The 278,473-nt window shown below is 39.7% G+C and overlaps 3 protein-coding genes across 5 annotated transcripts; 2 read left to right on the plus strand and 1 right to left on the minus strand.

Annotated features, from left to right (window-relative positions):
- Positions 1–20,810: 20,810 nt before the first annotated feature.
- TYW3 (tRNA-yW synthesizing protein 3 homolog) lies at positions 20,811–34,845 on the minus strand. 2 transcript variants are annotated; one of them, XM_053693913.1, is made up of 7 exons: positions 34,731–34,845; positions 34,463–34,638; positions 32,607–32,687; positions 29,604–29,702; positions 25,157–25,228; positions 22,241–22,374; positions 20,811–21,106 (listed from the first exon to the last, which is right to left on the minus strand). In XM_053693913.1, exons 2-7 carry the CDS (start codon positions 34,634–34,636, stop codon positions 20,911–20,913), a joined length of 756 nt encoding a protein of 251 aa, XP_053549888.1. In that variant the 5' UTR covers positions 34,637–34,638; positions 34,731–34,845; the 3' UTR covers positions 20,811–20,910. The 2 variants fall into 2 exon arrangements, with proteins under 2 accessions (XP_053549888.1, XP_053549887.1); XM_053693912.1 differs by lacking the exon at positions 34,731–34,845 and having other exon boundaries at positions 34,463–34,710.
- A 117-nt stretch (positions 34,846–34,962) lies between these two features.
- Positions 34,963–160,033, plus strand: CRYZ (crystallin zeta). Of its 2 annotated transcripts, XM_053693347.1 has the most exons (13): positions 35,012–35,058; positions 45,225–45,285; positions 45,669–45,788; positions 45,872–46,047; positions 46,124–46,192; positions 57,992–58,105; positions 95,612–95,764; positions 120,759–120,922; positions 130,702–130,753; positions 152,390–152,539; positions 153,880–153,981; positions 154,074–154,169; positions 159,830–160,033. In XM_053693347.1, exons 3-13 carry the CDS (start codon positions 45,671–45,673, stop codon positions 159,989–159,991), a joined length of 1,356 nt encoding a protein of 451 aa, XP_053549322.1. In that variant the 5' UTR covers positions 35,012–35,058; positions 45,225–45,285; positions 45,669–45,670; the 3' UTR covers positions 159,992–160,033. The 2 variants fall into 2 exon arrangements, with proteins under 2 accessions (XP_053549323.1, XP_053549322.1); XM_053693348.1 differs by lacking the exons at positions 45,225–45,285; positions 45,669–45,788; positions 45,872–46,047; positions 46,124–46,192 and having other exon boundaries at positions 34,963–35,058.
- A 25,266-nt stretch (positions 160,034–185,299) lies between these two features.
- Positions 185,300–271,162, plus strand: ERICH3 (glutamate rich 3). The gene is made up of 5 exons (XM_053693187.1): positions 185,300–185,464; positions 223,306–223,399; positions 224,599–224,724; positions 252,159–252,230; positions 270,965–271,162. Exons 1-5 carry the CDS (start codon positions 185,445–185,447, stop codon positions 271,160–271,162), a joined length of 510 nt encoding a protein of 169 aa, XP_053549162.1. The 5' UTR covers positions 185,300–185,444.
- The last annotated feature ends 7,311 nt before the right edge of the window (positions 271,163–278,473 follow it).

Raw genomic sequence — 278,473 nt, forward strand, 5'->3', positions numbered from 1 at the left:
GTACTGCATATATATATATATATATATATATATATATATATATATATATATATATATATATATATATATATATATATATATATATATATATATATATATATATATATATAAACTGTGAGCATATATATGTATATAAATTATTAAATATATATATATATTTATATGCAGTATAAATATATAGTTCCAATTAATCAGCATTCGCTGGTCTTCCCAATTTAACTTTTATTAATCCAGTTTACATTCTCATTGAATCTCTATTTTTACACTGAAACAATAAATGTTATGTTTCATCGAGAAGATTGGTGAGTGCTTATTCATTAGAACTGTATTATGATATGATATTTATCACCCTGGCAGTTGCAATTATAAAATGAGTGTTCCTATGTGCACTCCTATCAGAAAATAAAAATCTTTCAATATATAAATATATACACACACCTTAACTAAACTTATGACATATTAAATACGTTCTTTCTCTTTCATTATGACATTGTTAGAGAGCAAATATATTTATGGAGGAAAAAAACATAATATAAATGTGTTTGCCTTGCAGATATATTTCAGACTAACAATTTTACTTTATGGATCTTTGCAGAATTTTTGCAAAAAAAACAGTTTGTACAGTAACATAAACCTTTCAGTACTTATACAGCAAACAAATAAACAAAATATTCACACTAATCTACAAAAATATGTTGTTTAACTAGGGAGGAAGACGTAGAGCATTTTATAGGGCAAAACTCTGTACCATAAATATACATTTTAGGTAAAGTATGCCACCAAAATAAATGTGACAAATTTCTATAGAGAGTTGCCAGCAACAGTATCACTCTAAACATTATTATAAACTATAGTGAATACCATTTGAATTTTATGGCTTCCAATAACTTTCTTGCATCGTTAGATTTTTTTTTTATGTATTATTTTTACTTAATGGTCCCTATCTAAGCTTTCAAAACCTGGTAGAATGTTTCCATTCACCGAGAGAATGTATATGTTACATCCCTATGCAAAAATGTACATTTCAACAGGGGAGTCCTTAAGGAAACTGAAATAAATGAACCAAAAAAAACAACTTAAACAGGCCACTAAACTAATCTCTAAACACTAAAAAAATGTTATCTTTTTAGGTTTTTATTGTATAAAGCTGCAATGTTAAACAGAAAATGTATATATATATATATATATATATATATATATATATATATATATATATATATATATATATATATTTCTGTTTTAGTGATTCCAGATATCTTCTAGTAGAAACATTTTCAAAATAGATTATTTGAGAAGTCAGCTAAATACACAAACTAAACACATATGAAACTTATTATAAACTGAAGTTGTTAAGGAAACATACTCTCCTGTATTTGCACAGATAGTTATGTACAACACTAATTGAATATGTTAATCAAATCTTCTGTTATTAAATTTCATACATTATACTTCTGAAGAGGATCAAAATAGGTCCAAAACACACGTTCACGTATATGTACACAACGTTTCTGAGAAATCTCTCTATAAATATTATTAACTCCATACAGACATGTCGTACTTGCATTCCAGAAATTATCATTTCGATCCAAAAAACATGCTTATTGTATTTAAGTTAAACACTTTCTCTTGTAACATTACACCAGAGTCTTGTATATGCATTTTAAATCTTTAATTTCATCAGTAAATGTCATAATACAAACAAGACTGCCCTAAAAATATATGTAAAAAAGGCAATGTAACAAAATTGGCATAATACTGAAGAGCTTGAATCATATATGTAGGACTTGCCCCACCTAGTGGTTGTTAGAAGAACTTAATTGGACGTATGATGTACCAGGCCAAAAACAAATATTTTTTCTCTCTTCTAGAACATGCAACAGACTGACAGTAACAACATAATTCATAAATACACATATATTTTGTGCAATATGCAGCCGTACAGGTTAAGCCATACAATCCTTATGCTTATCAAGAGAAAGCAACAAATAATATCTGCCACTAATTCACACATATGGATACTCTCCAACAAAATACAGAAACCTGTAGGTGACTTCAGGTGGTAGGAGGGGTTGCTCAATAGTCCCTCACCAAAGCTCTAACCACTCCTTTGACCTCACTAAATATACGTTTCACAATCGAGCAGTGATTTTATCTCCTGGACTGCTAATAATATATACAGTAAATAAATAACACAAAGCAGATATGTTATCCTAGTGGCTACATGTAACATAAATAGAGCGTCTTTTAACCTGCCAATAGCTGTCAGTAACACCCAAGGCAGTGATTTACCCTCCATGGCTGACAGTAACAAAAAGTAGTGCACATGCATTCATTGCCATGCTTGTAATGCTTAGAGGCATATGGGCTCTTTTAAAATGTAGCTGCTATTTAGGGTAATTTAAAAAACTGGGCATTTAAAACACAATATTTTGTCCAATTTTAAGCAACTTTTCAATTTATTTCTATAAAGGTTGCTTCATTCTCTTGGTAATTATTATTGAGGGAATGCACTACTGGGAGTTAGTTGATCACATTGGTTAAGCCAATGACAAGAGGCATATATGTGCAGCCACTAATCAGGAGCTAACTCATAGCTTCTCATAGGCCTTTCTATGTATGCTTTTTTATCTAAAGGATACTAAAAGAATAAAGCAAATTAAATATAAGAAGTAAATTGGAAAGTTGTTTAAAAATAAATTTTCTATCTGAACAATAATCATTTTTACTTTAATGTCTCTTTACCTGTCCAGTTTTTTTTTTACTTGACAGCCTCCTAATATACTGTTCAGTTGAATACTGGATATCTGGCAACCCTAAAATATGGATGTCTATTGCATTGTAATAGAATTATCAGTCATGGATGTCAAAACGCTAGTATAGTTTGTAATCTTTTTTTTTTTTCTTTTTAAGGAAAACAATATTTAAAGTATATAAAAAAAAAAGAAAATAAATTGTTAAAATTATTGTTGCAGGGAAAATATAAGGTGTAGTGGGAGGGGATATATGTGATGTGGGCGGGGCTAGTGTATGTAGGCGTTAACCATAGGCAGGGTTGGGGCTCTCCCTGGTCTCCCTTTGTAAATCAGCACAATCAGCCATGAAGTGTAAATAGCAAATGGGGCAGAGGGTAGAGATCCCAACCAAGTACAATCACACACTTCTGGGAGGCTTTTGTATAGCAATGCTACACTATAAAGCTACCTGAAGTGTGCAGTGGTGTCTCCAGGATTTACTTTCTGCTTTACAAAATAGGCAGCTTTAAGAGAGGGTCGTATATAGCAGAAAGGCCCACATAAGAGCTCGGCCAATTGTGCATTTGCCCTGTACGCCCAATAACCAGTGCAGACCTGCCAGCCATTATGCTAGTCGGGCAAGTGCTACCCCTGCTAACACCCCTGGAAGTGTGAACATTTGCAAGGCCTGTACTGTTTCCTGGAGAAATCAACACATCTAGGGAAGTATAGAATATGGGACAACATACGTGTAGCGTTTCTGCCATTACACATGACTTTGAATAGCAGGTGTCCATATTTCACATAGATTTGCCTCTAGGCTGTAAATCTAGCCCTGGAAAACAGCCTGATGAAACTGTACCTATTTATATCAGGGATATCTGTCTTGATTAGTGAAAAATAAACATGAAATTCATAGACCGTATCCCTTTAAATCATTGTTAAAACATTTTTCTTTCATAAGGTGGTGAGAGTCCATTTGCCATTATTCCTAGGATTCAACTTCTGGCCACTAGGGGGAGGCAAATATACCCAACATTTCATAAGCTTTTAATCCCTCTCACCTCTCTGGTATCTCAGTCTTAATCATTGCCCCCACAAGAGGAAGGTGAAGAATGCTCCATATTCTTTATTGAAATGGGTTAATAAAGTAGAAGCTGAAAGCATTTTCCACAAAAAAAGAAATACCAAAACAAAGGGTCACAATCTTACGTTAGAGGGTAACAGATTCAGGAACAATGTGAGGAAGCAGTATTTTACAGAAAGAGTAGTGGATTCATGGAATAATCTTCCAATAGAGGTCGAAAACACAGGAAATGTAAAAAAAATACTAACTTCTATGCGCATTATCGAAATATTAAATAATATTAATTAAAATTATTAAAAATTATACATACAGTAAAAAAAACATCTAAATAATCCATAGAATATATACTGTATATATTTACAGCATGTATCCCAGACTGGGGTGTAATAGGGGACTTGAGGACAGTGCAAGCAGTTGATTTCCTCAGGAGGCGAAGTTACGAATAAATTTATTCATACTTGCAATCTTCTTACTTTTTAGGTCGAGTTCGCATTGCTGGCCACTTCAAATACCAGCAAAATTTTGCGCTCTACTCGTTATCTGGCCCTTAGTCTTTATTCTTCTTTTTCGTTTTCCTCAGGCCTTTCAGTTTTAAGGGCCCAGATATTGATCTCTTGATTAATAGACTACGTTTTTGAACAAGATAGTTTTTTTTTCTTCCGACTTTTTTTGCACCACCAGTTTTAAAAACTTTTTTCTTTTCTTGGTCGGATAAACATGGTTTTTACCAGCATTTGTCAGAAATTTCAGGAATTTTCATTCTAACAAAATAATTTAGTTAGGAAATTATCTGCAAGTCTCTTATAAGGTTTCTGACATTCAAATCTTTGTTCTATTTTTGGTCAAAGTAAGTCTATTAGTTAAAATATGTTCTCTTCCTTATTGGTTTTAAGAGTTTTTAAAACTCTTCTTTTGAACCTATGAATGTTTTAAAAAACATAAATTATGCTTACCTGATAATTTTCCTTCGTTTCAGATGGAAAGAGTCCACCACTGCATTCATTACTTTTTGGAAATTCAGAACCTGGCCACAAGGAGGAGGCAAAGACCCCAGCCAAAGGCTTAAATACTCCTCCCACTTCCCTCATCCCCCAGTCATTCTGCCGAGGAACAAGGAACAGTAGAAGAAATATCAGGGTGAAAAGGTGCCAGAAGAACAAAAAACAGATGCCCCACATAAAAAATACGGGTGGGGAGCTGTGGACTCTTTCTATCTGAAGAAAACTATCTATCTATCTATTCTATCAGGTAAGCATAATTTATGTTTTTCTTCATAAATCGAAAGAGTCCACAGCTGCATTCATTACTTTTGGGAAAACTATACCCAAGCTATAGAGGATACTGAATGCGAAAACGGAAGGGTACAAAAGGCGGCCCATTCTGAGGGCACCAGGCCTGAAACTCCTACCCAGCAAAAAACCTGCTTCGTCCGAAGCAGAGAAAGCTTTGAAAAAGGACACTGACCCACAGAAGGTTACAAGCCTTGCTAGAGACCGCAGAAAAAAGACTCGACCCAGCCAACATGCCTCTGGAAGACACCATCGCCCATAACACACCCCTTACAAGAGAAAGGGATCAACTACCGTAAACTCCCAAAAGGAAGAGAACACAGAGAAACCAGACAAGGATACCTGGAGACCCTAAATAGGGTACAACAAGTTCCAAATAAAATAAGGGAAAACTCCAGAACCCAGTCAAGCTTACAGAGACCAAAAACCAGTCCTGACAAACAAGGGGAGGCAACGCCCAGACCCCAAAGAGTACAGAAACCACAAGATTAGGACCGGGATCTGAAAACAGAGAAGAAAACTTCTATTACAGTGCACCCTAAATAACAACTGAAGATGAAATCCTCAAGTTGCAATGAACTCAGAATATCAAGATATTCAGAGCCAAAATACGTGCCGCAAACCCAGAAAGAAAGCACCTGTTTGAAGCACACGCAATAGCCATACCAGGATGACTTGAAAACCAAAATACTTGCAGAGCAAGTAAAGAGCAGCTGAAGTAGATTTGATAAAAGTACACTTCCCAGTAATGGGAATCAAACCTTAGTTGTCAAAATACCTAAGCTGTTGCTCTAACCATTATCAGATCAGAGCACCAACCCCACCTTCAAACTGCGAAACATCCACTGAACAGCGGCTATCCATAAGCCACCAAAGCTACTCATGTAACTTGAACATGGAGAAGCACCAAAACCTCAAAGAGGCTCACCGTACCTCAAGACCCGAGGGCTAACCCCAGGTCCCAGAGTCTGCTCCCAACACCAGACCAGCCCAGCCCAGCGACAGGCAGATCTGACAAGCAGGGGAACAAAAAGACCCCAATCTCCGGCCCAGAAAAAGGACAGAAATGGGATGGACCTAGCCACCCCAATAGAGCTCGGGTGCCAATCCAGAAGGTCCCTCAATTAGGAACTCCCAAGAGAACCTCATAGAGTTGAACAGAGAAATGCAGTAGAATGCCTTAAGACCCAGCACAATTCTAATGACAGTCTCAACACGGAGACTTCAATCTCCACAGATGGAACAGAACAACCCCCTTTAGGGTAAAATACCTATTCTAATCACCTGCCCACAAGACAGGACAGCCAACTTCCCGAGAGAGGAAATTCCAGCTCCTAAAGGAGAACAAAACTACCCCCCCAGGGGGAGAGCACAGAGAACAACAGCACACAAGCCCCAAACTGGAATCCGTAGCTTGATGAAAACAAAAGCTGAATGAAAATCATCCAGACACCACAAAACACAGAAGAACTCCCAATGAAGAAGAGTACCCATCATTCAAAGGACAATACAAACCAAAAGGAGTGTATCCAAAAAACGCACAGATCGTGGCCAAGCTGCAAGCAGCTCAACTATCTAGACCATAAGTCATAGCCAATGTTCCCTGGAAAAACTGGAACGCACTGAACCAGCCACAGAATCATAAGGTTCCGGATATTCGGAAAGATCCAAGACAAAAACTATAGGCCCAAGCCCAGAAATGTGTGGAACCAACCACACCCCAGGGAACAAAAATACCCCGTCTGAAAACAGACCTCACAGGGAAATGACCGGACTAACCCAGAAAAACAGAAAACAAGAGTTACTTGAAAATTCCCAACTCAAAGGAAGAGAATACTCCTTGCCGGAGTCCAGCACTCCAAAAGGAGCTACAGCACAACAGAGTCGCTACAAGACTCTAGAGCCCAAAAGGCATGCAGAACAACACCAAGACATCCAAGACCAAGGGAAAACATTGAGAACCAAGTCATCCGAAAAGGGAGTAGAACAAGGCTAGAGCAAACCACGAGGCCATGCCAGTGTGCCCCTAAACATCTCCATAAACACCTCAGAGTACCAGAGGAACCCACCTAAGGAAATAGAATGCGAAGCATCCCAACCCCGGTAGAAAAAAACCCTAAGCAAAGCTTGGAGAACAAGACAACACAGCCTATCGTCCCCGATAGGGAACAAACTAACTCCCAAAAACAGGAAAAGGCCACAGGCCCTCCCAGAAGGCGGCTAAACCGTGAAGGATAATGGACAAAAAGTCCCCAAAAGGCAAGACTACCAGGAACCGGCGAGGCCCTAAATCCTCCAAACCTTCACCCATGCGGGAAGGAACAATCTAAGTCTGGAAAGACGTTGGAAACGACTGAGTATGTTGCAGCGGAACCCCACTGAATCACAGACGACCAGCTAAAAAGGCTAATGAGGACTGAACCAATCCTCCACGCCACACAAACCCTTAGGTTCTTCCAGAATGCTCAGCAGAACTTGTAATAATAATGTGAAGCACTCGGTGCCTTAACCGGGTCAGCCAGGCAGAACAGAGGCCACGATTATGAAATAGGGACAGAAAGATCTGAACCCAAGGCCTCATATATTCACCCCAAAGGGAGAATAAACGGCAGATAAACATTCTAGAACAAACTTCCATAGAAGTAAAGAGTGGGATCAAAAGGTTGCGAGTATCTATTCCAGAAAATAAAATTCCCAAAGGAAAAATAAAACAAACATGAGATGTAATCAACAAAACAATCATCCTAACCAGAGTGAATAAAAAAGGCAACCCGTAGGTTATCGCCCAATAAGAACAGATGCCCCAACAGGGAACTTGTTCTTCCAAGCTCAGAACTGGAAAAAGATACTCAACAAATAAGCCTATAAGAGGAATACTTCATCCCCTTATATCTATTACTGAAAGCTATTCGAAGAAGAAGACTGAGAATTCTCAGATCCATTAAGGATGGGATCTTCCAACGACGCCAAAGCGTGCCTCAATAGAACACAAAGGCGCGTCAGTTTATACCGAAAAGCATAGCATACCCCCGTCGGAGCAAAAGACGACTCCGGCCCCGAAGGTTGACCCCGTGAAGCCTCAGGTACAGTCGTTCCCCCAGAGAGCTGAACAGGCCATCCCATGCCTGAGGATCCACGGATAAGGGAACACGAACAATACCTGAAGCAACTTTCTGGAAGTTGCAGATTCGCCAGCGCCAAAATAATGGACATGCGACATTGTGCCAAAACCCCCGGTGGGAACAAGCCACCTTCCCAAGAAGGATAAGCAAAGTCTGGGTTACCTGCATGCATAGTAAGAGATGGTGGAAGGGAACTCGCCACTCTGAGGACAGAAGCCCCAGAGGCGGATGACTCAGCAGGCCCTTGATTCCCCAATCCCGAGGAATTGAGCACTCTAATACGGCATTTGGAACATAACTGATAGGCTAGTATCATCCGGGGCATTACGCATTCTGCACAAGGAGTAGAATCTGAAACAGAGACATCCGTCTCCACAATATCAGACTCCTCCATAACTAGGATATTGAATACAAAAGAGTGGACTAAAAAATTTAAACGGCACCTGACACCCACAATGGCTGGGGAACTTACCAAATCCTATGAACCAGACACCAGCAGACCAGAATTTCTCCGTCGCCACACGGTCAGGAATGCGGAAATGGAGCCCAAAAACGTGACCATGCCCGGTCACCAGGTGAACCGTATAGTCCAAAAAAAGTGTTCCCGATCTTACCGGAATCTACGCCGTGGAACAGGGACACGGCCCTTCAGGTGTGGCAGATAGTAGCATCGCTTCTGCCATGGACTTGAGAGAAGAAAGCAGGCAGCGAAACTCATCAACGTCGATTGCTTGTGGAGCTGCTATATGAGTCTGGATGGTTTCGCAGAAAGACTCTCCCTGCATCTCTGGACTCTAACTTTCATCCATGCTTTCACTAAAAGGACTACTTAAAACTCCAGTCCCATGCCGAAGAGTACTGCCCTCCATAAGAGACTAATCTAAAACTTCTGACACTTCTCTGCCAACCTCCTGGGACGAAAGGCAAAGAATGACTGGGGGATAAGGGACGTGGGAGGGGTATTTAAGTAATTGGCTGGGGTGTCTTTGCCTCCTCCTGGTGGACTCTTTCCGTTTATGAAGAAAATGCAGCTTATTTGAAAGTGATGGATTATTTTGCAACATTTTTACTAGCAGTGTCTGGTGTGTTTACTTTTTCTTGTGAGATTCCTTATCTTCCTTTCTATTAGGATAAGGAATTTTCTTTGACTTTTTTTCAGTCAGGACATTGTAGTTCATTTTCTTTGTTATTTTCTTTAAAAAATGTTATTTTCAGTTGTCAACATATAAGTCAGAGGACTTCAGTTGTTACTTTAGCTTCCTGGTTAAAAGCTTTCATTAAAAAAAGCACTGTAAAATTGTTTTCCCTTAATATATATCCAATGACTTGTTATACCAGCTAGAGTATAACATGAATGAGAAATTTAATTTTCAAGTTTATTTGTGTATATGAAATTGCTAGTTTTGTGCTTTAAAACCACAGCCTATTAAAATGGGTTGAGCTTGCATGTAATGTCATATCTCTTTATTTTATCACTTTGAGTACACACACAAGCTTCCTTATATCTGTCTTTAAATCAAAGACCAATACTTAGAGAGAACACTGAGAGTGTAATTTATTCTGCTGGCTGTGTTTATATAGTTTGTCAATAGCCTTTACTTAAAGTATAGGTAGAGATAACACAGGCTAAATCAGCTATTTCAAAAGCCAAAATAAGGGTAAATGAGCTACTTGTAAATATTTGAATAAACTCCAGTGGGTAAAATGGATCACATGGAACAAAATAAAAGGGAAGAACATTTTTGGGTGAAATGTCTCTATGGTTTTATGGGAAGCAGAAAAATTCCTTCCAGAAATGTTTACTTTGTGGGTCTTTGGCTTTTCTGTTATGTAGATTGCAGAGCAGCAACTTGATTTCTTTCATGTAATTAGCAAGAGTCCATGAGCTAGTGACGTATGGGATATACATTCCTACCAGGAGGGGCAAAGTTTCCCAAACCTCAAAATGCCTATAAATACACCCCTCACCACACCCACAAATCAGTTTTACAAACTTTGCCTCCTATGGAGGTGGTGAAGTAAGTTTGTGCTAGATTCTACGTTGATATGCGCTCAGCAGCAGGTTGGAGCCCGGTTTTCCTCTCAGCGTGCAGTGAATGTCAGAGGGATGTGAGGAGAGTATTGCCTATTTGAATTCAATGATCTCCTTCTACGGGGTCTATTTCATAGGTTCTCTGTTATCGGTCGTAGAGATTCATCTCGTACCTCCCTTTTCAGATCGACGATATACTCTTATTTATATACCATTACCTCTGCTGATTTTCGTTTCAGTACTGGTTTGGCTTTCTACAACATGTAGATGAGTGTCCTGGGGTAAGTAAATCTTATTTTCTGTGACACTCTAAGCTATGGTTGGGCACTTTTTTATAAAGTTCTAAATATATGTATTCAAACATTTATTTGCCTTGACTCAGGATGTTCAACATTCCTTATTTCAGACAGTCAGTTTCATATTTGGGATAATGCATATGAATAAATCAATTTTTTTCTTACCTTAAAAATTTGACTTTTTCCCTGTGGGCTGTTTTATTGTGTCATTCTTGGCGCGGACTTTTTTGGCGCAATTTTTTTTTTTTTCTGTTTCCGGCGTCATACGTGTCGCCGGAAGTTGCGTCATTTTTGACGTTCTTTTGCGCCAAAAGTGTCGGCGTTCCGGATGTGGCGTCATTTTTGGCGCCAAAAGCATTTAGGCGCCAAATAATGTGGGCGTCATTTTTGGCGCTAAAAAAATATGGGCGTCACTATTGTCTCCACATTATTTAAGTCTCATTTTTTATTGCTTCTGGTTGCTAGAAGCTTGTTCACTGGCATTTTTTTCCCATTCCTGAAACTGTCATTTAAGGAATTTGATCAATTTTGCTTTATATGTTGTTTTTTCTATTACATATTGCAAGATGTCCCACGTTGAAACTGAGTCAGAAGATACTTCTGGAAAATCGCTGCCTGGGGCTGGAGCTACCAAAGCTAAGTGTATCTGCTGTAAACTTATGGTATCTGTTCCTCCAGCTGTTGTTTGTACTGTTTTGTCATGACAAACTTGTTAATGCAGATAATATTTCCTTTAGCACTGTTACATTACCTGTTGCTGTTCTGTCAACATCTAATACTCAGAGTGTTCCTGATAACATAAGAGATTTTGTTTCTAAATCCATTAAGAAGGCTATGTCTGTTATTCCTCCTTCTAGTAATCGTAAAAAGTCTTTTAAAACTTCTCATTTTTCAGATGAATTTTTAAATGAACATCATCATTCTGATTCTGATAATGGTTCTTCTGGTTCAGAGGATTCTGTCTCAGAGGTTGATGCTGATAAATCTTCATATTTATTTAAAATGGAATTTATTCGTTCTTTACTTAAAGAAGTCCTAATTGCATTAGAAATTGAGGATTCTGGTCCTCTTGATACTAAATCTAAACGTTTAGATAAGGTTTTTAAATCTCCTGTAGTTATTCCAGAAGTTTTTCCTGTCCCTAGTGCTATTTCTGAAGTAATTTCCAGGGAATGGAATAATTTGGGTAATTCATTTACTCCTTCTAAACGTTTTAAGCAATTATATCCTGTGCCATCTGACAGATTAGAGTTTTGGGACAAAATCCCTAAAGTTGATGGGGCTGTCTCTACTCTTGTTAAGCGTACTACTATTCCTACGGCAGATGGTACTTCCTTTAAGGATCCTTTAGATAGGAAAATTGAATCCTTTCTAAGAAAAGCTTACTTGTGTTCAGGTAATCTTCTTAGACCTTCTATATCTTTAGCGGATGTTGCTGCAGCTTCATCTTTTGGTTAGAAGCTTTAGCGCAACAAGTAACATATCATAATTCTCATAGCATTTTTATTCTTCTTCAACATGCTAATAATTTTATTTGTGATGCCATCTTTGATATCATTAGAGTTGATGTCAGGTATATGTCTCTAGCTATTTTAGCTAGAAGAGCTTTATGGCTTAAAACTTGGAATGCTGATATGTCTTCTAAGTCTACTCTGCTTTCCCTTTCTTTCCAGGGTAATAATCGTTTTCGTTCCTTTCGTCACAACAAGGAACAAAAACCTGATCCTTCATCCTCAGGAGCGGTATCAGTTTGGAAACCATCTCCAGTCTGGAATAAATCCAAGCCTTTTAGAAAATCAAAGCCAGCTCCTAAGTCCACATGAAGGTGCGGCCCTCATTCCAGCTCAGCTGGTAGGGAGCAGATTACGTTTTTTCAAAGAAATTTGGATCAATTCCGTTCACAATCTTTGGATACAGAACATTGTTTCAGAAGGGTACAGAATTGGCTTCAAGATAAGGCCTCCTGCAAAGAGATTTTTTCTTTCCCGTGTCCCAGTAAACCCAGCGAAGGCTCAAGCATTTCTGAAATGTGTTTCAGATCTAGAGTTAACTGGAGTAATTATGCCAGTTCCAGTTCTGGAACAGGGACTGGGGTTTTATTCAAATCTCTTCATTGTACCAAAGAAGGAAAATTCCTTCAGACCAGTTCTGGATCTAAAAATATTGAATCGTTATGTAAGGATACCAACATTCAAAATGGTAACTGTTAGGACTATCCTGCCTTTTGTTCAGCAAGGGCATTATATGTCTACAATAGATTTACAGGATGCATATCTGCATATTCCGATTCATCCAGATCACTATCAGTTTCTGAGATTCTCTTTCCTAGACAAGCATTACCAGTTTGTGGCTCTGCCGTTTGGCCTAGCTACAGCTCCAAGAATTTTTACGAAGGTTCTCGGTGCCCTTCTGTCTGTAATCAGAGAACAGGGTATTGTGGTATTCCTTATTTGGACGATATCTTGGTACTTGCTCAGTCTTCACATTTAGCAGAATCTCATACGAATCGACTTGTGTTGTTTCTTCAACATCATGGTTGGAGGATCAATTTACCAAAAAGTTCATTGATTCCTCAGACTCAGGTAACCTTTTTAGGTTTTCAGATAGATTCAGTGTCCATGACTCTATCTTTGACAGACAAGAGACGTCTAAAATTGATATCAGCTTTTCGAAACCTTCAGTCACAATCTTTCCCTTCGGTAGCCTTATGCATGGAAATTCTAGGTCTTATGACTGCGGCATCGGACGCAATCCCCTTTGCTCTTTTTCACATGCGGCCTCTTCAGCTCTGTATGCTGAATCAGTGGTGCAGGGATTACACAAAGATATCTCAATTAATATCTTTAAAACCGATTGTACGACTCTCTCTGACATGGTGGACAGATCACCATCGTTTAGTTCAGGGGGCTTCTTTTGTTCTTCCGACCTGGTCTGTAATTTCAACAGATGCAAGCCTTACAGGTTGGGGAGCTGTGTGGGGGTCTCTGACAGCACAAGGGGTTTGGGAATCTCAGGAGGTGAGATTACCGATCAATATTTTGGAACTCCGTGCAATTTTTCAGAGCTCTTCAGTCTTGGCCTCTTCTAAAGAGAGAATAGTTCATTTGTTTTCAGACAGACAATGTCACAACTGAGGCATACATCAATCATCAAGGAGGGACTCACAGTCCTCTGGCTATGAAAGAAGTATCTCGAATTCTGGTATGGGCGGAATCCAGCTCCTGTCTAGTTTCTGCGGTTCTTATCCCAGGTATAGACAATTGGGAAGCGGATTATCTCAGTCGCCAAACGTTACATCCGGGCGAATGGTCTCTTCACCCAGAGGTATTTCTTCAGATTGTTCAAATGTGGGGACTTCCAGAAATAGATTTGATGGCCTCTCATCTAAACAAGAAACTTCCCAGGTATCTGTCCAGATCCAGGGATCCTCAAGCGGTAGCAGTGGATGCATTGTCACTTCCTTGGAAGTATCATCCTGTCTATATCTTTCCGCCTCTAGTTCTTCTTCCAAGAGTAATCTCCAAAATTCTGAAGGAATGCTCGTTTGTTCTGCTGGTAGCTCCAGCATGGCCTCACAGTTTTTGGTATGCGGATCTTGTCCGGATGGCCTCTTGCCAACCGTGGACTCTTCCGTTAAGGCCAGACCTTCTGTCGCAAGGTCCTTTTTTTCCATCAGGATCTCAAATCCTTAAATTTAAAGGTATGGAGATTGAACGCTTGATTCTTAGTCAAAGAGGTTTCTCTGACCCTGTGATTAATACTATGTTACAGGCTCGTAAATCTGTATCTAGGGAGATATATTTTAAAGTCTGGAAGACTTATATTTCTTGGTGTCTTTCTCATCATTTTTCCTGGCATTCTTTTAGAATTCTGAGAATTTTACAGTTTCTTCAGGATGGTTTGGATAAAGGTTTGTCTGCAAGTTCCTTGAAAGGACAAATCTCTGCTCTTTCTGTTCTTTTTCACAGAAAGATTGCTAATCTTCCTGATATTCATTGTTTTGTACAAGCTTTTGTTCATATAAAACCTGTCATTAAGTCAATTTCTCCTCCTTGGAGTTTGAATTTGGTTCTGAGGGCTCTTCAAGCTCCTCCGTTTGAACCTATGCATTCATTGGTCATTAAATAACTTTCTTGGAAAGTTTTGTTCCTTTTTGCCATCTCTTCTGCCAGAAGAGTTTCTGAATTATCTGCTCTTTCTTGTGAGTCTCCTTTTCTGTTTTTTCACCAGTATAAGGCGGTGTTGCGAACTTCTTTTAAATTTTTTACCTAAGGTTGTGAATTCCAACAACATTAGTAGAGAAATTGTGGTTCCTTCATTATGTCCTAATCCTAAGAATTCTAAGGAGAAATCATTGCATTCTTTGGATGTAGTTAGAGCTTTGAAATATTATGTTGAAGCTACTAAGAATTTCCGAAAGACTTCTAGTCTATTTGTTATCTTTTCCGGTTCTAGGAAAGGTCAGAAGGCCTCTGCCATTTCTTTGGCATCTTGGTTGAAATCTTTAATTCATCATGCTTATGTCGAGTCGGGTAAAACTTTGCCTCAAAGGATTACAGCTCATTCTACTAGGTCAGTTTCTACTTCCTGGGCGTTTAGGAATGAAGCTTCGGTTGATCAGATTTGCAAAGCAGCAACTTGGTCTTCTTTGCATACTTTTACTAAATTCTACCATTTTGATGTGTTTTCTTCTTCTGAAGCTGTCTTTGGTAGAAAAGTACTTCAGGCAGCTGTTTCAGTTTGATTCTTCTGCTTATATTTTCAGTTTTTTTCTTTATAAGATTTAAACTTTATTTTTGGGTGTGGATTTTTTTCAGCGGAATTTGCTGTCTTTATTTTATCCCTCCCTCTCTAGTGACTCTTGCGTGGAAGATCCACATCTTGGGTATCTGCTATCCCATACGTCACTAGGTCATGGACTCTTGCTAATTACATGAAAGAAAACATAATTTATGTAAGAACTTACCTGATAAATTCATTTCTTTCATATTAGCAAGAGTCCATGAGGCCCACCCTTTTTTTGTGGTGGTTATGATTTTTTTTATATAAAGCACAATTATTCCAATTCCTTATATTTATGCTTCGCACTTTTTTCTTATCACCCCACTTCTTGGCTATTCTTTAAACTGATTTGTGGGTGTGGTGAGGGGTGTATTTATAGGCATTTTGAGGTTTGGGAAACTTTGCCCCTCCTGGTAGGAATGTATATCCCATACGTCACTAGCTCATGGACTCTTGCTAATATGAAAGAAATGAATTTATCAGGTAAGTTCTTACATAAATTATGTTTTTCCTGCTCACTTTTCTTTTGCAATAGTTTCTAACAGGAAAATCCTACAGTTTTAGTGACCAGTAAACAGGTGCCTTAACTTTTTCCCACCCTTTTACTCATTGACTCCATAGCTTGGGTATTAGAACCCAGAAGTAATGGATCATGGACTCTCAAAACCTTACGAAAGAAAACAAAACGTATGCTTACCTGATAAATTCATTTTTTTCAATGTGGTGAGAGTCCATGAGACCCACCCTTTTTTATTTTTCCATATGGTGGCAGTTTTAGAATACACATCATTTACCTTCTTTGACCTTTTCTACTTCTCTATTTTTTTGCCTTTTCTTTACATTAGAATGGGATACCAGAGAGGTGAGAGTTAATAAAGCATATGAAATGTTGTTTATCTTTGCCTCCCCCTAGTGGCCAGGAGTTGAATCTCAGAAATAATATGTCGTGGAATCTCACCACCATGAAAGAAACTAATATATCAGATAAACATTTTTTTTTCAATAAAAAACCTTGATTTTTCATTATATATATATATATATATATATATATATATATATATATATATATATATATATATATATATATATATATATATATATATATATATATACACACACACACACACATACACACGCAAGTGAAATGTTATGCATATTTTCAAGCCTGAACACTTTCTCCAAAAGTGCTACATTTTCCAACGCCATTTTGTTTTCACTCGAGTGCAACACTTAAAGGATTACTTTCTGTTATAATTTTTAAGCTAAACAACTAACATATTAAAGTTAATAAACATATAATTAAAACCTACTGACCTATATTTTCTCCAAAACAAAGTTTCATAACGTTCTAAAAGTTATATCTTTTATTCGCCGATGATGTCACGTTATCCTGCCCACTATTTTCAGCACTGAGTGTTCAAAATACTTAAACCAATAACTTTGTGTTTAAAGCGCCATTTTGGAACCTAGGTATTGTAAACGGATAGGTACAGAGCAAAGGATACCCAAGGAGTGGGTTTGGAAAACAATTAAATTTGCAGACAAGATTTCTGATATACGGTAGAGATATGTTAATGAAATGCTATTGATAAAAAGCGTATTTGGGGTAGTTAGTTAGTAACAGGCATAGAAAATATTTACTTACAGTGGCCCTTTAACTCACTATTTGTAATATGAGAGATAATAGAGTAGCCTGTGCTATCCATTCAAAGTATAGGGAGCGCTAAAAAATGTCAGTCGTGTTAATATTCGTAGCTTTTCTTTTACCATAAACATGTGATACCAGATGGTGTGCTATTCTTTACGCAAGGTCACACAATCTGCTTTCACTTTAACATTTCTGAAATATTGAGTATTTCTCAAACAAAAATACATCATGTTCACTTAAAAAAAAATTGTTAGTACATAACGAAAATAAAGAAAATTGCAATATTTAGTATAAGCACCATTTGTCTTAAAGGGACACTAAACCCAAATTTTTTCTTTCATGATTCAGATAGAGCATGCAATTTTAAGCAACTTTCTAATTTACTCCTATTATCAAATTTTCTTCATTATTGTGGTATCTTTATTTGAAAAAGCAGGAATATAAGAATAGGAGCTGGCCCATTTTTAGTACAGTACCCTGGATAGCACTTGCTGATTGGTGGCTACATTTAGCCACCAATCAGCAAGCGCTACTCAGGTTCTGAACCAAAAATGGGCCCGGTTTGTAAGCTTTCATTCCTGCTTTTTCAAATAAAGATCCCAAGAGAACAAAGCAAAATTGAAAATAGGAGCAAATTAGAAAGTTGCTTAAAATTGCTGCTATATCTGAATCATGAAATAAAAAAAAATTGGGTTAAGTGTCCCTTTAATGATTGTTTCAACTCGGACATTAATTCTGCAAGTTTGTGCAGAATTGTACAATCCACAGTATTCAAACACATCCCAGAGATGTCTCGCACTCCTTTCTCTTCCATGGATTTCAGATATACCCAGCGCAAATTCCATGTGCGCTTTTGATTGTTGTTCTGCTGTAAAATTATTAATTTTCCTATTCTTTGACTAAGTAACTAAAGTGATAAGTGATGTGGCTTATCTAGATTTCAGCAGTGCATCTGTCACATTCAGAATCTACAAAATAATTCATAAACTGTATTGCATTGGTCAAAACTAAAAAATTGTGAAGTGGGTAGAATGCTGTTTCAAAGATAGACAACAACATCTCAATAAATGGAGTGCATTCAGTGTAGGGGGGGAATACTAGTGGTGTTCCTCAGGGGGTCAGTTCTGGGGCCTATTTTGTATTAGCATCATTGAATACAGTGGAATTAGATAAACAACAATGTATAATAAAAAGACAATGCAATAGCACATTTCAAAAAATTTTCTGACAAATGTCAAAATTTCCTTTCCTTTGTATCATGTAACAGCCATCAGTGAATCACAGACTTGTATATGTATAGTAGGAGCTGTTGCCTCTGAAATTGGATATATAAAAAAAAAACTGTGCACAGTTTGATAATCAAAGTAGTGTTTTTATTGTTTTTTTTATTGCATGCCCTATACGAATGATGAAGTTTAATTTTGACTCATGTCCTTTTAAAATAATAGTGAGAAGGGAGTGTATAACTGTTAGAGGCAAAGGGACTTGGAAATTATTATTCTGGACAACTTGAAATTTGGTACAAAATGTAGTGTTGAAACAAGCATGGTCTCAAGTTAAAGAGTAATTGGTTCAGAAGTAATTTGTGAAAGCACTTCACAGAAAGGGTGGTTGAGTCATGGAATAAACTTATGTTAGAATTGATAAAGACAAACCCTGCAGCGGGGCGGGGGGGCTTCATAAATGCCTAGGATAAGCATAAGGCAATCCTCCAAATATATTTATAGGAAATATGGGCAGGCTTGTTGGACCTATGATCCTTATCTGCCATCAAAATCTTTCTAACTTCAAGCCAGAACAATTATTGTTCTGCAGAAGAGTGGTCCATCTATTTGGTCAAAGTGTAATTAATCTAGTGGAAGTCACCTTTACCAGAATAGGCAACTCATTCCCACACCTGAATATTTTCTACACCATATTTAATTGAACATTATAGCCACTCATGCTGATTTTGCCTCACATCAACTCTACGTTTGCCAACAGATTTGGAATAGTCAGAAAACAGAACATTTTTCCAGTTTTCTGTATTGTTTGGATCATGCTAAATGTTTATACTTGTTTTTTTGAAGAAGTTTAGAGACTGGTATTCTCCCATAAAGATCACCTTTTCCAATTTGTCTTGATTGTGCCTCTTTCACTGGAGTAGGACATTACTGGGTCAGTAGGATATAATCAGTGAATGCTTCTACTGCTCTATGTCATAATGATATTAGCTTGTTATAATGGTCTTCTAAGCATGTGAACACTTTAAGTCTGTCTAGTCTTGCTTTGGAAGAAAATAATTTGTTTTAGAAAATGTCTTCAGTGTGCATTGTACTGGTCTCCCAGAAATATTAATCTTAGCTGCAATTTGGTGCCGGAAACATTTTTCAACTCTCAGAACATGTTTTTTAATTGCTTTACAAAGCTCCTTTGACATAATTACAAATTTAATTTTAACTAATGCCTATCTTATAATTCCCTGAGGAGCACTTGCAGAAGAACTAGTAATACCATATTAAAAGAAATAATAAGGGGTTAATAGTTAAGACAATTACATCTCACAAATGTGCTTAGATATTGCCCTTAGAATCAAATAGTGTTCCAAAAGTTTTGAAAGGGATATGCATATAAATGGAAATATTAAATAAAGACTTAACTAAGATAAAATGTATTTGTCTCAGTGTTAAAATTGCATTCTTGAGTAATAATTATCAACAGGTTACGTTACTACTTTTTAGTAAACAGTCAAATAAAACCAGTCTGTGATATGGTGGACACATACTCTTGTATCCTTTTCCAGCACCAAACCATGAAACCTCAATTTACAAACATTGGCAGTACAATGGGTCGTACTGAAGAGCTCAGTGACTTTAAATGCGGCACTGTCATAGGATGCCACCTTTGCCATAAGTCAGTTAATTAAATTTCTGCCCAGGTCAACTATAAGTGCTATTATTGTGAAGAGGAAGTGTGTGGGAGCAACGTCAGCCCAGTCATAAAGTGGTACACCACGCAAACTCACAAAGCGGAGCCCCCAAGTGCTGAAGCACGTAGCAGGTAAAAATCGTCTATCATCTGTTGCATCACTCATTACAGAGTTTCAAAATGCCTCTAAAAGCAACCTCAGCACAAAGACTCTGCGTCAGGAGCTTCATGAAATGGGTTTCCATAGACGACCAGCTTTCCACAAGCATCACATTAACATGCACAATACCAACCATTGGCAGCGACTGTGAAAATGTGTTCTCTGAAGTGATGAGTAATGCTTCCCTATCTAAGAATCTGGGTGTTGTGGATGCCAGGAGTACATTACCAACTGGAATGCATAGTGCCTACTGCAATGTTTGGTGAAAGAGGAATAATGGTCTGGGGCTGTTTTTCAGGGTTTAGGATAAGCCCTTTTGTTCAAGTGAAGGGTCATCTTAATGCTACAGGATACAAATACATTTTTATACAATTGGGTGCTTTCAACTTTGTGGCAACAGTTTCCTGTTACTGCATGACTATGTCCCTGTGCACAAACCTTGGTCCATGAAGACATGGTTTGCCAAGTTTGATGTGGAGGAACTCAAATGGCCTGCACAAAGCTCTGATCTCAACTCCATTTAAAACCTGTGGGATGAAATGGAACGCGGATTGGGTGCCAGACTTTCTCATCCGTGCCTGACCTGTTCCATTATAGACGTAAAGAGGGAGCAACTCCATATTATTACCCACAGCTGGGATGAGTGAGGGTCTTCTAGAAGAGTAACCTTTTCCTTTACCTAGAAGATTTAGGATGTCATGACATATGTTTACCAGCTTTGTTTCTGTGCCATGTTAAGTTGCAGACTATAAATATTTTATAAAAAAATCTTTTAATTTTATTAAAAGAAAAGAACGCAAAAAATATACAAAATAAATTAAAACAGTCTGATTTGGAATGCAATGTACACAGATATCAGTGATCATCATTAAAAAGTGCAAGATCTGCTTCTGGATCATCAACTTCTCCAACTAAACTACAGTCTGAATTTATGATTTCTTCCTTTCTCCTCCGTCTGCGAGTGTAGACAGAGCTTGAGGTCTGTTCCTTACAAGGCTCGTCACGGACACATTCTCCTTTCTGCAAAGCACTCTGAAGACAACTGTAAAACCTACAGATTAAATAGGAAACATTAACTAGATGGTATTTTTTGTTTGTTTGACAATGCCAGTGCACTTTTTGGTTATTATATATAGTAACTATAACTATAATATTGAGCACATAAATTATTAGTATTTTCTCTTCTTCAAAGCATGAGCTGTCCAGCCTATGAGGCCCATTTATCAAGCTCCGTGTGGAGCTTGTGGGCCCGTGTTTCTGGTGAGTCTTCAGACTCGCCAGAAACAGCAGTTATGAAGCAGCGGTCTAAAGACCGCTGCTACATAGCCCTGTCCGCCTGCTCTGAGCACACAATCGGGTTGATTGACACCTCCCTGCTAGCGGCCCATTGGCCGCAAGTCTGCAGGGGGCGGCGTTGCACCAGCAGCCCTTGTGAGCTGCCGGTGCAATGCTGAATATGGAGAGCGTATTGCTCTCCGCATTCAGCGAGGTCTTGCGGACCTGATCCGCACTGTCGGATCAGGTCCGCAAGATCTTTGATACATAGGCCCCCATGTCCTGAAAGCAAAGCCAGTATATTGCCCTCAAAGAATTTGTACAACTATATCCTAAAAGGTTTTAACTATGTCATTGCTTTGCCAGGATTTCAATCTTAGAAATGTAAGCTTGCGAGTTTGTGCTCTTCTCGACCAAGGTACTTTTTATTAATACAATGTACTACTTGTGACGTTATGAACAGCAACTTCACGGCTGCTGCAAGGTTAAATTTAGGCTGGTTTTGGGAGGCTATTTTTTTTATAAGACATATGACAAAACATAAGTGCACTTGCGAACTAGCAGACTATTGTTATAATCTTTGTGCAGGTTTGGGATGGGTACGCATTTTTTGCCTGATATATTCGCAATTTTGTAACTATTTTGGCTAATAAAGCGTTTACATTTTCATATTAGGAGTGCTGAATTCCCTCTCTGTTTCAGGATAAAGCTTATATCCTGTTTTATTTTATTTTGTAATAGACTGTCCTTTTAATCATATATGAAATACGCTTATTTTATTTGTTATAAAATTATATAGTATCGCTACATTTGCAGACTCACATAAATAACAATACATACAAGAAGAGCAAATTAGCCAATAAGGATATCTAACAGGCTAAATATGACTCTGTAGCAGTAGAGGACTAACCTTGCAATCCGTGTCTTGTTTTCTTCCATCTTATGATTTGCCGTGTGTACCAAAAACTCAATATAATCTTTGTCTACCAAACATTTTCCTCTGTGACTTAATGGCACCTCTAAACAATGTGTGCTCCTTACAGCCTTCAAAAACAAAAGAAAGTTAAAGGGAAACTCAATCAAAATTAAACTTTCATTATTCAGATACAGCATGCCATTTTAAACGACTTTCCAATTTACTTCCATTAAAAAAAATGTGCACATTCTTTTTATATTTAAACTTTTTGAGTCACCAGCTCCTACTGAGCATGTGCAAGAATAAGTGTGTATGCATTTGTGTATGGCTGATGGCTGTCACATGGTACATGTATGCATTTGTGAATGGCTGATGGCTGTCACATGGTACAGGTGGAGTGGAAAAAGACATAACTTTTAAAATTGTCAGAAAAAAAAAAAATCTACTACTCTTTTGAAGTTCAGACTAAGTGCATTTGTTGATTATGCAAATCTACTGTGTTGACTGGTCCTTTAAGTATATTTGGTCTAAATTGTATCTAAACGCAGCTAACATTAAATTTCTCATTTGCTAAATGACATCACATACTGATTTGATTGAGATTGGAATTCTTTTGTGAGACGTCACTGCAGAATAATCATTAATTAGTGATTGGTCTCTGTGTCAATTTCCTTGACAAGGGGTTAAATAAGACATTAATGATTCTGTGCAACTTCAGATAAAGATACAGCTTATGAACCAACCAGGAGCAGGTATAGATGTGGACGCTCCAATCACTGATCATATATGCTGCTCTTGAGCAGAAGGGGGGGGGGTGTACCAGATGTGCAACTTTAACTTCACGTGATTAGCCCCTTTGAAGTTGTTAATAAAATAAGAGAATTTGTTTAAAAATAAAATCATCTAAGGAAATAAATAATTTTATTCTTTTAATTTATTTTTCTAAAATTAAGTTTAATGGGTTATACGGTGAATGGGAAGTGTTGGACACGTTGTGGGCAGGAAGTTATGTTTTAGCATTGTTGGTTGACCAGGTATTACCTGACTGCAGTCGGATATTGCCGTACTTTTGTTTTTTGGAGATTTAAAGGGATATGAAACAGGGATATATATATATATATATATATATATATAATATATTTTTTTTAATCAAAACAAACATACAAACAGATTGTGTAAGAATCAGAAAACAATTTACTTGTTTCCTCTCAAAATGAGCAATTCTCAGTGTAGCCACTGCCTTTAGTGAGATGAGAAGTGACATTAAATAACATAAGTTCTGCTGACACATGATTTTCACAGCAAAAGTCCTCTAATGAGCATGGGCGATAAACTGACTGCAGCTAGGGAAGGTGTCTCCTAGCAACCACATCATTGGGAAAGCTACTCCTTAGTCTTCCTGTAGAGATTACAGCCCCCATATGGGGCTGTGACAGGAAGTAATGGGCCATGCACATAAAATCCTTTTAAAATTATGAATAATACATATTGTGATGATTGCTTTATAGTATATCCCTTTAATTGGCCTCTGATTGCAATCCTTTTACTAACTGATCCAGCTGAGTATACAGACTCTATGTAACCAGACCTCCACTCCTTTAGTTCCTCCAGCGTTAAATAAAACCTAGTAACATTATTTATTTTTTTAGCAGAAACAAAAGTAATGCAGCCATTTGAATGCATCACTCCCAATCAGGCTGTGCAAGCATAACACAGTGTTTCTTTACAAAATGCACTGGTACTGTTTGCATCTTACAGAATATAACAGGTTTTGCACAACTGCTCTGACATTTTTTCCTTAAAGGGGTTTGAGACCCCCAAAAAAAATATTATTTTGTGATTCAGACAGAACAGAACATACAATTTTAAAAAAAGTTTACAATTTACTTCTATTATCAAATTTGCTTTGTTCCCATGATATTCTTTGTTAATGAGATACCTAGGTAGGCGTCTGGAGCACTACGTGGCAGGAAATAGCGCTGCCATTTAGTGCTCCTGGAAATCGATATTATTCTTGCAAAACTGCTGCCATATAGTGCTCCAGAAATGGACCGGCTCCGAAGCTTACATCTCTGCTTTTCAACAAAAGATACCAAGGAAACAAAGAAAATTGATAATAGAAGTAATTCAAAAAGTTGTTTAAAATTGCATGTGTGCTTTACATTCCAGTGGCCCAGACAATACTGATTGGCTGTATCATCCCAGCCTATAATTAAAGTGAATGTCAACTTTCAAGAATGAGTGCCCAGTTTTTAAAAATCCTATTAAAAACAGGGGCACTTTCATTCATAAAAGTTTACAATTCACCCGTTTTGTTAAAATACTGACCTTTTCACGAAGCGATTCCCCCTCCTGCCGCTCGTCTCTTCTTACGTCAGCAATGACGAATATGGCATCCTCCAATCACGGCTTTCCCCCCAGGGGAATCATTGCCTGAGGCAACGCTGTGATTGGAGGAAGCCAGAGTCGTCATTGCTGACGTAAGAGACAAGCTGCAGGCGGGGGAAATCGCTGCTCCAGCTAGCAAGAAGAAAAAGTAAGTATTTTAACAAAAACGGTGAAATGTAAACTTTCAAGTGCCCCTGTTTTTAGTAATATTTTTAAAGTCGGGCACTCATTCGTGAAAATTTACCTTCACTTTAAAGGAACAGGTTGCCCATATGATAAATCCCTTGAAAATGATGATCTATCTAAAGCCGACTAGAAAATATCACACAAACATCTCTATGTATAAAAGGAAAACACATAACACTTTCTTTCTCTTAGCTGCCTCAGGGATAATTTATGTTGCGTATCTTGTCCCATTAAACACGAATGAGCCAGAACAACTTTAAATGTAATAGACAAGGTGTAAGCTCCACGCCACTTTGCTTAAAAAGATAATAACAATTTACAAAACAAACAAATTACCATAACAATTTTTCCTTTCTTGCCCACAGTGATTCCAGAATTCCTAAAGCCAGAGTTTATGGCCACATTGTGCTGAAAGACAGAAGACACAAGTTAGCTGACATTACCCACACAGAACACTAGATATCTATAGGCGTAACTGGGAAAAACTGTAAGAAATGCTAACAATGCATGAAATCCTGTTTCTTATAGGAAAGTGCCTTTAAACCTTACTAAACAATAACGCTTGCTTGTATATTTCTCTACATTAACCACTTAACTGGTAAGCATGGTTGCATGAGCGAGCCTACCCTGCAAGGGCACAAAGCAGCTATTGCTGCTTAAGTAATTGAGTCCAATGTGTTTAATCCCTGCAAAGCACATAAAGTCAGTTCCAGAGCAGCAAGGCATTACTGGGACCTAACAGAGCCTACTTTTTTCATAACTGCTCTAGTGTAGATTTAGCTTAACCTGTATATTTCAGATAGAGAAAAAGAGGAAAGTACAGACATACACAGAAAATGCCCACAGGGAAATGCGTCTAATCTTTGAAATTGTATATAGGGTGCCACTATCAATCACATTTCCTCCTTCTATGCTGACGTGCAAGATTTGGTCATTTATTTATGCATTGTTTTTCCAAATGTACAACATCAGTATTTCGTGGCACGTCTGTAAGCTATTTTCATGGCTCTTAAAGGGATAGTAAACCCCCCAAAAAACTTTGCATTTTTTAAAACATATCACGTTTTTCAAATAAGCAAATAACATCTATCAGTTAATCTTTACAGTTTACCAAATTGCTACTGAAATAACTAATTCTGCCAAACCCATTTTTATTCTAATTATGTTGACAAATTGCTGAGTTCTACCTAGGTAGAACAGTAATGGCGTCCCGCATGCTCATTAGCAACCCCTTTAGACAACGCATGCGCATAGCTCACTCCTTTCCCCCACAGTCAGCTGCTGCTTCATCAAGCCCTCGCCGGTTGCGTTAAAGGGGGTAATCAAACATGGAGAGCTGTCAGTTACTTCTCCATTGAGCATCCAAATGCTCATAATAGGGAATGCGCATGCGAACACGGATTCATTAACATTCAAACACATACATCGGCTCTGTCGCACAATTGGCTAAAAGATTTCTATGTAAGAACAGCAAATCCAGCCCTCTATTAGGGGCGGTCTCAGGAGCCATGTTATACAGAAATGAGGATATAAAATTGTATAATTATGCAAGCTTCGTTTCTAAGAAAAAGTAAGTGTTTTTAAAAGTGTATGAGTTCAACTTTCTGATTGTGTACTTTTTATTTCAGTAACAATGCAAAGAGTTCTAACCCTTTTAAGATGCTTTCACATTGCTTATAATTTGCTGCATCAATCAAAATTTGTGGTACATTGAAAATTGAAATACTTAAAGGGACACTAAATCCAAATTTTTCTCTCTCATGATTCAGGTAGAGAATACAATTTTAAGCAACATTCTAATTTACTTATTTGATCTAATTTGCTTCATTCTTTAGCTATCCTTTGTTGAAGAAATAACAATGCGCATTGGTGAGCCAATCACACGAGGCATCTATGTGCAGCCACCAATCAGCAGCTATTGAGCCTATCTAGATATGCATTTCAGCAAAGAATATCAAGAGAATGAAGCAAATTAGATAATAGAAGTAAATTAGAAAGTTGTTTAAAATTGCATGCTCTTTCTAAATTTTGAAAGAAAAAAAATGGGTTTCTTTTAAGCAACTTTCTAACTTAGTCCTATTATCAATTTTTCTTTTTTTCTCTAGCTATCTTTATTGAAAAAAATCAGGGATTATAGCTTAGGAGCGGGTCCATTTTTAATTTAGCACCCTGGGTAGCACTTGCTGATTGGTGGCTACATTTATGATTGCATGCTCTATCTGAATCATGGAAGATCATGGAAGAAAACAATTGGATTTAGTATCCCTTTAAGTATTGGCTATAACAAAGAAATGTAAACATAGCCAGCAGAAGAAATTACACTCCCAGAGGTAGGTAGGAAAGATAAGTAATATAATGTTAATATACAAAAATATACATAAATGAGTGATTTCTCATATATTTAATTTTATACTCTCCCACGGATCATTAAGTAATTAGAAAAACATTACATTTGACAGAAAATGACTCTTTCAGCACAAAAGATTTACTTTTAGCCACCAATCAGCAAGCTCCACCCAGGTGCTGAACCAAAAACGGGCCGGCTCCCGGCTACTTTTCAAATAAAGTTACCAAGAAAACGAAGAAAAATTGATAATAGGAGTAAATTAGAAAATTGCTTAAAATTGTATGTTCTATTCATGAAAGAAAGAAAAAAAATCAGGTTTTATATCCCTTTAAAAAGACAACTGTTTGTTTTTAAGCAAAATCTGTATTGTTGCACAAGCAAGGGACATAATACTTAAAGGAACAGTAAAGTCAAAATAACATTTTCATGATTCAGATCGAGAACTAAGTTTGAAATAATTTTCCAGTTTACTTTTATGATCTAATTTGCTCCATTTCCTTGGTATCCTTTGCTCCAGAGCTCCAAGGCAGAACATACTGTGATCTGAGAAGTCATTGCAAAAAATGCAGCATGTCTGCAAAAAAAAAAAAAAAAAAATGGGACACATGCAGGAACTATTAGCACTTTCACTTTACAGCGCTGCTCAACATCCGGCTGGTCTCTTCAAACAGCACTGTGCTCTGGCTGCACTATGTAAGTTTTCCTTAACATAGTAAAGCCAGAGCAAAGCTCTGTTTGAAGAAAACAGTCAAATACGGAGCAGTGCTGTTTCTGTCCCTTAGCCTTTCCCACTCTGTAAATCTGTAACTCCTGAGAGTAAGAAGCTCTTGTGAGCAATGCACCTTTTTATTAGCACATTTTTACCTTATAATTATGTGATGTTAGATCAAGAACAAAAGGAAATAATTTTATTTAAGAGACATTTTAAAAACTTTTCAACTGCTGCAACTTATTAGAAAAATTTAAAATAGCTTACATTCTCCAGTTAATCAACATATTGCAACTGAGCGAGTACTTTAGTGTAACTGCATAATTTAAAATTTAATTTAATTTTAAACTGACCGGCAGAAATATTTTCACAAAAAAAAAAAAAAAATCTCATTGCAGAAAGTAAAAATAAAATTCTGCCTCTGGGCTCCGGAGCTGTAATGAGCTACTGGCTGCTAGATTGGTGGCTGGCTGTTAGATTGGTGGCTACACATATATGACTTGTCATTGCTCCCAGTAGTTTACTGAAAAAATAGCGGATGTATCTAATATTAAAGGGACATGAAACCAAAAATGTTTATTTCATGATTCAGATAGAGAATACAATTTTAGACAACGTTCAAATTTACTTCTATTACTTAATTTGCTTCATTCTTCAGATATCCCTTGTTGAAGAATTAGCAGTGCACATTGGTGAGCCAATCACACAAGGCATCTATGTGCAGCCACCAATCAGCAGATACTGCCTATTTATATATAATTAAAAAAAAAAAAAAAAAAGTATATCAAGAGACTGAAGTAAATTAGGAAATAGATTGGAAAGTTGTTTAAAAGGCTCTTTCTAAATCATGAAAGAAAAAACTTTGGTTTCATGTCCCTTTAGTGCTATATATTCCCAAGTAGAGTCAGAGGCAGTCACGCACCTATAATCAAGTCCAATCTTGCATAAAATGTTAATTTATTAAAGGGACATTAAACACTTTGAGATGGTAATATATAATGATAAATCGTATGTATAAAAAAAAAGTCTGCAATATACTTTCATGATTTATTTTGTCCCCTTTTCCTGTAATTCCATTATGAAATTGCTAGCTTTTCAGTTCCTGTTAGAAATGGAAGTACAGAACATTGTTATATTCCACACAACAATTGGCTGCACACTCTAGCAACCTATTTATAGCTGTCCCTAATTGGCCACAGCAGAGAAGGTAACCTAAGTTACAAGATGGCGGCTTCCATTGTTTTATAGACACTAAAACATTACACTTATTTTTTTCAATATTTAAACAGCAAATGAAACTTTAAAAAATCTCTCCACATGTTAATCTCAGACTAATCTTTTCTTTGAATGCATCATTTCATCAAGCATTTATTTAGTGTTTAATGTCCCTTTAAGATGCATGAAAAATCTTCAGCAACAACAACACATTTACAGCACTGTTGTAAAAAGCTGAATGAAAAAGAGAGGGATTGGCTGTTTGAATAAAAGCAAATATTCAGGGGACTGAAGTGCCAAAAAGCCTCTAACTTTTGATCACTGATATTTTACGAGAAATAGGTCTCATACAAAAAATGTGTTGCTCATCACTCATATTTTATCATAATCCAATGTCAGATAAATACTGTACAGTAAATAGATCCCATCTGCACATATAGAAAGTTATAACCAAACCCTCAGTTTCCAAAAGCTGTTATCACACATAGGAAGACTAATGTGGTCTCTCTTACTAGGAGCTGGGCGTCCTCCAACATACGACACTGGACGTGAAGGACAAAGGCTTCAAACTTCATCACTGCATCGCCAGTAGCTTCTTGAAGGGCTGCAAACTAGAGACAAAAATGTGTTAAAGGGACAGTCTAGGCCAAAATAAACTTTCATGATTCAGATAGAGCATGTAATTTTAAACAATTTTCCAATTTACTTTTATCACCAATTTTGCTTTGTTCTCTTGGTATTCTTAGTTGAAAGCTTAATCTAGGAGGTTCATATGCTAATTTCTTAGACCTTGAAGCCCACCTCTTTTCAGAATGCATTTTAACAGTTTTTCACCACTAGAGGGTGTTAGTTCACGTATTTCATATAGATAACACTGTGCTCGTGCACGTGAAGTTATCTGGGAGCAGGCACTGATTGGCTAAACTGCAAGTCTGTCAAAAGAACTGAAATAAAGGGGCAGTTTGCAGAGGCTTAGATACAAGATAATCACAGAGGTTAAAAGTATATTAATATAACTGTGCTGGTTATGCAAAACTGGGGAATGGGTAATAAAGGGATTATCTATCTTTTAAAACAATAAAAATTCTGGTGTAGACTGTCCCTTTAAACACATACACGGAAACTTTAAAGGGACATAAAACCTATATTTTTCTTTCATGATTCAGATAGAACATACTTTCGAATTTACTTCTCTTATCAGATTGTTTTCTTGTTATCCTTTGTTGAAAAGCAGTGAGGCAAGTTCAAAAGTGTGCACATGTCTGCAGCACTATTTGGCAGCAGTTTTGCAACAATGTTATACATTAGCAAGAGCACTAGATGGCAGCGCTATTTCCTCTCATATAGTGCTCCAGAGACTTGTGCACACTACAGATCTAGCTATCTCTTCAACAAAGACTAACATAAGAACAAATTTGATAATAGAAGTAAATTGGAAATTGTTAAAAAAAAAAAATTGTATACTGTACTCTGTCAATCATGAAAGAAACATTTTGGGTTCCGTATCCTATTAAACATTGGAGACAAACTGGTGGTCAGTCTAATGCCTGAGCAAATTTTTCTGAAAACCTTAGGCTTAGGGCCTCACAGTGACATATTGAAATGTATTGGAAATTAAGAATCAGTAGCAGGCTGTACAGTTAAATTACGGATGAATATGCAAAAAATAAAGTCACCTACTTATGCTTCTGTGCAGAATAAAACTACAGTACTTTTTTGTATTCAAACTTAAAGGGACATGGAACCCAAAACGTTTCTTTTATGATTCAGATAGAACATACAATTTTAAACAACTTTTCAGTTTACTTCTATTATCTAATTGGCTTAATTATCTTAGTACATTTATTGAAAAAGCAGCAAAGCACTACTGGAAGCTAGCTGGACACATTGAGTGAGCCAATAACGAGGCATATATGTGCAGCCACTAACCAGCAGCTTCTGAACCTACCTAGGTATCTTGTTCAATAAAGGATACTAAAGGAACAAAATGAATTAGATAATTGAAGTAAATTGGAAAGTTGTTTAGCCCCTAGACGCCATTAGGAGGTTCCATACAATATAAAAAGCTAGGTTTTAAACACCTTTAGGAAGGTATGAAATGTCCTAAGTTTTCCAGCGTCCTGCTCCCCCCCCTCCTGGTATAAACTCTGGTGAATCTGACTGAGGGATGTGCCTAACAGCGCAGGCTGTCTCCCAGGAGCTAATCAGTGCAGTTTTGAGTCACATCGCAGTTGGACGGTTGCCTCCATCGCGAAGAGGTTAAAATAACATGCTCTATCTGAATCAGGAGAAACATTTGGGTTTCATGTCCCTGTCCACCAATAAAGCTTATTGGCCAGTAAGTAATAGATGCCTGTAAATCAGTTGTGTACAAGCATGTATTTCCTCTTAGTTCAAAATAATTCAAATAATTGTCTCCTCTTTTTTTTTTTTATGCAAACACCTTTATAAGCGACTATGTCCAAAATGGAAATATTTAAAGGGACAGTCAAGTCCGAAATAAACATTCATGATTTAAATAGGGCATGTAATTTTAAACAACTTTCCAATTTACTTTTATCACCAATTTTGCTTTGTTCTCTTGGTATTCTTAGTTGAAAGCTAAACCTAAGTAGGCTCATATGCTAATTTCTTAGACCTTGAAGGCCGCCTCTTATGTGAATGCATTTTGAGGGCGTTAGTTCATGTTTGTCATATAGATAACATTGAGCTCATGCACGTGAAGTTACCTAGGAGTAAGCACTAATTGGCTAAAATGCAAGTCTGTCAAAAGAACTGAAATAAGGGGGCAGTCTGCATAGTCTTAGATACAAGGTAATCACAGAGGTAAAAAGTGTATTATAACCGAGTCGGTTATGCAAAACTGGGGAATGAGTAATAAAGGGATTATCTAACTTTCTTAACAACAAAAATTCTGGTGTTGACTGTCCCTTAAATCTAATGTTTATTCCAGTGAAAAGATCTGAAAAACCTGACTTATTAACACCCTTACATCACTTGAGGATTATTTGGGTTACTGAACCGAATATAAATGATCATTAGAAGTTATTTAGGTAGAATGTGTTCCTTAAATTTCTTCTATATGCTCCAACTCAAGTACATCAAGTATTTTCTTTTTCAGCCCTTTTACGTTGTATCATTAGCTAATTTATCTCTTCACCGTGTTCCAAAATATCTGTCTATAACTTGTGTCTGGTTTTCTTCTCAAAGATTTTATGCTGAAAAACTCCTAATAAGGGTTTAAAACAAAATATGACAAAAAAATATGTTAAACCCAGGCGTGATCTTATTTTTTATGCATGTAAACGTGTTCTTCTAAAACCAATTTAACTTATTTTAAAGACTGAAGAAAAAGACAGAGATTCCGGACTGGTAGCCAATGTCAGTAGTGTTTTTATTCAGCAGGTAGTAGATAGGTACAGCAGCTTCATATTATCTGACATGTTTCGCGCATGCTCTCATGCGCTTCCTCAGAGATCTTTTAAAGATAACAAGATATCCATTCAAATACTCACCACATTATCAGAATTACAAAGCTGATGGGTAACAAAGAGCCATGAGCAGTTCTGCTTTTGTATTGCTGATAAATCTGAACTCTAGCAAAGAAAAAAGATCAGTGTTTCAAATATAATTATATGAAAATAAGGAATAGGGATACATTTGAATACATAAAGGGATATACTAATGTAGTTCCCTCACCCTCTGTCCCCACACTTAAAAGCCAAACTGTGATGCACTTTATATAACACTGTATCTACTACTGATGGTACCTTACAGAAATGGTTATAATCTCCTTTGTCATGGTTTCATTATAAATCTACTGCCAATATTTTGTTCGATTGTATTTTCATCCAGGAGTCAACAAATCTGTTTAAACATTCAGGAGCCAGTAACAATATTTAGGAGTCTGACATTGGCATTTGTATATTCTAAGAACAAGTGGCTCCCCTGGCTATTGTGTTTATCAAGCCATGCTTCAATCATTATTATTTATAATAACAATTATTAATAATAATAATAATATTGTTTGTTTAATTTAAGGCGGAGTAAACCTTAAAAAAATATCTACAGCTTTAAAAGCACCAAATTGTATTATAATTTCTTAACAGAGCAGGCAGGTGGGTGATACAGCTGTGTGCCTGTAATTTACTGCTTAGTACAGAGTGACTTCAGAAGCAAACTGTAACAAGTCTATCAGGACAGTGGTACATCATATGATTGGCTGTACTAACCCATCAGCACTGGGAGCTGCATTGCCGTTTACTGCTACTTTACAGTCATACACAGAAGAGCTCATTGTAAATAATTACTTTCTATTACATTTCTAATGCAAACAATTTTTAAACAGGAGTAGCTGCACACATGCACATTTTCAGGCTTGTGCCCAGCTATATAATTCAGTGCCACTTTGAATAAAATGTGCAAGTACTACACTGGTTAGTGATAGGAAATCTGTCTTGCCAACATTGTTGTACCTGCCATAACATCACAGCCATAATGCTGATATGGTCGTCATCACAAATTGTGACTGCTGAAATGTGCATCAAATTCAAAGGCAACACTGCCACAGGGATGTAAATTCTCATGAGCTCATTGGATGAGAGAGCTACAACACAGTATCCAGAACCAATTGTTCTTACAGTGAGATGCCATGAGCAACAATCTCACTACATTCAAGATCTAAGTACAACATATACTGGCCATGAATTTGTGATCAATATCTTGCAGCTGTAAAATAGGGCATTAAAGGGACAGTAAAGTCAAAATGTAACTTTCATGATTCGGATAGAACTTGCAATTTAAACAGCTTTTCAATTTACTTCTGTTTTCAAATTTGATGTGTTCTCTTGGTATATTTTATTGAAGAGTAAAGCTAGGTAGGCTCATAAAAAGCTCAAGAGCTTGCAAGTGCCTTTAGTTCTCTATGGCAGCAGTGTTTTGCAACATTGTATAACAAAGCTACAAATAATGTTCCAAAACCGCTGCCAAAGAGTACCAAAGACACTCTTGAGCTCTTATGAGCTACCTATTTTTACTTTTCAATAAAAGATACCAAAGGAACAAAGTAAATTGGATAACAGAAGTAAATTGGAAAGTTGTTTAAAATTGCATGCTCTAACTGAATCATGAGACTTTACTGTCCCTTTAACCCCACTTATATACCAATCAGCTGCAATATAGCTACAAGGTACTGGCACTTATAGGGTGGTGTAAACGTGTTAAATTATAGCTGCAGTGTCACTTTGAAAGGAACGTTGTGAAAAAAAGACCGATAGTACAATCGTTATTGTGATTTTTACACAATTGCCAACTTGTTTCTGTGTTAATTTTTAAACAGTTTTTTCAGAAAAACGTTTAATACACAATTTACTTCATCTATGACGATGACCCTCCCCGAGCAGGAGCTGGTAGTGAAGTAACAGTCTTGTTGATTGATTATTCTCACTATATCCTCTATATCTTCGTCCACGCTGCCCTTTTTACTGAAATCGATTTTATTTAAGGATTGGGTCTTCCAGTGCTTAAAAATTCGAACAGTCTCCATAACTAAAAAAAAACAGAGAAGACGAAACTGTAAACTCATAGATGAAAGTGCACAAACACACTGCGTATGTATGTATGCACGCACAGCTGCTCACCGAAAGTACAGTAGTATTACAGTACCATGGCAGTGCTACAGCATGGAGGCAGCCATTACATTTCTAAGGAAGCTGGAGGTGGACAAACTTGCAGTTTTTTTTTCCTGGCATACGGATTGTTGAAAGCGAATAGCTAAATAACGAAACAAAAAAAAAAGCGGTCATCTTTGTTAAGGGAAAATATCTATTGTGTAAATGCGCAGAATCACCTTCCCTTAGTAAAAATGGTTGGCGCTGTTTTCACAAGTCACGTGGTCAACCTTTGCCCCCCTGCAGCTCTGCACAGTGATCCTGGCTGTTTGAGATTGATTTGTGAAGCGCCCCTCAGGTACGTGTCCTGCTTCTTCGTAAAGGCAACATTTAGATTATTTACTTTTTTTTTTAATCTTTATTTCCACTTTAAAACAGACCGAGTTGTGTTAGGCTCATGTATCTGCTCTTTATAAGGGTTTCATTTAGCATGTAACTAGAGATCCAAGTTTAGACCATTTTATCTTTAATTATAGGACATCTAGAAGTAAAACAGAGAGAATAGCTTTTGTAATAAATAATTAATGTGTTCCTGTTGTGCAGATTTGTGAAAGTGAAAAGCAAAAACAAAACAACAATGTGAACATATTTGTTAAGAGAAAATATTGTGTAAATGACAGTGCACAACACATGCACATAATTCCCATTGTTTTATTATTGCAAGTGAAACATTATTGCAGTTTACATTCATCATTTATTTTGCTGCCCTTTGCTTTAAAATACATCTGAAAATTGTGCTTGTTCCACTTTCTCCCAGAGGGGCATGGGTTAATACTTTTAGGCAAGTTATGGGTGTTTATTTTCCTTCCCCTCCCTCTGACCTTGTCAGCAGGTTTAAAGGTGGTTTATCCGTTTAGCATTAACAATCATGATAGGAAAATCATTCTTTGCAATAGCAATGGGCATATTAGGTAGTTTAAGTGTGAATATTATTGTAAATACATAAATATATATTTATATTTAGCTATTAGATTAAGAATATAAATTAATATGTTTAAAATATTATAAAAAAATATTATTATTAGTAAGATAGTTGAATCAGTGGTAAACCACCTTAAAAGAAGTCTGGCTACCCTGGCCTCTTTCATTTACTGCACATGTGCAAGCAAAGTTCATGCTATATCTGAATATTAGTTTGTGATTGGTTAACAATGTTTCTTTGGTGTGGGGGACAGGGAAATCAGTGAAAAGAAAAAAACATAAAGCCATATAATTATTTGACAAAATAAAGGTTGTTTTCATTGCAAAATTTTTCTCAGAAACGAAGGTTCACATTTATGTATTATACAATTTGTGTTTCATTTCCCTTTTCAAGGTACATTAAACACTTTGAGATAGTAATATAAAATGATAAATTGTATATATAAAACACCTCTGCAGAATTTTTTTTTTCCTGTAATTCCATTCTGTAATTGCCAACAAGTGTACACAAGCCTGAACAGGCTATTTAAGATTTTATTTGCAGAGATTAAAGGACTTAAAATTAAAAATATATATACTTGTTAAACAAACAGCTTAAAGGGACATTATACACTCATTTTGTCTTTGCATAAATATTTTGTAGATGATCTATTTATATATAAAATGTTTAGTTTTGCTTATTTTTAACCTTTTAACGCCGTTATGCCGTTCTATTCCGTCATATTTACACTGGGCTTTAAAGCCGTTATGACGGAATAGAACGTCATATCAAACGGCTGTCCTGAAGCCTTCTGCGCTTCAAGGACTTGATCGCGGTCTGGAGGGCGTTCCTAGGGTTGTAGGGACGCCCCCCAGATGCGATCCAATAATTGAAATCTCGCGATCGTATGCACGATCGCGTAGTTTCAATTTGTCTACATCGGAACAGGTGTTCCGATGTAGACACTTTAACCCTGTCACGAAAGGGTTAAATAACATTGCTCTGATTTTCAGACTCCTAACCAAGCCCCAAAGTTTTATGTGCATACCGTCAGCTACCTTCTCCGGCTTGCTCCTGTTTGTGTAAAGGGTCTTTTCATATGCAAAAGAAGGGGGGGGTAGTGTCTTATTTGCCACTTGCAGTGGGCTTTCCAGCTACCTTTTCAACAAAGCTAAACTGAGAGCTTCTAAGTAAGTTTTTAAAGGACCAGTCAACACATTAGATTTGCATAATCAACAAATGCAAGATAACAAGACAATGCAATAGCACTTATTCTGAACTTCAAATTAGTAGTAGATTTTTTTATAACAAATTTCAAAGTTATTTATATTTCCACTCCCCTTGTACCATGTGATAGCAATCAGCCAATCACAAATGCATATACGTATAGTCTGTGAATTCTTGCACATGCTCAGTAGGATCTGGTGACTCAAAAAGTGTAAATATAAAAGACTGTGCTCATTTTATTTAATGGAAGTAAATTGGAAAGTTGTTTAAAATGACATGCTGTATCTGAATCATCAAAATTTAATTTAACCTGAGTGTCCCTTTAACCCCTTAACGACCGAGGACGTGCAGGGTACGTCCTCAAAAAAAAGGCAGTTAACGCCTGAGGACGTACCCTGCACGTCCTCGGTTTGGAAAGCAGCTGGAAGCGATCCTGCTCGCTTCCAGCTGCTTTCCGGTTATTGCAGTGATGCCTCGATATGGAGGCATCCTGCAATAACTTTTTTAAGCCATCCGGTGCAGAGAGAGCCACTCTGTGGCCCTCTCTGCACCGGAGATCGGTGGTTCCCGGCGTTGGTGGGTGGGAGCCGGACCGGGAGGCGGGTGGCGGCCATCGATGGCCCTGGTTATGTGCAGGGGGGGCGGGATCGTGGGCGGGGATGAGCGGGGGCGCGCACGGGCGCGCGCGCGTGCACGGGAGGGCGGGGGCGGGCGCGTGCACGGGGAGGGAGCGGGTGGGAACCGCTACACTACAGAAAATGAGTTAGTAAAAATGTTTAAATGCCCTAATATTTTTTAAAAAAAAAAAAGATCAGCAAGGTGGTGGGGGTTTGTCTGTGTGGGGGGGAAGCTACACTACAGAAAAAAGACAAATAAATATAAAAAAAGCCCTTTTTTTTTGCAAACTGGGTACTGGCAGACAGCTGCCAGTACCCAAGATGGCCCCCAATGAGGCAGAGGGGATGGTCAGAGAGCGGTTTTGGGGGGGATCAGGGAGGTTGGGGGCTAAGGGGGGGATCCTACACCCTAGCATATGTAAATATGCTAAAAAAAAATTATTTATTTTTTAAAAAACCCTTTTATTTTAGTACTGGCAGACTTTCTGCCAGTACTTAAGATGGCGGGGACAATTGTGGGGTGGGGGAGGGAAGGGAGCTGTTTGGGAGGGATCAGGGGGTGGGATGTGTCAGGTGGGAGGCTGATCTCTACACTAAAGCTAAAATTAATCCTGCAAGCTCCCTACAAACTCCCTAATTAACCCCTTCACTGCTAGCCAGAATACACGTGTGAGGCGCAGCAGGATTTAGCGGCCTTCTAATTACCAGAAAGCAACGCCAAAGTCATATATGTCTGCTATTTCTGAACAAAGGGGATCCCAGACAAGTATTTACAACCATTTGTGCCATAATTGCACAAGCTGTTTGTAAATTATTTCAGTGAGAAACCTAAAATTGTGAAAAATTTAACTTTTTTTTCAATTTGATCGCATTTGGCGGTGAAATGGTGGCATGAAATATACCAAAATGTGCCTAGATCAATACTTGGGGTTGTCTACTATACTACACTAAAGCTAAAATTAACCCTACAAGCTCCCTAAAAGCTCCCTAATTAACCCCTTAACTGCTGGGCATAATACACTTGTGGTGCGCAGTGGCATTTAGCGGCCTTCTAATTACCAAAAAGCAACGCCAAAGCCATATATGTCTGCTATTTCTGAACAAAGGGGATCCCAGAGAAGAATTTACAACCATTTATGCCATAATTGCACAAGTTGTTTGTAAATAATTTCAGTGAGAAACCAAAAGTTTGTGAAAAAATTTGTGAAAAAGTGAACGATTTTTTGTATTTGATCGCATTTGGCGGTGAAATGGTGGTATGAAATATACCAAAATTGTCCTAGATCAATACTTTGGGATGTCTACTAAAAAAAAATATATACATGTCAAGGGATATTCAGGGATTCCTGAAAGATATTAGTGTTCTAATGTAACTAGCGCTAATTTTGGAAAAAAGTGGTTTGGAAATAGCAAAGTGCTACTTGTATTTATGGCCCTATAACTTGCACAAAAAGCAAAGAACATGTAAAAATTGGGTATTTCTAAACTCAGGACAAAATTTAGAAACTATTTAGCATGGGTGTTTTTTGGTGGTTGTAGATATGTAACAGATTTTGGGGGTCAAAGTTAGAAAAAGTGTGTTTTTTTCAATTTTTCCTCATATTTTATATTTTTTTTTATAGTAAATTATAAGATATGATGAAAATAATGGTATCTTTAGAAAGTCCATTTAGTGGCGAGAAAAACGGTATATAATATGTGTGGGTACAGTAAATGAGTAAGAGGAAAATTACAGCTAAACACAAACACCGCAAAAATGTAAAAATAGCCTTGGTCCCAAACGGACAGAAAATGGAAAAGTGCTCTGGTCACTAAGGGGTTAAACAGTTTTATACTGGATTTTTATATCAGTATCTGTGCATCTTATTCTTTATAGTATTGTCTATTGACTGTCAGAGAGGGCTGCATATCTGCTAGACAGTGCACTGCAGCCCTCTTTGACAATGAATGTGCTTAAACAACTTGTTCAAAAAACTAAAAAAACTTGAAACAAGAAATGTATGGCTCACTCACAGCTTAGATATAACATTCCACAGGGCTGGATTTCCCTTCTTTCTCCCTCTTACTTGGATGCCTCTCAGGCTGTCTCTGTCTCTCTCCCTGCAGCAAAGATGCTCCTCCCCCACAGCACCACACACCACAGACAGAGAGAGCTCTGACAGCTCATAAAAACCAGGCACAGCTAGGTCTTCTAAAATGTAACACTACGCACTGGGAGTGAAGGAAGTCACTCTTTGACTGCTGGACCTCAGCACAGTATTACTGCCTCTGCGCTTCGTTTCCTCTGTTTTGCAATGCTGCTCACAAATCTAACACCCAGGCAGGCTGACAGTTTAACCCCTTAATGACCACAATGTACCCTGTATGTCACTGGTCGTTAAGGGTTTTTTCAGGACATAATAGCACAAGTCTAGCAAGAACACGCTATTAATGCACTCCCTCCAGCAGGCTTTGTGGAATAGAGCAGTCTCAAAGCTGGTGGCAAGACTGCACTATAAAACAAACAAGTCCCAAAAAAAGGCAAGCGACATACAGGGTACGTCGCTGGTCCTTAAGGGGTTAAAATAAATGCATACATAATGTACAGCCTGCATTAGCCTCTAGCCAAAACTTGTATGAAAAAATTCTGGACATGTATAAACAGTAGCCTGCTGATGCTCTGCTTGTTGGCCCCCACCGCTCTAGTAGTAGTTCCGCCCCTGCTGGCTGTTGCTATGAATAATCATTATTTGAAATTGAAACTCAAGACTTACTTTACTAACTCGCAGGCTGCTGCCTGCCTCCCTCGCACTCTTCCCTACTGCACGCACAGGCGCAGCTACACACTGGGAGGAAGTGATGGGGGGGAGCGGGAGGTCACATGACAACACTTCAGTTCCCACAAACCAGTCCATTACAGATCTCATGGGCCCCTACTCCGACCTCTTCCCACCCTCAGCCGCATCATTCAGTAGCAGTATGTCCTTAAGTGCATACAGCGTCCGTGAGACAAACTTGCAAGTAAGTAGATGCTCAGTCTCACGGCCGCTATATGCAAGTAGTCTGTGTCCACTTGCCTGCTCACTCACGGTCGTGCTGTCCTTATAAGGCAGTGCGGCCGTTTTACAGAGCAGATTATTCAGGGTGGCCACACTAGCACTGCACATTAACATTTAACACTATAATATAATAAACATTTTGGGGAACACTCGGTATGTACAGAAAATAGTGGCGGAGCTAAGATAACTGGCGGCCCACCGGGCTTTTGCCTGGTATGCCCTATGGCCAGTCCGGGCCTGCACACAGCCATTAACTGCACACTCTAGCGACCTATTTATAACTGTCCCTAATTGGCCACAACAGAGAAGGTAACCTAAGTTACAACATGGCAGCTCCCATTGTTTTTATAGAAGCTAAAACTTTACACAATTTGTCAATATTTAAACAGCTAATGAAACTTTAAAAAAAATGCATCTACATGTTCTCAAACTATTCTTTTATTTGATTGCATCACTCCATCTAACATTTATTTAGTGTTTAATGTCCCTTTAAGTAAAAATAGTTTGCACTGTATTCACTAGTCACATGGTTAACTTTGTCCGCCAGTTTTACATCAAGCACAGAGAACGGTTTAAGCTTTTTTAGATTGCATTGGGGGGGTAAATTATGGCATATTTTACTGCATATACTCTAAGCTCATACACCAGGAAAAAAAAGTTATAAAGTGCATCCATAAATATTTTGCTACCTATTAATACATACTTTAGATAATTATCTCAGAATAAGCCTAACTATTGTAAAATCATTGTCTCAAACGCTATACAAGACATAATGATACATCATTTGAAATTCAAGTTATACACTGGATATGAAATAAGCTGTAGAGTTTTTTTTATTTAATTTTTTTATTTTAAATACACTCCCTTTAAAGAGGCTTGAGTGCACATAATTGTCTTATAAAGATCACATTTTATGCATCAGCAAAACCTGACGTGCAGAAGTGGTGACATGCCTGCAAGCATGTGGGGCGTGGCAGAGAAAAAAGGGGGGGTTTCAATGGCACTACCGTGTAATGTGATGCACTATGGCTGTACCCTCATGGTATTAAATTGCTTATATGCTAGGTTACAACTGGGGTCAGTGGTGCTGTGTATTGAATCAATGATTAGACACAAAAGAAACATGGGAAGAATCCCATTCTAGAATACACAAAAGCGGTGACGTGCCTGCGCGGTATGGCAGGTAGCAAAATGTGATGGGTGGTGGCAGTGAGGTGTGCGAGCATGCGCAGCAAAAACATGTTGGAATGCAGTGACGTATCTGTGTGCATGCACATATGGTTAGGTAGCAAAATCTGACTGGTAGCAAAATTCATCAGAAAAGGCAGACTGTATTCTGCGCATGCACAGAGCAGCTTGGTTGCAAATTTTGATAAATGGTGCTTAATTCTGTAGCACACAGGCCAGTAGAGCACATGTACTGCTTTAGCGTGTGCTCTAACTGCTCAGTTCACATTTCAACATGTGCTCTACCGGCCGATGCTCTGTCAAAATATACTACCCGTCGAAATGTGCTACGAAGCTGTTTTGCCGTGACCTGAATACATTTCCCCTCATACATCACCGTGGCCATCGATTCATGCAGCCTTTGAGGCCTTAGTTTGCACAAATATTACTATTTGAACTTTTCTCCACTTTAGGACCACTGAAGGTTATTGAGGAAATGTTTAAGTTTGTTAATTCAGGCTGACAATAGCGTTTAAATTTTTACCCTTTTTGTTTTAGGGGGGAAGGGGGGTTGCCACAATAATCAATACCTTGATTTATCTACTATAGTTTGCAAATTACTTAAGGCTCCCACAGACAATCTCATATAATTGTAACTGTAAGGAAGAATATGTTAAAGGGGCAGTCTAGACCAATACATTATTTTGGTTACTTATTGTTACACACCAGAGAAGGATCCTGCAACTGGTCCCACATCTATAAGCTTTTAAGAAGTACTTGAAAATTTTAATATTCATCATTTGTTAGGAGCTGAAAATGGCTGCCATGCTCCACCCACCTATTGCGTGTATGTTTTGGTATGTTGTTTCTCCAATCACGATCGACTTGTGAATACGTTTTCTTACTTGCACACGCTAATTTTGTGCATGTGCAACTTGAAATAGCTAACTGAAAAATATTAAATGTGCACTGCAAACCTATCATACAAAACAACTAACTGCACATGAAGAAAGCTGTGTGCGTAGCTTGGCAGACATTTTCAGCTGCTAATGAACAATTTATTTAAAAGTTTAATGTACTTCTTACAAGCTTATAGACGTGGAACCCGTTGCAAGATGCTTGTCTGAAATGTAACAATAAGTAATAAAGAATAAGTATTGGATCTAGACTGCCCCTTTTAATGTTTTTTTTTTTTTTTTTTATATTCTTTTTCTTGACAAACCGAACTGAATAACAGTGTTTAGAGGATCTCAGAACCTCATGTTAAACAGTAGTGAAATGGAGAATAATCTAAAATTCTATACGCACCATGGGGCTGATTTATCATGGCCCAAATAAATTGTTTCCGCTTAAGAGTTCAGGCTCGCTGGAAACAGGAGTTAAGAAGCAGCGGTCTTAAGACTCTGAGGAGCCGGACAGCAATCCTCACAAATACGATCGGGTTAATTGACACACCCTGCTAGTGGCTGATTGGCCGCAAATCTGCAGGGAGTGGCATTGCACAAGCAGTTCACCAGATCTGCTTGTACAAAGTTAAATACCGACAGCGTATGCTGTTGGCATTCAGCGATGTTGGGCGGACATGATCCACTTAGCGCATCATGTCCGTCCGACATATGATAAATCGGACGGAGATGAGTCATTTGTGGTTGAACATGCATTAGTATAAAGTAGGAGACTTTGTTATTAAACCTTCCAGGCTAGGTGCTTTTGTAGGAGAGTGGGCCCATGAGACCTGTACTAAACAAGGAAGTCGGCTCACTAAAGTACCAGGATGTACCAAGCTAAAATTATTAACTTTCGTTCTGTAGAAATCATAAGACTGAATGTTACTGGATCTCTCCGGAGAAGATGAAGGTATATAAAAGGGAAACCATTTTTTCTCTCATTGTTTAGATAATTATTTATAAAAAATTTGATCAAATACCTTGCACTTTAGATTTTAAGCTGTTTCGTCGCAAAATTGCTTTAAAAATAGACATATTTCCAAACTCACCATGAGGCTAATTTGCATTAGCTAATCACGGTGGGAAACCTGGGTTCTTTCTCTCTCTGCAGTTCCGGGTATCGAGCACTATCCCACGCATGTGCTTTGTAATATGAGCTTCCACATATGCACAATATGCCATCAGGCCAACTACAAGACATCACTATCTTAGCGCTCACGTGACCGCAGTGTTATTGGAGCCTCAGCCATGTTCAACAGCAGTCACGTGACTGCGGTGTTATCGGAGCCACAGCTAAATTCATCAGCAACAGATGCAAGCAAAGCGGCACAATTGAAGTATTGTAAGTTGACTCTTAGAAAAACAAGCATTATGAATCACCCCTATTAAAATGAGCATACATAATATTGATTGTAATGTGCATGCGCTTGGAAATGCGATCAGCATACATTAATATGCTAATTTGAAGCACAGATGAGGGCTGGAATTGGTGATTTAAATTAGGAGAAAACAATGTAAACAAATTTATTAAGGAGGAAGCTTCAAATTCAAATATAATTTCATTACAATGCTTTTAATTTACTCTTTATAATTATATGTTTTCGGGGGGGGGGGGGTAACATTTTTTTTTTACTAACTTTTATAATCCTTTAAGGTTAGCAGAAGCTAGATTGATTTTAATTAATTTCACTGATGGCACCAGTTGGCCTAGAGCAGTGGTTTTCAAAGTTTGAGGCAGACCTCCCTGGGGGAAGGGGGGGGATGATAGAGCGTATAAAAGGGTAAGCACGGGTATAGTTACACTTTGCATTATCCTTTGGAAACCAAAACACCTGACTGATAAAACATAGAATGGTTTTTAAATGCCAACAATGACATTTGCCATTTTTTGGTGGAATACGCAAAGAGTGGCCTGTAGCTGGAAGAAAGGCTCTAATGTCTAAATTGCTCAAAGACTGCATTGCCTCTATTGTATTGATCAGTAACTTGCATTTTACAAAGAATTAACAAACTGCAAATAGAAACGTGAGTGAAGCTCTCTTTTGGTTGAGTAGAATCGGCTCTTAAAGAGAAAAAATAAAGTAACATCTATGATGGAGGGGCACTGTCTTGTCAACATCGTCAGAGGGGAGGCCCGCCACCACCTAAGACTTTGAAAACCCCTGGCCTAGAGCAAACAGATTAAAAAGCATGAGGAATCCACAGGTCGGCCCTGCTTTGTTTATTTAAAAGCAGGATGTACTGTACATAAGAATATTCAGCCAATAAAATGTGTTCAAAGCAATTTATTCATTGTTTGTGTATTGGTAATGCCTCTAGCACAGCATTTTGGGAAATTCCTCTTCCTGAGGATGAAGAAAAAAGGTAACCAAGAGCCAATATCAAACATCCCTCAGTTTTGTTCATTATTTCTTATCATTTAATCGTCACTGGAGATACTATTAATGCAGTAAATTGCAAATAAGATTATTGAATAATGGCTAGACAGAGATTCATAGGAAGTGAACTACATTTCCCATTGGTTAGCTCAGAGTCCTCAATCTTTACCTTATATTGTTCCCTCACAGGGTTTGCATTTTATTGCCACCAGTTGCAAAGCACGGTTTGCTTTTATCAGAGTCCCCGAAGGTGAGTAATAACATATCAGTTATATTTTTAAACAGCATGGTGGGATAGAGAGAGTAATTATTATTATTAGTGGTTATATATGGTAATTATTGCTGTTCTTAGTTTCTAACCACTGTTGAATGTTCAGTATATTATCTGATATCAGGTGGCTACTGCAAAGCATTGTAATAGTTAAAGAAATGCCCTTCCCTCTATAAAGCAATTTGTCGTAAAGTATTGTCTTACCTGTTTTCCTGAATATGTTTGATCAAGTTACAGAACTAATCTTTCAGGTGGAATGCTTTCTGTAGTTATTTTGTTATCAGTAAGGTCCTACATCCTGTGAACACTGTTTTTGATGCACAACGCAGAAGTTGGCTAATAATGGCGTGCTACATTTATAGGTATGGAGAAAAGGTGGGATGAATTATTCATTTTTCTCTGTATGGACATATACCCATCAGGGTATACTAAGGCCCAGAGGTTAAACCTTAGGAGGCACTCCGCTAAATTCAGCATAAAGGGTGAGTATTAGAAATAAAAGTAATTGTAGTGCGTTGGCAGCTTGTTAATTAATGTAGCTCTTAAATGTTCACTTTCACCACAGAAGGAGAGCTCTTCTTTGGAAACAGAAGAGCTATTAAAACCAAAGAAGAAGCAAGGATGCTTTTCATGGAATTTCATTGCTCTCCCAGTGGGACGCACTTGGGCATCGTAAAAACACGATTTGCAATGTGCTCTAGATTTTACTGGCATGGCATGACTATTGATGTTGATAAATGGGTATGTGGTTGACTTAGTTTTGTATTTTAAAATAGTTTTGAAAGTTTTACACATGTTAACAACTCATTTCTTAAAGGTCACGGAATGTGATCAGTGCAAGAATTTTGGAAAAACGTTGACAGCTTCAGAGCCGTTAGAGTCTAAGGTAAATGTGTACATTAGGAGTTTTATGGTGATATATAAAGTAATGCCAGATATTTTTTCTATGTTAAATAGGCAATAAAGAGTGTTGTGGAAAAGAAAATTTGGAAGATTTAATTCACATCATATCTGTTCGTTTGTTCAATAAGTATTATTTAGTCATAGCGTCAGAACTGAGACTCTATGCCTAAACTTATTATTATTATTATTATTATTATTATTATTATTATTATTATTATTATTTGTAGAGCATCAACAGATTCTGCAGGGCTCAACCATGGTATTGAGCAGTATACTGGGCTGTATACAGCATACTCTCATTGTGTATGTAACACAGGCCAGGTATTATTACACCATGCTGTATACGGCATACACTTTCATTGTGTATGTAACACAGACTTGGCTATCGGTTTGCACTGCAGTATAATTTCTCGACAAGGTAGCACAAATTGTCAGAACACCAGCCCATTTCACATTCTCAATAAAACACACGTGTGATTAGAACTTATTTATTTGTTTAAATAAGCAACACCACCAAAACAAAAGCAATGCAAAAACAGAAATATAGTTTAAAAAAATGCAATGAATAACAAATTTAATGACGATATATATATATATATATATATATATATATATATATATATATATATATATATATATATATATATATATATATATATATATTCTGCAACAGTTTGTACGGCTACTGTCTCTCTTGAAGCAAGGGGTTAAAGCGTCAGAACTGAAGAACTTCCCATTCAAAAATAAATAAATAGATGAGGCCCCAAGGACATAAGCTCACACACAGTCCATTGAGTGATCTTGGCTCAAGGCGAAAACTACAAATTCTTTCTTAAGGTGTTAAGAGTTCACAAGTCCTTACTCTTGGGGAAATACATCACCTGGCCACCAGGAGGAGGCAGACAACCTACACCAGAGCTTTAAGTATCCCCCCCTACTTCCCTTACCCTCTCAGTATTTTCTTTGCCTAGTCAAGAAGGCAGGCAAAGATATAGGTGCTCTGCATTTACTTACAGAGATATTAGTCCCAAATTTTCCCTCAATGTATAGTTCCTGGGAGAGAGGTATATGGCGGGGTACTGGCTGTGTAGTGTAAATCTATGGAGTTGTGATCATAATCCTGCCATGGGGTTCCTGGACAGTTCCTTTATCCTCCTTCTATTTGGCCAAGAATATGTATTCAATATATCCTCTGTCAGTTACAGTACAGTATGGGCTGTCTACTGTACCTTGATAAAGGCTCCACAAGAGCTGAAACACGTTGATGAGAAAGGACTTTGAACTTTTGAAACCACTGAAGACTCAAACTCTCCATGTCTAAATATCTGCGGACTAGGAGTAGTCTGGACATTAAATAGGGTTTTCCTTCCTTCAAGGCTACAAGCTCTAACAAGTACACGGTTACCTCTACTACCAAGGGTGATCCTTATCAGCCTGGATAACTGCACAGGCAATTAGTTTAGAGAGTCACATGACCTGGCCCATAGACGAAAGTGCTGCAAGAGGAATGAAAGGGGTTGGACACGTGATCGGCACAAGACATACAGAAACGCTGTGAGTTACACAGAGGGACTGTGCAGAACTCTAGACTGTGATGTAGCTTTCTCTATAAGCAAGACTACAAGTAAGATTGCCAAGAAGTATAACAAATAAGATTGATCAAGTGTGGTTTTTTTTTTTTTGTGCACATTACATTCTCACTGATTACAGATAACGCTGGAAGTGACTAGTCACGTCATAGACTTATTGGAATATTTATTTTATTTGACTTTCTACATTCTTTAACATTGCTGGCCAGCATTTTTTATTATATCTTTGTGTAGTACTTAACTGACATTATTTATTTAATGACGGTACTGTATAGTTGTCGTGTTTTTTTTTATTTTTATAACCACTTTTTATAGTTTGCTAATAGGAGTACTATTGTAGCACAGAATGCTTTATTGGCGCACCTTTTGATTGTGTTTTTATTCTCTCTACTGTATTCTCAGGTTTATCAACTGGGTAAGCACAGTGGAATGGGCATTTGTGGGGTAAGTAACTGCATGGCTCACACAGCCCATGCTGTTAGTAAGTACAGTCTCATGTACAACACGAGACACAGCAGATTGGCACTCGTGTAGCTGCTCTCAGGTTAACTGTCAAAGCTTAGCCAGCCCCCAGTGGGGACAACACAGACCATCCTTCAGATGGGTTAACAGTATACTACACAGACACTAGCAGGTTGCACTTTTCATGTTGTGAAGGCTGTTTTGGTTATAGCATTTTGGTACTGTTATTCCTGTCAGTTTATGTTTGTTTTTTTTTCGTAAAATGTAGTGATTCATGGGGGTTCAAAGTTTTTATTGATAAATGTACAGTTTTTGCAATCTGCTATGTTTTTACATTTTTAGGTACCAGCCCCTCTAAGAGGTCAGTATTGATGGTTCTCCCCTCTGTCAGGAATACTGAGAAATTACCGGAGCCAAGTCAGCAGGGAGGAGAAGTATAGAGTGCGGTAGCGATCTCCTCTGGAAGGGAGTTAAATTTTCCCTGCCTCTCAACGCTTTGTGCGCAATCTCTTCCTCTTGATGCCTTTAAGATCCACAGTGCGCAGCAGGTCTTCGCTTCTTCACTTCCCTGATTGTGGTACTGGAGGGAGTCAGACCCTACACCCAGGAGCAGGGGGGAGGGGCGCTTAGACAATTTTTCTCTTTATAGTTGCTAATCTCAGGATAATTTGGATTATGGCAAATTTTTGGGAAACGTTAATTTACTTTTATATTGCAAGGGTGTATATGTGTGTGTGTAAGTGGATTTGTAAGTTGTCAAACCATTTACTCAGGAGAATGGTCTCTCGACCAATTAGTACATCGCTGGGGTCTGCCAGAAATAGACTTAATAGCATCACATTTGTACCACAAACTCCCCTGATACGGGTCAATGTTGTGAGATCTGCAGGCAGAATTGACACCCTAGCTGTTTCATTGGCCTTACATTCTAGCTTATCTGTTACTGCCAATTGTTCTTTCACAAGTTATTGCTCGGATCAAGCAGGAAAAGATTTCTCTAATATTGATAGCTCTTGCGTGGCTGCGCAGGATGGGGGTATGAACAGCTTTTCCAGATGTCCAGCATTCCTCTGTGACGTCCCCCTCAACGTCTAATTCTATTATCTCAAGTGCCTTTCTTATATCAAAAAGAAACCTTCAAGTCGCTCAATTTCACAGTTTGGAGATTAAACACTTAAAGGGACAGTCTACACCTGTTTTTTTTTTTTTTTTAAATCATACCTTAGATTAAGCTGCAAATAGCTTCCTGGACCTTTTCTATATCATGCAGAAGAAATGATAAAAAAAGTTATTTTAAAATTAATATTCTTTCTGGCCACTTTGAAATGGATGCCTAGCTCCGCCCACTGATGACATCACAATCTGGGCTGCATATGGCGTCCAATAACAAAAGGTTTACTAGTTTTATTCAACAGATTGTCAATGCTATTCAGCTGAGTGCCTAGATGTAGCCTAGATCATGATGTCATCAGTGTGTGGAGCTTGGCAGCCATTTCAAAGTGGCCAGAAACAATATTAATTTTAAAATAACTTTATAATTTCTGCTGCATGATATAGAAAAGGTGCCGGAAGCTATTTGCAGACTTTAAGAGGACTAAGGTGTAGACTGTCCCTTTTTAATTCTCTCACAAAGAGATTTTTCTGACTCTGTGATAGAAACCTTAATTCAAGTTTGTAAGCCTGTCTCCTAGACGGATTTAGCACAAGGGTGGATGTTCTTGGTCTTCATATTGAGGATATATGTGGCATTTGGTTATAATATCTCGTAGTTTACAATTCCTTCAGGATGGCCTAGGCAATTGCTTATCGGCCAGTACCCTTAAGGGTCATATTTTTGCTCTTTCTGTTCTATTGTATAGGAAACTTGCTTGTCTTCCTGATATTCAGGCGTTTGTTTGACTAAGACCTGTTTCTTCACCTCCGTGTAGTTTGAATTTAGCTCTATGAGTTCTGCAATCTCCACCTTTTGAACCTTTGGATTCTTTGGCGTTGTTATCTTGGAAAGTTTTGTTTTTGCTTGCCATTTACTCAGCTTGGAGAGTTTGCAAATTATCCACACTTTCTTGTGAGCCTCCATATTTGTTTATTTTTTCATCAGGAGAAAGCACTTTTACGTACTTTGCCTAGTCTTCTGCCTAAGGTAGCTTCTCAGGAGATTATTAACCAGCAAAATGCTGTACCTTCGTTATGTCCTAATTCAAGATCCTCAATGGAGAGATTATTGCTAAATTTAAATATATGTATTTGAATGTATGTAGTCAGGGCGTTAATGTTTTATTTACAGGCGACTAAGAACTTCCGTCAGACCTCAAGATAATTTGTTTTGTTTTTGGGAAAACAAAGGTTTAAAAGGCTACTTCTTGTTCCCTAGCTTCATGGTTAAAGAGTTTGATACACAGAGCTTACTTGGAGGCTGGATAATTGCCGCCCTTAAGAATTACAGCTCATTCATTTCGTTCTGTTTCTACTCCCTGGGCTTTTTCGAGAATGAGGGTTCAGTAGAACACATTTGCAAAGCTGCAACTATGTTTTATCATTTAGATGTGTTAGCTTGGCAGAGGAAGGTTTTTCAGGCGGTGATTCCTGGTAAATAGGTGCCTGCCTTTTTCGTTTTGTCCCACACATTTTTTCGTGGACAGCTTTGGTATTAGTTTCCCAAGAGTAAGGACATGTGGACTCTCGCCACCTTAAGAAAGAAAACGATTTATTCTTGCCTAATAAATAATTCAGAGAGGGCAAGAGAAGTAGGAGGGATACTTAAAGCTCTGGTGTAGAATGTCTTTGTCTCCTCCTGGTGGCCTGGTGATTTATTTCCCAAGAGTAAGGACTCATGGACTCTCACCTCCAAGAAATAAATACATTTGTTAGGTAAGAATCAATTTTTTTTTTAAAGGAAAATGAAAGGTATAAGTCGACATCTCTTCGAATTGCATCTAGATAATTTGTGCTGGACAATTTTAAGATAAAAGCCTGAATGAAAATGTATTAATTTCATTTTTAAATGACATGAAAACAGTATATTTGTCGTATTGTTATTCATTGTGTTTTTGTTTTTGCAATTATATTTCTATTTTAACACTTGCTTTTGTTTTGGTGGTGGTGTTTTATTTTAAATAAAGAAATACATTCCAATGACACATGCATTTTATTGAAAATGGTAACTGAGCCGGCCGGTAAAGCACACGTTGAAATGCGAAATGATCAGGTAGCGCACACGCTAAAGCAGTACCTTCTTTTTTTTTTATATATATAATATATACATTTATAGTTCTAGAATACTATGATGACTGCAATTTGCACATTTACTTTGGAAATCATTATTCTAAATACATAGCTTACTGTTAACTCACTAATATTACCTTTTATCTTCGGAAATCAGGACGCTGCTTGATGAAATGATTTCTTTTATTAGTCAGAAAATAAGTATTTACATAAAAACAAGTTACTGACTAAATGTAAGGTTAAAAAAGGGTAAAGGGTGAGAGAGAGGGTCTGGAAAGGGGGGGAGTGTAAGTGAGAAGAAGAATCTACATGCAGGGCTAGATTTATCCAGCCCTGTTCTCCACTTTGACTGCAGGGTCACACAAGCGAAGTCGGGATTTGTCAAGGCTGCTTCCCTACCCTGTTCTCCACCTCTTAGGTGGAGAATTTCATACTTGAAAAAGAACAAGGGGATATGGGAACGCGCTGTAAAAAACAGCATATGAGAGGTAAAGAACTATATAAGGAATGTGGATTACACAAGAGTATAATAAAAAAGTTTATATTTGTTTATAATTATATTACAATAAGCGATGCGGGCATCTGATACAAAGTAAAATAGTACAATTAAAATAGGATGAGAATCAGCATAAATTATAAAACATCAGTGTGTAGTGCTATAAGTAACTATAAAAATAATAATATGTTGCAAAGTAACACAATGTTAAAATTGAAAAAGAGTCAATCAGTTTCAATTTTAACATTGTGTTACTTTGCAACATATTATTATTTTTATAGTTACTTATAGCACTACACACTGATGTTTTATAATTTATGCTGATTCTCATCCTATTTTAATTGTACTATTTTACTTTGTATCAGATGCCGGCATCGCTTATTGTAATATAATTATAAACAAATATAAACTTTTTTATTATACTCTTGTGTAATCCACATTCCTTACACTGTGTGCAGAATTATTAGGCAAATGAGTATTTTGACCACATCATCCTCTTTATGCATGTTGTCTTACTCCAAGCTGTATAGGCTTGAAAGCCTACTACCAATTAAGCATATTAGGTAATGTGCATCTCTGTAATGAGAAGGGGTGTGGTCTAATGACATCAACACCCTATATCAGGTGTGCATAATTATTAGGCAACTTCCTTTCCTTTGGCAAAATGGGTCAAAAGAAGGACTTGACAGGCTCAGAAAAGTAAAAAATAGTGAGATATCTTGCAGAGGGATGCAGCACTCTTAAAATTGCAAAGCTTCTGAAGCGTGATCATCGAACAATCAAGCGTTTCATTCAAAATAGTCAACAGGGTCGCAAGAAGCGTGTTGAAAAACCAAGGCGCAAAATAACTGCCCATGAACTGAGAAAAGTCAAGCGTGCAGCTGCCAAGATGCCACTTGCCACCAGTTAGGCCATATTTCAGAGCTGCAACATCACTGGAGTGCCCAAAAGCACAAGGTGTGCAATACTCAGAGACATGGCCAAGGTAAGAAAGGCTGAAAGACGACCACCACTGAACAAGACACACAAGCTGAAACGTCAAGACTGGGCCAAGAAATATCTCAAGACTGATTTTTCTAAGGTTTTATGGACTGATGAAATGAGAGTGAGTCTTGATGGGCCAGATGGATGGGCCCGTGGCTGGATTGGTAAAGGGCAGAGAGCTCCAGTCCGACTCAGACGCCAGCAAGGTGGAGGTGGAGTACTGGTTTGGGCTGGTATCATCAAAGATGAGCTTGTGGGGCCTTTTCGGGTTGAGGATGGAGTCAAGCTCAACTCCCAGTCCTACTGCCAGTTTCTGGAAGACACCTTCTTCAAGCAGTGGTACAGGAAGAAGTCTGCATCCTTCAAGAAAAACATGATTTTCATGCAGGACAATGCTCCATCACACGCGTCCAAGTACTCCACAGCATGGCTGGCAAGAAAGGGTATAAAAGAAGAAAATCTAATGACATGGCCTCCTTGTTCACCTGATCTGAACCCCATTGAGAACCTGTGGTCCATCATCAAATGTGAGATTTACAAGGAGGGAAAACAGTACACCTCTCTGAACAGTGTCTGGGAGGCTGTGGTTGCTGCTGCACGCAATGTTGATGGTGAACAGATCAAAACACTGACAGAATCCATGGATGGCAGGCTTTTGAGTGTCCTTGCAAAGAAAGGTGGCTATATTGGTCACTGATTTGTTTTTTTTGTTTTTGAATGTCAGAAATGTATATTTGTGAATGTTGAGATGTTATATTGGTTTCACTGGTAAAAATAAATAATTGAAATGGGTATATATTTGTTTTTTGTTAAGTTGCCTAATAATTATGCACAGTAATAGTCACCTGCACACACAGATATCCCCCTAAAATAGCTATAACTAAAAACAAACTAAAAACTACTTCCAAAACTATTCAGCTTTGATATTAATGAGTTTTTTGGGTTCATTGAGAACATGGTTGTTGTTCAATAATAAAATTAATCCTCAAAAATACAACTTGCCTAATAATTCTGCACTCCCTGTATATAGTTCTTTACCTCTCATATGCTGTTTTTTACAGCGCGTTCCCATATCCCCTTGTTCTTTTTCTATTTTGGTTTGATGTTAGGAGGTGCACTTACCTTTTGGGAATAGCATTTGAGATTTGAGCGTTGTATCTTATACCTACCCTGTTGTTTTGAGAATTTCATACTCCCCGGGCTCTTCTGACCGGAGAGATTGACAGTCCCTAGCCGCATAAATGGCTGTGCGGGGGTAGGGGGCGGGGTCGCACGTGAGTGCAAAAGAGTGCTTGTGTGCATTGTTAAATTCGGGCTGTCGATTTCTCCTCGCCAGAGGAGAGCTCGGGCGGACAGGGGCGAATATGTCTGCCCCGGATTGATTAACCCCTTAATGACCGGACCATTTTTCAATTTTCTTACCCTTAATGACAATGGCTATTTTTAAATTTCTGCAGTGTTTGTGTTTAGCTGTAATTTTCCACTTACTCATTTACTGTACCCACACATATTATATACTGTTTTTCTCGCCATTAAATGGACTTTCTAAAGATACCATGATTTTCATCATATCTTATAATTTACTATAAAAAAAATACAAAATATGAGGAAAAAATGGAAAAAAAAAACACTTTTTCTAACTTTGACTCCCAAAATCTGTTACATATCTACAACCACCAAAAAACACCCATTCTAAATAGTTTCTAAATTTTGTCCTGAGTTTAGAAATACCCAATGTTTACATGTTCTTTTTTTTTTTTGCAAATTATAGGGCAAAAAATACAAGTAGCACTTTGCTATTTCCAAACCCCTTTTTTTTCAAAATTAGCGCTAGTTACATTGGAACATTGATATCTTTCAGGAATCCCTGAATATCCCTTGACAAGTATATATTTTTATTTAGAAGACATTCCAAAGTATTGATCTAGGCCCATTTTAGTATATTTCATGCCACCATTTCACCGCCAAATGCGATCAAATAAAAAATATTGTTGACTTTTTCACAATTTTTTTCACAAACTTTAGGATTCTCGCTGAATTTATTTACAAACATCTTGTGCAATTATGGTGTAAATGCTTCTCTGAGATCCCCTTTGTTCAGAAATAGCAGACATATATGGCTTTGGCGTTGCTTTTTGGTAATAATAAGGCCGTTAAATGCTGCTGCGCACCACACTTGTAATATGCCCAGCAGTTAAGGGGTTAATTTGGTAGCTTGTAGGGTTAATTTTTATCTTTAGAGTAGAGATCAGCCTCCCACCTGACACATCCCACCCCCTGATCCCCCCCTGACCTCCCTCAAACAGCACTCTTCCCTCCCCCACCTCACAATTGTCACCGCCATCTTAAGTACTGGCAGAAAGTCTGCCAGTACTGAAATAAAAATCATTTATTTTTTTTTTTTTATTTTTTTTTCATACTGTCTGCAGTCTGCATCCCCCCTTACCCCACAACCTCCCTGATCCCCCCCCCATACATCTCTCTAACCCTCCCCCTCTACCTATTTGCCGCCATCTTGGGTACTGGCAGCTGTCTGCCAGTACCCAATTTGCCCCCAAAAATAGTTTTTTTTTTAACTTTTTTAGATTAAAAATTTGTTTTCTGTAGTGTAGCTGCCCCCCCTTAAAACATCTACATCCCTCCCCTCCCAGATCACTTACTAAACAAGAAGATCCCCATGCATCTGCATTGATTTTTTTTTTTTTCATTTTGATCCGGTATATTTTGATCATGATCGCTTCCAGCGCTTCTAACAACAGAGGACGTACCAGGTACGTCAATTGTCATTAAGGGAATGTTTTTCCATGACGTACCTGGTAAGTCCTCTGTCATTAAGGGGTTAAAGGGACACTCAATCAAAATGAAACTTTCATTATTCAGATAGAGCATGCTATTTTAAACAACTTTCCAATTTACGTCTATTAACAAAATGTGCACAGTCTTTTTATATTTAAACGTTTTGAGTCACCAGCTCCTACTGAGCATGTGCAGGAATAAGTGTTTATGCATTTGTGAATGGCTGATGGCTGTCACATGGTACATGTATGCATTTGTGATTGGCTGATGGCTGTCACATGGTACAGGGGGAGTGGAAAAAGACAACTTTTAAAATTGTCAGAAAAAAAAAACTACTACTCATTTGAAGTTCAGACAAATTGCTATTGCATTGTCTTGAGCTCACAATGGCAACTAACCAATATAGAGGCAAAATGATATCCGTTTAGATCAATAGGGGTAGAACAACGACAGTTCCTTAGGCCATTGGTAGTAGGAACATCTATTACAGATCTGAAAGGAGATAAAATCAGGGCCTTGTATTTTGAAACCATCTGTCTTGAAATTCTAAATGTTTGTAAAAAAAAAAAAAATCTGAATCCTGTGGTATCCTTTTCTTTTGAGGCATTGTTTTCATACAGTGTCTGCTCAGATTTCCAACTTGTTTTTTCACCAAACTTTGTCTTGACACCTCTGAACTTGAATAAGCTGGCAATTGTAGGTCAGAATCACCAATGCTGTGCTGAATCTGAATTTAAAGGGACAGTATACACCAATTTTCATAAAACTGGATGTAATAGACAATACTATAAAGAATAAGATGCACAGATACTGATATAAAAATCCAGTATAAAACTGTTTAAAACTTACTTAGAAGCTCTGTTTAGTTAGCTCTGTTGAAAAGGCAGCTGGAAAGCCCGCTGCAAGTGGGAAATAAGACACTCCCCCTCCCCCTTCTTTTGCATATGAAAAGACCCTTTACACAAACAGAAGCAAGCTGGAGTAGGTATACATCAGTATTCTCCTAAAACTTTGGGGCTTGGTTAGGAGTCTGAAAAGCAGAGCTGTGTTATTTAAAAATAAGCAAAACAAAAGATTTAAAAAAAAAAAAAAAACTTTATGGGCTATAAAAAGATCATTTACAAAACATTTTTGCAAAGAAAAAATGTGTATAATAACCCTTAAAGTCCTTCATGTTGTAGACAAATGTCACTAATGTTGGCATTTCAATTCCAATAATGTCTATAGAAATAGGATTGTGATATTAAAGTTGTAGGTGTGTTCATAAAATATAATACCTATTCATGATAGACATGTTTGTTATATCTCTTTAAGCCTAGTCTGCAAAATAAGTATCTTCCAGGTATTGATATTTGAGATAATCTTAAAGGGACACTAAACCCAATTTTTTTCTTTCGTGATTCAGACAGAGCATTCAATTTTAAGCAACTTTCTAATTTACACCTATTATCAATTTTTCTTCGTTCTCTTGCTTTCTTTATTTGAAAAAGAAGATATCTAGGCTATTTTTTTGGTTAAGAACCATGGAAAGTACTTGTTTATTGGTGGGTGAATTTATCCACCAATCGGCAAGAACAACACAGTGTGTTCACCAAAAATGGTCCGGCATCTAAACTTACATTTTTGCATTTCAAATAAGATACCAAGAGAATGAAGACAATTTGATAATAGGAGTCAATTAGAAAGTTTCTTAAAATTGCATGCTCTATCTGAATCACAAAAGAAAAAAATTGGGTTCAGTGTCCCTTTAAATCCTTGACTCAATGTTTCCTAGGCAAATATCATAATTATAAAAGGAAATGAAACCCAATTTTCTCATGTTATGATTCGGATAGAGCATACTCCTTTTTTTTTTAAACCACTCTCCAATGTACTTTTACTATGAATTATCTTCATTCTCTTGGTATCCTTTGTTGAAGGAGCAGCAATTAACTACTATTAGGTGAGCCATTGACGAGGCATCTATCTACAGCCACCAATCGGAATCTGGCTCCCAGTAGTGCATTGCTGTTTTTTTAACCAAGGATGCCAAGAGAATAAAACAAATTGGATCATAGAATTAAATTGGAAAGTTATTTAAAAGTGCATTATCTATCTGACTCATGAAAGTTTACAGAAGATATTTAAAATGTACTTTTAAAATAATTCAGATTTTTTTTTTTAAGTTTTTGAAGCAAGAAGAATCAATTATCAACCCCAAAAAATAAAACATTGTGAAAATTTGTATCTACAGAAAAAAATGGCAGTGAGACGATTGATGCGCGCTGTACAAGTGTTTGAATTTGGGGAACCTGATGTACTAAAAGTTCATGAAGATGTTCCAGTGCCAATCCCTGGAAAAAATCAGGTAGATAATATTTAACTTCATCTGTGGAGCTACAGGTCAAAGAAAACAAATTACTTACAATTTCTTGGAAAACTTAAAACGAATAATTAACTAAAATATAAATGGAATTAAAGGTACAGTCTTCTCAGGTGTATCATTTAAAGGGACAACTACTGGGCGCAGCTACTTTGGTTGCTACTCCCCATGCTATAGTTTTGTTCTTTAAAGATTTTCTCTTATTTTAATTCTTTACAAATGCTGGTTAGTGAAACTCTGATCTTTACACTGGGCACCACCATTTTGGAGTTTAACTCCTTAGTGACCACAGCACTTTTCAATTTTCTGACCGTTTTGGGACCAGGGCTATTTTCCTCTTACTCATTTACTGTACCCACAAATATTATATACTGTTTTTCTCGCCATTAAATGGACTTTCTAAAGATACTATTATTTTCATCATATATTATAATTTATTATAAAATATGATGAAAAAATGGAAAAAAAAAACACTTTTTCTAACCCCCAAAATCTGTTACACATCTACAACCACCAAAAAACAACCATGCTAAATAGTTTCTAAATTTTATCCTTAGTTTAGAAATACCCAATGTTTACATGTTCTATGCTTTTTTTGCATGTTATAGGGCAATAAATACAAGTAGCACTTTGCTATTTCCAAACCATTTTTCTCCAAAATTAGCGATAGTTTCACGGGAACACTGATATTGTCAGGAATCCCTGAATATCCCTTGACGTGTGTGTGTATATGTATGTATATGTGTATATATGTGTGTGTGTGTGTGTATATGTGTGTATATATATATATATATATATATATATATATATATATATATATATATATATATATATATATATATATATATATATATATATATATATATATATATAATGCCAAGATGAGCACTCTCACTTCCAAATTCAGCTGCCAGGGTTTAATGATAGCAAAAACTTGCACTCACTGGACTTTTCAAACACCAAACATTTAATGTAACGTTTCGGAGACAGAGTATCCCCTTCCTCGGATATATATATATATATATATATATCTATCCCAAAGTTCAGTATTGATCTAGGCCCATTTTGGTATATTTCATGCCACTATTTCACTGCCAAATGCGATCAAATAAAAAAAATTGTTCACTTTTTATCACAAACATTAGGTTTCACACTGAAATTATTTAGAAACAGCTTGTGCTATTATGGCACAAATGGTTGTAAATACTTCTCTTGGATCCCCTTTGTTAAAAAATAGCAGGCATATATGGCTTTGGCATTGCTTTTTGGTAATTAGAAGTCCGCTAAATGCTGCTGCGCACCACACTTGTATTATGCCCAGCAGTGAAGGGGTTAATTAGGGATCTTGTAGGGTTAATTTCCATCCAATACGTGGAGAGTCCACGGCTTCATTCATTACTTGTGGGAAATACAGAACCTGGCCACCAGACATCCCAGCCAAAGGCTTAAATACCTCCCCCACACCCCTCATCCCCCAGTCATTCTTTGCCTTTCGTCAGAGAAGTGTCAGAAGATTTCAGAGTAGTCTCTTATGGAGGGTAGTAGTCTTCAGAATGGGACTAGAGTTTTAAGTAGTCTTGTCGGCCTCTCAGTGAGAGCATTGACGAATGTTAGGGTCTGGAGATGCAGGGTGAGTCTTTCTGCGAAACCATTCAGACTTGTATTAACAGCTCCTTAAGCAATCAGTGTTGACGAGTTTCACTGCCTGCTTCCTTCACTCAAGTCCATGTCAGGAGCGATGCTACACACTGTCAAACTTGAGAGGCCGTGTTCCTGTTCCACAGCGTTGATTCTGGTAAGATTGTTTCATTTTTTTATATCTGTAATGATAATGCAAGAAGACAGGGTCACAGTGTGACTCCTTTATCTGTATAGAATCAAGGGTTAATATCTCCGGAAAGGTGATTATTGAACAGGGGGGATGTATACATTATTGCTTTATTGTGTTTTTGCTGCGACATGTGAGATGTGGCTCTGGCAATGTGGAACAGTCAGGCTTTTCCTCCTTTGATTACCGTGCAGCCTGTGTCAGTTGGCGTGCTTTTTCTTGGCTGCAGGGGCGGTTCTGCACAGTACTCCATGTGATCAGGTGTGTCTTCTTTCTCTTCCTTTTCCTGACCGTCGGTTGCAGGAGACGAAGATGAGTTCTCTGTGGGCCTGGGTCATAGGAGGCCATTCGGAGTATAAAGGTGCCGTTATGATAGATGCGACGGGTGACCGGCTTTCTGGCTTGAATAAGAGTATCAATCACCCTCTCAGAAAAAAACCCTTCTGGCTAAGACTAAGCGTTGAATCTCCACGCAGTCAGCCTCTGAGAATCTAGATTCTGATACACAAAGGGGCCCTGTACCAGCAGATCCCTGCAACAGGGCAACCTCCATGGAGGGGACGATGACAACCCCACTAGGTCCGCAAACCACGTCCTCCGCGGCCACAATGGAGCAATCAGAATAGTTGACGCTTGCTCCTGTTTGATGCATGCCCCTACACAGGGAAGAAGTGGTAACGGTGGAATTATGTACACTAGGTTGAATCCCCAAGGCACTGCTAAGGCATCTACCAGCTCTGCCTGGGGGTTCCTGGACCACGACCAGTACCGGCACCACTATCCTGCTTGAGAATAGTTTGTCGTTTAAGGAATCCATGGATAAGAAATTAGAGACCCTGTTAAGAAAAATGTTTCAGCACACAGGGTTTGTTTTTCAACCTGCGGTTGCTGGAGCCACTACCTATTGGTATGACTCTCTGTCAGAAATGATCGAGGTGGAGACTCCCCTCGATGAGATACATTAAAGAATTAAGGCTCTGAGGGTAGCTAATTCGTTTATTTGTGATGCTAATATGCAGATTATTCGCTTGAATGCCAAGACATCAGGCTTTTCAGTGCTGGCCCTGAGGGCCCTGTGGTTGAAGTCGTGGTCTGTTGACATGACGTCTAAATTTAGATTGCTTTCCCTTCAGTTTAAAGGAAAGATTCTTTTTGGTCTAGGCTTGGACTCGATTATATCCACGGGGGGCAAGGGTGCCTTCCTACCGCAGGATAAGAAGAACAAACCTAGGGGTCCTAATTTTCGTCCCTTTCGTTCAGACAAGTCCCAATGACAGCAACCTGCCGCGAAGACCGAGCAGTCCAAGGGTTCTTGGAAACCCTCTCAGTCTTGGAATAAAGCCAAGCAGAGCAAGAAGCCTGCAGAGACAAAATCGACATTAAGGGGCGGCCCCTGATCTGTCTCTGGATCTCGTAGGGGGCAGACTCTTTTTTTCGCTGAGGTTTGGTTGAGAGACGTACAGGATCCTTGGGTTCTGGAAGTTGTTACCCAGGGTTACAGGATAGGTTTCAAGACATCCTCCCAGGGGCAGATTCCTCTTGTCAAATCTCTCATCAAATCCAGAGAAATGGATTGCCTTTTCTAGAGTGCGCGAGTGATCTCTCCACACTATGAGTCATTGTACCGGTACCTCTAGCAGAAAGGGGTCTAGGGTACTATTCAAACCTTTTCGTAGTACCAAAGCAGGAGGGCACGTTTCACCCAATTCTAGACTTATAGTGCTTAAACAAGTTTCTGTTGGTTCCATTGTTCAAAATGGAGACAATAAGGTCTATACTGCCCCTAGTTCAAGAGGGTCATTTTATGACTACGATAGACTTGAAGGACGATTACCTTCATGTGCCAATACACAAGGATCACTTAAGGTTCGCCTTTCTAGATCAGCACTTCCAGTTTGTAGCTCTTCCCTTCCGGCTGGCTACTGCTCAAAGAATCTTCACAAAGGTTCTGGGAGCTCTTATCGTGGTGGCGAGATCCAGAGGGATAGCAGTGGCTCCTTATCTGTACAACATTCTGGATCAGGCCCTGTCCTGCCAGCTGGCAGAGGACCACTCGAGTGCTCTACTCCTTCTGCAATCTCATGGATGGATGGTAAACTCAGAAATGAGTTCTCTGGTTCCCAGTACCAGAGTGGAGTTCCTGGGCACAATAATAGACTCCATTGCCATGAAGATATTCCTAACAGACAAGAGACGTTGCAAGATTGTCTCCAGCTGTCTTGCCCTAAAATCCTCCTCAAGGCCATCAGTCTCCCGGTGCATGGAGGTGATTGGGCTCATGGTATCCACTCTAGATGTCATTCCATTCGACGGATACCATCTCCGGCCTCTTCAGCTGTGCATGCTGAGGCAGTAGAATGGCGATCATTCGGACTTGTCCCAACTGACCTCTCTGGACAACGGGTCTCTCTTGGTGGCTCCGTCCAGACCAGCTGTCCCAGGGAACATCTTTCCTCAGACCATCTTGGGAGATTGGGACTACGGATGCAAGTCTTTCAGGTTGGGGAGTGGTTTGGGGTGCCAGGAAAGCACAGGGCAGGTGGAATTGGAAGGAGTCTCTCTTCTTCCGATCAACATCCTGGAACTTCGGCAATCTTCAATTAATGCTCTGGAGGCTTGGCCTCTCCTGGGTCCGTCCAAGTTCATCAGATTCCAGTCGGACAACATTACCTGAGTGGCCTACATCAACCACCAGGGGGGAACGAGAAGCTCCCTGGTCATGAGGGAAGTATCTTGGATTCTGGAGTGGGCGGAAGCCTGCAAATGCTCGCTATCAGTGATCCAGATCCCAGGTGTGGACATCTGGGAAGCGGTCTCTTTACCCTGAAGTGTTTGCGGAGATTTGCAACAGTTGGGGGACACCGGGGATAGATCTCTTGGCATCCAGACTCCACTTCAAGCTACCCAGATACCGGTCGTGGTATTCAACCTAGTGTACATATTTCCATATTTCCACCGTTACCACTTCTACCTCGTGTAGTGGCATGCATCAAACAGGAGCAAGCGTCAACTATTCTGATTGCTCCATCGTGGCCGCGGAGGACGTGGTTTGCGGACCTAGTGGGGATGTCATCGTCCCCTCCATGGAGGTTGCCCTGTCGCAGGGATCTGCTGGTACAGGGCCCCTTTGTGTATCAGAATCTAGATTCTCAGAGGCTGACTGCGTGGAGATTCAACGCTTAGTCTTAGCCAGAAGGGTTTTTTCTGAGAGGGTGATTGATACTCTTATTCAAGCCAGAAAGCTGGTCACCCGTCGCATCTATCATAAGGTGTGGAGGAACTACTTACTCTAGTGTGAATCTCGTGGATATTCCTGGCATAAGGTCAGGGTCTCCCTAATTCTTTCCTTCCTCCAGGACGGTCTGGAGAAGGGACTTGCCTTTAGCTGGGGTTTCTTTGCCTCCTCCTGGCGGCCAGGTTCTGTATTTCCCACAAAGTAATGAATGAAGCAGTGGACTCTCCTCGTAACGATGGAAATGAAATTATTTGGCAAGCATAATTTATGTTTTTAGGTTTAGTTTAGAGATCAGCCTCCTACCTGACACATCCCACCCCCTGATCCCTCACAAACAGCTCTATTCCCTCCCCCACCTCACAATTGTCTCCGCCCTCTTAAGTACTGGCAGACTTTCTTTTTAAATTTAAAGACTTGCTTATTTTTTTTAATTTTATTTAAAAAATATATTCTGCTGTGTAGGATCCCCCAACAGCACTCTAACCCTCCCCCTCTACCTTATTGTCCGCCATCTTGGGTACTGGCAGCTGTCTGCCAGGTACCCATTTTGCCATAAAATTTTGTTTTTTTTGGTTAATATAAAAACAATTTTTCTGTAGTGTAGCTGCCCCCCTCAATAACCTACCTCCCACCCCCTCCCAGATCCCTTAGATAACATTTTACTAGCCTCCTCTCTCCATCCTCCCCTTAAGAAATTGTCCCATAGTGTAGCGTTCCCACCTGCGCCCGCCACCGGTCCTGTGCACGCTCCTGGCACCCCCGCACGTGATCCCGCCCCCCCCCCCCCCGTTGAGCTTACTCCAGTGATGGCCTCCCCGCAATGGCTCCCACCCACCAATGATCGGCACCATCGCTTGCCGATGCAGAGTGGCTCTCTCTGCATCAAATGCTTAAAAATGGTATTACAGTGTTGCCTCAATATCGAGGCATCACTGCAATACCCTGGAAGCGATCACAATCGCTTCCAGAGCTTCAAACCCCAGAGGACGTGTCAGGCACTTGGTCCTTAAGGGTATTTTTCTTCTAAAGATGTGGTGAGTCCACGGGTTCATCTTAATTACTGTTGGGAATACCACTCCTCGCCAGCAGGAGGAGGCAAAGAGCACCACAGTAAAAAACTGTTAAGTATCAATTCCCTACCCATAAACCCCAGTCATTCTCTTTGCCTCTATGTGCATGGAGGAGGTGTATTTTTTGTGTGTAATTAAAATTATATTTCTCCTGTTAAGTGTAGTCAGTCCACGGGTCATCCATTACTTATGGGATTATATCTCCTCCCTAACAGGAAGTGCAAGAGGATCACCCAAGCAGAGCTGCTATATAGCTCCTCCCCTCTACGTCATACCCAGTCATTCTCTTGCACCTAACTAATAGATAGGACGTGTGAGAGGACTGTGGTTATTAAAATATTAAGGGGTTAATCATCCATTTGCTGGTGGGTGCAATCCTTTGCTCTTCCCGATACTTCCTCGACTGATTGCCAGGATCAAACAGGAGAGAGCATCGGTGATTCTAATAGCGCCTGCATGGCCACGCAGGACCTGGTATGCAGATCTAGTGGACATGTCGTCCTGTCCACCATGGTCTCTGCCTCTGAGACAGGACCTTCTGGTTCAGGGTCCTTTCAAACATCCAAATCTAATTTCTCTGAGGCTGACTGCTTGGAGATTGAACGCTTGATTCTATCAAAGCGTGGATTCTCGGAGTCAGTGATTGATACCTTAATACAGGCTAGGAAACCTGTTACCAGGAGAATTTACCATAAAATATGGCGTAAATACTTACATTGTGCGAATCCAAGAGTTACTCATGGAGTAAGGTTAGGATTCCTAGGATATTGTCTTTTCTACAAGAAGGCTTAGAAAAGGGTTTATCTGCTAGTTCGTTAAAAGGACAGATCTCAGCTCTGTCCATTCTTTTACACAAGCGTCTGTCAGAAGTTCCAGACGTTCAGGCTTTTTGTCAGGCTTTGGCCAGGATTAAGCCTGTGTTTAAATCTGTTGCTCCGCCATGGAGTTTAAACTTAGTTCTTAACGTCTTACAGGGTGTTCCGTTTGAACCCCTTCATTCCATTGATATCAAGCTGTTATCTTGGAAAGTTCTGTTTCTAATGGCTATTTCCTCGGCTCGAAGAGTCTCTGAGTTATCGGCCTTACATTGTGATTCTCCTTATCTGATTTTTCATTCAGACAAGGTAGTTCTGCGTACTAAACCTGGGTTCTTACCTAAGGTAGTCACTAACAAGAATATCAATCAAGAGATTGTTGTTCCTTCATTGTGCCCTAATCCTCCTTCAAAGAAGGAACGACTTCTGCACCATCTGGAAGTCGTCCGTGCCCTGAAATTCTATTTACAGGCAACTAAAGATTTTCGACAAACCTCTTCCCTGTTTGTCATTTTTTCTGGACAGAGGAGAGGTCAAAAGGCTTCGGCTACCTCTCTCTCCTTCTGGCTTCGTAGCATAATACGTTTAGCCTATGAGACTGCTGGACAGCAGCCTCCTGAAAGAATTACAGCTCATTCTACCAGAGCTGTGGCTTCCACTTGGGCCTTTAAAAATGAGGCCTCTGTTGAACAGATTTGCAAGGCTGCAACTTGGTCTTCACTTCACACCTTTTCAAAATTTTACAAATTTGACACTTTTGCTTCTTCGGAGGCTGTTTTTGGGAGAAAGGTTCTTCAGGCAGTGGTTCCTTCCATGTAAAGGTCCTGCCTGTCCCTCCCGTCATCCGTGTACTTTTAGCTTTGGTATTGGTATCCCATAAGTAATGGATGACCCGTGGACTGACTACACTTAACAGGAGAAAACATAATTTATGCTTACCTGATAAATTCCTTTCTCCTGTAGTGTAGTCAGTCCACGGCCCGCCCTGTTTTACGGCAGGTCTAAATTTTAAATTAAACTCCAGTCACCACTGCACCCTATAGTTTCTCCTTTCTCGTTTGGTTTCGGTCGAATGACTGGGTATGACGTAGAGGGGAGGAGCTATATAGCAGCTCTGCTTGGGTGATCCTCTTGCACTTCCTGTTAGGGAGGAGATATAATCCCATAAGTAATGGATGACCCGTGGACTGACTACACTACAGGAGAAAGGAATTTATCAGGTAAGCATAAATTATGTTTTTCAAAGAAGATTGAGTCTTCAATCAAGCTACAGGGTATAACTTAGCCCACGTTAGTCTTTGCGGCTGTGGTGGTTTTAAAGCGGTGGAGAACTTGCAAAGTGGTGTTTGTTCCGTTTCTCTACCTCAGCTGCCCAGATTTTAGGTATCTAAGTTTGTTACTTGGCTACCGATCTTATCCTAGTCGCTGTGAGAATGTGTCCTCTCATATTAGGAGCTGTCTTCATATCAGACAGCAGAGCAGGTAAGTACTGTTTTCCTTCCTATGGGGAGAGGGACACTTCAGAATACCTGTTTTATTTAATGTAAGGGACGGATAATGCACTCATGGGATGGGTGTTATTACTAGACATGCTCGCAGGCAGAGGTTATAGAGACATGTGAGACTGAAGAGTCTCAAGGCTAATTTTTTTGTTTGTGTTTTTTAGCTGCACTGTTTATAATTAGTTAAACGGTTTGTTTTGCTTCAGTTTGCAGGCAGGTTTTAACCACACGCACCTCCTTTTTCAGACCACAAGAGCATTTTAACTCCTCCTGATGTCGGTGACGTCATCGGGCCTGCGCATTTCGGCTCTGTGTGAATTCTTGCTGCGTAGTGAAGAGCGCTTTAGGAGCGCAAGTGATACGTTGCAGGGTTGATCTGCTTCAAGTGGTGGTAAGGGCACCTTGGTATACTGAGGTAGGAGGGAGGTTTTTTCTGAGGTCATTTTATTAATAGTGTTTATTAAATACTTTTTCTTTTGAATTGTTTAATTCTTGTCAGCCAGCCTGGAAACCGACTCAGTCCTGGAGTAAGAGTAAGCAGGTCAAAAAGCCTGCTACCGACTCGAAGTCTGCATAAAGGGGTTGCCCCCGATCCAGGCCTGGATCTAGTGGGGGGGGGGGCAGACTCTCTCAGTACGCTCAAGTCTGGTTAAGGGATGTTCCATACCCATGGGTGGTGGACTTTGTGTCTCAGGGCTACAGGTTAGAAGTCAAGGGTTGTCCCCCCAGGGGCAGGTTTCACCTTTCCAGGTTATCTGCAGACCAGATAAAGAGAGAGGCGTTCTTGAGGCGTTCTGGGTTTTTATTCAAACCTGTTCATGGTTCCCAAAAAAGAGGGAACCTTCCGCCCGATTCTAGACTTAAAATGTCTAAACAAATTCCTCAATGTTCCGTCGTTCAAGATGGAAACCATTCGGACAATTCTTCCTTTTGATCCAAGAGGGTCATATATGACGACCATAGATTTGAAGGACGCTTACTTACATGTTCCCATCCACAGGTATCATCACAAGTTTCTGAGATTTGCATTTCTGGATCGTCACTTTCAGTTTGTGGCCTTGCCTTTCGGCCTGGCCACAGCTCCCAGAATATTCTCGAAGGTTCTAGGGACACTTCTAGTGGTGGTCCGTTCAAGGGGGATTGTAGTGGCCCCCTATCTGGACAACATTCTAATTCAGGCTCCCTCCTTTCCAAAGGTGGGATCTCACACAGAGATATTACAATCCTTCCTCCGGTCTCACGGGTGGAAGGTAAATGTGTAAAAGAGTTCTCTGGTTCCAACAACAAGAGTTGTGTTTTTAGGGACAATTATAGACTCTGATCTAAAGAAGATATTCCTGATGGAGACCAAAACAGTCAAGCTCCTATCGGTTTGTCGAGTCCTTCAGGAGACACTTTGTCGCTCAGTGTATGGAAGTAATTGGACTGATGGTGGCAGCCATGAACATCGTGCCATTTTCTCGTTTTCATCTGAGAGTTTTACAGTTATGTATGCTCAATCAGTAGAACGGAGATTATCTGGATCTTTCTTCAAAGATAGTGTTGGATCAGAAGACAAAGGATTCTCTTCATTGGTGGCTTTCTCGGGAGCAACTTTCCCGGGGCGCTTGCTTTCGAAGACCATCTTGGGTGATAGTGACTACAGACGCCAGCCTGGTGGACTGAGGGGGCAGTCTGGAAATCCCTCAAAGCTCTGGGTCTTTGGACTCAGGAGGTGTCTGAACTACCGATCAACATTCTGGAGTTGAGAGCAATTTACAATTTACAACACTGTTGTTGTTTGTCAACCATCCACATACCTGGAGTAGACAACTGGAAAGCAGATTTTCTAAGCAGGCAGACTTTCCATCCGGGGGAATGGGAACTCCATCCGGAAGTGTTCTCCAAATTAGTATCCAGATGGGGGATGCCGGTATTGGATCTCATGGCGTCCCGGCTAAGTGCAATGCTTCCAAGGTACGGTTCCAGGTCAAGGGATCCTCAGGCCTTTCTAATAGATGCCCTGGTAGTCCCGTGGGACTTCCAGCTGGCTTATCTTTTTCCTCCGTTTGTCCTCCTGTCTCGGGTGATTTCCCGCATAAGACGGGAACGAGCATCAGTGATTCTAATCGCCCCAGCTTGGCCTCGGAGAATTTGGTATGCAGATCTAGTGGAGATGTCAACTCTACCTCCGTGGAAGTTTTTTTCCTGAGGAAGGACCTTTTTTCTTCAGGGGCCTTTTCTTCATCCAAATCTCGTTTCTCTTAAGCTGATGGCTTGGAGATTGAACGCTTTATTCTAACTAAGCAAGGTTTTTCAGAGTCAGTGATTGAGACACTGATCCAGGCTCGTAAGCCGGTCACTCGAAGGATTTACCATAAGATATGGAGGAAATATCTTTTTTGGTGTGAAGCTAAGGGATATTCTTGGAGTAAGGTTAGGATCCCAAGAATATTATCCTTTCTTCAGGAGGGTCTGGATAAAGGCTCGTCTGTTAGTACCCTGAAGGGTCAAATTTCGGCCTTATCAGTCCTTTTACACAAACGTTTGGCAGATGTGCCAGACGTTCAGTCTTTTTGTCAGGCCTTAGTCAGAATTAGGCTGGTGTTTAAGGTGATTGCTCCTCCTTGGAGCCTTAATCTTGTGCTTAAGGTTTTACAACAGCGTCCGTTTTGAGCCGATGCATTCCCTTGACATTAAACTTTTGTTTTGGAAAGTTTTGTTCTTGTTGGCTATTTCTTCTGCTCGGAGAGTATCTGAACTTTCCGCTTTACAGTTTGATTCTCCTTATCTAATTTTTCATGCTGATAAGGCTGTTCTTCGTACTAAGTTGGGATTCCTTCCCAAGGTTGTATCTACCAAGAATATTAATCAGGAAATTGTTGTTCCTTCCCTGTGTCTGAAGCCTTCTTCAGACAAGGAGTGCTTGCTGCATAATCTGGATGTGGTTCGCGCTCTTAAGTTTTACTTGGAAGCAACTAAAGACTTTCGGAAGTCTTCAGCTTTATTTGTTTGTTTTTCTGGGAAGTATAAAGGTCAGAGAGCGTCTGCCTCTACTCTAGCTCTTTGGTTAATGAGTGTGATCTGCAGGGCTTATAAATCCTCTGGGAAACAGCCTCCAGAGAGGATTAAGGCTCATTCCACCAGAGCCATAGCCTCTTCTTGGGCTTTCAAAAATGAAGCCTCTATGGAGCAGATTTGCAAAGCTGCAACTTGGTCGTCTTTGCATACTTTTTCAAAATTTTACAGATTTGATACTTTTGCCTCGGCTGAGGCAGCTTTTGGGAGAAAGGTCCTTCAAGCGGTGGTGCCTTTTGTTTAGGCATGTTGTTTTTTTTTATCCCTCTGTGTACTCTAGCTTGGGTATTGGTTCCCAACAGTAATTAAGATGAACCCGTGGACTCACCACATCTTTAGAAGAAAACAAAATTTATGCTTACCTGATAAATTTATTTATTCAAGATGTGGTGAGTCCACGGACCCACCCTTTGTTTTTTGGGTAATTGTTTTAGGTTTTTGACCGCACCTTGTGTTACTTTCCTTTCTCCATTTACGTTTGGTCAAATGACTGGGGTTTATAGGTAGGGAAGTGATACTTAACAGTTTTTACTGTGGTGCTCTTTACCTCCTCCTGCTGGAGAGGAGTGGTATTCCCAACAGTAATTAAGATGAACCCATGGACTCATCACATCTTGAAGAAATAAATGTATCAGGTAAGCATAAATTTTGTTTTTTTGTAGGACGTGCCTGACACGTCCTTGGTCGTTAAGGGGTTAAAGAGACAGGAAACCCCAACATTTTCTTTCATGATTTGGATAGAAAATACAATTTTAAACAACTTTCCAATTTACTTCCATTTATCAAATTTGCTTTGTTCTTTTGTTATCCTTTGCTGAAGGAACAGCATTGCACTACTGGCAGCAAGATGAACTCATCTAGTTAGCCAATCACAAGAGACAAATGTGTGCAGGCACCAATCAGCAGCTAGCTCCCTCTTGTGTAGGATATGGGAGTAACAATGGATAACAATAGAACAAAGCACATTTGAAAATAGAAGTTAATTTTAAAAGTGTCTTAAAATTATATGCTCTATCTGTATTGTGCAAGTTTAATTTAGTCTTTCCCTTTAAAGAGAGGTGCAAGGAAGAAAAACGCTAGCAAGGTGAGTTTTTTTAAACTCTAGGCAGTGTTTACCAAAGAAAAGGTTAAAGGACAGTTGGCATGAAGTAGCCAGATAGGGGCAGTATAATACATCGTAATTTACATAACATTTAATGTTTTATAAATGCTACTTATCCAAAGCAGAAGTCAATTGCATAATTTAACTTGCATTGAATTAATGATAATCTGTTAAACTTTGAATTCAATATCGGCTTATATTTTAGCCAGGTGGTCAGTTAGATTAGCTGGGTGGTGTGCCCATAAAATAGGTCCTGGGGAGATCACTGCTAGGTCTGTGTTTCTCCGTTCATGATCTCAGGGAACACCAACAGGCCAGATTTTCAGGATACCTTAAGTAGAGCGCAGCAAAATCATCTGCAGTAACCATGATTATTAACCTGCTCTTACCCAAGGAAAACCTGAAAATCTGGCCTGTTGGTGTGTCCTGATGACTGGAATTTAGAAATACTGATCTAGGTTACAGACTTTGATTTCCAGCCTCACTAGGGAGCATAATACAAGCACAATTATTTTTTTTATACACAAAATAAAGGTTGTTTAGTGTCCTTTTTAACCCATAGATGGCGTCCAGACTTTCCATGCCGATCTAAAAGCGATGGACTTTTTAACGTGTTCAGGACGGCATGAAATGTCCTATCTTTTGTGGTGTTCTGCTCCCCTGGTAAAAACTCTGGTGTATCCGACTAGGGGACGTGCCTAGCAATGCAGGCAGTCCCCCAGGAGCCAATCAGTGCTGTCTGGAGCCACATGATCACAACAACGATCATGTGACATCCTGTCTGCACGGATGCAAAAACCTGCTTACAAAATTAATGTGTTTTTTTTTAAAGATTTAAAACCTTCACTTTAATGATTTGCTAACTTTGTACTTGAAAACTCTGGTGAGTTATAGTTTATCTCCCTTAATTATGGTCTATTACGGCTAGCTGTAAATTTAGTGATGCACCGCTCTAGTGTGTAACATGTAGCTGATTCGGGTTCTATTAAGTTTTTTTCAGCATACTTAGCCACAGAATTTGACTTTCAAGATCTCATGGGAGAGTCTAAAAAAACATACATTTTATATAAAATAAATTATTGTATATTGCAATGCAGTTTCATTTTTCAATATTTTAAATTCATTGGGAATATAACTTTAAAGGGACACTGAACCCAATTTTTTTCTTTCATGATTCAGATAGCGCATGCACATTTAAGCAACTTTTTAATTTACTCCTATTATCAATTTTTCTTCGTTCTCTTGCTTTCTTTATTTGAAAAAGAAGGCATCTAAGCTATTTTTTTGGTTCAGGACCATGGAAAGCACTTGTTCATTGGTGGGTGAATTTACCCACCAATCAGCAATAACAACACAGTGTGTTTACCAAAAATGGGCCCGGCATCTAAACTTACATTCTTGCATTTCAAATAAAGATACCAAGAGACTGAAGAAAATTTGATAATAGGAGTAAATTAGAAAGTTGCTTAAAATTGCATGCTCTATATGAATCGCGAAACAAAACATTTGGGTTCAGTGTTCCTTTAATGTCCCTTTTGATTTATACTACAACTTTACAATGTTCTGTGATTAAACATATCACCTCTTTTAAGATGTCCTAGATATACATACTGTGTTTGCTGTCAATCAGACACGCTGCTATAGATACTTTATACTAGTGATGGCCAACTTCTCAGTAGACATGCACAAACCTTAAAGGGACACTGAACCCAATTTTTTTTCTTTCATGAATCAGAGCATGCAATTTTCAGCAACTTTCTAATTTACTTCTATTATCAAATTTTCTTTTTTTCTCTTGCTATCTTTATTTGAAAAAGAAGGCATCTAAGCTAAGGAGCTAGCAAATTTCTGGTTCCGAACCATGGACACCACTTGTTTATTGGTGCTGTCCAATCAGCAAGGACACAACCCAGGTTGTTCACCAAAAATGGGCTGGCATCTAAACTTACATTCTTGCTTTTCAAATAAACATACCAAGGGAATGAAGAAAATTTGATAATAGTAGTAAATTAGAAAGTTGCTTAAAATTGCATGCTCTATCTGAATCACAAAAGAAAAAATTTGGGTTCAGTGTCCCTTTAAGTATTCGGCATTTGTTTTCTAAACAAATGCTGAATATGGCCGCAGGCTGTATCATTTGGCTTGTTTTTTGCACAGGATATTTCAGTGTGAAAGAGCAATACAAAAATATTGTTTTTTTGCACAGATCTTTGTGAGTTGGTCGTACACACTGATATATCCAGTGCCGAACAAAACGAATGCCGCTCCCTGCAGCCGTATTCAGCATTCATTTAGCAAACGCCAAACCACAAGCTTTTACCCATGCACACATTGGTACTGCAGATCAATAGTTAAATGTATGAATTATTATAAGCCTTGAGAGCTGCATATAGGGTGGATTTGATTTAAATCACTAGTTAGTAAGACCAAGTTTAAATCAGTTTAAATCATGGTTTTCATATTATTTTTCCGGTTATATCAGACCATGTATCATTAGATTTGCATAGATAGATCTTTGAAATTAATGAAATTATTTGGAGGTGAACTATCTCCAGTTTAATAGGTTAATCATTCATATTTGATAAACGTTTCACCTGTACTTTATTGGAAGGAGAAAAATGATTACTATAATAATAATTGAAATAGTTTAATTTAACTAAAACCATAACATTATATTACATTTTAAATGCTTGCCTCTCCCTTCTCACACTTAGGTCCTTGTGCAGATCTATTCCACTTTATTATTATTATTATCATTTATTTGTAAAGCACCGCCAAATTCCGTAGCGCTGGGTACAATGATAGGGGTATACAATGACAAAGATTTGTGATAAAATACAAAACTAAACAAATCTAGTACAGGAGGAAGAGGGCCCTGCTCAGGAGAGCTCAGTCTATAGGATCAAACAATCTTCTATTCATTGTGCTCCTTAAAAATTAGTATGGGTTGATTCTCTCTACATAGATTTGCAGGAAAACAATAGGATTAAAGGGACGGTAAAGTAAAAATTAAACTTTCATGATTCAGAAAGAACATGCAATTTTCCAATTGACTACTCCTTATCTAATTTGCTTTGTTCTCTTGGTATCCATTGTTGAAAATCCTGCATAGGTAGGGCTCAGAAGCAATGCACTACTGTGAGCTTGCTGCTTGTTATTGTCTCACCCAATGTATTCAGCTAGGCCCCAGTAGAGCATTGCTCTCCTTCAACAAAGGATTCCAAGAGAATTAAGCAAATCTGAAAAATTGTCTTCTATCTGAAGCACAAAGATTATCTTTCATGATTATGTCCCTTTAAGGTCTATATCAACTCTGTATGTTTATTTTATAACATTTTTGCTGTAAAGAAGAGGGCAGGTTATTTCTGCAGACACACATTCAAAAACACAGTTTTGAGAACTACAAAACCAATAATATGTGATAATAGAAAAATTGTCCAAAATAATCTGACAGAAACCTTTTGGAGGGCATGCCATTGTGAATGTATTAATGGAATTAATTTACCAAAAAAAAAAAACGCATTGCAACCATGAATATACAGCATCTTGCTATATACCGGTACGTAATTGAAAATGAATCTATATTAAAGGATGAATAACCTTTGTATTATAATGTATCTAGCATTTTATCCAAAACATAGGGGGGTGTCCGGGCTATGGCCTAAGATGGCCGCTAAACTGGGAGCACTGTGAAATAGATTTACAATCCGACTATAATCTGAAGATTGAGTATCCATTCTGCAAAAATTCATATTTCTTTCTAATGACACGGTGAGTCCACCTATCATCTAATTACTATTGGGAATATCACTCCTGCCCAGCAGCGGCAAAGAGCACCACAGCAAAGCTGTTAAATATCACCTCCCTTCCCTCCAATCCCAGTCATTCTCTTTCCCTACGTTAGAGTAAGGAAGTGGTAAAGTTATGTGTCTGTAAAATCAAGATTTTATTATTTTTTGCAGTACAAGTTTGTGCTGTTTTTCTAATGGTGTGTAGCCGTAGTCCATTTCAGTCTCTTCAGTAGAGCAATTATGGCTTTTAAGCAATGGAAACTTGTGGGACATAATTCTCACTGCGCCTCCTATAAAGTTAAATAAAAATTCTGCCCTTATACTGTAAGACTATATAGGATCTCCAGTCTTAGTATTTTTTAACAGTTCCATGTGAGGGAGAGGTCCTCTCAAACCTAGTGAGCTGCCTTGCTGCCAGGCAGACTTAATTGAGGTAAGTGCTATTTTATTTTTTTCTGGGTTGCAATCAGGAAAAAAGATGGCACGTTTCCTTTATTATTTGGGGCTTTGATTATAGCCATTAACAGTCAATGGGCTTATTTTAGGTAGCGGTGCAGGCACTGGGGACGAGGAGACAGCCTCTTTTTGGTGGTGTGTGTTTTTACTTTGCTCCCGGCGGTTTTACTTCAGTTACAAATACCATCTTGGGCCTTCAGAGTATCGAGTACTGTACTGTTAGGCAGGTAGGCGACTCGGCAAGAGCTAATGTTGAGGTGTAGAGGCTGTCTGAGTGTTTTTATTGTTGAAAATAATCTATTTTGTTGCTGTTAAAATAAAGCAGTTTTCTTTCATGTAATTAGCAAGAGTCCATGAGCTAGTGACGTATGGGATATACATTCCTACCAGGAGGGGCAAAGTTTCCCAAACCTCAAAATGCCTATAAATACACCCCTCACCACACCCACAATTCAGTTTTACAAACTTTGCCTCCGATGGAGGTGGTGAAGTAAGTTTGTGCTAGATTCTACGTTGATATGCGCTCCGCAGCAAGTTGGAGCCCGGTTTTCCTCTCAGCGTGCAGTGAATGTCAGAGGGATGTGAGGAGAGTATTGCCTATTTGAATGCAGTGATTTCCTTCTACGGGGTCTATTTCATAGGTTCTCTGTTATCGGTCGTAGAGATTCATCTCTTACCTCCCTTTTCAGATCGACGATATACTCTTATATATACCATTACCTCTGCTGATTCTCGTTTCAGTACTGGTTTGGCTATCTGCTATATGTAGATGAGTGTCCTGGGGTAAGTAAGTCTTATTTTCTGTGACACTCCAAGCTATGGTTGGGCACTTTGTTTATAAAGTTCTAAATATATGTATTCAAACATTTATTTGCCTTGACTCAGAATGTTCAACTTTCCTTATTTTCAGACAGTCAGTTTCATATTTGGGATAATGCATTTTAATTTAACATTTTTTTTAATTTGACTTTTTCCCTGTGGGCTGTTAGGCTCGCGGGGGCTGAAAATGCTTCATTTTATTGCGTCATTCTTGGCGCGGACTTTTTTGGCGCAAAAATTCTATTTCCGTTTCCGGCGTCATACGTGTCGCCGGAAGTTGCGTCATTTTTTGACATTATTTTGCGCCAAAAATGTCGGCGTTCCGGATGTGGCGTCATTTTTGGCGCCAAAAAGCATTTAGGCGCCAAATAATGTGGGCGTCTTATTTGGCGCGAAAAAATATGGGCGTCGCTTTTGTCTCCACATTATTTAAGTCTCATTTTTTATTGCTTCTGGTTGCTAGAAGCTTGTTCTTTGGCATTTTTTCCCATTCCTGAAACTGTCATTTAAGGAATTTGATCAATTTTGCTTTATATATATGTTGTTTTTTCTCTTACATATTGCAAGATGTCTCACGTTGCATCTGAGTCAGAAGATACTACAGGAAAATCGCTGTCAAGTGCTGAATCTACCAAAGCTAAGTGTATCTGCTGTAAACTTTTGGTAGCTATTCCTCCAGCTGTTGTTTGTATTGATTGTCATGACAAACTTGTTAAAGCAGATAATATTTCCTTTAGTAAAGTACCATTGCCTGTTGCAGTTCCTTCAACATCTAAGGTGCAGAATGTTCCTGATAATATAAGAGATTTTGTTTCTGAATCCATAAAGAAGGCTATGTCTGTTATTTCTCCTTCTAGTAAACGTAAAAAATCTTTTAAAACTTCTCTCCCTACAGATGAATTTTTAAATGAACATCATCATTCTGATTCTGATGATTCCTCTGGTTCAGAGGATTCTGTCTCAGAGGTTGATGCTGATAAATCTTCATATTTATTTAAAATGGAATTTATTCGTTCTTTACTTAAAGAAGTACTAATTGCTTTAGAAATAGAGGATTCTGGTCCTCTTGATACTAATTCTAAACGTTTAGATAAGGTATTTAAAGCTCCTGTGGTTATTCCAGAAGTTTTTTCCTGTTCCTAATGCTATTTCTGCAGTAATTTCCAAAGAATGGGATAATTTGGGGGAATCTCAGGAGGTGAGATTACCGATCAATATTTTGGAACTCCGTGCAATTTTCAGAGCTCTTCAGTTTTGGCCTCTTCTGAAGAGAGAATCGTTCATTTGTTTTCAGACAGACAATGTCACAACTGTGGCATACATCAATCATCAAGGAGGGACTCACAGTCCTCTGGCTATGAAAGAAGTATCTCGAATTTTGGTTTGGGCGGAATCCAGCTCCTGTCTAATCTCTGCGGTTCATATCCCAGGTGTAGACAATTGGGAAGCGGATTATCTCAGTCGCCAAACGTTGCATCCGGGCGAATGGTCTCTTCACCCAGAGGTATTTCTTCAGATTGTTCAAATGTGGGAACTTCCAGAAATAGATCTGATGGCGTCCCATCTAAACAAGAAACTTCCCAGGTATCTGTCCAGATCCCGGGATCCTCAGGCGGAGGCAGTGGATGCATTATCACTTCCTTGGAAGTATCATCCTGCCTATATCTTTCCGCCTCTAGTTCTTCTTCCAAGAGTAATCTCCAAGATTCTGAAGGAATGCTCGTTTGTTCTGCTGGTAGCTCCGGCATGGCCTCACAGGTTTTGGTATGCGGATCTTGTCCGGATGGCCTCTTGCCAACCGTGGACTCTTCCGTTAAGACCAGACCTTCTGTCACAAGGTCCTTTTTTCCATCAGGATCTGAAATCCTTAAATTTAAAGGTATGGAGATTGAACGCTTGATTCTTGGTCAAAGAGGTTGCTCTGACTCTGTGATTAATACTATGTTACAGGCTCGTAAATCTGTATCTCGAGAGATATATTATAGAGTCTGGAAGACTTATATTTCTTGGTGTCTTTCTCATCATTTTTCCTGGCATTCTTTTAGAATACCGAGAATTTTACAGTTTCTTCAGGATGGTTTAGATAAGGGTTTGTCCGCAAGTTCTTTGAAAGGACAAATCTCTGCTCTTTCTGTTCTTTTTCACAGAAAGATTGCTATTCTTCCTGATATTCATTGTTTTGTACAAGCTTTGGTTCGTATAAAACCTGTCATTAAGTCAATTTCTCCTCCTTGGAGTTTGAATTTGGTTCTGGGAGCTCTTCAAGCTCCTCCGTTTGAACCTATGCATTCATTGGACATTAAATTACTTTCTTGGAAAGTTTTGTTCCTTTTGGCCATCTCTTCTGCCAGAAGAGTTTCTGAATTATCTGCTCTTTCTTGTGAGTCTCCTTTTCTGATTTTTCATCAGGATAAGGCGGTGTTGCGAACTTCTTTTTAATTTTTACCTAAAGTTGTGAATTCCAACAACATTAGTAGAGAAATTGTGGTTCCTTCATTATGTCCTAATCCTAAGAATTCTAAGGAGAAATCGTTGCATTCTTTGGATGTTGTTAGAGCTTTGAAATATTATGTTGAAGCTACGAAATCTTTTCGTAAGACTTCTAGTCTATTTGTTATCTTTTCCGGTTCTAGAAAAGGCCAGAAAGCTTCTGCCATTTCTTTGGCATCTTGGTTGAAATCTTTAATTCATCTTGCCTATGTTGAGTCGGGTAAAACTCCGCCTCAGAGAATTACAGCTCATTCTACTAGGTCAGTTTCTACTTCCTGGGCGTTTAGGAATTAAGCTTCGGTTGACCAGATCTGCAAAGCAGCAACTTGGTCCTCTTTGCATACTTTTACTAAATTCTACCATTTTGATGTATTTTCTTCTTCTGAAGCAGTTTTTGGTAGAAAAGTACTTCAGGCAGCGGTTTCAGTTTGAATCTTCTGCTTATGTTTTTCGTTAAACTTTATTTTGGGTGTGGATTATTTTCAGCAGGAATTGGCTGTCTTTATTTTATCCCTCCCTCTCTAGTGACTCTTGTGTGGAAAGATCCACATCTTGGGTAGTCATTATCCCATACGTCACTAGCTCATGGACTCTTGCTAATTACATGAAAGAAAACATAATTTATGTAAGAACTTACCTGATAAATTCATTTCTTTCATATTAGCAAGAGTCCATGAGGCCCGCCCTTTTTTGTGGTGGTTATGATTTTGTATAAAGCACAATTATTCCAATTCCTTATTTTATATGCTTTCGCACTTTTTTATCACCCCACTTCTTGGCTATTCGTTAAACTGAATTGTGGGTGTGGTGAGGGGTGTATTTATAGGCATTTTGAGTTTTGGGAAACTTTGCCCCTCCTGGTAGGAATGTATATCCCATACGTCACTAGCTCATGGACTCTTGCTAATATGAAAGAAATGAATTTATCAGGTAAGTTCTTACATAAATTATGTTTTTTCTTTTATTTTTAAAGGGGCAGTAACATTTTTTTTTCTGTGCAAAGTTTTATTAAAAATGGAGTATTTTTTATTTTTAATTCTGTAAAGATGGATCAAGACTCTTTGTTAGATTACGGATGTCCTTTATGTTTGAATGCTAACATTGAACCACCAATCCCTTTCTGTTCCTCATGTGTTGAGAGAACATTAAATTTCAGGGATAGACATTTTGAGCCTACATTGTCTAAGACAAATGCTGTCCAGGAGTCTTCTAACAATGTTATAGATATGCCGCAGTTTTCTCCTGAGGTGTCCCAAATATTATTGTCCACTAATACAGTGACCTGCACTTCTTCTCACGCTCCGTCTGGAGTGTCCTTGCAACACATTGCTTCCCTCATGTCGTCTGCAGTTTCGATTGCATTGTCTGCTTTTTCCATGCTGCAGGGAAAGTGCAAGAGGAAATGTAAAGAATCAGTGAGTAAGGTTTCTGACACGGTTGTAGCTATTCCGAATGTCCCCTCCCAAAAGTCTGAGAAGGAGGATACTTTGGTAGCATTTGAGGGTGAAATCTCAGACTCAGTGTAGTTACTTCCTCTAATGCTAAAGTTGTATCCTTCAGGTTTAAGCTGGAACACCTCCGTTTACTACTCAAGGAGGTTTTGGCTACCTTGGACGACTCTGACACTACTGTCATTGTCAACCCTAAGAAGCCTGGTAAACTTAACAAGTATTTTGATGTTCCTTCCATGGTGGAGTGTTTTCCTGTACCAGATCGGGCTACAGAGGTTATTGCTAAGGAATGGGAGAGACCGGGTATCCCTTTTTCTCCATCCCCTATTTCTCTTACTTGGTGTATCCAGTCCACAGATTCATCCTTACTTGTGGGATATTCTCAATCCCTACAGGAAGTGGCAAAGAGAGCACACAGCAAAGCTGTCCATATAGCTCCCCTCAGGCTCCGCCCCCCCAGTCATTCTCTTTGCCGCTCTAACAAGTAGCATCTCCACGGGAGGGTAAAGAGTATGTGGTGTTAGATTTGTAGTTTTTATTTCTTCAATCAAGAGTTTATTTTAAAATAGTGCCGGTTTGTACTATTTACTCTGAGGCAGAAAGTGATGAAGATTTCTGCTGAGAGGAAAAAGATTTTAGCATGTTGTAACTAAAATCCATTGCTGTTCCAATGCAGGACTGTTGAGTACCGGAGAACTTCAGTTGGGGGGAACAGTTTGCAGGCTTAACTTCTTAAGGTATGCTCAGTTATTTTTTTCTAACAAGACCTGGTAATGCTAGAAGACTGACAGAAATCCCATGAGGGGAGGTAAGCCATTTTCTGAGACACAGTATAGAAAGATGGCTTCAGTTAAGGGCTTAAATACTGGTAGACACTGTGATGGGCTAAATCGATTACTTAATTAGGGTAATCTTATATTTGTTCAAGCGTTTTAGACGTTGGGAACACTTTTGGGGTTTTTATTACGCCTGGCATATTGTAAGACTCCTAATCTGACTCAGGAAGGCCCCATAACTCTAGAGTGAAGAGGGAGGGGGCCTCATTTTCGCCGCCTCAGTTGCGCAGTGGATTTGCAAGACAGCTTCATGCAGCTTCACGTGTAGAGTCCTGAGAGTACAGGAGGACTTCAGGGAGGCTTATTTTTCTTCTACAAATAACCCTAAAGGAAGGTAGGGCCACAGCAAAGACACCTGCATCGTACTGTAGTGGGTTAAACCGGTTATTTACTTCAATTTGCTCCGGTTTGGGCAATAAGGGGTTAATTGATTTGAAAATTTGTGTGCAATCATTTCAAAGCATTAGGATCATGTGGTGAAAATTTCATAAGGATCGAATGTTTTTTGATGATTTGGTAAAAAAGTGTGTGCTTTTTATTATTTAAAGACACAGTAACGTTTTTTCAAAAAGTGATTTTTTTTTCAATATTGTAGTGCTGTCTAAGTCTGTCTAACATGTCTGAGACCTCAGATAGACCTTTTTCATTATGTTTAAAAGCCATGGCAGTACCCCCATTGCATTTATGTTTAAAGTGTGCTAAAACATCTAAGCATTTTAAAGACCATCCAGTGACACTTAAAAATGCAGCCCAAGATGATTCTTTAACAGAGGGTAATGAGGATAGTCCTTCTTCCTCTCCCCATGTGTCTACACCAGTTACGCCCGCGCAAGCGATGCCTAGTACCTCTAGCGCATTGGCCCCTATTACTTTACAACAATTAGCAGCAGTAATGGATAATTCCCTTGTAGCATTTTTATCCAAACTGCCAGTTTTTCCAAAAACAGCGCAATAGCTCAGTTTTAAATACAGAGGATGAGCAATCAGAAGCTTTGGATAATTTATCTGTAGTACCCTCACAAAACTCAGAAGTAGCACTGAGGGACGGTCTGTCTGAGGGAGAAATTTCTGACACAGGAAAAGTTTCTCAGCAGGCAGAGTCAGATTCCTTAGCGTTTAAGTTTAAGCTGGAACACCTCCGCGTCCTGCTTAAGGAGGTTTTAGCTACGCTGGATGATTGTGACCCCATGGTGGTCCCAGAAAAATTGTGTAAAATGGACAGGTTTTTAGAGGTCCCCGTATACACTGAGGCATTTCCGATCCCAAAGAGGGTGGCGGATATTGTGACTAAGGAGTGGGAGAGACCAGGTGTACCCTTTGTCCCCCCCCCCCCCATCTTTAAGAAAATGTTCCCCATAAACGACCCCAGGCGGGACGTGTGGCAGACGGTCCCCAAGGTAGAGGGAGCTGTTTCAACACTCGCTAAGCGTACAACTATACCAGTAGAGGACAGTTGTGCTTTCAAAGATCCTATGGATAAAAAATTGGAAGGATTGCTGAAGAAAATTTTTGTTCAGCAAGGTTTTCTTCTTCAACAGATTGCCTGCATTATTCCGGTAACTACCGCAGCGGCTTTTTGGTTCGAGGCCCTGGAGGAGTCGCTCCAGAGGGAGACTTCATACGATGAGGTCATGGATAGAATTCATGCCTTAAAGCTGGCTAATTCTTTTATCACTGACGCCGCTCTCCAATTAGCTAAGCTAGCGGCGAAAAACTCAGGTTTTGCCATCATGGCGCGAAGAGCGCTTAGGCTCAAATCGTGGTCGGCCGATGTGTCGTCCAAAACGAAACTGTTAAATATTCCCTTCAAGGGGAAAACCCTATTCGGCCCAGAGCTGAAAGAAATTATTTCAGATATCACTGGGGGCAAGGGCCATGCCCTTCCACAAGATAGGCCGTTTAAGGCCAAAAACAAGGCTAATTTTCGCTCCTTTTGCAACTTCAGGAGCGGACCTGCTTCAACCTCTGCTGCCGCAAAGCTAGATAACGCTTCCCAGCCCAAAGCAACCTGGAAACCCTTGCAGGGCTGGAATAAGGGTAAACAGGCCAAGAAGCCTGCTCCAGCTACCAAGACAGCATGAAGGGGTAGCCCCCGATCCGGGATCGGATCTAGTAGGGGGTAGACTTTCTCTCTTTGCTCAGGCTTGGGCAAGAGATGTTCCAGATCCCTGGGCATTAGAAATAGTTGCTCAGGGGTACCTTCTAGAATTCAAGGATTCTCCCCCAAGGGGAAGGTTCAATATTTCTTGTTTGTCTTCAGACCAAACAAAGAAACAGGCGTTCTTACGCTGTGTAGAAGATCTTCTAAAAATGGGAGTGATACACCCAGTTCCAATTGCAGAACAAGGACTGGGCTTTTACTCAAACCTGTTCGTAGTTCCCAAAAAGGAGGGAACTTTCAGGCCAATCCTGGATCTAAAAATTCTAAACAAATTCCTCAGAGTTCCGTCTTTCAAGATGGAAACCATTCGGACAATCTTGCCGATGATCCAGGAAGGTCAATATATGACTACCGTGGATCTAAAGGATGCGTATCTACATATTCCTATCCACAAAGATCACCATCAGTTCCTAAGGTTCGCCTTTCTGGACAAACATTACCAGTTCGTGGCCCTTCCTTTCGGGTTGGCCACCGCTCCCAGAATTTTCACAAAGGTGCTAGGGTCCCTTCTAGCGGTACTAAGACCGCGGGGCATTGCAGTAGCACCTTACCTAGACGACATATTAATACAGGCGTCGTCCTTTCACAGAGCCAAGGCTCATACGGACATTGTTCTGGCCTTTCTAAGGTCTCACGGGTGGAAGGTGAACGTAGAAAAAAGTTCTCTGTCCCCGCTCACAAGGGTTCCCTTCCTGGGAACACTAATAGACTCGGTAGAAATGAAAATCTTTCTGACAGAGGTCAGTAAGTCAAAACTGTTGAATACTTGCCGAGTTCTTCATTCTATTCCTCGGACTTCTGTGGCTCAGTGCATGGAGGTCATTGGTTTGATGGTTGCGGCAATGGACGTAGTCCCTTTTGCCCGAATTCATCTCAGACCACTGCAACTGTGCATGCTCAAACAGTGGAATGGGGATTACGCAGATTTGTCTCCTCAAATACAAATGGACCAGAAAACCAGAGACTCTCTTCTCTGGTGGTTGTCTCAGGATCACCTGTCTCAGGGAATGAGTTTCCGCAGACCGGAGTGGATCATTGTCACGACCGATGCCAGTCTGTTAGGCTGGGGCGCGGTCTGGGACTCCCTGAAGGCTCAGGGTCTATGGTCTCGGGAAGAATCTCTTCTCCCGATAAACATTTTGGAACTGAGAGCGATATTCAATACGCTCCAAAGTGGCCTCAACTAGCGGAGGCCGAATTCATCAGATTTCAGTCGGACAACATCACGACTGTAGCGTATATCAATCATCAGGGAGGAACAAAGAGTTCCTTAGCGATGAAGGAAGTATCCAAGATCATCAAATGGGCGGAGGATCACTCCTGCCATCTATCTGCAATTCATATCCCAGGGGTAGACAACTGGGAGGCGGACTTTCTAAGTCGTCAGACTTTCCATCCGGGGGAGTGGGAACTTCACCCAGAGGTTTTTGCTCAGCTGACCCAGCTATGGGGCATTCCAGAATTGGATCTGATGGCGTCCCGTCAGAACACCAAACTTCCCCTTTACGGATCCAGATCCAGGGATCCCAAGGCGGCATTGATAGATGCATTAATAGTGCCTTGGTCATTCAGTCTGGCTTTTGTCTTTCCACCGTTTCCTCTTCTCCCTCGGCTAGTAGCCAGAATCAAACAGGAGAAGGCTTTGGTAATTCTGATAGCGCCTGCGTGGCCACGCAGGACCTGGTATGCAGACCTAGTGGACATGTCATCGGTCCCACCATGGAAACTGCCATCGAGGCAGGATCTTCTAATTCAAGGTCCTTTCAAGCATCCAAATCTAGTTTCTCTGCAACTGACTGCTTGGAGATTGAACGCTTAATTCTAGCTAAGCGTGGTTTCTCTGAATCCGTTATAGACACTCTGATACAGGCCAGAAAGCCTGTCACCAGGAAAATTTACCATAAGATATGGCGGAAATATCTTTGTTGGTGTGAATCCAAGGGTTACTCGTTGGAGTAAGGTTAGGATTCCTAGGATATTGTCTTTTCTCCAAGAAGGATTGGAGAAAGGTCTGTCAGCTAGTTCTTTAAAGGGACAGATATCTGCTCTGTCTATCCTGTTACATAAGCGTCTGGCAGCTGTACCAGACGTTCAGGTGTTTGCACAGGCCCTAGTTAGAATCAAGCCTGTCTACAAGCCTGTGGCTCCTCCATGGAGTCTAAATTTAGTTCTTTCAGTTCTTCAAGGGGTTCCGTTTGAACTGTTGCATTCCATAGATATTAAGTTATTATCATGGAAAGTTTTGTTTTTAGTAGCCATTTCTTCTGCTCGAAGAGTTTCTGAATTGTCTGCTTTGCAGTGTAATTCACCCTATCTGGTGTTCCATGCAGATAAGGTTGTTTTGCGTACCAAACCTGGTTTCTTTCCAAAAGTGGTTTCTAATAAGAATATTAACCAGGAAATCATTGTTCCTTCTCTGTGTCCTAATCCAGTTTCTAGGAAGGAACAACTTTTACACAATCTTGATGTGGTTCGTGCTTTAATATTCTATTTAAAAGCAACTAAAGATTTCAGACAAACATCATCCTTGTTTGTTGTCTATTCTGGTAAGAGGAGAGGTCAGAAAGCGACTGCTACCTCTCTTTCCTTCTGGCTGAAAAGCATCATCCGATTGGCTTATGAGACTGCTGGACAGCAGCCTCCTGATCGAATTACAGCTCTTTCCACCAGAGCTGTGGCTTCCACATGGGCTTTCAAGAACGAGGCTCCTGTTGAACAGATTTGTAAGGCAGCGACTTGGTCTTCACTGCATACATTTGCCAAATTTTACAAATTCGATACTTTTGCTTCTTCTGAGGCTATTTTTGGGAGAAAGGTTTTGCTAGCAGTGGTGCCTTCCGTTTAGGTGACCTGACTTGTTCCCTCCCTTCATCCGTGTCCTAAAGCTTTGGTATTGGTATCCCACAAGTAAGGATGAATCCGTGGACTGGATACACCAAGTAAGAGAAAACAGAATTTATGCTTACCTGATAAATTACTTTCTCTTACGGTGTATCCAGTCCACGACCCGCCCTGACAATTGAGTCAGGTTTAAATTTAATTTTTCAAATAACTACAGTCACCACTGCACCCTATGGTTCTCCTTTTTCTCCTAACCGTCGGTCGAATGACTGGGGGGGCAGAGCCTGAGGGGAGCTATATGGACAGCTTTGCTGTGTGCTCTCTTTGCTACTTCCTGTAGGGATTGAGAATATCCCACAAGTAAGGATGAATCCGTGGACTGGATACACCGTAAGAGAAAGTAATTTATCATGTAAGCATAAATTCTGTTTTTTAAGAAGATGTTTCCTATTGCTGACTCTATCAAGGAGTCTTGGCAGACGGTCCCCAAGGTGGAAGGGGCAATCTCCACTTTAGCTAAGAGAACTACTATTCCCATAGAGGATAGCTGTTCTTTCAAGGATCCCATGGATAAGAAGTTGGAGGGGTTACTTAAAAAGATGTATGTTCACCAGGGTTTACAATGGCAACCTGCGGTGTGTATTGCTACAGTCATTAATGTGGCGGCATACTGGTTTGATGCGTTGTCTGATTCTATTCAAACACACACTCCCCTTGAAGAGATCCAGGATAGGATCATGGCTCTTAAATTGGCCAATTCTTTTATTACGGATGCTTCCCTTCAGGTTATCAAATTGGGAGCAAAAAAATTCTGGTTTTGCCATACTGGCCCGCAGAGCCTTATGGTTGAAAATCCTGGTCTGTGGATGTGTCGTCGAAGTCTAAGCTTTTGGCTATTCCTTGCAAGGGTAAGACCTTGTTTGGGCCGGGTTTGGCTGAGATTATTTCCAACATTACGGGAGGAAAGGGGCATTTTCTCTATCAGAATACGAGAAATAAGCAGAAGGGACATCAGAGTAATTTTCGTTCCTTTCAAAATTTCAAGGGTAAGCCTTCCTCTCCCTCTACCAAGCAGGAACAGTCCAAGCCTTCCTGGAGGCCTAACCAGTCTTGGAACAAGGGAAAGCAATCTAAAAAGCCTGCTATTGAATCTAAGTCAGCATGAAGGGATTGCCCCCGATCCGAGACCGTATCTTGTGGGGGGCAGACTTTCATTCTTCGCTCAAGCTTGGGTTTGGGACGTTCAGGATCCCTGGGCAGTAGACATAGTGTCCCAGGGATACAAACTAGAATTCAAGTCCTTTCCTCCCAGGGGAAGGTTTCTGCTCTTAAGATTATCTGTAGACCAGATAAATAGAGAGGCGTTCTTACACTGTGTTCGGGACCTCTCCGACATGGGAGTGATAGCTCCTGTTCCAATTCAGGAACAGGGTCTGGGTTTTTACTCCAATCTGTTTGTGGTTCCCAAAAAGGAGGGAACCTTCAGACCAATTTTAGATCTCAAGTCTAAACAAATTCCTAAGAGTACCATCCTTCAAGATGGAAACTATTCGCTCCATTCTTCCCTTAGTTCAAGAGGGTCAATTTATGATAACAGTAGATTTAAAGGACGCGTATCTACATGTTCCCATCCACAGGGATCATCACAAGTTTCTGAGGTTTGCCTTTCTACACAAACACTTCCAGTTTGTGGCTCTTCCATTCGGCCTTGCTATAGCTCACAGAATTTTTTCAAAGGTTCTGAGACCCCTGTTGGCAGTGCTTCGATTGCGGGGCATTGCAGTGGCGTCTTATCTGGACGATATTCTGGTTCAGGCTCCATCCTTTCAACAAGCAAGTTCCCACACAGAGATGCTGTTATCCTTCCTGCGCTCTCATGGATGGAAAGTGAATTTGGAAAAAAGTTCCTTAATTCCAACTGACAGAGGTCAGAAAATCAAAAATTTTTGATGCTTGTCTGGTGCTTCAATCCTCCCCTCAGCCATCAGTGGCTCAATGTATGGAGGTAATCGGTCTGATGGTAGCCGCTATGGACATTATCCCGTTTGCTCGTTTCCACCTCAGACCTCTGCAGTTTATGCATGCTCAGGCAGTGGAACAGGGATTTTTCGGATCTATCTCCACAAATTCATCTGGATCAGATGGCAAGAGATTCTCTTCCTTGATGGTTGTTTTAGGATCATCTCTCCCAGGGAACATGTTTTCGCAGACCCTCCTGGGTGATTGTGACAACGGACGCCAGCCTACTAGGTTGGGGAGCAGTCTGGTGCCTTCTAAGGGCTCAGGGGACATGGACTCGGGAGGAGTCTGTTCTTCCCATAAATATTCTAGAGCTGAGAGCAATCTTCAATGCTCTTCTGGCCTGGCCTCAGTTAGCTTCAGCCCGGTTTATCAGATTTCAATCGGACAACATAACCTCAGTGGCTTACATCAATCATCACGGAGGACCTCGGAGCTCCTTGGCCATGTCAGAGGTGTCCAAGATTATTCAGTGGGCGGAGACCCACAACTGCTGTCTATCTGCAATCCACATTCCAGGAGTGGACAATTGGTAAGCGGATTTTCTGAGCAGACGAACCTTTCACCTGGAGGAATGGGAACAGCTGGATTTCGATCTCATGGCATCTCGTCAGAATGCCAAGCTCCCGCGGTACGGGTTGAGGTCCAGGGACCCTCAGGCGGTACTGATACATGCTCTGGCGGTTCCTTGGAATTTCAGTCTAGCATACCTATTTCCTCTGTTCGCTCTCCTTCCTCGGGTCATTGCTCGAATCAAACAAGAGAGGGCATTGGTGATTCTCATTGCTCCAGCGTGGCCTCGCAGAATTTGGTATGCAGACTTGGTGGAGATGTCATCTCTTCCCCCCTTGGAAACTTCCTCTGAGGAAAGACCTTCTACGTCAAGGGCCCTTCCTTCACCCAAATCTAGTTTCTCTGAAGCTGACTGCTTGGAGATTGAACGCTTAATTTTATCTAAGCGCGTTTTTTCCGAGACGGTCATTGAGACCATGATTCAGGCTCGTAAGCCTGTTACCAGGAAGATTTAGTATAAGATAAGGCGTAAATATCTGTATTGGTGTGAATCCAGAGGCTACTCCTTGGAGTAGAGTTTGGATTCCTAAAATTTTTATCTTTTCTCCAAGAAGGTTTGGAAAAGGGTTTATCGACAAGTTCTTTGAAGGGTCAAATATCTGCCTTGTCTATTTTGTTATATAAACGTCTGGCGGATGTACCAGATGTACAATCGTTCTGTCAGTCCTTGGTCAGAATCAGGCCTGTGTTTAAACCAGTTACTCCTCCCTGGAGTCTTAACCTTGTTCTTAAAGTTCTTCAGCAGGCTCCGTTTGAGCCTATGCATTCTTTAGATATTAAGTTGTGATATTGGAAGGTTTTGCTTCTTGTTGCTATTTCTTCTGCTCGTAGAGTTTCAGAGCTCTCGGCATTGCAGTATGAGTCTCCTTACCTTATTTTTCATTTGGATAAGGTAGTTTTTTACGTACTAAGTTAGGTTTTCTTCCTAAAGTAGTTTCAGATCGGAACATTAATCAGGAGATTGTTGTTCCTTCTTTATGTCCTAACCCTTCTTTTAATAAGAAATGTCTTCTGCACAACCTAGACTTGGTGCGTGCTTTGAAATTCTATTTACAGGCGACTAAGGATTTTCATCAGTCTTCTTCTCTTTGTAGTTTTCTCAGGGAAACATAAGGGCAGAAAGCTACGGCTACTTCTCTTTCTTTTTTTCTTTTTTTTGCTGAGGAGTATATATCGCTTGGCCTATGAAACTGCTGGACAGCAGCTTCCTGAGAAAATCACTGCTCATTCTACGAGGGCTGTTTCCTCTTCCTGGGCATTCAAAAATGAGGCTTCTGTGGAACAGATTTGCAAGGCTACAACTTGGTCCTCTCTACACACTTTTTCCAAATTCTATAAATTTGATACTTTTGGAAGAAAGGTTCTTCAAGCAGTGGTGCCTTCTGTTTAGGTTCCCTGTCTTGTCCCTCCCTTATCATCTGTGTCCTCTAGCTTGGGTATTGATTCCCAATAGTAATTAGATGATCTGTGGACTCACCGTGTCATTAGAAAGAAAACTAAATTTATGCTTACCTGATAAATTTATTTATTTCTTGAAACGGTGAGTCCATGGCCCGCCCTGTTTTTGAAGACATGATTTTATGTTATGATATAAACCTCAGGCACCTCTTCACCTTGTTGCTTCCTTTCTCTCCTTTGCTTCGGTCGAATAACTAGGGTTGGAGGGAAGGGAGGTGATATTTAACATCTTTGCTGTGGTGCTCTTTGCCGCCTCCTGCTGGGCCGGAGTGATATTCCCAATAGTAATTAGATGATCCGTGGACTTACTGTGTCACAAAAGAAAGAAATTTATCAGGTAATCATAAATCTCGTTTTCAAGACACAGTTTTTTGTGCTGTTTCTTAGATTATGGGTTATTTAAAAGTTAGGTTTCCCTAGAATGGCATTAAAATTTGCATTAAAAATTTAAAAATATTCTTAAATGAATCCAGAAATATCTCTATAGAGTATTTGGGGTCCATTCTCTTGATATTGTAATACTCAATATTATAGAGTAATCTTCTTTTTGTTGTATGAATATAGCTTTCTGCTTGATATTATATATGAAGGCTCCAAAAGTGGCCCTAAGAGTTTTCTGCCATAGCATTACGTCCTACAGTGGCCCTATTAGCATTTCTCCCAATCTTCACCCCTCACCTATATCTAACATCCGTGGTCCAAGAGTGGCCACTAACTCTTAGCCGGGGTGTACTTTATTTCTATTTTTTTCATATTTAGTTTTTGGGGGGGGGGGGCTCTTTGCTATAATAAGAGGTTTATTTTGTAGTTTGCACCTTCAATTCTTGTTATTGAGTCATAAATGGCATTGCATTCTGTAATATTAATGTATAAGTCCTGGAATGTCTATATAGATTTAGACATGGACTAATGGTTGTAATATAGTCTATAGATTAGACCTATTGCTACATACTGTGCCACTTTGAAAGTCCAAGAGTGGCCAGTCTGAAATCTATGGGTAGACCTACATATATATGATGTTTGGATTTGTAATTTGATATGCTAACATGTATGTAAATGCCTATGACCTTTCTGTTTTATTAGAAATGTATTTTGTACTGTGCAAACTAGATGTCATTTATGTTTGTAAACCTCAATAAAAATTATTTTTTTTTTAAAAAATTTGAAACATTTAAACACACAAAAAAATATTATTTTCCAAAAATGTCCAGTGTCACAAGGTCTGATTCAGGTAAGGCTATATATAATCTGTTTTTGTATTATTATTTTTTAAATTCAGATCTAAAAATTGCAACAACAAACAATATACAATGCAAAAGGAAATCTAATTGGGCTTAATATTACTTTATTTAGTTGTCTATTATACAACTACTAAGCATTTTCTCTTGCTAGGTGTATCCCGTCCACGGCTTCATCCATTACTTGTGGGATATTCTCCTTCCCTACAGGAAGTGTCAAAGAGAGCACACAGCAGAGCTGTCCATATAGCTCCCCCTCTAGCTCCACCCCCCAGTCATTCTCTTTGCCGGCTCTAAGCAGTAGGGTCTCTCTACGGGAGGGTAAAGTGAATGTGGTGTTAGATTTGTAGTTTTATATCTTCAATCAAAAGTTTATTTTTAAATGGTACCGGTTTGTACTATTTACTCTCTAGCAGAAAAGTGATGAAGAATTCTGCTGAGAGGAAAATGATTTTAGCATGTTGTAACTAAAATCCACTGCTGTTCCCACACAGGACTGAGGAGTACCAGAAAACTTCAGTTGGGGGGAACAGTTTGCAGGCTTGACTGCAATGAGGTATGTTCAGTAATTTTTTTCTAGACAAGACTGAGATAATGCTAGAAGACTGACAAGATCCCCATGTGGGGAGGGTAAGCTATGTTCTGAGACTTAGTATAGGATTGAATGCTTACTTAACAGGGCTAAATAGGCTGGTTGACACTGATGCAGGGCAATCGATTATTTATTTGAAGAAATACTTGTTTGAGACACTTTTTAAACACTTTGGAGTGTTTTTTCTGGGTTATTTTACACATGGCATACATTTAGTCACCTAGAACTGATTTTGGTAGGCCTTACAACTCCGGAGTGGAGTGGGAGGAGCCTAATTTCGCGCCTCAGATGCGCAGTTAGTATTGAAATACAGTTTCATGCTGCTTCATATGGAGGGTCCAGTTGCTGATTGAGGACTTAAAAGAAGCTTTATTTCCCCAAATCTGATCCCTAAGGGCAGGTAGGGCCATCAGTAAGCTGTGGCAAGGTGCTGTAGTTCATTAACCGGTTGTTAGCTTTAGGCTGCTCCGGTTTGGGCATTTTAGGGGTTAATCGTTCTGAAACTTGTGGTGCAATCATATTAAAGCCTTAGGCACATACTGTGAAATTTTCAAAGAGTTTGCATTTTTCACTGTTTTGTAAAATGTATTTCTTAAAGGCACAGTAACGTTTTTTTCAAATTGTATTTTTTATTTGATTAAAGTGTTTTCCAAGCCTGCTTGTGTATAATACTAGTCTGTTAAACATGTCTGACACTAAGGGAAATCCTTGCTCAATGTGTTTAGAAGCCATGGTGGAATCCCCTCTCAGAATGTGTCCCACTTGCACTAATATGTCTATACACTTTAAGGATCATATTATTGATCTTAAAGATATGGCCCTAGATGATTTTCAGACTGAAGGTAATGAGAAAAGTCCGTCCACCTCTCCCCATGTGTCACAACCAGTTACGCCGGCTCATGCTCTACCTAGTACATCTAGTGCGTCTGCTCCTTTTACATTACAACAAATAGCGGCAGTCATGGATAATTCCCTTTCAGTTTTCTTATCTAAACTGCCTGTGTTGCCTGCAAAGCGTGATAGCTCTGTTTTAAGAACATATTATGAGCATTCTGAAGCTTTGGTAACTTTATCTGATGTACCCTCACAACGTTCTGATGTGGGGGTGAGGGAATTGATGTCTGAGGGAGAAATTTCCGATTCAGGAAAAGTTTCTCATCAGTCAGATTCAGATACATTGGTTTTTAAATTTAAATTAGAACACCTTCGCGTATTGCTCAGGGAGGTATTAGCTGCTCTGGATGATTGCGAGCCTTTGGTGGTCCCAGAGAAATTGTGTAAAATGGACAAGTACCTAGAGGTCCCTGTATACACTGATGCGTTTCCGGTCCCTAAGAGGGTTGCGGATATCGTTACTAGGGAGTGGGATAGACCAGGTGTTCCCTTTGTCCCCCCTCCTGTTTTTAAGAAAATGTTCCCCATAACTGACCCCATGAGGGACTCGTGGCAGACGGTCCCTAAGGTAGAGGGGGCTGTTTCTTCACTTGCTAAACGCACAACCATACCAATTGAAGACAGTTGTGCTTTTAAAGACCCTATGGATAAAAAGTTAGAGGGTTTACTTAAGAAAATTTTTGTTCAGCAAGGTTTCCTTCTCCAACCTATTGCCTGCATTATTCCTGTAACTACTGCAGCTGCTTTCTGGTTTGAGGCGCTGGAGCACTCGCTCCAGACTGAGACCTCGTATGACGAAATTATGGATAAAATTAAGGCTCTAAAGCTGGCTAATTCTTTTATCACAGATGCCGCTTTGTAATTAGCTAAGTTAGCGGCGAAGAATTCAGGTTTTGCCATTATGGCGCGCAGAGCGCTTTGGCTGAAGTCCTGGTCAGCCGATGTGTCGTCAAAATCCAAATTATTAAATATTCCTTTCAAGGGAAAGACCCTCTTCGGGCCAGAATTGAAAGAGATTATTTCAGAAATCACTGGGGGAAAGGGCCATGCTCTCCCTCAGGACAAGCCTTTTAAGGCCAAGAACAAGATGGAGAACATTCGGATAATCTTCCTTATGATCCAGGAAGGTCAATATATGACTACCGTGGATCTAAAGGATGTGTAACTTCACATTCCTATCCACAAAGATCATCATCAGTTTCTCAGGTTTGCTTTTCTAGACAAGCATTACCAGTTTGTGGCTCTTCCTTTCGGGTCGCCCACTGCTTCCAGAATTTTCACAAAGGTACTAGGGTCCCTCTTAGCGGTTCTAGGACCGCGGGGCATAGCAGTGGCACCTTTCCTAGACGACATCTTAATTCAAGTGCTGTCTTTCCAAAGAGCCAAGTCTCAAATGGAGATTGTATAGACTTTTCGGAGGTCTTTCGGAGGGAAGGTGAACATCCATAAAGAGTTCTCTCTCCCCACTCACAGGGGTTCCTTTCCTAGGAACTCTGATAGACTCGGTAGACATGAAGATATTTCTGACGGAGGTCAGAAAATTAAAGCTCTTAGCTATTTGCCGAGTTCTTCATGCTATTCCTCTGTTCTTCCATGGACGCTGCCGATGAGGCAGGATCTTTTAATACAGGGTCCGTTCAAGCACCCAGATCTATTTTCCTTACGTCTGTCTGATTGGAGATTGAACGCTTAACTCTATCAAAGCGTAGTTTCTCTGAGTCAGTCATAGATGCTTTGATTCAGGCTAGTGAGCCTGTCCCCAGGAAAATCTTTCATAAGATATGGCGAAAATATCTTTGTTGGTGTGAATCCAGGGGTCACTCATGGAGTAAGATTAGGATTCCCAGGACGTGGACTTTCCTCCAAGAAGGCTTGGAGAAAGGATTGTCATCTTGACCCTGAAGAAGACCGATATCTGCTCTGTCTATTCTTTTACACAAGTGTCTGGCAGAGGTCGCAGATGAACTGGTGTCTACTCGGGCTTTAGGAGAGTCTAGCCTGTCTATAAGACTGTGGCTCCGCCATGGAGTCTAAATCTAGTTCTTTCAGTTCTTCAAGGGTTCGGTTTGAACTGTTACTTTCCATAGATATTAAGTTGTTATCTTGGAAAATTTTTGTTTTGGTATCTATCTCTTCTACTCAAAGAGTCTCAGAGTTATTTGCCTTACAGTGTGCTTCACCTTCCACTGGTGTTCCATGCAGATAAGGTAGTTTTTTACTTTACATACCTGTTGTTTTTCTTCATAAGAAGAATATTAACCAGGAAATTGTTGTTCCTTCTCTGTATTCGAAGAAGGAACGTCGGTTAAATAATCTTAATATGGTTCGTGCTTTAAAGTTCTACTTACAAGCAACTAAGGAGTTCAGACAAACATCTTCCTCTTGTGTTGTCTATTCTGGTAAGAGGAGAGGTCAGAAAACGACTGTTACCTCTCTTTCCTTTGGCTGAAAAACATCATCTGTTTGGCCTACGAGACTGCTGGCCAGCAGCTTCCTGATACAATTACTGCTCATTCTTCCAGAGCAGTGGCTTCCACATGAGCTTTTAAAAAACAAAGCTTCTGTTAAACATATTTGTAAGGCAGCGACTTGTTCTTCGCTGCATGCTTTTTTCAAATTTTACATATTTGATACTTTTGCTTCCTTGGAGGCTATTTTTGGGAGAAAGGTTTTACAAGCAGTGGTGCCTTCCGTTTAAAGGGTACCTGTCTTGTTCCCTCCCTTCATCCGTGTCCTAAAGCTTTGGTATTGGTATTCCACAAGTAATGGATGAAGCCGTGGACTGGATACACCTAGCAAGAGAAAACAGAATTTATGCTTACCTGATAAATTACTTTCTCTTGCGGTGTATCCAGTCCACGGCCCGCCCTGGCTTTTAAGTTGGGTAATAATTTTTTTGTTTAAACTACAGTCACCACTGCACCCTATGGTTTCTACTTTTTCTTCCTAACCTTTGGTCGAATGACTTGGGGGTGGAGCTAGAGGGGGAGCTATATGGACAGCTCTGCTGTGTGCTCTCTTTGCCACTTCCTGTAGGGAAGGAGAATATCCCACAAGTAATGGATGAAGCCGTGGACTGGATACACCGCAAGAGAAAGTAATTTATCAGGTAAGCATAAATTCTGTTTTTTTTATTATTTACATTAAACCAGTTTGTTACACTAAACATTTTTTTATATTATTTTTGAACCATTTTGCTTTAATAATTCAGTGCTATTTTGTCAAGTATGCAAAAGTTACAAAGATTTTATTTTCTGTCTAAGGTTTTAATCAAAGTCCATGCATGCGGTATTAATCCAGTTGAAACCTATATTCGGGCAGGCGTATATGCAAGGAAGCCATCTTTGCCGTATATACCTGGATCAGATGTTTCTGGAATTATTGAAAAACTTGGGAAGGACGTGACATCTTTTAAGGTAGTGCATATCAAACTTTATTTGTCTGTAAATATAGATCACATAATTAAACGGACAAGGAAACCCCAATTTTTTCTTTCCTGATTTGGATAGAACTTTCAATTTTAAAGGACCAGTCAATACAGTAGATTTTCATAATCAACAAATGCATGATAAGAAGACAATGCAATAGCACTTAATCTGAACTTCAAATGAGTAGTAGATTTTTGTTAAATAAATTGCAAAGTTATGTATATTTCCACTCCCCCTGTACCATGTGACAGCCATCAGCCAATCACAAATGCATATACGTATATTCTCTGAATTCTTGCACATGCTCAGTAGGAGCTGGTGACTCAAAAAGTGTAAATATAAAAAGACTATGCACATTTTGTTAATGGAAGTAAATTGGAAAATTGTTTAAAATTGCATGCTCTATCTGAACCATGAAGTTTAATTTTGACTTGAGTGTCCCTTTAAACAACTTTGAAAGTTACTTCTATTATCAAATTTGTGTCATTCTCTTGTCATCCTTTTCTAAAGGAACAGTATTGCACTGCTGGCAGCTAGCTCAACACATCTAGTTAGCCAATCACAAGACAAATGTGTCCAGGCACCAATCAGCAGCTTGCTCCCACTAGTGTCAGATATGTGTGTATTGTTTTTCAGCAAGGGATACAAAGAGACTGAAGCACATCTGAAAATAGAAGTGAACTTAAGTGTCTTAAACTTACATGTTCTGTCTGAATCATGCAAGTTTAATTTTGACTTTCCTATCCCTTTCCTATCCCTTTAAGAAAATGCTGTTTCCATACATAATATAAAGTTTGTTTTTTTGTTTGTTTTTTTACTATTGCCTATGCTTAACACATTGTGCCATTTGGACGTAGGTACACGTCACACAGTTTGCGTGTTGACGTAGTACCTACGGTGTGGTCACCCATGGCAGCTTAGATCGCAGAGACTGCACCGGGGCAGAAGTCATCAGCCTTCATATAGTAAGGGAATGCTGATCGTGCTCCCTTACTATATGAAGCCAGATCGCCGATTGTGACAGAGGATGATACTGCCTGCCTCCTGTTCTGTAACAATGATAGTTGGTGCTGAGTGGGAGCGATTGGAGAGAGGCGGGTGGAGTGAGGTTGGGGTCCATTATGCTACAGAAAAAAAAAAATAGGGAGGGATGGGCCCCTATACTACAAAATATACAAATATATGTATAATTAAAAAATAACACTTTCTAAACTGCATACTGGCAGTAAGATGCTGGTGGTGATCAGTGGGGGGTGAGGAGATAAGAGCTGTTTAGGAAGGATCAGGGTGTTGGAAGTGTCAGGTGGGAGGGTAGTCTTTACACTACAGCTTAAATTAACTTTATAAGCTACCTGGTTAACCTCTTCACTCCCAGGACTTTAAGAAGTGGGTTGCGCAGCTGCAGTTAACTGCCTCCTACATTTAGACGCCAATCTGCAAGCGCTACCCAGGTGCTGAACCAAAATTGGGCTGGCTCCTAAGCTTACATTCTTGCTTTTTCAAATAAAGATAGCAAGAGAACAAAGAAAAATTGATAATAGGAGTAAATTAGAAAGTTGCTTAAAATTGCCTGTTCTGCAGCTGTTGAACCAATGACAAGAGGCATATGTGTGTAGCCTCCAATCACCAACTAGCTCCCAATAGTACTGCTCCTGGGCCTACCTATATATGCATTCCCGCAAAGTGTACCAAGAGAATACATTTAGTACGATATCATAGGAAAATGTGGCAAAATAAAAAATTTAAATGTAAAAAAAAACATTTTAGTTAAACATTTTCTCTTGCAAGGTTTATCCATTCCACGGATTCATCCTTTACTTGTGGGATATTCTCATTCCCTACAGGAAGTGGCAAAGAGAGCACACAGCAGAGCTGTCCATATAGCTACCCCTCTAGCTCCACTCCCCAGTCATTCTCTTTGCCGACTCTAAGCACTAGGGTCTCTCTCGGGAGGGTAAAGTGAATGTGGTGTTAGAATTGTAGTTTTATTATCTTCAATGAAAAGTTTGTTATTTTAAATGGTACCGGTTTGTACTATTTACTCTCTAGCAGAAAAGTGATGAAGATTTCTGCTGAGAGGAAAATGATTTTAGCATGTTGTAACTAAAATCCACTGCTGTTCCCACACAGGACTGAGGAGTACCAGAAAACTTCAGTTGGGGGTAACAGTTTGCAGGGTGATCTGCAATAAGGTATGTTCAGTCATTTATTTCTAGACAAGACTGAGATAATGCTAGCTACGTTCACAGACTTAGTAAGGAATTGAATGCTTACATAATAGGGCTAATATACTGGTTGACACTTATTCAGGGCAATCAATTGTTTAGCTAAGGAAAAATCGTTTTGCAAGACACTTGAAAGCCCTTTTGGGTTCTTTCTGGGGTTATTACCCACATGGCTGTTTTTTATTCACTTAGGAGTGATTTAGTAGGCCTCACAGCTCCGGAGTAGAGTGGGTGGGGCCTAATTTCGCGCCTCAGATGCGCACTTAGAATTGCAGAGAAGTTCATGCTGCTTCACATGAAGGGTCCTGCTGCTGTTTGAGGGCCTTAAAGAAGCTATATTCCCCCAAATCTGATCCCTAAGGGCAGGTAGGGCCACAGCAAGGCTGTGGCAAGGTTCTGTAGTAATTTTAACCGGATGTTGGCTTTAGGCTGCTCCGGTTTGGGCATTAAGGGGTTAATCGTTCTGAAACTTGCAATCTTATTGAGGCTTTAGGTACATACTGTGAAAATTTCAAGAGGATTGCTGCATTCACTGTTTTGTAAAATTGTGTGCTCTTTTTATCTCTTAAAGGCACAGTAACGTTTTTTTCAAATTGTGTTTTTTATTTGATTAAAGTGATTTCCAAGCCTGTTTGTGTATACTACTAGTCTGTTAAACATGTCTGACACTAAGGAAACTCCTTGTTCAATGTGTTTTGAAGCCATGGTGGAACCCCCGCTCAGAATGTGTCCCACTTGTACTGATATGTCTATACACTTTAAAGATCATATTGTTGCACTTAAGATTGTGACCAAGATGATTCTCAGACTGAAGGTAACGAGGGTAGCCCGTCTGCCTCTCCCCAAGTGTCACAACCAGTTACGCCCGCGCAAGCGACGCCTAGTACTCTAGTGCGTCTAACACTTTTACATTACAAGACTTAGCGGCAGTCATGGATAATTCTCTTACAGCCTTCTTATCTAAACTGCCCGTGTTACCTGCAAAGCGTGATAGCTCCGTTTTAAGAACAGATTATGAGCATTCTGACGCTTTGGTAGCCGTATCCGATATACCCTCACAACGCTCTGAAGTGGGAGCGAGGGATTTGATGTCTGAGGGAGAAGTCTTTGATTCAGGAAGGGTTCCTCCTCAGACAGATTCATATACATTGGCTTTTAAATTTAAACTAGAACACCTCCGCGTTTGGCTTAGGGAGGCATTAGCTACTCTGGATGACTGCGACCCTTTGGTGATCCCAGAGAAATTGTGTAAAATGGACAAGTACCTAGAGGTCCCTGTTTACACGGATGCGTTTCCGGTCCCTAAGAGGATTGCGGATATCGTTAGTAGGGAGTGGGATAGACCAGATGTTCCCTTTGTTCCCCCTCCTGTTTTTAAGAAAATGTTCCCCATATCTGACCCTGTGCGGGACTCGTGGCAGACGGTCCCTAAGATGGAGGGGGCTGTTTCTTCACTTGCTAAACGCACAACCATACCAATTGATGACAGTTGTGCTTTCAAAGACCCTATGGATAAGAAGTTAGAGGGGTTACTTAAGAAAATTTTTGTTCAACAAGGTTTTCTTCTCCAGCATATTGCCTGCATTATTCCTGTAACTACTGCAGCCGCTTTCTGGTTTGAGGCGCTGGAAGAATCGCTCCAGACGGAGACCTCATATGAGGAAATTATGGATAGAATTAAGGCTCTAAAGCTAGCTAATTCTTTTATCACTGACGCCGCTTTCCAAATAGCTAAGTTAGCGGCAAAAAATTCAGGTTTTGCCATTTTGGCGCGCAGGGCGCTATGGCTAAAGTCCTGGTCGGCCAATGTGTCTTCTAAATGCAAGCTTTTGAACATCCCTTTCAAAGGAAAGACCCTCTTCGGGCCTGAATTGAAAGAGATTATTTCAGAAATCACCGGGGAAAAGGCCATGCTCTCCCTCAGGACAAGTCCTTTAAGACAAGACAAAGAACAAAGCTAATTTTCGTTCCTTTCGCAATTTCAGGAACGGCCCCGCTTTATCCTCTCCGGCTGCAAAGCAAGAGGGTAACGCTTCACAGCCCAAGGCAACTTGGAAGCCTTACCAGGGCTGGAATAAGGGGAAACAGGCCAGAAAGCCTGCAGCTGCCACCAAGACAGCATGAAGGGGTAGCCCCCGATCCGGGACCGGATCTAGTAGGGGGCAGACTCTCTCTCTTCGCTCAGGCCTGGGCAAGAGATGTACACGATCCTTGGGCACTAGATATTGTATCCCAGGGATATCTTCTAGAATTCAAGGGTTCTCCTCCAAGGGGGAGGTTCCACATTTCTCGTCTGGCTACGGATCAGACAAAGAAAGAGGCGTTTTTACGCTGTGTAGAAGATCTACATACAATGGGAGTGATCCACCCAGTTCCAATTGTGGAACAAGGGCTGGGTTTTTACTCAAACCTGTTTGTGGTTCCCAAAAAAGAGGGAACTTTCAGACCCATCCTGGATCTAAAAATTCTAAACAGATTCCTCAGAGTCCCATCATTCAAAATGGAGACCTTTCGGACAATCTTACCAATGATCCAGGAAGGTCAATATATGACTACCGTGGATCTAAAGGATGCATACCTACACATTCCTATCCACAAAGCTCATCACCAGTTTCTCAGGTTCGCCTTTCTGGACAAGCATTACCAGTTTGTGGCTCTTCCTTTCGGCTTAGCCACTGCTCCCAGAATTTTCACAAAGGTGCTAGGGTCCCTTCTGGCGGTGCTAAGACCGCAGGGCATAGCAGTGGCGCCTTACCTAGACGACATTTTAATTCAGGCGCCATCTTTCCAAAGAGCCAAGTCTCACACAGAGATTGTATTGGTCTTTCTGAGATCTCACGGGTGGAAGGTGAGCATCAAAAAGAGTTCTCTTTCCCCTCTCACAAGAGTTCCCTTCCTAGGAACCCTAATAAACTCGGTAGAAATGAAAATATTTCTGACGGAGGTCAGAAAATTAAAACTCTCAACTACTTGCCGAGTTCTTCATTCCATTCCCCGGCCATCTGTGGCTGAGTGCATGGAGACAATCGGATTAATGGTAGCGGCAATGGACATAGTCCCTTTTGCTCGGATACACCTCAGACCACTGCAACTATGCATGCTCAAACAGTGGAATGGGGATTATGCAGATTTGTCTCCTCAAATTCAGTTGGACCAGGAGACCAGAGATTCTCTTCTCTGGTGGTTGTCTCAGGACCACCTGTCTCATGGAATATGTTTCCGCAGGCCAGAGTGGGTCATTGTAACTACTGACGCCAGTCTGTTAGGCTGGGGTGCGGTCTGGGACTCCCTGAAAGCTCAGGGCTTATGGTCTCGGGAAGAAACGCTTCTCCCGATAAACATTCTGGAACTGAGGGCGATATTCAACGCTCTTCAGGCATGGCCTCAACTAGCTGCGGCCAAATTCATCAGATTTCAGTCGGACAACATCACAACTGTAGCTTACGTCAATCATCAGGGGGGAACAAAGAGTTCCCTAGTGATGACGGAAGTAACCAAAATAATCAGGTGGGCGGAGGATCACTCCTGCCATCTCTCAGCAATTCACATCCCAGGAGTAGACAACTGGGAGGCGGATTTTCTAAGTCATCAGACTTTTCACCCGGGGGAGTGGGAACTCCACCCGGAGGTATTTGCTCAGCTGACTCAGCTATGGGGCACTCCAGAATTGGATCTGATGGCGTCCCGTCAGAACGCCAAACTTCTTCTCTACGGGTCCAGGTCCCGGGACCCCAAGGCGGTATTGATAGATGCTCTAGCAGCGCCTTGGTCCTTCAATCTGGCTTATGTTTTTCCACCGTTTTCTCTCCTCCCGCGTCTGGTCGCCAGAATCAAGCAGGAGAAGGCTTCGGTGATTCTGATAGCGCCTGCGTGACCACGCAGGACTTGGTATGCAGACCTAGTGAACATGTCATCTGTCCCACCATGGACACTGCCAATGAGGCAGGATCTTCTAATACAGGGTCTGTTCAAGCATCCAAATCTAGTTTCTCTACGTCTGACTGCTTGGAGATTGAACCCTTAATTCTATCAAAGCGTGGGTTCTCTGAGTCAGTTATAGATACTCTGATTCAGGCTAGAAAGCCTGTCACCAGGAAAATCTACCATAAGATATGGCTGAAATATATTTGTTGGTGTGAATCCAAAGGTTACTCATGGAGTAAGATTAGGATTCCCAGGATATTGTCCTTTCTCCAAGAAGGATTGGAGAAAGGATTGTCAGCTAGTTCCTTAAAAAGACAAATATCTGCTTTGTCTATCCTGTTACACAAGCGTCTGGCAGAGGTACCAGACGTTCAAGCGTTTGCTCTTGCTTTAGTCGGAATCAAGCCTGTCTTTAAACCTGTGGCTCCGCCATGGAGTTTGAATCTAGTTCTTTCAGTTCTTCAAGGGGTTCCGTTTGAACCTTTACATTCCATAGACATTAAGTTGTTGTCTTGGAAAGTTTTGTTTTTGGTAGCTATCTCTTCTTCTCGAAGAGTTTCAGAATTATCTGCCTTACAGCGGGATTCACCTTACCTGGTGTTCCACGCAGATAAGGTAGTTTTGCGTACCAAGCCTGGTTTTCTTCCTAAAGTTGTTTCTAACAAGAATATTAACCAGGAAATTGTTGTTCCTTCTCTGTGTCCTAATCCATCTTCGAAGAAGGAACGTCTTTTACACAATCTTGGTGTAGTTCGTGCTTTAAAGTTCTATTTACAAGCAACTAAGGATTTCAGACAAACATCTTCCTTGTTTGTTATCTATTCTGGTAAGAGGAGAGGTCAGAAAGCGACTGCTACCTCTCTTTTCTTTTGGCTGAAAAGCATCATCCGTTTGGCCTATGAGACTGCTGGCCAGCAGCCTCCTGAAAGAATTACTGCTCATTCTACCAGAGCAGTTGCTTCCACATGGGCTTTCAAAAATGAGGCTTCTGTTGAACAGATTTGTAAGGCAGCGACTTGGTCTTCACTGCATACTTTTGCCAAATTTTACAAATTCAATACTTTTGCTTCTTCGGAGGCTATTTTTGGGAGAAAGGTTTTGCAAGCAGTGGTGCCTTCCGTTTAAGGTACCTGTCTTGTTCCCACCCTTCATCCGTGTCCTAAAGCTTTGGTATTGGTATCCCACAAGTAAAGGATGAATCCGTGGACTGGATACACCTTGCAAGAGAAAACAGAATTTATGCTTACCTGATAAATTACTTTCTCTTGCGGTGTATCCAGTCCACGGCCCGCCCTGGCATTTAAGTCAGGTAAAAATGTTTTGTTTAAACTACAGTCACCACTGCACCCTATGGTTTCTCCTTTTTCTTCCTAACCTTTGGTCGAATGACTGGGGGGTGGAGCTAGAGGGGGAGCTATATGGACAGCTCTGCTGTGTGCTCTCTTTGCCACTTCCAGTAGGGAATGAGAATATCCCACAAGTAAAGGATGAATCCGTGGACTGGATACACCGCAAGAGAAAGTAATTTATCAGGTAAGCATAAATTCTGTTTTTATAATATAGTCTTAGATTATTTAATGTCCCTTTAACTGTTGCTCCACGGATTGGCAACACTGCATTAATTATTTTAAAGGTAAAGCGATTCTACAAAAGTTGATCTTCTTGTCTACCAGCTGCAAGTGATTGGATTTATCTTATTCCTATTGGTCAGTTCAAGCTTTTCTTTTACTATTAAAGGGGCAGTACACTCTAAATTAACTGTTTGAGATTCAGATAGGGCATGCAATTCTAATCAACTTTCCAAATTACTTCTATTGCCAAATGTCTTTAGTTCTCTTGGTATCCTTTGTTGGGATCTAGGTGATGAGTGGCTGCACATACATGCCTTTTTGTCATTGGCTTACCAGATGTATCCAGCTAGCTCCCAGTAGTGCGCCACTGCTCTTAAAGTGATGGTAAAGTTACTCATTTTACTTTTTATAAAATAAGTTTTACCTATAAAATATATACTGTATGTAGACCACAATTTCCATCAAATATTTAGTCTTTACAATAATGAATTATAATTAGTTGTTGCTGCATTACCTGCTGCACCCCAGCCGCCTCTGTGTCATAGTTTTTTTCTTTTATTATTTTGACAGGCGGATAGTTCATTCAATAGGGAATGCACCATATGCTCTCTGTAATTTTTCATCCGCACGCTTTCTGCTTGATAACTTCAAGCTGCATCAGCAGGTAACCCAACTGCGCAAGTGCAGTTCTAGCTCCAATCCCATTGCAGCTTTATGTAACCAGTGAATCTTACTTTCCCTTAGTGATTCACTGTTTACTGCTGCGGTGACACCAGCACGCAGATTTTTGTCGGTGTCAACCCTCCTAACAAAAACGAGCACTTTTATTATTGATGGATGATAAAAGTGAATTTACCATCACTTTAGGCCTACCTAGGCTTACTCTTCAACAAAGGATACTAAGAGAACAAAACACATTTGTAACATTAAATTGGAAAGTTGTTTAATTGTGACATTACTGCCCTTTAACCCAAGGACACATCACCCATTCAAGTAAGACTACATACACTCACATATTTATGGTGAGATCCAGCTAAGGAACCACACAGATGAGATTACACCCTCTGAACACTTGAAATATACTTTTATACTTTGAGGATTAAACATGAGTTGCCACTCTGGATATACTATGCTCTATTTTCTGTCTTTAAAAAATAAGTAAATACATCTCTATCATGGATACAGCATGATGTGTGTTTATTTTCTTCTGTAGAAGATTGTTGTATCTGAAAAAGAAAAAAATATTTGACAGTGACTGACTGTATTTGTATACAAAATACTGTCCAGTTGCTTTGTTTAAATGAGATGATTTTTTCTCTTGTAAGGTGTATCCAGTCCACGGGTTCATCCATTACTTGTGGGATATTCTCCTTCCCAACAGGAAGTTGCAAGAGGACACCCACAGCAGAGCTGTTTATATAGCTCCTCCCCTAACTGCCACTCCCAGTCATTCTCTTGCAACTCTCGACAAGAAAGGAAGTATCAAGAGATATGTGGTGACTTAGTGTAGTTTTACCTTCAATCAAGAGTTTGTTATTTTTAAACGGTACCAGCGTTGTACTGTTTTTCTCTCAGGCAGAAATTAGAAGAAGAGTTCTGTCTGGAGATTTGATGATCTTAGCGGTTTGTAACTAAGGTCCATTGCTGTTCTCACACATAACTGATGAATATGGGAAAACTTCAGTTGGGGGAACGGCCTGGAGATTACCTGCTTTGAGGTATGTTCAGTATTTTTATTTCTAGAGAGAGGAATAAGTTCTAGAAAATGCTGACAGAGCCTTGTGTATTTGAGGTAAGCCTGATGCAGTGATTTAACAGTGACTGGGATCATGCTTACATAACAGGGTAATACTCATGTTAATATTCATATTGCTTAGTGACAAAACGTTTACATGATTTCAAAAATAGGACGTTTTTTCTCTGAGGGAGATAACTCTTTATTTGGGGCCTAGTTTCCACATGGCTAGTCAGATACTCCCAGGAGTATTTTCTTAAGGCCCCTCTGACATCCAGTATATGGTGGGAGGGGCCTATTTTAACTGTGCAGTTTTAATTCAGACTGAGACATCCAGCTTCCCTAGAAGAGTCCTCTGGCATCTGAGAACCATTTCAAAGGAGTTATTTCTTCACAAAATCGTTTTTATGGGCAAGTAGGAGCCTCAGCAGAGCTGTGGCATGGTGCTCAATTGATTTTTAAAGTTTTTTAACATTTTTCAATCAGGCTTGGGGCCTAAGGGGTTAATCATCCATTTGCAAGTGGGTGCAATGCTGCTTTAGTCCCTTATTCACACTGTAAAAATGCAGTAAAAAGATTTTACTGTATTTTTTCACTGTTTTGCAGTTTAAGTGCTAGCTTTTTTCTCTTAAAGGCACAGTAACGTTTTTGTTTAATTGCTGTTTCACCTTTATTAAAGTGTTTTCCAAGCTTGCTTGTCTCATTACTAGTCTGTTAAACATGTCTGACATAGAGGAAACTCCTTGTTCATTATGTTTGGAAGCCATTGTGGAACCCCCTCTTAGAATGTGTACCAAATGTACTGAAATTTCTATAAACTATAAAGACCATATTATGGCGCTTAAAGATTTATCTCCAGGGGATTCTCTGACTAAAAAGAGGGAGATTATGCCATCTAACTCTCCCCATGTGTCAGAACCTATAACTCCCGCTCAAGTGACGCCAAGTACATCTAGCGCGTCTAATTCTTTTACCTTACAGGACATGGCGGCAGTTATGAATGCTACCCTCACAGAGGTATTCTCCAAACTGCCAGGGCTACAAGGAAAGTGAGACAGCTCTGGGGCTAGAATTAATACAGAGCTTTCTGATGCTTTATTGCCTGTGTCCGATATACCCTCACAATGCTCAGAAGCCGAGGCAGGTGAGCTATCTGTGGGTGACATTTCAGACTCAGGGAAGGCGTTACATCAGTCTGATTCTGAGATGACAGCGTTTAAATTTAAAAAATATACATAGATAATCAGTGCGCCAATGATCAAATAACTGCTGTGTGTACATATGTGTAAAGAGTGATAGACTAAATAGTGGCTATCAAATTGCAAATGTTAAACAACTGGAACCAGAAGTGGAGGATCCTGCATAGATAAATATAGATAAAATCTATAGATAATAGCGTTTTAAATACAAAAAAACAATTTAACAAAAAGTGCTTATAGCGATATAAATGCAAATTGAGAGTCAAAGAGTTGACACAATATTGTTGAGATATATGAATGAGACAGTCCCAAACAACATGTCCTATTGTGTTCAACTAATTATGGGATAGATTCCAGATCACGGGTGGCAAGCAGCTTCTTCAAACGATCCCTGTTGGTGACCCAGGGCGAGTGTCTAGATGGATAGTGAGATAAAAGAAGGCCCCAACATAGTGCAGATATCAATGAGATAGGACACGCAGTACATGTAAGACAATATACTTACAAGATTTCAGACCCTTGATAAGTGTCACAATAGCCTCCTGGACCCTCAGAGTCGTCCAGCTAACTCCCACTCCAGTGTGGTAGGAAGAAACCGCTCGTAACTACCGGCTGTGATGGCTCCGCTAATGGTCTCAGCTCCAAACTTAGTTCCAAGTTTACAGACCTATGGCCAGCTCAGGATAACAAATGCGGTCAGTACTCTCCGGTGAGGAGTCAAAATGCAAGACAACTAAACAGTTGATAATAGTGGCAAAATCAAATTTACCAATGATGACTGGAAAAATAAAAGTTTGTGGCTACAATCTTAAAATTGAATAAAACTTTAATGGCACAACGTTTCACGGTCCGTACGTGACCGTTTCCTCAGGTGCAAAAGTGTATATTAAAAACACAAACAGCCACGAACTTATATAACTTTGCTCAGCGTCCTCTATCGCACACCGCGCATGTGTGTAGGTGTGTCCGAACACTGGGAGTTTCATTTACGTCATTTGGCCAATAAGGTGCTAGTAGTAAAACACACCTCACTAGTGCCGTGGATGATAGGCTTATACCACTAACCAATGCGGTACTTGCAGTAGACCACACCTATCTCTTGTATATTCTCGATGAAATGTTTGTTTGCAGTGTAGTGAAGAGCCAAAGTGGGCCCAAATAGACTATAATCGTAATGTAATATATAAAAAACAAACTGCCAGATCAGACATACCTACTGTTAAGAGAAAAAAAAATTAGATGTAATACATTGTTTAAAAAGACCAATATCTTATGGATTCTAAACATGAAGTTAAAAACATGTATACACAATTACACGGTATATCAAATTAAAAAAATTTTTAAAATAAAAATAAAAACTTGAGCTTGAACACCTCCGCTTATTGCTTAGGGAGGTTTTAGCGACTCTGGATGACTGTGACCCCATTGTGGTTTCAGAGAAATTGTGTAAAATGGACAAATACTTTGCAGTACCTGTTTACACCGATGTTTTTCCAGTCCCTAAGAGGTTTTCAGAAATTATTACTAAGGAATGGGATAGGCCAGGTGTGCCGTTCTCTCCCCTCCTGCTTTTAAAAAGATGTTTCCCATAGATGCCACCATACGGGACTCGTGGCAGACGGTTCCTAAGGTGGAGGGAGCAGTCTCCACCCTAGCAAAGCGTACAACTATCCCCGTCGAGGACAGTTGTGCTTTCCTAGATCCTATGGATAGAAAATTGGAGGGTCTCCTTAAGAAAATTTTTATACATCAAGGTTTTATTCTCCAGCCTCTTGCATGCATTGCCCCAGTTACTGCTGCAGCGGCTTTTTGGTTTGAGTCTCTTGAGGAGGCTCTACAGGTGGAGACCCCGTTAGACGATATTCTAGACAGGATTAAAGCTCTTAAGTTAGCTAACTCCTTTATTTCTGACGCCATTTTTCATTTAGCCAAGCTAACGGCTAAGAATTCAGGTTTTGCCATTTTGGCGCGTAGGGCGCTATGGCTTAAGTCCTGGTCAGCAGACGTTACTTCAAAGTCTAAGCTTCTTAACATCCCCTTCAAGGGACAGACCCTATTCGGGCCCGGTCTGAAGGAGATAATTTCTGATATTACTGGAGGAAAAGGTCACGTCCTTACTCAGGATAGGTTCAATAAGTTAATGACCAAACAGAATAATTTTCGTTCCTTTCGAAACTTCAAGAGTGGCGCAGCTTCAGTTTCCTCTAATGCAAAACAAGAGGGAAATTTCACACAGTCCAAACCAGTCTGGAGACATAACCAGGCTTGGAATAAGGGGAAGCAGGCCAAGAAACCTGCGGCTGCCTCTAAGACAGCATGAAGGAGTAGCCCCCGATCCGGGACTGGATCTAGTGGGGGGCAGACTCTCTCTCTCTCTTCGCCCAGGCTTGGGCAAGAGACGTCCAGGATCCCTGGGCATTAGAGATTGTTCCCAGGGATATCTTCTGGACTTCAAAGCTTCATCTCCAAAGGGGAGATTTCATCTCACAATTATCTGTAAACCAGATAAAGAGCGAGATATTCTTACGTTGTGTTCAAGACCTGCTGGTTATGGGAGTGATCCACCCAGTTCCAAGGGAGGAACAGGGGCAGATCGTCTATTCAAATATGTTTATAGTTCCCAAAAAAGAGGGAACTTTCAGACCAATCTTGGATCTCAAGATCCTAAACAAATTTCTCAGGGTCCCATCCTTCAAGATGGAGACTATCCGAACCATCCTCCCTATGATCCAGGTGGGTCAATATATGACACCGTGGACTTAAAGGATGCTTATCTCCACATTCCGATTCACAGAAATCATCATTAGTTCCTCAGGTTCGCCTTCTTAGACAGGCATTACCAGTTTGTGGCTCTTCCCTTCGGGTTAGCCACGGCACCAAGAATCTTTACAAAGGTTCTAGGGTCCCTACTGGCGGTTCTAAGGCCACGGGGCATAGCGGTGGCTCCTTACCTAGACGACATTCTGATACAGGCGTCGACTTTTCAAATCGCCAAGTCCCATACGGACATTGTTCTGGCCTTTCTGAGGTCTCACGGGTGGAAGGTGAAAGAAGAAAAGAGTTCTCTCTCCCCTCTCACAAGAGTTTCCTTCCTAGGAACACTGATAGATTCAGTAGAAATGAAATTTTTTCTGACAGAGGTCAGGTTATCAAAGCTTCTAACTTCCTGCCGTGCTCTTCATTCCACTTCTCGGCCGTCAGTGGCTCAGTGTATGGAAGTAATCGGCCTAATGGTAGCGGCAATGGACATAGTTCCGTTTGCCTGCCTACATCTCAGACCACTGCAACTTTGCATGCTCAATCAGTGGAATGGGGATTACACAGATTTGTCCCCTCTGCTAAATCTGGATCAAGAGACCAGGGATTCTCTTCTCTGGTGGTTCTCTCGGGTCCATCTGTCCAGGGGAATGAGTTTCCGCAGGCCAGAGTGGACTATAGTCACGACAGATGCCAGTCTTCTGGGCTGGGGCGCAGTCTGGAGCTCCCTGAAGGCTCAGGGTTCGTGGACTCAGGAGGAAGCCCTCCTTCCGATAAACATTCTGGAACTGAGAGCGATATTCAATGCTCTTCAGGCTTGGCCTCAATTAGCTGCGGTCAGGTTCATCAGATTTCAGTCGGACAATATCACGACTGTAGCCTATATCAACCATCAGGGGGGGACAAGAAGCCCCCTGGCAATGTTGGAGGTTTCAAAGATAATTCTATGGGCAGAGGTTCACTCTTGCCATCTCTCAGTTATCCATATCCCAGGAGTAGAGAACTGGGAGGCGGATTTTCTAAGTCGGCAGACTTTTCATCCGGGGGAGTGGGAGCTCCATCCGGAGGTATTTGCCCAGCTGGTTCAACTATGGGGCAAACCAGAAGTGGATCTGATGGCGTCTCGTCAGAATGCCAAGCTTCCCTGTTACGGGTCCAGGTCAAGGGATCCCCAGGCAGCACTGATAGATGCTCTAGCAGTGCCCTGGTCCTTCAGCCTGGCTTATGTGTTCCCTCCATTTCCTCTTCTCCCTCGTCTGATTGCCAAGATCAAGCAAGAGAGAGCTTCAGTGATTTTGATAGCACCTGCGTGGCCACGCAGCACTTGGTATGCAGATCTGGTGGACATGTCATCCCTTCCACCATGGACTCTGCCGCTGAGGCAGGACCTTCTACTCCAAGGTCCATTCAAACATCCAAATCTAATTTCTCTGCGGCTGACTGCTTGGAAATTGAAGGTTGATTTTATCAAAACGTGGTTTCTCCGAGTTGGTCATTGATACCTTAATTCAGGCTCGAAAGCCTGTCACCAGGAAAATCTATCTTAAGATATGGTGTAAATATCTTCATTGGTGTGAATCCAAGGGTTACTCATGGAGTAAAGTCAGGATTCCTAGGATATTATCCTTTCTCCAAGAAGGATTGGAGAAGGGATTGTCAGCTAGTTCTTTAAAGGGACAGATTTCTGCTCTGTCTATTCTTCTGCACAAGCGTCTGGCAGATGTTCCAGACGTTCAGGCGTTTTGTCAGGCTTTAGTTAGAATCAAGCCTGTGTTTAAACCTGTTGCTCCGCCATGGAGTTTAAATTTAGTTCTTAAAGTTCTTCAAGGGGTTCCGTTTGAACCTCTGCATTCCATAGATATCAAACTTCTATCTTGGAAAGTTCTGTTTTTGGTAGCTATCTCTTCGGCTCGAAGAGTTTCAGAGTTATCTGCCTTACAGTGTGATTCCCCTTATCTGATCTTTCATACAGATAAGGTAGTTTTGCGTACCAAACCTGGGTTTCTTCCTAAGGTGGTATCTAATAAGAATATCAATCAGGAGATTGTTGTTCCATCACTGTGTCCTAATCCTTCTTCAAAGAAGGAACGTCTATTACACAATCTTGACGTGGTTCGTGCTTTAAAGTTTTTTTTACAAGCTACTAAGGATTTTCGTCAAACATCTGCATTGTTTGTTGTCTACTCTGGACAGAGGAGAGGCCAAAAGGCTTCGGCATCTTCTCTTTCTTTTTGGCTGAGAAGCGTAATCCGTTTAGCTTCTGAGACTGCTGGCCAGCAGCCTCCTGAAAGAATTACAGCTCATTCCACTAGAGCGGTAGCTTCCACGTGGGCTTTTAAAAATGAGGCCTCTATTGAGATTTGTAAGGCGGCGACTTGGTCTTCGCTTCATACTTTTTCTAAATTCTACAAATTTGATACTTTTGCTTCCTCAGAGGCTATTTTTGGGAGAAAGGTTTTGCAGGCAGTGGTGCCTTCCGTTTAAGTTCCTGCCTTGTCCCTCCCTTCATCAGTGTCCTAAAGCTTTGGTATTGGTATCCCACAAGTAATGGATGAACCCGTGGACTGGATACACCTTACAAGAGAAAACAAAATTTATGCTTACCTGATAAATTTCTTTCTCTTGTGGTGTATCCAGTCCACGGCCCGCCCTGTCACTTTAAGGCAGGTGTTTTTATTTTTAAAACTACAGTCACCACTGCACCCTATAGTTTCTCCTTTTTCTTACTTGTCTTCAGTCGAATGACTGGAGGTGGGGGTTAGGGGAGGAGCTATACAGACAGCTCTGCTGTGGGTGTCCTCTTTGCAACTTCCTGTTGGGAAGGAGAATATCCCACAAGTAATGGATGAACCCGTGGACTGGATACACCACACGAGAAAGAAATTTATCAGGTAAGCATAAATTTTGTTTTTTCTTCTGTAGAAGATTGTTGTATCTGAAAAACAAAAAGAAAAAATATTTGACAGTGACTGACTGTATTTGTATACAAAATACTGTCCAGTTGCTTTGCTTAAATTAGATGATTTTTTTTTTTGTGTGGGTTAGGGGGAAAGACCTGGTCTAATGAGTGTAAATGAGACATATTAGGATACAGATCTTTCTCTGTCACTTTTCTCCCCCCCCCCCCATGCCAAATAAAGAGGCAGCTATTTCTATATAGTTAATAGTCAACATGTTTATTTTACAAAGAATTGGCTGTTCAAAGTCCGTTTCTGGCTATGCTGCTGCTCCAGGCCATTGAGTTTAAATAAAGAATGGAGGAAAATAGAGGCAGAAAGAACATTTGCATGTAAGGACATAAGCAATAGGTTTTCTGGACTCAGAATAGTCCCCTCCTTTTCTTGTAGTCCTCCAAGTTCAAAGATCTTCTGGGAGCTCTGTCGTTTGCAGTAGGAGCTTTTGATGACACAATGAGATATTTTAAATATGCAGTTCAATCTTTATATCATACTAATGGCAAATACAATACATGAATGTTGAGCAAGTGAAGTCTTAAAGGGACACAAGTCAAAATTAAAATTTCATGATTCAGATAGCACATGCAATTTAAAAAAAAAACTTTCCAATTTACTTAACAATATGTCCACACCTTTTTTTAATATATTTACACTTTTTGAGTCAAAAGCTCCTACTGAGCCTGTGCAAGAATTTACAGAATATACGTATATGCATTTGTGATTGGCTGATGGCTGTCACATGATACAGGAGTGGAAATAGACATAACTTTGTGATTTATACAGAGAGAGAAGCACTCTACCCGGAAGAACAGCAGCTCAATAGCTTGTTCTATGGCGAGTTACCACCTAGGAGCAGCCTCTTTTAGCCCAAATTATGTTTTTCACAGAAAAAAACTTTCCTAAAGTATTTCAGTCTGATCCCGCCAAGTAAGGACAGTCCAGCCCCAAAATACCAGGAAATTCTCCTCTGAACAATAAAATGAACAACTCCAGACGATCGTTTCGGGCTTCTGTGGGTCTCGTCAGTGAGATGCAGCCATATCCCTCTTAGCACACTGGGCAAGGAGTCCACATCTGGTTTCCCCCATCGTCCCTTAGGGAGACACTTTCAGGGTCATAATACAAATGCAAAACAGAAAGAGAAGCGCTCTACCAGGAACTGTGTGAATTATAACTGAAATTTGTCCGAAAAAAATCTGCTAGTTGAAATTTAGTGCTATTGCATTGTCTTTTCATCATGCATTTGTTGATTATGTAAATATACTGTTATTTACTGGTCCTTTAAACAATATTAGGCAGAAAGACACAAAGTATTCCCAAGGAACAAAGTAAAAAACATACTTTGTCTTTGTCTAAACATTAAAAACGCCCAGGGTGTAGCAAGGAAGATTCAATCCCCATCAGAACATATAACCAGTTAATGTCTTTGTCAAAGCATATTAGTTGGCACAAACATTTGCAGTAACTGCAAGCCTTTACTTGCTTGTCTTATTCCAAGTTAACCCCTTAATGACCACAATGTACCCTGTATGTCACATGTCGTTAAGGGTTTTTTCAGGACATAATAGCATTAGTCTTGCAAGAACATGCTATTAATGCCCTCCCTCCAGCAGGCTTTGTGAAATAGAGCAGTCTTAACACTGGTGACAAGACTGCGCTATAAAACATTCAAGTCCCAAAAAAAGACCAGTGACATACAGGGTACGTCGCTGGTCCTTAAGGGGTTAATAAACTTTGCTGGGCTGTAGTACACCAGGGTTTCCAGTAGCCTGTATACAGGTTTGTTTGTCTTTTCTTTTAAAAGCTGATTCCTATTTGTACAAAGCAGTCGGAGATGGTTTTGGCAAATAAGAGCATTTGGTACCAGCATTCCAGCTTGTGCTGTGATAACCAAATTTGTTTAGCTTTTCAGGTATAGAGACAGGAAGATATTTAGGTGGAATCTTCTTTTTTTTTCTTTTTTTTTTATAACAAAAAAAAAAAAAAAAAAGTTAGAGTTGGATGAATAGCAATTGCTCTATGACTCTGAGACTTCACCTTCATCTGGAGAAGAGCATTGAGACAAACTGTCCTTGGAAGAACTCTCAGAAGAGGATTCTCCATTCATAAGTTTCTTTTCTCTTCTCTGCACCTTTTACAGACTTCCCTTTTTTTTTTTTTTTTTTTTTCAGTTCCACCAACTGTCTATTCATGGTCACTGTAGAGGCTACAAAATCTGAATCTGTAGGTTTGCTCACACTTTTTTTTTTTTTTTTTGCCTGAATCCATCCTCTTGTTTTTCACTAGACAAAAGCTCCTTGTCCAAGTTATCATCAATGCCTCTGTTTCTTTCATGTAATTAGCAAGAGTCCATGAGCTAGTGACGTATGGGATATACATTCCTACCAGGAGGGGCAAAGTTTCCCAAACCTCAAAATGCCTATAAATACAGCCCTCACCACACCCACAAATCAGTTTTACAAACTTTGCCTCCTATGGAGGTGGTGAAGTCAGTTTGTGCTAGATTCTACGTTGATATGCGCTCCGCAGCAGGTTGAAGCCCGGTTTTCCTCTCAGCGTGCAGTGAATGTCAGAGGGATGTGAGGAGAGTATTGCCTATTTGAATTCAATGATCTCCTTCTACGGGGTCTATTTCATAGGTTCTCTGTTATCGGTCGTAGAGATTCATCTCTTACCTCCCTTTTCAGATCGACGATATACTCTTATATATACCATTACCTCTGCTGATTCTCGTTTCAGTACTGGTTTGGCTTTCTACTACATGTAGATGAGTGTCCTGGGGTAAGTAAGTCTTATTTTCTGTGACACTCTAAGCTATGGTTGGGCACTTTTATATAAAGTTCTAAATATATGTATTCAAACATTTATTTGCCTTGACTCAGGATGTTCAACGTTCCTTATTTCAGACAGTCAGTTTCATATTTGGGATAATGCATATGAATAAATAAATTTTTTCTTACCTTAAAATTTGACTTTTCCCTGTGGGCTGTTAGGCTCGCGGGGGCTGAAAATGCTTCATTTTATTGCGTCATTCTTGGTGCGGACTTTTTTGGCGCAATTTTTTTTCTCTATTTCCGGCGTCATACGTGTCGCCGGAAGTTGCGTCATTTTTGACGGTTTTTTTGCGCCAAAAGTGTCGGCGTTCCGGATGTGGCGTCATTTTTGGCGCCAAAGGCATTTAGGCGCCAAATAATGTGGGCGTCTTTTTTTGGCGCTAAAAAAAATATGGGTGTCACTATTGTCTCCACATTATTTAAGTCTCATTATTTATTGCTTCTGGTTGCTAGAAGCTTGTTCACTGGCATTTTTTCCCATTCCTGAAACTGTCATTTAAGGAATTTGATCAATTTTGCTTTATATGTTGTTTTTTCTATTACATATTGCAAGATGTCCCAGATTGACACTGAGTCAGAAGATACTTCTGGAAAATCGCTGCCTGGTGCTGGATCTACCAAAGTTAAGTGTATCTGCTGTAAACTTGTGGTATCTGTTCCTCCAGCTGTTGTTTGTACTGAATGTCATGACAAACTTGTTAATGCAGATAATATTTCCTTTAGTAATGTTACATTACCTGTTGCTGTTCCGTCAACATCTAATACTCAGAGTGTTCTTGATAACATAAGAGATTTTGTTTCTAAATCCATTAAGAAGGCTATGTCTGTTATTCCTCCTTCTAGTAAACGTAAAAAGTCTTTTAAAACTTCTCATTTTTCAGATGAATTTTTAAATGAACATCATCATTCTGATTCTGATAATGGTTCTTCTGGTTCAGAGGATTCTGTCTCAGAGTTTGATGCTGATAAATCTTCATATTTATTTAAAATGGAATTTATTCGTTCTTTACTTAAAGAAGTCTTAATTGCATTAGAAATAGAGGATTCTGGTCCTCTTGATACTAAATCTAAACGTTTAAATAAGGTTTTTAAATCTCCTGTAGTTATTCCAGAAGTTTTTCCTGTCCCTGATGCTATTTCTGAAGTAATTTCCAGGGAATGGAATAATTTGGGTAATTCATTTACTCCTTCTAAACGTTTTAAGCAATTTTATCCTGTGCCATCTGACAGATTAGAGTTTTGGGACAAAATCCCTAAGGTTGATGGGGCTGTCTCTACTCTTGCTAAGCGTACTACTATTCCTACGACAGATAGTACTTCCTTTAAGGATCCTTTAGATAGGAAAATTGAATCCTTTCTAAGAAAAGCTTACTTGTGTTCAGGTAATCTTCTTAGACCTGCTATATCTTTAGCGGATGTTGCTGCAGCTTCAACTTTTTGGTTAGAAGCTTTAGCGCAACAAGTAACAGATCATAATTCTCATAGCATTATTAATCTTCTTCAACATGCTAATAATTTTATTTGTGATGCCATCTTTGATATCATTAGAGTTGATGTCAGGTTTATGTCTCTAGCTATTTTAGCTAGAAGAGCTTTATGGCTTAAAACTTGGAATGCTGATATGTCTTCTAAGTCTACTTTGCTTTCCCTTTCTTTCCAGGGTAATAAATTATTTGGTTCTCAGTTGGATTCTATTATCTCAACTGTTACTGGAGGGAAAGGAACTTTTTTACCACAGGATAAAAAATCTAAAGGTAAATTTAGATCTAATAATCGTTTTCGTTCCTTTCGTCACAATAAGGAACAAAAGCCTGATCCTTCATCCACAGGAGCGGTATCAGTTTGGAAACCATCTCCAGTCTGGAATAAATCCAAGCCTTTTAGAAAACCAAAGCCAGCTCCTAAGTCCACATGAAGGTGCGGCCCTCATTCCAGCTCAGCTGGTAGGGGGCAGATTACGTTTTTTCAAAGAAATTTGGATCAATTCCATTCACAATCTTTGGATTCAGAACATTGTTTCAGAAGGGTACAGAATTGGCTTCAAGATAAGGCCTCCTGCAAAGAGATTTTTTCTTTCCCGTGTCCCAGTAAACCCAGCGAAGGCTCGAGCATTTCTGAAATGTGTTTCAGATCTAGAGTTGGCTGGAGTAATTATGCCAGTTCCAGTTCTGGAACAGGGGCTGGGGTTTTATTCAAATCTCTTCATTGTACCAAAGAAGGAGAATTCCTTCAGACCAGTTCTGGATCTAAAAATATTGAATCGTTATGTAAGGATACCAACATTCAAAATGGTAACTGTAAGGACTATCCTGCTTTTTGTTCAGCAAGGGCATTATATGTCCACAATAGATTTACAGGATGCATATCTGCATATTCCGATTCATCCAGATCACTATCAGTTTCTGAGATTCTCTTTCCTAGACAAGCATTACCAGTTTGTGGCTCTGCCGTTTGGCCTAGCAACAGCTCCAAGAATTTTTACAAAGATTCTCGGTGCCCTTCTGTCTGTAATCAGAGAACAGGGTATTGTGGTATTTCCTTATTTGGACGATATCTTGGTACTTGCTCAGTCTTCACATTTTGCAGAATCTCATACGAATCGACTTGTGTTGTTTCTTCAAGATCATGGTTGGAGGATCAATTTACCAAAAAGTTCATTGATTCCTCAGACAAAGGTAACCTTTTTAGGTTTCCAGATAGATTCAGTGTCCATGACTCTGTCTCTGACAGACAAGAGACGTCTGAAATTGATCTCAGCTTGTCGAAACCTTCAGTCACAATCATTCCCTTCGGTAGCCTTATGCATGGAAATTCTAGGTCTTATGACTGCTGCATCGGACGCGATCCCCTTTGCTCGTTTTCACATGCGACCTCTTCAGCTCTGTATGCTGAACCAGTGGTGCAGGGATTACACAAAGATATCTCAATTAATATCTTTAAAACCGATTGTACGACACTCTCTGACGTGGTGGACAGATCACCATCGTTTAGTTCAGGGGGCTTCTTTTGTTCTTCCGACCTGGACTGTAATTTCAACAGATGCAAGTCTGACAGGTTAGGGAGCTGTTTGGGGGTCTCTGACAGCACAAGGGGTTTGGGAATCTCAGGAGGTGAGATTACCGATCAATATTTTGGAACTCCGTGCAATTTTCAGAGCTCTTCAGTCATGGCCTCTTCTAAAGAGAGAATCGTTCATTTGTTTTCAGACAGACAATGTCACAACTGTGGCATACATCAATCATCAAGGAGGGACTCACAGTCCTCTGGCTATGAAAGAAGTATCTCGAATACTGGTATGGGCGGAATCCAGCTCCTTTCTAATTTCTGCGGTTCATATCCCAGGTATAGACAATTGGGAAGCAGATTATCTCAGTCGCCAAACGTTACATCCGGGCGAATGATCTCTTCACCCAGAGGTATTTCTTCAGATTGTTCAAATGTGGGGACTTCCAGAAATAGATCTGATGGCTTCTCATCTAAACCGGAAACTTCCCAGGTATCTTTCCAGATCCAGGGACCCTCAGGCGGAAGCAGTGGATGCATTGTCACTTCCTTGGAAGTATCATCCTGCCTATATCTTTCCGCCTCTAGTTCTTCTTCCAAGAGTAATCTCCAAGAAGGAATGCTCGTTTGTTCTGCTGGTGGCTCCAGCATGGCCTCACAGGTTTTGGTATGCGGATCTTGTCCGGATGGCCTCTTGCCAACCATGGACTCTTCCGTTAAGACCAGACCTTCTGTGTCAAGGTCCTTTTTTCCATCAGGATCTCAAATTCTTAAATTTAAAGGTATGGAGATTGAACGCTTGATTCTTAGTCAAAGAGGTTTCTCTGACTCTGTGATTAGTACTATGTTACAGGCTCGTAAATCTGTATCTAGAAAGATATATTATCGAGTTTGGAAGGCTTACATTTCTTGGTGTCTTTCTCATCATTTTTCCTGGCATTCTTTTAGAATTCCGAGAATTCTACAGTTTCTTCAGGATGGTTTGGATAAAGGTTTGTCTGCAAGTTCCTTGAAAGGACAAATCTCTGCTCTTTCTGTTCTTTTTCACAGAAAGATTGCTAATCTTCCTGATATTCATTGTTTTGTGCAAGCTTTGGTTCGTATAAAGCCTGTCATTAAGTCAATTTCTCCTCCTTGGAGTTTGAATTTGGTTCTGGGGGCTCTTCAAGCTCTTCCGTTTGAACCTATGCATTCATTGGACATTAAATTACTTTCTTGGAAAGTTTTGTTTCTTTTGGCCATCTCTTCTGCTAGAAGAGTTTCTGAATTATCTGCTCTTTCTTGTGAGTCTCCTTTTCTGATTTTTCATCAGGATAAGGCGGTGTTGCGAACTTCTTTTCAATTTTTACCTAAGGTTGTGAATTCTAACAACATTAGTAGAGAAATTGTGGTTCCTTCATTGTGTCCTAATCCTAAGAATTCTAAGGAGAAATCATTGCATTCTTTGGATGTAGTTAGAGCTTTGAAATATTATGTTGAAGCTACTAAGAATTTCCGAAAGACTTCTAGTCTATTTGTTATCTTTTCCGGTTCTAGGAAAGGTCAGAAGGCCTCTGCCATTTCTTTGGCATCTTGGTTGAAATCTTTAATTCATCATGCTTATGTCGAGTCGGGTAAAACTCCGCCTCAAAGGATTACAGCTCATTCTACTAGGTCAGTTTCTACTTCCTGGGCGTTTAGGAATGAAGCTTCGGTTGATCAGATTTGCAAAGCAGCAACTTGGTCTTCTTTGCATACTTTTACTAAATTCTAGCATTTTGATGTGTTTTCTTCTTCTGAAGCAGTTTTTGGTAGAAAAGTACTTCAGGCAGCTGTTTCAGTTTGATTCTTCTGCTTATAATTTCAGTTTTTTTTCATTATAAGATTTAAACTTTATTTTGGGTGTGGATTATTTTCAGCGGAATTGGCTGTCTTTATTTTATCCCTCCCTCTCTAGTGACTCTTGCGTGGAAGATCCACATCTTGGGTAGTCATTATCCCATACGTCACTAGCTCATGGACTCTTGCTAATTACATGAAAGAAAACATAATTTATGTAAGAACTTACCTGATAAATTCATTTCTTTCATATTAGCAAGAGTCCATGAGGCCCACCCTTTTTGTGGTGGCTATGATTTTTTTGTATAAAGCACAATTATTCCAATTCCTTATTTTTTATGCTTTCGCACTTTTTTTCTTATCACCCCACTTCTTGGCTATGCGTTAAACTGATTTGTGGGTGTGGTGAGGGGTGTATTTATAGGCATTTTGTGGTTTGGGAAACTTTGCCCCTCCTAGTAGGAATGTATATCCCATACGTCACTAGCTCATGGACTCTTGCTAATATGAAAGAAATGAATTTATCAGGTAAGTTCTTACATAAATTATGTTTTTCTTCCTCTCAAACTATAAAATCTTCAGCTTTTATACCTTTCTGTTTCTTCACCATGGCTCCAAATGCTGAGCAATGCTGGCCAGACTCCTGGAACTACAAATAAATTAAAGAACAATGTGCCTGTGCAAGTAAAATATGTTTTACATTGTTTGGGCAACTGATAATGAATAAGAAAATAATTTACCTAGATATATGAATGCTCATAGATTAAGTAGACACATTTAAATCAGGCCCATGAGTCAGCAATACTAGGTGCCCAAATATCTTAAACCTGTAAGTATGATTTTAAAAGATATGACCCCTGGGATATGATAAGTCCACACTTAATCAGTGTTATAACTGTAGAAACCCAGTGTGTAATTATTTATAGAGCTTTAATTAATAAATTGTGTTTTCTAATCAGATAGGTGACCGCGTGTTTGCCACAAGCACCGTTACTGGGGGTTACGCGGACTACACCGTTTCTTCTGTAGACACTGTGTATCCTCTGCCAGAACAGCTCAGCTTCAAGCAAGGCGCTGCAATATCGGTCCCATACTTCACTGCTTATAGAGCACTTTTTCAAAAGTAAGTTAATAAGTCTGTACATAGACTGAACTTGTGTCTTGTGAACATTTTGCGTTTCATGCATCAGTTGCTGCCTGTGTGTATCTGACTGAAGCAAGCTAGGAAAAAGAGTAAAGTAAATATCTATTTTATGTTCTTTTGCATTAAAGGAATAGTCTAGTTAAAATTAAACTTTCATGATTCAGATAGAGCAGGCAATTTCTCTTGTAAGGTGTATCCAGTCCACGGATTCATCCTTTACTTGTGGGATATTCTCCTTCCCAACAGGAAGTGGCAAAGAGAGCACACAGCAGAGCTGTCCATATAGCTCCCCCTCTAGCTCCACCCCCCAGTCATTCTCTTTGCCGGCTCTAAGCAATCGGAAGGGTAAAGTGAATGTGGTGTTAGAATTGTAGTTTTTATTTTCTACAAGCAAGAGTTTATTTTAAATTGTACCGGTGTGTACTATTTACTCTCTAGCAGATAGGAGATGAAGATTTCTGCAGGGAGGAAGATGATTTCAGCATGTTGTAACTAAAATCCAATGCTGTTTCCACACAGGACTGAGGAGTACATGAGAACTTCAGTTGGGGGGAACGGTTTTGCAGGTTAGGCTGTAATAAGGTATGTTCAGTCATTTATTTCTAGACAAGACTGTGATAATGCTAGAAAAGACTGTTAATATCCCCATGAGGGAAGGGTAAGCTATATTCAGAGACTGGAATTTCAAGCTTACATAACACGGCTAGTTTTTGCTGGTTGACACTACTTCAGGGCAAACGGTTTTTATTGAAAAATTTGTTTTTTTGAGACACTTTGAAGGTTCCTTTGGGTTTCTTTCAGGGGTTGTTACCCACATGGCTATTACTGCTTTAGGTACATACTGTAAAAATTTCGAAAAGTTTACTGCATTTTTTCACTGTTTTGCAAAATTGTGTGCCTTTTTTATTTCTTAAAGGCACAGTAACTTTTTTTTTCAAAGTGTGTTTTTACTTGATTAAAGTGATTTCCAAGCCTATTTATGTTACTACTAGTCTGTTAAACATGTCTGACACCAAGGAAAATCCTTGTTCAATGTGTTTAGAAGCCATAGTGGAACCCCTTCTCAGAATGTATCCCACTTGTACTGATATGTCTATACACTTTAAAGAACATATTGTTGCACTTAAAAATGTGGCCCAAGATGATTCTCAGACAGAAGGTAACGAGGTTAGCCCGTCAACCTCTCCCCAAGTGTCACAACCAGTTATGCCCGCTCAAGCGACGCCTAGCACCTCTAGTGCGTCTAACTCTTTTACCTTGCAAGACTTGGCGGCAGTTATGAATAATACCCTCTCAGTGTTTTTATCTAAACTGCCCGTGTTACCTGCAAAGCGTGATAGCTCTGTTTTAAGAACAGATAATGAGCATTCTGACGCTTTAGTAGCCGTATCCGATATACCCTCACAACACTCTGAAGTGGGGGCGAGGGATGTGCTGTCTGAGGGAGAAATTTCCGATTCAGGAAAGGTTTCTCAGACAGATTCAGATACATTGGCTCTTAAATTTAAACTAGAACACCTCCGCTTATTGCTCAGGGAGGTATTAGTTACTCTGGATGACTGCGACCCTATGGTGGTTCCAGAGAAATTGTGTAAAATGGACAAGTACCTAGAAGTTCCTGTTTACACTGATGTGTTCCCGGTCCCTAAGAGGATTGCGGATATTGTTACTAGGGAGTGGGATAGACCAGGTATTCCCTTCGTTCCCCCCTCCTGTTTTTAAGAAGATGTTCCCCATATCTAACCCCATGCGGGACTCGTGGCAGACGGTCCCTAAGGTGGAGGGGGCTGTTTCTTCACTTGCTAAACGCACAACCATACCAATTGAAGACAATTGTGCTTTTAAAGACCCTATGGATAAAAAATTAGAGGGTTTACTTAAGAAAATTTTTGTTCAACAAGGTTTTCTTCTCCAACCTATTGCGTGCATTGTTCCTGTAACCACTGCAGCTGCTTTCTGGTTCGAGGCGCTGGAAGATGCGCTCCAGACGGAGACCTCATATGAGGACATTATGGACAGAATTAAGGCTCTTAAGCTGGCTAATTCTTTTATCACAGATGCCGCTTTCCAACTAGCTAAGTTAGCGGCAAAGAATTCAGGTTTCCCATTTTGGCGCGCAGGGCGCTGTGGCTAAAGTCCTGGTCGGCCGATGTGTCGTCAAAATCCAAACTATTGAACATCCCTTTCAAAGGAAAGACCCTCTTCGGGCCTGATTTGAAAGAGATTATTTCAGAAATCACTGGGGGAAAAGGCCATGCTCTGCCCCAGGACAAGTCCTTCAAGACAAAGAACAAACAAAATAATTTTTGTTCCTTTTGGAATTTCAGGAGCGGTCTCGCTTTATCCTCCCCTGCTGCAAAGCAAGAGGGTAACACTTCACAACCCAGGGCAGCCTGGAAACCTTACCAGGGCTGGAACAAGGGTAAACAGGCCAAGAAGCCTGCAGCTGCCTCCAAGACAGCATGATGGGGTAGCCCCAGATCCGGGACCGGATCTAGTAGGGGGCAGACTCTCTCTTCGCTCAGGCCTGGGCAAGGGACGTACATGATCCCTGGGCCTTAGAGATTGTATCCCAGGGATATCTTCTAGAATTCAAGGACTCCCCTCCAAGGGGAAGGTTCCACATTTCTCGTTTGTCTACAGACCAGACAAAGAAATAGGCGTTCTTACGCTGTGTAGAAGACCTACATACAATGGGAGTGATCCACCCAGTTCCAATTGCGGAACAAGGGCTGGGTTTTTACTCAAATCTGTTTGTGTTTCCCAAGAAAGAAGGAACTTTCAGACCAATCCTGGATCTCAAAATTCTAAACAAATTCCTCAGAGTCCCATCATTCAAGATGAAAACCATTCGGACAATCTTACCAATGATCCAGGAGGGTCAGTATATGACTACCGTGGATCTAAAGGATGCGTATCTGCACATTCCTATCCACAAAGATCATCACCAGTTTCTCAGGTTCGCCTTTATGGACAAGCATTATCAGTTTGTGGCTCTTCCTTTCGGGTTGGCCACTGCTCCCAGAATTTTCACAAAGGTGCTAGGGTCCCTCCTGGCGGTACTAAGACCGCGGGGCATAGCAGTGGCGCCTTATCTAGACGACAGCTTAATTCAGGCGTCGACTTTCCAAAGAGCCAAGTCGGAAATTGTAGTGGCCTTTCTGAGGTCTCCCGGGTGGAAGGTGAACATCAAAAAGAGTTCTCTCTCCCCCCTCACAAGAGTTCCCTTCCTAGGAACCCTAATAGACTCTGTAGAAATGAAAATATTTCTGACAGAGGTCAGAAAGTTAAAACTTTTAACTACTTGCCGAGCTCTTCATTCCATTCCTCGGCCATCTGTAGCTCAGTGCATGGAGACAATCGGACTAATGGTAGCGGCAATGGACATAGTCCCTTTTGCTCGGATACACCTCAGACCACTGCAACTATGCATGCTCAAACAGTAGAATGGGGATTATGCAGATTTGTCTCCTCAAATACAGTTGGACCAGGGGACCAGAGATTCTCTTCTCTGATGGTTGTCTCAGGATCACCTGTCTCAGGGAATGTGTTTCCGCAGACCAGAGTGGATCATCGTAACGACCGACGCCAGTCTGTTGGGCTGGGGTGCAGTCTGGGACTCCCTGAAAGTTCAGGGCTTATGGTCTCGGGAAGAAGCTCTTCTCCCGATAAACATTCTGGAACTGAGGGCGATATTCAACGCGCTTCAGGCATGGCCTCAGCTAGCTGCGGCCAAATTCATCAGATTTCAGTCGGACAACATCACGACTGTAGCTTATGTCAATCATCAAGGCGGGACAAGAAGTTCCCTAGCAATGATGGAAGTAACCAAAATAATCAGATGGGCGGAGGATCACTCTTGCCATCTCTCAGCAATTCACATCCCAGGAGTAGACAACTGGGAGGCGGATTTTCTAAGTCAGACTTTTCACCCGGGGGAGTGGGAACTCCACCCGGAGGTATTTGCCCAGCTGACTCAGCTATGGGGCACTCCAGAATTGGATCTGATGGCGTCCCGTCAGAACACCAAACTTCCTCTTTACGGGTCCAGGTCCCGGGATCCCCAGGCGGTGCTGATAGATGCTCTAGCAGCGCCTTGGTCCTTCAATCTGGCCTATGTTTTTCCACCGTTTCCTCTCCTCCCTCGTCTGGTTGCCAGAATCAAGCAGGAGAGGGCTTCGGTGATTCTAATAGCGCCTGCGTGGTCACGCAGGACCTGGTATGCAGACCTAGTGGACATGTCATCTGTGCCACCATGGACACTACCATTGAGGCAGGACCTTCTGATACAAGGTCCTTTCAAACATCCAAATCTAATTTCTCTGCGTCTGACTGCTTGGAGATTGAACGCCTAATTCTATCAAAGCGTGGTTTCTCTGAGTCTGTTATTGATACCCTGATTCAGGCTAGAAAGCCTGTCACCAGGAAAATCTACCATAAGATTTGGCGAAAATATCTTTTTTGGTGCGAATCCAAGGGTTACTCATGGAGTAAGGTTAGGATTCCCAGAATTTTGTCCTTTTTCCAAGACGGATTGGAGAAAGGATTATCAGCTAGTTCCTTAAAGGGACAGATATCTGCTTTGTCTATTCTTTTTCACAAACGTCTGGCAGAGGTACCAGACGTTCAAACGTTTAGTCAGGCTTTAGTCAGAATCAAGCCTGTTTATAGATCTGTGGCTCCGCCATGGAGTCTGAATTTAGTTCTTTCAGTTCTGCAAGGGGTTCCGTTTGAACCTTTACATTCCATAGATATTAAGCTTTTATCTTGGAAAGTTTTGTTTTTGGTAGCTATCTCTTCTGCTCGAAGAGTTTCAGAGTTATCTGCTTTACAGTGTGATTCACCTTACCTGGTGTTCCATGCAGATAAGGTAGTTTTGCGTACCAAACCCGGTTTTCTTCCTAAGGTTGTGTCTAATAAGAATATTAATCAGGAAATTGTTGTTCCTTCTCTGTGTCCTAATCCTCCGTCGAAGAAGGAACATCTGTTACACAATCTTAATGTGGTTCGTGCTTTAAAGTTCTATTTACAAGCAACTAAGGATTTCAGACAAACAACTTCTTTGTTATCTATTCTGGTAAGAGGAGAGGTCAGAAGGCGACCGCTACCTCTCTTTCCTTTTGGAACAGAATTTATGCTTACCTGATAAATTTATTTCTCTTGTGGTGTATCCAGTCCACGGCCCGCCCTGTCATTTTAAGACAGGTGGTTTTTATTTTTAAACTACAGTCACCACTGCACCCTATGGTTTCTCCTTTTTCTTCCTAACCTTCGGTCGAATGACTGGGGGGTGGAGCTAGAGGGGGAGCTATATGGACAGCTCTGCTGTGTGCTCTCTTTGCCACTTCCTGTTGGGAAGGAGAATATCCCACAAGTAAAGGATGAATCCGTGGACTGGATACACCACAAGAGAAATAAATTTATCAGGTAAGCATAAATTCTGTTTTTATGCAACTTTCTAATTTACTGCCATTGTCCATTTTTCTTCATTGTCTTGGTATCTTTATTTGAATGTAAACATAGGAGCCGGCCCATTTTTGATTCAGCACCTGGGTAGTGTTTGCTGATTGGTGGCTACATTTATACACCAATCAGAAAGTGCTTCCCAGTTTCTGAACCAAAAATGGGCCGGCTCCTATGTTTACATTCTTGCTTTTTCAAATAAAGATACCAAGAGAGAGAAGAAAAATTGATAATAGGAGTAAATTAGAAAGTTGCTTAAAATCGCATGCTCTATCTGACTCATGAAAGTTTAATTTTGACTAGACTATCCCTTTAACATTGATCTCCCAAATGTTTTTAATTTTTTTTTATTTAAAGGGACGTTGATGTCATATTAGCAATTAAGAACCGCATTGCACAAAGATCTGCATAAAGATGTTTCTAAGCATTTACAGCTGCCTTTTTATAAATACCCATTAAAAACCCACTTGCGTATCTTTTATCTTCTATGCAGTTGCCAGTTAGTGCCAGATAATGTTGTGTATAATAGAACTGTTCCATGAACTCATATGAGCTATATGTTTGTAGTATGCCAACTATAATATAACCACCTTTTATCTGGTGTTCTATAAACTGGAAGACAGCGTCCTTAAAGGGGCATGAAACCCCAAAAAAATTCTTTATTGATTTAAATAGAGCATATAATTTACAATAACAACTTTCCAATTTACTTCTATTATCACATTTGCTTCGTTCTCTTGGTATCCTTTGTTGCAGCAATGTACTACTGGGAGCTGCCTAAACACATTTGGTGAGCCAATGACAAGAGGCATACATGTGCAGCCACCAATCGGGAGCAGCAATGCACTACTGGGATACCAAGAGAACATACAAATTCAGTAAAGGTGTACTATTATGCCTAGTGTGTGTCAAAGGGGTATAAAACAGTGCTCCTTTAGTAGAACCCCCCCACACTTTAAATCAAAGTAAACATAAAAAGAAACAGCTTGTGCTAAAACAGCAAACAACTTGCTTGTTTTCTTGAAAAATGAGTACTTAGAGGTTCTTAGTGTAGCCACTGCCTTTAGTGAACTAAGGGAGATACCGTTATCAAACTTAAGTTCTGCTGTCACATTAGTCTTCTATTTAGCATGGGCAAAAAACTGACTGGAGCTAGTGCACGTGTCTCCTAGAAACAACTTCAACGCCCCTTCTTTACCTTCCTGTAGTGTAGTGGGGCTGTGACAAGTAGTAATGGACCCAGCACAAATTAAGTTAAAAATATATATAAATATGCGTGTGTTTATGTAATACATATTAAATCATTATTTTATTATCCCTTTTAATTTATTATATTTTTACTATGTGTTTATCTGTGCCATTCTAGATGATATTACGGAGCAAATAAGAAACACCTGGAACAGAATAGAGATGTTTCATGAGTGCAATTTTCACTGCATGCATTTGTAAAACCTTTTTGAAGGAGATTAACACACAGTAAAAAAGCTGATTTATTAAAAATACACTAGCAAAATAGAGCAAAGTGCACTCTATTTCTCCAACATAGGTGTGTCCGGTCCACGGCGTCATCCTTACTTGTGGGATATTCTCCTCCCCAACAGGAAATGGCAAAGAGCCCAGCAAAGCTGGTCACATGATCCCTCCTAGGCTCCGCCTACCCCAGTCATTCTCTTTGCCGTTGTACAGGCAACATCTCCACGGAGATGGCTTAGAGTTTTTTAGTGTTTAACTCTGGTTAGAATTAAGCCTGTTTACAAACCTTTGACTCCTCCTTGGAGTCTCAATTTAGTTCTTTCAGTTCTTCAGGGGGTTCCGTTTGAACCCTTGCATTCCGTTGATATTAAGTTATTATCTTGGAAAGTTTTGTTTTTAGTTGCAATTTCTTCTGCTAGAAGAGTTTCAGAATTATCTGCTCTGCAGTGTTCTCCTCCTTATCTGGTGTTCCATGCAGATAAGGTGGTTTTACGTACTAAACCTGGTTTTCTTCCAAAAGTTGTTTCTAACAAAAACATTAACCAGGAGATTATCGTACCTTCTCTGTGTCCGAAACCAGTTTCAAAGAAGGAACGTTTGTTGCACAATTTGGATGTTGTTCGCGCTCTAAAATTCTATTTAGATGCTACAAAGGATTTTAGACAAACATCTTCCTTGTTTGTTGTTTATTCTGGTAAAAGGAGAGGTCAAAAAGCAACTTCTATCTCTCTCTCTTTTTGGATTAAAAGCATCATCAGATTGGCTTACGAGACTGCCGGACGGCAGCCTCCCGAAAGAATCACAGCTCATTCCACTAGGGCTGTGGCTTCCACATGGGCCTTCAAGAACGAGGCTTCTGTTGATCAGATATGTAGGGCAGCGACTTGGTCTTCACTGCACACTTTTACCAAATTTTACAAGTTTGATACTTTTGCTTCTTCTGAGGCTATTTTTGGGAGAAAGGTTTTGCAAGCCGTGGTGCCTTCCATTTAGGTGACCTGATTTGCTCCCTCCCTTCATCCGTGTCCTAAAGCTTTGGTATTGGTTCCCACAAGTAAGGATGACGCCGTGGACCGGACACACCTATGTTGGAGAAAACAGAATTTATGTTTACCTGATAAATTACTTTCTCCAACGGTGTGTCCGGTCCACGGCCCGCCCTGGTTTTTTTAATCAGGTCTGATAATTTATTTTCTTTAACTACAGTCACCACGGTACCATATGGTTTCTCCTATGCAAATATTCCTCCTTAACGTCGGTCGAATGACTGGGGTAGGCGGAGCCTAGGAGGGATCATGTGACCAGCTTTGCTGGGCTCTTTGCCATTTCCTGTTGGGGAGGAGAATATCCCACAAGTAAGGATGACGCCGTGGACCGGACACACCGTTGGAGAAAGTAATTTATCAGGTAAACATAAATTCTGTTTTTTATAGTGTGCAGCCCTCCTGAATAATAAAATATAAATAAAGTTATATCTGCACGATTTATTTAATAAAATTATCTTCCTAATAGTCCCCAAGAAGGCGCCTACATCTGCCCTCCGTGCCGCTAGTTTCTCTCGCTTGCATTCTGATATCCCTATAAGATATTATTGCCTGCAGCATCACAGTTCAACCGCGAGCTCCACTGTCATCTGACGCATGTACACTGCTCATGTATTTCCTGCAGCTGAACCGACACACCATTGTAAACGGTTAATCTCAGTGCCTATAAGATTGTGATTAACTGTTTACTTGTTTGTTTTTTTGTTTGTTATTTTTTGAGCCTTGGTGGTGTATAGAATTATCACTGGGTGCAACTTAACCCCTTAACGACCATGACGTACCTTGTACATTGCTGGTCCTTGATTGTTTTTCAGGTCATAGCGGCATGGATCTCGCCACAAGATTATGACCTCCCTTGCGGCTTCAGGCGTACTGGAATAGCGTGGTCTCGCCGCTGGGGGTGAGACTGCACTTTAAAAAAAGCAATCGCCATTCAAAGACCAGCGACATACATGGTATGTCTCTGGTCATAAAGGGATTAAAAAAGAAATGAAAAAAGATCTAAGCTTTTTTTTTTTTTTACTATGAAAAACACAAAGTTGCGTGCAGCAATTTTATCTTTTAATTTAAAATACAGATTTGCTCCTTTTTGAAATAGCACTCGCTGTACCAAGGCACAAAGTATACACTGAAAAAGCAAATTCACCGTGTATCTCAATGCTATAAACATTTAGATCCCATGTTTATTTTCCTGTAACAAGATGTTTTAATGTGCACGTGGCAGATGGGAACCCGAGCCGTGAACAAGCATAATGGAAAGGGGGTGATGGGCTGTACTGCCAGCTTCTCATTTTCATTTATTAAGTCATGGGACAGCCGGAGGAACATTCTATTAGGATAATTATTAAGGTTAGCGACCCAGTACTTCTGTGTGTTTAATTCTCACTCTGGGGTTAAACACACAGTATAAGTTCCACATCTGAGTTGCTCAACTAGCAGTTCTCTTTGGATCTCAAGTGGTACTTATACTGTGTGTTTAACAACTTTGCCGGACTACCACACATTAATGCAGTGTTGCTATTCTTAAAATTACATGATCTAATGATTAAGAACATATAATGTTTCAACTATTATGGCCCTTTAAATCTGCTGCTTATCAATTATACAGTGCAATTTACTCTGTTTCCTGTCCCTTTATTATATAGGCAATAAATTTGTACATAAAAGGTGCCACATTTATGCCAAAAGAAAGATTCTTCAGAATTCTATTCCATCAGTTTGTGAATACAGAGGATATAAGTCTTGATACAAATAAGTATTTTGAATTTTTGGTTTTAGAGCTCATGGAAAACCTGGAGAAACTGTTCTTGTTCACGGTGCAAGTGGAGGGGTAAGTACCATTCATTTCAAACCCTTTTTGCCTTTTCTATGAGATTCACACACTGTTTTTCAGCAAACTAAACACTTAGAAACACCTTAAAGTGGTGGTAAAACTCTCTTTAAAAACAGATCCGGAATGTTAGTTAGTTTCATTCATTAGTTGTATAACTTCCTTTTTACTAGAGATATGAAATTCAAATTCCCAATCGCTCCGCCGCCCACTTCAAAAGTCAATTTTTCTGTGAGCCAATGGTTTGAATTGTTGTCCAATCAGCGCTCTTACTAGAGTAAAAGTGCCATATGGGAAGAGCGCTAATTGGACAACAATACAAACCGTTAGCTCACTGAGAAATTTACTTTTGAAGTGGACGGCGGAGTGCGGGGTATTTGAATTTCAAATCTATATTAAAAAGTAAGTTGTAGTGATTCTTCGTTACAACTGATGAATTAACCCCTTAATGACCACCGCACTTTTCCATTTTCTGTCCATTTGGGACCAACGCTATTTTTACATTTTTGCTGTGTTTGTGTTTAGCTGTAATTTTCCTCTTACTCATTTACTGTACCCACACATATTATATACCATTTTTCTCGCCATTAAATGGACTTTCTAAAGATACCATTATTTTCATCATATCTTATAATTGACTATAAAAACAAATTATAAAATATGAGAAAAAAATGTAAAAAAAAACACACTTTTTCTAACTTTGACCCCCAAAAACTGTTACACATTTACAACGACCAAAAAACACCCATGCTAAATAGTTTCTAAATTTTGTCCTGAGTTTAGAAATACCCAATGTTTACTTGTTCTTTGCTTTTTTTGCAAGTTTATAGGGCCATAAATACAAGTAGCACTTTGCTATTTCCATTTTTTTTTCAAAATTAGCGCTAGTTACATTAGAACACTAAAATATCCTTTAACATGTATATATTTTTTTTTTAGTAGACATCCCAAAGTATTGATCTAGGCCCATTTTGGTATATTTCATGCCACCATTTCACTGCCAAATGCGATCAAATACAAAAAATAGTTCACTTTTTCACAATTTTTTTTCACAAACTTTCGGTCTCTCACTGAAATTATTTACAAACAGCTTGTGCAATTATGGCATAAATGGTTGTAAATTTTTCTCTGGGATCCCCTTTGTTCATAAATAGCAGACATATATGGCTTTGGCGTTGCTTTTTGGTAATTAGAAGGCCGCTAAATGCCACTGTGCACCACATGTGTATTATGTCCAGCAGTGAAGGGGTTAATTAGGGAGCATGTAGGGAGCTTTTTTGGTCTAATTTTAGCTTTAGTGTAGTGTAGTAGACAACCCCAAGTATTGATCTAGGCACATTTTGGTATTTCATGCCACCATTTCACGGCCAAATGCGATCAAATTAAAAAAAAACGTTAAATATTTCACAATTTTAGGTTTCTCACGGAAATTATTTACAAACAGCTTGTGCAATTATGGCACAAATGGTTGTAAATGCTTCTCTGGGATACCCTTTGTTCAGAAATAGCAGACATATATGGTTTTGGCGTTGCTTTTTGGTACTTAGAAGGCAGCTAAATGCCGCTGCGCATCACACGTGTATTATGGCTAGCAGTGAAGGGGTTAATTAGGTAGCTTATAGGGAGCTTGCAGGGTTAATTTTAGCTTTAGTGTAGAGCTCAGCCTCCCACCTGAAACATCAGACCCCCTGATCCCTCCCAAACAGCTCTCTTCCCTCCCCCACCCCACAATTGTCCCCATCTTAAGTACTGGCAGCAACTCTGCCAGTACTAAAATAAAAGATATATTTAGGCTTTTTTTTTTTTTAAAGCATATTTACATATGCTGATGTGTAGGGCCCCTAACCTGACTGATCCCCCACCAAACAGCTCTCTAACCCTCCCCTTCTGCCTTAATGGGCGCCATCTTTAGAATAAAATAGTTTTTTGTTTTTTTTTAATTTTTCCCATTTTCTGTAGTGTAGCTCCCCCCCCCCACCCCCTCCTAGATACCTTTGATTGTTTTTTTTGTTTTTTTTTAAACATTAAAATACCCCTTTCTCCCACTTATACAACCAAAACTTTTCTGTAGTGTAGCGGTTCCCACCCGCTCCCGCCCTGTGCACACCCCCGCCCCCCTCTACATTACCCGTCCCATCGATGGCCGCCCACCCGCCTCCCAAGTCGGCTCCCACCCACCAACGATACCGGCCATTGATGTCCGGTGCAGAGAGGGCCACAGAGTGTCTCTCTCTGCATCGGATGGCCATGGGGTGTTATTGCAGGATGCCTCGATATCGAGGCATCCTGCAATAACCGGAAAGCGGCTGGAAGCGAGCAGGATCGCTTACAGCCGCTTTAAACCCCTATTGTCGTACAGGGTACGTTGCTGGTCTTTTAAGACCAGGTTGTGTGCGACGTACCCTGTACGACATGCGTCGTTAAGGGGTTAAACTCCATCTAAAATATCACTAACATTCCGGATTTGTTTTTATAAAGGGGGAGAGTTTACTATCACTTTAAGATATCTTACGTTTGCAGAAATACTTAGATGTGGCAAAAAGCCACAATGCAAAATGCAAAAAATATACATTTGTGTGTAGATTAAAAAAAATCACAATTTTCTAAATATTTTAGACACAATTTTTTGTTCCTCAATTAGTGTCCGTTTACATTTAAAAAAACAACCTATATTATTCATTAAAAAAATACTGATTCAAAGTTTAAAGATAAAATTGCTTTTTTTGTAGCAGTTTGCAATTTTAAACTAAATAAAATTAAGATTTCAGAGGAGTGACTTAACCCTTGTTGATGAAGTATGCAGGTGTCTATCATTATCCAAACTTGCTTAGTATAGTAAAAAAATATATAGTTGCACAAAAATTACCCCATACAGAATATCACAAAACATTATGGGCCAGATTACCCCCTTTTCTGCACTAGTTCTCATGCCGTGTCTGACAGCATGAGAATGAGTCTCCCATTGGAGCCTATTGAAGCGCGCTCTACATGAGCTCAATGCTTCCGTGCAATGTGAACGCGAGGTCACGTTCGCATTGCACCTCACTTGTAATGCCAGCACACATTAGCATGCGCTGGTATTGCTCAGTTGAGCACAAATATCGCTTAAGCGTAAGCAATATTTTGTGCTCAACTGAGTAATACCAGCGCACGTTAATGTGAGGTGCGATGCGAACGCGACCTCACATTCGCATTGCACGAGAGCGCTCTTCCATAGGCTCTATTGCTGTGAGAACTAGCATAGCAAAGGGGGAAAGTTGCGCAGTGATGGCCAGCAGATCTGAACTATATATGTACAGTATATGAACATATATATATATATATATATATATATATATATATATATATATTTATATATATATATTTATTTATGTGGGAATATGTGTATATACACATATGGACACATAAATAGATATATAGGAATGTACATATATATTTATTGAGAACACACAGTTGCCTTAGGCAGAAAAAAAACATTGCTAATACCCCACAGCTGCCAACTTTCAGCATTAAAAACTGCTTTGTGCAGTTTATTTATTAACAAATAAAAATGCTACAATTTTGGGGCGGAGCTAGCAGCTGAGACAGTAAGACGTGTGTTCCCTGATCTCCGATCAAATAAACCACTTCCATAAGCAAGTAAAAATCTCCCTTTGTGTGACTTTCCTCTTCACTAAGTCCTGGGATGCAGAATATTCCAGAGTCCTGAGAAATCCTGCCGGAAATCACACAAGTACAGCTGAGAAACCACGAGAGTTACCTGTTTTCCTATCTCACAAAAGGGACGGTAAACTTCAGCTCTCATTACCCTCTTCTTTGTTTTCTTGGGGAAGCGGAACTGGTCCCAACAGATGAAAAGGACTGACAGTTTGAGTGGCTTTGAGCCACACACATGTTCACAAACTATATTAGCCTGGAAGTTTGAAGTAGGTTGATTCACTTAACAAGATTTGATTCTCGGACAGCCCCTGCTTACTATAAGGGAGCCTAAGAGAGTGATTTCATACTCATAGTAGCTTAGCCGCCTATGAAGACTTTTGTTTGATATACCAAGCTATGCATGGCTCTATGAGACAGTATATTTTTTTTATACCGTTAATTCTTTAACCCTTAGTATATATCTGTGTAATATACTGTCATGATTTACGTAAGAGTAATGTTCTACTATCTATCTATTTTTAGGACTGCTCATTTTTCTCCAATGTACATTTGCACTAGCTATACATTTTGACCCACCAGCTACAATTACAAGTCACTCCCAATTACAGTTTCTTTATAATCACTCCTACAGCCTTAGATAGTCTCCTATTACAATGTTATGGCCCACTCCCTCTATATTTGGCTGTTAGCGTACCCTCAACTTCATGTCTCGCTGGGTTCAAAAATAGGCAGATGCTCACAATACTTTAAGTAATCATCTAATAACGACGCAATTAATTTTTTAGCATCTACAATCCTACTAAGTATACTCTTAATCCTTTAAAACTTGGGTATGCCGCCATTAGCTATCTGGGTGGGGGAGTCTGTACGCCTGTATGCCTATTAGCCCTTGGTCTTGGTTAAGTTACCTTCTTGAAAGGTCTATAAAAACATAATTTATGCTTACCTGATAAATTTATTTCTCTTGTAGTGTATTCAGTCCACGGGTCATCCATTACTTATGGGATATATTCCCTTCCCAACAGGAAGTTGCAAAAGGATCACCCAAGCAGAGCTGCTATATAGCTCCTCCCCTCACATGTCATATCCAGTCATTCGACCGAAACAAGACAAGAAAGGAGAAACCATAGGGTGCAGTGGTGACTGGAGTTTTAATTAAAATTTTGATCTGCCTCAAAGAAGACAGGGCGGGCCGTGGACTGAATACACTACAAGAGAGATAAATTTATCAGGTAAGCATAAATTATGTTTTCTCTTGTTAAGTGTATTCAGTCCACGGGTCATCCATTACTTATGGGATACCAATACCAAAGCTAAAGTACACGGATGATGGGAGGGACAAGGCAGGAACTTTAAACGGAAGGAACCACTGCCTGTAGAACCTTTTTCCCAAAAACAGCCTCCGAAGAAGCAAAAGTGTCAAATTTGTAAAATTTTGAAAAGGTATGAAGCGAAGACCAAGTCGCAGCCTTGCAAATCTGTTCAACAGAGGCCTCATTCTTAAAGGCCCAGGTGGAAGCCACAGCTCTAGTGGAATGAGCTGTAATTCTTTCAGGAGGCTGCTGTCCAGCAGTCTCATAGGCTAAACATATTCTGCTACGAAGCCAAAAGGAGAGAGAGGTAGCCGAAGCTTTTTGACCTCTCCTCTGACCAGAAAAAACGACAAACAGGGAAGACGTTTGACGAAAATCTTTAGTTGCCTGTAAATAGAACTTCAGGGCACGGACTACGTCCAGATTATGCAAAAGTCGTTCCTTCTTTGAAGAAGGGTTAGGGCATAATGATGGAACAACAATCTCTTGATTGATATTCCTGTTAGAAACTACCTTAGGTAAGAACCCAGGTTTAGTACGCAGAACTACCTTGTCTGAATGAAAAATCAGATAAGGAGAATCACAATGTAAGGCAGATAACTCAGAGACTCTTCGAGCCGAGGAAATAGCCATCAAAAACAGAACTTTCCAAGATAACAGCTTGATATCAATGGAATGAAGGGGTTCAAATGGAACACCTTGAAGAACGTTAAGAACTAAGTTTAAGCTCCACGGCGGAGCAACAGTCCTAAACACAGGCTTAATCCTAGCCAAAGCCTGACAAAAAGCCTGAACGTCTGGAACTTCTGCCAGACGTTTGTGTAAAAGGATAGATAGAGCAGAAATCTGTCCCTTTAACAAACTAGCAGATAAGCCCTTTTCTAAACCCTCTTGTAGAAAAGACAATATCCTAGGAATCCTAACTTTACTCCATGAGTAACTCTTGGATTCGCACCAATATAAATATTTACGCCATATTATGGTAAATCTTTCTGGTAACAGGTTTCCGAGCCTGTATTAAGGTATCAATAACCGACTCCGAGAAGCCACGCTTAGATAGGATCAAGCGTTCAATCTCCATGCAGTCAGCCTCAGAGAAATTAGATTTGGATGGTTGAAAGGACCCTGTATTAGAAGGTCCTGCCTCAGAGGCAGAGACCATGGTGGACAGGACGACATGTCCACTAGGTCTGCATACCAGGTCCTGCGTGGCCACGCAGGCGCTATCCGAATCACCGATGCTCTCTCCTGTTTGATCTTGGCAATCAGTCGAAGAAGTAGCGGAAATGGTGGAAACACATAAGCCATGTTGAAAACCCAAGGAGCTGCTAGAGCATCTATCAGCACCGCTCCCGGGTCCCTGGACCTGGATCCGTAACAAGGAAGCTTGGCGTTCTGGCGAGACGCCATGAGATCCAGTTCTGGTTTGCCCCAACGAAGAATCAGTTGAGCAAAGACCTCCTGATGAAGTTCCCACTCCCCCGGATGAAAAGTCTGGCGACTTAGAAAATCCGCCTCCCAGTTCTCCACGCCTGGGATGTAAATCGCTGACAGGTGGCAAGAGTGAGACTCTGCCCAGCGAATTATCTTGGAGACTTCCAACATCGCTAGGGAACTTCTGGTTCCCCCTTGATGATTGATGTAAGCCACAGTTGTGATATTGTCCGACTGAAATATGATGAATCTCAGTGTTGCTAACTGAGGCCAAGCTAGAAGAGCATTGAATATTGCTCTTAACTCCAGAATATTTATTGGAAGGAGTTTCTCCTCCTGAGTCCACGATCCCTGAGCCTTCAGAGAGTTCCAGACCGCGCCCCAACCTAGAAGGCTGGCATCTGTTGTTACTATCGTCCAATCTGGCCTGCGAAAAGTCATCCCTTTGGACAAGTGGACCCGAGAAAGCCACCATAGAAGAGAATCTCTGGTCTCTTGATCCAGATTTAGTCGAGGGGACAAATCTGAGTAATCCCCATTCCACTGACTTAGCATGCATAATTGCAGCAGTCTGAGATGTAGGCGCGCAAATGGAACTATGTCCATTGCAGCTACCATTAAGCCGATTACTTCCATGCACTGAGCTACTGACGGGTGTGGAATGGAATGAGGGACACGGCAAGTATTTAGCAGTTTTGATAACCTGGACTCCGTCAGGTAAATTTTCATCTCTATAGAATCTATAAGAGTCCCTAGGAAGGGAACCCTTGTGAGTGGTAATAGAGAACTCTTTTCCACGTTCACCTTCCACCCATGCGACCTCAGAAATGCCAGGACTATCTCTGTGTGAGACTTGGCAATTTGAAAACTTGACGCTTGTATCAGAATGTCGTCTAGGTACGGAGCCACCGCTATGCCTCGCGGTCTTAGCACCGCCAGAAGTGAGCCCAGAACCTTTGTAAAGATTCTCGGGCCGTAGCTAACCCGAAGGGAAGAGCTACAAACTGGTAAAGCCTGTCTAGAAAGGCAAATCTTAGGTACCAATAATGATCTTTGTGAATCGGTATGTGAAGGTAGGCATCCTTTAAGTCCACTGTGGTCATATACTGACCCTCTTGGATCATGGGTAGGATGGTTCGAATAGTTTCCATTTTGAATGATGGAACTCTTAGGAATTTGTTTAAAATTTTTAGGTCCAAGATTGGTCTGAAGGTTCCCTCTTTCTTGGGAACCACAAACAGATTTGAGTAAAATCCTTGCCCTTGTTCCGTCCGCGGAACTGGGTGGATCACCCCCATTACTAGGAGGTCTTGTACACAGTGAAGAAAAGCCTCTTTCTTTATTTGGTTTGCTGATAACCTTGAAAGATGTAATCTCCCTTGTGGAGGAGAAGCTTTGAAGTCCAGAAGGTATCCCTGAGATATAATCTCCAACGCCCAGGGATCCTGGACATCTCTTGCCCAAGCCTGGGCGAAGAGAGAAAGTCTGCCCCCCACTAGATCCGTTTCCGGATAGGGGGCCCTCTCTTCATGCTGTCTTAGGGGCAGTAGTAGGCTTTCTGGCCTGCTTGCCCTTGTTCCAGGACTGGTTAGTTTTCCAGCCCTGCTTGTAACGAGCAACAGTTCCTTCCTGTTTTGGGGCGGAGGAAGTTGATGCTGCTCCTGCCTTGAAGTTTCGAAAGGCACGAAAATTAGACTGTTTGGCCTTTGATTTGGCCCTGTCCTGAGGAAGAGTATATGACCCTTACCTCCAGTAATGTCAGCAATAATTTCTTTCAATCCGGGCCCGAATAAGGTCTGCCCTTTGAAAGGAATATTAAGTAATTTGGATTTAGAAGTCACGTCAGCTGACCAAGATTTAAGCCATAGCGCTCTGCGCGCCTGGATAGCGAATCCGGAGTTCTTAGCCGTTAGTTTGGTTAAATGTACAACGGCATCAGAAATAAATGCGTTGGCTAGCTTAAGTGCTTTAAGCTTGTCCATAATCTCATCCAATGGAGCTGTGCGAATGGCCTCTTCCAGAGACTCAAACCAGAATGCCACAGCAGCAGTGACTGCAGAAATATACGACAGCCATGTGGAAAAAATCATGCCCCAATAAGTTTTATCACCAATGTACCTCACAAAAAACGATTAACATGCCAGTAAACGTTTTAAAACCATCAATTCTAAAGGTTATGTATTGTTATAGATAAGCCTGCTACCAGTTGCTTCTACTGCAGTTAAGGCTCATACATTACTTCAGTATTAAAAGCATTTTCTTAGTCAAATTCCATTCCTTAGAAAATTACTTTACTGCACATACATTCATCAGCCTGATACCAGTCGCTACTGCTGCATTTAAGGCTGTACTTACATTACATCGGTATCAGCAGTATTTTCTTAGTCAATTCCATTCCTTAGAAAAATATTTTACTGCACATACCTTATTTGCAGGAAAACCCCACATGCTATTCCCTTTCTGAAGTTATCCCACTCCTCAGAATGTGCGAGAACAGCTAGTGGATTTTAGTTACTTCTGCTAAGATCATAGAAAAACGCAGGCAGATTCTTCTTCTAAATACTGCCTGAGAGAAAAAAAAAACAGCACACTCCGGTGCCATTTAAAAATAACAAACTTTTGATTGAAGAAATAATTAAGTATAAAAAAACTCCACACTCCTCTCACGACCTTCCTATGTTGAGGGTTGCAAGAGAATGACTGGATATGACATGTGAGGGGAGGAGCTATATAGCAGCTCTGCTTGGGTGATCCTCTTGCAACTTCCTGTTGGGAAGGGAATATATCCCATAAGTAATGGATGACCCGTGGACTGAATACACTTAACAAGAGAAACTAGAATCATAACCAGACCTATTACACATATCCTCATCTGATACCCCAACTCTGAAATGTCAAAAGGTAGTTAAGTACATTATTAGGGCTCATATTACCTTACAATACTACAACTTACTGGTTGCTATACAAAGGTTGCTCATCCATTCCTTTGTAACACATCTTATATGGTTCTCATCTAGAAGATATGTTTTGTCTATAGAGATATCTTTTATTATATTGTCCTTCATTATTATGCTGTTCTTATAATGTTAATACTGTTTTATATTTCTTTCTAATGACACAGTGAGTCCACGGATCATCTATAATTACTTTTGGGAATATCACTCCTGGCCAGCAGAAGGAGGCAAAGAGCACCACAGCAAAGCTGTTAAATATCACTTTCTTACCCACAATCCCTAGCCATTCTCTTCTCTTTGCCTACAGTGCATGGAGGTGATAAAGTATAGGTGTCTGATCAAGAATTTTTTATTTTAAAGCAGAGTAGTTTTACTCTTATCTTGTCTGGGGTTTAGCTGTAGTCCACGTTAGTCTCTTCAGTAGGGCAGTGGTAGCTTTTGAGCACTTGAGGTACAATCCTCAATGTGCTTTCTCAAGATTTTGCTGCCCTATTCAGAAAGCTTGAGTATGTTTACTCAGATTCTTTCTTTTTCCACAGGTCTATGTGAGGTAAAGACCCTCTCAAGACAGGTGAGCTGTCCTGCTGCCGGACAGATGCTATTAAGGTAAGTGCCATATTTAATTTCCTTGGGGGACAAGTGAATAAGTGGCACTGCTGCAGTATCTTTACTGTTTTTATTTTACAAAAAGGGACATTTATTTTCCCAGCATAAGGGTAAAATCTTGGCAGTTGGTTTTCAGGGCCTGAGACTGGTATGAGGAGAACTTTATTTCTCTTGTTAAGTGTAGTCAGTCCACGGGCCATCCATTACTTATTGAATATATCTCTTCCTAACAGGAAGCTGCAAGAGGATCACCCAAGCAGAGCTGCTATATAGCTCCTCCCCTCACATGTCATATTCAGTCATTCTCTTGCAGCCTAACTAAAGATAGGTCGCTGTGAGAGGTCTGTGGTGTTTTATAACTTAGTTTATTTCTACAATCAAAAGTTTGTTATTTTAAATGGCACCGGAGTGTTCTCAGGCAGCATTAGAAGAAGAATCTGCCTGCGTTTTCTATGATCTTAGCAGACGTAACTAAGATCCACTGGCTGTTCTCATCCGAGGAATGAGGTAACTTCAGAAAAGGGGAATAGCATGCAGGGCCCCCCTGCAAATGAGGTATTTGCAGTAAAAAAAAATTCTGAGGAATGGAATTGACTGAGAAAATACTGCTGATACCAATGTAAAGTAAGTTCAGCCTTAAATGCAGTGATAGCGACTGGTATTAGGCTGATGAGTGTGTGTACACTGAATGTATTTTTCTAAGGAATGGAATTGACTGTTAATACTGAAATAATGTATGAGCCTTAACTGCAGTAAAAGCGACTGGTAGCAGGCTTATTAATAACAATTCATAACTTTTCAAATGTATGTTTAAAACGTTTACTGGCATGTTAATCGTTTTTTGTGAGGTACTTGGTGATAAAACTTATTGGGGCATGATTTTTACCACATGGCCATCTTTGTTTTCTGCATAGAAACAGTTATCTGAGCTTCCCCACTGTTGTAATATGAGTGGGAGGGGCCTATTTTAGCGCTTTTTTGCGCAGTAAAAATTCAGTCACAATCTGTCTACTTCATCCTCCATGATCCAGATCGTCTCTAGAGAGCTCAGGGGTCTTCAAAATTCATTTTGAGGGAGGTAATCAGTCACAGCAGACCTGTGACAGTGTGTTTTGACTGTGATAAAAAAGTTAATTATTACATTGTTATCCGTTTTTGGGTATTAAGGGGTTAATCATCCATTTGCTGGTGGGTGCAATCCTTTGCTAACTTAATACATTTACTGTGAAAAATTGGTTGCTATAACTATTTTGGTTCATTGTTATTTCAACTGTGACAGCTTTTTGTGCTTCTTAAAGGCACAGTAGCGTTTTTTATATTGCTTGTAAATTTATTTAGAAAAGTATTTCCAAGCTTGCTAGTCTCATTGCTAGTCTGTTTAAACATGTCTGACACAGATGAATCTCTTTGTTCACTATGTTTAAAGGCCAATGTGGAGCCCAATAGAAATTTGTGTACTAATTGCATTGATGTTACTTTAAATAAAAGTCAATCTTTACATGTAAAGAAATTATCACCAGACAACGAGGGGGAAGTTATGCCGACTAACTCTCCTCACGTGTCAGTACCTTCGCCTTCCGCTCAGGAGGTGCGTGATTTTGTGGCGCCAAGTACATCAGGGAGGCCCTTACAAATCACTTTGCAAGACATGGCTACTGTTATGACAGAAGTATTATCTAAATTGCCAGAATTAAGAGGCAAGCGCGATAGCTCTGGGTTAAGGACAGAGTGCGCGGATGAGGTGAGAGCCATGTCAGATACTGCGTCACAGTTTGCAGAACATGAAGACGGAGAGCTTCATTCTGTGGGTGACGGATCTGATCCAGGGAGACTGGATTCAGAGATTTCTAATTTTAAATTTAAGCTTGAGAACCTCCGCATATTGCTAGGGGAGGTATTAGTGGCTCTGAATGATTGTAACACGGTTACAATTCCAGAAAAATTATGTAGGTTGGATAGATACTATGTGGTACCGGTGTGTACTGACGTGTTTCCTATACCTAAAAGGCTTACAGAGATTATTAGCGAGGAGTGGGATAGACCTGGTGTGTCTTTTTCCCCTCCTCCCATATTTAGGAAAATGTTTCCTATAGACGCCACCACACGAGGCTTATGGCAGACGGTCCGTAAGGTGGAGGGAGCAGTTTCTACTTTAGCTAAGCGTACCACTATCCCGGTGGAGGATAGTTGTGCCTTTTCAGATCCAATGGATAAGAAATTAGAGGGTTACCTTAAGAAAATGTTTGTTCAACAAGGTTTTATCTTACAGCCCCTTGCATGCATTGCACCTGTCACTGCTGCGGCAGCATTCTGGTTTGAGTCTCTGGAAGAGGCCATTCGCACAGCTCCATTGGATGAAATTATGAACAAGCTTAAAGCACTTAAGCTAGCTAACGCATTTGTTTCTGATGCCGTCGTACATTTAACCAAACTTACGGCTAAGAACTCCGGATTCGCCATCCAAGCGCGCAGAGCGCTATGGCTTAAATCCTGGTCAGCTGACGTGACTTCTAAATCTAAATTGCTTAATATTCCTTTCAAAGGGCAGACCTTATTCGGGCCCGGCTTGAAAGAAATAATAGCTGACATTACGGGAGGTAAGGGCCATGCTCTACCTCAGGACAGGGCCAAATCAAAGGCCAAACAGTCTAATTTTCGTGCCTTTCGTAACTTCAAGGCAGGAGCAGCATCAACTTCCTCCGCTCCAAAACAGGAAGGAGCTGTTGCTCGTTACAGGCAGGGCTGGAAGGTTAACCAGTCCTGGAACAAGGGCAAGCAGGCCAAGAAACCTGCTGCTGCCCCTAAGACAGCATGAAGAGAGGGCCCCCTATCCGGAAATGGATCTAGTGGGGGGCAGACTTTCTCTCTTCGCCCAGGCTTGGGCAAGAGATGTCCAGGATCCCTGGGCGTTGGAGATCATATCTCAGGGATATCTCCTGGACTTCAAAACTTCTCCTCCACGAGGGAGATTTCATCTTTCAAGGTTATCAGCAAACCAAATAAAGAAAGGCATTTCTACGCTGTGTACAAGACCTCTTACTGATGGGGGTGATCCACCCAGTTCCGCGGACGGAACACGGGCAAGGATTCTATTCAAATCTATTTGTGGTTCCCAAGAAAGAGGGAACCTTCAGACCAATCTTGGACTTAAAAATCCTAAACAAATTCCTAAGAGTTCCATCATTCAAAATGGAAACTATTCGAACCATCCTTCCCATGATCCAAGAGGGTCAGTACATGACCACAGTGGACTTAAAGGATGCCTACCTTCACATACCGATTCACAAGGATCATTATCGGTACCTAAGATTTGCTTTCCTAGACAGGCATTACCAGTTTGTAGCTCTTCCCTTCGGATTAGCTACGGCTCCAAGAATCTTTACAAAAGTTCTGGGCTCACTTCTGGCGGTACTAAGACCGCGAGGCATAGCGGTGACTCCGTACCTAGACGACATTCTGATACAAGCGTCAAGTTTTCAAACTGCCAAGTCTCATACAGAGATAGTTCTGGCATTTCTGAGGTCGCATGGGTGGAAGGTGAACGTGGAAAAAAGTTCTCTATTACCACTTACAAGGGTTCCCTTTCTAGGGACTCTTATAGATTCTGTAGAGATGAAAATTTACCTGACAGAGGCCAGGTTATCAAAACTTCTAAATGCTTGCCGTGTCCTTCATTCCATTCCACACCCGTCAGTAGCTCAGTGCATGGAAGTAATCGGCTTAAGGGTAGCGGCAATGGACATAGTACCATTTGCGCGCCTGCATCTCAGACCGCTGCAATTGTGCATGCTAAGTCAGTGGAACGGGGATTACTCAGATTTGTCCCCCCTACTAAATCTGGATCAAGAGACCAGAGATTCTCTTCTATGGTGGCTTTCTCGGCCACATCTGTCCAAGGGGATGACCTTTCGCAGGCCAGATTGGACGATTGTAACAACAGACGCCAGCCTTCTAGGCTGGGGCGCAGTCTGGAACTCCCTGAAGGCTCAGGGATTATGGACTCAGGAGGAGAAACTCCTTCCAATAAATATTCTGGAGTTAAGAGCAATATTCAATGCTCTTCTAGCTTGGCCTCAGTTAGCAACACTGAGATTCATCATATTTCAGTCGGACAATATCACGACTGTGGCTTACATCAACCATCAAGGGGGAACCAGAAGTTCCCTAGCGATGTTGGAAGTCTCAAAGATAATTCGCTGGGCAGAGTCTCACTCTTGCCACCTGTCAGCGATTTACATCCCAGGCGTGGAGAACTGGGAGGTGGATTTTCTAAGTCGCCAGACTTTTCATCCGGGGGAGTGGGAACTTCATCCGGAGGTCTTTGCTCAACTGATTCATCGTTGGGGCAAACCAGATCTGGATCTCATGGCGTCTCGCCAGAACGCCAAGCTTCCTTGTTACGGGTCCAGGGACCCGGGAGCGGTGCTGATAGATGCTCTGACAGCCCCTTGGGTCTTCAACATGGCTTATGTGTTTCCACCATTCCCGATGCTTCCTCGTTTGATTGCCAAGATCAAACAGGAGAGAGCTTCGGTGATTCTAATAGCGCCTGCGTGGCCACGCAGGAACTGGTATGCAGACCTAGTGGACATGTCGTCCTATCCACCGTGGTCTCTGCCTCTGAGACAGGACCTTCTAATTCAGGGTCCTTTCAACCATCCAAATCTAATTTCTCTGAGGCTGACTGCATGGAGATTGAACGCTTGATTCTATCAAAGCGTGGCTTCTCGGAGTCGGTTATTGATACCTTAATACAGGCTAGGAAGCCTGTTACCAGAAAAATTTACCATAAGATATGGCGTAAATATTTATATTGGTGCGAATCCAAGAGTTACTCATGGAGTAAAGTTAGGATTCCTAGGATATTGTCCTTTCTACAAGAGGGTTTAGAAAAGGGCTTATCTGCTAGTTCGTTAAAGGGACAGATTTCTGCTCTGTCTATTCTTCTACACAAACGTCTGGCTGAAGTTCCAGACGTTCAGGCTTTTTGTCAGGCTTTAGCTAGGATTAAGCCTGTGTTTAAGACTGTTGCTCCGCCGTGGAGCTTAAACTTAGTTCTTAACGTTCTTCAAGGCGTTCCATTTGAACCCCTTCATTCCATTGATATCAAGCTGTTATCCTGGAAGGTTCTGTTTTTGATGGCTATTTCCTCGGCTCGAAGAGTCTCTGAGTTATCTGCCTTACATTGTGATTCTCCTTATCTGATTTTTCATTCAGACAAGGTAGTTCTGCGTACTAAACCTGGGTTCTTACCTAAGGTAGTTACTAACAGGAGTATCAATCAAGAGATTGTTGTTCCATCACTGTGTCCTAACCCTTCTTCAAAGAAGGAACGACTTTTGCATAATCTGGACGTAGTCCGTGCCCTGAAGTTCTATTTGCAGGCAACTAAAGATTTTCGTCAAACTTCTTCCCTGTTTGTCGTTTACTCTGGACAGAGAAGAGGTCAAAAGGCTTCGGCTACCTCTCTCTCTTTTTGGCTTTGTAGCATAATACGTTTAGCCTATGAGACTGCTGGGCAGCAGTCTCCTGAAAGGATTACAGCTCATTCTACTAGAGCTGTGGCTTCCACCTGGGCCTTTAAAAATGAGGCCTCTGTTGAACAGATTTGCAAGGCTGCAACTTGGTCTTCACTTCACACTTTTTCAAAATTTTACAAATTTGACACTTTTGCTTCTTCGGAGGCTATTTTTGGGAGAAAGGTACTTCAGGCAATGGTTCCTTCTGTTTAATGTTCCTGCCTTGTCCCTCCCTTCATCCGTGTACTTTAGCTTTGGTATTGGTATTCCATAAGTAATGGATGACCCGTGGACTGACTACACTTAACAAGAGAAAACATAATTTATGCTTACCTGATAAATTTATTTCTCTTGTAGTGTAGTCAGTCCACGGCCCGCCCTGTCTTTAAGGCAGATCTAAATTTTTAATTAAACTCCAGTCACCACTGCACCCTATGGTTTCTCCTTTCTCGTCTGCTTTGGTCGAATGACTGAATATGACGTGAGGGGAGGAGCTATATAGCAGCTCTGCTTGGGTGATCCTCTTGCAGCTTCCTGTTAGGAAGAGATATATTCCATAAGTAATGGATGACCCGTGGACTGACTACACTACAAGAGAAATAAATTTATCAGGTAAGCATAAATTATGTTTTTAATGGTGGCTCAAGTGAATATTTGTGTTCCGGTTTAGATCCGGACTCATTTCCGTGTGGCAATTTACTTTTCTTTTGCTTGCCGTACCGTTTCTGTGTCGGGCCCGCTCCTTACTAGAAAGAGGGTGGAGCCTGATTTGGAGGCGTTTTTTGTTTGTTTTTACTCTTGGCACACATTTTGTAGATGCTGTCGGCTACCCTGCTGTGACGCAGTTGTCGGCTGCTTGAGAGCATAGCGCTGCCGTTAGCACAAACGTCTGATCAAAAAGAAAAATGGACCGTTTGTTTACTGTTCCTAAGGTAGGCACCTCAGTGAAGCTACTGAGGTGTTAGGGGATTGCCTGGGGTTTATTAATATATCCGGTACTCATATATTTGTTTTACATTAATTTAAAGGCACAGTATAATTTTTCAAAGTCTGTAAAATAAAGTCATTTTTCTTTCTTGTCATTCCTTTTTCCTCTATAATGAAACAAGAGGCCTTGCAGATTGCTGCAGGTCAGCTTTGTTTTGATGCCCAGGTTGAACCCCCTATACCTTTTTGTCCCACTTGCATTGAAAAAACCTTAAGCTATAGGGATAAGATTTTTGACCACGAGCCACCATTAGCTTTGGTGGATGTTGTTCACGTGCCTCCTGCGGCAGATATACCACAGCTTTCTCCTCACGTGTCCCAACTTTTTCAGTCTCCTCATGCAGTGCCTTGTGTTTCCTCTCATAATTCGATAGGATTTTCCTTGCAGGACATTGCTACTCAGGTATTCTCTGCGGTTTCTGAGGCATTGTCTGCCTTTCCCAGACTACAGGGAAAGCGTAAAAGGAAACTTAAAGATTCAGTTAATAAGGTTTCTGATCAATCTGTGGCTAACCTGGGTGTTGTGCCTCACATTTCTGATGACAACAACATGTCGGTAGCGTCTGAGGGTGAAATCTCAGATTCAGATAGTGCAATTTATTTTTCTGATGCTGAAGTGTTTTCCTTCAGATTTAATCTTGAACACCTTCGCTTATTACTTAAGGAGGTTTTGGCTACTTTGGACAACTCTGACACAACAGGATCTTTTCTTCCTCAAGATAAAAAGAATAAACATAAAGGACGGCAGAGTAATTTTTGTTCCTTTTGCAACTTTAATCTTTTTTTTTTTTTTTGCAAACTTTAAGGGTAAACCCTCCCCTCCCTCTTCCAAGCAGGATCACAACAAGTCCTCCTAGAAGCCTAATCAGTCTTGGAACAAGGGAAAGCCATCCAAGAAACCTGCAGCTTACTCCAAGTCATCATGAAGGGTCGGCCCCCGATCCGGGACCGGATCTAGTAGGGGGCAGACTTTCCTTCTTCGTTCAAGCCTAGATAAGAGATGTTCCAGATCCCTGGGCAGTGGACATCGTATCTCAGGGGTATAAAATGGAATTCAAATCCTTTCCTCCAAGAGGAAGGTTTCTCATTTCCAGATTATCTGTAGACCAGACAAAGAGAGAGGCATTCTGGGAGTAATAGTTCCTGTTCCTCTTCAGGAAGAACAGGGTTTGGGGTTTTACTCAAATCTGTTCGTAGTTCCCAAAAAGGAGGGAACTTTCAGACCAATCTTAGACCTAAAGTGTCTGAACAAGTTTCTCAGGGTTCCATCCTTCAAGATGGAGACTATACGCTCCATTCTTCCCTTGGTTCAAGAAGGTCAATTCATGACAACCATAGATTTGAAGGATGTGTATCTTCATGTTCCCATTAACAGGGATCATCACAGGTTTCTAAGATTTACCTTCTTGGACAAGAAATTTCAATTTGTAGCTCTTCCATTTGGCCTTGCCACTGCTCCCAGAATTTTCTCAACAGTTCTGGGGCTCTGTTGGTGGTTATCCGGTCTTGGGGCATTGCATTGGCACCTTATCTGGACGACATTCTAGTTCAGGCGCAATCTTTTCAACAAGCAAACTCTCATACTGGGATCTTGTTGTCTTTTCTTCGCTCCCATGGTTGGAAGGTAAATATGGAAAAGCGTTCCTTGGTTCTGGCTACGAGGGTAGTGTTCTTGGGGACTATAATAGACTCTCTAATAATAAAGATATTTCTAACAGAGGTCAGAAAGTCAAAGATATTTTACTCTTGTCTTGCCCTTCAGTCCTCTTCTCGGCCGTCAGTGGCTCAATGTTTGGAGGTAATTGGTCTAATGCTAGCCGTCATGGACATCATCCCGTTTGCTCGGTTCCATCTCGGGCCTCTTCAGTTATGCATGCTCAGGCAGTGGAACGGGGACTATGTGGATCTGTTGCCACAAATCAATCTGGCTCAGCCACAAAAGACTCCCTTCCGTGGTGGTTGTCTTAGGAGCATCTTTCTCAGGGAACCTGCTTTAGCGATTGTGACCACAGATGCCAGCTTGCTGGGATAGGGAGCAGTCTGGGGCTCGTTGAAGGCCCAGGGTCTCTGGACTCGGGAGGAATCAATTCTCCCCATAAACATTCTAGAGCTGAGGGCGATCTTCAATGCTATATTAGCCTGGCCTCAATTAGCTTCTGCCCGGTTTATCAGATTCCAATTGGACAACATAACTTTGGTGGCTTACATCAACCATCAGGGAGGGATTCGAGTTCCTTGGCCATGTCAGAGCTGGCCAAAATTATTCTGTGGGCAGAGACCCACACCTGTTTTCTATCTGTGATCCAAATTCCAGGAGTGGACAATTGGGAAGCGGATTTTTTGAGCAGACAGACTTTTCATCCCTGGGAGTGGGAACTTCATCCGGATGTGTTTTCCAGCTTGACCCTCAAGTGGGGGCAGCTGGAATTAGATCTCATAGCTTCTCGTCGGAATTCAAAACTTCCGAAATACGGCTCAAGGTCAAGGGATCCGCAGGCATTTCTGATAGATGCTCTGGCAGTTCCTTGGAATTTCAGTCTAGCATATCTGTTTCCTCCGATCGCTCTCCTTCCGAGAGTCATTGCTCGAATCAAGAAGGAAAGAGCGTCTGTGATTCTCATAGTCCCGGCGTGGCCTCGCAGGATTTGGTTTGCAGACCTAGTGGAAATGTCATCCTTTCCACCTTGGAGACTCCCTTTGAGGAAGGACCTTCTACTTCTTGGTCCCTTCCTTCATCCAAATCTCGTTTCTCTGAAGCTAACTGCTTGGAGATTGAGCGCTTAGTTTTATCAAAGCGCAGATTTTCAGAGTCAGGCATTGAGACCTTAATTCATGCTTGTAAACCTGTTACTCGCTGGATCTACCATAAGATCTGGCGTAAATACTGGTATTGGTGTGAATCCAAGGGTTACTCTTGGAGTAGAGTAAGGATTCCTAGGATTTCGTCCTTTCTCCAGGATGGTCTGGAGAAGGGTTTGTCGGCTAGTACTCTAAAGGGTCAGATTTCTGCGTTGTCTATATTGTTAAATAAATGTCTGATGTGCCAGACGTGTGCAAACTTTTTGTCAGGCTTTGGTCAGGATTCGGCCTGTCTTCAAACCTGTTACTCCTCCATGGAGTCTTAACCTTGTTCTTAAAGTTTTTTCAGCATGCTCCATTTGAGCCCATGCATTCTTTAGCTATTAAGATTTTAGTTTCTTGTTGCTATCTCTTCTGCTCGGAAAATTTCTGAACTCTCTGCTTTACAGTGTGATTTCCCCTTATCTTTTATTCGATTCTGATAAGGTGGTTCTGCGTACTAAGTTTGGTTTCCTGCCTAAGGTTGTTTCAGTCAAGAATATTAATCAGGAAATTGTTGTACCCTCTGTGTCCTAATCCTTCTTCTCACAAAGGACGTTTGTTACATAATCTGGATGTTGTACGTGCCCTAAAATTTTATTTGCAGGCAACTAAGGACTTTCGTCAGTCTTCTGCATTGTTTATTTGTTTTTCTGGGAAACATAAGGGTCAGAAAGCTACGGCTACTTCACTTTCCCTTTGGCTGAGAAGCGTTATTTGCTTGGCATATGAGTCTGCTGGACAACAACCCCCTGAGAAAATCACAGCTCATTCCACGAGGGCTGTTTCTTCTTCCTGGGCTTTCAAAAATGAAGCTTCTGTGGAGCAGATTTGCAAGGCTGCAACTTGGTCCTCTCTTCACACTTTTTCCAAATTCTATAAATTCAATACTTTTGACTCGGCTGAGGCTTCTTTTGGGAGAAAGGTTCTTCAAGCAGTGGCGCCTTCTGTTTAGGTTGCCTGTCTTGTCCCTCCCTTATCTGTGTCCTCTAGCTTGGGTCTTGATTCCCAACAGTAATTATAGATGATCCATGTACTCACCGTGTCATTAGAAAGAAAACAAAATTTATGCTTACCTGATAAATTTATTTCTTGACACAGTGAATCAACAGCCCGCCCTGTATTTTCAGACAGTTTCTTTTTTATATAAACCTCAGGCACCTCTGCACCTTATGTTACTTTCTTTCTCTCCTTTCCCTTTGGTCGAATGACTGGGGATTGTGGGTAAGGGAATGATATTTAACAGCTTTGCTGTGGTGCTCTTTGCCTCCTCCTGCTGGCCAGGAGGGATTTTTCTAACAGATTATAGATGATCCGTGGACTCACCTTGTCAAGAAAGAAAGAAATTTATCAGGTAAGCATAAATTTTGTTTTTTTAATTTTGCTATAGTAACAGATGCTAATGTTCTTTATACCACAATTGTATTTATACCATATCATTTGAAGCGGTGCTTACCCGCTGAAATTCTCGCTATAGCCATTGGACCTAGCAAGGTCCTTAATATGACTAACACGTGCTACAAGTCTTACCTGTATCAAATGGTCCATAAAGGCCAGCTAATTAGTCTGTTATGATCGCCTCTAAAGTTATAAAATGAAGGTTTCAGAAGTGTACTTCTCATCAAATACTCTGTTCTTTACTTGTATCACTGTATTGTAGTATCTGAAAAATTGTCTTTTGTATAATAAGACATTTTCTATATGTTTCTATATGCGCAAAACCTTAATAAAAGATTATTTAAAAAAAAATGCTACAATTTTTTTTAAAATACAATACACACTACACACCACTGTATTTTGGGGCAAATTGTGGCATATTTATAAAATTAACTGATCTGATCTCTGGTTAATTTTATGAGTGCTAATTGCTACTGTGAGCTCACGGTAGCAATAACCAGCCACTTGTAATGGCTGGTGATTTATCGTGCACCCGTAAACGGGTGGATTTGCCTGTTTGCGAATGCTCAATAAATTACCTCCCCACTTGTAATCTAGCCCTATATAATTTAAGCCTAAGCAGTGGTATCTCCAAAAACCATATATGGAGGGGGCCAAAGACCAACTATATATATCTACATACCTCCTAATATTTTCAGAAGCCCCAGTGTATTGTGGGTTGGACCATGGGCATCAGCTGCAGAGCAGTTTCTGAGGTAAATTTTAAGATGAAGTTAATTTCAATACTATTTACAGATGTATTTTAGATTGTCAATAAGGATTTTATTGATGCAACCTTTTTTCTAATGTTTACTGTTAATTTAAAAGACACTGTATTTAGGGGATTGTTTTGTGATTTAATTGGATTACTGCATTTTCTGTCCTCAGGTAGGGATAGCAGCATGCCAGATTGCCAGAGCCTATGGGCTCACAGTGTTTGGTACAGCAGGTACCAATGATGGTTTAGATTTGGTGCTGCAAAATGGCGCACACCAAGTATTCAATCACAGAGAAAATGATTACATTCAGAAGATTCAGGTAATATTTTACTTGTCATGTTCCATTTACTAAAGGTTCTTTTACGTCATATATTTGTTTGTAGCATTTATATTTTAATACCTGGTACAAATAGTCTTCTTACAAGAAACCTGGGGCCTTTCAGATTTTGGGTTCTCAAATTTGATAGTTCACTTGTTTTTTTTTTTGTTTTTTTTTAATGAAACCATACTAGAAGAAAATAATGATTAGTTTTACCAACTATATTTCTGTGTGTTCACATTTTTATTCATAAGGGGATTTACAGTATTTCGCTTTTGACTGTACTTTTTTGGTCCCATAACTTAGCTTTTGAAACAATGGAGCACACTTAAACAAAAAAAAACTAACACTTACCCGACACTGCGTTAGGCCAACTGTGCTAAAGTTGAAAGTACTTATTTCTCTTGTAAGGTGTATCCAGTCCACGGATCATCCATTACTTGTGGGATATTCTCCTTCCCAACAGGAAGTTGCAAGAGGATCACCCACAGCAGAGCTGTCTATATAGCTCCTCCCCTAACTGCCACTTCACATTCCAATGTTCTTGAAGAAAATGTTATTTGTATTATATATATATATTGAGAGGGACTGGTCTACTAGAAAATATAGTTTATTAGGGGTTTTTAGACATAACAATTTATTTTATTGTGCATATAATATTTCATTTGAAAGAACGGGTGATTCTAATGAGGGGTCTTGAGTAGTTTGAAGACCCCCCCCCCCAATCCAGCTCCCTTGTAGCTTCATCAGTCTTCCTGGTTCTGCCCCTTTTTTTACATCACCACATGCTTACATGGTGAAGTCACCAGCATTCCCATGAAGCCTGTGAGTGCCGCCCACTAGGCCACTAACCAACCCGGCCTGTTGTGCGGGGATCGCCGAAAACAGCGTTTGATTAGCTATCCCCCTGCATAACGAAAGGGGCTTGTCATTTGCCCACGTCATGCGTGTCAACGCGGTCAAGGGCTCAACGGCAGATGCTGTACCCTGTACGCCATCCGTCATTAAGGGGTTAAAAAAAAAAATCCGACTCATTCTGCAAGCTATATAACTTACTAATTATTATTTTTGTTTTAAAGTGTTTCTATTTTAGAGCATGTTATGTAATATGTTACGTGTCCCTTGAAATTAACTTTGGTTTTCAAAGATATTTAGCATGATTTTAAAAAGCTTTTCACAAAACATTTATTATTCCCTGAAAAGTGTACAAATTCATGTACCACGTCAGTGCTCTTCAAATTTTAACACTTTTCTTTGCTTAAATATAACTGTTGGATTATGTTGCTTCTATTTCTTTTGAATAATGACGGTTTGGCTAATTTAAATTCTATTTTATTTAGCAAGCTACAGGAGGCCAAGGTGTTAATGTTATACTGGAAATGCTAGCCAATGTGAACCTTCGCAATGACTTGCCGCTGTTGTCAGTTGGTGGCAGGGTAATTGTAAGTATATGTCATGCCATCCTTCCCTCTACTCTCTTAATCAGACATTCGTTGAGTTTTATCACCATAACGATTATCTCTCTGTGTTACAGATTATAGGAAGCAGAGGTCCCATAGAAATAAACCCCCGGGACACCATGGCTAAAGAAAGCAGCATTATAGGAGTTTCACTATTCAGCGCCACTGAGGTATTTAAAGTTCAGTGCATTAGAATATCTTAAAAGTATGACAAAAGAAGATTACGCAGTCAGTAGCTGTCTTAAAGGGACAGTCTACTTATTGTTGCATCAGACCAGCATCTTGCAACAGGTTCCATATCTATAAGCTTGTAAGGAGTACATGAAACTTTTAAATAATCATTGTTTGTTTGCAGCCAGAAATGGCCACCAAGTTCCGCCCATAGCTTTTTTTCTTGTCCAGTTAGCTGTTTTTTTGTATGACAGTTTAGCAGTGCATCTTGGTTGACTTGGTTGTGATTGGAGAAGCTTAGCATATCAAAATATACATGCAATAGGTGGGCGGAGCTTGGTGACCATTTTTAGCTCTAAACAAATGATGCATATTTAGAAGCTTATAGCTGTGGGACCAGTTGCAGGATGCTTCACCGGTATGTAACAATAAGTCATCAAAATTATGTATTGGGCTTAGACTGTAAAAAAAATTATCGGAGCATGTTCACTGCTAAGTGATATTCATTATCAAATTTGCCTGATGTATTTTGAGCCTGTGAAATATTTAATTTTAAATGTAATGTACTTGGAAGGCAGTGAAAAAAGCCTCTCCTAATTATGGTCATGCTCTTGTAGCGAATTCTAATCATATGTCACATAGATGGTCATTTAAACGTTGCCACTTGCAGAACCAATATGTAATCTGTGCTTTTGTGTGTGCATTCCACACAATCTAAAGAAACCAAAAACCATACATAGGATGCTCCTCCATAGGGGCCAATACTAGGATCCAGGTAGTTTTGTGTGGTGTCAACTCTATCAACCCCTATACGGCCTTGCCCCAGTTTAATGAAAATACATTTCAATAGTAATTGAGCATTATGATCTAGGGTCATTGATAGGGATGCCCTTCAGAACACACAAGTGAATCTGTATGGATTTCTCCAACATTGGTGTGTCCGGTCCACGGCGTCATCCTTACTTGTAGGAATATCTCTTCCCCAACAGGAAATGGCAAAGAGTCCCAGCAAAGCTGGCCATATAGTCCCTCCTAGGCTCCGCCCACCCCAGTCATTCTCTTTGCCGTTGCACAGGCAACATCTCCACGGAGATGGTTAAGAGTATGTGGTGTTTAGTTGTAGTTTTTTATTCTACTATCAAGAGTTTATTTTAAAATAGTGCTGGTATGTACTATTTACTCTGAAACAGAAAAAGATGAAGAATTCTGTTTGTGAGAGGAAGATGATTTTAGCAGACAGTAACTAAAATCCTTTGCTGTTTCCACATAGGACTGTTGAGATGAAGCAACTTCAGTTGGGGGAAACAGTTAGCAGACTTTTCTGCTTAAGGTATGACTAGCCATATTTCTAACAAGACTGTGTAATGCTGGAAGGCTGTCATTTCCCCTCATGGGGACCGGTAAGCCATTTTCTTAGTCTCAAGCAGAATAAAGGGCTTAATATGGGCTATAAAACTGGTAGACACTTTTATGGGCAAAATCGATTGCTTTATTTGGGCATTTTATACATGTTTATGCTGGTATTTCACACTTATAAACTTGGGGAACGTTTTTTTAACGTCAGGCACCATGTTAGACACCTTTTCCAGTCAGGAAGGGCCTTCCCAGTTGTAGGCTGAGCCTCATTTTTGCGCCATTACTGCGCAGTTGTTTTTGAGAGCAAGACATGCAGATGCATGTGTGAGGATCTGAAGATAGTTGGAAAAGTTCCTAGAAGGCGTCATTTGGTATCGTATTCCCCTCTGGGCTTGGTAAAGTCGCAGCAAAGGCTGTAGCTGGGACTGTAGAGGGGTTAAAACTGTAACCGGCTCCGGTTTCGTTATTTTAAGGGTTAAAGCTCTGAAAATTGGTGTGCAATACCTTTAATGCTTCCTCTAAGCAAGAGGGTAATGCCTCACAGACCAAACCAGCCTGGAAACCGATGCAAGGCTGGAACAAGGGTAAGCAGGCCAAGAAGCCTGCCGCTGCTAACAAAACAGCATGAAGGAGTAGCCCCCGATCCGGGACCGGATCTAGTGGGGGGCAGACTCTCTCTCTTTGCTCAGGCTTGGGCAAGAGATGTTCAGGATCCCTGGACGCTAGAAATAGTTTCTCAGGGTTATCTTCTGGAATTCAAGGAACTACCCCCAAGGGGAAGGTTCCACTTGTCTCACTTATCCTCAAACCAAATAAAGAGACAGGCGTTCTTACATTGTGTAGAAGACCTGTTACAGATGGGAGTGATACACCCAGTTCCAATGACGGAACAAGGAATGGGATTTTACTCAAATCTGTTCGTAGTTCCCAAAAAAGAGGGAACCTTCAGACCAATTCTGGATTTAAAGATCCTAAACAAATTTCTCAGGGTGCCATCGTTCAAAATGGAAACCATTCGAACGATTCTACCTACTATCCAGGAAGGTCAATTTATGACTACCGTGGATCTAAAGGATGCGTACCTACATATTCCTATCCACAAAGAACATCATCAGTTCCTAAGGTTCGCCTTTCTGGACAAACATTACCAGTTTGTGGCCCTCCCATTCGGGTTAGCCACTGCTCCAAGGATTTTCACAAAGGTACTCTGGTCCCTTCTAGCGGTTCTAAGACCGAGGGGCATTGCAGTAGTACCATACTTGGACGACATTCTAATACAAGCGTCGTCCCTTTCAAAAGCAAAGGCTCATACAGACATCGTTCTGGCCTTTCTCAGATCTCACGGATGGAAGGTGCACATAGAAAAAAGTTCTCTGTCTCCGTCGACAAGAGTTCCCTTCTTGGGAACAATAATAGATTCCTTAGAAATGAGGATTTTTCTGACAGATGTCAGAAAGTCAAAACTTCTAAGCGCTTGTCAAGTTCTTCATTCTGTTCCACGTCCTTCCATAGCTCAGTGCATGGAAGTAGTAGGGTTGATGGTTGCAGCAATGGACATAGTTCCTTTTGCGCAAATTCATCTAAGACCATTACAACTGTGCATGCTGAAACAGTGGAATGGGGACTATACAGACTTGTCTCCAGTGATTCAGGTAGATCAGAAGACCAGAGATTCACTCCGTTGGTGGCTAACCCTGGACCACATATCCCAGGGAATGAGCTTCCGCAGACCAGAGTGGGTCATCGTCACGACCGACGCCAGTCTAGTGGGCTGGGGCGCGGTCTGGGAATCCCTGAAAGCTCAGGGACTATGGTCGCGGGAAGAGTCTCTTCTCCTGATAAACATTCTGGAACTAAGAGCGATATTCAATGCTCTCAGGGCTTGGCCTCAGCTAGCAAAGGCCAGATTCATAAGATTCCAATCAGACAACATGACTATTGCGTATATCAATCATCAGGGGGGAACAAGGAGTTCCCTGGTGATGAATGAAGTGACCAAAATAATACAATGGGCGGAGAATCACTCCTGCCACCTATCTGCGATCCACATTCCAGGTGTGGAAAACTGGGAAGCGGATTATTTGAGTCGTCAGACATTCCATCCGGGGGAGTGGGAACTCCACCCGGAGATCTTTGCCCAGTTGGGGCATTCCAGATATGGATCTGATGGCGTCTCGTCAGAACTTCAAGGTTCCTTGCTACGGGTCCAGATACAGGGATCCCAAGGCGACTCTAGTGGATGTACTAGTAGCGCCTTGGACCTTCAACCTAGCTTATGTGTTTCCACCGTTTCCTCTCATTCCCAGGCTGGTAGCCAGGATCAAACAGGAGAGGGCCTCGGTGATCTTGATAGCTCCTGCGTGGCCACGCAGGACTTGGTATGCAGACCTGGTGAATATGTCATCGGTTCCACCATGGAAGCTACCTTTGAGACAGGACCTTCTTGTTCAGGGTCCATTCGAACATCCAAATCTAGTCTCCCTCCAGCTGACGGCTTGGAGATTGAACGCTTGATTCTATCAAAGCGTGGGTTTTCAGATTCTGTGATAGATACTCTGGTTCAAGCCAGAAAACCGGTAACTAGAAAGATTTACCATAAAATATGGAAAAGATATATCTGCTGGTGTGAATCCAAGGGATTCCCATGGAATAGGATAAAAATTCCTAAGATTCTTTCCTTTCTACAAGAAGGTTTGGATAAAGGATTATCTGCGAGTTCTCGAAAGGGACAGATTTCTGCTTTATCTGTCTTACTACACAAACGACTGGCAGTTGTGCCAGATGTTCAAGCATTTGTTCAGGCTTTGGTTAGGATCAAGCCTGTTTACAGACCTTTGACTCCTCCCTGGAGTTTAAATCTAGTTCTTTCAGTTCTTCAAGGGGTTCCATTTGAACCTTTACATTCCATAGATATTAAGTTGTTATCTTGGAAAGTTTTGTTTTTGGTTGCTATTTCTTCTGCTAGAAGAGTTTCTGAGTTATCTGCTCTACAGTGTACTCCGCCCTATCTGGTCTTCCATTCAGATAAGGTTGTTTTGCGTACTAAGCCTGGTTTTTTACCAAAGGTTGTTTCCAACAAAAATATTAATCAGGAGATAGTTGTACCTTCTTTGTGTCCGAATCCAGTTTCAAAGAAGGAACGTTTGCTACACAATTTAGATGTAGTCCGTGCTCTAAAATTCTACTTAGCGGCTACAAAAGAGTTCAGACAAACTTCTTCTCTGTTTGTCGTCTATTCTGGTAAAAGGAGAGGTCAAAAAGCAACTTCTACCTCTCTTTCCTTTTGGCTTAAAAGCATCATCCGATTGGCTTATGAGACAGCCGGACGGCAGCCTCCTGAAAGAATCACAGCTCACTCCACTAGGGCTGTAGCTTCCACATGGGCCTTCAAGAACGAGGCTTCTGTTGATCAGATATGTAAGGCAGCGACTTGGTCTTCACTGCACACTTTTGCCAAATTTTACAAATTTGATACTTTTGCTTCTTCGGAGGCTATTTTTGGGAGAAAGGTTTTGCAAGCCGTGGTGCCTTCCGTTTAGGTAACCTGATTTGCTCCCTCCCTTCATCCGTGTCCTAAAGCTTTGGTATTGGTTCCCACAAGTAAGGATGACGCCGTGGACCGGACACACCAATGTTGGAGAAAACAGAATTTATGCTTACCTGATAAATTACTTTCTCCAACGGTGTGTCCGGTCCACGGCCCGCCCTGGTTTTTTAATCAGGTCTGATTAATTATTTTCTCTAACTACAGTCACCACGGCACCCTATGGTTTCTCCTATTTTTTCCTCCTGTCCGTCGGTCGAATGACTGGGGTGGGCGGAGCCTAGGAGGGACTATATGGCCAGCTTTGCTGGGACTCTTTGCCATTTCCTGTTGGGGAAGAGATATTCCCACAAGTAAGGATGACGCCGTGGACCGGACACACCGTTGGAGAAAGTAATTTATCAGGTAAGCATAAATTCTGTTTTTTCATTGGAGGACAATATTATTAGAGCTATTGATGTTCATAATTTCTTTTAAGTATTTTGTAGTCTTCCAAAAATTTGGAGGAATGATTACATTTTCACAAACACAATAATACCTGACTGCTCTGCATTTTGAATAGAGATCCATTATTACTATTTGCTTTAACATTAAATTCATTTATTGGGCTCTTTACTTGCACCTTTTGTGGAGATGGTGTGGGAGAAAGTATGCCCAGTATGGTGGGGGGAAGGCGTAAGTTAAAACTGATGTAAGTTTTAGGTCTCAAGCCATAAATATGTTACAAGACTTGCTGATATATTTTTAATCTTTTTGTAGGAGGATAGGAAAGAGGCAGCAGCAGCACTTTTTGCAGGAATGGAAGCTGGCTGGTTAAAACCATTAATTGGGCCTGAATATTCACTGGAAAATGCAGCTCAGGCTCATGTCGATATTATACAAACTGGTGGAGCTACTGGCAAAATGATATTTGTTATATAGGGTAATAATTATCTGTAGTAATAAAATCTACCTGACTGGAAACCTAGTACGTAAATATGATTATTTAAAAAACAAATAGTAGCACTTCTGATCTATTTCACCAGAGCTCGACAAAACCAGGCATCAGGGAGCCACTGACATCTTAAAATATAATATAGAGCTCTTAACGATGGCAAAAAGATGCTGGCTTCTAGATTTTGAACAAATTTGTCAAGCTTTGATTTATGCATACATATTATTTACAATGATCTGTTAATTAGATATTGTAATTACCTTCATATGTAATAATGTTTTATCAAATGAATCTGTTTCCTTAGTTATACTTGTATATCAGAACCTTATTTGCAGGAATAATTGTATAACATCATGATTAGTTTTAAGTTTCAATGCTCTGTTTTTCATTTAATACATAATTGATCAATTGCTTATTAAATGTTCCTAAACAGCATTATGCCATAATACATTTTCTATAATAGAAAAATGAACAGTTATTGAGTATAGAGGCTACTGGTGGTGGTCCGTTGAAAGTACCAACAAGAATATACTGATGCAGCTTTGGTAGTAGGTGTGAGGGCAGTGTTTGTTTTCTTAATAATTTTGTATTATTTGTATTGAATAAATACAAACAAAAGGTATAAACAAACCACACTACAGCGGCACCTTAAAAAAATTTATGATTTCTCCAACATAGGTGTGTCCGGTCCACGGCGTCATCCTTACTTGTGGGATATTCTCTTCCCCAACAGGAAATGGCAAAGAGCCCAGCAAAGCTGGTCACATGATCCCTCCTAGGCTCCGCCTACCCCAGTCATTCTCTTTGCCGTTGTACAGGCAACATCTCCACGGAGATGGCTTAGAGTTTTTTAGTGTTTAACTGTAGTTTTTTATTATTCAATCAAGAGTTTGTTATTTTGAAATAGTGCTGGTATGTACTATTTACTCAGAAACAGAAAAGAGATGAAGATTTCTGTTTGTATGAGGAAAATGATTTTAGCAACCGTAACTAAAATCCATGGCTGTTCCACACAGGACTGTTGAGAGCAATTAACTTCAGTTGGGGGAACAGTGTGCAGTCTCTTGCTGCTTGAGGTATGACACATTCTAACAAGACGATGTAATGCTGGAAGCTGTCATTTTCCCTATGGGATCCGGTAAGCCATGTTTATTACGATCGTAAATAAGGGCTTCACAAGGGCTTATTTAGACTGTAGACTTTTCTGGGCTAAATCGATTCATTATTAACACATATTTAGCCTTGAGGAATCATTTTATCTGGGTATTTTGATATAATAATATCGGCAGGCACTGTATTAGACACCTTATTTCTTAGGGGCTTTCCCAAAGCATAAGCAGAGTCTCATTTTCGCGCCGGTGTGGCGCACTTGTTTTTGAGAGGCATGGCATGCAGTCGCATGTGAGAGGAGCTCTGATACTTAGAAAAGACTTTCTGAAGGCGTCATTGGTATCGTATTCCCCTTTGGGTTTGGTTGGGTCTCAGCAAAGCAGATACCAGGGACTGTAAAGGGGTTAAAGCTTAAAACGGCTCCGGTTCCGTTATTTTAAGGGTTAAAGCTTCCAAATTTGGTGTGCAATATTTTTAAGGCTTTAAGACACTGTGGTGAGAATTTGGTGAATTTTGAACAATTCCTTCATGTTTTTTCGCAATTGCAGTAATAAAGTGTGTTCAGTTTAAAATTTAAAGTGACAGTAACGGTTTTATTTTAAAACGTTTTTTGTACTTTCTTATCAAGTTTATGCCTGTTTAACATGTCTGAACTACCAGATAGACTGTGTTCTGAATGTGGGGAAGCCAGAATTCCTATTCATTTAAATAAATGTGATTTATGTGATAATGACAATGATGCCCAAGATGATTCCTCAAGTGAGGGGAGTAAGCATGGTACTGCATCATTCCCTCCTTCGTCTACACGAGTCTTGCCCACTCAGGAGGCCCCTAGTACATCTAGCGCGCCAATACTCCTTACTATGCAACAATTAACGGCTGTAATGGATAATTCTGTCAAAAACATTTTAGCCAAAATGAACCCTTGTCAGCGTAAGCGTGGCTGCTCTGTTTTAGTTACTGAAGAGCATGACGACGCTGATATTAATATCTCTGAAGGGCCCCTAACCCAATCTGAGGGGGCCAGGGAGGTTTTGTCTGAGGGAGAAATTACTGATTCAGGGAACATTTCTCATCAGGCTGAATCGGATGTGATTACATTTAAATTTAAGTTGGAACATCTCCGCATTTTGCTTAAGGAGGTATTATCCACTCTGGATGATTGTGAAAAGTTGGTCATCCCAGAGAAACTATGTAAAATGGACAAGTTCCTAGAGGTGCCGGGGCTCCCAGAAGCTTTTCCTATACCCAAGCGGGTGGCGGACATTGTTAATAAAGAATGGGAAAGGCCCGGTATTCCTTTCGTCCCTCCCCCCATATTTAAAAAATTGTTTCCTATGGTCGACCCCAGAAAGGACTTATGGCAGTCAGTCCCCAAGGTCGAGGGAGCGGTTTCTACTTTAAACAAACGCACCACTATACCCATAGAGGATAGTTGTGCTTTCAAAGATCCTATGGATAAAAAATTAGAAGGTTTGCTTAAAAAGATGTTTGTTCAGCAGGGTTACCTTCTACAACCCATTTCATGCATTGTCCCTGTCACTACAGCCGCATATTTCTGGTTTGATGAACTGATAAAGGTGCTCGATAGTGATTCTCCTCCTTATGAGGAGATTATGGACAGAATCAATGCTCTCAAATTGGCTAATTCTTTCACTCTAGACGCCACTTTGCAATTGGCTAGGTTAGCGGCTAAGAATTCTGGGTTTGCTATTGTGGCGCGCAGAGCGCTTTGGTTGAAATCTTGGTCGGCTGATGCGTCTTCCAAGAACAAGCTACTAAACATTCCTTTCAAGGGGAAAACGCTGTTTGGCCCTGACTTGAAAGAGATTATCTCTGATATCACTGGGGGTAAGGGCCACGCCCTTCCTCAGGATCGGCCTTTCAAGGCAAAAAATAGACCTAATTTTCGTCCCTTTCGTAAAAACGGACCAGCCCAAAGTGCTACGTCCTCTAAGCAAGAGGGTAATACTTCTCAAGCCAAGCCAGCTTGGAGACCAATGCAAGGCTGGAACAAGGGAAAGCAGGCCAAGAAACCTGCCAATGCTACCAAGACAGCATGAAATATTGGCCCCCGATCCGGGACCGGATCTGGTGGGGGGCAGACTCTCTCTCTTCGCTCAGGCTTGGGCAAGAGATGTTCTGGATCCTTGGGCGCTAGAAATAGTCTCCCAGGGTTATCTTCTGGAATTCAAGGGACTTCCCCCAAGGGGAAGGTTCCACAGGTCTCAGTTGTCTTCAGACCACATAAAAAGACAGGCGTTCTTACATTGTGTAGAAGACCTGTTAAAAATGGGAGTGATTCATCCTGTTCCATTAAGAGAACAAGGGATGGGGTTCTACTCCAATCTGTTCATAGTTCCCAAAAAAGAGGGAACGTTCAGACCAATCTTAGATCTCAAGATCTTAAACAAATTTCTCAAGGTCCCATCGTTCAAGATGGAAACCATTCGAACTATCCTTCCTTCCATCCAGGAAGGTCAATTCATGACCACGGTGGATTTAAAGGATGCGTATCTACATATTCCTATCCACAAGGAACATCATCGGTTCCTAAGGTTTGCATTCCTGGACAAACATTACCAGTTTGTGGCGCTTCCTTTCGGATTAGCCACTGCTCCAAGGATTTTCACAAAGGTACTAGGGTCCCTTCTAGCGGTGCTAAGACCAAGGGGCATTGCAGTAGTACCTTACCTGGACGACATTCTGATTCAAGCGTCGTCCCTCCCTCGAGCAAAGGCTCACACGGACATAGTCCTGGCCTTTCTCAGATCTCACGGCTGGAAAGTGAACGTGGAAAAGAGTTCACTATCCCCGTCAACAAGGGTTCCCTTCTTGGGAACAATTATAGACTCCTCAGAAATGAGGATTTTTCTAACAGAGGCCAGAAAAACAAAACTTCTGGACTCTTGTCGGATACTTCATTCCGTTCCTCTTCCTTCCGTAGCTCAGTGCATGGAAGTGATCGGGTTGATGGTAGCGGCAATGGACATAGTTCCTTTTGCGCGCATTCATCTAAGACCATTACAACTGTGCATGCTCAGTCAGTGGAATGGGGACTATACAGACTTGTCTCCAAAGATACAAGTAAATCAGAGGACCAGAGACTCACTCCGTTGGTGGCTGTCCCTGGACAACCTGTCACAAGGGATGACATTCCGCAGACCAGAGTGGGTCATTGTCACGACCGACGCCAGTCTGATGGGCTGGGGCGCGGTCTGGGGATCCCTGAAAGCTCAGGGTCTTTGGTCTCGGGAAGAATCTCTTCTACCGATAAATATTCTGGAACTGAGAGCGATATTCAATGCTCTCAAGGCTTGGCCTCAGCTAGCGAGGACCAAGTTCATACGGTTTCAATCAGACAACATGACGACTGTTGCGTACATCAACCATCAGGGGGGAACAAGGAGTTCCCTAGCGATGGAAGAAGTGACCAAGATTATTCTATGGGCGGAGTCTCACTCCTGCCACCTGTCTGCTATCCACATCCCGGGAGTGGAAAATTGGGAAGCGGATTTTCTGAGTCGTCAGACATTGCATCCGGGGGAGTGGGAACTCCATCCGGAAATCTTTGCCCAAGTCACTCAGCTGTGGGGCATTCCAGACATGGATCTAATGGCCTCTCGTCAGAACTTCAAAGTTCCCTCCTACGGGTCCAGATCCAGGGATCCCAAGGCGGCTCTAGTGGATGCACTAGTAGCACCTTGGACCTTCAAACTAGCTTATGTGTTCCCGCCGTTTCCTCTCATCCCCAGGCTGGTAGCCAGGATCAATCAGGAGAGGGCGTCGGTGATCTTGATAGCTCCTGCGTGGCCACGCAGGACTTGGTATGCAGATCTGGTGAATATGTCATCGGCTCCACCTTGGAAGCTACCTTTGAGACGAGACCTTCTTGTTCAGGGTCCGTTCGAACATCCGAATCTGGTTTCACTCCAGCTGACTGCTTGGAGATTGAACGCTTGATTTTATCGAAGCGAGGTTTCTCAGATTCTGTTATCGATACTCTTGTTCAGGCCAGAAAGCCTGTAACTAGAAAGATTTACCACAAAATTTGGAAAAAATATATCTGTTGGTGTGAATCTAAAGGATTCCCTTGGGACAAGGTTAAGATTCCTAGGATTCTATCCTTCCTTCAAGAAGGATTGGAAAAAGGATTATCGGCAAGTTCCCTGAAAGGACAGATTTCTGCCTTGTCGGTGTTACTTCACAAAAAGCTGGCAGCTGTGCCAGATGTTCAAGCCTTTGTTCAGGCTCTGGTTAGAATCAAGCCTGTTTACAAACCTTTGACTCCTCCTTGGAGTCTCAATTTAGTTCTTTCAGTTCTTCAGGGGGTTCCGTTTGAACCCTTACATTCCGTTGATATTAAGTTATTATCTTGGAAAGTTTTGTTTTTAGTTGCAATTTCTTCTGCTAGAAGAGTTTCAGAATTATCTGCTCTGCAGTGTTCTCCTCCTTATCTGGTGTTCCATGCAGATAAGGTGGTTTTACGTACTAAACCTGGTTTTCTTCCAAAAGTTGTTTCTAACAAAAACATTAACCAGGAGATTATCGTACCTTCTCTGTGTCCGAAACCAGTTTCAAAGAAGGAACGTTTGTTGCACAATTTGGATGTTGTTCGCGCTCTAAAATTCTATTTAGATGCTACAAAGGATTTTAGACAAACATCTTCCTTGTTTGTTGTTTATTCAGGTAAAAGGAGAGGTCAAAAAGCAACTTCTACCTCTCTCTCTTTTTGGATTAAAAGCATCATCAGATTGGCTTACGAGACTGCCGGACGGCAGCCTCCCGAAAGAATCACAGCTCATTCCACTAGGGCTGTGGCTTCCACATGGGCCTTCAAGAACGAGGCTTCTGTTGATCAGATATGTAGGGCAGCGACTTGGTCTTCACTGCACACTTTTACCAAATTTTACAAGTTTGATACTTTTGCTTCTTCTGAGGCTATTTTTGGGAGAAAGGTTTTGCAAGCCGTGGTGCCTTCCATTTAGGTGACCTGATTTGCTCCCTCCCTTCATCCGTGTCCTAAAGCTTTGGTATTGGTTCCCACAAGTAAGGATGACGCCGTGGACCGGACACACCTATGTTGGAGAAAACAGAATTTATGTTTACCTGATAAATTTCTTTCTCCAACGGTGTGTCCGGTCCACGGCCCGCCCTGGTTTTTTAATCAGGTCTGATAATTTATTTTCTTTAACTACAGTCACCACGGTACCATATGGTTTCTCCTATGCAAATATTCCTCCTTAACGTCGGTCGAATGACTGGGGTAGGCGGAGCCTAGGAGGGATCATGTGACCAGCTTTGCTGGGCTCTTTGCCATTTCCTGTTGGGGAAGAGAATATCCCACAAGTAAGGATGACGCCGTGGACCGGACACACCGTTGGAGAAAGAAATTTATCAGGTAAACATAAATTCTGTTTTTTGATTGAAAATTGTTTTATATAATTTGTAATTACTATCATTATGTTTATTTAGCCAAAGAAGATAATTTATGTAATAATTAGAATGTCCACATGATGGCAGTATTTCCATGTGTAACAATTCCATGTACAATAATTTTTATGTCCACATAATGGCGATATACTACAGGATGTATAACAGATTCTTGTAAAGGTATAAAAGGCAGAAATCAATGTGTTTGTACCCAGACGTGACTAAAGACCTAGTTTAGGTCAGAAACGTTGTTTGTTACAAGCCTGAGGACTCTGATTGATGTACGAATAAAGGTCCTTTTAAAATATGGTGTCTGGGGCAGAATTTCTTTTATGCAACTGATTCACTTATACTCCCAACCATAAAAAGTAGATCAAATGTCTTTACAGAATACTAGCAACACTTTTGTAAAACAAAATTATCCTGTATTGCTTAATATACATACACCACAATAGTGACATTTAAAAATACGTTTCACAGACACATCTGTAGTCAGACATTTCTCAGGTTTCTTAACAACCAAACAAAAATGAACTATACGCATATATCAGTCCCTTTCTACACTCTCATACCCAAATAATACTGATAGCAACAATAAGTAGCAATTCATCTAATTTCTATGATAAATTTGTTCATGGAGAGTTTCAAAGCCTAACTAAAAATCCATCGTAAAAAAAAAACTATCCCCTTTCTCCATTTGCACACATTTTGTGGATCCTCCAATTTAAAGGGACACTCAAGTCAAAATTAAACTTTCATTATTCAGAAAGAGCATGCAATTTTAAACAACTTTCCAATTTACTTCCATTAACGAAATGTGCACAGTTTTTTTTATATTTAAACTTTTTGAGTCACCAGCTCCTACTGGGCATGTGCAAGAATTCACAGAATAAACGTGTATGCATTTGTGATTGGCTGATGGCTGTCACATGGTATGTGTATGCATTTGTAATTGGCTGATGGCTGTCACATGGTACAGGGGGAGTGGAAATAGACATAACTTTTAATATTGTCAGTAAAATATCTACTACTCATTTGAAGGTCAGACTAAGTGCTATTGTATTGTCTTGTTATCTTGCATTTGTTGATTATGCAAATCTACTGTGTTGACTGGTCCTTTAAAGGGACATTATACACTCATTTTTTTCTTTGCATAAATGTTTTGTAGATCTATTTATATAGCCCATAAAGTTTTCTTTTTTTAAATTTATAGTTTTGCTTATTTTTAAATAACATTGCTCTGATTTTCAGACTCCTAACCAAGCCCCAAAGTTTTATGAGAATACCGTCAGCTACCTTCTCTAGCTTGCTGCTGTTTGTGTAAAGGGTCTTTTCATATGCAAAAGTAGGGGGAGGGGGAGTGTCTTATTTCCCACTTGCAGTGGGCTTTCTAGCTACCTTTTCAACAGAGCTAAACTGAGAGCTTCTAAGTACGTTTTTAAACAGTTTTATTCTGTATTTTTATATCGGTATCTGTGCATCTTATTCTTTATAGTAGTGTCTATCACATGCAGTTATATGAAAATAAGTGTATACTGTCCCTTTAAGTTGTGATCAGTGTTACCTCTAAGGCCAGATGCGTGCAGCCCAGCAGTGAAACAGTTAACCACACCCTGCAATTAGCAAACACTGCACAATTCACACTGCAAGGTGTGGTTCTCTTATTAACTGTTTAACTGTTTCACTGCTGTGCGACACATAAAACTGGCCTTAGAGGGAACAAAAAAATAGATCTAATGTGTAAGAGATAGACGTGCGTTCAGATTCTTTGTTAGTACCCGAATGTGGAAGAAGGCGGCAGCTCGCGGCATTCTGCTCTTTTCGGAGCCGGTTTCTTCATGTGAAAGTGAAACATACCAAGATCTGTGCAAATCCAGATCGTAGTGTGTTGCATTTTCACAATGAGTAATCCAGCTTCGAAACAAAACAAGCCGCCGTCACTTGCATTTTTTGGATACTAATGAAGTATCCAAATGCCCATATCTAATAAGAGAAAACAAATATAGCACTCTGGATAATTATAAAAACACTCCCCAACAGGCCAGGTTTTCAGAATTACCTTGGATGAGAGCAGGTAAAATAACCATGTTGACTAATCAGCTGATTATTACACCAATGCTCCAGTTCAGATATCCTCAAAACGTGGCCTATTAGGGAGGCCTGTCTCCCTGAGAACAAGTTTGAAAACCAGTGCTCTAAATAAAAATGTTACCAAACCCTTTTGGGTGAGACCCCAATGTATAATTAGAAGATGCCAGTCATGAATTATAAGTGAAAATGCAGTTTATTAATAATAATTAATAATCTGCAAATTATAGGAATATACAATCAGCCGTAGCAAATAATTGTGTTAATAAATAAGTGATTAGCAAACTTTTATACTATGTTATATTGATGTGACAAGTGTGATTATATTATAAGTCAAGTAATTTGCATTATAAAATTTGGATAACATTCACACACTGTATCTAATAAATACATTATGCTGATAACACAAATATTATCATGGTCCCTTTTGAAGAGTGATGTAGAAATAAATTATTACAAATCACATCTCCCAAATAATGAGTGAAAAAATAAAAGGAAAATATTCTATTACAGCAATAGTGCTGTGTGGGGTTATGTTTGAAGTAATGTGTTAGTGATTGGAAGATATATACTTAGTCTGTGTAGGCTTTGGATTCAGCTTTGCTTAACCCTATCCTAGGCTGAATATAAAATGAAAATGCTCATCTTGTCTGTTTCTGCTTTGGTCACCTCCGTTGTCACCCATTGGCATCCTACAGTATGTAAGTCCAGAAATCAGCCTAATGTAGTGTGTAACCCTCTTTTATAGAGAAATCTTACATGTACATTTTAAGACCACCTTTAACATGGTTATGACTGTGATAGATTACAAGTAACTTATATAAATAGAATTAATAGAAAAGTAATATTTCTCTTGTAAGATGTATCGAGTCCACGGATTCATCCATACTTATGGGATATTCTCCTTCCCAACAGGAAGTGGCAGAGAGAGCACTCACAGCAGAGCTGTCTATATAGCTCCTCCCTTAGCTCCACCCCCCAGTCATTCTCTCTGCCTGCTTAACTGCTAGGAAGGGCAAAGGGAGTGTGGTGACAAAAATGTTGGTTTTTATTTTCTCAAGCAAAAGTTTGTTATTTTGAATGGTACCGGTGTGTACTATTTACTCTCTGGCAGAAAAGGGATGAAGATTTCTGCAAGGAGGATGATGATCTTAGCATTTTGTAACTAAGATCCACTGCTCTTCTCACAAGGGCTGAAGAGTACAGGAAAACTTCAGTTGGGGGAACAGTTTGCAGGCTAAACTGCATTAAGGTATGTTCAGTCTATTTTTTCTAGACAGTCTGTGTTATTTCTAGAAAAGGCTGGCAATATCCCCATGAGGGAAAGGTAAGCTGTATTCAGTAAAAGAGAAATCCAAGCTTGCATAAAGGGCTCATAGTTACTGGTGACACTAATAGGAAAAAACGTTTTGGTTTAATTACAAATAAAATGTTTTTTGAGGGACTTTAAGGGGTCTTTGTGGCTTGTTTAAGGGTTATTAACCCACATCGCTAGTTTAAGAAACACTCTGTGGTGTTTTTTAGGCCCCATAACATCGAGTGAGGTGGGAGGGGCCTATTTTCAGTTGCACAGTTTACCTCAGAAGCATCCAGCTACTTCTCCAGAGATTCCTGCTGTATTTGAGGGCTGTAAAGAGGTTTTTTCCCCCACAAATCGTTCCTAAAGGGCAGGTAGGCGCCACAGCAGAGCTGTGGCAAGGTGCTGAACGTTATTTTACCGGTTTTGATGTTTTTTCGATCCAGTTTTTACATTAAGGGGTTAATTGTTTATTTGCATAGTGGTGCAAGGTTACTAAGGCTTTATGATGCTACTGTAAAAATTTTGTTGTGTTTACTGCTTTTTTACACTGTTTTGCAGAGTTTGTGCAGCTTTTTTTCTCTTAAAGGCACAGTACCGTTTTTGTTTAAAGTGTTATTTACTTTGATTAAAGTGTTTTCCAAGCTTGCTTGTTACATTACTAGCCTGTTTAACATGTCTGACACCAAGGAAAATCCTTGTTCTATGTGTTTAGAAGCCATTGTGGAACCCCCTCTTAGAATGTGCCCCACTTGCACTGATGTGTCTATAAATTATAAAGAGCATATTTTAGCACTTAAAAATATTGCAATAGATGATTCTCAGTTAGAAGGAAATGAGGGTTTAGCATCTAGCTCTCCCCAAATGTCACAACCAGTAACGCCCGCACAAGTGATGCCAAGTACCTCTAGTGCGTCTAATTCATTTACTTTACAAGACATGGCCACAGTTATGAATAAAACCCTCACAGAGGTTTTCTCTAAACTGCCTGGTTTACAAGGAAAGCGTGACAGCTCTGGGTTAAGAACAAATGCTGAGCCGTGTGACGCTTTAGTAGCCGTATCCGATATACCCTCACAATGTTCTGAAGTAGGGGTAAGGGATTTGTTATCTGAGGGAGAGATTTCTGATTCAGGAACGACGCTCCCTCAGACAGATTCTGATATGACGGCCTTTAAATTTAAGCTTGAACACCTCCACTTATTGCTCAAGGAGGTATTAGCTACTCTAGACGATTGTGACCCTATAGTGGTCCCAGAGAAATTGTGTAAGATGGACAGATACTTAGAAGTTCCGGTTTACACTGATGTTTTTCCAGTCCCTAAGAGGATTGTGACTATTGTTACTAAGGAGTGGGATAGACCAGGTATTCCGTTCGCTCCCCCTCCTGTTTTTAAGAAAATGTTTCCCATATCTGACACCATACAAGACTCGTGGCAGACTGTGGAGGGAGCTATTTCTACTCTTGCTAAGCGTACAACTATACCTATCGAAGACAGTTGTGCTTTCATAGATCCTATGGATAAAAAATTAGAGGGTCTCCTAAAGAAAATTTTTGTTCATCAAGGTTTTCTTCTCCAACCTATTGCATGCATTGTTCCTGTAACTACTGCAGCTGCTTTCTGGTTTGAGGCTCTTCAGGTGGAGACTCCATTAGAGGATATTATGGATAGAATTAAGGCCCTTAAGTTGGCTAATTCTTTCATTACAGATGCCGCTTTCCAAATGGCTAAATTAGTGGCAAAGAATTCAGGTTTTGCCATTTTAGCACGCAGGGCGTTATGGCTTAAGTCCTGGTCTGCTGATGTGTCATCAAAATCTAAATTGTTGAACATCCCTTTCAAAGGAAAGACCATATTCGGGCCTGCACTGAAAGAAATTATTTCAGACATCACTGGAGGGAAAGGCCATGCCCTCCCTCAGGATAAAACAAATAAGATGAGGACCAAACAAAATAATTTTCGTTCCTTTCAGAACTTCAAGGGTGGTCCCGCTTCAGCTTCCCCTGCAGCAAAGCAAGAGGGGAATTCTGTCCAATCCAAATCAGTTTGGAGACCTAACCAGGCTTGGAACAAAGGTAAACAGGCCAAGAAGCCTGCTGCTGCCTCTAAGACAGCATGAAGGGGTAGCCCCCGATCCGGGACCGGATATAGTAGGGGGCAGACTCTCTCTCTTTGCTCAGGCTTGGGCAAGAGATGTTCACAATTCCTGGGCTTTAGAAATTGTGTCCCAAGGATATCTTCTGGACTTCAAAGACTCCCCCCCCCCCCCCCCCAAGTGGGAGATTTCACATTTCTCAATTGTCTGCAAACCAGACAAAGAGAGAGGCGTTCTTATGCTGTGTAGAAGACCTACATACCATGGGAGTGATCCGCCAAGTTCCAAGAGCGGAACAAGGGCTAGGTTTTTACTCCAACCTGTTTGTGGTTCCCAAAAAAGAGGGAACTTTCAGACCAATCTTGGATCTCAAAATTCTAAACAAGTTCCTCAGAGTACCATCTTTCAGGATGGAGACTATTCGGACTATTCTTCCTCTGATCCAGGAGGGTCAATATATGACTACCGTGGATTTAAAGGATGCGTATCTACACATCCCTATTCACAGAGATCATCATCAATTCCTCAGATTCGCCTTCTGGACAGGCATTACCCGTTTGTGGCCCTTCCCTTCGGGTTGGCCACGGCTCCCAGAATTTTCACAAAGGTGCTAGGGTCCCTTTTGGCGGTTCTAAGACCGCGGGGTATAGCAGTGGCGCCTTATCTAGACGACATTTTAATTCAGGCGTCGACTTTCCAGCTAGCCAAGTCTCACACGGACATTGTGTTGGCTTTTCTGAGATCTCACGGGTGGAAGGTGAACATAAAGAGTTCTCTCGTCCCTCTCACAAGAGTTTCCTTCCTAGGGACTCTGATAGACTCGGTAGAAATGAAAATATTTCTGACGGAGGTCAGAAAATCAAAACTTTTAATCACTTGCCGAGCTCTTCATTCCATTCCTCGGCCTTTAGTGGCTAAGTGTATGGAGGTAATCGGACTCCTGGTAGCGGCAATGGACATAGTTCCTTATGCCCGCCTACACCTCAGACCACTGCAACTATGCATGCTCAAACAGTGGAATGGGGATTATGCAGATTTATCTTCTCAACTGCATCTGGACCAAGAGACCAGAGATTCTCTTCTCTGGTGGTTGTCTCAGGACCAACTGTCTCAGGGAATGTGTTTCCGTAGGCCAGAGTGGCTCATAGTAACGACAGATGCCAGCCTGCTAGGCTGGGGTGCAGTCTGGAAATCCCTGAAAGCACAGGGCTTATGGTCTCGGGAGGAATCTCTCCTCCCGATAAACATTCTAGAACTGAGAGCGATATTCAATGCGCTTCAGGCGTGGCCTCAGCTAGCTGCGGCCAAATTCATCAGATTTCAGTCGGACAACATCACGACTGTAGCCTATATCAATCATCAAGGAGGAACACAGAGTTCTCTAGCGATGATGGAGGTAACCAAAATAATCCGATGGGCAGAGGATCACTCTTGCCATCTCTCAGCAATCCATATCCCAGGGGTAGAGAACTGGGAGGCGGATTTCCTAAGTCGTCCGACTTTTCATCCGGGGGAGTGACTCAGCTATGGGGCACACCAGAATTGGATCTGATGGCGTCCCAACAGAACGCCAAACTTCCTTGTTACGGGTTCAGGTCCCGGGATCCCCAGGCGGTACTGATAGATGCTCTAGCAGTGCCCTGGTCCTTCAATCTGGCTTATGTATTTCCACCGTTTCCTCTCCTCCCACGTCTGGTTGCCAGAATCAAGCAGGAGAGAGCTTCGGTGATTCTGATAGCGCCTGCGTAGCCACGCAGGACTTGGTATGCAGACCTGGTGGACATGTCATCTGTTCCACCGTGGACTCTGCCAATGAGGCAGGACCTTCTAATCCAAGGTCCGTTCAAGCATCCAAATCTAATTTCTCTGCGTCTGACTGCTTGGAGATTGAACGCCTGATTCTATCAAAGCGTGGTTTCTCTGAGTCGGTCATTGATACCCTGATTCAGTCTAGAAAGCCTGTTACCAGGAAAATCTATCATAAGATTTGGAGCAAATATCTTTGTTGGTGTGAATCCAAGGGTTACTCATGGAGTAAGATTAGGATTCCTAGAATTTTGTCCTTTCTCCAAGAAGGATTGGAGAAAGGATTATGAGCTAGTTCCTTAAAGGGACAAATATCTGCTCTGTCTATTCTTTTACACAAACGTCTGGCAGATGTTCCAGACGTTCAAGCATTTCGTCAGGCCTTGGTCAGGATCAAGCCTGTATTTAAACCTGTTGCTCCGCCATGGAGCCTAAACTTGGTTCTTAATGTTCTTCAAGGGGTTCCATTTGAACCTATGCATTCCATAGATATTAAGCTTCTATCTTGGAAAGTTTTGTTTTTAGTAACTATCTCTTCGGCTCGAAGAGTTTCTGCGTTACAGTGTGACTCACCTTATCTTGTTTTCCATGCAGATAAGGTGGTTTTACGTACCAAACCTGGATTCCTTCTTAAGGTTGTTTCTAATAGGAATATCAATCAGGAAATTGTTGTTCCTTCGCTGTGTCCTAATCCTTCTTCAAAGAAGGAACGTCTGTTGCACAATCTTGATGTGGTTAGTGCTTTAAAGTTCTACTTACAAGCAACCAAAGATTTCCGTCAAACATCTTCATTGTTTGTTGTCTATTCTGGTAAGCGGAGAGGTCAAAAGGCTGCGGCTACCTCTTTCTTTTTTGGCTGAAAAACATTATCCGTATGGCTTATGAGACTGCTGGCCAGCAGCCTCCTGAAAAAAATACTACTCATTCTACTAGAGCAGTGGCTTCCACATGGGCTTTTAAAAATGATGCTTCTGTTGAACAGATTTGTAAGGCGGTGACTTGGTCTTCGCTTCATACTTTTTCCAAATTTTACAAATTCGATACTTTTGCTTCTTCGGAGGCTATTTTTGGGAGAACGGTTCTACAAGCAGTGGTGCCTTCCATTTAAGGTACCTGTCTTGTCCCTCCCTTCATCCGTGTCCTAAAGCTTTGGTATTGGTATCCCACAAGTATGGATGAATCCGTGGACTCGATACATCTTTCAAGAGAAAACAGAATTTATGCTTACCTGATAAATTTCTTTCTCTTGTGATGTATCGAGTCCACGGCCCGCCCTGTCTATTTAAGACAGGTAGTATTTTTTTATTTAAAAAACTTCAGTCACCACTGCACCCTATAGTTTCTCCTTTTTCTTCCTAGCCTTTGGTCGAATGACTGGGGGGTGGAGCTAAGGGAGGAGCTATATAGACTGTGGGTGCTCTCTCTGCCACTTCCTGTTGGGAAGGAGAATATCCCACAAGTATGGATGAATCCGTGGACTCGATACATCACAAGAGAAAGAAATTTATCAAGTAAGCATAAAGTCTGTTTTTTTCTTAATTTTGATTTGGACACTTTAATATAATATATATATATATATATATATATATATATATATATATATATATATATATATATATATATATATATATATATATATATATATATTTTCACATATCTTTCACGTTATGATTTTTAAATTTTAATTTTTGATTTTTTTATATATATATATATATATATATATATATATATATATATATATATATATTGCATTTTTTGACTGTATTTTCCACAGTTTACCACCTTTTATTGCACGTGTACACGTTTGCATAGGTAACCAACCAGTATCCTTACGGAGATCTATCCAGACATTGCACTATTTTGATCTTCTGAGATTGTCTCTTCTATGAGTGTATTCATTTTTTGCATATCTATTACATTGTATACCAATTGTATTATATGTATTTCTATAGTATTTAATCCGATTGTATTGTATTTTATCTGAACAGTTTTTGACTTGTTTTAATATATATATGTGAGTGGGACCAATCCTGAGTCACTCCTTTTTTATTATAATAAATAAATTTTAATAAAATGTTTTTATATAAGTTATTAATATAAATAAATTGTTTTAAGCATTTTTGAAACTACCAGTTTCTATACTTATTTGCCTATATTAAAAGACCAACTGTAGGTGTTATATTATATAGTATACATTATTAGATATACCATTGACAATATCACCCGCCTTTTCAGTCAGCTTTGTTCCTGATTTATCCTGTTTTATATATACTTTAGCCAACTTTGGCGCTACTATTCCCTTTTTCTGTACTTTGAATCCAAGATCCAGTTAAGGGGTCTTTTATAGTGTAGCCTGTATATATATATATATATATATATGTGTGTGTATATATATATATATATATATATATATATATATATTTATATATATAAATCTAGGCACAGTTCTCTACAACCACTGACATCTGCTACTACAGGGTCCCTTCCTACATCAAAATCTAGATTCTCTGAGGCTGACTGCGTGAAGATTGAATGCTTAGTCTTAGCCAAGAGAGGTTTCTCTGAGAGTGTTATTGACACTTTGATTCAAGCTCATAAGCCGGTTACTCAACGCATCTACCATTAGGTGTGGCGGACTTATCTGCATTGGTGTGAAGAGCATGGTTTTTCTTGGCATAAGGTTAAGGTTGCCAGAATTGTATCCTTTCTCCAGGATGGACTGGAGAAGGGTATATCTGCTAGTTCCCTGAAGGGACAGCTATCGTTCCTGTTGGTGTTGCTGCACAAGAGATTAGCTGAGCTTCCGGATGTGCAGTCCTTTGTTAAGGCCCTGACAAGGATCAGGTCTGTGTTTAGAAGGGTGGCTCCACCTTGGAGTCTCAGTCTTGTTCTTCGTGTTTTGCAGCAGGCTCAGTTTCCACCAATGCATACAGTTGACATTAAATTGTTATCCTGGAAGGTTCTGTTTCTGTTGGCTATCACCTCTGCTCGCAAGGTCTCTGTGATTTCTGCCTTGCACTGTGACCCCCCTTACCTTGTTTTTCACGTCAAAAAGGCGGTTTTACGTACTAAGTTAGGTTTCCTTCCTAAGGTGGTGTCAGATCGGAACATTAATCAAGATTGTTGTTCCTTCCTTGTGTCCCATCCTTCCTCGTGGATAAAAAAAGTAGTCTATTAAATTAAACTATTAAAACAATCACCAAAGTCAATGAAATGTGCAATATACCTAATGAAATAACTCTTGCACTTAATGCAATCCTTATTTAGATGATATCCTTATTGTAGTGAGATCCACTGAGCTAATTTTAGCAGGGCTAATAGCTAACCCTTTAAATAGAAACTTAGGGTGGGGTTCTCACCTAATTGCCTACCAACTGAAAATACACAATTGTCCAAATACAAAAGCCCCATTGTAGAAAATGCTAAGTGACTTTACCTTAGAACTATACAGTTGCAGAATTAAAATCTAATTCACAAGATGAATGCCTGTGAATATTCTGCTCCCTAATGAAATAACTCTTGCATTTAATGCAATCCTTATTTAGATGAGATCCTTATTGTAGTGAGATCCACTGAGCTAATATTTCCTACACTAGTGGGTGCTAGCTGCTGATTGGTGCCTGCATACATTTGTCTCTTGAGATTGGCTAACTTGATCTGTTAAGCTAGCTGCTAATGTTCCTTTAGCAAAGGATAACAAGAAAGTGAAGCAAATTTGATAATAGAAGTAAATTACAAAGTTGATTAAAATTGTATGTTCTATCTCAATCACAAAAGAACATTTTGGGGTTTCCTGTCCCTATCTGAGGAGTTGCAGAAACTGACTTAACAAGTCTAGATAATATCATGAATCTTCATTTCAATAAAGTTGTTAAAAGGATACTGAACCCAATTTTTTTCTTTCATGCTTCTGATAGAGCTGCAATTTTTGGCGACTTTCTAATTTACTTCTATTATCAATTTTTCTTATTTTTTTTGCTATCTTTATTTGAAAAAGAAGGAATCTAAGCTAAGGAGCCAGCAAATGTATGGTTCAGAGCCATGGACAGCACTTGTTTATTGGTGCTGTCCAATCAGCAAGGACAACCCTGGTTGTTCACCAAAAATGGGCCGGCATCTAAACTTACATTCTTGCTTTTCAAATAAACATACCAAGAGAATGAAGAAAATTTGATAATAGAAGTAAATTAGAAAGTTGCTTAAAATTGCATGCTCTATCTGAATCACAAAATAAAAAATTTGGGTTCAGTGTCCCTTTAATCTGGAAAACAGGGGACACAGGAACAATAAATAAATGTGATATTCCTAAATCAGATTTGTATCTTTACGATATCACAAACAACTTTTCAAAACCCTTAGAGGAGACAATATTTTCATTAGATCTAGCACTGGAAAAGAATAGTGCTTTGTTTTCTAAGCTGGCATGCAAAGCTTCCTTTAAATGTGTGATTGTAAAATGTCATAATTAAATGCACAAAAAGCAATTTTCATAACAAAAAGAGAAAAACATCCTATAAAACAATATAAAATGTGCTTTGTGGGCATGAGATATGTACTTTATATTTATAAACACTTTACATATTTAGCTAATCCAGGGTTCATTTAGCCAAACTTCTGAGACATCAAATCCAAGATGAACTGAATACAGCTTCAACTTTTATTTTCCTTTGGTTTTGTCCTGTTATTCATAAAATGACTGATTTGGATATCTGCATAGCCCAGGGGTGGACTGAGCAGCCAAGCAAGTAGGACCTGGACGAGGGCCCAACATGTTGGGGGCCCACAAATGGCATCTCCATGGCTCCTGGTGTGCTGCTTAAGCTGGGGCTGACAGCTGCCCAATCAGTAACTAAGTAGTTTAGTGGGGGCCTTATGCCTGGTTGTTGGGTGTGTTGCTCAGGGGGCCGTAGAGTGTGGGGAGGGGGCTGTTGGGGGTCTGTCTTTGTAAGGACCATGGAGTGTGGAGTCTGGCCCTTGATGTTGGGGGTCCTGACCATGGAGGTTGGGGGGGGGGCTGGTGAGGGCAGGGCAAGGTTGCTACCACGTTAATTTGCATAAATTTAGGTCAGTGTGAGACAGTGGGGGCCCTTCCCTAATTTTTGCCGGGGGCCCTGATTAGTCTCAGTCCACCACAGGTGGATTTTTTATAGGCTGAGAGAAGACCGCCCATAAGGGGTGGTAATATGACAGTAAGTCAGATTGCTCTGACAGCACTGATAACCCGGCTCTTCACGGGGGGGAGGTGGATGCCTAGAAGTAGTAGGCCGCTGCCTTAGGCCTTTATGCTCCGATCTGAGCCCCCAGTGTCATAAAAATAGCCAGAAAAAGAGATATAGGGCCACAATAGCCAGCACTGTGGAGTTTTTTTTAAATGTGATCTTATTCTTGCTGTTAAGAGATAATAATCGGCGGATTACTAAGGATTCTGCTGGAGCCTACAGAAAGTGTGTCCTATCCAGAACACTGCTCGGACATGCCCCCCTAAGCTAAATCTTTATGCGCAACAGGGTCTATGTTGATAGTTTACTTCTCTGTTTGTTTTACCATATAGTCCTAAGGGTCCAAGAGTGGCCCTATATGCTCTATTATATTACATGCCCCCTATCAAGCTCCCCTGTTAGTAGATGTTAAAAGTCAAGGTCCAAGAGTGGCCATTGTTTTCTTTACGGGGACTATATACCTATAAGTTATGACGACTGAAAAACTGGGTTAACCGGATTCTATCATAATCAAAGAATAAAAAGAGGTTCATTACTTGAGACTCAATAGTGGTCTCATTTCTAGCTCTACCATTTTATCTACTGTTAAGAGGTCCAAGTGTGCCGTCATGTATCAATCAGGAGGTATGCTGTTCATATGGGCAGGCAATGTATACATTTAGATTTTGCATTATGTCATATTGATATGTACTGTATACTCTCTTCTTTTATAAGATTGATGTTTTGTAAAAGACTTTCTATGCATCTTCTAATGGCAAAGTTTTTATGTACACTCTGATTTAAACCTCAATAGAAACAATTTAAAAATAAATAAATAACAACAGCCAAACTCCACTCACAATTTGCCTAAATTGGACTAGCCAATCTGTGCTTTAGTCTACAGACAACAAGGCTAACCACTGTCATAATGTTAGTATAAAGTAGAGATGTGCATTAATTTCATTACGAATGCAAATGTTAATAACCAAAACACATATCCGATAAATGCACCAACAAAATTTTAAGAAAGCAAAAAAATACTGACAAAAATAATCAGTATTCATTTGTTTTCTTTAAATTACCTTTAAGGGGATAAATACTTACCTTTAGCACGCTGGAGAGCCGCGCTAACCCAGACCTCTTCTTCACACAGCCCCAGCCACGCTAATGTTCCTTTAGAGCTGGCCCTGGGAGCCACCACTCTAAGGGGTCGATTTAGCAAGCTGAGGCGGACAGAAGCGCACATACGCGTCCCTGTCCGCCACAGCTCACCTCTGGCAGGCTGAATTCCGCTGCCGGAATTCAGCATTGCACACAAGCGCTATTTTCTATAAAGCAAGTCTCCTAGAGCTTTTACCCCTCAGATACCCCTTTCTTATTCCATGGTGACCCCACATTAAAGGCCCTCCATGCTAAATGAACCTGCAGCATCTATTCATAAATTTGCTAACCACCTATGCATTTATGGGGACTGTTTATAAAAGGTTCCACAAAGTTAGTTGTAAAAATTAGATGGGGTCAATTTAAGACGGGTGCTTCAAATGGGACAAAAAGCACACTATCAGCAAACAACCAATAATTAAAAAATAAAATAACCTAGACAGATTTGGAATTGATCCAATATACTATTTTGTTGGCATATCTTCTCAAGCTGAACAATAAATCACTCAGTTGGTGAATACAATAAACAATGTACAACTTTGAGAATAGATCATGCAGAATAATTGGCTTCACTGATTCCATAAACTCAGACAACTTGAGAAACTTAGCAGTTAGTGTGTATTAGGCATTAGTTAAAGGGTCCCTGGCCTATGCACTGAACATATTCAACGTCTGGACTTGTTCGCGCCCTTGATTAATGAAGATTCATAACTTTTAGGAGCTCAAGGTGATTTTGTTTTTTGTAAATAAGTTTTTATTGAGGTTTTTCACAGAAGAAAATGAAAATACACAACAAATGCTATGACATTGATAACAACATTTTCATGGAGCACATTACAATGGTATAGGCAAAAAAGGCAAGATGAATGCTAAAATGTAAGCATCTGAAACCTCTATTTTCTAGTTTTTTTGATAGCTTTTGTAGGACTAATAAGCTGGTTGCTTTTGGACCAATTGATATAGGTAACACTGGTGGACCTTGTTAGTCCTGTTTATGACCTCCTTGGGTCTATTAGTACTTAGTAGGGGAAGTCCTTCAGCGGGTAAGCACCGCTTGAGGCATTGTGCCGAAAAGTGAACAACATTGTATAAAAAGTAAAAATAAAAATATGGGGAACAATCAAGTTCTAAGTTGGATGTAGCCCACTGTGGGGCTCATGTTAGCATATGGGGAGGGGGAGTTAATAATGTAAGGGGATATAAAATGATTGTAGCAGCTTTTAATTAGTAATATCAATTATACAGAATTTTCCACTCTTAACTACAACAGAATAGTAGGGCGTCAGAAATATAAATGGAGTTGTATCTTGATTGTGATGTCTGCAAATAACTTAGAACACGGAGTTAAGGCCGATTAATCACCGTAAATAACATGACATAGCCTTTATATAAGTCCCTCATGAGAGGGAATGCAGCTAAGTAGGGGGTATCAAAAAGAAGGTAAATGCTGTTATAGGTGTAATAACTCCCAAAATCTAAAATAAATGTAGTTAGGTATATTCAGTATATAATATGGTTACATGTGATGGTAGTAATTTAATATGCCGTCTCGGCCGCAGGTGGTACATATCTAACACAAAAGATGGAACTGTAACCAAGCAAGTGAATATAAAACAAACAAAAGATCTTGTGTAATAAACACAAGAGAATGTTAAAGGGACACTGTAACCAATTTTTTTCTTTCGTGATTCAGATAGAGCATGACATTTTAAGCAACTTTCTAATTTACTCCTATTATCAAATGTTCTTTATTCTCTTGGTATCTTTATTTTAAATGCAAGAATGTAAGTTTAGATGCCGGCCCATTTTTGGTGAACAACCTAGGTTGTCCTTGCTGATTGGTGGATAAATTCATCCACCAATCAAAAACTGCTTTCCAGAGTGCTGAACCAAGAAAAAAGCTTAGATGCCTTCTTTTTCATATAAAGATAGCAAGAGAACGAATAAAAATTGCTAATAGGAGTAAATTAGAAAGTTGCTTAAAATTGCATGCTCTATCTGAATCCCGAAATAATTTTTTTGGGTACAGTGTCCCTTTAAGTAGCAATATAGACTCATCTTACTTTAGGGAAGGCTATATACGGTAGATATCACCCAAATAGTAATGGACAGCTTATTAAAAAGAGCAGTCTGTAAAGAAGACATTGCCAACTGCTGCCCTTTATAAGTGCTGGTTCTGCTCTCTCCAGTTCGTAAATATAATGTTGGAGTATATAGCATGTGGGAATGCCATTTATAGGGAGACCAGGGAGCGATGAATACAGATTATTACAATCTAAAGTAAAATTTCAAACCTAGGACCAACACCGCCATTGGGAAGCATAGCTGGTGAAACCTAATAACTTGAGCTAGCAATCAATGAGGGGGTGATGTGACGAAAGAGAAATGCAGCATCAATACCCATTATATGTCATCCACTATATAGGGAAACCAAAGGATCTGTATAAAGTGTAAGGGCTTATCTAAAGGGAAGGCATAAATACAGTCTGTCTATATGAATAACCTCTTAAACACATCTCAAAGAAGGGTCAATGCACCCCAAGTGCTGTGTCCTAAACCTGGCTAAATAGTAAAATCCAAAGGGTATCCGTTGCAATCCTGTCTACTGAAGTATAAAATCTATATATAGGCTTACTTTCTGCACAATTGGCTTCTCATATAATAGGTTCAATTTTGTATTTAGTTAGATAAATAGTTATACTAAGAAGTTATAAAATGCAAACATAGGTAAACATATTATAACGATTAGCATTCAACCTACTGCTTCAGTTTTATATAGATATAGTTCTAAGCAGCATTCCACATGAATAGAAATTAATCATAGGAAATGCACAAGACAGTATACATAAGGGATATATCTTCGACATATAGAACCGGTTGCATCTCTGAGGTTAGCCACTATCCCTCTATCTTGCTGTGAACTGCGGTTTTACTCAACCCCTATTCCTCTAAGAGTGAGGAAGAAAAAAAATCTCAGACATGAATCGCTCATTATTAAACTTAAACTAAAGATGTCTGCCTGATCGCCTAAGGGGGGAGCGATAATGAGCAGGCAGATGTTGAGACTTTATGAGCCTAAAGCATGATCCTGCAGGGGGGAGACATCGCTCATTTCTCTGGGTTGATATATTAAAGGGAGGGTAGGAGGGCATACTTAACATAAACATATGACATACCCATAAATTAATTAAACATTTCAGTATGCATTTGCAGTGTATATAACCTAAAGCTTTGCTGCATCCAGGTGAATTCTTTTGGCTGCATGCGCAGCCAATTGCGCTACCAACATTCCTTTGAGGATGCATGCGCAACTGCCGACGGCGACGGACGCGTTACAATTATAGTATAGATATATATATATATATATATATATACACGTCTGACTTTTGGACTATATTATAATAATAGGAGTTTCTGCTCTATGGCAGCAGTGTTTGCAACTCTGTATAACTTTGCAACAGACATTGTTGCAAACACTGCTGCTGACTGCTGCTGACATTCATATCTGAAATTGATTAAAGTTGGTTATAAAAAAAACAAATGGCTGATTTCTATTTGAAGCATAGCACATCACATATCTGCAAATAATCCGCTCAAATACAGATGGCTTTAAAGATTAAATTTGGGAATTCATGATGCATTTCCTGCACCAACTGACTTTCTACATTTTGGACTTAAAAACAACTATAGCAACAGTTTAGTGAGTATATTTTCTATGTACATCTTTAAAAACAAAAATTAGGTCAAATTTTGTGACTAAGGCCCTGATATTCAAAGGTTCTCCAGCTTGGAGAGAAATTGCAGTTTAGACTTCACAGGGGATGAATGAACTCACTGAATATTCAAAAGAAAAAGGGTGGAACTCTCCAGCACGCGATATAGCTCTCATTTCTATATAAGGAGAGACAGCCCAGTGCAATACAGTACTGTGTGATATGAGAGTTTTGTTACAATTACACTTTGTGCTTTGTATTTTAGATTACTTTACATTTTAGATTGGTTCCTTTCAGTAGTATAGCATTTAAGCTTTCCACTTTCTTATTTAGATATGAATACATTTAGATTTAGCTCTAGCTGTGATTTTACAAATTCTAATTATGTTTTAAAAGTTTCTGTTACTTTAACAAATTAGATCATACTTTGTATATTTCTGTGTAGCTTTTAACAGTTTCAGGGCTAGATTACAAGTGGATGGGCTAAATATCGCTTGCATGCAAGCGATATTTGAGCTCCACTTTGTAATACCAGCGCTGTATTGCTGTGAGAACACACAATTCTAAAAGACCACAATGTAAAGGCACTTTTCAGTGTCGTTTTTTTTCTAACACCCCACTCCTACTAACTTTAAAGTGCCAAAACTGCCTAGTGCAGTTTTTTTTTTTAATTTAAAAAAAAATGCTAAATTTTCTTTTTAATAAAAAACTACAATGCTCTCTATTTTAAGGGCATTTGGGGGACTTTTAGAAAATTAACCAGCGTTCTAATCTCTGCATTATTTTTGGAGTGCTAGTTGCGACTGCGAGGTCACGGTAGCAATAACCAGTCACCTGTAATGGCTGGTTAATTATTGCGCTCTTGCAAACAGACAAATTTGTGACCACAAACCCAAACTAATATTATTATTATTTTTTACTTAAAGTTAATAGTTTATGCAAATTATAAATATATATATATATAAAGAAAAAAATAATATATATCTTAAAAAAAAAAAATAGATAATGTAAAATTAAAATAAACTCTGCATAGTTTAATTTCACAAAATCAAATTTTTAAATCCAACTTTTTGCTCTGCTTGGTAAGATATTCTTTTTACACTATCTGCAGTTGTTTTGCAAATTCTATCAGTTTACTGTGTTGTAAAAGTGGAATGTTGTCTATGACTACAGCAGCTCCTAGGGAACAGCAGCATATCAATGACAGCACTTATCGGCAGCTAACCCCACCTTCTTCTTGCTGATAGGGTAGAGAAACAATGAGGGAGGAATAGGTTTCTTTTTCAACAGGATTGGCCTTTTAAAAGCATAACCCACTTCAGCAAGGCATCATCATGTGTCTCACCCTAGCAACCAGCAATGTCATTACTTAAGCAGCTGGGTGAGGTACTGCATTGCTGCTTGTAGCCTGAGCTGGAAATAATTTGCTTGTGCAGGATAAATAAAGCATTTTTTTTCTACCATTATTTTTCATGCAAACTGTGTCATTCAGTAAAGTACATTTCTTCTCTACAAGCTAAAGAGAAATTCTGCAAAAATGAGTCATCTTTATGCTGGGTAAGTACAAGTAGAAGTTTTATATATGCATAAATAATGTAAAGGGGTTTTGTTTTCTTTCTTTGTTTACCATATTATTATTCATAGATACATCTAAAATATATAGGTGCTTGATGACTTCATAACATATTAATATAAAGTGCTGTTATTCCAATTAAACAGAGGTTTGTAACTGAATATGTTTCACTTGGTATTCCTTATATATATACCCATCACTATTATTGGGTTATGTGGTTTAATTCACTTTATGTTGTGCTTTAACCTGTATGTGGTTTTGGAATTTTGCTTTTAAGGCTTAAATTAAAAAAATATATATTTTGATCCTGAGTTATTCTGCTAGTTCCCAGTATCTTTCATTAAAAAGGAAAGGTTGTTAATTGTCTCAAACTGGTTTAAAAGCTCAGTTCTCAATATTTTGTTAAAATATAATAAATAGTTCTAAAAAGTTTTTTTATGTGACTCACAAAAAAGATCCATGTTTAGGCCTTTGGTCAAATTTATTTTTTAGACATAAGAAATACAGATAGATAGATAGATAGATAGATAGAAAGATTATTAGATTAGTGTTTAATATCTATCTATATATATATATAAATCATAGCCTATCTAAAGCTTCAGTTGAGACTTACTTTGCTTCTATGCAGTGGTATATTTAGGTTTTGTGCTGCCCTAGGCACTCAAAATTCCGCTGCCCTGAACCCTTTCCACCCCAATGTTTTAGGCCTTTTTTTGTCCATAATAGTTTTTGGTCAGGGAGTGAACTTTTTTTTATGGCATTTCCAAAATAATGTTGACACACACAGACACATACACAGAGTTTTACACATGCACACACACAGACACATATACACATACATTTTCAATAACATAGACAGACGCACACATCAATATATTGCTGTAATATATATATATATATATATATATATATATATATATATATATATATATATATATATATAGCAACGAGTAGTGAAGAGTCCAAACGGATGGGATCCGTGTCCAGAGAAACCTCACAAAGCAGGCACAACAGGAATTTGAAATCCGTTTTAATGTGTACAAAAAAACAAACGTTTCAGCCCTCACATGAGCTTTTGTCAATGGTAGTCAGAAGCCAGGACGGACATAACACACAATACTACCCTCCACCTCTAAATACCCACCTCCCCTTTGTCTCAACCAATCAGAACGCCCAAGCGGCACACACCCACATGTAACGTGCGGCCGAGACAGCTGCAAAGGAAGCGCCGTAAGGATGCGTCACACAAGTACGGGTCTGTCGGCTCCACCCATAATGTGACACGCACTAATGAAATAACTAATCGCCACAGCACACAGCCATGTGTTGCGATCGGGCACGAAGGATGTGGGCGGTGCCTCAAGCTGCAAACACTGACAGGATATAAATAATGCAACATACGTCTCGGCCGCACGTTACATGTGGGTGTGTGACGCTTGGGCGTTCTGATTGGTTGAGACATAGGGGAGGTGGGTATTTGAGGTGGAGGGTAGTATTGTGTGTTATGTCCGTCCTGGCTTCTTTTTTTTGTACACATTAAAACGGATTTCAAATTCCTGTTGTGCCTGCTTTGTGAGGTTTCTCTGGACACGGATCACATCCGTTTGGACTCTTCACTACTCGTTGCTGCATGTGTTTATGGCAGTGCACCAGGTGATTGCTGAAGTGAAGCGTGCCGTTTCCACACCGATTCTTGTCTATATATATATATATATATATATATATATATATATAAAACCCCACAGATATTCTAAATACAATACTAAGTGCTGAACGCTAACAGAACTCAAGGCAATAGCTAGCTGAATAAAAAAAAAAAGGTTTAAAGCTACTCCTAAACTGTAAGCTCCATTGACAGTCTCTTATTATACCCCCCTAGAATGTAAGCTCTCTTTAGGCACAATCTCACATTATATACCTGTATAATACTTCTAAAAAAACTGTAAGTTTCTTACAAATCTAGCCACAAGAAAAGTGCTGCCCCCTCTCCAATCTGCTGCTGTCCCAGGCAACTGCCTTGTTTGCCTAGGCCAAAATACGTCCCTGCTTCTATGTAATATGGATCCTAGAGGGAAATGAGTGACAGGCACAATTATGTGAAACATTGTTACTGATAGCTATACGTTCATCTGTCTGTCTGTCTGTCTGTCTCATTTAGCTATTTAGAACTTGAATCAGACTGGCCTTGCTTCTTAGTACTTAGGAGCATAGTGGGAAAGCAGAAGGGGGAACTAAAAGATAGTGCACAATGTAAATAAGATCATTTATGGATTATGCTAATGATTTTGCATAAAAACACAGTTTATAGCACTATTTATTAAACATTAATATTTTTGCACAAATAAAGTTACATTAAAGGAGTGCATTTTTATTTTAAATCTAGCAGGAAGTGCATGTCTGTGTACAACTGGACCCTAGGAGATACTCACTCACTGGCCTCCATTTATTAAACGCTGAGTGGACATGATTCGCTTCTATGAATCATGCCCGCTGACAGAAAATCAGCTGCTATGGATCAGATCAGTATGATTTCAATCCGCCATATTTTAGGTAGTGGACAGGTTAAGGAGCAACGGTCAAGATTCATATTTAGATTATATTCAGAACGGGCATTTGTGAAATATGGAAATGCGAAAAACATGATCACAAATACTTATTCTCAATATAATGTAAATATGAATATTGAGAATGCGCAATCACAATCTTCACGCCTAAGGACACAATAGAAGATTGGTACAATCACGTTTACGGTTTACATACATATTGTGAAATATTGAAATTGTGATCACAAATACTTATTCTCAATATTATGTAAATATGACTATTGAGAATGCGCAATCACAATCTTCACGCCTAAGGACACAATAGAAGATTGGTACAATCACGTTTACGATTTACATACATATTGTAATCTTGGGAGTAACCTGTATTTTAATGGGGAAACATTGTCATGGGCTTCTTATATTCAGAGCACTGTCCTCCATCTTAGCTATCTATTTTCAGCCATATTAGTCTCACCTGCTTTTCAGTGGCGATATTTCGCAGTGTGACAAATCTAGTGAATGTACAGTGAAACTTGAAGTGCTACTACACAGAAAGTATTTTTTCTTCACAAACACACATTTTGTGTAAAAACGCTTTAAAGACAGCCCCCCCCCCCCACGTTGCCTATATCGTAGTTCAGTGGCGATGTCGACAGATTTTTGCTTAACTTGCAATCCCCATTATATCCTATGAGAGACACATCACCACTCATCAGCACAGCAAGGTTCAGCCCATGTTTTTTGGACTATATTGACAGACAGACAAACTGCGAGCCTGGCAAACCCAAACAGGCAATTTCTCATCGGTCTGTGGGGCCTGAATGAGAAAGCTGAAAGGGTATATTTGTGACTGGGGTAAGGAGCCTGTCTTTCAGATGAGTTCAGTTTGTATAAATATGAAGCTGAATGACAAGTTTTTCCAGAGCTGAGAGCCTAGGATTTGTGTCTGCCAATCCTTTTTATTTTATACAACAACCTAGGTCTGATGCACACATTGTTACATGATCATAATCATCTTGTTTGGTGTTATAGGTGAAATATGGTACTGTGCAATCTATTAAAATACAGAAAGTATACTTAGTCAAACTGATACATTTAAAGGGACGTTAAAAGTGCCAAAAATACTCTAATGGGTTAAACTCTCTAAATAATTTTCATTTTTTGTCTAATGCTTGCATATAACTATGTATTTAACTCTTGCAAAGGGTTTAAACACATAGCTAAAGTCAGCTTCTGAGCAACAATGAACTATCGGAACCTAGCTGAACACATCTGGTGAGCCAATAGCATGAAGCAAAGGTGTGTAACCACCAATCACCAACTAGCTTCCAGCAGTAAACCTATCTAGGTATGTTTTTTTTAACAAAAGATACCAGGAGAACTAAGTACATTTGATAAACAAAGTAATAGAAAAGTCTCTTAAAACTGCATGCTCTATCTGATTCATGGATGTTTAAGTTTATGAGCTAACTGACTTCAGATGCAAACATTGATAACCACTTAGGTTCTCCCTTCACATATTTTGAAGTAATTGAGCTCTAAATAAAAATGAAAATCTGTACTCACAGAATAATGTTTTGTCATGTACAGATCCTACCTGATTTAAAATAAAAGCTCCAATTGAGCTTAACACAATCCCATTAAAAGGTGAGCCATTTAACAGCAGCTATCATATCCCTGAATTCTGTTTCTAGCCAGAAATGTATCTAAACTATTTTTAAATGTTTCCAATGTATTGGCATTTACTACCTCCTTAGGCAACAAGTTCCACAATTTAATTGCTCTTACAGTGTTTTTTTTTTAAATGCTGGAGATTAAATCTTCTTTCCTCCAGCAATAAATGGTGACCTCTTTGTCACAAACAATTTAATTGGAATAAACAGAGTTTCCAACAACTCTATTTATGGGCCTTGAATATATTTATATAAAGTAATCATATCACCTCTCAAGCCCCTTTTTTCTAGAGAAAGCAGACACAGTTTGGCAAACCTTTCCTCATCATTTAAATTCTCCATTCCCCTTATTAGTTTTGTGGCCCTTCTCTGATTTTTTTCTAACTTTGCAATGTTTTCATCTGAGATAGGTCCCCAGAACTGCACTCCATACTCAAGGTGAGGTCTTACCAGGGATTTATATAGTGACATAATTATCCTTCCCTCCCATGCATCAATGCCTCCTTTTAATACATGACAGTATCTTATTAGCCTTAGAAGCCACTGTCCTCCATCATGCACCCATTTTTAGCTTGTTATCTATTACTACGCCCAAATCCCTTTCCGCCTCTCTTTTGCTAAGTCTAGACCACTTGAATAATAGGTTGCCTGCTTATTTTCTTTCATGTAATTAGCAAGAGTCCATGAGCTAGTGACGTATGGGATATACATTCCTACCAGGAGGGGCAAAGTTTCCCAAACCTCAAAATGCCTATAAATACACACCTCACCACACCCACAATTCAGTTTTACAAACTTTGCCTCCGATGGAGGTGGTGAAGTAAGTTTGTGCTAGATTCTACGTTGATATGCGCTCCGCAGCAAGTTGGAGCCCGGTTTTCCTCTCAGCGTGCAGTGAATGTCAGAGGGATGTGAGGAGAGTATTGCCTATTTGAATACAGTGATCTCCTTCTACGGGGTCTATTTCATAGGTTCTCTGTTATCGGTCGTAGAGATTCATCTCTTACCTCCCTTTTCAGATCGACGATATACTCTTATATATACCATTACCTCTGCTGATTCTCGTTTCAGTACTGGTTTGGCTTTCTACAAACATGTAGATGAGTGTCCTGGGGTAAGTAAATCTTATTTTCTGTGACACTCTAAGCTATGGTTGGGCACTTTATTTATAAAGTTCTAAATATATGTATTCAAACATTTATTTGCCTTGACTCAGAATGTTCAACTTTCCTTATTTTCAGACAGTCAGTTTCATATTTGGGATAATGCATTTGATTTAATCATTTTTTCTTACCTTCAAAAATTTGACTTTTCCCTGTGGGCTGTTAGGCTCGCGGGGGCTGAAAATGCTTCATTTTATTGCGTCATTCTTGGCGCGGACTTTTTTGGCGCAAAAAATTTGTTTCCGTTTCCGGCGTCATACGTGTCGCCGGAAGTTGCGTCATTTTTTGACGTTATTTTGCACCAAAAATGTCGGCGTTCCGGATGTGGCGCCATTTTGGCGCCAAAAAGCATTTAGGCGCCAAATAATGTGGGCGTTTTATTGCCGCGAAAAATATGGGCGTCGCTTTTGTCTCCACATTATTTTAGTCTCATTTTTCATTGCTTCTGGTTGCTAGAAGCTTGTTCTTTGGCATTTTTTCCCATTCCTGAAACTGTCATTTAAGGAATTTGATCAATTTTGCTTTATATATATATGTTGTTTTTTCTCTTACATATTGCAAGATGTCTCACGTTGCATCTGAGTCAGAAGATACTACAGGAAAATCGCTGTCTAGTGCTGGATCTACCAAAGCTAAGTGTATCTGCTGTAAACTTTTGGTAGCTATTCCTCCAGCTGTTGTTTGTATTGATTGTCATGACAAACTTGTTAAAGCAGATAATATTTCCTTTAGTAAAGTACCATTGCCTGTTGCAGTTCCTTCAACATCTAAGGTGCAGAATGTTCCTGATAATATAAGAGATTTTGTTTCTGAATCCATAAAGAAGGCTATGTCTGTTATTTCTCCTTCTAGTAAACGTAAAAAATCATTTAAAACTTCTCTCCCTACAGATGAATTTTTAAATGAACATCATCATTCTGATTCTGATGACTCTTCTGGTTCAGAGGATTCTGTCTCAGAGGTTGATGCTGATAAATCTTCATATTTATTTAAAATGGAATTTATTCGTTCTTTACTTAAAGAAGTACTAATTGCTTTAGAAATAGAGGATTCTGGTCCTCTTGATACTAATTCTAAACGTTTGGATAAGGTATTTAAAGCTACTGTGGTTATTCCAGAAGTTTTTCCTGTTCCTAATGCTATTTCTGCAGTAATTTCCAAAGAATGGGATAAATTGGGTAATTCATTTACTCCTTCTAAACGTTTTAAGCGATTATATCCTGTGCCGTCTGACAGATTAGAATTTTGGGACAAAATCCCTAAAGTTGATGGGGCTATTTCTACCCTTGCTAAACGTACTACTATTCCTACGTCAGATGGTACTTCGTTTAAGGATCCTTTAGATAGGAAAATTGAATCCTTTCTAAGAAAAGCTTATCTGTGTTCAGGTAATCTTCTTAGACCTGCTATATCTTTGGCTGATGTTGCTGCAGCTTCAACTTTCTGGTTGGAAACTTTAGCGCAACAAGTAACACATCATGATTCTCATGATATTATTATTCTTCTACAGCATGCTAATAATTTTATCTGTGATGCCATTTTTGATATTATCAGAGTTGATGTCAGGTTTATGTCTCTAGCTATTTTAGCTAGAAGAGCTTTATGGCTTAAAACTTGGAATGCTGATATGGCTTCTAAATCAACTTTACTTTCCATTTCTTTCCAGGGTAACAAATTATTTGGTTCTCAGTTGGATTCCATTATTTCAACTGTTACTGGTGGGAAAGGAACTTTTTTACCACAGGATAAAAAATCTAAAGGTAAAAGCAGGGCTAATAATCGTTTTCGTTCCTTTCGTTTCAACAAAGAACAAAAGCCTGATCCTTCATCCTCAGGAGCAGTTTCAGTTTGGAAACCATCTCCAGTCTGGAATAAATCCAAGCCAGCTAGAAAGGCAAAGCCTGCTTCTAAGTCCACATGAAGGTGCGGCCCTCATTCCAGCTCAGCTGGTAGGGGGCAGGTTACGTTTTTTCAAGGAAATTTGGATCAATTCTGTTCACAATCTTTGGATTCAGAGCATTGTTTCAGAAGGGTACAGAATTGGTTTCAAGATGAGACCTCCTGCAAAGAGATTTTTTCTTTCCCGTGTCCCAGTAAATCCAGTAAAAGCTCAAGCATTTCTGAAATGTGTTTCAGATCTAGAGTTGGCTGGAGTAATTTTACCAGTTCCAGTTTCGGAACAGGGGATGGGGTTTTATTCAAATCTCTTCATTGTACCAAAGAAGGAGAATTCCTTCAGACCAGTTCTGGATCTAAAAATATTGAATCGTTATGTAAGAATACCAACGTTCAAGATGGTAACTGTAAGGACTATCTTGCCTTTTGTTCAGCAAGGGAATTATATGTCCACAATAGATTTACAGGATGCATATCTGCATATTCCGATTCATCCAGATCATTATCAGTTCCTGAGATTCTCTTTTCTGGACAAGCATTACCAGTTTGTGGCTCTGCCGTTTGGCCTAGCTACAGCCCCAAGAATTTTTACAAAGGTTCTCGGTGCCCTTCTGTCTGTAATCAGAGAACAGGGTATTGTGGTATTTCCTTATTTGGACGATATCTTGGTACTTGCTCAGTCTTTACATTTAGCAGAATCTCATACGAATCGACTTGTGTTGTTTCTTCAAGATCATGGTTGGAGGATCAATTTACCAAAAAGTTCTTTGATTCCTCAGACAAGGGTAACCTTTCTGGGTTTCCAGATGGATTCAGTGTCCATGACTCTGTCTTTAACAGACAAGAGACGTCTAAAATTGATTGCAGCTTGTCGAAACCTTCAGTCACAATCATTCCCTTCGGTAGCCTTATGCATGGAAATTCTAGGTCTTATGACTGCTGCATCGGACGCGATCCCCTTTGCTCGTTTTCACATGCGACCTCTTCAGCTCTGTATGCTGAAGCAATGGTGCAAGGATTACACGAAGATATCTCAATTAATATCTTTAAAACCGATTGTTCGACACTCTCTAACATGGTGGACAGATCACCATCGTTTAATTCAGGGGGCTTCTTTTGTGCTTCCGACCTGGACTGTAATTTCAACAGATGCAAGTCTCACAGGTTGGGGAGCTGTGTGGGGATCTCTGACGGCACAAGGAGTTTGGGAATCTCAGGAGGTGAGATTACCGATCAATATTTTGGAACTCCGTGCAATTTTCAGAGCTCTTCAGTTTTGGCCTCTTCTGAAGAGAGAATCGTTCTTTTGTTTTCAGACAGACAATGTCACAACTGTGGCATACATCAATCATCAAGGAGGGACTCACAGTCCTCTGGCTATGAAAGAAGTATCTCGAATTTTGGTTTGGGCGGAATCCAGCTCCTGTCTAATCTCTGCGGTTCATATCCCAGGTATAGACAATTGGGAAGCGGATTATCTCAGTCGCCAAACGTTGCATCCGGGCGAATGGTCTCTTCACCCAGAGGTATTTCTTCAGATTGTTCAAATGTGGGAACTTCCAGAAATAGATCTGATGGCGTCCCATCTAAACAAGAAACTTCCCAGGTATCTGTCCAGATCCCGGGATCCTCAGGCGGAGGCAGTGGATGCATTATCACTTCCTTGGAAGTATCATCCTGCCTATATCTTTCCGCCTCTAGTTCTTCTTCCAAGAGTAATCTCCAAGATTCTGAAGGAATGCTCGTTTGTTCTGCTGGTAGCTCCGGCATGGCCTCACAGGTTTTGGTATGCGGATCTTGTCCGGATGGCCTCTTGCCAACCGTGGACTCTTCCGTTAAGACCAGACCTTCTGTCACAAGGTCCTTTTTTCCATCAGGATCTGAAATCCTTAAATTTAAAGGTATGGAGATTGAACGCTTGATTCTTGGTCAAAGAGGTTTCTCTGACTCTGTGATTAATACTATGTTACAGGCTCGTAAATCTGTATCTCGAGAGATATATTATAGAGTCTGGAAGACTTATATTTCTTGGTGTCTTTCTCATCATTTTTCTTGGCATTCTTTTAGAATACCGAGAATTTTACAGTTTCTTCAGGATGGTTTAGATAAGGGTTTGTCCGCAAGTTCTTTGAAAGGACAAATCTCTGCTCTTTCTGTTCTTTTTCACAGAAAGATTGCTATTCTTCCTGATATTCATTGTTTTGTACAAGCTTTGGTTCGTATAAAACCTGTTATTAAGTCAATTTCTCCTCCTTGGAGTTTGAATTTGGTTCTGGGAGCTCTTCAAGCTCCTCCGTTTGAACCTATGCATTCATTGGACATTAAATTACTTTCTTGGAAAGTTTTGTTCCTTTTGGCCATCTCTTCTGCCAGAAGAGTTTCTGAATTATCTGCTCTTTCTTGTGAGTCTCCTTTTCTGATTTTTCATCAGGATAAGGCGGTGTTGCGAACTTCTTTTGAATTTTTACCTAAAGTTGTGAATTCCAACAACATTAGTAGAGAAATTGTGGTTCCTTCATTATGTCCTAATCCTAAGAATTCTAAGGAGAAATCGTTGCATTCTTTGGATGTTGTTAGAGCTTTGAAATATTATGTTGAAGCTACGAAATCTTTCCGTAAGACTTCTAGTTTATTTGTTATCTTTTCCGGTTCTAGAAAAGGCCAGAAAGCTTCTGCCATTTCTTTGGCATCTTGGTTGAAATCTTTAATTCATCTTGCCTATGTTGAGTCGGGTAAAACTCCGCCTCAAAGAATTACAGCTCATTCTACTAGGTCAGTTTCTACTTCCTGGGCGTTTAGGAATGAAGCTTCGGTTGACCAGATTTGCAAAGCAGCAACTTGGTCCTCTTTGCATACTTTTACTAAATTCTACCATTTTGATGTATTTTCTTCTTCTGAAGCAGTTTTTGGTAGAAAAGTACTTCAGGCAGCGGTTTCAGTTTGAATCTTCTGCTTATGTTTTTCGTTAAACTTTATTTTTGGGTGTGGATTATTTTCAGCAGGAATTGGCTGTCTTTATTTTATCCCTCCCTCTCTAGTGACTCTTGTGTGGAAAGATCCACATCTTGGGTAGTCATTATCCCATACGTCACTAGCTCATGGACTCTTGCTAATTACATGAAAGAAAACATAATTTATGTAAGAACTTACCTGATAAATTAATTTCTTTCATATTAGCAAGAGTCCATGAGGCCCGCCCTTTTTTTGTGGTGGTTATGATTTTTGTATAAAGCACAATTATTCCAATTCCTTATTTTATATGCTTTCGCACTTTTTTATCACCCCACTTCTTGGCTATTCGTTAAACTGAATTGTGGGTGTGGTGAGGGGTGTATTTATAGGCATTTTGAGGTTTGGGAAACTTTGCCCCTCCTGGTAGGAATGTATATCCCATACGTCACTAGCTCATGGACTCTTGCTAATATGAAAGAAATTAATTTATCAGGTAAGTTCTTACATAAATTATGTTTTTACTTCCAAATGTAGAACCTTACATTTTTAAAGGGACACTGAACCCAAATTTTTTCTTTCATGATTCAGATAGAGCATGCAATTTTAAGCAACTTTCTAATTTACTCCTTTTATCAATTTTTCTTCATACTCTTGCTATCTTTATTTGGAAAGCAAGTATGTAACTTTAGCAGCTGACCCATTTTTGGTTCACAACCTGGATTGTGCTTGCTGATTGTTGGCTAAATGCACCCACCAATAAACAAGTGCTATCCAGGGTCTGAACCAAAAATTGTCTGACTCCTTGGCTTAGATGCCTTCTTTTATCAAATAAAGATGGCAAGAGAACGAAGAAAAATTTATAATAGAAGTAAATTAGAAAGTTGCTTAAAATTGCATGCTCTATCTGAATCATGAAAGAAAACATTTGGGTTTAGTATCCCTTTAAGTATTAAATCTAATTTTCCATTTTCCTGCCCAATCTTCCACTTTTTTAAATTCCCTTGTAAAGCAAGTTTCATCCTGTACTGACCTAATGACTTTACACAACTTTGTATCATCTACAAAAATAGAGATGTTGCTATTTAACCCTTTCTCCAATTCATTAATACAAATATTAAAAAGAACAGGGCCCAATACTAATCCCTGGGTGACTCAATTGGTTACCTTTGTCCAATCTGATTATGATCCATTTACTACTACTCGTTACTCCCTGTCTTTTATTATCCATGAGCTAACATTTTCAGCTATTCTCAATTCTTTCATTTGTACATTAATCATGTGGCACTGTATCAAAAGCCTTTGCAAAATCCAAGCATATCACGTCAACTAAATCTTTTTTATCTATATTTTTACTTCCTCATAGAATCTAATTAATTAGATTAGTTTGACATGATCTATTTCTCATAAAACCATTCTGATTTGAACTCATAATTTTGTTTACACAAATATACTCGTCAAAATAATCCCTTCTACTATCTTGCCCACTACTGATATCAGTCCAACTGGTGTATAGCTCCCTGGATCAGTCCTGCTTCCCTTTTTAAAATGTAGCAACACATCAGCTTTAGGCCAGTCTTGGGGTACTATGCTTGAGGATAAGGAGTCATGGTTTGGCTAAATTCTCTTAAAACTCTTGGGTGTATTTTATCTAAACCTGGAGATTTATTTACTTTAATATTATATATATTTTTTCTTATATCCTCTAGCGAAACCCATTGGTATGGGTTTGTATGTTTTAGCTTGCTTCAATGTATTTCTCTTTGGTTTCTACACTGAAGAAAATATCCGTTTTAGTACCTCAGTATTCTCCCTGTCACTGTTAATCATTCTACCCTTCTCACATTTCAATGTACCTATATTTTCATTTTTAGACTTTTTTGCCATTTATGTACTTAAAAAACCTTTTAGGGTTTCACTTAGAATCCTTTGCAATTAATCTTTCATTTTACATTTTGGCTAATTTGATTGCTTTTTTTGCATGCTTTATTATATTCCTTATATAGGGCCAGATTACGAGTGGAGCGGTAGCATGTGCTCGCATTTGCCCGTTAAAACTGCTAGATGTCATTTGCACTCAGAGATTCACCCTTGTTTAACTAGTTGAAAGTAAAAGGTTTGTGCTCTCGATTTTGCAAAGTTGCGGTAACAAATGGAAGTCCTGAACGCAAAATCCCATCCCCCCATAGACTTTAATGGAGCCGAAAAAGTTGAAGAAGAAAAAAAAAAAACTAACAAAATTGCGGTTATTTAAAAATGTAATATAAGATGATAATATTGCATATTTCCTAATCCAATGTTCTGCAGATAGCAGAAAATGTTCTATTTATTCTTAAATAGATATATAAATATATTTCTGATGGATTTTTGCATAAATATGTATATATATATATATATATATATATATATATATATATATATATCTACATGATTATACATAAGTACAGATATATTTAATAATATCTATTTAAAAATACATAGAACATATTTTGCTATTTGTAGGACATCGGAATATATAATATGTACAGTAAATACACAGTATAACACTTGATTAAATATGAATATTGCATAAATAAGATATTTCATGTTTTTATCTACTTAAATGCAAAGGGCTCCAATGCACTTACAGTATATATACTGTATATGTCTATATTTGTATACATATGTATGTATGTGTTTATATTTGTATAATTGTCTAAAAATACATATATACACATATATACAGTCATGGCCAAAAATATTGGCACCCTTGCATTTCTGTCAAATAATGCACCACATCACCCAGAAAATTTTTGCAATTACAAATGTTTAGGCATTCTCATGTTTATTTCTTTTGTTTGTATTGGTATAACACAAAAAAGTTGAGAGAAAAAGCCTAATCTGACACATTCCACGCAAAGCTCCAAAAATGGACTGGGCAAAATTATTGGCACCCTTAATTTAATATTTGGTAGCACACCCCTTGGAAAAAATAACTGAAATCAATTGCTTCCTGTAACCATTAATGAGTTTCTTACACCTCTCTGGAATTTTGGACCACTCTTCTTTCGCCAACTGCTCCAGGTCTCTCAGATTGGAAGGGTTCCTTTTCACAACTGCTGTTTTAAGATCTCTCCACAGGTTTTCTATGGGATTGAGACCTGTACTCATTGCTGGCCAGTTTAGTACTCTCCAGCGCTTTGTCTTAAACCATTTCTGGGTGCTTTTTGATGTGTCCTTTGGGTCATTGTCCTGCTGTAAGACCCATGACCTCTGACCGAAAGCCAACTTTTTGACACTGGGCCCTACATTGCACCACAGAATTCTTTGTAGTCTTCAGATGTTACAATGCCATGCACATCCAGTGCCTGAAGCAGCAAAGTAACCCCAAAACATCAGTGAACCTCCACCATATTTGACTGTAGGGACTGTATTCTTTTCTTTTAAAGCCTCATTTCTTTTTCTGAAAACAGTACATTCTCCCAAAAGGATTTTGGCTTCCTCAGGTACCTTTTGGCAAACTCCACTCTGTTTTTTTATGTTTCTGTGTCAGCAGTGTGGTCCTCCTGGGTCTCCTACTATAGTATCCCTTTTCATTCAGTTGGTGACGTATAGTGTGAGCTATCACATTTGTACCCTGTGCCTGAAGGTCAGCTTGAATTTGTCTGGAAGTTGATAGAGGTTCTTTATCCACCATTCTAACAATCCATTGCAATCTTTGATCAATTTTTCTGTTTCATCTACGTCCAGGGAGAATGGCTACAGTGCCATGGGCTGTACACTTCTTGACAATGTTGTGCACAGTGGACACAGGAACATTAAGATCTCTGAAGATGGATTTGTAACCTTGAAATTGTCCATGCTTTTCCACAATTTTTGTTCTCAAATCCTCGGACAATTCTTTGCTGCTCTTTCTCTTCTCCATGCTCAGTGTGGCACACAGAGACACACAACAGAAAGGTTGAGTAAATTTTTCACCATTTTAACTGGTTGCCGGTGTGATTTCTATATTGGCAGCACTTGTTTATTGATACAGGTAAGTTTAATTACAAATTGCAGGAGCATCACAAACTTGGAACGCAATTATTTCTTTAAATTTTGAGAAGGTGCCAATAATTTTGTCCAGTCCATTATTGGAGTTTTGCGTGGAATGTGTCAGATTTGGCTTTTCTTTCATGTAATTAGCAAGAGTCCATGAGCTAGTGACGTATGGAATATACATTCCTACCAGGAGGGGCAATGTTTCCCAAACCTCAAAATGCCTATAAATACACCCCTCACCACACCCACGAATCAGTTTTACAAACTTTGCCTCCTATGGAGGTGGTGAAGTAAGTTTGTGCTAGATTCTACGTTGATATGCGCTCCGCAGCAGGTTGGAGCCCGGTTTTCCTCTCAGCGTGCAGTGAATTTCAGAGGGATGTGAAGAGAGTATTGCCTATTTGAATTCAATGATCTCCTTCTACGGGGTCTATTTCATAGGTTCTCTGTTATCGGTCGTAGAGATTCATCTCTTACCTCCCTTTTCAGATCGACGATATACTCTTATATATACCATTACCTCTGCTGATTCTCGTTTCAGTACTGGTTTGGCTTTCTACTTCATGTAGATGAGTGTCCTGGGGTAAGTAAGTCTTATTTTTGTGACACTCTAAGCTATGGTTGGGCACTTTTTATAAAGTTCTAAATATATGTGTTTAAACATTTATTTGCCTTGATTCAGGATGTTCAACGTTCCTTATTTCAGACAGTCAGTTTCATATTTGGGATAATGCATATGAATAAATCAATTTTTTTCTTACCTTAAAATTTGACTTTTTTTCCCTGTGGGCTGTTAGGCTCGCGGGGGCTGAAAATGCTTCATTTTATTGCGTCATTCTTGGCGCAGACTTTTTTGGCGCAAAAAAATTTTTTCTTTGTTTCCGGCGTCATACGTGTCACCGGAAGTTGCATCATTTTTTTGACGTTTTTTTGCGCCAAAAGTGTCGGCGTTACCAGATGTGGCGTCATTTTTGTCGCCAAAAGCATTTAGGCGCCAAATAATGTGGGTGTCTTTTTTGGCGCTAAAAATTATGGGCGTCACTATTGTCTCCACATTATTTAAGTCTCATTGTTTATTGCTTCTGGTTGCTAGAAGCTTGTTCACTGGCTTTTTTTTCCCATTCCTGAAACTGTCATTTAAGGAATTTGATCAATTTTGCTTTATATGTTGTTTTTTCTATTACATATTGCAAGATGTCCCAGATTGACCCTGAGTCAGAAGATACTTCTGGAAAATCGCTGCCTGGTGCTGGATCTACCAAAGTTAAGTGTATTTGCTGTAAACTTGTGCTATCTGTTCCTCCAGCTGTTGTTTGTAATGAATGTCATGACAAACTTGTTAATGCAGATAATATTTCCTTTAGTAATGTTACATTACCTGTTGTTGTTCCATCAACATCTAATGCTCAGAGTGTTCCTGTTAACATAAGAGATTTTGTTTCTAAATCCATTAAGAAGGCTATGTCTGTTATTCCTCCTTCTAGTAAACGTAAAAGGTCCTTTAAAACTTCTCATTTTTCAGATGAATTTTTAAATGAACATCATCATTCTGATTCTGATAATGATTCCTCTGGTTCAGAGGATTCTGGTTCAGAGGTTGATGCTGATAAATCTTCATATTTGTTCAAAATGGAATTTATTTGTTCTTTACTTAAAGAGGTCTTAATTGCATTAGAAATAGAGGATTCTGGTCCTCTTGATACTAAATCTAAACGTTTAAATAAGGTTTTTAAATCTCCTGTAGTTATTCCAGAAGTTTTTCCTGTCCCTGATGCTATTTCTGAAGTAATCTCCAGGGAATGGAATAATTTGGGTAATTCATTTACTCCTTCTAAACGTTTTAAGCAATTATATCCTGTGCCATCTGACAGATTAGAGTTTTGGGACAAAATCCCTAAGGTTGATGGGGCTATCTCTACTCTTGCTAAACGTACTACTATTCCTACGGCAGATAGTACTTCCTTTAAAGATCCTTTAGATAGGAAAATTGAATCCTTTCTAAGAAAAGCTTACCTATGTTCAGGTAATCTTCTTAGACCTGCTATATCTTTAGCGGATGTTGCTGCAGCTTCAACTTTTTGGTTAGAAGCTTTAGCGCAACAAGTAACAGATCATAATTCTCATAGCATTGTTAATCTTCTTCAACATGCTAATAATTTTATTTGTGATGCCATCTTTGATATCATTAGGGTTGATGTCAGGTATATGTCTCTAGCTATTTTAGCTAGAAGAGCTTTATGGCTTAAAACTTGGAATGCTGATATGTCTTCTAAGTCAACTTTACTTTCCCTTTCTTTCCAGGGTAATAAATTATTTGGTTCACAGTTGGATTCTATTATCTCAACTGTTACTGGAGGAAAAGGAACTTTTTTACCACAGGATAGAAAATCTAAAGGTAAATTTAGGTCTAATAATCGTTTTCGTTCCTTTCGTCACAATAAGGAACAAAAGCCTGATCCTTCATCCTCAGGAGCGGTATCAGTTTGGAAACCATCTCCAGTCTGGAATAAATCCAAGCCTTTTAGAAAACCAAAGCCTGCTCCCAAGTCCACATGAAGGTGCGGCCCTCGTTCCAGCCCAGCTGGTAGGGGGCAGATTACGATTTTTCAAAGAAATTTGGATCAATTCAATTCACAATCTTTGGATTCAGAACATTGTTTCAGAAGGGTACAGAATTGGCTTCAAGATAAGGCCTCCTGCAAGAAGATTTTTTCTTTCCCGTGTCCCAGTAAATCCAGCGAAGGCTCAAGCATTTCTGAAATGTGTTTCAGATCTAGAGTTGGCTGGAGTAATTTTACCAGTTCCAGTTCTGGAACAGGGGCTGGGGTTTTACTCAAATCTCTTCATTGTACCAAAGAAGGAGAATTCCTTCAGACCAGTTCTGGATTTAAAAATATTGAATCGTTATGTAAGGATACCAACATTCAAAATGGTAACTATAAGGACTATCCTGCCTTTTGTTCAGCAAGGGCATTATATGTCCACAATAGATTTACAGGATGCATATCTGCATATTCCGATTCATCCAGATCACTATCAGTTTCTGAGATTCTCTTTCCTAGACAAGCATTACCAGTTTGTGGCTCTGCCATTTGGCCTAGCAACAGCTCCAAGGATTTTTACAAAGGTTCTCGGTGCCCTTCTGTCTGTAATCAGAGAACAGGGTATTGTGGTATTTCCTTATTTGGACGATATCTTGGTACTTGCTCAGTCTTCACTTTTAGCAGAATCTCATACGAATCAACTTGTATCGTTTCTTCGAGAACATGGTTGGAGGATCAATTTACCAAAGAGTTCGTTGATTCCTCAGACAAGGGTAACCTTTTTAGGTTTCCAGATAGATTCAGTGTCCATGACTCTGTCGCTGACAGAAAAAAGACGTCTGAAATTGGTTTCAGCTTGTCGAAACCTTCAGTCTCAATCATTCCCTTCGGTAGCCTTATGCATGGAAATTCTAGGTCTTATGACTGCTGCATCGGACGCGATCCCCTTTGCTCGTTTTCACATGCGACCTCTTCAGCTTTGTATGCTGAACCAGTGGTGCAGGGATTACACAAAGATATCTCAATTGATATCTTTAAAACCGATTGTACGACACTCTCTGACGTGGTGGACAGATCACCATCGTTTAGTTCAGGGGGCTTCTTTTGTTCTTCCGACCTGGACTGTGATTTCAACAGATGCAAGTCTGACAGGTTGGGGAGCTGTTTGGGGGTCTCTGACAGCACAAGGGGTTTGGGAATCTCAGGAGGTGAGATTACCAATCAATATTTTGGAACTCCGTGCAATTTTCAGAGCTCTTCAGTCATGGCCTCTTCTAAAGAGAGAATCGTTCATTTGTTTTCAGACAGACAATGTCACAACTGTGGCATATATCAATCATCAAGGAGGGACTCACAGTCCTCTGGCTATGAAAGAAGTATCTCGAATACTAGTATGGGCGGAATCCAGCTCCTGTCTAATTTCTGCGGTTCATATCCCAGGTATAAACAATTGGGAAGCGGATTATCTCAGTCGCCAAACGTTACATCCGGGCGAATGGTCTCTTCACCCAGAGGTTTTTCTTCAGATTGTTCAAATGTGGGGACTTCCAGAAATAGATCTGATGGCTTCTCATCTAAACAAGAAACTTCCCAGGTATCTGTCCAGATCCAGGGATCCTCAGGCGGAAGCAGTGGATGCATTGTCACTTCCTTGGAAGTATCATCCTGCCTATATCTTTCCGCCTCTAGTTCTTCTTCCAAGAGTAATTTCCAAGATTCTGAAGGAATGCTCGTTTGTTCTGCTGGTGGCTCCAGCATGGCCTCACAGGTTTTGGTATGCGGATCTTGTCCGGATGGCCTCTTGCCAACCGTGGACTCTTCCGTTAAGACCAGACCTTCTGTCGCAAGGTCCTGTTTTCCATCAGGATCTCAAATCCTTAAATTTGAAGGTATGGAGATTGAACGCTTGATTCTTAGTCAAAGAGGTTTCTCTGACTCTGTGATTAATACTATGTTACAGGCTCGTAAATCTGTATCTAGGAAGATATATTATCGAGTCTGGAAGACTTACATTTCTTGGTGTCTTTCTCATCATTTTTCCTGGCATTCTTTTAGAATTCCGAGAATTTTACAGTTTCTTCAGGATGGTTTGGATAAAGGTTTGTCTGCAAGTTCCTTGAAAGGACAAATCTCTGCTCTTTCTGTTCTTTTTCACAGAAAGATTGCTAATCTTCCTGATACTCATTGTTTTGTACAAGCTTTGGTTCGTATAAAGCCTGTTATTAAGTCAATTTCTCCTCCTTGGAGTTTGAATTTGGTTCTGGGGGCTCTTCAAGCTCCTCCTTTTGAACCTATGCATTCACTGGACATTAAACTACTTTCTTGGAAAGTTTTGTTTCTTTTGGCCATCTCTTCTGCTAGAAGAGTTTCTGAATTATCTGCTCTTTCTTGTGAGTCTCCTTTTCTGATTTTTCATCAGGATAAGGCGGTGTTGCGAACTTCTATTAAATTTTTACCTAAGGTTGTGAATTCTAACAACATTAGTAGAGAAATTGTGGTTCCTTCATTGTGTCCTAATCCTAAGAATTCAAAGGAGAGATCTTTGCATTCTTTGGATGTAGTTAGAGCTTTGAAATATTATGTTGAAGCTACTAAGATTTTCCGAAAGACTTGTAGTCTATTTGTTATGTTTTCCGGTTCTAGGAAAGGTCAGAAGGCCTCTGCCATTTCTTTGGCATCTTGGTTGAAATCTTTAATTCATCATGCTTATGTTGAGTCGGGTACAACTCCGCCTCAAAGGATTACAGCTCATTCTACTAGGTCAGTTTCTACTTCCTGGGCATTTAGAAATGAAGCTTCGGTTGATCAGATTTGCAAAGCAGCAACTTGGTCTTCTTTGCATACTTTTACTAAATTCTACCATTTTTATGTATTTTCTTCTTCTGAAGCAGTTTTTGGTAGAAAAGTACTTCAGGCAGCTGTTTCAGTTTGATTCTTCTGCTTATAATTTCAGTTTTTTTCATTATAAGATTTAAATTTTATTTTGGGTGTGGATTATTTTCAGCGGAATTGGCTGTCTTTATTTTATCCCTCCCTCTCTAGTGACTCTTGCATGGAAGATCCACATCTTGGGTATTCATTATCCCATACGTCACTAGCTCATGGACTCTTGCTAATTACATGAAAGAAAACATAATTTATGTAAGAACTTACCTGATAAATTCCTTTCTTTCATATTAGCAAGAGTCCATGAGGCCCACCCTTTTTTGTGGTGATTATGATTTTTTTGTATAAAGCACATTTATTCCAATTCCTTATTTTTTATGCTTTCGCACTTTTGTCTTATCACCCCACTTCTTGGCTATGCGTTAAACTGATTTGTGGGTGTGGTGAGGGGTGTATTTATAGGCATTTTGAGGTTTGGGAAACTTTGCCCCTCCTGGTAGGAATGTATATCCCATACGTCACTAGCTCATGGACTCTTGCTAATATGAAAGAAATTAATTTATCAGGTAAGTTCTTACATAAATTATGTTTTTTTCTCTCCACTTTTTTGTGTCTTACCAATACAAACAAAAGAACTAAGGGCGAGATTACATATACTGTGCAGGCTTCAGCGCCGCCCGTAATTTCACCTCACACACCGGGCTATCACATATACGGCGCCAGCAGTTCATAAAGTGCTGTAAGTCGGATAAACTAGCGATGTCCATAAATGTGCGTAAATACAAATTTCTGGAGTCGCCAGTGACTTACCTACCTCACTTTACAAACTGCCGGCGCGCCTAAGAAAATAAAAAAAATTATCAAATCTCCCGTAAACGTCTAACCTGCTTTCCAAAAATAAACCCGTCACGTAAAAACCCCTATATCCGGAATTCCCATCACATTGCACCTAATAATAAATATATTAACCCCTAAACCGACAACCCCCCACATTGCAATATGCCTAATTAAACTATTAACTTCTAATCCGCCATTCACCCACATCGCGATCTACCTAGTAAAAATATTAACCCCTAATCCGCCATTAACCCACATCACAACAAACCTTATAAATCTATTAACCCCTAATCAGCCAAACCCACACAATGCAATAATCCTAAAAAAACTATTAACCCCCAAACCGCCAAACCCACATAACGCAATAATCCTAATAAAACTATTAACCCCTAATCCGCCAACCCCCCACAACGCAAGTACCCTAATTAACCTTTTAACCCCTAATCCGCCAAACCCCCACAACGCAAATAAATAATTTAATTACTAAGCGCCCTAACCTAACACCCATTAAATTAACCACAAATTACATTAAAAAATACTAAATTATAATTAAAATGAAAAATCCTAACAGTACTTAGAAAAATAAACCTAAGATTAAATTAAAATAAATTAATCTAAACTAACCAAAAATAGAAAAGTCTAACATTACAGAAAATAATAAACAAAGTTATCTAAAATAAAAAAAATAAACCTAATCCCTATGAAAAAAAGCCCCCCCAAATAAAAACACCCCTAATCTAATGCTAGACTACTAATAGCCCTTAAAAGGGCTTTTTGTAGGTCATTGCCCTATGTTAAACAGCTCTTTTGCAATTAAAAAAAAATTACTTAACACTAAAAAATTGCCTAACACTAAAATCCTAATTTGAACAGCCAATAGGATTTCAGTAGCTCTCATCCTATTGGCTGATTTGAATTTGAAGAATCAAATCAGCCAATAGGAATGTAAGGGACGCTATATTTAAACACGTACCTTGAATTCTCTATTCAGTGTACGTTGGCGATCGTACGAAGAGGATCCTCCACGCTCCATGGTTCTGCGGTCACCGGTCCTGCTCCGCGCTCATTTCTGCTCCGCGCCGGTTTATTAGGTTTATTGATATGTGGGTTAATGGTGAATTAGACGTTAATATACTTTATTAGTTATTGCGGTGGGGGATTGCGGTTTACAGGTAGATAGATATTGCGCATGTGTTAGGTGTTAGTTAATATTTACAGGAGTTATGGTGCGCACATTTTCAGCATAAGGCTTGCTGTGCCTGCCTATGTGTGGCGAGGTGAAAATGGGAGTAAAAATGACGTGCGATGGGTGAAATATATGCACCGCATTTATATGTGGTGCTGTATATGTGATACCAAAACTGTGTAAAAACCGGCATTGCCAGCTTTTGCGGGCAACGCTGCATATGTAACCTTGCCCTAAATATGAGAATGCCTAAACATTTGTAATTGCAACAATTTTCTGGGCGAAGTGGTGCATTGTCTGACAGAAATGCAAGGGTGCCAATATTTTTGGCCATGACTATATACATATATATATATATATATATATATATATATATACATGCATATACATATTTAGACATGTATATGTAGTATATGTATGTATCTCTATGTTAAAACCCTTTGCAGTTCTTTTTTTTCTAATACCCAAGATCTCATAACTTTTTAATGACATTTTTTAAAAAAATTATTTTTATTAGATATTATTATAAGTGTAGCTTTACATTTAAAATGTATTTTTGATGTGCTCTGTGACACTTTTTATTTGAGCGTAACAGTTAACCAGAGCTCTGAAGTTGTGGTAATCATCCTAGCGTAAATCGCTATGGCATTCGTTCATGTGTTCACATTTACTTTCAACTTGTAATACAAGCGGAATTTAACTTGCACGTAAACAGCTGCAAAACCCCAATATTGCTTGCGCACAAACAATAGTGATCCACTCATAGTATAGCCCATATTTGGAATGTTGAATGTGCACTTTTTTTTTAATAATTGAAATGCCATAATTTCTCAACACATTTTTATTTAACCTGATTGCCCTGGATTATTTTTTTTTACTTTTATGACCATGTTTTTTATGTGTTGTTGTGTATATTTGTTTAACAAAGTTGTAAATGTTATCCATTTTTATTTAAGAATACTTTGTCCCAATTTATGCTATTTAACAATTTCCTTAAAGAATTGAATTTTGTTTCTAAAAGGTCTTGGTTGAACCCTTGTAACACTGCTTATGGAAAATGATTTCATATGTGACCATGTTATGTTACTTAAATGTACTTTGACTTATATGTTTGATATTATTTCTGTATTGTCTGAAAACACTAAATCCTATATAGCTTTATTCTTAGTTATCTTTGAGAACATTTAAAAATCTATCTCCCTTAGCTGTATTGTTAGCTTCATTGACCCAGTTTATTTTGGGGTAGTTAAAATGGTCTGTATGTTCTATTATGTTTGGACTGACCCTTGTAGTGTCTTGCAACCCCCCCCCCCCCTTTCTTAATTTAAAAGATTTTCTAAACGTGCTACCATCCTCTCCCCTGACAAACCTGCACCAATGTCATTCAGGTGCAATCCATCCTTACTGTACAAATTGTACCCCAGGGAAATGTCAGCCCACTACTCTAAAAAGTCAAACCCCTCATTTTTACACCATGTTTTTAACCAGGAATTGTCTGCCCTTAACTCCTTTCTTAGTGGCACTGGTAATATCTCAGAAAGTACTACCTTGGAGGTCTTTGCTTTAAGCTTGCTACCGAATTCCCTGAAGTCATTTTTTAGGACACTCCATCTCCCGCTGACTCTTATTAGTGCCAATATGCACCATGACTCTCTAACAATGTGTCAATAGGCCTAACACGAGCCACTGGAAGCCAGCAAACTGTTCTATTTAAGGGATCTGTATGACAAATTACCCTATCAACCTTCCTAATGATAGAGTCTCCTACAACCAACATCTGTCTCAGGCCCAGACTTGCATGCTCATCTTCCATGACTGAAGGGCTGTACACTATATTAGGCAGAACAGCCCTCTTTGACATTGCCACCACTGAACCAATATCCCCAACATCTTCACCCAATCTGTCAAATCTATTGGGGTGTACAAGCTCAGAACTGGACTGTCTCTTCTGCTTACTCCCGCTTACCCTTCTAAATGTGTCCCAGCTACTTACCTTAGTCTCCCAGTCTGAACCTCCTCCATTCCCACTGCTAGAATTTTTAATGCCTTGTGGCTAGTGAGCCTATTGGATGGGAAGTGAAGATGTCACCTCAGGAAAAAAAATGATGAATGGAGTGGGCAGACAGAGCACGGATAAGGAATAAAAACATTGGATTTAATAAAAGGTATTGGCCATTATCGTATATACATTTATATTGAGCATTATACATAAAATGCTACACGGATTTGTAATTTGGCTTGATGATTTGTTCAATTTACCATTACTTTAAGTAGTTTTCAGAAGTTCTAACAGACTGTCAAGTGTCCAACAACCAAGGCAATCACACAAATTGCTTACCCCAATTATAAATTGTTCTAAGACAAAACTGCAGTTGACCAGACATGACTTTATAGTTATATGGACCCCAAGAGGACTTTTTCTGGGATAGATATGATGAGTGCTTGTTTGCATTCACATTTCCCAATAGGAAGAGTGGACATCCTTCAATGTTTACTTGTGTAGGAACGCATACCTGTTATTATCACTTAAAATGCTCAAAATACGGATTGCTCTTATTGCTGACAAAAACATTGACTAAGTCTAAAATACCTACAGAGTGGGATTGATCATTTTGATTGTTTATAATATTTACCCAACCTAAATGATCATTTTCTTCAGTTGTATTTAAGGACTTGTGTTTTGATGAAAACAATAATTGATTCAAAATTACCACATATCCCAGAATTCTGAGGTAAGCCTATAATTACAGATATCTTATAAAATTACAGATAAAGGTCAGATGACATAGATCTAGCTATTTTAAAAGGCATTAATCACCTGTTGATTTTGTGTAATCGTGATTGTCCCACACACGCCCCATAGAAGACAGTAAGCTAATTTGCTGACCTGCAAATTATACCAAATAGCTTTTTAGGCAATTGGCAGCAATTTGACAACCTATGTTACAGATTTAGCTTTTAAGCCACTCTTGGGAGTGCATGTGACATGAAAATAAAACACTATGTTTCAATAATGAGGTGTTAACACATATGGGGCAGATAAGTGATATTGTATTTCTCTAATGAGGTGTTTACATTTAAGGGGCAGATGTGGCATACATTACTGATGAGTTATTTACTTGTAACGGGCAGATGAGCCACAGAATACTGCACTGCACTAATGAGTTGTTTTTTTTAGAAGTTTCTCTTTGCTAGTTAACCCAATCTCTTCTTCTGGTTATAGATAGCATAGCATTGCAAGTTAGCATTCTTTTTATCTGAAGGTACTTGTGTTTGAGTTGAGGCCAGGTGTGTGGAGCTTGCTTTGTAAGGTGGTTGCAGACTTAGTGTTTCTTGAATGGAGCTAAGAACAATTCTTTGTTTTTAGGCACGATAAATGCACTTTTGAAGAGACAAACTTTATTTAACAATGACTGTGGAATTGGCAACAACTGGAACTGAGGCTGACTGGACGTGCTGTTGGAACACAGGACTGGTCACTGGCACCTCAGGAACACTGAGCTGTATACTGGTACCACAGGAGCACTGAGCTGGATTCTGGTACCACAGGAACACTGAGCAGGATACTGGTACCACAGGAACACTGAGCAGGTTACTGGTACCACAGGAACACTGACCTGGATACTGGTACCACAGGAGCACTGAGCAGGATACTGGTACCACAGGAATACTGAGCAGGATACTGGTACCACAGGAACACTGAGCAGGATACTGGTACCACAGGAACACTGAGCAGGTTACTGGTACCACAGGAGCACTGATCAGGATACTGGTATCACAGGAACACTGATCAGGATACTGGTACCACAGGAACACTGAGCAGGATACTGGTACCACAGGATCACTGAGCAGGATACTGGTACCACGGAAGCACTGAGCAGGATACTGGTACCACAGGAACACTGAGCAGGATACTGGTATCACAGGGACACTGAGCAGGATACTGGTATCACAGGAACACTGAGCAGGATACTGGTACCACAGGAACACTAAGCAGGATACTGGTACCACAGGAACACTAAGCAGGATACTGGCACCACAGGAACACTAAGCAGGATACTGGTACAACAGGAGCACTGATCAGGATACTGGTACCACAGGAACACTAAGCAGGATACTGGTATCACAGGAACACTGAGCTGGATACTGGTACCACAGGAACACTAAGCAGGATACTGGTACCACAGGAGCACTGAGCAGGATACTGGTACCATGGGAACACTGAGCAGGATACTAGTACCATGGGAACACTGAGCAGGATACTGGTACCACAGGAGCACTGAGCAGGATACTGGTACCATGGGAACACCGAGCAGGATACTGGTACCACAGGAGCACTAAGCAGGATACTGGTATCCCAGGAACACTGAGCAGGATGCTGGTATCCCAGGAACACTGAGCAGGATGCTGGTACCACAGGAACACTGAGCTTGATACTGGTATCCCAGTAACACTGAGCAGGATACCGGTACCACAGGAACACCGAGCAGGATACTGGTACCACAGGAACACTGAGCTAGATACTGGTACAACAGGAGCATTGAGCAGGATACTGGTATCCCAGGAACACTGAGCTAGATACTGGTACAACAGGAGCATTGAGCAGGATACTGGTATCCCAGGAACACTGAGCTAGATACTGGTACCACAGGAACACTGAGCTAGATACTGGTACCATGTGAACACTGGGCGGGATACTGAGGCTGATTGCACATGCTGATGGAACACAGGACTGGTCACTGGCACCTTAGGAACACAGAGAAGGAGGGATTCTGGCAGCACATGAACACTGAGCTATTAAACACATACTAGATGTACAACTCAGGAACTACAGAGCACTTCTAGTCCAGAGTAAAAAGTGCCATTGGCCCAAACAGTAGCACTTGTTCTTTGGATTGCACATTTTTAGAGTTGTACTGTTGCAGTGGCATATTTTGTGGTTGGGGCTAAACACTGCGGGACGGATTATCAATGGTCTATGGGTGGGGTTACATGCCGAGGGCGGTGTTACATGCCGAGGGTGGGGTTACATGCCAAGGGTGGGGTTACATGCCGAGGGCGGTGTTACATGCCGAGGGTGGGGTTACATGCCAAGGGTGGGGTTACATGCTGAGTGCGGTGTTACATGCTGAGTGCGGTGTTACATGCTGAGTGCGGTGTTACATGCCGAGGGTGGGGTTACATGCCGAGGGTGGGGTTACATGCTGAGGACGGTGTTACATGCCGAGGGTGGGGTTACAGGTGGTTTGTGTGCGGGGCTCATCAGTCCCTTAAAACCAGAACAAAAGAAGAGCTGCAGGGAGAGAGCAGGTCATACCTCCCAGCCAGTGACAATCCTGCAGAATGCGGGACGATGGAGAGGGATGCAGAGTTATTTTCCATCAGATATTATTTTCACAAAATGGTTTTCATTGCATCTAGGCCAAGGAGTCTGCCTAAATAGATATGATTATTTGACTGCATTTTCTCCTAATTAAATATTTTGTATTATTTTCTCCCATGATGGTTTAATTTGTTCTTATCAGCACAGCTCCTTAGTGAATACTAATTAGTGTATCTCAGGCTATAGACCTATTATTTTATGGCATATTTCTGACTCATTTCTATAGATAATTGTTTATTAAAAAACATTGAATATTGCAGTTTTTCATGCAGGTTTAGAATAAAGTAATAAATCTATTTTTGTATAAAATATTGATAAGTTGTTTTTATCAGAGATCTGCAGTTTTAGAGGATAAAGGTGCAACATCTATCATTATCTATCTTTCTATCTAACTATGTATCTATGTATCTGATGTTTGTATTAGAGAAGTGCATTCCTTTTGTTATGAGTATAAATTCGGAACGAAAATCGGATGTTTGTTTCATTTTAACAAAATGAATACCAGATTAACTGCATCAACAAAAGTGATAGAAAACAAAAAATACTGACAAAATTAATCAGTATTCATTTATTTCCTTTAAATGTTTTTTTAGGGGCTAGTACTTGCCTTCATCACGCTGGAATGCGGCAATAACCCGATCCTCTTCTTCACAGAGCCCCAGCCGCGCTAACAGGAGGTTTAGCACGGCGGCTCCCAGGGCCTGCACTAGAGGCCGCGTTAATATGAGGGGCTTTGTGAAGAAGAGGGTTAGCGTGACTCTCCAGCGAGCTGAAGGTAAGTATATGCTACAGGTGAACGTTTTGTAGCTTATGAAACAAATGTTTGACAGCTGCACAAGTATAGTATTTATATATCATCTATCTATTTATCTTTCTATCTATATATATCACTCTGTATATCTATCTATCTCTTTCTCTATCTATCTAAGTATCTATCTATCTGTCTGTCTATCATCTATCTATCTGTCTCTATCTCTATCTATCTATCTATCTATCTATCTATCTATCTATATATCTGTCTCTATCTATCTATATATATATCTATCTATCTATCTATATATCACTCTGTATGTATATCTATCTATCTATCTATCTCTATCTAAGTATCTATCTATCTGTCTATCTATCATCTATCTATCATCTATCTATCTCTATCTCCCTGTCTCTATCAATCTATCTATATATCTATCTATCTATCTATCTATCTATCTATCTATCTATCTATCTATCTGTCTATTTCTCTCTATCTATCTATTTATATTTCTCTGTCTCTATTTATCTATCTATCTATCTATCTATCTATCTATCTCTGTCTCTATCTATCTCTCTTTCTCTATCTATCTATCTATTTATCTAATCTATCTTACCTCTCTGTCTATCATCACCTCTCTGTCTCATAAAACGAGTATGATTGGCTGCTCAAATCTTGTCTGGCTCCTGAATTTCCTAAATATTTCTCAACCCCTTTGTTAAAAGGACATTCAACACTTGATTGTAATATAAAATGTTTAATTCGGTGTATTAAATAAAACACTGCAATAAAATGTAATTATTTATTTTCCCCCTTTTCCTGTAATTTACGTCTAAACATTGTGGGATTTCCAATTTCCCTGAGTTTTCATAACGTAAGTAATGGATGCTGCCATGTTGAAACCTAGGTTTCCCTTAGTCAATTCTGTTGGGACTAAAAGTGTGCAAATCATGGCTGTGTAGAATATAGCTTTTTTAAAGGGAAACCCAAAATGTTTCTTTCATTATTTAGAGAGAGAAAACAATTTTAAAAATGTCCAAGTTACGTTTATTATCAAATTTGCGTCATTATTTTTTGTTGAAGAGATATCTAGATTGATATCGTGCACATGCCTTAAGCACTACATGTCAGGAAATAGTGCTGTCATCTAGTGTTCTTGTATGATATTATTGGAAAACTACTGACATATAGCGCTACAGACATCTGCACAGTCCTAAGCTTACATCCCTGCATTCAACAAAGGATAACAAGAAAACAAAGAAAATTTAATAATAGATGTAAATTGGAAAGTTGTTTAAAGTTGTATGTTCTGTCTGAATCATGGAATAGAAATTTGCGGTTTTATGACTCTCTAAATGGACTTTAAACTACTTTGGTAGGTTTTACACATCCTTCATTTGTTTAATTTATCTGTCCCTAATTGTTCTCAACAGAAGAGATTACTTATGGAAATCATAGGTTATTGTCAGGCTACTGTTTGCTTTTAAAAAATAATGTATTTACTGTTTAATGTTCCTGTACTACAAATACAGTATATGGTAACTAAGATTAAAAGGGACAGTATTCCCTTTAAGATTGTACGATAAAATATTTAAGTTAGTGTAGTAAAACAGCTTTGTAGTATACTGTCATTGTTTATTTTGCCCGACTTTTCCTGTAATTTAACTCAGAAAATTGTTTTCCAATTCTGAGGATTGAAAGTGCACATTGTAGTCTTCACAAGCCAAACCTTGCTGCATATCTGTCCCTATTAAGCCTCAGCAGAGGATATCAGATAACAAACAAACAAACAATACCTGTTTTGTTAACACAATTATAGTGGTTAGACTCGTCTACTAAGTTCAGATTAGATTCTATAAATAATGCCAATATTGGTATTAAAAAATAATTGCAGAAAGCAAAAAATTGTATTTGTTCTAAAATCTTTATACCCTGTTAAAATGTTAATCTATTGCAAGGCAACAATAAAAACTGTGCCTTTAGGGACAATAAACACCTTGAGATTTTTATATAAAATATTTCTTTATGCATAATTAAACAACTTTAAAATATATTTTCATTATTTATTTTGTCCCTTTTTCTAAAGGGACACGAAACCCCAATTTTTTTCTTTCCTGGTTCAGATATAGAATACAATTTAAAAAAAGTTTCCGATTTACTTTTATTATCAAATTTTCTTTGTTTACATGTTATTCTTTGTTGGAGAGATATCTAGATAGGTAGCGTGCACATGTTTCTGGCACTGTATTACAGGAAATAATGCTGCCATATAGTGCTCTTGCTAATGTATAACATTGTTGCAAAACTTTTGCCATATAGCATTGCAGATATGTGCACGCTCCTGAGCATATATTCCTGCTTTTTAATAAAGGATAACGAAGAAAAAATAACGAAGAAAAAATTATAATAGAAGTAAATTGGAAAGTTGTTTAAAGTTGTATGTTCTTATGTCCCTTTAATGCAATTTAGATCTTACAATTGAGCAATTTGTAATTTTCGGTACTTGAAATGCACCCTGCTGACTTGTCAAGGCTAACCCTGCTACACATCTATCCCTAATTGGATTGATCGGATAACAACTGCAAAACTATGCATTGTATACTAAATGTATGACAGTGGCTAGCCTTGTTGTCATTTGTTTGCTATTGAAAAATAATTGCAGTAAAAAGGATGTTAATTTGTTTAAAAAACATTGACTTGGCTGATATATTATTCTTGTAACTACAAGGTGATTAATGTCCCTTCAAGGACATCTATAAATAGCAATTGGCATGAGTAAAAAAAAAAAAATTTTACAAGGAAATAGACACAATTTTTTTCCATCATTGGTCTTAACATGCAAGAGCAGGGACATATAACCACACCAGAAGGTGCCAGCAAATTTGTATACAATTATATACGAATAATATACAGGGTACTTATATACTCCTGCAGCACTCAAGTGTGCTTGGTAATCTTTTGTAAATATTTTGCACAGATGTCATAATTAGCCAATATTAACTGCTAACCTTATCTTATTTTACACAAGACATAATATCATTTGTGAACAACCTTATCTTATTTTACACAAGACATAATATCATTTGTGAACAGTGGGCAGATCAATTATTCTTTATCATCTGTTAAATCTTAAATAAAGAAAGTGAATAATATACAGCTTAGTTTATTTCTTTGTAAAATCAATAACACGCAAATAGATTATGCAACTATTTTTGTTTGCAAACAGGAGCTAAGGAACATCAGAGAGTTACTATAGCAGCAGTTTAATACCCGAATCGCTACGTAAACTTGTAATGCAATAAAAATTATTTTTCCATCCAATATGTTTTTGTGAAACAATTACATTAATAAATGACATTTTGTGATTATCTCTAATAATTTCATCTTTGCCTTCTTTATGAAGTAACATTTTTCTTAGTAGCAGTAGCTGTGAATTAAGACAATTAAAGGGACATGCAATCCCCCCAAAAAATTGTATTGAATGATTCAGATAGAACATACAATTGTGTGTGTGTGTTGCATAAGCAGTATTAAGGTGACTTTTAAGTCTAAATTAAATTAACATAATTCAGGGCCTGGTTCTCAAAAACTCTCCTGCTAGAAGTGAAAACCTTGTGCACAATTCACAGGAGCAGAACTCTTAATTCATGCTATTTACAGTGAAAACAACAAGGGGTTAAACAAACGTCACAAGCATAAAACTGGCAAGATAAATGAGCGAGACCTACAGGTGTAAAATGCATAATCAACAAAAGCATAATAAAAAGATAATGCAATAACACTTACTCTGAATTTAAAATGAGCAGTAGTTATTTTTTCTGTCAATTTTCAAATGTTCTCCCATTTCCCTGCCCCCTGTATCACACAGCAGCCCCCAGCCAATCACAGACTCATAACTACACACTGATCTTTTACACATGCTCAGTAGAATCTGGTCCCCCAGAAAATGTGCATATAAAAAGACAATTTGATAATGGAAGATAAAAGGAGCATTTTATAACATTGCCATGTTCTATCTGAGTTATAACATTTTAGATTTGACCTTAGTGTCCCCAATGATAACTGTGAAATAACTTCAGACACTCCTAAGGAATACCCCTGTCCAGCATAAGCAGCACTCTTTCCAGACTAAGGAATACTCAGTTCTAGCCAACTTTCTGAAACTGTGTATAAAAAACAGTTCAATGCAACTTGTAAAAAATGTATACAAAGTATACTTCTTGCTGAATATAAACAGAAACAAAGTACAATCAGTATGTATACACATCACAGGCCAACATACACTGCAATATACAAAACCTAAAGTTTAAATTAAATAAAAATACAAAGTACAAAATATAAATACAACAAAACTCTGTATAATATGCTATATAGTAATGTGCTTATCTCTCCCTAACATCCAGAAATGCTGGGAACTCCTCTTAACAAAAACTGCCTTCTAAAATCTTGTGAGAGCAGAGATCTTTAGAGAGGAGAGAAACAAGCACAGCTACTGAGTAGGGTTACCACCTTGGCCATATTTTCCTGGGCACTTATGAGTTATACATGCTGCAGGGTGTGCAGGGAGGAACATGAACAGGGCTGTCCAGTGTCACTATTTGTGTGCTGTCCAGCAGCATAATGCATGTTCCCCTCTGCACACCCTGCAGCATGTGTAACTCATAAGTGTCCAAGAAACCATGGCCAATGTGCCAACCCTACTCCTGAGGTAGGCTCAGGAGCTGGCATGTATCTTGAGGCTGAAGTGGCAGAGTTCTGATTTTAAGCAGACTTGTGAATGCTAGAGGGACTGCAGGGATTTGATGTGGCTATGTTTCTTTTCTTTTTTATATATTTAGTTATTGTTTTGCAAATCTGATTCAAATCAATACATTTGCATACCAATTATCTTCATGGTATTTCTTTGACACACCCCTCATAAACCATTGTCTTCCTTACATTTAGCTTATCAATATAATGTGTTCATAGTACAAACAAAAATCTTAGACTCATTGTGGTCTCAGTGTCTCTGTTTTCAAGTGAAGAGGTAGAAGACTGTATTTATAATCTAGCTAATTTTTAACATGGATTTCATTTTACTTTCATTTTCTTTTAAATCACTGTTTAAAATGCCACATTTTGAAGATATCTGAACTAGACCACAGGGGAAATAATCAACATATTAGTAAACATGGTTATTTTACCTGTTGTCATGCAAGGTATCTTGAAAATCCGGCCTGTTGGGGAGAGGCCTGAGGACAGGTTTGAAAACCAGTGTTTAAAGGGACATAAAACACAAATACACATCATACACCTCCCTCTAACTAACTATGGGTGCTGCCATTTTGGAACTGATTGGCCGATTGGCTGCAAATCTGCAGGGGGCGACATCGCACCAGCAGTTCACAAGAACTGCTGTCGGCATTTATTTATCGATGTGCGGCAGACATGATACGCTACATTGTATCGTGTCCGCTCGCACTATGATAAATTGGCCCCTATGCTTTTTAAAAATGTGTTTAGTGTTAAATATCTCTTTAAGGCATTTTGACATCTAAGCGCTCCAAATAAAAACAAAAAAATGCTTATTTAGTCATTTGGATATTTTTTTAAATGTGACACCATGAAAAGGTCTCTTTTAATAAAGATTACCTTTTTGTACTGCTATTCATTTTAGTCATAATATAAATAACATGCAAATCATGAAGTTAAATTATATTTCAATAGCCAAACTCCACCCACTGTTTGCTTTATTTAGAGGAGCCAATCTGGGCTTTAGTCCACAGACAACAAGGCTAGCCACTGTCATAAAGATAAAATAAAGCGTATTGTTTTGCAATTGTTATCTGATAAATCCAATTAAGGAGATATATGTAGCAGGGTTCGCCTTGAAAATTCAACAGGGTGCATTTCAAGCTCTGAGATTTAGAATTTGCTCAATTGCATGAAAAGGGGCAACATAAATACTGCAAAGTCGTTTTATTATTCATAACTAAACATTTTATATACAAATCTCAACGTGTTTCCAGTCCCTTTAAGCTGTATTCACATTTATGTTTATTTGAATATTCATCCTCTTTTGATAAACTTTACATATGTGTCTTATATAATGGAATGACAATTTGTGTATGCAGTGAAAAGTAATTGATAATATAAGAAATCTGCTAGATGATTCAAGTTCCTTTCAATTTATGATTTGTATTGAACTCAGTATTACATTGTCTAAAAACGACATTGTGATTTCAATGAACTGTCAAGAACAACATTCTTCCCCATGTGGAGAATTCAGTATTGTCAAGCAAGGATTTGAAAGGTTAGAGATGTTTTCTTGAAATTATACACAAAGCAAACATGCTTCTCCACACTCACTGGAATGGTATTATGTGCATAATTGAAAGAGACAGTTCACTATAAGACTGTTTTTCCCTTAGTTTGTTTCCAATGACTTGTTATACTAGTTGTAGTGTATAAAATATATGCAAACCAATTCCTTTATGTTTATTATTGTATTTGACTTAGTGATTATTTGTCAGTAAAGCCACAGCCCTTTCAGATAGGCTGAGCTTGCAGGGAGAGTGTACATGATATTTTATTTATACACAAAAACAGCTGAAAATACCTTTTCTAGGTATTATTTGTTGAAAGCATATTCAGGTAGATTCAGGAGGATACTGCACTACTGGGAGCTAACTGCTAGTTGGTCGCTGCACATATATGAGTTGTGTCATTGGTTTACCAAGCATGTGATCAGCTAGCTCTCAGAAGTACATTGCTGCTCCTTCAACAAAGGATACAGGAGACTCAAACACATTTGATAATAGAAGCAAATTGGAAAGTTGTGTCATATTGTATACTCTATCTGAAGAATTAAAGAAAAAGTCTGGGTTTCATGCCCCTTTAAAACACAGTTTAACTGTAACATATATACATATCCTATATAATAAAAGGCTAAGTATGTTTGTCCGAAGCTGTTATGTGCAGTAGAGACTGCACAAAGTCAAACATACCTGGCCTTGAGCAGCAGAGATAGTGGTCCAAAGCAGCCATGATGGGGGAGGCGTGGCTGGGCGTGTTGTGATTGGGGCATGGCTGGATGGGAGTGGCGAGATGGGGGTGGCCAGGCGGCAGTGGACGTGGCTGCGAGATCACAAAAAATGGGGGAGTAAGAGCAAGAGAGCAAAAGAAGGGGAGAGGGAGCAAAAGAGAGGGAATAGAGAGCAAAAGAGAGGAGAGAGAGAGAGCAAAAGAGAGGAGGGAGAGAGAGAGAGAGCAAAACAGAGGGGGAGAGAGAGAGAGCACAAAAGAGAGGGGAGAGAGAGAGCAAAACAGGGTGGGGAGAGAGAGAGCAAAAGAGAGGGGGAAAAGAGAGGAGAAAGGGAGAGAGCAAAAGAGAGGGGGAGAGAGAGAGCAAAAGAGAGGGGGAGAGAGAGCAACAGAGAGGGGGAGAGAGAGCAAAGGGTGGGACCACTGTACTGCAAAAAATGGCTTGTGTACACAGGCTCTAGGACTAGTCTAAAATAATGGGCTAGTTTAGGGGAATAGTTACAGTTTTAGGGGTCTCAATTGAGACTGGGCCCACACATTTAGGGGGTCCAAGTTGCCCTGCATTAACTAGTGATAATGCTACAGAGGTGCTAGTTGTGCCCAAGTTACATAGGTAGCCGGTCTGGCCCCTGTGTGTGCCCTGTGCAAATCAGGGCTTGCAGTGTAAGAGTGTATGGATTTGCTTTAAAAATATGGTGGCACACAATGTTGCTGTACAAAAAAACTTGCTACCATATTTGTACAGGAAGACTACATTCACATTGGCATGGAGTAACCACTCCTCTTGCTGCTATGTGGCTTTTTGCTCAGCTCTTATGGATTGCAAAGAGCTAGAAAGGGTTCTGTTGAAATAGGAGGCGGAGGGGGGCTCTGAGATCTAGTTACACCCCTGGGCTAGATTTAATAAAAAAATTTAGTGTAACTAAAATGTAGTAATGTTTAATTTGTAATTGTCCTTCTTCTCAGCCTCAAGTTGTGAGCTAAGCTCTGATATAATCAGTGGGTCTGCACCTGATTCATAATTGTTCAATTCTTGAAGCATAGAACCAATTGCACTGTGATTGATACATATATCACAAAACACCTTCAAAACATTAGAGAACAAACTTATTAAAATTAACACTTTCCTGGCGGGGTTAAAGTGTCTACATCAGAACAACTGTTCCGATGTAAACAATTTGAAATCTTGCAATCGTGAAAGTGATCACGAGATTTCAATGATGGTATTGCGTCATGGGGTGTTCCTATTATGCTAGGAACGCCCTCCAGACTGCGATCCCATCAGGGAAGCACCAGTGGTTTCAGGAAAGCCACCCGGTTAGGACGTTGTATTCCGCCCAGAAAAATTTGGATGGAATACAACGCCGTAACGGCGTTAAAAGGTTACAAAAAAAAAGCCATATATAAAGTAGTCCAACGTAAGCAAAAAAAACCCCAAGAAAACTTAAAATCAGTTAGGGCCTGATATTCTAAAGCTTTGCAATATTTCACAAGGGCATTAGAGTCTTTATGAATCTTGTACACTCATAGTTGCAAACAGTCCCTGATTTCCAGCAACAGTCCCTGGATTTTATTGTATATCGCTGGAATTTTTTTGTCCCTGGAAATGCCACCTCCAGGAGCTTTGGAGGGCTGCAGCTGAGCTGGGGCATGTCTGACACAAGTCAATGGGGAGGTACAGCACGAACTCTGCTTGATCGCTCAGAGCAGGTCTAGGCAGGGACTCAATGGGTCCTATCTATCAAGCTCAGTAAGGAGCTTGACGGCCCGTGTTTCTGGGCTTTCAAGACCGCTGCTCCATAACCTGTCCGCCTGCTCTGAGCAGGCGGACAGACATCTCCGGAAATCAACCTGATCGAGTACGATCGCATTGATTGACACCCTCTGCTGGCAGCCTATTGGCCGCGAGTCTGCAGGGGGCGGCGTTGCACCAGCAGCTCTTGTGAGCTGCTGGTGCGATGCTGAATACGGAGAGCGTTTTGCTCTCCGCATTCAGCGAGGTCTGGCAGACCTGATCCGCACTGTCGGTATTGTCAATATTATGGGGTAGGTGTAAGAGGTTGGTGCTGTAATCTGTATAATAAGCTATGGATAAGTTTAAGTTTTACTATTACTCTCAAATGGGTGTGTTTTGATTGCAGAATGGAGTGGGCGGAGCAGTTGAACAGTAGGTCGTCAATACTCCTGTAACCCACTTGCTTGCTCTGCTCCAAAGTGTCCCTGGAAATGTTTTTTTAAATGTTGACAACTATGCATGCTGGGCTGATCTCTGGAACGCCCACACCTATCCCCTGGAGATACTTTTTGTACTATCCAGAGAGATTGCGTCACCATAACAAAACACAATCACAACATTTACACAAACCATTTTGCAAGGATGTTTCCTAGGTATTACTGTTGTAAATAATGTTTTTCCTTGTTGCTAACGGTTCACGTTTGATGCATGAGATGTCATGCATTGGGCACCTTATGTAGATGTTAATAGCAGGAACACCCAATTAGAAATTACTGGCAAAAATAGATTAAGTGTGTCACTGTTAAAGCAGCATGCAATTTTAAGCAACTTTCTAATTTAGTCCTATTATCAATTTTTCTTCATTCTCTTGCTATTTTTATTTGAAAAGCAGGAATGAAAGATTAGGAGCTGGCCCATTTTAAGTTCAGAACCTGGGTAGCGCTTGCTGATTGGTGACTAAATGTAGCCACCAATCAGCAAGCACTATCCAGGGTGCTGAACCAAAAATGGGCCAGCTCCTAAACTTTTATTTCTCCTTTTTCTAATAAAGATACCAAGAGAATGAAAACAAATTGATAATATGAAAGTTGCTTATAATTGCATGCTCTATGTGAATCATAAAAGAAAAAAAATTGGTTTAGTATCCCTTTAACCTTCTAAAATGTATACTGCCTGCTCTCTCAAATATTTTATAACGCTGTGACAATTGTAATTAAACTTATTTTATATTTCATAGGCCGTTGTCCAGCTATAACAGCCTCACAGACAGACATCTAAAGGGATATTTCAACAATACACGAATAAGAAGACATCTTCAAAGAGCTGGACTGGTACTGTTGTAATAAGAATGATAATAATTTAGTATTTACGCAGATTATTTCTGCAAAGTTCAGTAAATATTTTAATCATGTGACTCTGCTTTTCATTTATCTGTTAAAGGGACATAAACAAGCAAAAGAAAATGCTCTGATATGTTAGTTTATTTTATTATTGCACTACTGCCATAACTATGTGTTGAAGCCCAGAGCAGCCATGCACTAAGGACCTAGATGAACACATTTGATGAGTCAGTGACAAGAGGCATATGTGTGTGTAGCCACCAATCACCAACTAGCTCCCAGTAGTGCAATGCTGCTCCTGAGTCTACCTAGATATGCTCTTCAACAAAGGATGTCAAGAGAGCAAAGTAATTTGATAATAAAAGTAAATTTGAAAGTCTTGCATGCTGTCTCTGAACCATGAAAGTTTAAAGCTGAATTCATGTCCCTTTAAACACAGTAAAAGGAAGGCATTTGTATGAAAATAAAATGCTCTAAATGGTGGAGCTATTTATTTTTAAACCAGAAAATCACTTTAAAGGGACAGTCTACTCCAGAATTGTTATTGTTTAAAAGATAATCCCTTTATTACCCATTCTCTAGTTTTGCATAACCAACAAAGTTATATTAATACAATTTTTACCTCTGTGATTACCTTGTATCTAAGCCTCTGCAGACTACCCCCTTATTTCAGTTCTTTTGACAGACATGTATTTAGCCAATCAGTGCTGGTTCATAATTAACTCCACGGGAGTGAGCACAGTGTTACCTATATGGAACACAAGAACTAGCGCTGTCCAGCTGTGAAAAGCTGTCACAATACACTGAGATAAGAGGTGGCCTTCAAAGGCTTAGAAATTAGCATATGAGCCTACCTAGGTTTAGCTTTCATCAAAGAATACAAAAGAAAATAGCAAATTTGATGATAAAAGTAAACTGGAAATTCTTTAAAATTGCATGTGCTATCTGAATCATGAGTTAAATTTTGTCTAGTCTGTCCCTTTAAGTACTAGATTTCCTATAACAAAAAAATAATCAGGGTATATATCATTAGCATAAGATAATAAAGTAATAATGTGGATCTTTATTTTATCATCACAAGATATATAAGAATAAAGATTATGATTTAAAAGAACAAATCTGTTGTATTTACTGCAATGAAGAGACGTCATTTTTTTCCAGCGTGTAATAATATATATTTTTTTGTGTAGATTACAAAAAGTGGAAAAATATTGTCTGAAAAGGAATACAGAATAAATGCAATGAGACATGATAATCAAAGATACATACGAGAATGCCTTGCTCAAGCAATATTTCACAAAGTCCTCGATATGGAGGTAAGTTTATATCCAATTCCAGTAAGCAAATACATTACGCTTCTATTGTGTAGTATACTAGTATTATTGTTTAAAGGGCCATTAAAAAATAATCACATGATCTAATCCAGACAGCCTCAAACTTGGCTCTCCAGAGGTTTTGGAACTACATTTCCCTTGATGCTAAGCCAGTTGATATGCTGGTTGAGCATCATGGGAAATGTAGTTCCAAAAACCTCTGGAGGGCCAAGTTTGAAGCTGTCTTATCTAATCCATTATAGCATTATACAATCAAAAATACAATCAATGTTCCCTCTAATTTTTTTTACCGCTGGACGGACCTGCTCCTGCTCTGAGCAAATTTTTTTTACACAACCTGACAACTGGGCAGCACTTAAATATTATAATTATATTAATATAATATAACAAACTATAACAATTAAATAGCAAAGGCATTTTTTTACATAATGCCCTATACTTTCATTGGGAAGGAGTAGTGGTCAGTTAAAGGGACAGTCTACACCAGAATTTCTTTCATGTAATTAGCAAGAGTCCATGAGCTAGTGACGTATGGGATATACATTCCTACCAGGAGGGGCAAAGTTTCCCAAACCTTAAAATGCCTATAAATACACCCCTCACCACACCCACAATTCAGTTTTACAAACTTTGCCTCCGATGGAGGTGGTGAAGTAAGTTTGTGCTAGATTCTACGTTGATATGCGCTCCGCAGCAAGTTGGAGCCCGGTTTTCCTCTCAGCGTGCAGTGAATGTCAGAGGGATGTGAGGAGAGTATTGCCTATTTGAATGCAGTGATCTCCTTCTACGGGGTCTATTTCATAGGTTCTCTGTTATCGGTCGTAGAGATTCATCTCTTACCTCCCTTTTCAGATCGACGATATACTCTTATATATACCATTACCTCTGCTGATTCTCGTTTCAGTACTGGTTTGGCTTTCTACAAACATGTAGATGAGTGTCCTGGGGTAAGTAAATCTTATTTTCTGTGACACTCTAAGCTATGGTTGGGCACTTTGTTTATAAAGTTCTAAATATATGTATTCAAACATTTATTTGCCTTGACTCAGAATGTTCAACATTCCTTATTTTTCAGACAGTCAGTTTCATATTTGGGATAATGCATTTGAATCAATCATTTTTTCTTACCTTAAAAAATTTGACTTTTTCCCTGTGGGCTGTTAGGCTCGCGGGGGCAGAAAATGCTTCATTTTATTGCGTCATTCTTGGCGCAGACTTTTTTGGCGCAAAAATTTTTTTCTGTTTCCGGCGTCATACGTGTCGCCGGAAGTTGCGTCATTTTTTGACGTTTTTTTGCGTCAAAAATGTCGGCGTTCCGGATGTGGCGTCATTTTTGGCGCCAAAAGCATTTAGGCGCCAAATAATGTGGGCGTCTTTTTTGGCGCTAAAAAATATGTGCGTCATTTTTGTCTCCACATTATTTAAGTCTCATTATTTTTTGCTTCTGGTTGCTAGAAGCTTGTTCAATGGCATTTTTTTCCCATTCCTGAAACTGTCATTTAAGGAATTTGATCAATTTTGCTTTATATGTTGTTTTTTTCTTTTACATATTGCAAGATGTTCCACGTTGCAACTGAGTCAGAAGATACTTCAGGAAAATCACTGCACAGTGCTGGAGCTACCAAGCTAAGTGTATCTGCTATAAACTTTTGGTATCTGTTTCTCCAGCTGTTGTTTGTATTGCATGTCATGTCAAACTTATTAATGCAGATAAAATTTCCTTTAGTACTGTTACATTACCTGTTGCTGTTCCGTCAACATCTAATTTTCAGAGTGTTCCTGATAACATAAGAGATTTTATTTTTTAAATCCATTAAGAAGGCTATGTCTGTTATTTCTCCTTCTAGTATACATAAAAGTCTTTTAAAACTTCTCTTTTTTCAGATGAATTTTTAAATGAACATCATCATTCTGATACTGATAATGGTTCTTCTGCTTCAGAGGTTTCTGTCTCAGAGGTTGATGCTGATAAATCTTTGTATTTGTTCAAGATGGAATTTATTCGTTCTTTACTTAAAGAAGTGTTATTTGCATTAGAAATAGAGGATTCTGGTCCTCTTGATACTAAATGTAAACGTTTAAATAAGGTTTTTAAATCTCCTGTAGTTATTCCAGAAGTGTTTTATCTCCCTGATGCTATTTCTGAAGTAATTCCAGGGAATGGAATAATTTGGGTAATTTATTTACTCCTTCTAGACGTTTAAGCAAATGATATCCTGTGCCATCTGACAGATTAGAGTTTTTTGGGACAAAAATCCCTAAGGTTATGGGGCTGTCTCTACTCCTGCTAATGTACTACTATTCCTACGGCAGATAGTACTTCATTTAAGGATCCTTTAGAAAAGCTTACTTATGTTTAGGTAATCTTCTTAGACCTGCTATATTTTTAGCGTATGTTGCTGCAGCTTCAACTTTTTGGTTAGAAGCTTTAGCGCAACAAGTAACAGATCATAATTTTATAGCATTATTATTATTCTATAACGTGCTAATAATTTTATTGGTGATACCATCTTTTGATATCATTAGAGTTGATGTCAGGTATATGTCTCTAGCTATTTTAGCTAGAAAAGCTTTATGGATTAAACTTGGAATGCTGACATGTCTTCTAAGTCAACTTTGCTTTCCCTTTCTTTCCAGGGTAAATATTCATTTTCGTTCCTTTCCTCACAACAAGGAACAAAAGCCTGGTCCTTCATCCTCAGGAGCGGTATCAGTTTAGAAACTATTTCCAGTTTGGAATATATCCAAGCCTTATAGAAACCTATAGCCAGCTCCTAAATACCTATGAAGGTGCGGCCCTTATTCCAGCTCAGCTGGTATGGGGCAGATTACGTTTTCTTCAAAGAAATTTGGATCAATTCCGTTCTTAATCTCTGGTTTCAGAAACATTGTTTCAAAAAGGTACAGAATTGGCTTCAAGTTAAGGCCTCCTGCTAAGAGATTCTTTTCTTTCCCGTGTCCCAGTTAACACAGCAAAGGCTCAGCATTTCTGAAATGTGTTTCAGATCTAGAGTTGGCTGGAGTATTTATGCCAGTTCCAGTTCTGGAACAGGGGCTGGGGTTTTATTTTATCTCTTCATTGTACCAAAGAAGGTCAATTCCTTCAGACCAGTTCCGGATCTATCATTATTGAATCGTTATGTTAGGATACCAACATTCAAGATGGTTACTGTAGGACTATCCTGCCTTTTGTTTAGCAAGGGCATTATATGTCTACAATAGATTTACAGGATGTGTATCTGCATATTCCGATTCATCCAGATCACTTTTAGTGTCTGAGATTCTCTTTTTAGACAAGCATTACCAGTTTTGTGGCTCTACCGTTTGGCCTAGCCTCAGTTCCAAGAATTTTTTTCAAAGGTTCTCGGTGCCCTTCTTTCTGTAATCAGAGAATAGGGTTTTGGTATTTCCTTATTTGGACGATATCTTGGTACTTGCTCAGTCTTCTCATTTTCGAAGAATCTCATACGAATCAACTTGTGTTGTTTCTTCAAGTTCATGGTTGGAGGATCAATTTACCAATCAGTTCATTGATTCCTCAGACAAAGGTAACCTTTTTAGGTTTCTAGATAAATTCAGTGTCTATGACTCTGTCCTTGTCAGACAAGAGAAGTTTAACATTGATATCAGCTTGTCAAAACCTTCAGTCACAATCATTCCCTTTGGTAGCCTTATGCATGGAAATGTTGGGTCTTAGGACTGCCGCATCAGATGCGATCTCCTTTGTTCGTTTTCACATGCGACCTCTTCAGCTCTGTATGCTGAACCAATGGTGCAGGGATTACTCAAAGATATCTCAATTAATATCTTTAAACCGATTTTACGACACTCTCTGACATGGTGGACAGATCACCATCGTTTAGTTCAGGGGGCTTCTTTGTTCTTCCGACTTGGACTATAATCTCAACAGATGCAAGTCTTACAGGTTGGGGAGCTGTGTGGGGGTATCTGACGGCACAAGGGGTTTGGGAATCTCAGGAGGTGAGATTTCCAATCAATATTTTGGAACTCCGTGCAATTTTCAGAGCTCTTCAGTCTTGGCCTCTTCTGAAGAGAGAGTTGTTCATTTGTTTTCAGATAGACAATGTCACAACTGTGGCATACATCAATCATCAAGGAGGGACTCACAGTCCTCTGGCTATGAAAGAAGTATCTCGAATTTTGGTTTGGGCGGAATCCAGCTCCTGTCTAATCTCTGCGGTTCATATCCCAGGTATGGACAATTGGAAAGCGGATTATCTCAGTCGCCAAACGTTGCATCCGGGCGAATGGTCTCTTCACCCAGTGGTATTTCTTCAGATTGTTCAAATGTGGGAACTTCCAGAAATAGATCTGATGGCTTCTCATCTAAACAAGAAACTTCCCAGGTATCTGTCCAGATCCCGGGATCCTCAGGCGGAGGCAGTGGATGCATTATCACTTCCTTGGAAGTATCATCCTGCCTATATCTTTCCGCCTCTAGTTCTTCTTCCAAGAGTAATCTCCAAGATTCTGAAGGAATGCTCGTTTGTTCTGCTGGTAGCTCCGGCATGGCCTCACAGGTTTTGGTATGCGGATCTTGTCCGGATGGCTTCTTGCCAACCGTGGACTCTTCCGTTAAGACCAGACCTTTTGTCTCAAGGTCCTTTTTTCCATCAGGATCTGAAATCCTTACATTTAAAGGTATGGAGATTGAACGCTTGATTCTTGGTCGAAGAGGTTTCTCTGACTCTGTGATTAATACTATGTTACAGGCTCGTAAATCTGTATCCAGAGAGATATATTATAGAGTCTGGAAGACTTATATTTCTTGGTGTCTTTCTCATCATTTTTCCTTGGCATTCTTTTAGAATACCGAGAATATTTCAGTTTCTTCAGGATGGTTTAGATAAGAGTTTGTCCGCAAGTTCCTTGAAAGGTCAAATCTCTGCTCTTTCTGTTCTTTTTTCACAGAAAGATTGCTATTCTTCCTGATATTCATTGTTTTGTACAAGCTTTGGTTCATATAAAGCCTGTCATTAAGTCAATTTCTCCTCCTTGGAGTTTGAATTTGGTTCTGGGGGCTCTTCAAGCTCCTCCATTTGAACCCATGCATTCATTGGATATTAAATTACTTTCTTGGAAAGTTTTGTTCCTTTTGGCCATCTCTTCTGCCAGAAGAGTTTCTGAATTATCTGCTCTTTCTTGTGAGTCTCCTTTTCTGATTTTTCATCAGGATAAGGCGGTGTTGCGAACTTCTTTTAAATTTTTACCTAAGTTGTGAATTCCAACAACATTAGTAGAGACATTGTGGTTCCTTCATTATGTCCCAATCCTAAGAATTCTAAGGAGAAATCGTTGCATTCTTTGGATGTTATTAGAGCTTTGAAATATTATGTTGAAGCTACTAAGTCTTTCCGAAAGACTTCTAGTTTATTCGTTATCTTTTCCGGTTTTAGAAAGGCCAGAAAACTTCTGCCATTTCTTTGGCATCTTGGTTGAAATCTTTAATTCATCTTGCCTATGTTGAGTCGGGTAAGACTCCGCCTCATAGGATTACAGCTCATTCTACTAGGTCAGTTTCTACTTCCTTGGCGTATACATCATTCAAATTTATATAGTGCACTAATAATTATAAAAGTGAACATAGAGAAATGCGTAGTGTAACCAGATAAACCTTTATATAATATCTAGTCTTTCTTTGTCTCTGGAGTTTCCCCCTTTTATCCCTCCCCCTTTAGAAAGAACAGAACAAGCCATAGTAACAACATAAAACAAAACAAAACAAAACAAGAAAAAAAAAAAAAAAAAAAAAAAAAGAAAGGTTTTTATATTATATCATTGCCTCATAACAGAAATAAGGATCCTCCCTCCCACTCTCTCCCCCCCCCCCCCATACCATCTCACTCGGCATCCGTTGCCCATTCTTCCGGAAAGCGGCCCCCTAGGATGTTAAGCTGAACAAACTCCGAATTTCTGAAAGGTTTGACTATTTTATTTTGTTGTAAAAGAGGCAGAGATTTTACAAAAGGTTCCCATTTTTTAAAAAATACTTCTAGGTATTTATCTTGCGGGAATGGTATATTATACTGTTCTGTTATAAGTTGATTGCAGAGGGCCATTTTAAATTGGGCCATAGTAGGTGCCGAAGATGCTTTCCATGCCTTAAAAATGAGACTACGTGCTGTTAGTATAATAATATTTATCAGACTATAGTTCTTAGTAATGCCCTGGTACTTCACCAGAAAGAAGATTTCTACTGGGGAAAAATTATGATTCAGCTTTAAAACCACCATCATCCAGAATGCAATCTTTCCCCAATATTGACCTATTTTGGGGCAGCTCCATAAACAATGGAATAGGTCCGACCCTATAGATGAGCATCTGGGGCATGGCACCTTACTTTTGTACCACTTAGAGAGGACCGCAGGTGTAAGGTATCTCTGCAGCCCAATTTTCATCTGTGATTCCCTCCACGTTGTCGGGACCCAGCTCTGCTGGATTATTTTGAAACTCCCAACAATAGTCTCCTCATCAATTTCTGGAAATAAAGTAGACCACCTAGCAATCATTTCATTAATTTGCAGATTTGAAGCTTTCTGATTTAGCACTAAATATAAGGGGGAGATAGCGTATATTCCTGCCGCATAGATGATAATCCTGGGCTGTAATTCACCCAGAGTCCATTCGTTCCCGTGTTTCCTGTTCAGTTCCCAGAGAAGATGCCTAACTTGAAGATAGGCATAGAATTCTCGCACCCCTAAAGCGAATCGTGTCGCAATTGCATGGAATGTGACTGGCTGCCCATCTGTATCTCGAATTTGACCCAGGGTCTGAAGGCCCTTTGACTCCCATTCTCTAAATATCTGATTATAAATACCAGGACTAAACTCTGGATTGCCCACTATAGGTAAATATTGTGAGACATGAGGCGGGATTCCCACCTCTGTACACAGTCTTTGCCAGGCTACAATGACGTTCTTAAAGGTGCCTAGGTAGAATATATTAGAAGGCAGGGACGTAAGGGGACAATGCAACAGAGCCTTTAACTTAAAGGGGACTACAGCCTTAGATTCCCAAGTGAAAGATGTAATCTGATCCTTCTCAGTTAGCCAGTCTAAAGCAAATCTGGCTATAATAACCAGGTTATATGTCTGAATGTTAGGAAGTGCCAAGCCAGCTGCTAGCTTAGAATTCATAAGCTTAAGAACGGAGATCCGTGGTCTCTTGCCATTCCAAAGGAATTTGGAGCAAGCTTTATTATATATAGTAATATCTCTTTTGTGTAAAAACCACGGAATATTTTGCAATATATAGAGGAGTTTTGGAAAAATCACTGACTTAATCAGGGTCACACGAGCGGTCAGCGAAATTGGTAACCTAGTCCAGTCCTCGAGCTTTTTCTTGCATGAGTCCAGTACAGACCTATGATTTAGGCTATACCAATCTTCCGCGTTTCTAGATAAACGTAAACCCAGATAAGTAATCTGGGAAACTTCTTGAAAGGGATGCTTCACCCGTGATACTAAGTGTTTATGTATCCACATTAATTCCGATTTTGAAGTATTGATCTTAAATCCGGATATTTCCCCAAACTCTTGGGTTATCCTCTGTAGGATAGGCAACGATACTTTAAGATTAGATATAAATATGAGGAGATCATCTGCGTATTGGAGAAGCACCAGTTTCTCCCCCGCCCATGTAATCCCTTCCAGTTCTTGTCGTAATCGGATAGCTAAGGGTTCTATACTAAGATTAAACAGGAAAGGTGAAAGCGGACAACCCTGTCTAGTCCCTCTAAATAGATCAAATCGTTGTGTAGAAGTATTATTAATAATCACCGCAGAGGAGGGGGTACTATAAATCAGGCGTATGTAGTTGGTAAAAAATCCTGAAAACCCAAAACGTTCCAACGCAAAGAATAGATGATCCCAACTGACCCTATCAAAGGCCTTCTCGGCATCAACCGTAAGAATGGCCCTGTCTATATTGTCGCCAGATTCTGCAAATTTGTATTTGTTAGAGAAAGATTCGAGCAAAATCAGAAGTTTCCTCGTATTCTTTACGGGATTGCGTCCAGGCATGAAGCCGGTTTGATTCTCATGGATTAGCTCGCCCATAAAGGGTTTCAGTCGTGAGGCTATGATAGCTGCTAACAGTTTATAATCAGTGTTCAGGACCGAGATAGGTCTAAAGGAGCTGAAAAATAAAAAAAATTGAATAACTTAGTCAAAATAGGTAATACCTGTGGTTGTAGAATTCTGTAGTACTCAATAGGAAGAGCATCCGGGCCGGCAGCCTTGTTAGATTTCGCCTTCTTAATTGCCCATGATATTTCCTCCTCCGTAATGGGAGTGTTAATAATGTCTCTGGCCTCTAAAGCCAGACGTGGTACTTTGATCTTGCTCCAGAATGCCTCTTTCTTATCTATATCAAGGGGATCTTGTTCATACAAAGTCTGGAAGAATTCAGAGAACACTCTTTCAATATCTGGGTGGTTCGTATATCTCTTATCTCCATGTTTGATAGCGGTGATAGCCTGTCTAGGCGAGAAGTTCGCTAATCTCGCTAAGAATTTCGCCGATCTGCCCGTGTAACCCCTGTATCTAGCTTTCAATCTAATTTCTTCCTGGGCACTAATCTGTTTCATGTGTGTGTCTCGAAGAGTCTTAGCTGTAGTGTAGGCCTCCCAAGTTTCTCTGGTATGTTTACTGACATAGGCTCTATAAGCGTTCTTAACACGATTAGCTAATTGTCTAGTCACTGAGCTACAATGTTTTGACCAGAAGCGCGTATAAGATTTAATCTCTCCGCGTAAGACGGCCTTGGAAGCTTCCCAGAATGTCTCAATTTTATCCATATAATTGCCATTATTATTTTGATAATCTGCCCACTTCGATCGTACGTGTTGCTGAAATTTTATATTATTACATAGATGTCTGGGGAAGGAAATATAATTTGATCCCGACCGCATCTGGCCAGTGTCAAGCTTTAGTACAATAACAGCGTGATCAGAGATAACTATATCTTCGATTCCAGAGATCCAATTTCGGCCAAGCATTGTTTCTGATATCAGAAAATAGTCAAGCCGGGAGAATGAACGCTGGACATGAGATACACACGTATAAGTACGATCGTCCGGGTTCTGTACCCGCCATAAATCGACCAGGCCCAGATGCGAACATAATTTCTGAAAGATGAGTACCTTCCTACCTCTGCTGATTAAAGCTCTTTTATTAGAGCTATCTAAAAGGGGGTCAGCTAGCAAGTTAAGATCTCCTGCAATAATTAGATTTAATCCAATAAATTTATGGAGCTTTACGGACAGAACTGACCAGAATGTATGGTCAATTTGATTGGGTCCGTATATGTTGCAAATTATATATCTAATATGCTTAATTTCTATTTCAAGTATTAAAAATCTCCCTTCGGGATCAGCCTCCATATTAATTATATGATAATCCAATCTCCGGTTTATCAATATTGCGACCCCCCTCTTCCTTGAAGTGAATGGAGCTGCTACCACTTCCCCTACCCACTTAGATTTAAGTTTGGGGGTTTCGGTGATATTAAGATGTAGTTCCTGTAGGAGAACTATATCGGGGTTAAATTTCCCCAAATGTTTTATTATAGCTTTTCTTTTAATTGGTGAATTAATACCCCCTACATTCCAGGATAGTAATTTAAGATTATATGCCATCAATATTATTTACATTCCATGATAGAAATTTAAGATTATATGCCATCAATATTATTCAACTTACCGGCCCCTACCCTCAGAAGGTGTTCCATAGGTTCTAAAACATAACTGGGGACCGCTGTCCGGAAGGTGACAGTCAAGACAGAAAAGGAGGCGGGGGGAGGAGGAGAGGGAAAGGGAAAGGAGAGGAGAAGAGAAAAAAGGAAAGAAAAAAAAAAAAAAATTTTTTTAAAAAAACCACCATTACTATAGCTAACATAGATTGCACTTATGGAAACCATATAGCCTGCCAAAAAACATCTCATGTTAGTTAACTGATTAAATTCTAAGATCAAAAAAAGCATATCTTTAATATAATTCGATACGTGATCAGGGTACCCCTGATTCCCTACAGTAAGTCTCTGCCTCCATAACATTATTAAGTGTGTGTGTATTACCATCTTTCTGTACAATTAACTTTGCGGGGTAAATCCATCTAATATCGTAGTTCTCCCTCCGTAGTCCCCCATAGAAAACAGACATGTCTCTTATTTGCACTTGTGAAAAACATATAGCCATCAAAAACATAACCCTTAATAATTAAATGTTTAAATTCTAAGATCAAAAAGCATATCCTTAATACAATTCGGTACCTGGTCATGGTATCCCTGTTTCCCTACAGAAGGTCTCTGCCTCCATAACATTATTGAGTGTGTGTGTATTACCATCTTTCTGTACTATTAGCTTTGCGGGATAAATCAGTCTGATATTGTAGTTTTCTCTCTGTAGTCTCCCATAAAAAAAAGACATATCTCTTCTCTTAGTTAGTGTTTCAGAGGAGAAGTCTTGGAACATTAGTAGTCTATGGGGGCCTACGGAGAGAGAGCCACATTTCCTGTAATGTTTGAGATATAATAACTTGTCTTGAAAGTTCACGAACTTAAAGATTACTGGCCTGGGTCGTGCGGCCTCACTGTGCTCACGCCTTTGACCTATCCTATGTACTCTCTCGATCAAAAAGGGAGCAGCAGGAGCCGGAATCTGTAAAGCCTGGGGTAGTATAATGGTGGCAAAATTCATTAAGTCTTGAAATTCAGGGGACTCAGGCAGACCGATCACTTTAAGATTATTACGTCTCGATCGGTCCTCAAGGTCCTCCACCTTGGCCTGCAAGGACGAAATGATTTTGCTATGAGTGTCCATTGTAGGATCCGTTACATTAAGTCTGTCCTCTAGATCCGAGATCCGATTCTCTATTTCCTCAAGTCTTGAGGAAAACTGCCTAACCTCTAAAGTGAGGTTTGATATCTCACTTCTGATCTCCTGCTTGATCATATCGAATTGAGGTGTAAGTAATTTGGCCACTTCAGCTGCAAATTCTGGCATATTAATGGGAAAGGGATTGGGGATACTTTTTTCCAGTGGTGAGACTATACTAGAGTCCAGATTCCTGCTGCCCCCTTTTTTGTCACTTGCTTTAGGAGGCATATTGGAGGGTGAGCTTTTTGGATTAATGTATTTGTCCATGGACAGGACGTGACTGTAACTTGTCTGTGCTGTGACAGTTACTATCTATATAGCTTACAGATAAGGGAGACAACTCCGAATTCTCAAACAAGTACTTATAGTGCTCTAACCGGTTGTTACTAGGTGATAAATCTCATGCAGCAACCCTCTATATTATATGTGTAATACAATTGGTAAAAAAAAATATAGAAAAAAAACAAAAATAGAAAACAAAAACCCCAATGTGTGCTCTACAAGTGATATAGTGTTTTTTTGTTTCACTTACACTCCCAAAGTTCCCTAAAAATTTAACTTTTATCTAGAATACTATGCTTTCTGAAAACTCTGTTCTCAGTTTCTAAACTCCTTCTGGTGTATGTTACAGTGTCGATTTAAACCTCATGATACAAGACTTTTAGCTATACAGATGAATATAGAATAAAAAGATATAAAAATTGTAGATAGATATTTTTTTAGTATATAGCCACCCTACAAGGAATTGCCTGCCCCACATTAAATTTGCAATAATTTGTAGCTAAAGATTAATCTAAAGGGAATATCCTTCAATGCCCTAATATTTAGTACTATTAACTTAAGGATAGCATTCAGGTGAGAGAATGAATTTATCAAAGCCTGTGTGGCATACTGCCCATTTTATATCATTTATCTACCATGCGTAGAAATCAACCTCAACACTCTCTAGCACGGGTTAACTGTCAGCAAAGGAAAATCTGTAAAAATCAGCCCCTTATGTTTTTGCCTCAGATAACACCGCAAAGCAAGTTACTCATATAAGTGCTCATCTCCTTACTCTTGCTTCCAGGGGAAACAAACCCTTCTGCTTAGACCTATAATGCTCAAAATTTGACAGACCTGTGGAGGACAAGCAAGATATATTATGCACATTTAGGTGAAATATGGATCTCAGTCCTTCAAACCCCAAATTGAGTGTCATTGGCCCCAAACTCAGTCCATCACCCCCAGTTCAATATCACAGTAGCAATTTGCACAGTCCATTGAGGGTGTCAGTGCAGACAATAAATCCCACAAGTGCTAAGACTACGCACTGTACTCAGCAGGGCACCCGGACAAACATATATGATGAGCAAGCTTAAAGTACCTCTTTTTTTTTTTTTTTTTCCGTCGGCAGAGAACCGATAGACAAACCTAGATGTAGTTCCTCGGGGCAGATATCTGGAGCCTCCTTGAGATCTGTACCCACTCGATCGTCATAAGATGCGAACTGCCAGAGCTAGGAGAACTCTGGCTGCACTCCAGATGAGCAAATACCTGCGCGGTAAACCAGCCTGCCCGCACTGAAGCGGGAGTCAATCATACAGCCGCCCAAGCCAATCTTCTTCGCTCCGGGAACAGCCTGCAAGGAGAAAAGAGCGCCAGCCAAGCGGTAACCAAGTCCGCTGTATGGAAACGCTTCCAGTACCTCACGATGGGGGAGGAGCTAATGCTTTGGCAGCATGCCCATCCAGGGGGCTCAGATTCGGGCTTCTTGCCACCCGCAACTCTCATCCAGGGAGAGGGACTCCGCTCACATGTTCCCAGTATTCTCTGGTGTACTCGCAATACCGGAGTCTTTCGTGGTGCAGGTCCAGGCTTGGCGGGGACAAGAAGAGCCTTCCGCTCGCATGTAGCAGCTGCTCTGCCAGGTGAGTGCTGCGGCAGCGGCTTAGTATAACCTGCCTCCAAAACGTGTTGTTTATAAAGAAACCAGTCTTTGTGCAGGTGGGCTCAAGAGGTTCTTTAGAAAACGGAGTTTGGGTAGCAGGTGCATTAAGTAGGTAGACTCGTAGCCACAGATATACAGCCCTGCAGAGCGTTAGAAATGCTTATCTGACAGCGTCTCATTCCAGTGTTTGTGGGCCCATGTAGAAATGGTGTGCACCAGCCAGCGTGCACTCCTAGGCTGCAAAACGTTAACTTCCCATGCCGGACCAAAGTCCTGTAGCCCAGACCTATACGTGGCCAAGGGCAAAAAAGGCATCTGTTGGTGGTGTATTAGGCCTCACACAGAGGTGCGTAGCTTCCACAGCACCTGCAGCTACCTGCAGCTACCTGCATGCTCCGCCTCCAACAGGAAGTCCCCTGCTTATGTTTTTCATTAAACTTTATTTTGGGTGTGGATTATTTTCAGCAGGAATTGGCTGTCTTTATTTTATCCCTCCCTCTCTAGTGACTCTTGTGTGGAAAGATCCACATCTTGGGTAGTCATTATCCCATACGTCACTAGCTCATGGACTCTTGCTAATTACATGAAAGAAAACATAATTTATGTAAGAACTTACCTGATAAATTCATTTCTTTCATATTAGCAAGAGTCCATGAGGCCCGCCCTTTTTTGTGGTGGTTATGATTTTTTTGTATAAAGCACAATTATTCCAATTCCTTATTTTATATGCTTTCGCACTTTTTTCTTATCACCCCACTTCTTGGCTATTCGTTAAACTGAATTGTGGGTGTGGTGAGGGGTGTATTTATAGGCATTTTAAGGTTTGGGAAACTTTGCCCCTCCTGGTAGGAATGTATATCCCATACGTCACTAGCTCATGGACTCTTGCTAATATGAAAGAAATGAATTTATCAGGTAAGTTCTTACATAAATTATGTTTTTTATTGTTTTAAAAGATAATCCCTTTATTACCCATTCCCTAGTTTTGCATAACCAACACTGTTATATTAATATAGTTTTTACCTCTGTGATTGCCTTGTAGCTAAGCCTCTGCAGACTGCCCCCTTATCTCAGTGCTTTTGACAGACTTGAATTTTAGCCAATCTGTGCTGACTCCTAGGTAACTCCACGTGTGTGAGCACAATGTTATCTATATGACACGCATGAACTACCACCCTCTAGTGGTGAAAAACTGTCAAAATGCATTCAGATAAGAGGCGGCCTTCAAGGTCTAAGAAATTAGCATATGAAATTTTTGATTAGGCTGAATCTTTCATTCCGAATATTCAAAATACTTCGTATTTCGAATATCCGTTGCCTGCACTATTTGGTATTCGTCTCGTTTTAAACTCAACCAATACCGACCATTAGTTGAACATTTACATTTATTTTCGTTAAATTAATGTACATGTTTCTAGGCTACAGGTGAACATTTTCACCTGTAGCTTTATACTTACCTTTAGCGCACTGGAGAGCCATGCTAATCCCAAACCTTTTTCACAGAGCAACCAGGACCTGCGCTAAAGGACCTTCTTATGAAACAAAAGCACATGTCTAGTAAACACCTTGGGATTTTTATATAAAATGTTTAGTTATGTGTAATGCAACAACTTTGTGATACATTTTCATTTGTTTTGCCCCTTTTCATGTAATGTAGCTCTGGAAATAGAGTATTCTCAAACTCTCAGACCTTGAAATGCACCTGATGACTTATCTGTCTGTAATTGGCTTTAACTAAACAACTGCAAACCAATTAATTTTATACTAACTTTACAGCAGTGGTTATCCTTGTTGTCTGCAGACTAAAGCCCCGATTGGCTCCTCCAAATAAGGCAAATGGTGGGAGGAGTTTGTCTATTAAAAAAATGATTGCAGTAAAAAGAATATGTTATTCAATAGCAACACAACAGAAATCTCTTCTAATTACTAGGTGTCCCTTTAAAGGAACATGAAATAGCACTGCCATCTAGTGCTGTTGCTATTGTATAACATTGTTGCAAAACTGCTGCCATATAGTGTTGCAGACACGTGCACACTCCTGAACTTATCTTCCTGCTTTTCAACAAAGGATAACAATAAAACAAAGAAAATTGGTAATACAAGTAAATTGCAAAGATTGTTTAAAATTGTATATTCTATCTGAATTGTGAAAGAAAAATCAGATGCTAAGAGAAAGAATCAAATTAGATAATAGAAATATATTGGAGAGTTATTTAAAAACATCTGTTTTATCTGTTTTGCCTATTGACTTTATAATTAGGCTTCTCAGTTTTATTTGTTCTTATCCTTTTGAAGACATTTGTAAAATAATAATAATAATAATAATAATAATAATAAAAATAAATTCCTTAGAGCCTTTAATTCCAGCATTTGTGACCCTTGTTAAATTTGTGTCTAACCCACACAAAGGGGCTAGAAATATAGGTAATGAATGTATTTGAGAAAATCAAACTTCTAGCAAATATGTGTTAGAGGAACATAATCTATACGTCATCATTATGTCCCTTAATAAAGTCCCATGGGTTTCAATATCACTTGTATGCTGATGACACCCAAATCTACCTCTGCACCAGACATATCCTGTTCTTTGCTAACCCATGTCACTAACTGTCCTTCTCATATCTCATCTTGGATGTTCTCTCACTACCTTAACCCCTTAGTGACCAGACCATTCTTCAATTTTCTTACCGTTAGGGGCCAGGGCTGATTTTACATTTCTGCAGTGTTTGTGTTTAGTTGTAATTTTCTTCTTACTCAACATATTATATACAGTTTTTCTCGCCATTAAATGGACTTTCTAAAGATACTATTATTTTCATCATATCATATTATTTACTATAACAATTATATAAAATATGATGAAAAAACCACCAAAAAACACCCATGCTAAATAATCTCTAATTTTGTCCTGAGTTTAGAAATACCTAATGTTTACATGTTCTTTGCTTTTTTGCAAGTTATAGGGCAATAAATACAAGTAGCACTTTGCTATTTACAAACCATTTTTTGTTCTTTCAAAATTAGCTATAGTTACATTGTAACACTGATATCTGTCAGAAATCCCTGAATATCCCTTGACATGTATATATATATTTTTTTAGTAGACAACCCAAAGTATTGATCTAGGCCCATTTTGGTATATTTCATGCCACCATTTCAGGTTATTAGATGCCTGAGGAAACCAGGTCAGGTTGTTAGATGCCTGACGAAACAGCAAGCTTGCTGAGTAACTAGTTGCATTTTAATACACAGTGATATATGTATACACTGTGCTTTTAAAGACCATTGTTTTAATAAAAGTGATTTTAAAACTTATCACTTGACTGAGAGCCTGTCCATGTTTGTTTGCGGTTGGAGACTACAGCCTAGACTGAGACCTGTGGGGAAAAGAACAGTGAGCTGAGACACTGAGATTCCAGTATGCACTACTAAGCACGAGTGACACACTTGTGTGTACCTGAACATCTGTTATTACATATTTGTACACCATCTGTACTTTATTACACTAGGAGGCGCCCTTCTGTGTGTTTGTTTTATACCATCACAGATTCCAGTTTCACAACCAAATGCCATGAAATAAAAAAAATCGTTAACTTTTTCACAAACTTTAGGTTCTCACTGAAATTATTTACAAACAGCTTTTGCAATTATGACACAAATGGATGCTTCTCTGGGATCCCCTTTGTTTAGCAATAGCAGACATATATGGCTTTGGCATTGCTTTTTGGTAATTAGAAGGCTGCTAAATACCGCTGTGTGCCACACTTGTATTATGCCCAGTAGTTAAGGGGTTAATTAGGTAGCTTGTAGGGTTAATTTTAGCTTTAGTGTAGAGATCAGCCTCCCATCAGACACATCCCACCCCCTGATCCCTCCCTGACCCCTCTCAAACAGCTCTCCCCCCCCCAGGTTCACCCCATCTGAAAGTGCCCCTGTTTTTAATAGTATTTTTTAAAACCGGGCACTCATTCTTGAAAGTTGACATTTACTTTAAGTACTGGCAGAAAGTTTGCCAGTATAAAAATAAAGGTTTAAAAAAAGAAATAAAGAAAAAGAAAAGAATTATAAATTTTCTTCAGTGTAGAATCCCCCCTTACCACCCAACCTCCCTGAGTCCCCCCAAACAGCTCTCTAACCCTACCCCCTCTACTTATTTGCCCCCATCTTAGGTACTGGCAGCTGTCTGCCAGTACCCAGTTTATTTTAAATTAGTCATTTCAAAAATAAACAAAAAAAAACAACTATTTTCCGTAGTATAGCTGCCCCCCCCCCCATAAGCATACCTTCCTACCCCTCCCAGATCCCTTTACAGGCACGGATCCTACATAGAATCCCCCTCTCCTCCTTCACCCTCCTTCCCACTTAGTGCCGGTGTCGTAGCGGCTTCCCACCTTCCTCCCGCCTCCTCCAGCAATGGGCCGCCCACCCTCCAAGCCCTCCCACAGCACCAACGATCGGCACCATGGCTGGCCGATGCAGAAAGGGCCACAGAGTGGCCCTCTCTGAATCGGTAGAGGCCTAAAGGGTATTGCATGATGCCTCAATGTCGAGGCATTGTTGCAATATTTCCAGAGTTTCACTGAGGACGTGCTATGTACGTCCTTGGTCCTTAACTGATGTTTTTTTGAGGACGTACATACAACGTCCTTGGTTCTTAAGGGGGTTAAATGGACTGTCAACTCCTAAATTGTTATTGTTTAAAAAGATAGATAATCCCTATATTACCCAGTTTTGCAAAGCCAACATAGATATATTAATATACTTTTAACCTCTGTGATTACCTTGTATCTAAACAACCCCCTGATCACATGACTATTTATTTATTATCTATTGACTTGCATTTTAGCCAATTAGTGCAATGTCAGTAAAGGCGTTACCTATCATTATAAACAATAACAATTTTGGTGTTGACTGTCACTTTAACTTTAAGCTAAATCTCTCCAAAACTGAGCTTCTTATTTTTCCCACTTCTTCCAAAATCTCCACTCCCATTTAGCTATAACTGTTGATAACTCCATCATTACCACTACTGCATACCCTATGTCTTGGGGTCACATTTGACTCAGATCTTTCTTTCACTCCTCACATTCAGTCCTTGGCTAAAGCTTGCCGCTTCCACCTTAAAAACAACTCTAAAATTTGATATTTCCTCACACAAGACACAACTAAGATTTTAATCCACTCTCTCATCCTTTCCTGCCTTGAATATTTCAACTCCAACCTCTCTGGTCTCCCTAGCTGCCATCTCACTCCTTTACAATCCATAATGAATGCCTCTGCACAGCTCATCTTCCTTAAACGTCGCACTTCATCTGCTGCACCTCTATGCTAATCCCTTCACTGGCTTCCTCTTGCCTCCAGGATTAAACACAAATTCTGACTCTGACACACAAGACCCTCAATAGCACTGCTTCCCCCTATATCTCAGACTTTATCTCCAGATACTCTTCCTCCCGTCCCCTTTGCTCTGCTCACAACCTCCTCCTCTCCTCCTCTCTTGTTACCTCCTCACATTTGCGTCTACAGGACTTCTTCAGACTGGCCCCTATTTTGTGGAACTCTCTGCCTCGCTCCACTAGACTCTCCCCTAGTTTTGATAGTTTCAAATGCTCCTTAAAGACTCTACTGTTCAAGGATGCTTACAACCTACACTAACCTTTCCTAACCCCAGTTCCTCTCCTCCTTTGTTAGCCTCTTGAATCACCTTAGCATGTAAGTCTATGAGCCCATCTGTTTGTAGATCACCTTCATAAGAGCTGACTACAACAGTACAACTCTCGGCAGGGCCCTCTACCCATTTGATCCCTTAAAATGTTACCTTCCATATCACGCCTATGCTTATAGTGCTACGAAATCTGTTGGCGCTCTATAAATAACTAATAATAATCATCATCATGGTTAAAAACTGTAATGTGCTTACATGCATTATTTTCTATGGGAAGAACATTGGAATGCAAAATATGCATAACAACCTTTTAGGGTTAAGTGCAGTTGATCTAATGTGTATCGGGTTAGCGCGTGAAAGATAAGTATGCAATCACAATATCCAACGGCCTAAAGTTAGCGCACCTCTGGTTGCACTCGCATGCTAACTTTTTACTTTCAACTTGTAAAATGCGTGCTAACCTGTCCTCGCTAACCTGTCCCAGAAAAAAGAACAATAGCACGCCACTTGTAATCTGGCCCTTATTGTGTCAGAAAGGCTTGATTTACTTCATACAAGCTGGTACACTGGGCAATAGCAGCATATGCCAGTATACTACTATAATAGTGATATTTCTTTCATGTAATTAACAAGAGTCCATGAGCTAGTGACGTATGGGATATACATTCCTACCAGGAGGGGCAAAGTTTCCCAAACCTTAAAATGCCTATAAATACACCCCTCACCACACCCACAAATCAGTTTTACAAACTTTGCCTCCAAGGGAGGTGGTGAAGTAAGTTTGTGCTAGATTCTACGTTGATATGCGCTCCGCAGCAAGTTGGAGCCCGGTTTTCCTCTCAGCGTGCAGTGAATGTCAGAGGGATGTGAAGAGAGTATTGCCTATTGAATGCAGTGATCTCCTTCTACGGGGTCTATTTCATAAGGTTCTCTGTTATCGGTCGTAGAGATTCATCTCTTACCTCCCTTTTCAGATCGACGATATACTCTTATATATACCATTACCTCTGCTGATTTTCGTTTCAGTACTGGTTTGGCATTCTACAACATGTAGATGAGTGTCCTGGGGTAAGTAAGTCTTATTTTCTGTGACACTCTAAGCTATGGTTGGGCACTTTATTTATAAAGTTCTAAATATATGTATTCAAACATTTATTTGCCTTGACTCAGAATGTTCAACTTTCCTTATTTCCAGACAGTCAGTTTCATATTTGGGATTATGCATTGAATTATCATATTTTTTCTTACCTCAAAAATTTGACTTTTTTCCCTGTGGGCTGTTAGGCTCGCGGGGGCTGAAAATGCTTCATTTTATTGCGTCATTCTTGGCGCGGACTTTTTTGGCGCAAAAATTCTTTTCCGTTTCCGGCGTCATACGTGTCGCCGGAAGTTGCGTCATTTTTTGACGTTATTTTGCGTCAAAGATGTCGGCGTTCCGGATGTGGCGTCATTTTTGGCGCCAAAAGCATTTAGGCGCCAAATAATGTGGGCGTCTTTTTTGGCGCTAAAAAATATGGGCGTCATTTTTGTCTCCACATTATTTAAGTCTCATTATTTATTGCTTCTGGTTGCTAGAAGCTTGTTCACTGGCATTTTTTTCCCATTCCTGAAACTGTCATTTAAGGAATTTGATCAATTTTGCTTTATATGTTGTTTTTTTCTTTTACATATTGCAAGATGTTCCACGTTGCAACTGAGTCAGAAGATACTACAGGAAAATCACTGCACAGTGCTGGAGCTACCAAGCTAAGTCTGCTATAAACTTTTGGTATCTGTTTTCTCCAGCTGTTATTTGTATTGCATGTCATGTCAAACTTATTAATGCAGATAAAATTTCCTTTAGTACTGTTACATTACCTGTTGCTGTCCGTCAACATCTAATTTTCAGAGTGTTCCTGATAACATAAGAGATTTTATTTTTTAAATCCATTAAGAAGGCTATGTCTGTTATTTCTCCTTCTAGTATACATAAAAGTCTTTTAAAACTTCTCTTTTTTTCAGATGAATTTTTAAATGAACATCATCATTCTGATACTGATAATGGTTCTTCTGGTTCAGAGGTTTCTGTCTCAGAGGTTGATGCTGATAAATCTTTGTATTTGTTCAAGATGGAATTTATTCGTTCTTTACTTAAAGAAGTGTTATTTGCATTAGAAATAGAGGATTCTGGTCCTCTTGATACTAAATGTAAACGTTTAAATAAGGTTTTTAAATCTCCTGTAGTTATTCCAGAAGTGTTTTATCTCCCTGATGCTATTTCTGAAGTAATTTCCAGGGAATGGAATAATTTGGGTAATTTATTTACTCCTTCTAGACGTTTAAGCAAATTATATCCTGTGCCATCTGACAGATTAGAGTTTTTTGGGACAAAAATCCCTAAGGTTATGGGGCTGTCTCTACTCCTGCTAATGTACTACTATTCCTATGGCAGATAGTACTTCATTTAAGGATCCTTTAGATAGGAAAATTGAATCTTTTCTAAGAAAAGCTTACTTATGTTCAGGTAATCTTCTTAGACCTGCTATATTTTTAGCGGATGTTGCTGCAGCTTCAACTTTTTGGTTAGAAGCTTTAGCGCAACAAGTAACAGATCATAATTTTATAGCATTATTATTATTCTATAACATGCTAATAATTTTATTGGTGATACCATCTTTTGATATCATTAGAGTTGATGTCAGGTATATGTCTCTAGCTATTTTAGCTAGAAAAGCTTTATGGATTAAACTTGGAATGCTGACATGTCTTCTAAGTCAACTTTGCTTTCCCTTTCTTTCCAGGGTAAATAATCATTTCGTTCCTTTCCTCACAACAAGGAACAAAAGCCTGATCCTTCATCCTCAGGAGCGGTATCAGTTTGGAAACTATTTCCAGTTTGGAATATATCCAAGCCTTATAGAAACCTATAGCCAGCTCCTAAGTATCTATGAAGGTGCGGCCCTTATTCCAGCTCAGCTGGTATGGGGCAGATTACGTTTTCTTCAAAGAAATTTGGATCAATTCCGTTCTTAATCTCTGGTTTCAGAAACATTGTTTCAGAAAGGTACAGAATTGGCTTCAAGTTAAGGCCTCCTGCTAAGAGATTCTTTTCTTTCCCGTGTCCCAGTTGACACAGCAAGGCTCAGCATTTCTGAAATGTGTTTCAGATCTAGAGTTGGCTGGAGTATTTATGCCAGTTCCAGTTCTGGAACAGGGGCTGGGGTTTTATTTTATCTCTTCATTGTACCAAAGAAGGTCAATTCCTTCAGACCAGTTCTGGATCTATCATTATTGAATCGTTATGTTAGGATACCAACATTCAAGATGGTTACTGTAGGACTATCCTGCCTTTTGTTTAGCACGGGCATTATATGTCTACAATAGATTTACAGGATGTGTATCTGCATATTCCGATTCATCCAGATCACTTTTAGTATCTGAGATTCTCTTTTTAGACAAGCATTACCAGTTTTGTGGCTCTACTGTTTGGCCTAGCCTCAGTTCCAAGAATTTTTTTCAAAGGTTCTCGGTGCCCTTCTTTCTGTAATCAGAGAATAGGGTTTTGGTATTTCCTTATTTGGACGATATCTTGGTACTTGCTCAGTCTTCTCATTTTCGAAGAATCTCATACGAATCGACTTGTGTTGTTTCTTCAAGTTCATGGTTGGAGGATCAATTTACCAATCAGTTCATTGATTCCTCAGACAAGGGTAACCTTTTTAGGTTTCTAGATAAATTCAGTGTCTATGACTCTGTCCTTGTCAGACAAGAGAAGTTTAACATTGATATCAGCTTGTCAAAACCTTCAGTCACAATCATTCCCTTTGGTAGCCTTATGCATGGAAATGTTGGGTCTTAGGACTGCCGCATCAGATGCGATCTCCTTTGCTCGTTTTCACATGCGACCTCTTCAGCTCTGTATGCTGAACCAATGGTGCAGGGATTACTCAAAGATATCTCAATTAATATCTTTAAACCGATTTTACGACACTCTCTGACATGGTGGACAGATCACCATCGTTTAGTTCAGGGGGCTTCTTTGTTCTTCCGACCTGGACTATAATCTCAACAGATACAAGTCTTACAGGTTGGGGAGCTGTGTGGGGGTATCTGACGGCACAAGGGGTTTGGGAATCTCAGGAGGTGAGATTTCCGATCAATATTTTGGAACTCCGTGCAATTTTCAGAGCTCTTCAGTCTTGGCCTCTTCTGAAGAGAGAGTTGTTCATTGTTTTCAGATAAGACAATGTCACAACTGTGGCATACATCAATCATCAAGGAGGGACTCACAGTCCTCTGGCTATGAAAGAAGTATCTCGAATTTTGGTTTGGGCGGAATCCAGCTCCTGTCTAATCTCTGCGGTTTATATCCCAGGTATGGACAATTGGAAAGCGGATTATCTCAGTCGCCAAACGTTGCATCCGGGCGAATGGTCTCTTCACCCAGAGGTATTTCTTCAGATTGTTCAAATGTGGGAACTTCCAGAAATAGATCTGATGGCTTCTCATCTAAACAAGAAACTTCCCAGGTATCTGTCCAGATCCCGGGATCCTCAGGCGGAGGCAGTGGATGCATTTTCACTTCCTTGGAAGTATCATCCTGCCTATATCTTTCCGCCTCTAGTTCTTCTTCCAAGAGTAATCTCCAAGATTCTGAAGGAATGCTCGTTTGTTCTGCTGGTAGCTCCGGCATGGCCTCACAGGTTTTGGTATGCGGATCCTGTCCGGATGGCCTCTTGCCAACCGTGGACTCTTCCGTTAAGACCAGACCTTTTGTCTCAAGGTCCTTTTTTCCATCAGGATCTGAAATCCTTAAATTTAAAGGTATGGAGATTGAACGCTTGATTCTTGGTCAAAGAGGTTTCTCTGACTCTGTGATTAATACTATGTTACAGGCTCGTAAATCTGTATCCAGAGAGATATATTATAGAGTCTGGAAGACTTATATTTCTTGGTGTCTTTCTCATCATTTTTCTTGGCATTCTTTTAGAATACCGAGAATATTACAATTTCTTCAGGATGGTTTAGATAAGGGTTTGTCCGCAAGTTCCTTGAAAGGTCAAATCTCTGCTCTTTCTGTTCTTTTTCACAGAAAGATTGCTATTCTTCCTGATATTCATTGTTTTGTACAAGCTTTGGTTCGTATAAAGCCTGTCATTAAGTCAATTTCTCCTCCTTGGAGTTTGAATTTGGTTCTGGGGGCTCTTCAAGCTCCTCCATTTGAACCTATGCATTCATTGGATATTAAATTACTTTCTTGGAAAGTTTTGTTCCTTTTGGCCATCTCTTCTGCCAGAAGAGTTTCTGAATTATCTGCTCTTTCTTGTGAGTCTCCTTTTCTGATTCTTCATCAGGATAAGGCGGTGTTGCGAACTTCTTTTGAATTTTTACCTAAAGTTGTGAATTCCAACAACATTAGTAGAGAAATTGTGGTTCCTTCATTATGTCCTAATCCTAAGAATTCTAAGGAGAAATCGTTGCATTCTTTGGATGTTGTTAGAGCTTTGAAATATTATGTTGAAGCTACGAAATCTTTCTGTAAGACTTCTAGTCTATTTGTTATCTTTTCCGGTTCTAGGAAAGGCCAGAAAGCTTCTGCCATTTCTTTGGCATCTTGGTTGAAATCTTTAATTCATCTTGCCTATGTTGAGTCGGGTAAAATTCCGCCTCAGAGAATTACAGCTCATTCTACTAGGTCAGTATCTACTTCCTGGGCGTTTAGGAATGAAGCTTCGGTTGACCAGATCTGCAAAGCAGCAACTTGGTCCTCTTTGCATACTTTTACTAAATTCTACCATTTTGATGTATTTTCTTCTTCTGAAGCAGTTTTTGGTAGAAAAGTTCTTCAGGCAGCGGTTTCAGTTTGAATCTTCTGCTTATGTTTTTTGTTAAACTTTATTTTGGGTGTGGATTATTTTCAGCAGGAATTGGCTGTCTTTATTTTATCCCTCCCTCTCTAGTGACTCTTGTGTGGAAAGATCCACATCTTGGGTAGTCATTATCCCATACGTCACTAGCTCATGGACTCTTGTTAATTACATGAAAGAAAACATAATTTATGTAAGAACTTACCTGATAAATTCATTTCTTTCATATTAACAAGAGTCCATGAGGCCCACCCTTTTTTGTGGTGGTTATGATTTTTTTGTATAAAGCACAATTATTCAAATTCCTTATTTTATATGCTTCGCACTTTTTTTCTTATCACCCCACTTCTTGGCTATTCGTTAAACTGATTTGTGGGTGTGGTGAGGGGTGTATTTATAGGCATTTTAAGGTTTGGGAAACTTTGCCCCTCCTGGTAGGAATGTATATCCCATACGTCACTAGCTCATGGACTCTTGTTAATATGAAAGAAATGAATTTATCAGGTAAGTTCTTACATAAATTATGTTATTTTACCATATGCATTTTTTGCTAATACACATATACAAATATTACAAAAATGCCTGTATTATAATCATGAAATGCACTTCAAATTCTGCATATTTTAATGTTGACCATTATCTGCCTTCAATACAATATTACTGATCTCACATTGTTATGCCATTTGTATGGGAGTTTCCAGTAGCCAGAGTAAAGCTTTACTGAAGTTGGACTTTGTGCCTGATAGCATCAGGAATATAATGTGACAAGGAGAGACATAAACAAAGGTACTGAATCCCAGAAGGGATAGGATATCATCAGTAACGACTAGCTATCAGTTTTTGGTGTGAGGCAAGGATATAGAATTACTTGATTTTCTAGCTTTGTACAGATACACAGCAAAATACAATGTATGTTGTCTCACCTGCTGAGAAAAAGATGCTTTCGTATGGGGTTTCAACTGTACAGATCAAACTAGGGTATATTTAACTGTTAGAAAAGTGTACATTAAAGGGACATGCATCTGGTTATTTAATTCCCCATATAACATGTATGCATAGTAAAACATGTGCAATGCACCTTTATTATTTATCTGGCTTGCTAATCTTGTAATTGTACTCTGAAAATTATTTTTTTCCCCAGTGAGTCCTACAGTATTACAGACAATAACATTAATGTACATTTAATACATTGTGTTAGAAATTAGGCTAACTAGGTTGTAATAAAATGATAATATTATACCCTGGGCAATCACTTACTCTGGAGAATTCTATGCAGGTCCAGGAGGCTGGGGAACTGAGTCAGGGAGGCCCCTGGGTGGAGTCACAGGTGTTCCATTAGTGAGGTGTGTTGTGTGTGGTTTAGGGACTGAGTAGGTGGTACAGGGGTGTGGCTATGTGGTCCAGGGGAATGGCTGGCCTGAAAACAACAGTGATAGGAACTGGAAATGTTTACCCTCATTCTCAGTCCAATGAGCACATTGGGAGTGCATTCTAAAAGACTGGTATGTTTTTGCACCCCCAAATAACTGCATTATGCATTAAAAAAGGGCTGAGTCTCAAGTACTATGCAAGTTCAAAGCTGCTTCCCCAAGAAAGTTATGGAATTCTGTGGAAAGCATATTTGTCTAGGAAATTATCCAGTAACTATAAAAGCGTACAAATTCCTATCTATCTTTCTATCTATCTATCTATCTATCTATCTATCTATATCTATCTATATCTATCTATCTATCTATCTATCTATCTATCTATCTATCTATCTATCTATCTATTGACTTATCTGATATATTGGGCTGTTTGTCTTGTGTTTTGAGACAGACATACAATTACAGAAATGGCAAAGCAGAACTGTGAGCCCCATAGAAGTAGGTGTTTTTTCCATAGAGCACTAAGCTGGAGGAAACTTTAAAGGGCAGTAGACTAAAAATGTATCTTTCATACTTTGGAAAGAGCATGGAATTTGAAACAAATATCCAATTTAGTTATATAATCAAATTTGCTTTGTTCTCTTGGTATCCTTTGATGAAGAGTAAACCTAGGTAGGTGCATGCATTTATGTTTGGCACTCTATAGCAGCAATGTTTGCAACACTGTATAATTACATGGACACGCCCCTGAGCTCCCATGTGCCTACCTCATAGGAGCTCAGGAGTTTAATTTTGAAATTTGATTTTGACTTTACTGTTGCCCTACTTTAAATTTGCCCAAAGCACCATTGTCGGTGTACTTGGTACTGCAAGACCAACTTTACACAGCAGACAATGCAAAATACATAGATATTAAAAGGGGTATTCTTAAAGGGACATGAAACCCCAAATTTTTCTTTCATGATTCAGATAGAGAATATCATTTTAAACAACATTCAATTTACTTCTATTATCTAATTTGCTTCTTTCTTTAGATATCCTTTGTTGAAGAAATAGCGATGCACATGTGTGAGCCAATCACACAAGGCATCTATGTGCAGCCACCAATCAGGAGCTACTGAGCATATCTAGATATGCTTTTAAACAAAGAAAATGAAGCAAATAAGATAAAAGAAGTAAATTGAAAAGTTGTTTAAAATTGCATGTTCTTCCTAAATCTTGAAAGAAAAAATGTAGGTTTCTTGTCTCTTTAAATGCACTTCTATTTACAAACTAACAAATATATCAAGCCTAAAGATTTCCTTCCACTGTCTATTGTGCTTGATTACATTTGACTGCCTTTACTCTGAAATGTTCACAATTCCTCTATTAGAACTTACAACAAAACATTCTTTTAATGAATTCTGTAATTGTTTCCAAAATTATTTCTACATTTGCTGATTCTTACAATCTCTTCTAAAGCCAATTATGAACAATCACATGAAAATGGGGCAAAATAAATTTTGAAAACATATTGCAAAGTTTTTCTTTTTTTTTTAACTACACATAAATAAACATTTTATATTGCATTCTTAAACTGTACTCTGCCTCTTTAACCCCATTTACTTTAAAGTTTTTATTTTGTTTGTGTTTCAAACAATGTATTTTCATGTTATCGGATAATTTATTAACACTTTTTAAAATAATATGGATTTTGTTTTCTTTGTTTCAGCGTCACCATCAAACTGAAATAAAAAGAAAACTTGAAACATTTGTCAAAAAAGAACAAGTTCAAAAAATTAAGGTAACAGAGATAAATTATTCTTGGATTTAAAAAAGCAGATTCTTCATGCCTGGAACTGTTGTGGGTGTATTTAAAGAGCAACCCCCCCCAAAAAAAAACAACAACCTTAAACATATAAAAACTAGAAAAATAGAAATAGCAATGCATAAAATCAGTTACTTTATTAAATTCAGCTGAAAAAAACATGAATATTTATATTATGGACAGTTTATAAAGGGCAACCAGAGAGAAAATAACTGACGCATTTCGCTGTATTGGCATAGTCTTAGTCAAGGGTATTTCAAGGTTCCAAAAACATAAAATATAATGGCTGATATTCAATAAAACCCATATGTGAAACCAATATCTTGTGGGGGAAAACGTTCCACAACATCACAACTCAAATTGTGGAATTCATAAAGATTACAGTTTGCATCTTATATTACTTTATACTTAAGATTTTGTTCTTTCATTTTTATTAAATGTAAGCATTGCACTTTCTATTTTGTACATACAAAAAACAAAATATCAGAGCTAATCAAATAATCATAATCAAAATCAAATCTGCTAAATAAAAAAGAGCCCCCCCCCTCTGTACAGGGAGTGCAGAATTATTAGGCAAATGAGTATTTTGACCACATCATCCTCTTTATGCATGTTGTCTTACTCCAAGCTGTATAGGCTCGAAAGCCTACTACCAATTAAGCATATTAGGTGATGTGCATCTCTGTAATGAGAAGGGGTGTGGTCTAATGACATCAACACCCTATATCAGGTGTGCATAATTATTAGGCAACTTCCTTTCCTTTGGCAAAATGGGTCAAAAGAAGGACTTGACAGGCTCAGAAAAGTAAAAAATAGTGAGATATCTTGCATAGGGATGCAGCACTCTTAAAATTGCAAAGCTTCTGAAGCGTGATCATCGAACAATCAAGAGTTTCATTCAAAATAGTCAACAGGGTCGCAAGAAGCGTGTGGAAAAACCAAGGCGCAAAATAACTGCCCATGAACTGAGAAAAGTCAAGCGTGCAGCTGCCAAGATGCCACTTGCCACCAGTTTGGCCATATTTCAGAGCCGCAACATCACTGGAGTGCCCAAAAGCACAAGGTGTGCAATACTCAGAGACATGGCCAAGGTAAGAAAGGCTGAAAGACGACCACCACTGAACAAGACACACAAGCTGAAACGTCAAGACTGGGCCAAGAAATATCTCAAGACTGATTTTTCTAAGGTTTTATGGACTGATGAAATGAGAGTGAGTCTTGATGGGCCAGATGGATGAGTCCGTGGCTGGATTGGTAAAGGGCAGAGAGCTCCAGTCCGACTCAGACGCCAGCAAGGTGGAGGTGGAGTACTGGTTTGGGCTGGTATCATCAAAGATGAGCTTGTGGGGCCTTTTCGGGTTGAGGATGGAGTCAAGCTCAACTCCCAGTCCTACTGCCAGTTTCTGGAAGACACCTTCTTCAAGCAGTGGTACAGGAAGAAGTCTGCATCCTTCAAGAAAAACATGATTTTCATGCAGGACAATGCTCCATCACACGCGTCCAAGTACTCCACAGCGTGGCTGGCAAGAAAGGGTATAAAAGAAGAAAATCTAATGACATGGCCTCCTTGTTCACCTGATCTGAACCCCATTGAGAACCTGTGGTCCATCATCAAATGTGAGATTTACAAGGAGGGAAAACAGTACACCTCTCTGAACAGTGTCTGGGAGGCTGTGGTTGCTGCTGCACGCAATGTTGATGGTGAACAGATCAAAACACTGACAGAATCCATGGATGGCAGGCTTTTGAGTGTCCTTGCAAAGAAAGGTGGCTATATTGGTCACTGATTTGTTTTTGTTTTGTTTTTGAATGTCAGAAATGTATATTTGTGAATGTTGAGATGTAATATTGGTTTCACTGGTAAAAATAAATAATTGAAATGGGTATATATTTGTTTTTTGTTAAGTTGCCTAATAACTATGCACAGTAATAGTCACCTACACACACAGATATCCCCCTAAAATAGCTATAACTAAAAACAAACTAAAAACTACTTCCAAAACTATTCAGCTTTGATATTAATGAGTTTTTTGGGTTCATTGAGAACATGGTTGTTGTTCAATAATAAAATTAATCCTCAAAAATACAACTTGCCTAATAATTCTGCACTCCCTGTATATAAAATATATATAAAAAATATAAAAAATATATATGTCACAGATTAGGGTGCAGAGGTACACATAAAAACTTCATTGAATTGTCTAAAAGGAAAAAAAAGAAAATAAACAAGCATAGTATACAAATCAGAATAGAAGCACTAAACAAGCAAGTAAAATTTAGCAAAGCAAATGCAAACCTAGATTCCAATAAAAAGTCCCATATACGATGGAGATAATGTCCAATTCTTGAAATAGACCTAGGTTGTACCCAGAATGATGCAGCTTCTTTTTGGTGATAATTCCTGTGATCACCAGAGTCACGTTAGAGCTAGAGCAAAGAAGGTACAAGAAGCGCAAACAAGCTTGAGTAATTTATTATATACAATTAGTAAAAATAAACATAGTAACTTACACTTCAGTAAGCAGATTCAGTCCCCAGATAAAATCAAAGGCAGCAGCAGTCTGAGTCCTGATCAACACGCAGAAATTTGTCCAAAGTTGGCGGTGGACCGCCGAACACAGAGTCGGCGTCTGATGTCACTGTAGGAATCAGGATCCGGAGCGTCCCCCTTTAGGCCTCAACCTCTCAGCTGCAAATACTGTCAATGAAGGCAAACCACCCTTCACGATATCCCTACGCATTTTGTCCGGAACCCGGCCGGACTTCTTCAAGGGTAAAGTTTTCAAAAGTTCTATTTTCTATTTTGTGTTTTAATGGATTTAAATTCTCTACACAGCAGCATATTTAGAATTGGGATTTTACAAATGATTATGATTTGAAAGTTTCTTTGTAACTTTAACAAATTAGGATCATACTTTGTATATTTATGTGTACATTTTACAGATTACTTGAGGGACAGGGGAGTGTGAGGAATCAGTGTAACACCCTTGTATGTGTATATATGTTTAATCAGCCACTCAGTCTCACACCCCACTTCGGGTATTATTTCAAGAATAAACCCTGGTTTGCTCATAGACATGAGGGTGACCTACATAGGTCAAAGGTAGTGGAACAGTACTGCAAAGTACCTATACACTGATGAGTAAATGAAGAAAGCTAATCTAACTAAAAGCAGTATGTGAGAGGTATGTGTGTAAAGTAAAATACCAGTGCCCATAGAATAGAATAATTCAGCATTACATAAGTGTGTCTAATGTGGCTTGTAGCGTCACAGACATGAGCAGTGGTATAGCTACAGTTTAGGTATGGAATAGCACAAGCAAACTGTATGGAAGTAGATTGAAACTTAAATAGACACAATACCGTAAATATGTTGTGATCTCCGGAGCTGCTTGAGCTAACACACTGCAAGGCTTCAGGGAATCCTGTGTCTGAGTCTCAATTTCGGCGCGCCGCTCTGCAGAGTGACGTAACACGCTCCTGCGTGTTTGCGGTGCAGTACTGTGAGGAAAGGAAAACTGGTGAGAAAATGCAAATCATAAATTACCAATCAGATGGTAAAATTGAGGTCCGCTATTGAAGAGTAACAAGACGAAAATCCAGAATAGATGAATAAGACTTCAGGTTCCAATTTAGGAAAATTCTAAGAGTGGCTAGCATAAAGATTCCAGTGAATTCAAATTACCTAGCAACGTATGGTGTGCAAGGTAAGCTAAAATAGGAAGTGCCGGTCACATGATGTAACAGTTAAAGTGACAGTATGACGATCACCTGTATCCTGACAGCATACCCCCCTCAAGAAGTCCCCTACCCATCAAGGGTGAGGGCGGTCAGGATGACGACGATGGAAGAGGGAAACCAAGCGAGGAGCGGAGATGTTGGGAACAGGTTCCCATGAATCTTCGTCAGGTCCATAGTCCTTCCAACGGACAAGGTACTGTAAGGCACGTCTGTAGAAACGAGAATCAAGTATATCTGCAACCTCGTAGGATTTTAAATCCGGATCAGGAATGGGAAGAGATGTCTGCGTGACAGGAGTTCTTGTAGGTAGGTGAGGTTTAAGCAAGGAAACATGGAAGGTGGGATGAATTTTAAATGATGGTGGTAAATCCAAAGTAACAGCATTTAAGTTAATAACCCTGATGATTTTGTAAGGACCGATGAAAAGACTGCCCAATTTCTTACTAGGAATTTGTAGTTTGAGGTTCTTTGTAGATAACCAAACTAGATCTCCAGGTTTGTACGAAGGTGGCTGAGATCTCCTTAGATCGTAGTAATGTTTCTGCTTGGCTTGGGCTAACGTTAGAGTTTCTTGTAGTAGCTTAAAGATTTGCTTCAAGCTATTTACAGATTCTGTTACCATAGGAGAAATGTTGTCATTCCTGTGTAGTAGATGATAAGTAGGGTGATAGCCATAATTGACGTAAAAAGGAGTAAGCTTAGTTGAAGAATTAATAGTGTTGTTAAAAGAGAATTCAGCAGTTGGAATAAAAGCATACCAGTCGTCTTGTTGGAAGTTGCAAAAACATCTAAGGTATTGCTCAAGAGTCTGATTTGTCCTCTCGGTCTGACCGTTTGACTGGGGATGGTATGCTGAAGTAAGATGCCTGTCGATGTTCAACGACTTGCAAAGATGAATCCAAAATTTTGAAGTAAATTGGGACCCCCTGTCAGTTGTCACAGAATCAGGGAGTCCATGAAGCCGTACTATATGTTTTAGGAAAGCTTGAGCTGTTTCTGATGCAGTAGGAAGTCCTAACATGGGAATAAAATGGGCCATTTTGGAGAACTGGTCAACCACAACTAATATGGTGTTATGGTTAGATGAAGTAGGAAGTTCCACAATGAAATCCATAGCAATATGCCGCCACGGCCTGTCCGCTATAGGTAGAGATAGAAGGTGGCCATAAGGCCTGATATGTGAAGGTTTGGAAGTAGTGCATACAGAACAAGTTCGAACATAATGTTTCACACTGTTTGCAAGTCCAGGCCACCAGAAATCCCTTTGGATGAGATGTATCATTTTCCGAATTCCAGGGTGTCCGGAGAGAGGAGCTTCATGTGCATTGCGCAACACTGTATCTCTGATAGCCTGAGGAACAAATATTTTCCCCCCTGAATGGTAAAGACCCTGAGAATCCTTTTGTAGTCGTAAACTTTGTATACTTGCATCCCTCCTCTGGTGTTTCCGAAAATAAGCAACTTGGTGCACGGTTATACCAATAAATTTATGTGGTGGGATTATAGTATCCTGTATATACTGCTTGGAAGGTCTGGAAGTGGATCTAGAAAGAGCATCAGCCTTTTGGTTTCTAGAAGCTGGCCGGTAGGTGATAAAGAAGTTAAATTGAGTAAAGAAAAGGCTCCACCGAACTTGACGAGCAGACAATGTTTTATTAGTCTTTAAATACTGCAAGTTCCTGTGGTCGGTATAGATAATGATGGGATGGCTAGCACCTTCCAGTAGATGCCTCCAAAATTCAAGAGCCGCCTTGATTGCTAAGAGCTCCTTTTCGCCAATAGAGTAATTAAGTTCGACGTTATTCATAGTTCTTGAATAATATGCTACTGGATGTAAAGGTTCGTCCTCCGAATGTTTTTGGGAGAGAATAGCGCCTAGGGCATAGTCCGAAGCATCCACTTCGAGAAAGAACTGCTTGTCAGGATCTGGAAATTGAAGAATTGGAGTGGTGACAAACCTTTCCTTAAGTATTCGGAAAGATTGATCCGCTTGAGGAGTCCAAAGAAATTTGCTTGATTTTCTTGTAAGTGCAGTGAGAGGTTTTACTATTGCTGAGAAGTCTTTAATGAACTTCCTATAAAAGTTGGAGAAGCCCAAAAATCTCTGTACATCCTTTTTGGAAGATGGTGGGGGCCAGTTGGTAATGGCCTCTACTTTTTTTAATTCCATCTTAATACCACCAGGTGAAATGTGGTAACCAAGGAATGTGATAGTCTCGGAATGGAAGATACATTTCTCCAATTTAGCAAATAGTTGATTCTCTCTGAGTCTGAGTAAAACGGTCCTGACATGATTAATGTGATGGTCAAAGGTATCTGAATATATAAGGATATCATCCAAATAGATGACAACACATGTGTCAAGTAGGTCCTGAAAGAGATGATTGATAAAATATTGGAACGTGGCAGGTGCGTTGCACAACCCGAATGGCATTACAAGATATTCATAAAGGCCATATCGGGTGCGGAACGCTGTGAGCCACTCGTCTCCCTCTCTTATCCTGACCAAATTGTATGCACCTCGTAAGTCAAGCTTAGTGTATATTTTGGCACCCTGAAGTCGTTCAATCAACTCCGGGATAAGGGGGAGAGGATATCGATTCTTGATTGTACACTTGTTGAGATCCCTGTAGTCAATGATTGGTCTGAGGGTGTCATCCTTATTTCGGACAAAGAACATTCCGGCACCTGCCGGTGAAGATGATGGCCTAATGAAGCCTTTTTCTAAATTCTCATTGAGATATTGTTTCAAATGAGTGAGCTCAGGCTGTGAGAGAGGATAGACATGTCCTACAGGGATCTTTGAACCGGGTATGAGATCTATTGGACAATCAAATGGTCTATGGGGCGGCAAAGCTTGAGCTTGTTTTTTGTCAAACACATCTTTCAAATCTGAGTACTCTTGTGGGATCAATTGTGTAGTGGACTGAAACAGAATAGGTACAGACCTGCAGTTAGTAATACAGAACTGTGAATCAAAGGTGAGAGTGCCATGTAGCCAATTTATGGTGGGCTGGTGATGTTTCAGCCAATTAAATCCCAAGATTAAAGGAAAAAGAGGTGAGTGTATAACATCAAAGGAGTGAACTTCAGTATGACCATTAGGGAAAATTAACTGTAAAGGTCGAGTGTGGTGCAATATAGGACCTGAATTAATTAAAGAGCCATCTACAACACGAATTACAAGTGATACAGATTTTTTTATTAGTGGAATTTTGTTCATGTGCACAAAAGTGGAATCAATAAAGCAGTTTGTGGCTCCTGAATCAATCACCGCCTCCGCGGATACCACCTGATGATCCCACTGTAGAGAAACAGAATGGTTAAAATGTGAAGAATTTTTTAAAACATTTTTATGCACAAGCTCAAGTTTATGCCGAACATGCTTACCCTTTCTTGATTTTAACAGGGTTGGGCATTCCTTTACGGTGTGATCCTTGGAGGCACAGTAAAGGCAAAGGTTGTTTAACCGGCGTCTAATCTTTTCCTCCGGCTTGAGTGGTCCACGAATGAAAGCAATATCCATAGGTTCATCCTGGTTCTTAGGAGTACTGAAGGAACTAGAGCTATTTGATTTCCTATGAAGAAGGTCTGCTGTGCCCCTTTCATGTTTCCTTTCTCTGAGTCGACGGTCTATATTGATCGTGAGAGTCATTAAATTCTCCAGGTTATCAGGCATGTCTATACGGGCCAATTCATCTTTCAATAAATCTGATAATCCAATGCGGAATTGGTTTTTTAAGGCTGGGGTGTTCCATAAGGTATCAGGGGCCCACCTCTTAAACTCAGCTATGTATTCTTCTACAGGACGACGTGCTTGTTTGAGGGATCTGATAGCTGTTTCTGCAGTAGTCTGCTTATCATGGTCCTCATATAGAAGAGACATAGCTGAGAAAAAGGACTCAAGGGAATCGAGTATGGGGTCGTCAGTCTCATAGTAGGTATTCGCCCAACTCTTTGGTTCACCCCTCAAATAAGAAATAACTGTCAGAACTTTTATTCTATCAGTCGGGTAACTCCGTGGTTTTAAAGAAAAATAGAGAGTGCAGGAGTTTTTGAAATCACGAAATTGTGTTCTGTCCCCAGAAAATTTGTCAGGAGGACAAGGTATAGGCTCAGGAGGTGGGGCTTCAGTAGTGAGAGGTTTATGCTGTGCTTGATCGCGTATGAACTTACGCAGCTCTAAGTTTTCTGCTTGCATTTCTCTCAGCCCTTGTATCATGAGATCCATGTTTTGTGCAAGTGTTCCAACACGGTTAGTCAATTCTGCTATATCCATGTTCTGTAAATGAGAATATAGATATATATATACAGGGTGATCTGTTTTTTAGGCTAGGTAATATGTGAGGAATCAGTGTAACACCCTTGTATGTGTATATATGTTTAATCAGCCACTCAGTCTCACACCCCACTTCGGGTATTATTTCAAGAATAAACCCTGGTTTGCTCATAGACATGAGGGTGACCTACATAGGTCAAAGGTAGTGGAACAGTACTGCAAAGTACCTATACACTGATGAGTAAATGAAGAAAGCTAATCTAACTAAAAGCAGTATGTGAGAGGTATGTGTGTAAAGTAAAATACCAGTGCCCATAGAATAGAATAATGCAGCATGACATAAGTGTGTCTAATGTGGCTTGTAGCATCACAGACATGAGCAGTGGTATAGCTACAGTTTAGGTATGGAATAGCACAAGCAAACTGTATGGAAGTAGATTGAAACTTAAATAGACACAATACCGTAAATATGTTGTGATCTCCGGAGCTGCTTGAGCTAACACACTGCAAGGCTTCAGGGAATCCTGTGTCTGAGTCTCAATTTCGGCGCGCCGCTCTGCAGAGTGACATAACACGCTCCTGCGTGTTTGCGGTGCAGTACTGTGAGGAAAGGAAAACTGGTGAGAAAATGCAAATCATAAATTACCAATCAGATGGTAAAATTGAGGTCCGCTATTGAAGAGTAACAAGACGAAAATCCAGAATAGATGAATAAGACTTCAGGTTCCAATTTAGGAAAATTCTAAGAGTGGCTAGCATAAAGATTCCAGTGAATTCAAATTACCTAGCAACGTATGGTGTACAAGGTAAGCTTAAATAGGAAGTGCCGGTCACATGATGTAACAGTTAAAGTGACAGTATGACGATCACCTGTATCCTGACAGGGAGTTCCCAGGGTGTATTTGAATAACAATTCTCATGATATTCTCTAAGCATCTTAGACTTGCAGATCTCACTGATTTATCTGGTCAGCTGTATGAAAGTGAAGTTTGCTCAAAATTCCCAATACACTTATTTAGCTGTCTGAAAAGTAAAGGGTACTAAACTAGAAGCAAATGGAAGTGAAATTGTAGTAAAAGTATTTGAGTTTAATTTGTATTTGCTGCAAAATTAGACTTTAGTTCAGTACCAGATGCCCTCATGTTAACCTCACTCTGCCATGTGAGATTCTCCATCCCAGAAAGCCTCATTACTTCCTAGGTAAGGCAGCTCTCATTTTTCTGGAACTTCCAGGATATATCTATTTTCTTAGAGAATTCGGTGAGTTTACCAATTGTGAAGTCCGCACTAATTTCTCTCCAAGATGTAGAATTTTTGATAATCGTGCCCTTTATGATTTCCACATGCTGAGCTTATTTATAAATAAAAAAATTCTAACCATGGTTCCAGAACGCACCAGAAAACCCACAGCCATTGTCTTGAGACTTCTTTACCTTTATAAAACAGACCTTGAAATATTTTACAATTCCAGATATTCATGTAAAATATTTTATAAAGGCATTTATTAACTATTGTGGTTGTAATAATGTTTTCCCATGTTGCTAGTGGTTCCTTTTAAATGTGCGAGATGTATATGTGCATTTTAATGGCAGGAACATCCACTAACAAAATGTTGGAAAAGATGGGTGAAATGACACTCAAGGGATTTTGAACATGAACTGGTCTTTATCATGTGGGTCTTTCAGTTGATCTTGGAAAAAACCAGGAGGCTGTAAGGTGAAAAATATAGTTTATTGCAAGTGTACAGGGAGATACCATAACAGGGTTGTTACAGAATCTGAGGGAGGGCACTCCTCACTCAGTATATATAATACAATTTGCGTCATATACACTTATAATACACAAACCAATAAGCATTAGTGGCTTTGTATGCATATAGATTACAAACCAATAAGCCTAAGTGGATATCTATCACCTAAGGCTTGATCAGCACGTGATCAGTTCATAAAGTACATTCTTAGCATGACTGCAACCTTACCATACCATATTTGTACCTTGTGTAACTGACATATAGGTCAGATGACTGCTGCTTGTTAAATACGGCAAGCAGGTTCTTGTGAGAACTTGCAGCTATAGGGGCTTTGATAAATCGATCCCATAGTGGTGAGCTACACTCAGGATGTATGTGTCTCCCATTTACATTGATAAGGGAAGTGCTAACTAAATTTATTGAGATAGTCATCTCTAAGCTAAGGGGCCCCACTGAACATTAAGACAGACAAACCTTTAACTCATTCCTCACCATTCACACACATAAAAGAAAACACTTACACCTAGATTAGAGTTTTGCACTATACCGGGTGCGTAAAGAATGCAAAAAATGAGCTTTATCACACTTTTCATAGCGCTGCGATTACGAGTTACTGAAAAACCTCCTTGTGCTGTGTGGTATGGTGCGTTAAGCTCCATACCGCACAAAATCCAAGGGCTGAGTTTACGTGCTCATGCACGCTTTCCCCCACAGACACCAATGGGGAGAAGGTGTCAGAAAAAAACTATCACCTGCGATCCCGGAATGGCAAATCACCGTAACGCAACCTCATTAATGTCTATGGGGAAAATAAAGTTATTTTAAAACCTAACACCCTAACATAAAACCCTAATCTAAATACCCCTAATCTGCCGCACCCCAACGTCGCCGACACTAAATAAAATGGTTAACCCCTAATCCGCTGCTCATCGACATCGCCAACACTAAATAAAATAACCCCTAATCCGCCGCCCCCGACATTACCAACACTAAATTAACCCCTAAACCGCTGGCCCCCCACATTGCCAACCCTATAATAAACTATTAACCCCTAAACCATAGGCCCCCACATCGCCAACACTATAATAAACTATTAACCCCTAAACCGACGGTCCCCCACATCGCCAACACTATAATAAACTATTAACCCCTAAACCGCCAGCCCCCCACATCGCAACTAATAAACTAAACCTATTAACCCCTAAACTGCCAGCCCCCCACATCGCAACTAATAAACTAAACCTATTAACTCCTTAACCGCCGGCCCCCTATATCGCAAAACACTAAATTAAACTATTAACCCCTAAACCTAAAACCCCTTAACTTTAAATTAAAATTACAATATAATTATCTTAAAATAAATAAAAACTTACCTGTGAAATAAAAAAAAAACTAAGATTAAAACTATAAGTTAAACTAACATAACTATTCTAATAAAATTAAATAAACTACAAATTAAAAATCCTAAATTACAAATTTAAATAAACCTTACACTACAAAAAAAAATTAAAAAATCTAACATTACAAAAAAAACTAAAATTATGAAGAATAAAAACACTAGATTATAAAAAATAAAAAAAGCAAAATGATCCAAAATAATAAAAAATTATACCTAATCTAATAGCCCTATAAAAACAAAAAAGCCACCCCAAAATAAAAACACCCCCATAACCTAACAATAAACTACCAATAGCCCTTAAAAGGGCCTTTTGTAGGGCATTGCCATAAGTTAAACAGCTCTATTACCTAACAGTACCCTCCCACCCAACCAACCCCCAAAAATAAAAAACCCTAAGTCTAAAAAAAAACAAAACTAAGCTACTCATTGCCCTTAAAGGGGCATTTGTATGGGCATTGCCCTTAAAAGGGCAATCAGCTCTTTTACAATCAGTTCTTTTACTGCCCAAAGCCCTAAATCTAAAAACACCCACAAAATAAAAAAAAAGCCCTAACACAAACCCCGGGAAATCTAGTCACAGTTCCTGAAGTCTGGACATCCATTTTTATCCAGGCGGCAAGAAGTCTTCATCCAGGCGACGATATCTACATCCATCGCGGGGGGCAACTTCTTTCTTCATCCCGGTGGCGTGGAGCTGTGGAGGTGGCGCAGACATCCAGCTTGGAGGATCCTCTTCATACGATCACCACTGTACACTGAAGCTTGAATGCAAGGTACCCGTTTAAATATGGGGTACCTTGCATTCCTATTGGCTGACATTTTCAAAACAGCCAATAGAATGAGAGCTACTGAAATCCTATTGGCTTTCAATTCAGCCAATAGCATTTCAGTAGCTCACATCCTATTGGCTGATTCTCATTTTAGTTATGAATTTTGTGAAACATTTTTGTTTGACAAAAACCATAACTACTGGTCTCAGATCGCAGAATGGATTGTGTCGGTATAGGCTGTAATGCAAGCATTTTAGCTGGACCACACAACCTGTAATACAGCACAATGGACGTTGGATTACAGGCTAAAATGCTTGCGGTATACCACTGTGACTCGTAATATGGGTTACCTGCCATTCCATGCTGTCAGGGTGCCAGGAATCAGACTGAGACGAGAAGTCTAAAAATAATAAAAAAGTCCACAAGTCAAATAACAAGCAAGGAGTCAAAACCAGAGCTGGTAGTCAGACGAGCTGAGTTAGGAGCCAAAGCAAATAGTCAGGCGAGCCAAGAATCAGGAACAAAGAAAACAGCAGAGTGAGGAACAAGCCAGGGATCAGGAACCAGGAAGGACGTCAGGCAGCCCAGGTAATACACAGGAACTCTCACAAACAGGTCTGAGACAACACAAAGGCAAAGCATACTGAACAGAGGCCCTTTAAATAATAAGTGATGACATCACAATTCTGAGACTGCATCCTGTCTCACATGGATGATGCACACCAGTCTGGCCATAAAAGGAAGTGTAGGAAATGAGCAGCATCCCCCACAATGCACCATAGTCCGGAAGAGAGGTGAGTAAAATGGCTGCCAGCAGCACATGGCAGACAACAGGGAAAAAACCCTGACAGTACCCTCCCCTCCACGACCCCTCCCCTGCGGGAGGACAAAAGGCTTATCGGGGAAACGGGCATGGAAGGCACGGAGGAGCGTGGGAGCATGGACATCAGAGGAGGGAACACAAGAACGCTCCTTCGGACCATAGCCCCTCCAGTGAACCAAATACTGTACACGGCCCCTGGACATACGAGAGTCAATAATGCTGCTGACCTCATACTCCTCATGGTTGTCAACAAAGATAGAATGGGGATGAGGCAACACAGTGGTAAACCAATTACAAACCAATGGTTTCAAGAGGGAGACATGAAAAACATTGGAGATGCGCATAGCAGGAGGAAGGTCAAGAGCGTAGGCCACAGGATTAACCCGTCGGAGTATTTGAAAAGAACCAACATAACGGGGAGCCAATTTATTGGAAGGCACACGAAGGATCAAGTTGCGGGAGGACAGCCAAACTCTCTCACCAACCTGGTAGGAAGGTGCGGGCAGATGCCTACGATCAGCCTGGAACATTTGGCACTGCATAGAACGATGAAGGCAATCCTGAATCTGCACCCACATGGAACGGATTTGCCGGAGATGCTCCTCCAAAGCCGGAATACCCTGAGACATGAATGAATCGGGCAACAAGGATGGTTGAAACCCATAATTCGCCATGAACGGGGATAACTTGGAGGAAGCATTAATAGCACTATTACGAGCAAACTCTGCCCAAGGTAGCAGTTCAGACCAATTATTGTGGTGATCTGAGACATAGCAACGGGGGAACTGTTCCAGAGCTTGATTAGACCGTTCCGCAGCCCCATTGGATTGAGGGAGATATGCAGAGGAGAAGGAAAGCTGGATCCCCATTTGAGCACAAAAGGAACGCCAAAATCTGGAGACAAACTGGCTACCCCGGTCCGACACTATCTCCTTGGGTAACCCATGTAAACGGAAGACCTCCCGTTCAAAAATTGAAGCAAGCTCCTGAGCAGTAGGCAGCTTCATCAAGGGAATGCAATGTGACATTTTAGAAAAAAAACGGTCAACCACCATAAGGATAACAGTATTGCCATTGGAAACAGGGAGCTCGACAATGAAGTCCATGGAAAGATGTGTCAAAGGATGCTCACCATTAGCAATAGGTTGAAGAAGACCCACAGGAATAAGTAGAGGAGTCTTATTCTGTGCACAAACTGAGCAGGAGGCAACATGCGCAGCAATATCAGAACGAAGACCTGGCCACCAGAATTGTCGAGTGACAGACCAAATCATTTGGTTCTTGCCTGGGTGACCTGCGGCTTTAGGATAGTGGTAAGTGTGCAAAATTTTAGTTAGAAGATTCTCAGGAACAAAACATTAACCACTAGGTTTCTCAGGAGGTGCATTGGTTTGTGCAGCCAGGATCTCCTCCCCCAAGGGAGAAGTCAAATTAGCACGTATGGTAGCCAAAATATGGTCAGGAGGTATAACAGGAGTAGGTACAGACTCCTCCTTGGACAGAGGCGAAAATTGTCGAGAGAGGGCATCAGCCCTAACATTCTTACTACCAGGCAGGTAGGAGACCACATAATTAAACCGAGATAAAAATAGCGCCCATCTGACCTGTCGGGGCGACAAACGTTATGCTTCAGATAGATAAGTTAAATTCTTGTGGTCAGTAAGAATGAGCACTGGCACACTAGTACCCTCGAAAAGATGCCTCCATTCCTTGAGTGACAAAATTATGGCCAGTAATTCCCTGTCACCAATTTCATAATTGCACTCCGCTGGAGACAATTTCTTAGCGAAGAAACCACACGGATGCAAGGAACCGTCAGGCGTAGGACGTTGAGACAAGAGGGCACCTACTCCAGTCTCAGACGCATCGACCTCAAGAACGAAAGGGTTAGGATGAGCCAGAACTGGAGGGGCAGCAAAGGCAGTCTTAAGACTATCAAAGGCCTTAATGGCAGTAGGTGACCAATGAAGTGGATCATTCTCTTTACGGGTCATGTCTGTGATAGGTTTGACCAAGGAAGAAAAGTTTTTAATAAACTTTCTGTAGTAATTGGCGAACCCCAAAAAACGTTGAATAGACCGAAGACCAACTGGGCGAGGCCACTGCAGAACTGCAGATAACTTGTCAGGATCCATGGAGAACCCTGCAACGGAGATAACATAACCTAGGAAGGTTACTTGAGTCTGATGGAACTCACATTTCTCGAGTTTACAAAACAGGCCGTTCTCGCGTAGTCTCTGAAGAACCCGTGTAACATCAGAATGATGAGCCTCAAGTGTGGGTGAGTGTATGAGGATGTCGTCTAAGTACACCACAACACACTGTTGCAAACATATCTCGTAGGACATCATTAATAAATTCCTGAAAAAACAGCAGGAGCATTACATAGGCCAAAGGGCATTACAAGATACTCATAATGGCCGCTCCTGGTGTTAAATGCTGTTTTCCATTTGTGACCCTCCTTAATCCTAACGAGATTGTACGCTCCTCTCAAATCAAGTTTAGTAAAGACCGTAGCTCCCTTGAGGTGGTCAAAGAGTTCCGTAATGAGCGGAATAGGGTAAGCATTCTTAATGGTAGACGATTAAGACCCCTATAATCGATACATGGTCTTAACTCGCCACCCTTTTTCTTCACAAAGAAGAAGCCAGCCCCTGCAGGAGAGCAGGATTTGCAGATGATTCCCCGCAACAGAGCATTGGCAACATACTCCTCCATAGCACAATTCTCTGCAACAGACAGAGGGTACACCCGGCCCCGAGGAGGAATGGCTCCGGGTTGCAGGTCTATGGCACAATCGTAAGACCACGTACCAAGGAGGCAACGTACCGGCACGCACCTTGTCAAACACGTCTAGGAACTCTCGGTACTCCTCTGGCAATTGAGATACCGAAAAAAGTGCACAAGACTTTAACTGGTTTCCGAAGACAAGTGGAAATACATTTTGGGGACCACAACAAAATTTCAGACCTGCGTCAGTCGAGACTGGGATTGTGCTTTTGGAGCCAGGGATAACCCAGAACATCTGGAAAATGCGGAGAGTGTATCACCTGGAACTGGAGGGTTTCAAAATGGATAGCCCCAACAGCCATGGACAATGGAGCAGTTTTGTGAGTAACGAGTGCGGGCTGAAGGGGCCTGCCATCAATGGCCTCAAAAGCAAGCGAAACGGACCGAGGCAAAACAGGAATGGAGTGCTTTGATACAAAAGCACTGTCAATGAAATAGCCCGCAGCACTGGAGTCAACAAGAGCCTGAGTGACTATGGAGGAGTCCACCCAGGAAAGGACAACCGTGACAAAAGGTTTCTCCTTAAGCGGTTCCGGGGACGAGGATAAACCACCCAAGGTCTGCCCCCGACAGGACCTTAGGTGTGAGCGTTTCCCAGCCGTGTAGGACAAGACTTCAAAAGGTGGCCCTGTAACCCACAATAGAGGCAGAGCCCCTCCCTCCTCCTAAAGGCCCTCTCCGCCGCGGAGAGATGCATGAATCCCAACTGCATTGGCTCAGCAGTACCTGGTGACTCGGGACCAGGAGGCATGGGAGGAGAGGGAGGCATGGGTGGGAACGAACACGTAGGAGACAACGGAACAGGAGGCTTCTGCAAGCGCTCCTTGAAAGAGGGCCTCTCTCTGAGTCTGATGTCAATTAGGATCAAAAAAGACACCAATGCCTCGAGATCCTTTGGTAAATCTCTGGCAGCAACTTCATCTTTAATCGCATCAGAGAGCCCATGAAAGAAGGCGGCAAGAAGGGCTTCATTGTTCCAACCTACCTCTGCGGCAAGCGTATGGAACTCAATAGCATAATGAGCAACAGATCTTGTACCTTGCTAAATGGACATGAGTCATTTAGCAGCAGAGGAGGAGCGAGCCGGAACATCAAATACCCTTCGAAAGGAGGCCACAAATTCAGGGTAATTTGAAATCACAGGTTTATTAGTCTCCCACTAGGGATTAGCCCAGGCAAGAGCTGTGTCAGAGAGTAACGAGATGAGAAATCCCACCTTAGCTCTGTCAGAGGGAAACGCCTGAGGTAACATCTCAAAGTAAATGCCCACCTGGTTCAAAAACCCTCTGCACTGAATAGGATCGCCTCCATATCGTTGAGGTAGAGGTGCAGAACCGGACATGCTCTTGGTAGGCATAGGTGCAGCAGCGGAAACAGGAGCAGCCATAACTTGCGGAACACTTTGGTCCAAATGTGCAGTGCGAGTCAGCAGGGTTTGCAGGGCTAGTGCAAATTGATCCAAGCGGTGATCCTGTTCATCCATCCTGGAAATGATGGCAGGTAAAGGTGTATTATTAGCACCATCAGGATTCATGGCCTTTGCGTAATGTCAGGGTGCCAGGAATCAGACTGAGACGAGAAGTGCAAAAATAATTACACCTTTATTAATAGCAAAAAATAATAAAAAGTCCACAAGTCAAATAACAAGCCAGGAGTCAAAACCAGAGCTGGTATTCAGACGAGCCGAGTCAGGAGCCAAAGCGAATAGTCAGACGAGCCGGAATCAGGAACAAGGAAAACAGCAGAGTCAGGAACAAGCCAGGGATCAGGAACCAGGAAGGACGTCAGGCAGCCAGGTAATACAAAGGAACTCTCACAAACAGGTCTGAGACAACGCAAAGGCAAAGCATACTGAACAGAGGCCCTTTAAATAATAAGTGATGACATCACAATTCTGAGACTGCATCCTGTTTCACATGGATGATGCACAAAAGTCTGGCCATAAAGGAAGTGTAGGAAATGAGCAGCATCCCCCACAATGCACCATAGTCAGGAAGAGAGGTGAGTAAAATGGCTGCCAGGCAGGCACATGGCAAACAACAGGGAAAAAACCCTGACACACGCGCAATGGCCAATTTTCAGTGGTATAGCCGTACCGCCACCAAAACGCAAAACTTGTAATCTAGCCCTTAGTTAGTAATGTTCATGTTGTAAGAAAAGGTAATATCCATCAATCATGAGACCCCCTTAGACCTCACAAGCATCTAGGAATATAACCCAATGATCCATTCCATCAGAATTCTTATGTAAAGGGCCTTGTTTGGTTTTTCAATAGGTATTTCACATTTAAAGCCATTCTAGTACATTTATAAACCCGGCGATAACTCTTTTGTCACAAGGTTAGCTTAGAATTTTCTTTGCCTACGTACATATGTTCTCTTAAAGGGACATGGTACTCAAAAATGGTCTGTCAACAAAAATGTAAAGAGCTACAGTTAAACACAATGAATATATATATATATAATATATATATATTATATATATATCTATATATATATATATATATATATATATATATTTCCTGTTCAAATAGGGTTAAGTAAGTAAAGCTGTTTAAATTTAAAGTGAAATTATTTAGGAAGTCCTGGTACTGGTCACTGGCTCATAGGGATAACTCTCACGCAAAAAAACATATTTCATTGAGCACTGGAACATCTGTTAAAAGCAAACAAACAAATAAACAAAAAATGCAAATAAGCATTTTGAAATGATCTCTGATAGGATGGAACAAAAAAAAATTGAAGTATCGTCCTTTTTATTCTGCATCTATTTTGAAATAGTTAAGAATAAGAAAATGTTAATGTTGCAGATCCTGTAATATGGTGTAATTGTATTACCTTTTTGCTACTTTTTTATTTTGATACATTCTCTGTTTGTTGATAAAAATGTTAGCATATAAAACAACGCTTTAAACCCTTTCATGTATAGAAGTCTTTTAGATAGTTTTAATAAAAATGTTTAGTTCCTTAGGCTAGTGGTATAGATTTATAAATAATTCAGTGTATTTTTGTTTGTATATATATATATATATATATATATATATATATTTGTTTTTCTCATGCAAGATTAATCATTCTATTTTATAGATGAAAAAACATTTATAATGATTAAAATGTTAACATCCTACTGGAAATCTCAAAATTGTGTTTATGTTTTAGGCGGATCATTCAAAAAAGGCAGAAGAAGAAACAATCCTGTTATTTTCACCTCATCCTCCAGCAGGCGCAAGATGTGGGCTCAGCCGCCAAATAGCAATTGAAGGGGAACGTTCTGATTCGTCAGACTCTGTGAGTACCGGGAAAAAGTTTAGCATCCTGATCAGAGATGACAAGAAAGGGACCTTACACTCCAACTAGAACCTATCATTGGGCAAGATTACAAGTAGAGAGCAAAATATCTCTTTAGCGAGGGCGATATTTGCGCTCCACTTAGTAATACCAGCACACGCAAATGTGTGCTGGTATTGCAAGTTAGGTGTAACGTAAACGCGACCTCGTGCTCGCATTGCACGGAAGCATTGTGCTCCCAGGAGCGCTCTTACCATAGGCTCCAATGGGAGCTTTATTCTGATGCCGTCAGACACAGCATCAGAACCTATGCACAGCCAAGGGGGTAAGTCGCGCAGCAATGGGCAGCAAATGTAAATGTATATGAATATGTAAATGAATATGTAAATATTTATCGGATATATGTTAATGGCTGTAATGTTGGTGTTGAATATTTATCAAGTTCCCCTTATCTGTTGAATTTAATGTGTGTATTTTATTGTCAATATTAATAAATTATGGCCTTGTGGATTGTGATCGCCAAAGTTGATGCTGTCCATGCATCAATCACTTCTTAAACTGCCCCATGCAGCAGTGTTATTTGATGACCCTCCTCTTCCTGCTCTTCATTGTAAACTTATGGTTAAAGGGACATTAAACCCAAATTTTTTCTTTCATGATTCAAATAGAGAATACCATTTTAAACAACTTTCTAAATTACTTCTATTATCTAAATTGCTACATTCTCTTGATATTTTTTCCTGAAAAACATATCTAGATAGGCTCAGTAGCTTCTGATTGGTGGCTGCCACATAGATGCCCTCATGCGATTGGCTCACCAATGTGCATTGCTATTTCTTTAACAAAGAATATCTAAAGATTGCACCAAATTAGATAATAAAAGTAAATTGGAATGTTGTTTAAAATTGTATTCTCTATCTGAATCGTGAAATACATTTTTTGGGTTTAATGGTCCTTTAAAGGGACATTAAACCCAAAACATTTCTTTAATGATTCAGACAGAGAATACAATTTTAAACAAAATTCCAATTTGATTTCTATTATCTAATTTGCTTCTTTCTTGAGATATTCTTTGTTGGACGAAATAGCAATGCACATGGGTGAGCCATTAACACGAGTCATCTATGTGCTGCCACCAATCAGCGGCTACTGAGCCTATCTAGATATGCTTTTCAGGAAAGAATATCAAGAGAATGAAGCAATTTAGATAATAGAAGTAAATTAGAAAGTTGTTTAAAATTGTATGTTCTATCTGAATCATGAAAGAAAATGTTTGGGTTTAATGTCCCTTTAAGGCATGGGCAGTTGAAGTACACAGCCCTAGATAATAAAACAGGAGAGCTCTACATCTATCAAAATGCAATTGTAGAACCTGGCTAATCAAATCTCCCAATATCAAGTAAATAGAACACACTGTCGGTGTCTTGAGAGTTTTAGTTCATTCAGTGATTTATGTCTGATTAAATATTTTATGAAGGAGTCTTTAGAATGTGATGTCAACTAAGTTTTAGCTAAATTCTAAAACAAATTGGCGTGCACGATTGAATAAAGGTCTAGCTCTTGTATTGAAACAATGAGAAATATCACCTTACTAAGGTTGTTGACATAGCAGAATATTGTGCCCCACAAACTTAAAGGGACTCTGAACCCAAATTTTTTCTTTTGTAATTCAGAAAGAGCATGCAATTTTAAGCAACTTTCTAATTTACTCCTATTATCAATTTTTCTTCGTTCTCTTGCTATCATTATTTGAAAAAGAAGGCAACTAAGCTTTTTTTTGGTTTCAGAACTCTGGACAGCACTTTTTTATTGGTGGATGAATTTATCCACCAATCAGCAAGGACAACCCAGGTTGTTCACCAAAAATGGGCCGGCATCTAAACTTACATTCTTGCATTTAAAATAAAGATACCAAGAGAATGAAGAAAATTAGAAATTTGCTTAAAATTTCATGCTCAATCTGAATCACGAAAGAAAATTTTTGGGTACAGTGTCCCTTTAAAACTTCACCAGACACCACCGATTGCAGGATGTATCACCTAAATTATTTATGGCTCCCTATAGGAAAAATACATGGCAGTGGGGCATCATAACAAGTACATTATGTGACAAAGCAAGGAAATACAGCATGGAACCCAATTAAACTCAAAATGTATTTTCCCCTAAAATGTTTAATTATGCATAATAACAATGTTGTGAAACACTATCATTATTTAGATTTGATTGCTTTTTTTCAAGTTAATGTTGACAATTGTGGATTTTTTTCCCTCTGCCCCAGGAAAGCTAATGTGCGTCCTGAAGATGTAAGAGATCTAACCCTGCAACATTGTTCACAGTGCTTGCTTAACCTGTGTAGTAGCTCCTTTATACAGTATATGTCTGCAGAAACAGAGATACTGGAGATGTTTGTTTTAAAGGTTTATCCCTGAACTGCAAAACAACATCATTTTCGCTAATAAAATTACAGATTAAAAACTTTTAAAACATTTATTTTCAATTTAGATTGGTTGGAATGCAGTGCGATATGCTATTTATAAAATAAAATACTTCGAAAACAACAGAAGAGTCACAAAATAAAACACACAGAGTAAGAACATTCTATAACACACTAACAGGAATGCAACATGGTATTCCAGTAGGAACACACCCACTGCAAAGTTGAACTCTGCTGCTGCCTCTTGTTTTCAAAGTGTACAGCAGTATTTAAATATTCAGTATAGGAAGCAGTTTTATCAGGCAAAAGTAGCTATTTCAAATGACATAAAAATAAAGGTAACACAAGCTATTTGTAAACAACTTTAAAAAAAAATCAGCAGCTTAAAAGGGTCATATAGTACATAGTAACATAGTTTACGGGTACAGTGTCCTTTTAACTGTAAACCTAACATTAAAGGGACATTAAATAATTTTTTCATGTATGCATCAGACAATAATCACTGCACTGCCTAACATCTGAATCCAAAACAACTGTTTAAGAATCATTTTAAATTATTTTGTTCATACAACTTTCATTGTTTTGTAGTCCAGTGACATACACCTTGAAAAGCTTATTGAATGTTCTTTATCTTCTCTCCTTTGCTTTCGTCCAATGACGGGCAGATATAAATCAGCCCCTGCACATATCAACCAATCACTGTTCGCTGTGTAGGAGGGTTAAGGTCCTTCATCACATGGAATGCAATCCAGTCTCCTTGGGGGAGTAGAAAAACTATAGTTTTCAAATTTTAAAGGGACAGGAAACCCCAATATTTTCTTTCATGATTTGGATAGAACATACAATTTTAAACAACTTCCCAATCTACTTCTATTAACAAAATTGCTTCATTCTCTTGTTATCATTTGCTGAAGGAGCATCATTGTACTACTGGTAGCTAGCTGAACACATCAAGTTAGCCAATCACAAGAGACAAATGTGTGCAGGCACCAATCAGCAGCTAGCTCCCACTAGTGTAGGATATGTGCATATTCTTTTTCAACAAGGGATACCAAGAGAACGAAGCACATTTAAAAATAGAAGTGAATTGAAAAGTGTCTTAAAATGACATGCTCTATCTGAATCCTGCAAGTTTAATTTTGTCTTTCCTATGCCTTTAAATGCAGGGGAATCAGGCAAAATAAATTATGAAAGGGCATTGCAAACTTTTTTCACTAATTAATAAAAAAACATGTAAATGTCCCTTTAAGCCTAACCCTTTCCTAATCTAATGTATTTTGATTTTGTGCTGCGCTAGGCACTAATAAATCTGTTTTCCCCTGACCTTTGCAACCCCAAAAATGTAATCTCATATTTATCTCAAATATTTCTCACAAGCATTAGCCAGGGAAACATGAAGTATTTCTACACTTCCACTAGACAACCAGGTATAATTTATTTGTAATAAAAACTAATAAATAAAAGAGCATAGGAGTGGCAAGGCTATAGAACTGTCCGTCAAAATTGCCTGCCCTAGGCACACGCCCAATTCGCCCAGGCCAAAAAAAAATCACAATACTCTCCACACCCAGTCCCTGCTCCACTTACAAATAGAAAGGATCAATCCAACTACAAAATATCAGCTTTTATTGGTATCTATTAAAATCAAATGCTTAGTGTTGTGTAGACATTGTCAAAGAAAGACCAGGGCTCCAAAGCTGACGCGTTTCGAGGGCTCTTGTACACTTGGCCAAAATAAGCCACTTTTGTAATTCAAATCCTGTACCATTTGGAAAAGTAGCACTGGTTTTATGTTGACATTTCACTAAAAACAATCAATTTAAAATAATACCAACTATCTTGCTCTTTTTTATTGAAAGACAGGTTCATTGTTTGGTTTCTAAGCATACAGTACCTTATTTAATACGTTTTTCTTTTGCAACATCTACACAAGACTACAAGCTAAGTGTAAACAGAGAATTACCACTCGGGCTGTCAATAGCACGCACAAGACATCTCTTGACAATTATATCAATATGTACCGCTTAACAATCGCTCTAATACTTCTTGTAAGCTGCATTTGTTTGGTTAAATCGTAATCTATTTGTTCAGCGAGGTTTGCTTATAGAAAACAAATGTTTGACTATGCAAAGGGAGACATGTCCTTGTTATAGATTTATATAAATGTTGTGTAATGCTTACAGCTGGGTTAGAGTTTGTTATTCTGTCATTGCACTGTTTACTTTTCAGTCACCGTATTGAAAAACACACTAAAATATTTGTTTGTTGTGTGCATGTTTGTATTTAGCTTGTTAAACAAAACGTATAAAGAAGAAAATTCTTGACATTTACAGAATTAATTCCATTCATGGTGTAGGTGGATTCCAGTACTGCATTTTGTTTAAATAGCAGCTGTTTATTAACTAACTGGACATATCTAATCAATACAGTATATACAGGCAGTCACCGTGTTACAGACATCCGACTTAAGTACAACTCATACTTACAAACAGATAAAATAGAGCTTTATTGCCAATCCTTCTTTACAGGATAAACCAAAATACTCAAAATCCAATTGTCACAAGGACAGAAAGTGATGTGAAATTTTCTGAACAGTGGCACAGATAGCAAAACAAACTTTTCCCTATGCTTTCCAAAACTAAAAAAATGTTTGGCTAGAGTTTCACCTAAATAAAGTGCCTGTTCCAACTTACATACAAATTCAACTTAAAGGGACAGTCTAGTCAAAATTAAACTTTCATGATTCAGATAGGGCATGCAATTTTAAACAACTTTCCAATTTACTTCTATTATCTAATTTGCTCAATTCTTCAGATATTCTTTGTTGAATAAATAGCAATGCACATGTGTGAGCCAATCACACAAGGCCTCTATGTGCAGCAACCAATCAGCAGCTACTGAGCATATCTAGATATGCTTTTCAGCTAGTGATATCAAGAGAATGAAGCAAATTAGATAATAGAAGTAAATTAGAAAGTTGTTTAAAATGACATGCTCTTTCTAAATCACGAAAGAAAAAAATTGGGTTTCATGTCTCTTTAAGAACAAACCTACAGAACCTATCTTGTTCGTAACCTGGGGACTACCTGTAAATATTAACCTTTTACTTACCTTTCAACATTTGTGGCTAGACACCCAATGATCTAAAAAAGTCTCTGGGCTGGCGGGATTACTAAAGAATACTCACCAGGCCTATTTCCCTGGTGGAATGATCTAAAGTAATTTTTTATCTTGCTAAGGGGCATACACTGTATTTTCGTATAGGGAGGCAATGCATGTATTACAAATGTGCATATGAAAATTAGTATTTTAAAAATCTTACAAAATGAATAATTGAACGATTACACAAAAATACACCGAAAAAAATTGTATTGTTAAAGTGTATCTAAAATCATAACAACATTGTTCACCAAAAATCGTATTTTATTAAAAATGTAAATTACTCAGGAATAAATTGGGCAAAAATCACTTAGAAATTCATACTTTTAAGTACAAAATACAAACCATAATTGTTGTTTTTTAGTAAAATGGGCTCAACATGGGCGTATATGAAATTGTGACTCCAATACCGGCGTAATTCTGTAACGATTTTTGCACTACAGGGGCGTGATTACATATACGGTGCAGGCTTTAGCGCAAGCTCTGCAACCCGCGCCGCCCGTAATTTCACCTCGCACATCGGGGTATTACATATTCCCCACCGGCAGCTCATAAAGTGCCGTAAGTCTGATAAACTAGCGATGTCCAGAAATGAGCGTAAATACAAATTTCTGGAGTCGCCAGTGACTTACGGCACTTTAGAAACTGCCGGCGCCTAAAAAAAGTAAAGAAAATAACAAATCTCCCGTAAAAGTCTAACACACCTCCCAAAAATAAGCCTGACACGTAAAAACCCCTATATCAGCAATCCCCCCTCTCACTATTAATAATAAATGTATTAACCCCTACACCGACAACCCCACACAAGCCTAATTAAACTATTAACCTCTATATCCGCCATCAAACCTAAACCGCAAGTAATAACTAAATTATTAACCCCTAAATCCGCCAACCCCAACATCGCAAACTACCTATTAAAACTATTAACCCCTAATCCGTCATTAACCCACAACACAATAAACCTATTAAAGTATTAACCCCTAAACCGCCAAAGCCCACAACATAATAAACCTAACCCCAAACCTAACCCCCCTAACCTAACACCCCCTAAATGAACCCAAATGACCTAATTTACAAAATACTAAACTTACTATTAAATTAAAAAAAACTAACACTACTACTAATTTCATTAGCTTTCATCCTATTGGCTAATTTTAACAGCCAATAGGATTTCAGTAGCTCTCATCCTATTGGCTGATTTGAATTTGAAGGCTCAAATCAGCCAAAAGAAATTCAAGGGATGCCATTTTTAATCGCGTACCTTGTATTCCTATTCAGTGTACGGCGGAGATCGTATGAAGAGGATCCTCCACGCTCCATGGCTCAGCGGTCACCGGTCTTCAGTTCCAGGCTCGTCAGTCTTCAGTTCCAGGGTCGCCGTCTTCAGCTCCGCAGTTATCGGTCTTCAGCTCCGCCCTCCGCTCCGCATCAGCTGGTTCCTGGAAGAAGAAAGAAGAGGTCGACGCTTGGAAGAAGACTTCACCCGCCTGGAACAGGATCTTCTTCAGGACAGGTGAGTACCACTTGGGGGTTAGACTTAGGGGTTTTTAAGGGATTTTTTATTTTTTTTAATTTTATTTAGATAGGGTGGGCAGTAAAAGAGCTGAATGCCCTTTTAAGGGCAATGCCCAACAAATGCCATTTTCAGGGCAATGGGTAGTTTAGGGTTTTTAGTGTTAGGTTATTTTATTTGGGGGGGTTTGGTGGGTGGGGGTTTTACTGTTAAGGGGGCTTTGTGTATTTTCTTGTAAAAGAGCTGATTATCTTGGGGCAATGCCCTGCAAAAA

This window comes from Bombina bombina, chromosome 10 (assembly GCF_027579735.1).
Source record: "Bombina bombina isolate aBomBom1 chromosome 10, aBomBom1.pri, whole genome shotgun sequence".
Lineage (NCBI taxonomy): Eukaryota > Metazoa > Chordata > Amphibia > Anura > Bombinatoridae > Bombina > Bombina bombina.

Coding starts and splice junctions, on each gene's coding strand:
- TYW3 (XM_053693912.1), bottom strand. CDS start 34,675: ATGAGTTTACAGTTTCGTCTTCTCTGTTTTTTTTTAGTTATGGAGACT. Junction 29,703..32,606: donor TTTGTAATTCTGATAATGTG/GTGAGTATTTGA, acceptor TTTTGTCTCTAG/TTTGCAGCCCTTCAAGAAGC. Junction 25,229..29,603: donor TGGAGGACGCCCAGCTCCTA/GTAAGAGAGACC, acceptor TCTGTCTTTCAG/CACAATGTGGCCATAAACTC.
- CRYZ (XM_053693347.1), top strand. CDS start 45,671: ATGGAGAAAAGGTGGGATGAATTATTCATTTTTCTCTGTATGGACATA. Junction 58,106..95,611: donor CAATCCCTGGAAAAAATCAG/GTAGATAATATT, acceptor TTTCTGTCTAAG/GTTTTAATCAAAGTCCATGC. Junction 153,982..154,073: donor CAGTTGGTGGCAGGGTAATT/GTAAGTATATGT, acceptor TCTGTGTTACAG/ATTATAGGAAGCAGAGGTCC.
- ERICH3 (XM_053693187.1), top strand. CDS start 185,445: ATGAGTCATCTTTATGCTGG. Junction 223,400..224,598: donor ATCTTCAAAGAGCTGGACTG/GTACTGTTGTAA, acceptor TTTTTTGTGTAG/ATTACAAAAAGTGGAAAAAT. Junction 252,231..270,964: donor AACAAGTTCAAAAAATTAAG/GTAACAGAGATA, acceptor TTTATGTTTTAG/GCGGATCATTCAAAAAAGGC.